Below are 254255 nucleotides of genomic sequence, written 5' to 3'. Positions count from 1 at the left end.
TGCGTTCTGTGTTTACACAACTCCTAGAACAATGGAGTGCTGGTGCACTGGTAACACAAATAATAAACAAACAGTAACCAGGATCATTCAAAGGAGCCAGTTCCAAGCAAGACACATGGCAAACACCCTCTGGTCTGAGAACAAGATTTGTTTTTCAGTATGCTCATTTTAGAATCCTCAAGATGCACCAGAGTTTTGTGCACATAATGACCTTGTGATTACTGGCTTCAGGTAACAATTCTCTCATTCAATCAAGCCACTCACAGTATTTTAGACTGCCAATTGGAGGACAATATTGCAAGGAGTCTGTAGCTGAAACAATGAATCTCGTGCTTGAGATTCTCTTGCTTTTTGTCACCATAATCTACTCCTTCATGGAGGTTTCTGTGAAGCTTTTTATTCCGGTGAAAAGAAAATTTGTCAGCAGAGAAATTGTTCCAATTACTGGAGCTGTGCATGGAATCGGGAGACTCAGCCTATGTATTTGCCAAGCATCAAAGCAGATTATTGTGTTCATGTCCCACAGAACCAATAAGGCAACCTGCATATCTACCTTTACTACCCTTCTGCCCGCAGGCTGGAATCTTCTAAAGGAATCAGAATTAGAGCTGGATGATATTTTTAGGATGAACAGTTTAAATGGAAAAAAAAAATGCAGTCTCAATAGACCCAAAACGATGTGTGAAGTTGCCAAATAGCACTACTTGGAACAGAGTCTTCCCATATTGCCTAGCTTAGTTCATGCAGTCTGCATGAAAAACTGGAGAGTCATAACCAACCTCTTCCTCTTCTTTCAGCTTCTCTCAAAAGGTGTAAATAACTAGTTCTTTGCAGGATGAAGTGTGGAAGCAGAAATGCACCTTCTTATGCTGCATATTTCATTAATGTACCTAACCCCAACCAAGTCTGATCCTCTTATTTCCTCTGTTTCCTCCTCTCTTTTATTATCAAAGCTAGTAAAAGTTGCATTTACATAGTCATAAAATGGAGCCTGCATTAGCTTGTGGCTAGAGCAACATACAGTGAAATGAATGGGAGTCCATGACAGGGCCAGCTGGAGAGAAAATTTTTGATAGGAAGCCCATGTCAATTGCAAAAAAACCTTTGGGGTTTCAGGTTTATTTTTCAAAAGGTTTTGTGCAATCACAACACCCTTCCCACAAAACAAACAAACAAACAAACAAACCTTTCTAGTTACATTCCTTGCCCATGGCTTAAACATCGCCATTTATAAACACAAAACAGCATAAGCAACACAGCAGAGCTTTCTCTCCAGGCTTCTAGAGACCAATAAATGGTGGAGACTTAGAAGGGCAGTAGCTAAGCTTGACAAGAGTCAGGGTGACCTGAATCACCATGGAGGGAACTTATGAATGTGAGAGAATTTGGGGCGTTACCAGAGAGGTTGTTGGGTGTTAGACTGACCGCCTGGAGGTAAGAGATTGTTCAGGGTGGGTTAGGAAACAAGGGAGAGTTGTTTAGGCTGGGTAAGATTGCTGGGCTATCACATCCCTGCTCCCCATTAGCCTCTTTCAGCTCAGCTACTTATGTGCTTATGCCCACACAATTCAACTCCATCCCAGTCCTGTCCCACCATACAACCCTTGTCCCCTCTGTTAGTTTCTGTTCTCATTCCATTCCCCACATTGGGCCCTCACTGCCCCAGCCACCCTTGTAGAACAAAACCAGGGTGTGGTTACAGAGATCAAAGGTCATTCCCGCCCTAGAAGCTGGGGCGCTCAGGCCAGCAGACAGATCAGGGAATGGCAGAATGCTGCAGACAGCAGGGCTCTGGCTACGGCATTATACCATGCGTAATTAAAAGTAGTGCAGTTGTTCAGGACAAGCACTCAGTGCCTGGACAGGAAAAACACAGCCATCTGCTCCGTTGTTGCATCCTCCTAGCTGCCTGCAAACTGGCTTGGGGAACAGAGAGCAATCTGAGCGGGGTAGAGCAGCTACCTTCAAGTTTGGCACCAGAGCAGCGCTGATGGTTGGGAAGACTTTCTGCAGAGGAAACCCTGCTCAATGACTGCTGGATACCGGAGACACCGGCAAGGCCTCAGGAGTGCATATGGGTTGCGGTAGGCTGCAGATATGAGTGTCATGCCCATTGCATGACACTTGCATGGCTAGAAGCTCCATAGTGGTTCGAAATTCAAAGGTTTGCATCTAAAGCATTCCTTGCTTTGTTGTGAACACTTTTTGTAGGAAACAGATGATGTCTGATTAGTTTAAGGTTTTGTTACAAGGTTGAAACCTCAGATAGGGTTCACCTAAAGATTTGCTAAGGGACAATTTATAGTTCAAGTGAGCCTGGACTAGCATCATTTTGCATTAAAAAACCACAGAAACCATCAGTGCCCCTTTCTCCTGGGTACCAAGCATTGTCCCAGCATATCCAAGGGTTGGCTCAATTAAGTTTACACTGCTGTAAGCAAGAAGAGAATCATGTCCCTCATCCTTTTCGTACATTGAACAGCTAAATATTGAACTATATGGTGCCATCAACATACTTTTCTGTTTAGAGTACAAGCAATTTTGTAACCTATAAGAGACCAATAGGAAAGCAGGATTTCATTTTCCATAATAGGTGTGTAATGCTCCCTTGCTCTCCAGTGGGGAGGTAGGCCACTCTCCCTCATTGTATTGGGTGGTCGTCCTTGGGCTCAGGTCGCACTGGCCGGGATGAGCTGGAGGCAGTCTATGGTTCTGGGCCTGTCTAACAGAGGCAAACAAACCATAGTCTGGGCTCTTGTCCCCACCTTTGGGCAGGGCAGCGCCCTGCGTAGTCTCTAGCTCACAGCCCCTCAACTGGGACTGACAGCAATTAATAGTCTGGGGCCCTAGCCCTTGGGGCAGGGCCGAGCTGATAGCAGCCTATGGCCTTAGCCTCCAGGCCAAGGCAGCCAGCAAACATGCAGTCTCGTGGGTCAGATACGGATGAGCCCCCACACAGTCTAGGGGCTCGAGAAGGGTTGAGCAAGGGTTAGAACGCCTAATTCCAGCGTGGTCTGGACTTACTGCTCAACAATGGCCTTGTGGTCTCTTGCACGACTTCTCCTGGGTTCGTCAATATGCTATGCTGGACGAGTGTGGTCTGTCCTACCTGCGCCGTGAAGATTTTAGGGAATGCCTTCAACAGACTCTAGGCTTGCCTCAGTTGTGCCTCACTCTGGGGGTCCCCCAGCTGTGGTCCTTCCGAGTCGGTTGGGTCTGGGAGCTCGGGTCCGAGGCCTGGCTCCGGGTGGTATGGGGCAGTTAACAGTCCCTCACGCTCCCACCAGGCCTTTAACAAATTGACAAGGTAGACCGGTTGTTTTTTCTTCTGGTCAGGTCGGGGCCTTAGCCCTCGGGGCAGGGCCAAGCTGAGAGCAGGCTGTAGCCAAAGCCTCTGGGCCAAGGCAGCCAGCAAACACACAGAGTCTTTAGCTCTAGCCCTTGGGGCGGGTGTGACTTTCCCCTCTGGTGTTACCTGGATCGGTGATCTGCTCGGCCTCTCCAGTCCTTGACTCTGGGAGCCAGCCTTACCCTGCACTGCTGTGAGAACCCCCACTCCTGGGCTGTTGACACACAGCTAGGGTGACCAGATATTGCGATTTTATAGGGACCGTCCCGATTTTTGGGTCTTTTTCTTATATAGGCTCCTATTACCCCCCACACCCTGTCCTGATTTTTCACATTTGCTGTCTGGTCACCCTATGCACAGCCTCTGGCATATAAGCTGCTCCCAGCTACTTGCAAGTGAAGGACACTAGCCAATATCTCTCGTCCCAGAAACAGCCCTAAGAACCTCTGTCTTGCAGTGTACAGTTATGCCCACTGGACGCTGCAAGCTTATATAAGTTCGTCAATTTAACAAAGAAATTGATATGTATCAGGCTTGATATCCCAAGGGGAGCCTCTCACACACTGCAAACCAAATGCACTGCTTCAGGTAGAATAAACAAACAGATTTATTAGCTTTAAAGACAGATTTTAAGTGATTATAAGTCAAATCATAACAAGTCAGATTTGGTCAAATGAAATAAAAGCAAAACGCATTCTAAGCTGATCTTAACACTTTCAATGTCCTTAAAAACTTAGATGCTTCTCACCACAGGCTGGCTGGTTACTTTTCAGTCAGGCTCTCCCCTTTGATCAGAGTTTCAGTTGCTTGGTGGTGGTGGTGTCTGTAGATGTAGGTGGAATAGAGAGAGCATGGCAAAATGTCTCTCCCTTTTATCATGTCCTTTCTTTCCTCTTACCTTTGCCCCAACCCTCCGCCCTCCTGTATAGTCAGGTGAGCATTACCTCATCGCAGTCCCAAACTGCCCAAAGGAAGGGTGGTGACTCCCACAAGGGTCTAACGGATTCTTTTGTTGCTGCCTGAGCCAGTGTCCATTGTTCCTGTGAGGCTGGGCTGCGTTTGTCCCATCCATACCCTGATGAGGTATGAACTGCCTCTCTGCTCTTGGAGAGTTCTTGCATGGGCTTGCTTTAAGCCATGAGGATACATTTGCAGCCTCATAACTGTACACATGAAATTATAACCTTTAACCTTACTATAACATTACTGTAACAATAACATCACTATAACAACCATGCCCAGTGCATTATGAGCCTTCCGAAGACACCCAACATGACAAAATTTGCATTGGATACCACACAATCATTTTATAAAGATGAACATGGAGGTGTAGGGTGTTCCCCTGAGGTACAGAGCATCATAGCGGGGCAGAGCAGGGAGCAGGCTTTAGCCTCAGCTTGTAGGCTAAGGCGGCCAGCAAACATGCACAGTCTATAGCTCTAGCCCTTGGGGTGGGGCAGAGCAGGGAACAGACTCTAGTCTTGGCTTGCAGGCTAAGGCGGCCAGCAAACATGCACAGTCAATAGCTCTAGCCCTTTGGCTCTGGGGGGTACGAGGCAATTAACAGCCCCTCATGCTCCCACCATGCCTTTAACAAGTTGACAAGCTAGACCGGTCATTTTTTCTTCTGGTTGGGTTGGGACACTTCATAGGTGACAAGCCTGACCTGGCGAATAATTTCATAAGGCCTCTGCCAGCGTGCGAGGAGCTACAATTCCTCGGAGGGTAGTAGAAGCAACACCCTTTTGCTGGGATCAAAGGTCCTTCCGCGGATACCCTTGTTATATGTTCACTCTTGGGCTTTCTAAGTACTCTGCAGGTTCGCTCTCTCCAGGTTTCCCACCATGGTTAACTGCTCTTGAAGCTGCAGGACATATTGGAGGAGGCACTGTGATGGCGATGGTGCCCATTCCCAATTTTCCCGCATAAGGTCTAGCAGCCCCCTCGGCTACTGACCATGTAACAACTCAAATGGGGAGAATCTGGTTGATGACAGAGGGACCTTCCTGGATGGCCAGTAACATGGGTGGGATAAGTTGGTCCTCCTGGCGAAGATTTTTTGGAGGGAACTTTTGCAACATTTCCTTCAGTGTCCAGTTAAAATGCTCCACAAGCCCGTCCACCAGGGGGGTGATACACAGAGGTCTTCAGTTTTTTTATTCCCAAGAGGCTACAGATTTGGCAAAGGAGCTTCGCTGTAAAGTTAGTCCCTTGATCTGTCAGAACCTCCCAGGGAAGGCCCACCTGGGCAAAGATTTTCAAGAGTTCCGTAGCGATTGTTCAGGCTGTGATGTTTCGGAGGGGGGAACGCTTCTGGAAATCATGTGGCATAATCTAGGATCACCAGGATGTACTGAAATCCCATGACACTCTTTGGGAGGGGCCCCACGAGGTCCACAGCGATCCTCTCAAATGGAGTGCCAACTGCTGGCAATGGAATGAGGGGCGCCCTTGGTACTCCCTTCGGGGCTGCTCATTGGGACTAAGGACAGGAGTCACAAAAGTTTTTCACCTCCCTGTGCACTCCGGGCCAGAAGAATTGGGCCAGAACTTGTGCTAGGGTTTTCTCATGGCCTAGGTGTCCAGCTGCTGGGTTGTCGGGGCAAGCCACAATACTGCACATCAGGGGCACAAGCTAGGCTCGGGCTTCGTGTGTCCGAGGCTCACAGATGATCCAGTAAAGGCGGTCACCGGTGAATTCTGATGATGATGATGATGGGCGATCACTCGTTATCAAGTATGATCATCTTCCATGGGAGTTATGGATCCTCAGGTGGCTAATAAGGCCAATCCTTGAACCACAAGTTCTATTACAATGAGGGCAGATGTTTTTAGGCTCAGCAGGAGGCTGTTGACCATGACTGGAAGCCAGTCTTTCCTTCCTCCTGCGCCTCTTGTGCTCTTTGGCTTGTCGAGAGCAAGTTCAAAATGCAGGGGACCATCACATAGGACTTCACTCCATTTTAAGCGATCCTGGGCAAGTGTCTCCCAAGTGTTATGGTCAATATTACACTTTTTTAGGTTGTCTTTCAGCAAGTCCCTTTAACCCTTCCATTGTCCACCCATGTTATGGTGCCCTTCTTTCAGCTGAGAGAACAGGACCTGTTCTGGGAGGCGATGGTCTGGCATCTGGACAATGTAACCAGTCCGGCGGAATTGCTGACGGATGATCATTGTCTCGATACTGGTGGTCTTTGCCTCTTCCAGAACACTAATATTGGTACACCTGTCTTCCCATTTGATCTTCAGAATCTTACGAAGGCAGCACTGATGGTGCCTCTCAAGGACTTTCAAGTGGTGTCTATATGTTGTCCAAGTTTTGGACCCACACAACAGTGTTGGGAGAATAACTGCTTGATAAACAAGAAGCTTGGTGTCTGTTCGGATGTCGTGATCTTCAAAAACACTGTGCTGCAAACAAGCAAAAGCTACACTGGCACAGCTCAGGCAATGTTGAATTTCTGCATCAATATCTGCCGTGGATGGAAGATGACTTCCAAGGTAGAGGAAATGATCGACATTCTCCAGTGCCACTCCATTGATTTTGATAGATGGGCATGTAATACCTCATTTGGAGAGGGCTGATAGAGCACTTTAGTCTTTTTGATATTAAGAGTGAAACCAAGACATGTGTAAGCATTGGCAAACACATTCAAGATAGTTTGAAGATCTTTCTCAGAGTGGGCAAAGATTGAGTTGTCATCAGCATACTGAAATTCCACAATAAATGTTGTGGAGATCTTACTCTTGGCTTTAAGTCTGCTAAGTCTGAACAGCTTTCCATTTATTCTGTAAATGATTTCAAGGCCAACTGTAAACTTCCTAGCAATTAGGTAAAGAATGACGGCAATAAAAACCGCAAACATGGTTGAAGCGATGATATAGCTCTGTTTGACTCCTGTTTGTACTTTGAAAGGTTCATTCTGGGAGGCAGTGCTGCTCAGAACAGCCGCTTTCATGTTATCATGAAGCAATTTTAGGACATTGATGTATTTATCAGGACATCCAATCTTAGAAAGTATAGTCCAGAGGGCACAGCAATTCACTGAATCAAAGCATTTAATTAGTACAATAAAAGCCTTGTATAGTGGTCGGTTGTTGCTCCCGAAACTTTTGTTACAGCTGCCATGCAGTAAAGTTCATATCCACAGTTCCACAACAGGCTCAGAAATCATTCTGTGACGCCAGTAAAATTTCTTCTGACGGGGCAAAAGGCAGGTTGCAACGATCCGCGCCAGAACTTTGCCTGCAATGGCTAGGAGGGAGATACCGTGATAATTTCCACAATCCATTTTATCCCCTTTCTTGAAGAGGGCGACAATCAGGGCATCCCTCATTTCACTGGGTATCTCCTCCTTTATCCAGAATGTAAGGCTAAGCTGCCAAATTAGCTCCGGTCCACCGTCTTTAAAGGTTTCAGCAGGGATCCCATCTAGACCTGCTGCCTTGTTGTTCTTCATCTGCTTGGTGGCAGTGTACCTCATACAAATTGGGACAGTCTCCGAGCTCATCCCTAAATGGTCGTTGAGGGATTTGCTCAAAGACTTCATCTGCACCATAGAATTACAGTTAAGGAGATCTTCAAAATGTTCTTTCCATATCAAAAAGAGAATTGATGGCTTTGTTGTCCTTCAGAAGTGTGGTTCTGTCTTTAGAGCGAAGAGGATTCATACCATGGCAAATTGGCTGATAAACAGCCTTGGTGGCACTAAAGAAACCACATGTATTGTGGATCTCCACGAGATGTTGGAGTTCTTGTGCTTTCTCAGTCCACCATTTGTTCTCAAGTTCTCTGGTTTTATGTTGGCCTTCCGCCCTCGCCTTAGCATGAGCTTCTCTCTTTATATTATAATTTATGTCATTCAGCCAAGCACAAAATGCCATCCTCTTGTCATGGATGAGTTGCTCAATTTCAGCATCATTCTCATCAAACCAGTCCTGATGTTTTATGTTTTGGTAGCCTATGGTTTCCTCACAGGCATTGATGATTACTGCTTTCAACTGGCTCCAATGTTCCTCAATTTCTTCTGGAAACTCTGATGGGAGCTTTTCATCTAAGACTCCTTGGAACTGGTCATGCTTAATTGGATCCTTCAAAACTTGAACTTTCAACTTGCGCCTGACCTGCTTCTTTTGCAGCCTCCATTTGGGAGCGATCTTAATTTTCATCGTGGATCGAATAAGGCGATGATCAGTCCAACTGTCATCAGCACTTGTCATTGCTCTTGTGAGAAGTCTCACTATGATCTCAGGCATGAACTATGACGTAGTCGAGGAGATGCCAGTGCTTTGACTGTGGGCGTTTCCAAGATGTTTTGAACTTTTCCTTTTGTCGGAAAAGAGTGTTCGTAATAATAAGTTCATGTTCAGCACACTTGGTCAGGAGCAGAATTCCATTTGAATTGCTTTTGCCAACTCCGTCTTTCCCGATTGTTCCTTTCCACAGGTCCAAGTCTTGTCCAACACATGCATTGAAATCCCCCAGAAGGATGATCTTGTCTTCTGTAGGGGTCTCCGATAAAATGGTTTCCAACTGAGAATAAAAATCTTGCTTTACTTTCTCATCGGCATTCAGTGTTCGTGCATAGGCGCTCACAATAGTTGCCTGTTGATTTTTGGTGAGCCTCAATCAGAGTGTCATAAACCGCTCATTAATGCCAATAGTACCTCAGAGAGGCACCTTATGAGCTTGTTCTTTAGAGCAAAGCCCACTCCATGCAATCGGGGTTCATCTATAGATTTTCCCTTCCAGAAATAGGTGTATCCTCCTTTCTCCTCCCTCACCTGTCCTTCATCAGCTCTTCTAGTTTTGGACAAAGCAGAAATATCGATATTAAACCGACTCAATTCACGAGCAATAATGGCTGTACGTCACTCTGGTCGGTCGCTGTTTGAGTTGTCCATCAGAGTACGTACGTTCCAAGTTCCAAAGCTGAAAAGTTTCTTACAATTTCAACCGCTGTGGTGGTGATCTTGCTGGACGCAGCTATTCAGCCAGGAAGAACAGAGGCAAGACTATTTTTAGGGTACCTTTTCTAACCCCATCCCCATGTGGGGTGAGCAGAGTAAATCCTATTAAGGACCACTCAGTCGTGGGTGCATCTGCCGAGATGCCCGACCTGCCTCAATCCTCGAGCAAGATGACTGTATCACACACTCGCTGCCTGTGTGTCGGTCTGTGACTAGGAACTTACGGATTTCACTGTCCTGTTCCTGTCGCCACTCGCCAATCACCACCGGACTTTTGACTTGTGCAAACGTTATTTTCCCAAAAACTGGAAGATGCCTCTATGGGACTTCTTTTAAAGTGGGGAGACTGGTGCACAACAGTCACCACACTATCCTTGACAGATAGAGGACCAATGGCACGGACATCATGACGATTGGAGATCCTCTATCTGCTGCAGCCTTCATCCACCTTCACAGCTGTTGTAACATTACACAACAGTTTCACCTCCATTGTGCAGTTATCCTCTGTCTGCTCTGCCATTAGGGACTACTTGGATCACACATTTGAATTCTAAATGCGGGTTCACTATTGCCCGGTGGGGTTCCATGATGGTCCCATTAATGCAAGCCAGCTGTTTGTAGGCCCGACTAAGTGAGGGATTCTTCCATTGGTCGCGGATGAAGTCAGCCTCCAAATTTGGGGTTTCTTCCTGAGTGGGTTGCCGGGGGTCAATCTCTTCCCCTGTGGGGTCAGGGTCGCTAGCCCTTCGGCCTTCAGAGATTCCATCGGCTTCCTCGACAGGTTCCCCCTTGAGGACTACTTCAGGTGGTGGGGCCCCTGCAGTTGTCACGCACAGAACCTCCACAAACCCCTTCCAATCACGGCCCACGATGATGGGGTATGCCAGCCTTAGTGCCAGGCCAGTCATCATGGTCCACATCTCCCCTCTCACAGTCAAGGCAACCTGGGCCTTGGGGTAGGGCTTCACATCCCCGTGGATGCACTGTAGTGGAATGACAGCCAGCAGCAGGTCGGGAGACGGGGCAAGATTCTGGTGGACGAGAGTCTCCCCGCACTCCGAATCAATGAGAGTGGAGAGCTGGACTCTGTTCACATCAAGGGGGATTGTCAGTTTACCCGAGGGCTGATTACAGGCCCGAGCCTCCCCGGAACAGACCTGGCCAAAACTGCAGTCTGTCAAGGGACACTCACACTGAAGGTGCCCGAATTGGCCACAAGGTGTAACAAGGGCTGATTTCGGGATGTGGGGGATGGTCTGTAGAGTTGGGCAGGGGTACTAGCATACCTGCCACCCGGGGCTTCCCCCACGCTGGCTACATCCTTAGGTAGTCCCCGCACTGTAGAGGGCGGCCATCGGGGCCTGCCGACCTCCCGTCCATCAGGGTGTTTTGGGCCGGTTCGGGGTTTGCTCCCTTGGCTCCAGGACTTCTCTTCCTGGGGTTGGACCATTATTGGGGTCATGGGCCGAGCCCCTGCCTCTGCCACCAAAAATGAGGGTGGGGCCACACCCTGCATAGTCTTTTACTCCCAGGCCCTCGGCTGGGGCTGACAGCTATTAACAGTCTGGGGCCCTAGCCAAAGCAACCAGCAAACACACAGAGTCTATAGCTCTAGCCCTTTGGGTGGGGCAGAGCAGGGATCAGGCTTTAGTCTTGGCTTGCAGACTAAGGCGGCCAGCAAACTTGCACAGTCAGTAGCTCTAGCCCTGGGGGTGGGGCAGAGCAGGGAACAGGCTTTAGTCTCAGCTTGCAGGCTAAGCAAACATGCACAGTCAATAGCTCTTGCCCTTTGGCTCCAGGGTGTATGAGGCAATGAACAGCCCCTCACGCTCCCGCCATGCCTTTAACAAGGTGCCCAAATCGGCCGCAGGTGAAACAAGGGCCAATTTCGATGCGTCGGGGAGGGTCTGTAGAGCTGCGTAGGGGTACTGGCACACCTGTAACCTGGGACTTCCCCACGACTCCTACATCCCCAGGTAGTCCCCATGCTCTAGGGGGCGGTCATTGGCGCTGCCAACCTCCCATCCACCAGGGTGTTTTGGGCCAGGTCGTGGTTCTTTCCTTTGGCTCTGGGTCTTCTCTTCCTGGGGTTGGACCATTATCGAGGTCACGGGCTGAGCCCCAGGCCCTACGATAGCCCCTGCCCCCAAAAAGTCCTCCAAAGGGCCACAGCTGTGCTCAGGATCACTGGCCGGTGGTGAAAGAACCAAGTTCTTCCTCACGCTGGAAGGATATGTATGAACTGCTCGAACACAACTTGTTTGGCAACTTCGGCCCCCATACGCCATTTGAGCTGTAACCAGCGCCAGCATGCATCCTTCAGCTGCTGGGCTACCGCCCTCAGTTGAGCCCCAGGAGGGCAGCTCTTCTCCTGGAGTCACTGCCCGAATGTCTCTGGTGTGATCTCAAGTGCATTGAGGATTGTGGCCTTCAACTGCCCATAGTCCTGGGCTTCCCTTACCGGGAGCCCCCCCATCAAGTACAGAGCCAATAGGGTGGCCCATTGCTCCAGGGGCCACTTAGCTGTGGAGGCGACCCTCTCAAATGTGATAAGGAGGGCTTCGGGCTCATCCTCGGGGCCCATTTTTCCCAAGCATACTGGCACCATGGGGTCAGCCAGGGCCGCTGCACCCCTGGGGTTGGAGCCCCTTGGGGTCAGCAGAAGTGCCACAAGCCGCTGCAAGCACTGTTGTTGCTGCTCACAGCTTTGGGCCCCCAGTTCTCAAATCAGTTACTGTTTCTGGTTCCTGAGCTGTTTCAGCAGTGGCTGCTGCTGTTGGCTCTCAGCGAGCCACTTAATCAATTTCTCGACCTCCATCCTTCCTAAACTGGAGAAGGGTGACGGGGGTCCGTCTAACGCTGTCGTTGGCTCGTCCCCTTATCTCAGGGGAGGGGACGATATCCATGTTCTCCACCAACTGTAGTGCTCCCTCGCTCCCCAGTGGGGAGGGAGGCCACTCTGCCTCATTATATTGGGTGGTAGTCCTCGGCCTTGGGTTGCTAACTGCAGAGCCCTCCCTTCCTGCCCCCTCCTGGTACTTACGGCAAGGGGGGTGGAGCAGGTTTGGCTCTGCCCACCAGGGGGCATGTAGAGCTCTCTTGCTCTCCAGTCCGGTGGGAGGGCACTCTGCCTGACTACCAGGTGTCATTGTAAATCTTCATAGAATATCAGGATTGGAAGGGACCTCAGGAGATCATCTCGTCCAACCCCCCTGCTCAAAGCAAGACCAATCCCCAATTTTTGCCCCAGATCCCTAAATGGCCCCCTCAAGGATTGAACTCACAACCCTGGGTTTAGCAGGCCAATGCTCAAACCACTGAGCTATCCCTCCCTCGAGTATTGTAAAATGCTGAGTATGTTTATGACTATTTCAAGTGCATCCAAGTTTTAAAATTGGAGTGTGTCAAAACTTCACAGAGTATTATTAATCAGTTGTATTAAAGTAATGCATAGGGACCACAACACAAACTGTGGTCCTATTGCACTAGGCTTTCTACATGGAGTAGGACAACCCTTTCCCAAAGAACTAACAATTTAAATTGATGAGACCAAGTATGTAACATTAAACGAGGTAGGCAGCAGACTAGAAGACAGGAACTCTTGGCTTCCCCAGTGACTTTCAGGAAATCACGGGTTAACCTCTTTGCGTCTCAGACTCCACCATCTGTAAAATGGGGATACAGCAGAAGCCTCCGATGAAGGCATTTCACTATATAATAGGGCAGGACCAACCTAACACGAGATCCCATTATTCTCACACCAGAAGTGGTGGCAGGGCATCAGAGCCAGCCTTTCGGATGGCCCTTGGAAACTATTTTTGCTGCCTTCACAGACGAAAGAGACTTCTGTCAACCATGATTGCGGAGCTGGCCTGTGAATTTGTAAGATGATTGTTTGAATACACCACAAATGTAACTGATTCGTAAATACAGTGCTTTGAGATGTTTAGGCCAACTCCAGTCTCCTCCAGCCAAAGTAGAGTCCAGCAGCTTTTTTCTTTGACCCTAGTCATTCACCTATACCAGTTTACTACTGTAATAGGTGAGGACATGTGACTGAGTTGAGATGAGGACATTTGGGACTTTCAGTTCCCTTTACTACAGAGCAAATCCTCTCTCTACGACGCTGCCCAGGGACCTGGACATTGGGGAAAGGGAAAGAGCAGGGGTTTTGTGGGTTGCAGTGCTGCCTAAAACCAGGACTGGTGTACCTAAAGCCAGGGTGTAGGTGCCTAAGTCCCTCTGGATCTGGCCCTAAGAGGCTTCCTTACGTGAATGCTTGGGGCCAGTTCTCCACATTCTGACCTGTTTGCATTCTGTACCCACTTAGCACCGGGATAGATGACTGTACTAGTTGCAAAGTAGTGGAAAAATTAGGTTCTAAGCCAGGGGTGGCCAACCTGAGCCTGAGAAGGAGCCAGAATTTACCAACATACATTGCCAAAGAGCCTCAGTAATACGTCAGCAGCCCCCCATCCACTCCCCAGCCCCCACCAATCAGCACCTATTCCCCCCTCACCCCGCAATCAGCTGTTTCATGTGTGCAGGAGGCTATGGGGGGGAGGAACAAGGGCATGGCAGGCTCAGAGGAAAGGGTTTGGGGGAACGGGCTTGGGGGAAGGGGTGGAGTAGGGGCAGGGCTTGGGGCACAGCAGGGGGTTGAGCAGTGAGCACCCCCCAGCACATTGGAAAGTTAGCATCTGTAGCTCCAGCCCCAGAATCAGTGCCTAGGTAAGGAGCTGCATATTAACGTCTGAAGAGCCGCACGTGGCTCTGGAGCCACAGGTTGGCCACCCCTGTTTTAAGCTATTTGAAAAGAGCAAGAAGGAGCAGCTGCACCCTCACAAAGCAGAAAACATGCATCTCCTGGAGTTCTAGGCCACCTTCTTTATATCTATTGACCAACCAAGCTCGTCTAAAACTCCTCAGGTAATAAGAGCAGATGAGATGAGACATATTTAAGTTTGTATTGACATAAGAGGGCACTGCTGCTTCTTTTTCACGTGAGACTGGGTCTTAGATTAACATTTTTAAGCCCTCCAAATTCTTTGGCTTTATTTGACTGTACTTTATTTTTTCCTGTTTGTGTTTTCCCCCCTCCCATGCCTTAACTCTTAAGCCAGTGTTGTTGTTTTTTTTTTTTAATTTAAGATGAATTCAGTGTAGAAATGTTTCTAGCTTTTGTCATACACAGCCAATGTCTTTCGCTACTCTGCAAGTGCAACCTCTGGAGGCATCAGCACCGATGTCTTCGAACCTAAACATTGTTTTAAGTTCATAGGTTGGATTCACAGCAATGAACAAGAGACTCCATCCACCAGCCACACCCACCTGGTCCAGTCAGTCATCCCACATCTCCCCTAAATTGGCGTGACTTTGTGTCCAGAGTAGAGAGACTGGGATTTATCATTAAATTCCAATCCAAAGTTAATTGAATTAGCACTTTCATGAGCCCAGTGCATCTCAAGGTGCTTTAAAATCAATACACAAAATACAAAGTGCAAGAAGGGCTCAGTAGCATGAGATTTACATGGAACGTTTTTATCCAGTTTATGTTACATTTAAGACTATTAACTCAGAATCAATAAATCTGGTGGGCAAAGATTTCCAGATTCAGGAAGCCCAAAAAGCAAAGGAATATGATTTTTAAGGTGTTTATCCTAATTTTTGAAACATCCAGTAAACGGATATTGGATGATCTCAAGTAACAACTAAATGTTTCCTTGATAACAACTCAGATGAATTCACCAAAGTCCTTGTGTGTACCTCCCACAAGTCTTCAAAGCAGTTTTACTGTATACATTTAAAAAAAAAAAATCAATGAAGTATTTCACTGAAAACCTGTCCTAGAAATGCATGTGGCTATAAAAGTTAATAAATAATTACTCCCTCATGACAACAGCACCATGGAGAGTTTGTGGCTTCCAGTTCTAATTCCACCAGCAACATTTGACACAAGTTGGAATGGAGAATGTGGCTTACTTCCCAGGAATGCAATGAGGTTTGGGCTTCTAAGTCACTTAGATGCTTTTGAAATATTTACCCTCAGTATTGTAATGTAAATAATTAGCTTATGTGTGGTCATGCCTTGGCTTCAAAGAGGTTTATCTACAGAAGAGGTACCATCCCTTGCGCAAGATATCTACTACAGTAAACATACAGGTTTCAGAGTAACAGCCGTGTTAGTCTGTATTTGCAAAGAGAAAAGGAGTACTTGTAGCACCTTAGAGACTAACCAATTTATTTGAGCATAAGCGTTCATGAGCTACAGCTCACTGAGCTGTAACTCACGAAAGCTTATGCTCAAATAAATTGGTTAGTCTCGGTGCCACAAGTACTCCTTTTCTTTTTAGTAAACATACAGTAGAACCTCGGAGTTACAAACACCTTGGGAATGGCGGTTGTCTGTAACACTGAAATGTTCAGACCTCTGAACAAAACATTCTGGTTGTTCTTTCAAAAGTCTATAACTAAAGATTGACTTAATACAGCCTTGAAACTTTACTATGCAGAAGAAAAAAATACTGCTTTCCCTTTATTTTTTTAGTAGTTTACATTTAACATAGTGCTGTACTGTATTTGCATGAGTATGGGAAGGAGAATAGAGAGAAAATAAACAGGTTAACCCTCAAGCTGCATCAGCAACTACATTGTTTCATGCCTCTAGCCTCCATCTTCCCAACGCCCTTTTCCCCAGATGGTGTTTGTCTTCTTCCTCCAAGCATCTCAACATTATATTGTAATCACCTCAGGGCAGGAACACTGCTATCTTTAATTTGTCACACACGTAGGTGGAGCAACAGAAATAGCTGTTGATAATGGCATAGGTGCAGCTAAAGGAGCATTATTTTTATGAGCTTTGACGTAGGCCTATCCTCCTCAGTGCTATTTTCACAAGCTAACACAGGTTTATCTACATGAGCTGCAAATCACACCCCTGCCTGTAGTGTTGACATACCTACCCCTCCCAGGTAGACAATGTCCAAAGACAGAGGAACAACAATTCTTCCACCCTACCTGGACTTAGTTCCCTGCAGACTCATTACCCTACTCTCAGGCTCTGCAGAGTTCTGTCTCCCTATCCTACTGAGCCCTGCAGCTGTCTCCTTGAATGCCTAGCTTTGCCTGAGCTGCTGACTAACAGGGCTTCTTTCTTCCCTATCTGCTTTAGGAGTCCCTTTTTTGCACCAGCTATCCAGATACTTCAGGGACAGTCCCACACTACAAACTCCTTCCTACAGGCCTCACCACAGTTCCTTTTCCAGCAGGTAAATCTAAACCCACCCCAACCTTTCTTCTTCTTCTTCTACATCTCCTTCCCCCTATTACCCTGCAATCCTTCCCTTATAGGAAGCCTGGCCTGGCTCTCCCCAGCTGGCTCTAATCCTTCATTGCCTCTCCACTCCAGGTGCCACAGAATGTGCTAACTGAGCTCTCTGGCTCCCCCTCCCGCTGTCACTGCCACTGTGGTGTTTATACACCCATCCCAGGTCCCCACTTGACTGAGGCTTCTAGGCACTACCCCAAACAGTAATCAATGTGCTCAGGCAGCAGCAGACCCCACGGTTCTACAAATTTGTTCTGCAAAATCAGGATCTCTTGAAAAATGGAGACCCCACGTCAGAGAAGTCCCAGAAACAGTGTCTAGATGCAATCAGTATCAGTGGCAATTTGTATTGCTAACAGCCTAGCTAATGTGGTTGATGGGTTTCATTCCACCTTGCATAACTTGTGTGTAACAAGACACTGGAGGCGTGGCAACATCCCAGCACTGCAGGCTCCCTGCCTGTGACTTTCTGCTGCGTTAGCAGGATTGTTCATGTTGTAATAGATAGAAGGGAATGGGGCTGGACTGTGGGAAATTAGTGATAAGCCTCAAAATGCATTAAAAACAAACCAAAAGTAATGAAGACATTATTTTTAGGCAAGTAAAACAATCAGGGAGGCAGAGCCTGTAGGAGGTAGGAAGAGGAGGGGTCAATACATACATGCTCAGAAGATTTTGTTTGGAGAACTTAGTGTGAACATGACAGAAAAGGAAACCTGAATCCAGTTCCGGCCTCCCATACACAAATGCAGTAAGACTCTCTGGAGAGTTTGGTGCAGAGCTACTTCTAGCTACTGCTCTAACCAAGGGGCATAGCCATCTCCCATCACTCGACTCCAACAAGTGATTTTGGTAAGTATTTGTTTTAGTTTGTATTCAAGAATGGGCTGGGGAAAAGTCACTTCTCAGCAACAAAGAGACAGATAAGAGCATAGAAGTGGTGCTGGGTGGGGCAAGGAGAACTAGGCCTGTTTAAATTCCTACTGAATAGTCTTATGGAATATCCTGGACTGATTATATGATACAGTAAATAAGCAAAAAGAAAAGGAGGACTTGTGGCACCTTAGCGACTAACCAATTTATTTGAGCATAAGCTTTCATGAGCTACAGCTCACTTCATCGGAGTGAGCTGTAGCTCACGAAAGCTAATGCTCAAATAAATTATAGCTCAGTGGTTTGAGCATTGCCTGCTAAACCCAGGGTTGTGAGTTCAATCCTTGAGGGGGCCATTTAGGGATCTGGGGCAAAAATTGGGGATTGGTCCTGCTTTGAGCAGGGGGTTGGACTAGATGACCTCTTAAGGTCCCTTCCAACCCTGATATTCTATGATTCTATGATTCAAATTGGTTAGTCTCTAAGGTGCCACAAGTCCTCCTTTTCTTTTTGTGAATACAGACTAACACGGCTGCTACTCTGAAACCAGTAAATAAGCAGCCCTCTCTTTCTCACTGATCCCTTGCCCCACTGCTGCTGCTACTCGATGTGACACCTAAGGAGTGTATAGAACAAATGGGTAGTGGCAGGGGATGGACTAGGTGATCTAATAGTCTTTTCTCATTGCAGTATCTCTGAATGTAATGTATGTGGTGATAGGGGAAAGAGGGAGTTTCTGGTGGGGGGAGCATGAAGCAGATGGGGAATAGCTGTTCCAAACAATTCCCAGAAGGGAACAGGGCAGCACAGGGGTGAACTCCAGAGAGAGCCCTGCAAAGAAATAAGATAAATAGTATATGCAGGTACACTCACAAGCATAGAATTTAGTCTCAATCTGAAAATATAGCAATGGCAGCTAGCAGAAATCCCTGGCTCCAGAGGATGATTCTGCATTCTGGAATGATACAAGCAGCTGTCTGGTCCTTGATCACTCAGCAGGCCTGATATCTAGGAAACAGCACAGGACAGAGAGGCACTGGGCGAATGAGGTGTGGTTCCTCGCATCACAGAAGAAGTGGCTACAATCTCCTGCTCCACCTCTTCCTTAGAAAAAAGACTCACCCTCCTGCTGAGCAGGTACAAAAGGAAAGGAATTTAAATCATCAAAAACACAAATCTGAGCCAATTGAGTTGCTGAAAACTATGTACCTCAAAGTTACAGTTTGTCAGGCTGGTTTATAGGGCACTGTACTAAGAGTCAGGAGGCCTGGGTTCTATTCCCAGTTTGTTCTGTTGGTTTGGGTGGATCACCCCATCTCTCAATGCCTCATCTTTCCAATCTGTAAAATGAACCACCCTTATAAAATACACTGAGACCAAAAATGCAAAGTATATAGGAGCTAAGTATTCCTTAGGCATTCTTATGTTGATCTCATATCCAGGATCAGGGACCCATTGTGCTAGGCACTATGTGGCCATGCAGGAAGACAGCCCTAGACTGAAGAGCTTACAATTTAATAAAAGACAAGACCAAAGCAGGGAATGGGGGTGGGAGAACTCGGGTAACTGGGATAGGAACATGTGGTTGTGTAGAATAGTTATGTGCACCTCTGGATGGCCTTGGGTCTTTTTTAATTATAAGGTAAATGTAAGTAAATACATTGATACTGTAGCAGCAATCTGCCCAATATGCCCCGAAGTATGAGGCACCACACTAACAATGGCAATGGGGAGCAAAGTCTGGGAGGAGCTAGAAAGAATGATGAGCAGCAGCAGTTGTTCTAGGACAGATTCCCACCTGCCCCTTGATCCTGCTGGAAACGTACAGTGTGCGTAAATATTTCTACACACTTTACCCATCATAATTTCCATGACAGACAGTTGCCTCAAAACAAAACAAATTAATAGCCATGTTAACTAGAAATGCTTCTGATGCCTAGAGAGGGGAGTGGGCTTCAGAGTCCGAGCTCCAGCCCTATCTGCAACTTCAAAGGGCTGTCTAGACAGCTATTTATTTAGAGTGCTAGCACGAGCCCCACTGGACCAAGTCTGTCAACCTAGGTTCTCGCTCACTCTGGAATGCCAATGTCTGCTGTGTAGACATACTCTTGGAGGTTGATTGTCCCTCGCCTTTGAACAGGTGATGGTGAGGGAATCAGATGAGAGTGGGTCACACCAAGAAGTTTTTCTGCATCCTGTACAAGAGCCAGGGACAATTGCAGTCCGTGCCTTTGGTGGACTACAGTGACTGATTCCTTCATGTCCTGCCGCAGCATCCTTACTAGCCTACAGAACTTGCCAGCAGTGAAGATGGGAGCAGGCTGAATAGTGCTAACACATAGTACAGGCTGATCATTCCCATCACTTGCACCGGGGAGTGGGTGAAGGGCTGTACTTCCCAAGGAGCAGTCTCTCCTAGAGCTTTCCCTGCAGTCATGTGACTCCATACCGCAACATTGTAACATATACATTCTGGTCCCTAGAGAGCTCCTGTGCCAAAATCAAAGTTAAACAAGATGCTTCAGTTGGACCTTAAAAGTTACTGTCTTCCTAAACATCTAGAGACCTTTTTTTTTTCCTTTTAAATTTAAATACCAGGCAGCTATTCACAACCAAAACCATTCTCAACCTTGCCCTTTCTTTGCAGATAAGTTATGAAGCTGTTGGTTCTTGGTGCAACAGGTCAATCTGGTCAGTTTCTGGTCTCACAAGCGTTACAGCAAGGCCATGAAGTGACAGCACTTGTGCGGAATGTCACCAAACTGACTATTCAACATAAAAATCTGAAGGTATTTCATTTTTTAAATACTAAGCAGATAATAGTTTTCTATATGAGATCGTTTGCTGAAGTGACTAGTGATCTTGGGTACCTCAACTTGACACTTTAGAGGGGCCTGATTTTCAGAGGGTGGGCGCTCAGCACTTTCTAAAAATTGTGGTCATTTTAATGTGTCTCAAGTCAGGCAACCAATAATACAAGCAATGAGGACCACTATTTTTTTTTTTTTTTAATCTTGGCCTAAATATATTCTATATTTATCTACTGGTACTTATACTGCCTATGGATCTGATCCAAAGCCTGCTGAATTCAATTGAAGTCTCTCCATTGGACTCTGTAGGCTTTGGATCAGCTTTCTAGATAGCTATTGTAACTCAGGTTGAGCAAATGATTCTACAAAAACATGTCAGCCTGCCCAATGACATCTAAATTATTTGTGTGGCATGTGATCTCCGAAAACCAGATACAGCACCTGCAGGTTCCTGCCCTATTAGAAATTCCCACCTTACTTTCTGAACCAATATCTCTACAATCCCAGGAGATTTTATGTTATACCACGTTTCCTGCTCTTTTCTTCTTTAATTTTAACGATGAGCGCTCCAGCAGCAGTTTGGGTCTGGGAATTGAAAGGGTGGAATTGCCAAAGGCTCTGTTCCTGCAGAGTGCTGATTTCAGTGGGATTTGAGAGCAGTCAGCAGTTCTCAAGAGATGCTTGCAGGAATGGGATCTAACTGCCTCCGAGAACAGCTTCACCGGACACCTTGACTGGACTTCTTGTGACCTTGGAGAAGAGAGCATTGACTTTGGACCAGGCAAACAAAGAAGTGAACACACCCTTGAAGACTGGGTCCTCTCTAGAGCCTGATCCTCTAGGTCAGTATCATTAGTCTGTCGAGCTGGAAGGCACTGAACTCCAGTGCCGTCCAGTGTATTAGGCAGTGGGCCAGGAGTTAGGGTCTCTCAATTCTATTCTCAGCTCTGCCACTGAGGTTCTGAGTAAACCTGGGCAAGTCCCTTCATCATGCTGTGCCTCAGGAGAAGGAAATGTTGATGGATATGGTGGGGAGAGAAGTATTGACAAGATTATGATATTATTACATCTTTTTAGGTGGTGGAAGCAAACATCTTTTCAGCAGAACTGTTGTCGGGACATTTTCAAGGTCAAGATGCTGTCATTTCCTGCTTGGGCTTCCCCTACAAGATCTTCTCAGCAATTTCAGGATACACAGATTCAATGGAAGCTATAGTGGCTGCCATGCGGCTAGCCACAGTGAACCGTGTAATAACCATGACATCATGGTACACTTCCCGTGAGTACAGTAACCAGTGGATTGTTCAAGTGCATCTTTCTAGGCATTGCCTCCAGAGAGAATAAGTAAGCAGGGGGGGTTACTATTGTCTACCGGGTAAAGGGGATTTTAGTGTCTGAGATTCCTGAGAACCTTGAACTGAAAATTAAGAGTCTCAGTACTGAAGGAAAGAAGAGGCCCTGGAGGTTTTTCATCTTCCTCTGTAGCATGGGGCACGGGTCACTTGCTGGAGGATTCTCTGCTACTTGAAGTCTTTAAATCACGATTTGAGGACTTCAATAGCTCAGACATAGGTGAGAGGTTTTTCGCAGGAGTGGGTGGGTGAAATTCTGTGGCCTGCGTTGTGCAGGAGGTCAGACTAGATGATCATAATGGTCCCTTCTGACCTTAGTATCTATGAACAAGCAGTTCTGTTGTTGTTGACCAGGGATAAAATTTTCAGAAGCCGTAATTGACCTAACCTTCTACATTGTCTTACAAGTCAATAGGACTGAGGCTCTTAAGTCACTTTATTATTTGTATTACTGTACTGCTTAGGAGCCCTAGTCACAGACCAGGAGTACATTGTGTTAAGTATTGTACACGCACAGAACAAAAAGACAGTCCCTTTCTCAAGGGGCTTACAATCTAAGTAAGGTGCCTTTGAAAATTTTTCCCCATATCCCTTCTTGTTGGATTTCTAAGCAGAACCCACTAAAATTCCCCAAAGTCCTGCATACCGCCTGGGGGATAGCTCCTTTAGAGGCTGTCTTGGCTTCATTTTTCCCAAAAACCTCATATCCTATCCAGAATATTACAAGGATCATGATAAATTACATTGTATTTCATGTGACTGGACGATATATCCTGTCTGGTGCATTTACAAATAGAGCTGAAAATTTGGTGAACCACTTTCACAGTATTCCAGACCAGCCTCATTTGATAGAAGATGCTGATACAGTAGGTGTTATAGTGGCTAGGCCCAAGGTGTTTATCAGGCTTATCTAGAATTCCTTCTTTTATTGGCTAGTTAAATAGCTAAACACTGGAAAACACCCTTCTTTTGACTTTCATTAAAAAAGTGTTTTTTAAATCTGTAGGACAACAGACTAAGGTCTGCTGGAAATTCTCTCTAAGCTTCCTGGTTCCCTCCTGCAGTCTCTTTCTCTACAGACTTCCCTCACCTTATTAATGCGTACCTCTGCCCTTACTATAGTGAATCAAACTCCCAAAGATGGTAAAGGGGCCCTCTCTCAACTTTCCTATGCTTCACAAGGAACTCCTCTGGGTTTACCTTCCCTGTCTGGATCCGTTCTGTCCCAATACCTAGACTGATGCCATATCTCTTGAGGATGCATGAGGGCTGTGATAGCCAGTATAGCCAAACTCATGTTCAAGAATTCTGTGAGAAGAGTGAAAAGAATGTCTCTTTCCTTACAGCTGAGTCTGGACAGAATGCTCCACTCATGGTGCGTTTTCTCCTCCTGCCACTCATCAGAAGTGTGCTTACCAACATGAAACAAATGGAAGACTACTTAGAGAAGGAGTGCAGTGACCTCAGCTGGACTGTAGTGAGGCCACCAGGACTTCAAAATGTTCCAGCCACAGGTAAAGGAACTATGGTAGCAGCATCAACTATGGGAAAGCTTTGATGACTGTATAACCAGTGAGTAATATTGATGGCCTTATGGGTGATGAAGATATCCACTCATTGCCTACTGTCCTTATTTTGAATAGATGTTAAGTACCTCCTGCAGCAGGTGCTGATTGGCCTTAATTTTGACTATGTTTTTATTTGTATTATGGTAGCACTTCAGAGCCCCAGTCATGGCCAAGACCCTATTGTGCAAGGTGCTGTTCAAACGCAGAACAAAAAGACACTCCCTGCCCCAAAGAGCTTTCCTTTGGAGTTGAGGCCACTCAGTATTTTGCAAGTTCTGTTAGTTAGGCTTGAGGAGCATTGGTAGAGCTATCTGGAAAAGAGTGCAGAGCGACATCTAGCTAGTACCATTAATTACTTTTGGGTGGCCCGAAATATTTTAAACTGAAAGAGGGAAAGAAGGTATTAAATGGATTTGAGAATAAATGTTTCCAGTGTAGGGGTATCAATTATATGTTACCTACATCATTTAGCCAATGTTTCCAGGGACTGCTATATCAAAGCTTTACTAACCAAGGACCTGATCCAGTGCCCATTGAAGTCAGTGGAAAAACTTCAAGGGGCACTGGACCAGGGTCAAGGATAATAAGTGGAAAAACACTGAATTGAAGGAACAGTATCAAAGAATAGACAGGCCCCAAATTTATTTTACCTGTTACTTACTTCATGCCATGCATGCAGGAAAATCAAGCCCTGTTGTGTTCAGTTTTCCATTCTAGTGTGAAGGTAGAGCTCTTGTTAATTTCATTTTGCCATGACTGCGGCAGATAAAGCACTAGACTAGAGCTGTGTGAAACCCAGGGTGTTCAGCAGAGTTCAGACAAATCTCTTTTAGACTTCATTTCATGTAAGATAGTAGTAGTACCCTCTCTGTGTTTGTCTGAATTTGTGAACCCAACATTCCAAAGCAAAGCTCACCTCTAATTAACAATTTGGGGCTGATTTGACTCAGGCTTTGGCTACTCTTGCAAGTTAGAGCACATTAAATCAGCCCCGGGTGCCCTAATTCTTGAGGTGTCCACACTGGCAAGGCACTTAGAGCGCCTGGACTTTGCAGCTGGAGTGCTCCTGGTAATCCACCACCATGAAAAGCATAGAGCTTGCTGTGCCCCATCTGAAAACACCAGGGTTTCAGTGTGGATGACGTGTTGCATTACTGCATTGTGATTGGCCTCCGGAAACATTCCATAATCCCTTGACGTCAAGTGGCCACTCTGATCATTGTTTTGAATTCAGCTGCAGGCATGCAGATATCCCCTTTCAAAGCTCCCTTTCCTGCCAGCCAACTGAGGAGGGGGGTGTGTGTGTGTGTGTGTGTGTGCGTGCGTGCGTGTGCTGACATCCGGGTTTCCCCCTGCCGCTGTCTGAACTTACAAGACAGCATGTGACACACTCTCTGCCCTCCCCCAACACATTGTCTCTCCCCCCACATACACCCTCCACCCCCCCCTTTGAAAAGCATGCTGCAGCCACGTGCACACTGGGATAGCTACCAATACACTGCTCTCTGTGGCGTTGCAAGAGCTGCTAATGTGGCCATGCCACTGCTTGCAGCTGACGGTGTGAACACACGGCAGTGCTTTCCCTGCTGCGGTCTCCAAGGGCTGGTTTAAGTCCCAGCGCTCTACCTCTGCAAGTGTAGCCATGCCCTCATATGATCACTTTTCCCAGGGCTTTTCCCTATGCCCAGGTTTGTCCATACTCAAACCAGGGACCCAGAAAGATTGACAAACCTCAGTGAATGTTTTAGTCATTCTCACCTGAGTTTGTAAGTAACAGTTTTGCCTTGATTCATTTTTTGGTAAGAATGTGTTTGCACTGCTGTGTAAATCACACTTGTAATTGTACTCACACATAAAAATCACACTCAGCCAGTCAGCATCATACAAGTGATAATGTTGTGTGTATAGTCACACTAGTGTCCATATATGTCACAATCACACTGAGGTATCTGAACACACAGTCTATCACTTACATGTCTAACTGCTCTGGTGTGTACTGTAGGCTTACGATTGTTTGTGAATTTTTGCACACAACTGGGCTTTAAAAAAAAAAAAAAAAAACGGTCCTAAACGTCTTTCAATATAGCAGTAAAGCTCCTCAGGGCCCTACATTCTTCAGATCCTGTGAAGGATACAGACCCCAGATTAGCAAACCTTTGTGTTTTTAATTGAAAACCCTATTTATCATATTAATAAAACACCTGTAAACCCCAATCTTCAACACTTTTACACATTTTACACCCATGAGTAATCCTATTGCAGTCACTAGGATTAATCCCATGAGTAAAGTTCCACATGTACTTAAGTGTTTGCAGGATCAAGGACTTAGATCCCAATCCTGTGAGTTACTGAGCTACTCCTAGGAGATGCTGAGCACGCTGGAGAGTGCTCAGCACCTTGTGGGAGTAGTTACCACCTTACAGGATCAGGCCTCCAGTTATTAACAGAACACATGTGGTTAATTTTATAAGACTAGCAGCAGCAGTTAATGCTTAGAGAAAAACAAGATATTCGAAGACTGATAGCATATCAACAAGCAAAGCTGTTTTGCTAGGGATAATCCCAGTGGTTTATTTGATCATGGAGCAGTTTAATCTTTGTAAAGTGTACCCTCCAGAAATTCATGGAATTAACTGTTTTCCTGTGATCATTGTAAATGAGTTAGAAAAATAATGTCAGCCTTATTGGTGAGGCTTCATAGTAGCTTAATAAACTAACAAAAAGACCTTTGTTGCAAATGAGGGGCGGGAGGAAATAGATCTCACTGCGTTCTTGCAGTATAGTAAAATCCACAGCAAACTGTTATTAAGAATGAGTTATTTTAATTAAGTCCTCCCCACTGATCCCCAGAGCTGGAGCTTGTCAACAGCTTGTTGATAAAAGTCACTAATAAATTGGTTAGTCTCTAAGGTGCCACTAGTACTCCTTTTCTTTTTGCGAATACAGACTAACACGGCTGCTACTCAGAAACCTATACACGGTAGTTCTATACAGGCCTTTTTGAGCACAACGGGAAACAAGAGGGGGATAGAGCAAGGTATCTCACCATGTGGACTTTATTGCTGGGGTGCACCCTCATTTTAAGTAAAGATTGTTATCAAAACAATGGAGTTTACTCTACCTAAACGTAAAATCTAATTTCACTTGAACCTGTCACAGAGCTGGGATCTTGGGCTAATCAGCACTAAAGGCAAAAGCTCTTGACCCTCTAGCTCAGGTGTGGGCAAACTACAGCCTGGGAGCTGCATCTGGCCCTTTAGACATTTTAATCTGGGCCTTGAGCTCCTGCTGGGGAGCGGAGTCTGGGGCTTGCCCCACTCCATGCGTGCTGTGGCTCCGTGCAGCTCCTGGAAACAGGAGCATGTCCCCACTCCTATGTGTAGGGGCAGCCAGGTGGCTCCACACACTGCCCCAGCCCCAAGCGCTGCCCCTGCAGCTCCCATTGGCTGAGAACCATGGCCAATGGGAGCTGCAGGGGCGGTGCCTGCAGACAGAGCAGCGTGCTGTGCCGCCTGGCCGCCACTCCGCTTAGGAGCTGGAGGAGGGACATGCTGCTGCTTCCGGGAGCTTCTACTTGGATCTGAGCTCATTTCTCCCAGGACCTCAGCCTCAACTTAAATTCCCCATTTAAAAATGAACATGTTTATGTTTATCCATCAAGCCAAATGCTATCAGGAAACAAGTTTTTTATGCTATTACATTTCCCTTGAGGAGAAGCTCTTTGTCCTGTCATAGCTATGACTCTCTCGGTCTGGGAGAGATGGAAAAACCAGATGGTAACTTTTTACACCATATCAGTTTATAAACCTGCTACAATTGATGCATCCAGAGAATGTCAACTGGCTTCAGTGTTGTGACTCTGGATTTACATTGGCATAGCTGTGAGCAGAATTTGGCTTCCATTTTTACAATAAAAACGAGACTGAAAAATAAATGAGTTGGAGTCTTAACCAAAACTCCCTTGCAGGATAGACACTTGTCAAAAACACTGTTTACCTGCTGTACGCTGTTTCTTAGCCAAAACCAGCTAATGCAGTCTCTCCGCAATGTTGAACAACGTTTTATAACTGGGAAATGTTGCCACTTCAACCTTCCTCGCTCCACCATAAAACAGTAACAGGACCCATTTTAAACATTTGTCTAACTTCCAAAGAGATTTTAATAGGCTTTTCTGGAGGGAGGTCAGGTAATGATGTGCTGCAGGTAAATGTGTGGAATAGTCTTTGATCCAAGGGTAAGGTGAGGCAGATCCTGCTTCAGGGTGGCTAATTACTTTATAAATAATATAGACTAGTTGTTATAGAATAGACCTCCAGACAAATAAATAAGATAGTGATATAGAGACTACTACTAATGTGGCAAATACTAAGGTAATGTTATTTAGAAGTTGTTGTTTTTCAGACTTTATTTTAAGAAATTTAAATGAGTACAAGTGCAGTAAGGAAGTAAACTGAAAATGAGCAAAATTCCCACTTAATGTACTACAAGGATAAAAAATGCTGTGTAGAAGCAAAAAATAGCTTGATAGTAACACACTAGACCAGGTGATTACTTACCACACTTGCTGCGTTCATTATTGCTATGTAATAGATCTCTTCAGCTGGTGGAAGTTGGTAGTGCTCCTGTGACTTCAATCAGTGTTCACTAGCTGAGGATCTGTCCTCTTAGGTGGCTACCTGAAGGTTAAGCAGGAGTTGTAATAGGAAGAAAAGGAGAGCAAGAAGATAGAAAGGAAGACATAAATCGAGTGATGGAAGTCTTTGGGTGGAGGGAGGGAGGTGATGTCGCTAGACTTAGCCTATCACACATCTTGCAGAAGTCCTTGAAGTTATTTAGTTACCTAAAGCAGGGGATCTCAACCTTTTTCTTTCTGAGACCCCCTCAACAGGCTATAAAAACTCCACTGTCCATCTGGGCCACAACCAACTATTTTTCTGCATATAAAAGGCAGGGCCAGCATAAAGGGGTGGCAGGCAGGAAATTGCCTGGGGTCCCACGCCACTGGGGGCCTTGTGAAGCTAAGTTGCTCAAGCTTCGGCTTCAGCCCTGGATGGCAGGGATTGGAACCCCAGGCTTCAGCCCCATGTGGTGGGGCTTCGGCCTTCTGCCCTGGGCCACAGCATCTCTAATGTTGGCCCTGCTTGGTGGGCCTCCTGAAACCTGCTTGGGAGCCCCGAGCCTCTGGTTGAGAACCACTGACCTAAAGCAACTGGCAATACTTAAGAGTGGCCACTGTATTTCCTGATTTGTCAATGATACAGACTAGTACCTTTCTATAGCTGTTGCTTAAAATTAACTTGATATTTCATACTTACATTGGGGTTGGGCAGGTGAGAATCAATTGAAATGTAATGTTTTGACTCTGCAAGTCTGTTTTTTCCACCTACAGTTCATATCCATTTATATTTTTCTCCTACAGACAAAGAAATCCTGACTCATGAAGGCTATTTCGTTCCTGATCCAAATGGTTACCCGGTAACCAACTCAGTGGCAAGAGGGGATGTAGCTCGCTTCATGCTGTCTCTCCTCAACAGTAACGAATGGATAAAAAAAGGAGTGGCAATGTGTACCAACTAGAGGTTGTATTTTTCTTTGGCAGGATAACATAAGTACCAACCCCAGAGCAGCGGCAAAGAACGATCAAGCACTTATGACACAAGATAGACTTTTTGAAAAGAAAATTTTATTAAGGCAAAATTTCAATAAAATATTAAAATACGATATCATACATTACGTATTCAGGATCAAGTTAATATCCAAAGAACCTGGCTAAAGAAGTTACAGTTTGTTTGAATCTTCGCTTGTCTTGTCACAAAAGAATAATTTTCACTCAGTCCTCAGAGGTGATAAGCACCAGTAATTGCCTCGGAAGTCAGTGAGAGCTTTGGGTGTTCCACATCTCCATTAAATTCAGCCCTAAATGTTCTCTATAGTTATCAAATGCCTCAGCTTTACTTTACCATATAACTACTCACAAAAGACATTTACTGCTTCAGATACTCCATTACCACAAATGTTAGACCTGATTCTCTTCTCACTGTGGCTTGACAGCAGTGTAACTGCACTGGAATTGCTCGTGTTTTACACTAGTGTAAGTGAGAGGAGAATCCAGCCCATAGTCACTTTTTGTACTTAGACTGTTAGCCTCCTAACTATGTTGTTTATTCTACTCTTCAGCTAAAAGACAGTGTCCTAGAATTTAGGAAATCTAAATATACGAACTGTATGCTACAAACTTCCTGTAGATTTAGGAGTTGAAGGTCATGTCAGTGATTCACATTAGCACACAACCATTTGTCAGGTCTGGTTAGATTGCTGCTTGGCGGTCTCCCTCAGCTCTTTTAAGGGAAGCCATTCTAGGATATATATAATCAAGGCAGCATTGTATCTTCAAATATGGGGCAACAGATTTGATAAGTTCATACTGAAGCTTACAGGGTTTTTAAACCAGTTAATTGTATTTAATGACACTCTGTGCCTTGCTGTATTGTTTTTTTAAAGTCTTTTTATATTATTACTTAAAATGTTGCAAATTTTACTAGTTGTCATCCTCCTATCTTTGATATTGTTAGAACCAGCACTGTCTTCAATGTCAAAATACCAGTGACTGGACTATGGATAAGAATTGCTATTCACAACTGAGTATACCCTGCCACCAGGGCAGATGTGCTTGATAACAATATGCCCAAACAACCGAGCATGGACGTGCTGCTGCCTCCTCAGCGCAGGTTCCGTAAACCTTTCTGTCCAGATTCCCAACCACCTTCTTTCTGAGTGCAAGCTCCCTTTTCCACCCTTCTCTCTGCAAGTTTCCCCCAATACCACCACCCAAACCTCCAGCCTTCATCCTCCTTCCACACCCAGTGCAAGTTGATAATTATCCTCATTACCTCTAATCACACTGGCCGTTATTGCTGGGAACCTTTGTCAACGGTAGACTCATCCTCAACTCTCTGGTCTATACTGCTGGCAGCTGTTCACTTCCTCTTTAAAGACCTGATCTTCTGGGTGCTTTCGAGTTGATGGTTCTCAGTTTTTCTTTTCCCAGGAGCTGCACAGTATCTCAAAGGATCAAATCCTTAACAGGGCATCAGAGAATTTATACCTTTTTATAGGTTTCAGAGTAACAGCCGTGTTAGTCTGTCTTCACAAAAAGAAAAGGAGTACTTGTGGCACCTTAGAGACTAACCAATTTATTTGAGCATGAGCTTTTGTGAGCTACAGCTCACTTCATCGGATGCATACTGTGGAAACTGCAGAAGACATTATATACACAGAGACCATAAAACAATACCTCCTCCCACCCCACTCTCCTGCTGGTAATAGCTTATCTAAAGTGATCATCAAGTTGGGCCATGAGCTGTAGCTCACGAAAGCTCATGCTCAAATACATTGGTTAGTCTCTAAGGTGCCACAAGTACTCCTTACCTTTTTATAGTCACTTTGGGTAACTGCACCTTCTGTGACAGTGTAAGGACAGCCATGAATGCTGTGAAAACCAAAAGAACATGAAGTCTATCTTACAAAAAAACATATGAGGTCATTCAAAGGAAAGTGTTTGGTTTACTTCAGTTTTTATCCAGATGTCTGGTTTTGAATTATTTCTGGTGCCTACTTTCCGTGCAGTATTGTGAATATCAGTGTTTTTTCTTATTCCTATTTCAGTTAGCTATACATGGTCTCAAAGCACCCCAGCCAGCCTGGGCACAATTAAAAACAGCTTTGCAACATTCATCACTGATACAAATAGGTTTTTAAAGATGCACATTACAAAGATAAATGATGATAAATCCTATTTTAAAGTATAATAAGCTAATTATTTCTCTTACCAATAAAATACATCTCATTTATTTTGATGTCTCATTTATTTTGAAATAGTTCACCTTCACAGGACAGAAATGTGGAAAAAGAAATAATCCATAGCTGTCTGGAAAAATTTAGGAATCATAGCTTTAATCTTGTGTTCCAGGCTCACCCTGGGAATTGGATCAAGGCCATACATACATAACATGCAGTATTACCGATGCTCTAATAACTAGAATTAAGAACACAAAGGGATTACTTTATTATCTGAGATAGTAGACTGCCAACTGCTTCCTGCCTGCTCCTTCTAGAACAGGGCAAGCAGCTGGCACTAACCACCGTCTCATTAGGGCATTGTGCGGAAAGGGTACTTAAATCGGAATCTATTAAACCACCACCATCTAATTGCAACCTCTAGTACAGAACCAAGCTGTTGCAATTCAATGATGATGATTCATGTGGGGTTCTGCTCCATTATCCTGCACGGGATCAATGTCAGCTTAACAAGCCTATAATTACCCAGGTTATCCCATTTATCCTTTTTAAAAATTGGCACAACATTAGCTTTCTTCCAGTTTTCTGGAACTTCCCCTGAGCTCCAAGACTTATTGAATACCAAACTTAACAGTCTGGGTCTTAAGTCTGCAGCATGTAACTGGAATAGAACATACAAATATTGAGCCAGGGTTTTTTTGGCTTGTTGGTAAATATGGGATTTTATTATTGTTTACTATTTTGCAATAAGTAATTATTATGATTCCAAAAGCAGGAACTTGTATCAGGGTAGTTACCAAAGTAGATTTCTCTTTAGAAATGTCAGAGAACTTTTGCTCTGTTTGAGCCAGTCTGTAACTTCCTTCCCCTTCACATGCCATCTCAGCTAACAATTCAGATTTGCAAGTCAAGTCTGAATCAAGAGTTATCAAATCCTTGCCATGGCACTCCAGAGGCATAGAGTCTGACTACAGCTCAGAGGTCTGGACACACTCTAAATCCAGACAGACAAACAAACCCTGAAGAAGGAGGAACCTATGAGCAACAGCCTCTTCAAAATTCTAAAACCAAACCTGTGAATACTAGTATGATCACAGTGGACAGAAGTCAGTGACATTTGGGATGGGATAGGACAGACCTAAAAAAATATTTTGCAAGCCCACCCTAACTGCTAAGGCTGTCTCCGCTTCCAACTAGAGTGAGGAAGAAAAAACTCTTTAAAACTTTGGGAGAAAGGAAACATACTACAATATGTGCCAGCCTACCACTATAAGAAATGGCCAGTAAAGCCAGGACTTCTGTATTACTACTGTGAAATTGTCCTTTACACAGATACTTAACATGTATATCTGGACACTGCTGTCATGCCAATGAAGTTACTGAAATTGAACAAAAAGAAAAGGAGTACTTGTGGCACCTTAGAAAGCTTATGCTCAAATAAATTGGTTAGTCTCTAAGGTGCCACAAGTACTCCTTTTCTTTTTGCAAATACAGACTAACACGGCTGTTACTCTGAAATTGAACAATATTTTTGCACAAGAATCAGGAGACTGGTCTGTTCCTAGTGGAAAGACAATCTTTGAACTAATATAGACTAATTACAACAACCTTCCTCACGTGGTGCTTGATAAAAAAAACTGGAACTGGAGTAAAGGATTAGTCTCTTTCATGTAGAACTGTCAGTCCTTACCAACTCCTGTTTTTCTCCTCTGTCTGGCAAGACAAAGCAAACTACAACCAGAGCAGCTGATGTCAGCAATGTTATGTGAGAGCCCCCAGTTTCCAGCAGCAGCAGCAGCAGCATACAACACACATGCTTTTGTATAGTCATCTTAAAACTGGGAGAGCAAAAATAATCTGTTTGCCTATTGTTTAATGGCAACAGAGTAAAGTGCACATTTCTGCTTTTCCTGTAAAGCATAAATTCTCAAACTTTTTAATTCAGCACATTATTTCATACAAGGAAAAACCTGAGGGTCAACCACTTCCCCTCCTGACATTTCATTCTTCTACTGCTTGGTTCTCAAAGTATTTTATTATCTGGACCATCCCCCAGACCACAATAAGAACCACTGCAATAAAGTAGCATGATCATTTTCTGTCCTTTACGATTTCCAAATAACCTCTAAAAGAGAAAAAAAGAGGCAAAAACAGTCCTTCTACTGTGCTATCCTGTAACATAAAATATAAAGTCTGAATTAAATGAAGAAAAGCAAGGAAATCCAAAGGTAAGGCTAATGCTTTGTTACAAACTAATTTTTTTTTTTTTTTAACATTTAACTTTCAAAAACCTGGTGCCATATTTTTATAGGATCATAGCAACCAGGGAGGGAAAAGACTTTTGCTGTATAATCAAGTCTATTCACCTGCAATAGTTAGATACAGTATGAAGACTGAGAAGGTTATCCGATATTAAATGTATCATGGACATAATCGTCATTAAGGATTAGTGCCTTTAATGTAGATAAAATGTGGTTTCAAAAGAACCAGGCTGAGTGTTTTAAAAACCTGGTCTATAAAAATGTACCCAGGTATGACTTAGGGTATGCACAGTACACTATTTTCCATTAAGTTTGAATGATGTACTGAGGTATGGAATTCATATATATTGATGTGCAAGTGTGCATATACTTGGAGTGAGGCACATCATAGCTGTGTTAATTTCAATAATTACGTATTCAAACAGAGATGTCATGTAGTTATTTGAGTGAGCTATAAATCAAATTTCCTGTATTGGGGCTGCTTATGTGGCCTTCCTCTCCTCTGCTTTAGTAATATCATCTTTCTGACTCTCACTGGCTTCCTGTTTTTTCCCCTACATAAAATCAGAGCTCGGGGTTTTCACCATTAAGACCCTACATAATTTTTGCCCCATCTACATTTCTAGTTTCCTTTCCTCTCTCTCTTACCCCCTATGTTCATGTCAATCCTTTTTTCTTACTGTTCCCTAAATCTTTCCCTGCCTCATGCCTTTTTTGTGCTGCCCCATTTGTTTCTTGTCCAGCAAGCACTTTCTTTTTCCTCCTTCGAATCCTGTTTTAAAATCCATTTCTTCCCTCAATTCTTCTTGTATTGGCCTCACCAGCAATGACTCCATTCATACCTGCAACTGATCTGTTGTCCTATGTCTATTTTGTCTATGACAGTTATAAGCTGTTTTGGGGAGAGACCATGTCTTCTGTTTCTTGACAGAAGACATGACTTACATATATGTACAGTTTACATAAATATAAATAAAACAACAACAGTAGGAAAGATTCCTGTGGACTTTAATGGAAGTTGAATCAGGCCTTAGCAGCAATGAAGCCAAAATTTATACCCTCCTTCATCCCTTTCACATGCAAATATTTTGCACTGCATGTGGCTGCAGTTGTAAAGCTGCCTTGATGCAAAGGACAATATTTTGTCACACATTTTATTTTTAATTTAGAGTAATATTTTCTCAAGTTTTTCTGGGATTCATCGATCTAGATTCCTTGAAGATGGCTAAAAAATGAGGCAGGTGAACAGACTTTCGACAGATTGTTCCAGACACAGACATCTTGGAGCAATGAATAATACCCTATTCCCATCCCCAACTTTGTTCCCAGAGCAAAGACAGAACAGCCATTCACAACTGCTGTGAGGGACAAAGGAGAGGCAGTTTCTTAAGTACCCCATGCCTGGATTATTAACATTACATGCATTATGAAATAATTTTAACAATATTAATAATGAGGTTTGCAATGTAGATGATAGCATCAAATGAATATCTAATTATCAACTACACCTATAAGAAAGAGGTGTTTCAATCACACTTTGAACAGAGGATATGCACACTGGATATAGTTCACATTGCCTTTATTGTTAACTTATCCAACAATCAAACATATCAGCTTAAGCTTTCATCCCCATATTAGCTGTCCCTAAGGTTTCTCCCTGCAGGGCTGCTTCTGTCCCATCCTCTCATTCCCTCTGCACCAAAGACAAATACTCAAACCCCTATTGTACTCCTAAAGTGGAACTATTTGAACATGCCTGATCCATCTTCATAGTAACCCATCAAAACTATTTGAATGACCCCACAGAACAGTTCACAGTCCCCATAGTGCAGGGGTGAGCAAACGTTTTGGCCCCAGGGCCACACCGGGGTGCGAAACTGTATGGAGGGCCAGGTAGGGAAGGCTGTGCCCCCTAAACAGCCTGGCCCTCTCCCTATCCACCCCCTCCCACTTCCCACCCCCCTCAAAACCTCCCACCCATCCAACCCCCCCCCTGCTCCTTGTCTCCTGACCGCCCCCTCCCAGGACCCCCGCCCCCATCTAACCCCCCCACCCCCTGTCCCCTGACTGCCCGACCCCTATCCACACCCCCACCCCCTGACAGGCCCCCCAGGACCCCGCCCCCTATCCAATTCCCCCTATTCCCCATCCCCTGCCCCCCCCAACCTCTGCCCTATCCAACTGCCCCCTGCTCCTTGTCCCCTGACTACCCCCTGCCCCCATATCCAACCCCCTGGCCCAGGCCCCCTTACCATGCCGCTCAGAGCAGCATGTCCGGAGCCACGCCGCCCAGCCGGAGCCAAACATGCTGCCCCACCACCCAGAGTGTGGCCCGCGTGCTGTCATCGCTGTGGGGGAGGTGGAACAGTGGGGGAGGGGCCAGGGGCTAGCCTCCCTGGCCAGGAGCTCAGAGGCCAGGCAGGACGGTCCCCCAGGCCAGATGTGGCCCTTGGGCCATAGTTTGCTCACCTCTGCCATAGTGGGTCCTAAACATCCACCATCCTACTACAATATCATAATAGGAAATCTGAGAAGTCCATTACCAGACATCATAAAGACTAAAGAACATCCAGGAGGAAGTTGTCACATGCACCCTGGAAAGACACCACAAAGTTTTCTTCGAAAGCATTGTTGTTTCAGAGGCTTAAACTAAATAGCCATAACAGAAAACTTATGCTCAAATAAATTGGTTAGTCTCTAAGGTGCCACAAGTACTCCTTTTCTTTTTGAGAAATTCAGTAGAATATGTTACAGTCTTCATCTGGTCTTTATGATTGCCACTGACCTTTGTTGGTTCCTACTGCACTTCCAGTAGGTGTTCAGATACCTGAGTGATGAGAAAGGTGGAAATGTCTAGAGAGAAAGAGAGAAATAAACACAGGAATCAGTAACCCTGTAGTGGGGTATACTGGCCCTTTAAGCCCAGAAGGGGCAAGGTGACCCTGTGCCAGAAATAGGGGCACAAATGAAAGCCGAGGACATGGCCAAAGCCAGAGCAAGAAGAAAGGAAGTAGCCCCAGGGAATTAGTGGTTGGTGGGTAAAACTCAACCTACTGTCTTTTTAAGGGTTCATGACCAGGAACCCTGTGGTGTAGGATAGGGCAAGGCTTCCCTCTTTCTCAATCAACCAGAACAAGCCCTCAGAAGGAGGGCAATATACACACTGCCCCTTCCTTCTCCTTCAGGATGGGGAGATGCTAGGAGGAGGAGGAGGAAATCTATTTGTGTGCTGACCTCTCCAAGGGAAAGGGGCTGAGTGTGAAATAGGGACCAGCTGGAAAGAAACTGGTTGAGGCCTGTCGCTGGTCGGAATGGCAACCCAGACCCAGGAGAAAGGCTACGAACTCCCGGAAGAGGGAGAGAGGTTGTTTGTCTTCTAGTCTGTCTCTAGGAGGAGTGCTGTGAATTCCTGAGCCAAGGAAGGAAACAGCTTTTATCCTGCTCCTGGGAGAGTCCTGCGGCCCGCTGACGCAAAGGGGGAAAGGCTGTGCAGGTGAGGGCATGCAGAAGAACAGTGCTTCGCAGAGCTGGCCCGTGAGGACCTTTGAAGAGATGGAAAACCCCTGCCCCCCCCGTCACCGGACCCCCGTCAGCGGTCAGGAGGAGCCCTACCCCGACGTTTCCCAGGGGCCCCGCAAAAAGCAATTTTCCCCCGCCCCCGCCATGACGGCGGGTTGGCGCATGTGCAGGAGTCCCTGCCGCGTGCGTTTTGCGGCCCCCCTCAACCATCCTGGCGCCTGGGAGGAATTGCACATGCGTAGCAGCCACCCCGCTCACAGTCCTGTATGCGCCAGAGAGCTTCCCGCACCCCGCCGCACGTCCCGGAGCTGGCATGCGCGCGCACAATCTTGCCCTTCCCCGCCCCTCCTTCTAGGGTGGTGGGGCGCGTGAGTGCGTGGCTGCCGGCTCTGGGCTGAGAGAGCGGCGGCGGGTAGCGCAGCGCAGCGCGCGAGAGGTAACGGCCGGGCGCAAAGGCCCCATGTGGGTGCGCCCCTGGGCTCGCGAGCGGCGGCATACGGGGGCGGGGCTTTTTTTTGAGGGGGGGGTCGTCTGCTGAGGGGACAAGGGGGGCGGGGCAGGTTAGGGAGGAACCTGCGGAGAGCTCCGGGGGGCGGGGAGGCCGGCTGGGAGAGGCGGGTGGCTGGGGAGCGAGGCGGAGGGCAGGAGATGGGTGGCTGAGGTGATGCATCTTTGTAAAATTATTATTTCCTTATGCGGCTGTAGGTTATGCATTTGCGTACCGTGACCTAGCACCTTTGTGACATGGCAGACCCCCGCATTTTGGCAGCAAGGGGGTACACATGCATAATTTTCATGCATAACAACATTGGGCACTTTACAAGACGTCACATTTTTCACTTATCACTCAATTTGAATGTGCAAAGCATTTAACTAGTCAACTCATTTTTCATAAACATGAAACTTCCTCTTCCTCGAAAGCATCTAGCGATAATGCAAATACTCCAGTAATGTAACATGTTATGAATGCTCTAATTAGAGCTGTACTGCTGGCCTCAAATTGCTGCTACCTCTTGGTTACAGGGCTAAATACTGTATTACCCCTGCTAGCACCCAACCAAGATCCAGGGTACAATTTTTCTAAGTACGGTAAAGGCACACACAGTCTGCCTTGAAGAGTTTACAATCCAATTAGGGTCTCAAGTATTAAACAAAAAATGGTCTCCTTTCCTCTCTCACTTGTGGGAATAAACAATAAGTTGTAGAAGCATTTTACTTGGTGGGTATATTGTATATATGGGGGTGAGTATGTGTGTAATTTAGCGAGGAAAAGCTAAATCAGAAATAATACAAACTTTTCTTTCTACATGCTGAAGTTAGTAGTCATTTTTATATGTTTGAGTATTGAATTCCACAGTCCCGGTCTGGTTCCTGTGAACACTGTCTACTGCGGTCCTGGTCAACGGTTTTTAATACAGTATAGCAGTTGTGACAGGTCATGGTTATGAAGAGAGACACAGTCTCATGTAGCTAGGGCCAATTGCATGATGGTCTTGGAATACGAAGACAAAGTTCTAATTGGATTCTGGATTTAACGTGGAGACAGTGCAGAGCATGCAGCATAGAGGTGACGTACCTATAGTGATTTGTATTAGTCAGCATTCTGTATTGGCAAAAGCTTTCTTGGAGGGATGTTGCATTCTTAGATCTGAATTGTTGTAACTGAGCATTAGTCATGATTGCATGGATCATCATGTCTAAATCTAACAGGATGGTGTGCAGTTTTCTAGCTCACTGAAGATTTAGAACAGGTCTAATCACTCAGAAGTATAACAGAATCCCTACATTCCAAAACTAATGTATCCAGCCAGTCATTCAAATCACTACAAAATACCCCATCACATCAAAAATCTCAGCTCCCCCCAAAAGCCCAACTAATTAGATGGTTATTTGTAATAATTCTTCACAGCAAGAAATAGGTCTGGAGTTGAATGGAACACTTCATTCTATGTTATCTCACTACCTCCCTTATTGACTTTATGTAGGTGTTTGAATATGGTAGAGAACATGATTGTTCATCTTCTTCCAGAATCCAAAAAGGTTCAAACATGAGTCTGTGGATTCAGTCTGAGAGGAAGAACTGAAGTTGTTTTAGATTATTTCCATTCACCACTGCAACCTCTTTGAGAGGCAAGATAATTTGATGATTGTTGGTATCAAATGCAGAGAGGTCCAAGAGGATGAGAATGGATGGCCTTATCTTGACAGTGGACTGGAAGAGGTTGTTGGATAGAGCAAAGAGTGCTCCTTCTGCACCATGCCTTGACAGAGAGATCCAGGAGGCATTGGTGAATCAGTTTTTGTTTTCTCAATTAGCTGGTGTGTGAAGGGAAGTTTAATACTGGATGCTCACCATTGTCAAGTGACAGTTTCTTTAATAATGGTCCAGCTATTGTGAATGTGTTTGTGTGTGCCATAGGTAGGGCCCTACCAAATTCACAGCCGTGAAAAATATATCATGGACTGTGAAATCTGGTCTTTTGTGTGCTTTTACTCTATACTATACAGATTTCATGCGGGAGACCAGAGTTTCTCAAATTGGGAGTCCTGCCCCAAAAGGGAGTTGCAGGGTGGGGTCACAAAGTTACTGTAGGGGGGTTGTGGTATTGCCACCCTTACTTCTGTGTTGCCTTCAGAGCTGGACAGCCGGAGAGTGGGGGCTGTTGGCCAGGCGTCCAGCTCTGAAGGCAGCGCCCCGCCAGCAGCAGTGCAGAAGTAAGGGTGGCTGGCCAACAGGCTCCACTCTCCGGCTGCCCATCTCTCAAGGCACTGCAGAAGTAAGGGTGGCAATACCACAACCCCCCCTACAATAACCTTACGAACCCCTCCCCCCCCCGCCTCCTGTTAGGGGGCTTATTCCTTCACCCACTCACTTCCCTGGTCCTTCTCGCATGAACAGAGAGCAACACTACCCGAAGTCCAAAGGTGCAAACAATTCGATGTTTATTGGGGTGAACTTCCAGCAAGCATGATTCCAGTTTCCTTCCTTAGTATCCTCCTTCCCAGCTCTGACACCACAAAGCCTTACACCTGTGTCCCTGTTCCCATTCCTGCCCTTAGCCAAACATGATTCCAATTTCCTTACCCCCATTCCCTGTTCCCATTTCCCCCACCTGCATGCCCAACCTCCTACTTCCTGATTGACTGCAGACTATATAGTAAAACTTGAGTTCTGCTTAGCTATACCTTAACCAATCATTTTCCTGAAATTTAACTAACCAATCCTAACATATTGTAACATGATTATGTAACCAATTATATCCCACCACCTTAATTAGTTTACACCCAGCAAAATTAATTATACAGCAGACAGAAACAATCACAGAACCAGGCAGAGGTTATACAGACAAACAATAGCAAAGTGGGAACTATAATGACAGAACAATACAGAAGTGAGGATTTCACATCCCAGCTATTGATAAGTGAGTTTTTGCCAGACAGGATGCTATCAAACTAAGTTTCCTTTTATATTTTCCAGGCACTTCCCTTTCTCTGGAGGTGACAGGCACTATCAGGACAGGATTGTATTCCTAACAGCCCAATAGCACCTTATTTCAATGTGACTAGTTTGGAATGGGAGGATGTGACTGTTCACTTCCCAGCTTATGGCTGCCTGTGTTGCTTAGCCAAATACCCCTACAATAACCTTACGAACCCAACCCCACCCCCCCGCCTCCCAACTCCTTATTAGATCAGGATCCCTGCAATTACAACACAGTATGCATCCGATGAAGTGAGCTACAGCTCACGAAAGCTTATGCTCAAATAAATTGGTTAGTCTCTAAGGTGCCACAAGTACTCCTTTTCTTTTTGCGAATACAGACTAACACGGCTGTTACTCTGAAACCTGTAATTAAAACACTGAAGTTTCAGATTTAAATAGCTGAAATCATGAAATTTAAGATTTTAAAAATCCTATGACCATGAAATTGACCAAAATGGACCGTGAATCTGGTAGGGCCCTAGCTATAGGGTGGGAGGCAGGATTCCCTGAAAGAAGACATTGTCAGCTCTCCTCCCCCTTTTGTAGGGACCTTAGATTATCTGAACCTTTACCAGACAGGAAAGCAGATGCTGGCGGCAGCCCCAATTGCTGTTTGTCCTTGGATTGCTATTTTGTGAATGGCTTGGATTTTTGGAAGGTGGGATTTTCTGAATCTGTGCTCAGTTTGACTTTCCTGGTGTCCATGAGACTGTCCTCAATATTTGTGATCTTTGAAGTACATTATTTATTTCAATCTATAGATATGAAAGACATGTCCACAGCTGTAGGGGCTCCGATTATGTATAATAAAAATCCAAACAGAATTATCTACCCAGAAGCTTAGGTGAATACTGGTGCACTGTGGATTCTTACCGACTTCTTAGCTAATGAAATACTCTATCACAACCATACCCTCAGTTCTTCTCCAAAGCCTTAGCAAATAGAGGATAGAAGTAATTCCTCACAGCAAGAAAGATTCTGAGGTTGGGTGGAAGTTGTCTGTGTTTATGAAGAGGTTTTATGGCTGAAAGAGTTTTGCAGGTATGTCTTTGTAGCTCCTAGGCCAGGCTAAAGAAGCAGGTTCCTTTTTGTGCCTTCACAGTTGTGGCATAGGATTGTAAAAATTCCTTGTGGAAAAACAAGTCTGTCTGATCATGCTTTTCACCACAGATGTCCAGTTTTTCTTTCTTCCGTTCTTGCTTTTTCTGCCAGCAGTTGTCCAAGAACCAAGATATTTGTGTGGGCAGTGGCCTGAGAGAAGGTGTTTGTCTGCAGCAGTCATCTGGGTTTCATTGTATAAAGAGATTAAATGTCCTTGGGTTGTACCAAATATATGGAGACCTTTTTCTTTTACATTGTCTCATTAACCATAAGGCACAAAACAGTATTTCACGAATTGTTATAAACACAGCTTCCTTTGTATTGATTGAATCCTAGCTTGTTTTCATGTTGAGGAGTCTTAATCTGTATTGTGCAAGAAAGTAAAGTGCTTCTCTTCTGTATATTTATTGTTAAAAGATTTAGTTGATTAATTCAGTGAGACGCTGAATTATTTTTTTGTTTAACTGTATGGGTTTCTTTGTATAAATCCAGCCACAAAATCTAAGGCTTCTGGGGCTGGTAGAATGACACTTCTTTTCTCAGGATTAATTCACTTATTTCAAGCCCAGTATCAAGCAAAAAATAATTAAAATATACATTTCATGTTTTCTTTACATATAAATACTCTGTCACTTGCTCTGTCCCCCTTCACACTCCCAATTAGCATGGTAATCCTAAGCAGTTTTGCGTGGGGCTTGTGTAAATCGGTTAACTGTTAATCTGATTTAGTAAAGAAGAGTTTTGAGGTTTACATTAACTTATTTTTGTATAAGGTATACTTCTGCTTCCTGACCTAGCTGTAATCAGAGGATGAATAGTGAACAGCTGCTTCTGCAGCCGATGCCAAGGCTGCTTCTTGGTTGCAGTCTGGACTAGAGAGCTGCATTCCCCTCCTCTTCCTTAATTTTCTCAGGGCATATCTACAGTACAAACTAAAATCGACCTGTGTTATGTTGACTTAGAGTCACCACAATAATTACTGCAGTAGTTCATGTCCATGCTGACCTCCTTCTGTCATTGTTGCGTGTCCTCACCAGGAGTGCTTCCACCAACTTAAGAGGGGCAGTATAAAAAGGTTGAGAGCCCATGCTCTCAGCTCTGCGCAATTCCCCTCCGGGAGCCCAGGCAGCTGCCCCCCCGGCAGGGAACCTCGGTGCAGCCTTGGCAGGGAGCTGGGAGCCCAGGCAGCAGCCCAGCTGGGGACCAGGAGCCCCAGTGACAGCTGGGCTCCAGCTGGAGCCTCTGCACCCTCCCCAGAGCAACAGCAGGAGCTGTGAGCAGTTTTCTTGTCAATTTCATGGCTCCATGCTGGAATCTTGACATTAGCAAGAACAACAGCCCATGTACTCCATTTCTTTCAGCCCATGTTTGTAACCCACAGGGTCTACAAGGATACTACTTCACCCTAACTACACAGATATAAGCCCTACGCCTCTTGTGGAAGTTGAGTTATGTCAGTGTAGTAGGGCACTTACATCCAGGGGGTGGGGGGAGAGAAGCAAGGCTGTAGTGTGTACACTGACATAATTAGGTCTTATGCCTTAAGTTGACCTAACTTTGTAGCATAGACCCAATACCAGTCTCTGTCCATCCTTTGGTTCAGCATACAATCCAAGCCATGTCTCCTTTTATTTTAAGTTTTCTTGCTAGATCAAGGGACAATAGTTGAATTGTTTATAATTAGTTAGCGCTGTTAATATTTACACTACGAAACTGTCCCGAGTGTGTGTTCCTACCTTTCCTGAGCATAATTTTTTGTCAGGCTGATTAATTTAAAGCTTATTAAGTGTTCCTGTTTAATTAAATGTGAAGTGGTTTGACTAGAATGGCTAGTTCAGTACCTGCTGAATACTGACTTTGAGGTATCTTTATTCTCTGAATTGGTGCAATTCTAAATGTAGGATAGTTGTTCTAAGACTGTACAGAGGTGAGTTTGGAGGAGGGGCATGGTGGTGCACCTGAGGAGATCTGGCCATTATCCTGAATGTATTTATAAGCCTGATGTCACAAGGAAATAAGACAAAATTTCTTCTCGATAAGTATATTGGTGGGGATGGGGTAACTTTCTTTACTTGTCTTTGTCAGTTTGTTTTTTATTTGATTTTTCCACCCAGTCTAATGTTATGAATATATTGAGATAGGGTTAGAAAACTTTTAATGACAGATCTGAAAGTTCATTGCTATTTCTGTACTGTTAAAGTGGCTCTCTCTTCTGTGAGGATTTTGAATGTCTCATGAGCAGACAGGTCCTCAATAGTTGTGCTGTAGCGAGGTGGTGCACATACTGGAATACTTGGTGTGTATTATGTTGACTTGACCACTTTTAAAGATGATTGAGTTGGTTTTGACTTTATCTGTAAAATACTTTGCATCTCCTCTTATGTGTCATTTTGCATGTAGTGTATAATGCACAGCACATTCCATCTGCCAACCTAAACACTTGAGCTGACCCGCTTAGCAAATGAAATGTGGAAACCAATATATTAATAAACTTGAATAACTTTAAAAAAAATCTAATCTGTGCCTGAGACACTATACACCAGAGACGAATCTTGTCTGCGAAGACTATATACAATTTATTATAATTAATTTGTAGCCATAATTCTACTTCTAACTTCAAAATTAAGAAGCATAGAATCATTTTGCAGTTTAGAAAATTATACTGATTAAAATAGGCAAGCCCATTATGTCTTCAATGCCAAATATTTTGTGACAAGAATTTTGTTAAAATTCAATTCCATTCCATTCAGTATCCAATATCTATAAAATGAACACTTAGAGTTTGCAGTCAAACCCTTAAAGTCAGAAAATACTAGGTTAAGGTTTCATTTGGAACCTTAATTCTGTCCCTCTGTGCCTTATGCATTACAATCTAACTACATATTTCTAACACACCAAATCATAATTCTTTTTTCCCCTGGCACATGTAGCACTTTAGATTTCTTTTCCTCTTGTTTAGTTTTGCTAATTTCATTGTTTTAGTGGTCCAGCATCTCTCTATTGGCACTTTTTTTTTTTAAGTATAACAGTTGCACTTTAAGTTTCTTCTCCTTTAGAAACTTCCAAAACTTTGTCTGCTTGTGGGAGATTCCCTCAGACATTTAGAATAGAAAATACAATTGAAGCCAGTGTTGTTTCTCAGAACAGAAGAAACTTGATAGTCTCTAATTAGCAAAAGACACATACACGTGTACAGTACCTAGATCTCTTTTAATGGTAACTTAATAAAGAAGTGTGTGTGTGTTGTGGTTTTAGCTTGTAATTTACCCCAGTAGATAATTTTTTTCTTTTTAAAGAAATTCTACATAGCAGGTACAAAACCAGGGCTTCTGTAATTAGAAGGTAGTTGACTTTGTTACATTTGACTGAATTATTTCACTCAGGGAAAAGGAGAAGCTGTAGGGAAACAAATCACTCTATAGTTAACTCATGCTATTAGATCAGTTTCTGATATCCACAGTTAAGCCTTGACAGAATCCCTTGACCTATCCTCCATTAAGTTATCTAGTTCTTTTTTTGAACCCTGTTATAGTCTCGGCCTTCACAACATCCTCTGGCAAAGAGTTCCACAGGTTGACTGTGCAATGTGAAGAAATACTTCCTTTTGTTTATTTTAAACCTGCTACCTGTTAATTTCATTTGGTGACCCCTAGTTCTTGTGTTATGAAAAGGAGTAAATAACATTTACTTTTTCAACAGCAGTCTTGTGTTCATTGATACTCTGTGTCCAAACTGAAATGCTTCTGAACTGACAGTAAGCATTTTTTTTCAAGAACTAAATACATTCAGAAACAGAACTAGCAAGACCATTTTCAAGAGTACCAACTGATAACCCCCTATATTACAACTTCTACTGCACCACAAAGAGGAGAAATTATAGGACACATCACTTACTTGCAAAAGCCTCAGCCACTTCAGAAGTGCCAGAACTGTCAGGTGCTCCCTACCAAGATTCCAAATTTTTCAGCTTTCCTGTGACAACTAAAACGCAGTAAGACTGTAAGGGGCGCACTTACCTCTCGCGAGCGCTCCCCTTGGCTGAGTGCATGTGCCTGTACTCACTCACTCTCCCTGTGGTGTGTCTTTGGTGACTGAGCCCTCTGGCTGAGTCACATGCAGTCCATCTATGTGATGAAAGCAAAGCAAAACCCCTTTTAGGGTATAGGTCCAACAGGGGTCTCTCTCCGTAACATCTCCCACAAGTTGTCCTTGCTCTGGGATAGAGTTCCCAGGGTTCCCTCCCTGGTGACAAAGTCTTTGCCCTCTTAGGGCCTTTCTGGCCAGAGCTCTCCAGCTAGGTTGCTGTAGTTTAGTGCCCCACTCTGAGGTGCCTCAATGTCCAGGCCACTTCCCCCAGAGGCTGATGGGAGTGGGGGTTGGGGGGACCCCGGCCCGCTCAGTACTCTGGGTCCCAGTGCAGGGACCCCGTAGATAATAGCTTTCTGCTGTGTCCCTTTATCTAAGTCGCACTGCTGCTCTAATTCCCTGGGCTACTTCCCCATGGTCCAGGGCTGTCTTCACACTTACCTCAGAGCCTTGTCCTGATGGAGTCCCCACAACCAGCTCAGGGCTCCTCCTCACTCTCCCCAGTTTCTGGCAGTACTACCTCGTCTGAGGTCCTGCAGCTCCCTCAGCCAGCCACACACCATCCATGCTCCTCCAGCTCTAGCAAGGAACTGGAACTTAAGCCCTGCAGCTCTTCTTATACTGACCTGCTGAGCCCTGATTGGCTGTGTCCCACACAGCCACTCTAGGCAGCTTGGAGTACCCTCTTCACTGCCCTTTTGTGGGGCAGGGTGTGGCAGGGCCACAAGGCCTCCAGCAGGGGGCTTCAGAGTTTCTGATATTCCCCGTCACAAAGACTATCTGTGCTATGTAGGCAATCATAATTTGGGGTGTATCATAACATGCTGATTTTTTTTTTAATGCAAATTCTATCAGTATATATTTAATACTATTCAGTTTATTTAATTCAGTAAAATCTTCCATTTTCCATAAGAACCTCAACTTCAGTTTACCTGAAACAGCTGCAGAATTTTACTTGCTGCAGAATTCGGTGCTGTAATGTGGGCTTTATTGGTGCATGGGTTTCAGCCTTGCTTGTGGACAAGACAGAGCTAATCCTTGTAGTTCCAAAAATGGACGTTATTGTTTCAGATGGAGACTGAAAAGAGAGGAAGTTCCTAGTGGAATAATGCTGCATGTAGGGTGGATAGTTGTCCCTTAGGCTGTCATGGACAAAATTTGTTTCAGCTTTTGAAAAGATTTTGGAAAACCTTGGAGCATGAGTCCAGCCTGGATTTTTGAGTTGGAGCCAGGCAGATGACAAAAAAGGCTGATTTAGCCAAGTTCTTCCCTCTTTAGGCTTAGCTACTTCTGTTTAAGTTGTCATGCACGATGTAGCTGGAATACCAAAAAGAAGCTTGGTGAACATTGTAGTTCCAAACATTAACTGACCATGCCAACTGCCTCTAATTGTTCAAAAGATTTAATATATTAAAAAAAACTTAGCAAAATTGTACCATTTTAACAAACATTACTTATTGGTTCTCCATCTATTAGGTTAACCATAGGGGAATCACATAGTATCTGTGATGTCACAGTTAACTTAGAGCAAGTCAGACATTCTGAAATGTGAGTAGGTAGTTTTGTAAATAGTCATCTTAGGTTGTAAGACTAGCTGTTTATGTAAATAGTATGTACCAATACTAGCTTAGATAAAATAAGGGTTATAAATGGTGCTTCAGGCAGGGTGGAATGATTTAAAACAAGAAGATGTAAATCACAGATTTGCATCAATAGGAAAGACTTGACTAAGTCACTGACTTAACTTTTTTTGTTTTCCTCCCCAAAACAGTTCTCATTAGTAGCAGGGCCAAAACCTACTTTGTTCAAGCAATGAGATGACTTAATTTAACATAGTACATCTATTTTTATGTCACGATAAAGTGTTTTGTAGACACAGTTTATCAATATATCTAAACTTTATTGCTATAGAATTAATTTGAGTATTGCTAGAAGAATCCTGTTAGAATCTATTTGTATTACATCAAAATAACACTAACATTACATACATGTCTGGGTGAACTAAATACTATTTCCCGTAACAACTCTCTAACCTTCTTGGTATCATCTTAAACCATGAACACTCATCCTACTACTTGTGTCTACAGATCTGCCTGTCACCACTTCTGCAATATTGTCTATGTATGCCTAGGTGCTATTGCCTCAGTTTAATCTATGCTGAATTCTCATCCATGTTTTGGTCCTTTTGGTTATTGCAGTGTATCCTTTCAGATAACCTCCCTAAGTCCAAACGCTCAAAATTCCAGCATATGTAGAATGCTGCTGCCTGAAGCCTTCCATGGTTCAAAACATAACCACGTATTGCCCTATCATGAAGCAACTTTACTACCTCACCAGTCAACTTACAATCCATTTCAAATTCATTCTACACTTTTTTAATGCTTTCATGTTGTTCCATTGGCTGACGCCAGCTGACCTCCTGAACGTTATCTATTTTCCACCTAGTGGAAGTATAGTACTGCCTACTTGTAGTCTTGCCAATGTTGGTGGAAGAGTCTTCTCCTCTGTTCTAAACAAGGATATATCAGACTGTAGCTCATGCCAATCTCCTTTCACATTTCAGTTGAAAATAACCTTTATTCTTGTCTGTCTCAAAAGAATACCAGCTAGATTAAATCTAGTCAATTGTTAAAAAGCTTCAGTTATTTTAGATACCCAAGTTGCCCTGCCATATATGGCTTTACAGATTTATCCCTCTCATAGCTTCCCTGTTGCTGTGCCAGACCAACACAAACATGGGAAACTACCTATGCAGTGGAAATTGGGAAGGTGCCTAGAGCACTGGGTGGGTACCTATAGGTGTAATTTATTTTATTCTGATTTATTTAGTTTTTTAAACTGACTAGACACAGTTGTTTCAAATGCACAAAGTAGAATATTTTACTTACTGGTATATATTTAAAATTACTGTAATTGGAGAGAAAAAAGTAGGTAAAAATTTCAGTCAGATTGACAAGTTTACTGTCCTATTAATTTTTCTGTCTCTATAGATCTGTGGCTCAGATTGCTTCCACTAGTGGCAAGATTATGATTCCATGTTCCAGCTATTTTGTCCTCATATTTAGAAATTAAGATATTAACATATTGAGAGTTTTCTTGTTATTCCTGGTATAAAGCATGTTGTGCCCTTTCCTATTTATTGGATATTTGTACTGTATACACTAGAAATTAGGGATGTTTGCCAACTTGTTTCCCATATTCCATCAAGTTTTAAATTGCTCCAAGAATTAAGAGAGTAAACGTAGCTATCAGAGAGGAGCATTGTAATAGCAAGATTCAGCATAGAAGTGAAAAGTGCTTTCAGTACCACTGAAATACACACTGGATAGCCTTATTACTGATGGCTACAGAAACAATTTTATATTTGTCTTCCTGTATGGTTACTCCCTTTTTAACTGTTACTTAAAAATACTACTTCCTTATTTCTTTTAATTTTGAGGATCTTTGATTCCCAGTGATTAGTAGCCTAACATTAACAATTCAACTGTCACATTGTTTAATAAATTCTGTGTACTCCCACAAATTTTATAAAAAGAAAACTCAAAGGAAGGCATCAATACTGTTATACACAGGAGCGTGCAGTTCCTATACAATATTTGGATGCTTAAGCAACTCTGCAGTAAAAAAGGGCAAACCACTGCAAAATGCTCTAAGGAAGTTCCCATTCCATTAAGTCATTTCTTCACAAATATTACACTCTGTACATCTAAATTCTTGATCTTTCAGAATGCTATAAGTAGAAGAGAAAAATTACTGATATCCTAAATATCCTGTGTGCATGTTGTTACTGTGCTGCATACTGTGCATTACCTGACATGCATCAAAAAACTGGATTAAATTCCACCCCCCTCCACCCCCCCAGCAAGCCCAGACAAGCCCCAACTTCAAAGGGAACAGCATTTATGTATAAACCTGGATCATCTTGCTAGAGCCTATTAATGTGTTTTCTAAGTTAGCTCTGAGGTACAGTGGCAGCTGGTAATGAGGGACTTCACTCCAACGATAATATCCCTTCTCCTTTTTTTAAACAAAGCTGTGACAGATACCTTTCTTCTCCCCTTTCTCTGCAGCCCTGTAAGCCCGTGGGGGGAAAAAGTATATTAACTTGAGCTAAAATCTTAAGGGGCTTATTTACACACAAGTGCTGCAGCAGTGCCGCTGTAGGGCTTCAATGAAGACGCTACCCCATTGGGAGTGGTTCTCCCATTGGCACAGATAATCAACTTCCCTGAGAGGTGGCTGATGGGAAAATTCTCCTGTCAACCTAGTGCAGTCTACACTGGGGGTTTAGGTCGATTTAACATGGTGGATTTTTCACGCCCCTGAGCAATGTAGTTATACCAACCTAATTTCCTACTGTAGACCAGGCTTTAATGTTTCATAGCAGACATGACAAGAACTTTGTTTTTTGGACAGAATTTTCAAAACATTTAAATGACTTGGGAGCCCAGCCCCACGTCCCTTCCGTAAATGGAACTTAGGAACCTAAGTCAAGTAGACGCTTCCGAAAATTTTAGCCCTCATCATTTCCCTTAACTGAGTTTTCATTCACAAATTGAAGTTGGCGCCTAATATTACTGTTATATATTTTTTTAAAAAGTCAATTATTATCCTCATGTACATACTTGAGAATGACACAGAAGTTCAAAACACACTCCTTCCCCCTACTCTAAACAAACATTTTTTCATGATCCTGGATGAGATGTATTGACATCACATCTAAAATTTCTTTAGTTGTAGAGAACTACATAAACAATATTGGGCACCCTCTCTACTTAGAAGGTTTCAGTGTAGGTCTGAATGAAAAGGCAGTCATTCTTGATGAAGCAGGAACAAAGTTTTGTACAGCATTTTCATTTTAATGCCTCAAAGATCAAGAAAAATAATTTGGTACGCTGAGGTTGCTAGATAAGAGCATTAAAAATTGCTTCTTTCCTTTTATTTTCCACTTCACAGCTTCTAGGTACAAACAAATTTCTAAAATACTTTCAAATTACAATTCTTTTTATTTATGAAAAATTGTTAAATACAGAATGTCTTTGATATTTTCAAAAAGAAAAGGAGTACTTGTGGCACCTTAGAGACTAACCAATTTATTTGAGCATGAGCTTTCGTGAGCTACAGCTCACTTCATCAGATGCATACCGTGGAAACTGCAGCAGACTTTATATATACACAGAGAATATGAAACAATACCTCTTCCCACCCCACTGTCCTGCTGGTAATAGCTTATCTAAAGTAATCTTCAGGTTAGGCCATTTCCAGCACAAATCCAGGTTTTCTCACCCTCCACCCCCCCACACAAATTCACTCTCCTGCTGGTGATAGCCCGTCCAAAGTGACAACTCTTTACACAATGTGCATGATAATGAAGTTAGGCCATTTCCTGCACAAATCCAGGTTCTCTCACTCCCTCACCCCCCTCCAAAAACCCACCCCCATACACACACAAACTCACTCTCCTGCTGGTAATAGCTCATCCAATTGGAGAGTGGTCAGTTTGGATGAGCTATTACCAGCAGGAGAGTGAGTTTGTGTGTGTATGGGGGTGGGTTTTTGGAGGGGGGTGAGGGAGTGAGAGAACCTGGATTTGTGCAGGAAATGGCCTAACTTCATTATCATGCACATTGTGTAAAGAGTTGTCACTTTGGACGGGCTATCACCAGCAGGAGAGTGAATTTGTGTGGGGGGGTGGAGGGTGAGAAAACCTGGATTTGTGCTGGAAATGGCCTAACCTGAAGATTACTTTAGATAAGCTATTACCAGCAGGACAGTGGGGTGGGAGGAGGTATTGTTTCATATTCTCTGTGTATATATAAAGTCTGCTGCAGTTTCCACGGTATGCATCTGATGAAGTGAGCTGTAGCTCACGAAAGCTCATGCTCAAATAAATTGGTTAGTCTCTAAGGTGCCACAAGTCCTCCTTTTCTTTTTGCGAATACAGACTAACACGGCTGTTACTCTGAAACCTTTGATATTTTCATTACACTTAATTTTGACTAAACATACAAAACACATTTTCAGATTGAAATATCTTACTAGGTTTAAATAAAGTCAAATCAATTTTCCCTAGAGAAGAAATCCTACATTTTTTAAAGATACTATCTGCACAGGATTCTGACTTGTGGGTGTGGTGCTTCCTGTGTGATGGTATCTTGAAAGGAACAGAATTACTGGTAAGAACTCTGAAAGTGCACATTGGATATTAGACATGATGTACATTTGGAGAAGACTGTCAAAAGAAAATGTCTAATCTGTTTTTGTTTTATCATTGCAAATAGGAAGATGGCGATTCTACTTGACTTTGGACGTTTGGCCTGAGTTCTGATGGAGCTGGATTTTTCTTGTTTTTCTTATGGGAAATGTTTGAATATTCATGCTGTGAAAGAAGAAAACATCCAATGGCTTCAGAATCTATGACCCCAGAATCAGCAAAACACTATCAAATAAAAGGGAAAAGGCAGCAGCAGCAACAACAGCAGCAGGATAGATCTCTGAACAGTGATGGCGAAGAAATCTTCGTATTTGAAGCAAATGAAGCTTGGAAGGATTTTCATAGCTCTCTTCTTCACTTCTATGAAGCTGGGGAACTCTGTGATGTTACATTGAAGGTGACGGATAAAACGATTCACTCTCTTTTCCCATTACCCACATCTGTTATGTTAATAGTTTGTGAAGCATGCTCTAAAATGTGCTGCAGTTTTAATCATCTCTTGCAAATTATTACAATCCCCTGATTTTGGGGTATTGTTAAAGGCTGCTTGTGATTCTGTGAACACTACTGGCAGCTCAGGAAGTTCAGGCTGAGATGCTGAAAATTAAAAAAAATCTTTTTCCAAGAATCCTAATATTCCTAATTCTCTGCTAAAGAACAAAACAAATGACTGGGGGGAGAAGTGGGAATTTACTATGCGGGTGTTAAGCAACATTATTTATTCACTAGCTGTTGTTGCATTGTATCCCTTATTCTTCATCTGTACATTATCTATAGTGTAAGTTTTGTGATAAGGACCCCTTTTTATATAGCACCAAAACAGCATTAAGTGCTTTAGATAAATATTAAGCATGGAAGATTAAAAGAGATGGTGGGGTAGTTCCACTCCCCAGATAAGAGGCAATGCCCTAGTGAGAAGCTCATCCCCTATGCCACCCTCAGGTGCTCAGTTTTCTATCAGAATGGTGTCCCTGGATCCTATTTGGGGACTCCATGTTTTCCATAAGCCTCTGCCTAATGGATATCTGATAGATTTTGAAACTCTGTCCTCCTATCCACTTAACTGATGGAAAAGAGAAGGTATAATTCATCCCCATCCAGAGCCTACTATGAAGAGATGCAGAGGAAAGACATTTCTGCTACTCTGTTCTACTCCCACACTCCATTTTGGGGGGAAAAGGGATCTGAGGCAGTCCTCTTCTTAATTAATATATTCATTGTCTATTGCCACTACTGGTAGGAAAGCTAAGCACAGCAGCAGAACAAAGAGACACAATTCTTGACAGTACTTGTGTTGAGCTCTCCAAAGAGTTTACAATCTAAGACATTCTCCTATCCTGAGGATGTTGCCATATGAACAAGTCATTGTTGGAAGGCAGGATATTGGCAGATACATACCAACCCTAACTCTCTCCCCATTTTTTATTCTGCTATCTGAACAGCTCCTTCTGGAATAATCTCATTGTTTGTTTCCAGTTACCCATCCTCATGTCTCTCCCTCCTTTCCCCCTTTCTCCTTCTCTCTTCCCCACCCCCCTTAATCTGCATACTGTAAATGTTATTTTAAATGTCTTATGCTTACCTCATTATATGTTTGTTATCCAATTTTTTTGATAGCTTACACATCTACAAAAATGTGATTTGAATTATATTTTATTGCAGTGGATTGAGCCAATTAAAAAAAATCCAAACAATTAGCCTGTATCATTTAAGTAGGAGTTTCTTTTTTATCACAAGCTAGCTCACTTTAACTGAGCTGCAGTGAAGTCATAATCATGTTGAATATCGGTCTGTTATGAAAATGATTTTGATATCACAAATTGAGCCATCTAGCTTCACTGCAGATTCAAGAAGGACTAAGGCTGTGAGGAAGTCCTGTTGAAATGCAAATAATTAGCCAACTTTGCTAGAACAGGTATTTAAAACAATCATACTACAAGTAATTGAAATCTGAAATACTGAATTTGGAAGCTTTTTTTGCCCCAAGATAAACTCCTTAAAAATATCATTTCTGTCAGAAAATTTTGTAGCTATTAAGGTTACAATTTTGTAGCTATTAAGGTCACTAACTGACCAAGGATTAAAGAAAAAACTCTTAAATTTGTTTATTTTATGCATTTGGTAGCACTTCCTGTATAATCTGTTTCCCTCTGAATGGTGAAGGGGCCTGGCTTTTTCAGGCTCTGTAAGATGGTGTTACAATTAAGACCTGCAGCTGCAGTTACCCACCACTAGGCAGATGTGTGCACAGAGATGGAGGGGAAAGAAAAGCTGGGCCGTTATATTTAATGTTGTTTTCAGGCCTGCCCAAAAGACGAGCTGGAGGGAAGAAAAAAGCCTTTTTTCCTCCAAATTTAAGTTGCCAATGGCCCTTTAATGACATATACTCTGAGAGAATTATCTCACTTTAACCTTACAGTTCCACATATGTTTCTTCCATAATGAGATATTTCAAGAACAGAGGTAGACTTTTTCCTTTAAGGAAAATGTCCTTCGATTTCTCTTTAGCAGAAGGCCTGGGACAACATTGGGCAGAGGACCACTTACGATGTTTTTGAAGTTTGTGTTGTGCTGTGACTCACTGGTGCATGGTTCTTGCACTGATCATAAATGTATAACCCAGGAGTGACAGACTAAGTCAAAGAAATAAGGGAACAGAGGCTTTTATGTTTAGTACTATAGATTCTAACAAAATAAACAATTTCAATTGATGTGGCCATTCAGTAGAATCTGTAAATATGTAAATCCTGAATCCTCTGTTCAAGTCAGTGCATAATACTGAGAGAAATCAAATGTCAAATCTGCTAAAACAGTAACAATGCGTTATTTCAACTAATGAAATACTATACCAGCTGATCAAATATCACACTGGGCCATAGTTCAGAGGAGCAATTTCTTGACATCATAAACGGTCACTTCTGGAAACAGCTAGACACTCATTACAGCGATGGGAGGGATTCCCCCATTGTTGTAGTTAATCCATCACCCCAGTAGGTAATAGCTAGGTTGATGGACTTAGCACCATTGACTTAGCACTGTCTAAAGTGGGGGTTAGTTTGACATAGCTGTGTATCTCCGGGTATGTCTACACTGTAGTTAGACACCCGTGGCTGGCCTGTGCTAGCTGACTTGCGTTCCCAGGGCTCAGGGTGTGGGGCTGTTTAAGTGCAGTGTAGATGTCCAGGCTCTAGGACCCTGCAAAGTGGGAGGATCCCAGAGTTTAGGCTGCAGCCGGAGCTAGAACATCTACACCACAGTTAAACAGCCCTGTGGGCACTGGCCAGCCATGAGTGTCTAATTGCAGTGGAGACATACTCTTAAGGGGTTGATTTTTCACACCCCTGAGGACATAGCTATGCCGATGTAAGTTCCTGATGTAGACCAGCCCTAATACAAAATCCCAGAAGGTATCCTTATCCATGGTTTGAAATCAGTTCAGCACCAAGTAGCCCAACTGTCCAGGGTAAAAAAATACCTATGCTGTCACTCCTCTGTTGTCTAAAAGAGTAAAACAGTTGGATGCTGTGTTTACTGCATTTATTTAACATAGTGTCAATCAACTTTCTATTTAATATGTTTAAAAAAATGTAACTCACTGTCTGTCTTCGTTATATGTATTTACCGTTAGAGGATTTTTTTAATCACTTGTCAAGGTTTTTTCAGAGAAGGTCACAAAAATGATACGGATATGGAACAGCTTCCACATGAGGAGAGATTAAAAAGACTGCAGTTCTTCAGTTTAGAAGAGAGATGACTAAGGGAGGATATAATAGACGTCTATAAAACCATGAATGGTATGGAGAAAGTAAATAGGGAAATATTATTTGCCCCTTCAAATAATGCAAAACTAGAGATTACTTGATGAAATTAATAAGCATCAAGTTTAAAATAAACATAAGGAAGGACTGCTTCACACAACGTACAGTCTACCTGTTGAACTTTTTGCCAGGGGATATTGTGAAGGCCAAAAGTATAACTGGGTTAAAAAAAGAATTAAATAAATTCATGGAGGTTAGGTCCATCAATGGCTATTGGCCAAGATGGTCAGAGAAGCAACCGATAGCTCCAGGTGTCCCTAAACTTCCAGCTGCCAGAAGCTGAGACTGCATGTCAGGGTCACTACGTAGATTGCCCTGATCAGTTCATCATGCCTCTGAAGCATCTGGCACTAGTCAATGTCAGAGGACAGGATACTGGGTTAGATGGACCATTGATCTGACCCAGTATGGCCATCCGTATGTTCACTTCTGGCTTAACTCTGCCTTTTTTTTTTTTTTTTTTTTTTGCCCTTTTTTTTTTTTCCCCTGTATAATAGATTTCCTTTTTCCTTCCCCTCAAATACTGTCTTTTCTTCTCTAACCAAAATCTCTCTAAATATCATTTCTAACAACACTTCATTCTCTCCTGACCATCCTCACACCTTCACACACTTGCACATCCATGCACATGTAGAGCTTGGAAACTTATTGAACACCTAATAGAGGACTAAACCTACGAGTCAAAAGCTGCTAAGAAAAAGTGGGGAGAGAGAGACACTCAGGAGCTTGGGGGCAACAGGGTTAAGAGAAGGGTTCTGAAAATCTAAAGGTAATAGGTTTCTGTAGAAATTGCTCTAAAAACATAGAGAATGGAATTCTTTCTCTAGGCTTTTTGAACCATCCTATAGAATTTTATGGAATGGATATAAATCTGTATTCTATAGGATTTTTCTAAAAAGTAAAAACATAATTAAAATTTGAGAATTTCTGTAAGGATGCTGTACAAAGAACTTGCTTGCAGACTTCATTTTTCATACCAGCCTCTAGTTATTGGCTGTGATAAATTTGAAGCCCCTCTCCCAACACTCCACCTACTAACTGGAGGGAAAAAAAACATTCACTGTTTTCCCTCTAACACCAGAATTCACACCTGTTTTCAGGCGTGGGATGCCAGCTGCTCTTCACCCAGCTTAGTAGGAATTGTGATCATGGGGTAGATGTCATCAGTACTGGGGAAGGGAAGGAAGAGGACTAAAAAACTTCCGTAAACAACTAATTGATGGGATTTGTCCACTGCTGGTTTTGATGGTTTGCCAGAGCCTTCTGATGACCATAGGATGTGCTAGACTTCATAAAGTTTCATTGTTCTAGATGTACATTCACTGCTTTGTTACTTCTAAAGTGGCTCTTGTTATAGGATCAAAATAGTACATATTGGATGTGTGTATTTGTGTCTGCATCAGAGGTTGTACTTGCTGACTAGACAGGAGTAAATGCTGAGATAGCCAGATTAGCTGGTAGTGAAACTCAGTTCCCTTAAAATTTATCTGTGTTGAGGATATCCACTAAGACTGTATAGATTGATAATGCTGTAAAACTCTGTAGTTAAGGGCTTTTCCTATCCCTTCCTATAAAATCTGGTGCTTAGGATGTACTATTAAAAAAATAGTTAAGATGGAATGGATAAAGATAAAGCAGTAGACAGTAGAATCTCAGACTTACGAACACCTCGGGAATGGATGTAGTTCATAACTCTGAAATGTTCATAACTCTGAAGAAAACTTTATGGTTCTTTCAAAAGTTTACAGCTGAACATTGACTTAATACAGGTTTCAGAGTAACAGCCGTGTTAGTCTGTAGTCGCAAAAAGAAAAGGAGTACTTGTGGCACCTTAGAAACAGCACTATGCAGAAAAAATATGCTGCTTTCTCTCTATTTTTTTTTTAGTAGTTTACGTTTATCACAGTACTGTACTGTATTTACTTTTTGGGGGGGGGTCTCTGCTGCTTCCTAATTACATACTTTTGGTTCCAGATGAGGTGTGTAGTTGACTGGTTCTTTTTTAACCCTGGTGTTCATAGTTCTGAGGTTCTACTGTATATCCCTGTTCTGTTCATCTGCTAAGCCTTTTCAAACATTGAGGCAAAACTTTCCTCATGACACCTCCGGGCAGCTCCATATTTGAGTTTATAGGTGATGCTGGAAACAGCCCGTTTCCTCAGCACATGTAGAAATTTTTTTTTGTGGTGCGGGTGGGGAGGGGTTGTAGCCAGTAGTATTTACAGCTACTCCTAGCTTGACATGAATCTTTAACTGTGGCTGTCCTAATTTTCTTCAGCCCTGTTTGTAGATTAATTAAAAAATAATACAAATATGCTCCCACGATTGTAATACAGAGAACTTGTCTCAAGATGAACACAGACCTCACTGATCAGTCACGGCATTATCCAAAACCTCGTTAATAGGTACAGGTTTAAAGCAAACAAAAGACAGTATTTCTTCACACAACGCACAGTCAGCCTGTGGAACTCTTTGCCATAGGATGTTGTGAAGGCCAAGACTATAACAGGGTTCAAAAAAGAACTAGATAAATTCACGGAGGATAGGTCCATCAATGGTTATTAACCAGGATGGGCAGGAATGGTGTCCCTAACCTCTGTTTGCCAGATGCAAAGAATGGGCAATGGGATGGATCACTTGATGATCACCAGTTCTGTTTGTTCCCTCTGCAGCACCTGGCATTGACCACTGATAGGATACTAGCCTAGATGGACCTTTGATCTGACTCAGTATGGCCACTCTTATGTAATCTCGTCCACCTTATATTTCTTGCTAGTAAACCTTTTTGGTTACATTAGATCTGGGTGGGCAAACTTTTTGGTCCTAGGGCCACACTGGGTACAGAAATTGTATGGAGGGCCAGGTAGGGAAGGCTGGGGGAGGCTATGCCTCCCCAAACAGCAAGGCGTGGCCTGGCCCCGCCCCCATTCCAGCCCCACAGAACCCCCCCAGAGATTTTTTGTAAGTTTCTATATTAGTTCAAAAGTGCTTTATACCAGAGGCATTTTGCCATTTTAAATGGCCACTGTATTTGTGAAAGTCATTTGTAGAAACTTCTGTAACTTTGCTTTCAATTAAAGCAAAATATATGAAATCTACAATAATTTACAACAAAGTGGGCATTAGTTGGCTGATACCCAAGAGAAAATATACAAAAACTATGTATAGGGCGTGCCTTTTTAGAAATGTGGAATCAGCATGTTGTGTTTTTTAAAAACATGCAAATACTCCTGTTTTTTAAAAACATGCAAATACTTTTTAAAAACATGCAAATAATGTTTGAATGCATTCTATAAATCCAAATAGAGCGTATTTTATGGATATTGATGTAATAACAGCTTCATATTTACCTGGCATATTTTCAGTGAATTTATATAATAATTTAATGTTGTCATTGATCTGACATGAGGTAGCATAAATCACAAGCTGTATTTCCTACAGGATGCTTCAAGTGTATTGGTAGTCTTTTAAAATATTGAATATGCAGCGTTCTGTGACAAAAGAACATATCCTTGCCAGTAATAAAGTATAAGCTTTAGACTTGGCCTGTTTTTGTGCCAGGATGTGGTACTGAACACAAATGTTGGGTCTAGAATTAATAATTTAATACAGTTCTGAGAAGGAAATCAGCTAAACAATGATCAGTGCTGAACTGAAGAGTAATACTTTAAAGACTGAATGATTTTGTGGAAATTAGTTTTAAATTGGCTTTTCTGATTACTAAATATAGTGTAAAAATAAGGAAATCAATGTGTTTAAGAAAGGAGGGATGTCAGTTGAGAGGCTGAACCATGAACACTGACTAGAAGATGGTTATTTTTGGTAAATCACATCTGACATCTGTGAAAGGCTGGTGTAGCTCTCAAATGTAGTATTAGTGGTACTCCACATACAGGGGCATAGATTGTTCATTTCCCTTATAGCACATTTTAGCCAATTTAAAAACCCATCTGTAGAATGAAATGTACATTATGGCTTGAGTTATAAGAGGGGAAACAGTACAGCACACTCTTTTTTTCACCCCAGTTCATTGATTTGAAAGGATGAAGAACCTTCATTCAAGAAAACGAACAGAACACCAATTTACAGTGCTGCAGTGTAACAGTTAAATACCATATCTTAAGTTTTCTTTAATTTGCACATGTCATGTCTCAATAAACCAAATGCTTGTGTTGAAACGAAGGTTTTGGTTTTCCAAACATGGAGAAACTTCTTTTAAAAATGAGCCATTCTAGTGGTGGCTTAACAGGAAGATACTATGCCTATAACATGGAAAAACAAATATTTAAGGAATTTGAGCTATACTATTTTGAGACTGTGGTAGCTTTATAAACTACTTTACCTTTTCTTTCTTCATCTGTGGTGTAACTGGGACTCCTTGAATGGAATTGTAGCTCTGCACGTCAGAATTGCTCAAATACTTACTTTGCTTGTTTCATATATTTAACTCTTTTATATAGAACTGTTTGTGCTTGCCAGTGCCTGAGGACACTGAGCACAGTATCACCTCCCTCCTCCCTACAGAAAAAACAGAGCAGATTTTTCTCCTCCTATCTTGGTAAAAACTTTTTAGTTATTGACTTGGCTGTACAATAGAACAGTAGAGTTTGTTATGCTGTCAGTGTAATTTTTATACATTGTGGCTCCCCTAGGGTTTGTGTTGATGATGGACCACTTCCTGTTCAAAAGTAAATCCTCCTTTCAAAACATGTGGAACATTACTCAGCCCCAAACTGCAGAAACAGAATATAGAATAAAATTTCTATTGTCATCTAATATAGGAGTTCGCAACCTTTTTCTTTCTGAGCCCTCCACCCCCCACATGCTATAAAAACTCCACAGCCCACCAGTGCTCCACGAGCTATTTTTCTGCAAATAAAAGCCAGGGCCAGCATTAGAAGGCAGCAAGCAGGGCAGTTGCCTGAGGACCCATGCCACAAGGGGCCCCACAAAGCTAGGTTTGTCAGTCTTCAGCTGCAGCCACAGATGGCAGAGCTCAGGGCCCCGGGCTTCAGCCCTGCACAGCATGGCTTTGGCTTTCTGCCCTGCGCCCCAGCAAGTCTAATATTGGCCCTGCTTGTGGCCCCCAGACCCTTGGTGGAGAACTGCTGATCTAATATTCCATTTACTTGAGCTTAATTGCAAATTCAGCTGTCAGCAAAAAAGGTCAGCCTTATGCAGCAGATTCAAACATGGCTGTGGATGGAGGTTTGTCAGGAAGAAGGCTCCTGCTGTGTCTGAGGTTGGCATGAAGAGGCAGCAGAGGCCTGGAGGGGACAGGCCCTTCCATTCCTGGGGATGGATCTTCCACTGATGTAAACTGTCATATTTCCATTGAAGTTAGAGGAGTTATGACAATTTGCACCAGTGAAGGATCTGCCCCCTGATATTTTTGGGAGGAGGAAGTAATCTATGCTCCGCTTTCCTATACCCCCATCACACACCTGCTTCTGGAGAAGAGTTGATACCTGCCTCTTTCCTCAATCTTGTAGTATCCCATGGGAGAGGGACAAGAAAGTTACTACCATTGCCAGCCTACAGTCTGTATATCTAGTTTTCCTTAGTGTGGCTGCCACTGACCCATACTAGCAAAGACTGTTTATTTCATATGCACTTTAAATTTGTGTGTAAGCTAAGATAAACCAGTGATCTCCTCTTTAATCCCCAGGCTTCTATTTGAATTGTGTTTCTTAAGGAAATTCCAGTTCTGCTTTATCTTTTTAAAAGATCCTGTGTGGAGGGAGGTTTATATAAGAGGAATAAAAAATGTTACTGGGGACTTGAACTAGGGATTGGCCGTTGCCTTGTCCTGCTCTTGTGAGTTAAAAGGTCAGATGTCTAAACTGAAATCTGTCCTTTTGGTTTTTTATGCAGCTGGTTAAATGACAAAAATAAGCAACTAGAGGAATTCAGTTTTTTACCAAGTATGCACCACAACATTACATGACAGTCCAGGATTCCAATCTCAGCTATAATTTGTATAATTTCTTTTTTTTAAAGCCAAAACCCCCCCCCAAGTTTCCATTTAAACAGTCTTTTTTCTTTCCCTGACAGGTTGGTTCAAAGCTAATCTCCTGCCACAAGTTGGTTCTGGCTTGTGTTATCCCTTACTTCAGAGCTATGTTTCTTTCTGAAATGGCTGAGGCAAAACAGACATTGATTGAGATCAGGGACTTCGATGGAGATGCAATAGAAGATTTGGTGAAGTTTGTCTATTCCTCCCGACTTACATTGACTGTCGATAATGTCCAGCCTCTCTTATATGCAGCCTGCATTCTTCAGGTGGAGCTAGTAGCAAAAGCTTGCTGTGAATATATGAAACTACACTTTCATCCCTCAAACTGCCTGGCAGTGAGGGCCTTTGCAGAAAGTCACAACCGTATTGACTTGATGGACATGGCTGACCGATATGCTTGTGAACACTTTACTGAAGTGGTGGAATGTGAGGACTTTGTGAGTATGTCACCTCAGCACCTCCATAAACTCTTGTCTTCCAGTGATCTGAACATAGAGAATGAGAAGCAGGTTTATAGTGCTGCTATCAAGTGGCTTCTTGCTAATCCACAGCATCATACTTCATGGTTGGATGAAATACTTGCTCAGGTAGGGAAACGGTTGGGGTGTATGCATAGATTGGAGCATATTTTCCTGTACCATGCAGAGATGAAGCCATCTTTTTTGTTTACAGTAGAAAATCTATATAGTAGAAAAAAGAGCAAGAAAAACAAAGACAAACAAAAGATGCAAAGTATTTCTTTCCCTGTCAAAACTCATAATTGATTTAGTTTTGTGTTGAATAATCTTCAATTTAATATTCAGCCTTTACTAAGCAAGACATTTTCCCCTGGTACAACAGTCTGTCACAGATTTATGTTGTCTTCTGCTTAGAATAGAACCAATTCTGATCTATGCTTGGATATCAGAAAAGAAAACCACATTCTTGATCAGTTTCTGAAAGGAAAATTTTTACGGTAGTGTTTGAACTTCATGCTAATTAGAAACAACAGAAAACAGTATCTGTTCTGGAAGCGAAACCTTTAAAAATGTATAGATTGCCAAATGCATTAAGTATGTTCTCTATTTGACTATAATAAATTCGGGGGTGGGGAGTGGGAGAGGGGATGATTTCTTTGGTGGTAAGTATTTGTCCTGACACAAAGCTGAGACTTTCAGAAGTTATATTAAAACATTGTATGCTTCCTGCATTTGGAGACAAGGCTTGAAAAAACCTACCTACACATAGTCAGAAAACAGAAATCCGTTTGCCAAATTAAATGTCACCAGGGTGCCCAAATTCAAATCTGTCAACCTTCCACCGCAGTGCATTTATACTACCCCTCATCTCCACAGTCCAGCCTCTTCTGCTAGTTAGGCTAATAGTCTTGGATGTCCCCTGCTAATCTGGAACCAAAGATTTGGTCCATGTTTTGGCTAGTCTGTGTACTGCTATATTTCTAGTCCTTTCTGCTGCCTTGTCTGCTCTGTACTGCCTCTGGCGTCTCTGCCATTTAGCTCTCAACATCCTTTAACCTATACAGTGAGGCGAGATGTACACTAGAAAAGGCTTGCTAGTATTGCTAGCAAATTCTCCTAGTATAGACAAATTTATACCAGTAAAAAAGTGCCATATCTTATAGTGGTTCCCCAAATGAAGTAAGCTATGCTAGCAAAAGCACTCTTACGGTGGTATAAATGTCAACATTTAGGGCTTTTGATGGCTTAGAAGTGTTGTAAAAACACCATATCCTCCTTTTACATTGGTATATCAGCAAAGGTATAGACATGGCCTCATTCACCTGGAGAAAGAAGGAAAGTATGCAGCAGTACTTGAGGCACTACCTGATGTAACAACTATTATATTGACAGGTTTCAGAGTAGCAGCCGTGTTAGTCTGTATTCGCAAAAAGAAAAGGAGGACTTGTGGCACCTTAGAGACTAACCAATTTATTTGAGCATGAGCTTTCGTGAGCTACAGCTCACTTCATCGGATGCATACCGTGGAAACTGCAGCAGACATTATATACACACAGAGATCATGAAACAATACCTCCTCCCACCCCACTGTCCTGCTGGTAATAGCTTATCTAAAGTGATCATCAAGTTGGGCCATTTCCAGCAGGAGAGTGAGTTTGTGTGTGTGGTTTTTGGAGGGGGGTGAGGGGGTGAGAGAACCTGGATTTGTGCAGGAAATGGCCCAACTTGATTATCATGCACATTGTGAAGAGAGTTGTCACTTTGGATGGGCTATTACCAGCAGGAGAGTGAGTTTGCGGGGGGGTGGAGGGTGAGAAAACCTGGATTTGTGCTGGAAACGGCCCAACTTGATGATCACTTTAGATAAGCTATTACCAGCAGGACAGTGGGGTGGGAGGAGGTATTGTTTCATGGTCTCTGTGTATATAATGTCTGCTGCAGTTTCCACGGTATGCATCCGATGAAGTGAGCTGTAGCTCACGAAAGCTCATGCTCAAATAAATTGGTTAGTCTCTAAGGTGCCACAAGTACTCCTTTTAACTATTATATTGCAAGCAGTTAAGATGCCACTTAGCCCATTCACGCTGGAGCGAGCATGTGGATTTTTTTTTAAGCGCTGCCTAGAAGCAAACTACTTTTTTATATAAAGAATTTAATCAAGTGAGGGTACGTCTACACTTGGAGCAGCACAGAGTGGAGACGTTGCATGCCCAGCTAGCATGTGTATAAATAATAAACTGTGAGGCACAGCTTATGTGAATAGCATAGAGTGCCCTTCACACCTGAACCCTGGGGTATAAACCCTACAGGGCTCTCTACATGCCCAAGCAGAATCTCTCATATGTACACTGCTATTTTTAGCAGTGTAGTATCCTGCTGCCTCTCCCCTGCTAGGGCCTTTCTGTGCTGCTGGAGTCTTTGGGTATGTCTACATTGCAAAAAATAAAACCCTGCAGCAGCAAGTCTGAGCCTAGGTCAACTGACTCAGGCTCAGGAAGTGGGGCTAAAAATAGCACTGTAGACAGTTGAGCTCAGGCTGGAGCCTGGGATCTGAGATCCTCCTCCCTCAATGGATTTCAGAGTCCAGGCTCCATCCTGAACCGAAATGTTTATACTCCTATTTTTAGCCCTGTAGCACAAGCCCAATGAGCCCAAGTCAACTGACACAAGCTCTGAGACTTGCTGTTGCAGGTCTTTTTGCAGTGTAGACATATCCTTTCAGTGCAGCGGGGAAAGGCTCCAGCAGCTTCACCTGCTTTGCGTAACTACAGACCACGAGTGTGGACACAGCCTGCTTTTCACTGCTGCAGGTAGCTACATGTACACTGAAGCTGTAAACAAGGTCTGAAAGAAGTGTTCCTTTGTTCTCCCCAGAAAGAATAAAGTTATATATTAATGGACTTGTATTACTCCTTTCACTGAAGGGTGTGTTTTTAACTTAAAAGTTACACAATTATACTCCTGACTGGTGTATTAGTCATTGATGTTGAGCCCTGATCCAGAGTAGCTGAACTGTGTATATTTCCATCAGGTACGCCTGCCTTTGTTGCCCATTTGTTTCCTTATGGGCGTTGTGGCAAAAGAAGAGATCATCAAGCAGAATCTAAAATGTAGAGATTTACTGGATGAAGCAAGAAACTACCACCTTCACCTGAGCAGCAGGGCAGTGCCAGACTTCGAGTATTCCATCCGCACAACACCAAGGAATGAGACTGCTGGTAATTAAATGGGGATCTGATGTTCCCGTTCTGAGGAAGAGTGTAGGGGAATCTGCGTAGGGATAGGTAGTGCAGAGTAAATTGTTTATGATCTAATTAATGTTTCAAGAAGAAGTGACTAGGTGCAGTGCATAGCTTTTAGCACCAATTTAATTAAATTAGCTTAAAATACTAGTTTAACTAGATCAAATGTAAATATTCTAGGCAAGGCTTGCAGAAAGCATATTAATGTGCTAGGAACTGTACAGGAAACCAAAGATACTCAAGCCCTACAAAGTTTACTTCCTGGGGAGAAAAACATACTGCTCCTTTTGAACAGTTAATTGACCACAAAGCAATAAGTTGCCTTTTACAAAGTGCTCTGAGTTATGCAGATTAGACTGCAAATTCTGATCTAGAAATCCAATTAGATGTAATAGAAGAAATATGGCTATCTCCCCAGTCAAATAACTAAAGTGACTAAAATCCCATTATGTTTTTGGAGTCTGATTAGCAGTCTCTGCAATAATGTTGACAGTCATTTTGCATGTTAAAATGCATGATTCTTGCCAGCTGAAAGGTCAGGTAATTGCCACAAATGAAGAAGTGTAGCTGTATTTAATTGGGTATGGGTCCTGCTTTTGAGCAAGGGGTTGGACTAGATGACCTCCTGAGGTCCCTTCCAACCCTGATATTCTATGATTGAATGTGACCCAAGAGGGAGGAGAAAAAAGTGCTTGTCTTCAGTTAATTTTGTATTCTAATCCATTCTCAGTAAAAATATTGCCCATGTTTTGTTGGCTAATCATGCAGAGGCCAGTATTTACTCTTTATATCTTCTCCTTCAGGTGTACTATTTTGTGTTGGTGGTCGCGGTGGATCAGGTGACCCATTTCGCAGCATTGAATGCTACTCTATAAACAAAAACAACTGGTTCTTTGGTCCTGAAATGAACAGCAGGAGAAGACATGTGGGTGTAATCTCTGTGGGAGGTTAGTAACAACATAACCTTGTACGAACATTTTTTTTTCTTCTGCAGTAACTTAATTGTTCATACTAACAATAAGAAAAGCCTGTCCCATATCATAGCTAAATTACTTGACGTGTTTGTTTACTAAAGAGCTATTTTTCAGGTCTGAAAACATTCCTGTGTTGTTAAAACACCAATCTGAGAACACATTTGTTCTAGTGAGACTACTGCTCACTGTCCACAGCCTGTGGCTCATTACTTACAGTCATGTATAGTTTCATTTTTCTTTTTTCCTCAGAGAGGAATAGTGTGAGCACATAACTGTAAGCCAGTTTTTCTGAGTTCTGAAACGGACTTCCTTTCATTTGGGCAAATCATGTAGCCCATAATTTTCCCAGACTGCCATTAATTTTGGTAACTCAACTTTTGAGTGCTCAACTTGATACTTAGAGCCAAGAAGCCACAACGGTTGAGTTGCTCTTCCCCAATATGTTACGTTCCTGCAACAGAACCAGTGGAAAACAGCTTTTCAGATGGCATACATTCCTTTGTGCCTCCAAATATTAAACTACTTTGTTTAAAAGAATTTGGTATTTTGTTTAGAGGCTGAAAAATTCAGCCAGCCTGTGGCATGTTGTTTTTAATATGAAAAGGGAAGATCTCAGATTAAGATGTTAATATGTCCTATAAAAACAGCTGTTAATGCAAATCTCTGTTTTAAAGACTGTGTATATTCTTATACTACAGATTCTTAACCTTCAAATCTTATTCTTGCAACTGAAAAGCGTGCTGCTACTTTGGAAATAGCTTGTGCCTGTATATTTCCCACTGTTTGTGGTGATCTTGTGTGTCAGGCAACACTTGGGTTTCCAACCACCCATTAAATCAAAATGCTTCTCTGTTCTTCAGGTAAAGTCTATGCAGTAGGTGGGCATGATGGAAATGAACATTTAGGCAGCATGGAAATGTTTGATCCTGTCGCTAATAAGTGGATGATGAAAGCATCAATGAACACCAAGAGGTAAATCTCCCTTAAACAAAAAAGGAGCAAGTAATTCTTTTAGAAAATAATCCAGAAGTTATTGCAGTCTAGTTTTTGATCCACCCCTTTCTGCATACCATTTTTAAAAAAAAATTCTTAGGGTTTCAACAGACCATTCTTCGGTTTTTGGTCATTCTGGGTTTACGAATGCAAGCTGGTTGCTCTTGCAGTCAGCTGCTGCCTATTTTCTTTTGCTTGGGCGGGGGTTTGAAATTGACAAAAATCTTGTTTTGAAATTATTGCCAATCTTAATCCTTCTCCAGCTACAGAAAAAGATACACTTTGCTCACTACTTGCAGGTACATTCTGTATTGTTTATGTCCTGTATAACAGTATACCAAGATTTCAGTGCAGGGTTGTGTTGTGGAGTATTCATAATGCTATTCCTGCCCCCAAAATCATTAATTTAAATGACACTTATTTGTATATTCCTACTGGACTAGTGTAACACTTTAAAGAGCAGACAGGCAAAAATAAAGTCTGCCTCAGTGTGTAATGAAATGAATCTCATATGCACATTAGAGCATTACTGGTGATGTAAAATGTATAATGTTCCTTTACATCAGCCTCCAGCTACTGTATTGTTTGTAAACTTAATAAAAAGCAGATTGGATTTTCCTAATTACTTAGTAGTTGTAACATTGGATCAAAGGAAATATTATCAGACATAGTACCCAAAAAGCAGTTTGGAAATAAACTGCATATAAAGATAAAATATTTAGTAATTTTTTTTTTTCAGATAACTTCTCCCTGCTAGTTGTGACTAGCTTCCTTTCACTTCCTCAGCATACTTTTGGTTTTCTGGGTTAACTGTGGATAAAAATAACTAAATGTTCTGGTGTAGGAATCTAATGACTAAGAGTGCATATTGCTTTTTGAGAGAGACATGCAGAAGCCACAAGCTTAATTAGATATAAAACTGCTATTTTACACTTATTTTGGTGAGAATTTTTTAAACTGCTTTAACTGAGGTTTCTGTTTTTCTTCTTACTGAATCTCTATTAAAAACCGCCACCCTTACTTTTACTTTAAACCTCCATAACTTGAAGTCTAAGGAAAATATTTTTCTAAAAAAAAATTTAAGTCTTCTATCAGAAGCTTACACTTAATGGGTAGAGTGAAGTACTGGGGCATGTCTGAGTCCTGAAACATTCGGCTACTGTGACTTAAACAGGAAAGCACAAAGCCACTTTGAAAGAACCAAGAATCTGGGTCATCAACTTGCTTCTCTGATACTGTTAGGGCTCAGATGAGCCCTTCAAGCTTTTGTGGCACTTCCTGTGAAGCACCGTAGTAAGAGGAGTGGTTATTGTACTGTGTCGTAGCCTCTGTGGTGTAACCTGAAGAAGCAGTTGCAAGGTTGCAGGACCTTCTTTTGTGGGGGAAAAATAATCTTTTTCTTCCGTCTTGAGGTACTGTCAGTTCCCTGCAGTCAGAGGGCAGGGAATGGGGGCAGTCACGAAGGAGAGGAGGGGTTGGATGGGGTAGCAGGGGGCAGTCAGGGGTGGGAGTCCCGGAGGGGCCGTCAGGGAACAGGGGGGATTGGAGGGGGCAGGAGTCCCGGGGGGGGGGGAGGAAGGGCACAGCAGTGTGGGAGGTCGGATAGGGGGCAGGGGCTGGGCCACACCTGGCTGTTTGGGGAGGCACAGCCTCCCCTAACTGTCCCTCCCTATAATTTCCAAAACCTGATGCGGCCCTCAGGCCAAAAAGTTTGCCTGCCCCTGTTTTAAATAGATCATTTAGCTTTCATAGGTAACTGTTCTACATGCAACAATGTAGCTTTCAGACTAGTCATGATTCAAAAGCCAAGAAGGAAACTTTAACTAAAGAACTAAACTTCTGGATTTGATCTACTGCATAAGAAAGAAACTGAAAAAGAGTGAGGAATAGTGCTGAAACACTCTACAGCTACACCATAGCAACAGCTAACACATGATTCATGCAGTTACATGCTAACTAACTGCTAGCACGAACTCTTCTGTTCCTAGAATCCTATTGCTTTTTTTTAAACATTTGTTTTACATTGCAGTGGATTAAATCCTAAATAGTACCTTGTTCCAACATTGGTTTTTGGATTGTGTGATTAGATTGTAGCTGAAAGGGTAGCTGCCTGCCATAAATTAAGACCAGCTAGCTTTTCAAGTTAAGACAACACTAACTTACTTGTAGCGGGACTCTGGATGAGGGCAGGGCTTTGTTCTAGGGGATCCTGAGGCAGGTTTGGCGCCTTAGGGTAGGTACACCCTCTGAAAATGAAGTAGTCTACTTTATGAAGCTGCTACTGCACCAACAGTCAACTTGCTACAGTTATTGATCAAAGAAATTTTTAAGTTCCTTCATTTCCCTTTTGGTTTGCATTACACTTTATTTCCTGTTTCAGAGTAGCAGCCATGTTAGTCTGTATTCGCAAAACGAAAAGGAGTACCTGTGGCACCTTAGAGACTAACCAATTTATTTGAGCATAAGCTTTCGTGAGCTACAGCTCACTTCATCCACAGTATGCATCCGATGAAGTGAGCTGTAGCTCACGAAAGCTTATGCTCAAATAAATGTTAGCCTCTAAGGCAACACAAGTGCTCCTTTTCTTTTTACTTTATTTCCTGTATTTTGAAACAGTTGCCAGTCAGAGAAAATTGCACTTGGTCTAACTGGCTTTGCCTAGTACCTTCAAGGATATACTCAAGTGTTGATGATATGATTTTATTAGGAGAGGAATTGCTCTAGCCTCCCTTGGTGGACCCATTTATGCCATAGGAGGGTTAGATGACAACACTTGCTTCAGTGATGTGGAGAGATATGACATTGAATCTGATCGATGGAGTGGAGTAGCGTCAATGAATACGCCCAGAGGAGGAGTTGGCTCAGTGGCCCTTGTGGTAAGTTAATGCTTCCTTCTGAGTCAGTATTGAAACAATGCCTTGGTTTGGTATGAGGAGGCACTGGTCTAATGAAGGGGAGTCTTTCAAAGAAGACTTAAAACTGAGGCACTGACCACTTATAACCTTAGAAATATTGTGCAGTTTCTGAAAAAGTTCAGGGTGTTAACATCAGTGTTCCAGCCAAATTCCAGTGTATGGATTTACATTGTCATAACATTCAAAGTACTGTAGTGATCCTGTGATCAATAGGTTGGCACTTCCAAAACAACTCTTCAATTATGGCCAAAACGTGACATATTATGTAAAAGAGAGAAGGTTATGGATATCATTTTAAACGTCAGATTTATCATAGCTGCTGTGTTAAACATACTGTGCCTGATGCACCACTGACTTCCACCTTTGTTGCGTAATGGATGGAATAGTCTACCAAATAGGATTTCTTCATTCACTCAGCTGCAGGTAGCATTTTGCACCAACATAAATGACTACGCAAGGTGCAAAGCATTGAAAAAAGCAGGTCCACTACAATTTTGTAACAGTTCCAGGCACTTCATACGTATATAAACACAAATAATTTCACTCACCGGTGAAATTTAGCCTGCAATATGGCATCTTTATTAACATTACATAACAGCTGAAGACAGGAAATAAATACTATTTCCAATTAAGACAGCAGATGGATTTAGGTAGGCAAAATGTAACATTAAATGAATGATACAATGTAACACTTGGTAGTAGTGCTAAAATGTAACTTTCTTTTTTCTACTGTTTTCAAAGTCCATGTATTATTTCAGATATTCCCTTTTTTTTTTTTAAAAAAAACAGTGCTAGCACAAATCAGTCACTGTGTTTGCCCATGGAAAAACAAATGTCTTCCAGGGGGTTGTTTACAGAAAAATTGTGGAGAGGTAAATTGTGAAATAAATTTACTTGGCTGTATTTAACTTCTTGGTCATGATTGTAGTACAAGCATTCTGCACGGTACAAATATGTGATCCTTGGGATTGACAGCCATTCCAGGATCAGTGCATATTCCTAAACAATCACTGCTCATTTAAAAAAAAAAAATCTCTGAAAAGGAACTGGGTGATGCAGTGTGATGTTGAATTTTACTACAAAAGTACTATTGACTTTTCATATGAAAGGCTAGTTCTATGCATGAAATGTCTCTGCTCGATCTTCTTTCAGAACTATGTGTATGCTGTTGGTGGCAATGATGGTGTAGCTTCTCTCTCCAGCGTAGAGAGATATAACCCCCATCTGGATAAGTGGATAGAAGTGAAAGAGATGGGTCAACGAAGAGCTGGCAATGGGGTTAGTGAACTCCATGGTTGCTTATACGTTGTAGGTAAGTAGGAGTGTTTCTTCCTAATTGATAAAGAGACACTTTGTCCTATAAAAGTGTGGATTGTGACTGAGAATGAAGCTGTTTCAACATAAAAAATGCTGTTATAATGTATAGAAAATTAAAAATCTAAGTACTTTATAAACTTTTAAGCGCCTTCCAGGAGAATTAAAAAAAAAAAAAATACTCATGCATCTCGGTAAACCAAAAAAATGACCTGCTCTGTCCTGATTCTGGCTCTCTCTTATCCCTTGCCTTAAGATCAGGTCAGCACAGGCTGGAATGCTATTGCTATAAAGGAGAAGATTCTTTTGGCTGCTGGCAAGATACCCGCTTTAAGGGCTGGCAGCTTTGGGGTGAAAGTCTGAATCTGTCATTCAGAGCATACTGCAATGCTTATTCCTCCCCATCCCCCACCAGTATTTATAAATAGGCAGGGGAGGGGGAAAGTGTCAGGATGGAGAACTGCGATATGAATAAGTTCCATGGGGGTTAAATTTATTCTACTACACTTAAGGTATTTGTGATTTATTTAGTTGGATCTGGGGCAGCTGGAGTCTGAGACTAGGTGGCCTTTGAACATTAAACAAATCTAAAAATTAACCCCTACTTAATTTTTTCAGTTCAGACACAGTGTTTGCTCTGAGCCCCTTGACAATTCATTAAAGCTAGTCAATGCTTCCCAGTGGTAGAGATGAGTGGTGCAATTAGCTGTGCATTTCACAATATACCATGGACAGTTACAGAACATGTGCTCACTTGGTTTTTTTGAAATTTAAAAGTGAAGCTTTCATGTAAAACACCAGTGTGATCTTAATTAATACCAGATTCATTGCACAGTGATTTTTACCCCTACTGTTTAGAAAATATAGAAGTACATCATAGTATAATTTCCCCTTTAAAAATAGACCCTGAGACATGTACATGTATCTCACACCTTTTCATTTGTTCACTGTGTGCCTGAGTTCAATAGTTTCTTTAGATTTATAGACTTTTAAAAACTTTTGTTTACTGCTTCACATTGAGTTCTGTTTTCGAAACTAAACTATACCTTATTTGTTTGTTTAATTGTGCATACATACCATAGAATTGCAATATGAATCACAAGATCACCAACTAAATGAAATTTTACATAATCTTAACTGGCCCGAGTTTTAATCTAACTTTGTCAGTGAGATTTTAAAAAATGACCTTGCTAACAGATTCTTAATATCGCCTTCTCTTTAAAACACAGAATCCCTTTCCCCCAACCCCCACTTCTTTTTTTGAAAGCCATACCTTTGTAGTGTTTACTATTTAGAAGCGAGGTAGGAAGTGGTAGAAAAGGGTATGTGGTGTAGTTTTAGAGTTGAAGTGGCACTTACAGAAGCAATACAACTGTGGAAGAAACACAGCAGAGTAGTTCAGCACTGATGTTCAGAGCTGCATATGGGGTACAACTTCATGAGTGCTTTTAGTTAGTTGACAGTATGCTTGGATCTAAAGCAGATTGCAGCACTTACTGACATTTATTTTCTGGCATGTTATGAAATGTTGACTAGCTTGAGTAGTCTGCAAAAGAGAGACAGCCAGAACATTCCTTAAGTAGAAAGGACACGCATGACTACAAGCCTGTATGCATGTAAATCTACAGTTGAAGAAACCAAAATGTCCAGAAGGTTCAGTAAGTCTTTATGGTATGGATTAACCAAAATAACATGGTGAAAGTTGTAGTGCATAGAGATGAGTCTCTGGCCTTAATGAATCCTTTAAGAGAATCTCTGGGTAATTACAGCAGGTCCTGTTGGGAGTCCCTTATAGTTTAGTTTCATTGCATATTGATATTTAACTCCTGATGATTTCCATTTGGTTATTAAGTACTTACATGCACTCTTTTCTTCCTTTGTCTCTAGAAAAGCCAATGTACTTGTTCACTGCTTGCTCATTTTCATTGTACATATTGGTATCCTTTATAGAATAGGAAATATTCTCATCAAGAGTAAGTTTAGCCCCATTTTATTCTGAGAATTACTATATGCATGTGCTGAGGAAACAAGCACAAGGACTCTCAACAATCTTTGGGGAGAAGAGTTAAAAACAAACAGCAAGAGGTGGTCTTATGATCACCTTGCCACAGTGGCCAAAGTTTTCAAATGTAAGGGCCTAAAATTAAAGCACCACAAGCAGTCTGTCTATTCAGAGGTGGTGAGCACCTTCCACTTCCTTTAACTTTTACACCTCTGAAAACTTAAGGCACACACTGCTACCTAAATATTGATTTTAGGTACTTAACTTCAGGCACCCATGTTTGAAAAATGTGGCCATTGTACAGCCAACCAGTTGAATATTATGCAGTCTGAATACTGGACTCCAGCATTACTAAAATCTCCCTCCTAACAAACAGTAATGTAATGTCTTTCTTTGTAGGTGGCTTTGATGACAACTCTCCATTGAGCTCTGTTGAAAGGTTTGATCCTCGCAGTAACAAATGGGAGTATGTAGCAGAACTTACAACCCCCAGGGGTGGAGTTGGCATAGCAACACTAATGGGTAAAATTTTTGCAGTTGGTGGTCATAATGGCAATGCATACCTGAACACAGTGGAAGCCTTTGATCCAGAGATGAACAGGTAATTCTGAGTTAGATGAAGACAGGTGATGATGGCTTCATGTATACAGTGTAGAATCACTGTGGCCCTTAAACTAGGAAAGTTATTTGAATAATTTTTCTCCTTTATCTCAGTATGCTTCTCCAGATAGTGGGTAGCAAGAAATAACGCAGGTTTTTAATATCTTGTAAAATAAGCTATCATGACTGAGCACGTGATTGTCCTCAACAGGTAACTGAGCAATTTTACTCAGTGACAGCTGAGGGATATTTAATGCAAATCCTAGACTTGTCGAATTACCTGAAAGTGTATTTTTAAAAGTGCTGTCTTGTATGGACTAAGTGCATACATCCCACAACAAATACTCAATCTAGTTGCATTAATGGATATAAAGAATTCAGTTTTCTCTAGGAACATAGTTCAGATCTAGATTGAGGTTCTAATTATAATGTATTTAGTGATTTCACATTAGTCTCTACTAGAAAGGAGACTGATCTCAAATACCACAAATTGGCACTTTAGGCCCAGCCTTCAGTCTCTCCCATGGTGTTAGCAGTTGTGGCTTAAGCCATATGTCATTGAAAAGGTAACTCTTGTGCAGCCTTTCATTAGTCTCTGATTTGACCTATGACCTTAGTGATCATGTTAGACAAAACTATTACTTCAAAAAAGTTTGACATGGTTTTATGAAAATTTGTGGCCATGGATGGCTCCGATCTTCATGGAGGCTGCTGTCTTCCATATAAAGAATCCCATCTGTTTATCACCTTGAATAAGTAGAAAGGGCACTAAACTGCTCTTGTTTTTTGGGGGTAAAATTAATATGTATTTAAGAATAAATACTTAATTTTTCTTGATATGCAGATGAATACACTTATTAATGTGCTCCCTCTATACCTTTGGCTTTTTCTCACTTACAAGTTCATACCTCCCATCTCCTCACTGAGGCATAGGAAGCTTCTCTCGTCAGAGTATGATAAATAAGATTAGTGTAAGGCAAAATTGGATTAATCCAATGAATTTATTAGCCTAGTTTCATTACTTTTCCATGCCTGAGAGACGTTATTTTCAATAAGGAGCTAGCTGGTAAGGAAATTACACCTAACTCTCTCTGGCCTCAAAATGTAGTTGGGTGCAGAAAAGAGGAAAATAATTTATAAGTACAACATTTCAAGAGTAAGGTGGATGCAGTTCTTCAAAGTTATGAGTAAATGTAGATTTGTTTTAAATTAAGTGGTAAAACATTCAAACTAATGCTTTCCCCTTAAATTAATACAATGGAGGCCTCATTTCTCCTAGAGAGAATGTACCAACTTTAATTAAGATATTGGGGGTAGAGAACTTTTCAAGGGAAAAAAACTAACACCTCCCCTTGTCTTTCTTGCTTCACCATTTTCTCTAGGTGGGAGCTTGTTGGATCTGTTTCTCACTGCAGAGCTGGAGCAGGTGTAGCTGTGTGCTCTTGTCTTAGTAGTCAGATCCGTGATGTTGGTCAGGGATCCAACAATGTGGTTGATTGTATGTGAACTCAGATTCAAGCCCCGAGCAACTCTCCAGAATTTCAGAAGATCCTGATAAGACTCCAGGATGGAGGCACATGACGACAACAGCGTTGCTCTGGGGTTTTTAATTATTATCCTACATGGTAGATAAATACTGAATGACTCTTATGTGTGGTAACTATGAAAAGCTGAGTCCTAATTTTCAAGTTTTCTGACGTTTATCTGATTCAGAAAAGTCTGGGTAAACATAAAATAAGGACCCTGCTTTTTATTTGAAAGCAGATAGCCCTTTATAACTTTCTGAAGGTACAAAATATTTGAGGGGCATTAATCTGGAGCATTTATAATTACATAAAATATACATAGGCTGTGGTTAAAGAGTTGCACTTTGAATTGTTGAGCCTTAAAACTACTTCCCTCCCGCCCACTCTCCCAAAAAACAAGAAAACTTTGATTCTAGGATACACACTGGAGTGTGTTTTTAATATGTACATTCTGATAAATACAAGAGCCTTTAAAAAAAAAAAGGCCTAGTTCTGTAGCACTTTAGACAGGAATAAAGCATCTTAACCCTTTGGAGGTTATTTTTCCTATTGTATACCTGAGGTTCAAGATATAGAGGTTCATTACCTGACTGTCAAGGGGCTGAGAAGCAGGCACTGAGCATCTCTAAAAATCAAATTAGTTGCTCTTGTTACAAAGCTGAGAATAAAATCCAGAGTTCTGGCCTGTTTATGTGGGATTTAGCCACTGGAACATGTCTCCTCTCTCATGCCTCCAGTTAACCCTATATTAAGAACCACCTTAAGAGTGAAAGCATGCGTGAGGCTTCCTGTATAACTGTCTTATTTTAATAGAAGTGATTTGTCTAGATAGGCACCGTTTACTGGTCCTTTCTTACAAATTACTGTATTCCTGAAAACAGGAATGCACAATGGGGAAGAAATCCCTTTTTCTATATGTTATTTTCAGCTGCTTACATGTTCAGTTTTAGTAATCCAGTGATACGGTGTGAGGTTAGCATCACTTTCAGGAAGAGTTCAGATGTGATGGTTTCAGACACAAACAGGCTTACTTATCTTGCGGATATTCTAGTCTGAGCCCCAGAATGAAACAAAACTTCAAATGAAGAATTGCATCTGTTGGAGACTAAAGTCTCTTTAAACAAAAGGAAGTTAGTAGCAACACAAGTGATACATCAAAGGATTAACAGTCTTTTCTAGTTGCAGTTTGTCTGTCAGATGCAGTGATAAATTCTAATTCAAAAATAGACCTAAACTGTGCTGTCATTAGACTGTTTCCCCACTGAAATACCAGGAACCTATATTTAAGCCATTAATCAGCTGTATTTAGTGTATAATTGTATATAAATATTTATTTAAAATTTGTTTAACTTTAAATGTGTTTGAGAACCTCTTTCAGGCTTTTCAAGATTACCACCTCAACCATTATTTATAACATGGTTCCTGCTGGTAAAACTGAGATGTTCATAGGAATTTTTTACATCTTGTGGAGGTGCTTGCCTTTGTCTCAGTAGCATGAAGTGGTACCCTCCTATTCAAACTGTCATCATTTTGTTGACTGATTTGCAGTTAAGGTTTAAGCAACTGCCTTTTGGGTAAGTCTGACCTTTTGATTTAACTTGACAGGACAGAATTGTTAAAACTTGAATTGCCTCAGTCTTAATGTTTAACAATTTTAAAGAGTGTTCTTCCGTTGGGAGTTAATCTAGCTTCATTTTGGTGTGTAGCTTTATGTATTGGAATTATATTTTTGATTATCCAGTGCTGACCATATAGTGGCCACCTCAGACATTAATCACTTATTTCCTCTTGGTTGATACTCTACATCAAATTAAAATACTGATGAGGGAGGTATATGGATACTCATAGAATTTCTTAGGGCACCATAACCTCAGTTGACTTGGCAGAAAACCAAACCAATGGTGAAGGGAAGAAATGGCAACACTGCATTGTACAAAGACTTTTAATATATGTGTGGAGAGCCTAAAATTCAAGAGCAGCTTGAGCAAAAGATTTTCACAGTCCTGAATTTTCTTGACAAGTTCAACAGTTAACTTAGGATAACTGTACAGTGTTAGGTATTGAAACACTTGTAGAGACTATGACAACAGGGTGGGGTTGGAGCAAAGTATGAGAATGAAAATCCTATATTTCTTAAAGAAATATTTATGTGGGTTATTTTGTATATTCCATGCCATACTAGGGAAGCTGTAGCTTTATCAGCAGTCCCAAAGTACTGCTTTAGTATTGCACTAACATGTTTTAAAACTGTTTTGTATTTCAAATTGATTGTAGTCTGGATATTTAGTGGACAAAATGCAGAATGGACTGGTGTAATTATACTGAAATATATGGAGGTTGCAATAAAATATATTTGTACTTCAAGCTATTACTCTATTTAATTCCTAGCATAACTGGAACTCCCCCTAGGGATAGATATTAACAGCTACACATATTTATCGAGTTGTTTAGAGCCCTTTTTCCTCCTTCTCAAGCCTGCATCTTTGGGGCCACACCCTTTCTGGCTAAGGCGAGCTAAATGGAGTGCAGCCTGCACCACCCCTAAACAGTTAGGTATCTGTACAACATGAAGTAGTGTTCTCTGCACCCCAGGTGACATCACAGCATGGGAGGCCTGGAGAGGAAGGGTGGCTTTACAGGTCACAGGTGTCAGTGACAGCCCTGTGGGCCTGTCCACATTACAGCAGCCTTGTGTATGGACTGCAGCACTTCCACTGTGGCGTACAAACCCTAGCATGCAGGATAAGTGGAACCTCAGAAGGTAGCTTTATAGCTGTCATCTGCTGTGCTTGCCTTGCCCTACGCCACAGCCCATACAGGGCTTTTAGAAACCCTGTACATCAATCCAGCCCTCTTACTTGATGTCAGGAGCTGGAGTACCCTGAAATGCTGTCCAGAGCTTCCTGCAGCACAATACAGCCACTTTGCTACCAGATCAACCAGCATTGGTGCTTTTCAATTTACATCCAACTCCACTTAGTTTCTGGCTTTTAATAAGCATTAAAACAGGCAGCTACTGGTACTGTTAGCAGCCCTTACTTATTTGCAGCTTCACTATTCTCAAAGTATGCAGATGTCTTTCCATTTTAAATGCATATTTGATTCTGCTTGCTGAAAGGAAGCAGGGAAATAAAGGCGGCTTTTAGTGGAAATAGAAATGATATGGGAACACATTTCTTACCGATTATTGCCCTGATTGGGGAAGATTGAATTAAAGTCAAATGTAGCTAAATTTAAAACAGTTAAGTGACAACTAAATCTGGTGGTTTGATAAGAGAACCCTTTATTCCTTATTCTAGCTCATCCATACTTGATTAAGGAAGACAGTTGGAGCATTTCTATTTAATCTACCAGAGGTGAGGATAGCAGAAAACTCTAAACTAAACAGAGCGGAATTAGTCTGGAGCAAGGGATGCTCTCTCCCTGCCCCCAAGCTTTTAAAACAAAACTATTTTTATATAGTGATCATCTGCAGGTTAAAATAATTCTGGATGTTTCATATGAAGTGTCTCTTCCTTTTTAATTCTCACCAAGTCTCCTTTCACAATGCTGAGTGAACCACCACAGCTCTGTCAGAGAAGCATTTTCTTTAAAGAAAACTGTTGCTGTGTATATCCACATTGTGGGCTTAAATTTCAAGGTGAGGCAGACTTGGTAAGGTAGGTGTCTTAGGCCTGGGATATTACACATGTGAGTGGTGGGGGGCTGGTGACATTTTCATTCTAGCAGAAGTGACACCAGCCCAAAAAAAATGCATTTTTGGTAGTACAGCCTCTTTTTGGGGGGGGACGGGCCGACAACTGATGGAAATTATCCTAGGAAAAAGTATGTCTACAGTAGAAAGATATGCCAGTATAGGTATAGTGGCAAACTTTTTCTAGTGTAGGCCTGGCCTTAAAAATACAGCAGTTGAAAATGTGATCGTGAAGTAATTGCCCTTTTTATAATTTTGGGGAGAACAAATATTTACTTGGGGCAATGAATGTGTGAGCTTAATGGAACAACTCACGTGCATGAAGGTATTCATGCATGTTTGCAGTAGCAGAGGGAGTGATGTAACTCAGATCTGGGAAATACTGTTCCACCTTTTTTGCTCTCACATGAGTAAGTTCAGAATCATGCTGCAAAACTGGCTTCTCAGACATCTAAACAAGGCAGAAGACAGTGCTGGTGGTTGCTTTACTGTGGTTTTTAAATCAGAAAGAAGATTGAGTAGCCTCTAGTGGCAGCAGTTGCCTATGACTATTAACTTACATTATTTGGGGCCTCAGCTCTTTGCAAAAACAAATGCATGGAGAGAAAATTGCTGGACTAACAAGAAAACAAAGTCAGTTTTAATTTAAGCAGAGAGTTACTATAAAAAGCTAAGAAGAGAAGCACTTACTGTTGTAGAACCAAATTGCCCCCTCTTTCATAATGTGCTGTTTCCAGGCCCCAGACTTATCCATTCCCAAGAAATACTTATATCTCCTGAATGCAAAAACGAGTCAGTTTTCAGATATCAGCCTGTTATAAGTGCCATGACACATGGAAACTACCAAGAGCAAAAAGCTAAACTGCAATTACTTTGCTGAAAAATCCTTTTCAAATCATCCACGTAGGATCAAAAGCTAGCTGAATATTTACCTTAGATAATTGACTATAATGCATATGCTTTTTAATGGATACAGACAAATATGAGTGCTCAGCATAACAGGAGCCTTGCTGAATGTTTTAACAAGGTGTACCAGGTAAGGGGGAAGAGAACATTTTAGTTGCATAAGTCATGGAGGGATCATAATAGACAAGTCAGAAACAAAGTCAGAGTTTTGCTCCTGTGTAGAGCAAAACATGTGGAAGTTGGAATCATAGGGCCAGATTCTCAACTGAAGTCAGTGGAGCTACACCAGTTCGTGCCATCTGAGGATCTAGCCCCACGGTCTATAGGAATACTTATATCTTCCATGTTTACCTTTTCATAACTCAAATTATTGTATCTGTTTAAATATTACCTCGTGCTGCTTCCAGGAAACCCAGTGAATCAAATAAGATAGGGAACTCCTTTTAACTGCCCTCAGGAGAAAGAGCTCACCTTAACCAGTGCACACCATCTACAAGAAGTAGTGAAGCCAGAGCCATGAGTGGCGGAGAAATGACTTAACTGAGTGGTCCTGCATGAAGTCGAGCCAGCATCTAACACTTCCTGCTCAGAGGACAGCACGACTTATCTGTGCTGAATGCAGAATTTATGCACAGGTTTTGGTCCTTTCGAGAGTCCAAAAGAGCTGTAGTCACAAATGGAAACACATGCTGCATGGCCCTGCGTAGGCTTGGGGATAGATCCTGTAAATGGAACTGCACAGGTGGGACCCTACAGCCATGTGGAGCCCCACTGCTCTCAATGGGGCCCACTACAAGTCCAGTAGTGCACACACATGCAATAAATTACGGGAGTGGGCCTGGAGTCAGAAATTCCCATTTTATAGTAAAACCACACTTCAGTGTAGTGTGGTTTTATTTATGAACACTTAGAAACACACTTTACAGTTGGCCAGCTAAATGGTATTCCACCAAGTTCTCCGTATGAATGCCCTGGTTGTGTTTAAACCCCCTTTAAGCTATTTCAGCTCAAATATTAACGTCGGTCTTAACTGCGGTGCAATGCCAGAACAGCCACTTTTGCAGGAACTGTTGCTCCTTGGAACATCAGTGCAAACTTCCCCAAATAGTTCAGTCGGAGTGATTTCATTTAGTTCTTCCCTGGCTGGAAGTTGATATAACGCAATAGTCCCACACAAGCTTGAATAACCTTAAGAAAATTGTCACAAAAATACCCACAACCACCTTGTAAAAGTCATTTCATATTGTAACTGGGTTGCTTACCTTACCGGTTGCTGCCTCAGTTTTCCTCAGAGTAGCAGGCAGTCTCCTCCTGGGGGATAAGTGAGTGGGGTTTAGCCATCTGGGCAAACCTCAGAATTCTTCCACTGTCGGTGACTAACAAAACAGCCCTTCTCCCGGTTAATAATGCAAGGTTGCTCCCCATGGGCTGAATGGTCTTCGCCCATCCCAAACCCAGCTTTTTATTTACCCTGTTGACTCAGGTGTAACTCCATAGTGTGATCAGCTCTTCCCCAGGATTCAGAAGTTATAAATCTGACTTCCCCAGACCCAGTAAATAGTCCTTTGCCCTCATCAAGCTTAATGGATCCTTACCTTGATGCTACAGGGTTGAAAGAATTGCTTCTTCCCTTGCTAGAAGCCCCCAAATAAAGACTTGCCTTACCAGTGAGCCTCCAGCCCACACCAGTCTTATATTGCTTCAGGCCTGTTCCTTCTTGACTCACCACTCCCACAAGCTCCCTTTAAGTCCTGTCTCCTCACAGGCTTTTTTTCCACAGCCTTCCGTCAGGGCTCCCTGGACAAGAGCTCTTCTCTTGGATTCAGCACCTCCTGCAGCTCTCTCACTTGAGAGCTATAGAGAGCTCCTTATATAGTCTGGTAGTCACATGATGCTTCTCGATCACCTGATCTCTCCCAGGCTACATCTTCTGGGCTCCCTATAGACAACATTTCTCAGCAATCCATTGCTTTTAAGGGCTGAGACCTCTTAGCCCCCATTCTTAAAGGCGCACACATTTTCAGATTTCCCTCAATCCTCTTGGTCCTGTGAACGTACAAAACTAGTCAAGTTTAACCAGGTGAAGTTTTCCTTTTTGAATAAAACTTTTGAAGCAACTTCTGTTAGGGGTCCTACAACCCTTTCTGAATATATGGAAGATTAAATTTCTGCTCCAAGATAGATTTGAAAATTAAATTCTTCACCTCTGCCAGTTCAGAGCACCTTAGTGACAACTATTCAGTTAGATTCTTGAGCATTTCAGTTTTTCTGTGAATTATTTAAGTCCCTATCCTTGAGAACGGGGCTCTGATAGACCTACAGCAATCTGTTTCCATTTTCTCCATTTGATCCTTTCATACTGGATTACAATGAACCAATTTTTGATGCAAGACTCACTGTAGAAAGTGAAAGAATCTGAGGTTCAAGGATTTGATTAGCTCTTAATCAAAAGAAATCCCTATGACAACGTACACTTTTGTGTGTTTATGAAACACTGTTTGGACTAGCCAGCCTACTCACATACGAGGTACAAGAAGCAACAGCTCATAAGGTATTCAGTGATATGGGATAGATGCATAGCTTTCAAAGCAGAGAGAGAAGTGAGCTGTAGCTCACAAAAGCTTATGCTCAAATAAATCGGTTAGTCTCTAAGGTGCCACAAGTCCTCCTTTTCTTTTTGCGAATACAGACTAACACGGCTGCTACTCTGAAACTAGTAACTATAGTTCCCCTTCAAGATTTGCCTGACTAAAACCTCACTCTTGGGAAGCTGCTACCCCCAACATGTGAGCTCAGGATCTTCTATTCGGTGGGACTGTGGTAAGTAAGCAGTGATTGCAGACCTATCCTCAGTGGGCAACTGCTCCCCTTCAGTCCCTTATTACTGAGTCCACAGTTTATCTCATAGGACTCAGGCCTTGTTGTCAAAATGATCTGCTTTATGTCTTGTGCCTCACATAGTTGTGAGTAACATGGCACCGACAACTGCATGTGTACCTTGCGGAGAGGCACAATCCTGACCAATGCTGCCTCTCTTTCAGCCTCAAGACCTAATGGACTGGAATTCTTACTTATGGAAGCAGTTCCTCTTGTCCTGTAGATTGATGCCAGTCTGGACCATCCTGCAGTGATGATAAGGGGGTCTTTGATACTGAAGTCTCATTTGCTTAATGTACATGCCGTACACCTCGTGAAGTGGGAGTTCCTCAGTTTCACAAGCTGGACAGCCGGGGTGGTACAGAGATCACCTCTGTACTTCATTGGGCTAAGAAGGCTGATGCCTGGACTCAGTGTTTAGCACTCTGTGCAGAGACTCCATCTGCCTGAGAAATGCAGGCCCCTGCTATGAGATCAGATATTTCTGAAAATGAGACAAATGCACTACAGAGCTGTAAAGCCATTTAATAGCTAGGAATGTATTTTATACGAACCCTTCCAGATTTACACTGAAGTGAAACCCTACAGAGAAAATGATAGGTAAAAAAATAATTTGAAACCCCCATAGTCTGTTTTCAATTAGCAGAGGACACTTTCCGTGGAAATGGATAGAGCAAACTGAAGACTTCAACAGTGACTTGTCTGCAGTAGAAACTCTTAGGGGTAGAAACTAAGTAATGCCAATGCTGTTTTAAAATAGTTCCCACAGATTTAAATTTCTAAAGATGGAATTAAAGATTTCAACTGTAAAGAAAAAAAATGTTATATACACTTCTATAGATCCACAAAATATGACTACCACTAACCCACTTTGCTATTATTTGGAAAGATATTTCAGGGCCCACTGTCATGCTGAGACACATAACAACCAGTAGAGGGGGCTGATAAGCCACAACTACCATAGAACTTCAGCATTACAACCAACAGAGTTACAGACTGACCGGTCAACCACGCACCTCATTTGGGGTGGGGGGGAGGGAGGGAAGAAAAGCAAATATAGCTTTTTGCTGTTAATGAATTGCTAGCACAGAGAGGGGCTTTTAAAAAAGCCCCAACAAACCACAAGTATCATTCTTGTTTAGAATAATTGGGGCTAAATTCTGACACCCTTACTTGAAGCCCTGACTTTTGCACAGCAGCTACTCCACACACAGTCCTATTAGATTTCAGAGTCAACTTGTGGACTCTTTGCAGAGTAAGGTACTGCATAAAGGGTCACAGAATCTGGCCATTGGCAAATTTTACAAACAGAGTTGAACTAAGTCTTGCTCAAGAACCGCTCATATAACTAAAATTCAGTTGATTGTTGAAACTCAGAAGCCTTGGTATGCAAAGTTTTTGTGACTACACAGCTAAAATTCCATGATATTGTTACTATTTCCTGATTGGATGACCTAACTTTTATAAATTATTATAAATTACTTCTGCTTCTACAAATTTTGTTTCTGGATTAAAGGAATCTCTGCTGTGAGCTTGAAATGTGCTATTTGGGAACAATTATATGAGTAGACAAATATTTGCAACAACGAACAACAAAGAGGAACAGGCCAAATCAAAACTCTGGTTTTAATCTGAGAAACTGTTTAAACAGGATTTTTTTTAATTACAGGTAAAACAAGTTTTGAAAAGTCTCAGCAAACCACCAACATTTCCATAAAATTGGTTTTTTCATAATACTGGGCTTTAACTAGTCATCCAGTTGGTGATTCTAAGTAGCAAGTTCAGTATCTGGCAAAGAAAGTATAGGCGTCAGCAATACAAACTTTCCCTGATCTGCTCTGTGATCTAGAAACATCACATTGGTAGGAAAGGGAGAGCAGTTTGGTTTTTCCTTGCCAGTCCGTTCTTTGCCCTCTGAGCTGCTAACAAGGAAGCCCATTGTGCTAGAGGTTGGAGTGAGGTGATCACTGTTCCATTAGTGAGTGAGATTAATTTCAAATAGGCCAGTCAGTCAGTCATCAGATAATAATTCAGTCAATTAACCTGTTCGGCTTGGATTAGAACCAACAACTTGTAACTCCCTGTTGAATGCAGCTTAGTTTTAAAAGTGATTTCAGTCTACATTATTTTTTGCGGATGCTTTCTTCTGACACTTGGCATAAAATTTTGCAAACCTAGATGCTCCATTTTAATTCTCTTCTGGCTGCTTTTGCCACATCTGTATTTGTTTTGTGTGTTCTCTTGGCTGGAACTGGAAAAAGATATAGCAACGCTAGCCAGGAGATTTAACTTTTATTTGTAGTGTTTTCTTGGCTCTCTCAACAAGTTCAGTGCTGCTGTCACTTCTTGACATTTTAAAGAGACTCTTATTGGCTTCCTGGGTCAGTTTCATCTTCAATCTGTCCTAATAGAAAAAAGTATGCAGACAGCCACAGAATTTCCACCACAAGGGAAGGACTTGGCCTGCCAAAAGGGAGAGCAGAAGCTATCATGCTTCATCATTTTAAAGTAACAAAAATAAAGTGGCTCTTTTTCCCCCTTCAACCTGTGTCCAGCAATTCGGTTTCATCTGAACTGGCTTAGACAAGTTCTAAAGATTTTCCACTGGAACTGTAACTTGATCTTTTAATTGTTGTGCAGAGCCTACATGAAGGGTTGCTGAAGCCAGTGTTCACATATTGCTAGAGGTCCCCTGGAGATAATAAAGCATGTGTGCTATGGACCAGGGAAGCAAGCAAGCAAGCATGCATACTTGTGGCTGGATGTCCCGCTTTCTGAGGTGCCCCCTACTAATCTGACTATGTACCAGAAGAATTTCTCCAATGGGTATTAAATTAATGGTCCCCAAAATTAATGCTCTAAGCAGGAAACTATGCAGTTATAACTGTGCCTGGGTGTAGCAGAGAGACTTGCTTACGATTACATAGCCAGCAAGAAAATGTTTCCATGTCTTCATTTGCTTGATGGATGATAGGTCACTCGGGCCAAGAACCATAAGTAAATTGTCTCCCCTCCCACACACATTTTGCAAGAGTGAAAAAAATGGAACCGTGCACATCAGTGCACCTAAGCCAGCATGGGCCACTGGGATGTGCTGGTAAAGCCAGGCACTGTCCTGACACAACCTATGTCAGCGTGGTGACTGAACAGCAGCCAGCTGAATCAAACAGAGCAGATTACAGCCACCCAAGTCACTGCACTTAGGAGTTGACCAGAACGTCACTCCAGAAAGCTGGCTTTCCCCTTTGTCCCCTCCCACCATCACGTTCCGGAAGTGCTTGGCAAATCTGGGGCAGTGCAGGGCTGAATTTCCAGAAAGGAGAGGGAAAAGGAGGTATTGCCGCCCAAATAAACTTCCTTTCTTGTAGCTGTGATGGGGCACCATGGCAGCTACCACTGTTCTTCTGTAATGTCTGCTTCCATGTGTGCTTTCAGACTAAGACCTTCAGGGTAGGCTCCACTAACATATGCCAAAGCTCCCTCCATCACAGCCTGTAAGAAGCTAACCTCTTGAGTAAGGAGTTCACGCGTAAAGGCCACGCCCCATTCCGGGCACACACTTGCCATGTTTGGTAATGTCTGTATCAGTGCTTTTAAGCCTCTAAACCCTTTGAGATGGGAACCCATTCTAAGTCTGGCACTGATGTTCCATTGTACAGCTTTGTGTACACATACAGTGCTACGTAAAGTAACTAAAGAGACAGGTCTCTCAACTTTAGAGCCCCCTTGTCTCCAAAGTACCCACAGGATGGCTGACCTTCAGGGAATGCTGCCATGCCTAGGTTTTCATGCAGGCATTTTTGAGCAGGGGGCAGCCCAAGGAGTATTGATGTTTAGTTTTTGGTTGTTGCTAATTTAATTGAGACTGTTTTGTTAAAATAACTGCCAAACGTGCTTGAGTAAATGTAAACAGGTGCCTATTTTGCATCTTTTGCTATAAAAATAAATAGACAACAAACATAGCATTGGACCTATGAAGTCAGAGAGAGAGAGAGAGAGAGGCAGACAGACACAAAAACACACCTTGTGGGTAAGGATCCTTTGAGGCCCTGACTCAGCAAAACATTTAAGCTCCTGGGCCTAGATCCTCAAAGAAATGTAGATGCCTACCTCCCACATCCTTAACTTCGACTGAAAACAAGAGGGACCTAAGCATGTGCCTTAGCACTTTGCTGAAGGGAGGCCTAAGGGTCTAACCAAACTGAAATATCAAGGGGGAGGGTTAAAAGTAAACTGTAAATTAAGAAACAGCAATTTGATACCTGGTCTTGTTATTGGGCGAGATCAGATCACCCCAGTAAAACTCATCTCTCTGATTATTTTCATGAGTCCAATGCATGCAGCCAAAACGGGGTCACACCGCACAATCCCACCAACAGGATACAATAATGCTTTGCTCTTAGTGCATGAAGTCTCCAGCCACAGAGCTCAGCCTCACAGTATCCCTATGAGGTAGGGACGTATCACCCCTGGGAACCTGGAGCACAAGAGGGTGAAAGTGACTTGTTCATGAAAGCCAATTCTTTTTTCCCTAAACACATTTTATCTTTACATGTTCCACCCTGACATCTCTCATCAAAATAATTTCAACACAAATAAATCAAAATTTGCTTTAATATGCATATATATAGATATATATAGATATATAGACACGCAGCAATTCATCCTTGATACAGAGAACAACAAACAGAAGATCCGTGGCACACTTCTTTGGAGAAATCTTTCACATACTTTTTCTCTTAACAGATCAACTAAGTTTTTTTTCCACAGATCTGGTTTTAGTCTCTTTAAAGGATTGTACAAGGCAGCTAAATCTTATTCACAGAAGCCCCAGAATGCAGTTTCATTGCTGGAAGTAGTTAAAATACATCAATTCCCCCTTCTGGTTTTCTTTACACATCCTCCCATAAGAGGCTTCATCTCGCAAGGTGCCGAAAACCCTCAACTCCCAGTGAAGCCGACAGGAGTTGAAGGAGCTCAGCACCTTTCAGAATTGGGCTCCAAGACCATAGCTGTACCCCATTACACGTGAAGAACTGCTGATGAGAAGAGATGGTTAAGGACGATTCAACATGGTTATTTTTAAGACCAGTGTTCCCCATTCATAAACAAGACAATTTACTTTTAAAAACTAAACACGTGCGCTCACACTCGCACAAAACCAGACTGGGGTGATACCAACACTTGATTTACCCACTAAAACAATGGGGGAGAGGGAGGAGCCCCCTTGCTTGAGCACATCCAAAACACAATCACACAGCAACAATCTGGAAAGAAAAAGACTGTGTACTTGTCAACTGACCCGATGTACAGTAGTTTTTTATCAATATGCCATGATTCATTCTCCGCCTGGACCGTTGGCAACATTAATACTGCCTGTGCTATCGTCCTGTAACAAAAATCACTTAAATAAAGAAAACCACTATTCTTAAGACCTTCACCCCACTGCCTTCATTCTGAAAATTACATTTCATTGCTATAGCTTGGCTGCTGAGCATCAAGCTTTCTGAAAGAAAACTAGACTGTTCTCTATGTAATTCAAAATAGCTAGAAAAACTATTGAAAAGCTCAGTTCAGGGAGTTTACTGTGATTTCTGTGGCAAGCAAAAGGTTTACAAACTTGATCATCATCTTAGAAATACTTTTTGATTATGATAGACCGTGCATGGAATCTAAACATTGACAAGAACCAGACATTGCTCCGGTGGACAGACATGCACCTTCAATTTACAAACCAATAAATTTATAAAGAGACATCAGGCGGGTTGCCTTTTCATTTTTGTTTGCTTATTTAACAAGGTCAAACAACATTGCTGCTCTGTTCTGAGATGAAATACTGGCCCCAAAGAAAAAGTCAACCTTTGCTTTACTAAGTGGGAGAGGGAAAATAACCTGGTACTTTAACAAGACAGATCCATGCAAAACAGGTGGCATTGTGGTACAGTTAGTATTCACACAGTTCGTAGCTTCAGAAAAGCAGATAAAAACAAATTCAGAAATGCTGTTGCTGGCCCAGGACTCCTGTTGATTTGTGGTGGTGACGGTGGTTACTAAAAGTGCAATGGATACAAAGCAAAGGTTGCCAAAAAGATAATGTAGTGTTTAGAGAAAGGTATGGGGCTCAGAGATTGCATTCAAACTTATTGCAGCTGTTTGGCTTCACAGCCAAAAAGTATTATTGGCCTCCAAAAAGGGAATGGGACAAGCAGAGTCAAAGAAGAGAAAAATACAAGTCTTTAAGATGAAGCAAATGCAAAATAGATTATACACCATTTCATAATTAGGTTTGGTCAATAAAAGGTCAATAAATACATCAAAGAACAAACATTTCTTTAAAATACCTTCATAATACATTACCAGGGAAACCCACCCTCATGAAAAGTCAGGCCAATTTGATTGGACCCACACTCTCTCTGCAAATAGACTTCTCTGCACTGTACATATTTATAGGCTTTGTCCAGTCTACACGTTTCATCTTTTGTTTTCAGTTTAGTACGATAATACTAAAGTGCAGGGGAGTTCTGGCACTACCATTTTATCCTCCGCTCTGTTTAGTGTAAGACTTCAAACTGGCGAGGGAAATAGAAATGGAGAACCTGGGAATAAGAAATCTCACCACAAGTTAATGAAATAGCATAGCATCCAATTCTCAGTTGGTGTAAATAGGTTCATTGATTTAATGGAGCTGTGCCTATGTACACCTGCGGAGGATCTGGTCCATTCAGTGGAAGGTTGTTTCTCAGAGACTGGTACCTAGTGCTGCCTTTCATGTTCCCATTTCTGGAGTATAAAAGGCTACAGGGAATCATAGTGATGAGCAAAAATTTGTTGTGCAAAGAATCAAAATTTCCCCACATTCATATTCAATATTTTTTGGGGGAAAATCCTTGTAACAAAAATGTACAAGTGACTTCTCTTGCTTTTTACTTAAAGTCTCAAAATGGCTGTTTCCTACCTCATTTACTATAGTGATTTCAAAGTTGATCTGTACCCTTCTTAATCTTATACATTTCCTTTCCTTCACCCCTCCGTCCGCACCTTTTTTGCTTTTCTCCAGTGGAGTTTGATCAATACTTTGGAAAACAATTCACTTTATGAAACAGGGAGTTGGAGTGGGGCCTTTTTTTGGAGGTCATTTGGATAACCAGGTTCTAAACCATCCATTTCATTTGGTTTAAGTGTCTCCAGGAAGGACAGATAAGAACATAGCTATTGCTGAAACAGCATCCTAGCCCCTCACCTAAATCAAACCAAACCTACACCATACATCCTAGGAGTGCCAAAACCAAAAGCAATTTTTCACAGGGTCTTTTCTTCGACTACAGAAGTCTAAATCAATCTTTGGGCCCAATTTTAATGCCATACTGCCTGAAACATTAGCTTCAATGAATTCACTCCCAATTACTAACATGAATGAGTGTAGAATCAGGCTCATTGTGCCTGTGTTGTGATGAAAGCAGCATAAGCTGAAATTTTAGCTTTATGGTCCTTTTTTGTCTTCCTACTTCAATATAAGTCTTGCCTTTGGGATTTTAAATGTGCAGTGAAAAAATGCATTTGCTTAAAAAAATCCTTTATATTTCTATATACAGTATTTGTAACAGCAACAGATCTCATGAATATTAAACGGGGTTCAGCAGCCACTACATATTACAAACTACATAAAAAAAGGGTTCACCATTAGGAACTATTCTCTTAGGTGCAATGCATATTGCAAAAATGACCTGAATTATATCACAATATTGCATACAGATATGCAAAAATCATCCTTCCAAGGAAAAATTACATTCTCAACACAAAACAGAGAGGAAAACAAAACCCAACACAAACAAGCATACTGCCACTCAAAAGAAACAAACTCTCTTTCTCACTGATTCTGGAGATAAAAGAAATTGAAAATGGAGGAAGCACTCAGAGTGAGTGATGAGAATCACAACTTTGGGCATTAGGAGACCAAATCTGAGGTGGTCAGAACTCTCCTCCCCACAGTGTTTTATAAATATATTACTACATTACAGTGTGGGTGAGGATTACAGTGTCCTTTACTCACTGAGTGAGCACTGCTTTCTCCCATATCACGCCTTGAAACCTGTTCATGGCATGTGCATAGCACACCACAACCACAAATCTGGTCTTCCATTATTGCTCTCTTAACTAGTTTGTTAGACTATTTTGAAAAAGGCCCATAGCTTTGCCTCTGACAAACCATTCACAAACCAGCCAATATTGGACATTAAAGACCAGACTGCTCAGAGATCTCATGAAATATCCTGCATCTATTGCATTAGGACGCAGGGCTGATGTCTGCATGTTGTAATGCTCCCGTCTCACAGAACCTTTGGATTTCAACCACCTGTTCTTTATCCAACAGGAAAGGGCAATAAGTGTTAGATACAGGAGAACTTCAAACAGCATCTTCAAGTACAGCAAATTACGCTTAAATAAAAATAATTTAGAGACAAAACACTGCCATGCAGAGTGAGAAGGCAGCTAGCGACTACCTCTACGACAGGCTGAGAACTTGCGGACTCTCACAGCAACTCAATGAACAGGTTACTTCATTTAATATTTATTTTATTTCCCCACTTGAATGAATCAATCAGTCTGGAAATTCCATCACACACAGGGCAGAAAAGGTTATTTACAAGATGGAGACACACCCCAAAATAAATTTAAATGTACAGATTTATACCTGGAACCAAGGACGGGGGAAGGGATGGGGACAAGAACAAAAACAGACAGACAAACAAAGGACTTTGCCTTTTTAAACAATATTGCAGTCAAACTCTGACTCTGTTACAGAAGAGCTCCATGTCTCCAGTGTGAATGGGGCTTTCGATCTATTAAATAATGGCATCTTAGATATAGAATATTTGACAATTTAAATACATTAATTACTTCTCAATAAATATTGCATGGGAAGGCTACTGCCTTGCGACTGCCGCCCCCTTCACTCCTCACAGGACTCAATCTTATCTTCACTTTTTCTTTTTGCAATGGCAAATACTATTTCATTTTTTTCTTGCTCCTCCCTAAGAGCCTGGCCCAGGGCCAACTGAAGTCAATGGCCATCTTTCCCGCTACTTAAATGGGCCTCAAACCTGGCTCTAGGCTGAAGACAGGTAGCAATTCTTCCTAATTAATAATATCTATAGAGTCCCTTCAAAGGGGAAAAATAGAATATAGCTTCCCGATTTGTAGTTTGCTATAGTTGCTCCCTCCTGTCTACTCTCCATTTATGGAGCCTGTATTGACTATGGGCCTGATCTTACTCCCTCTGAAATAAATGGGAGGTTTGCTGCCAGGTTCACTGGGAGCAGGACTGGGCCCTACATATCAAATTTTACAAGAGGGTTTGGATCCTACATTATTTCTGATCATAAACTATCCTGTAAGGCAGCAGCTGTCAGCAGTGCCTCTGCATTAAGTGGATCTTCTCTTGACAAGGCCTTTGCCCTTCTACTCTCTTTAGCTCACTTTCTTGTAGGAATAGCACGGTCCAACTATTAAAAGTGTTCACAGTGGGCTTAGGCAGGTCCCATGGAATCTGGGGTCCATGCTCAGAGGGCTTCCAGGTGGAGCAGTAAGTCAGAAGCAAAAGAACAAGCCTCAGCACAATGCACAACCGAAGTCCTGCTTCCAGTTGGGCTGGGCTATCTTGTTTAGGAGGGAGAGTCTGTGTTGGGATGGAAGTGGCTGGATGGAAGGAAGAGGCTGTCTGAAGGGTGGAGAGGGGGCTGCAGGAGGGATGTCACACTGAATCTCGGTCTTCATTTATCCTTAAATCTATCCCTAAGCATCTCCTCTGGCTCCTGCAGAGTCCCATACTGATTCCTAAGTCAGGGTGGTAATAACCCTTCCTTTCCCCTCCTCCTCACCTGTGACATTAAGGCAAGCTGCACTGAAAGACAAAAAGAAGAGGAGGATTTCAATCCATCAGTCTGGAACTCCAGCTTGTTCGTTATACTTGTATCAGAACGCAGGCTCCGAAGCGTGCAGAAGGGCCTGACTTTTCTATGCCCTTCCCAGGCTTCCTGAGAACAAAATTTATGTTCATGAACACCTTGGACTGTGTGTTTTTATTTGGATCAGTTATTCCTTCCAAAAGGAATGTGCATGTGTATGTATTTTATTATATATAGACTGGGAGAGAAATACGGAACTTGCTCCCAATTAGGTTAGAAGGGCTTATCCCTGAAATGAACTACGGCTTTAACCAAGTGGTAAGACACGAGGAGGTTTCTGAAGGTTCCGTGCAGCCACAGGAGACGAGAGAACGGAATGTTCTTGTGCTTATTTCTCTCTTAATACAAGAGGTGGGGACTCGTTTTCTCATAAGGCTCTCCAAAGAGTCAGGCTTCCCTTCCGCTAGCTACACGGGAGCTTTCTTGGGCCTCACGTTGCAAGGGACTGTCCCAGTCTTATATGGGTCAGGAACATGGCTTTAAAAAGGAACAGCTTTTTGAAATTCAGACCTCTTGCTTATAATTTATTGAACCCTAAAACCCTCAACAGGCACCTCGGAAAAGGAGTATTGCTTCATTACAGCACATGTATAGATCTGTTTCTATACGGATACATGGTATGTGCAAATGCTTCCTTTTACAATGGGGAAAAGAGGCTAATTCATTGCAAAGGTTCTCCTTTCTGTAAAATCAATATGCACAATTCATTTGGGCATCAACATTCCCAGCAGTCTAGCGTAAGTCGAGTGCTGGTAGAGAGGACCGGAGAGCTAAGGCACACTGTTAGATATGAGGATGGCAGAAAGCTTTACACAATAGGAATTCTTTGCCATCTGACTGGATATAAAAATATTGTGAATGTAGTCTTCAGTGTTACTGTCATCTGCATAACTGTATCTTTAAAAACACAACTTATGGTAAAGAAGAGCTGCTTGCAAATCTAACAAGAATATCTGAATATTCTCATTTGTGTTCCTCTGAAGACAGATTTTGAGCTGCTGGGCAAAACCTATAGCTTTGCCATGAAATGGGAGTATCTCCCATATGAGGGTTACAAGACTTCAGTGCCAAGCCTGCTCTCAGATACTCATACATTGTGTGTGAATATCCAAGGACAAAATCTGACCCTTCTTTTCCAGGTATAGTGAAAGCAGATACCTCCTTATGCAGAAGCAATTCCTCCTGATTTAAAGATCTGCAACTCAGCATAATATTCACACAATCACAATGAACCATTCTGACTGTCCCTTACCTTCCCTCCCCTTCATACTGAATCAGCAACAATCTGAGAGGATGCACAGTGACAACTCCCTGCCTTCCTTTCAGAGGAAAACAGCACAATCCTTACGTGCTCCTTACCTTCCCCACCCAACTGTGTTTGACGTACGGGGCCCAAACTAAGAAATACCACAACTGAAAGAGTTTGAGAGTTAATGGTTTGCATTGTGTGTGTGTGTGTGTGTGTGTGTGTGTGTGTGTGTGTGTGTGTAGAACGGAGAAAAAAATATCAAAGCAATGGTGATCTACTAAGTGAACTTGCAATGCTAAGCAGTGGTTGCAATCAGTTCCAAGAGTATCAGAAGAACAGTTGCTATATAAATGCAGTAGGGGATGGTTAGGAAGTGGGCAAGGCAGATTGCTTTGCTGTTTCTAGCTTAACATAATGCTGTTTGGTTCCATTCAGGTCTTGTCCTCCCCCTGACATCCCAACTCCAAGGAATAAGAATATACATCATGGATTGCAGCTGTGGTATGCAAAAACACTTCTCTGAACTTTCCGATGGACATGTGACTGCTGTGGTTTTTGAGATGTTGCATAATAACTTTTGGAGGTGGACTTCCTTCTTGTCGGCACTTCTTCACATGTTATTTTTGCTGGTTATTCATTTATAGAAATGTTTATAGACCACCAACACACTGAACCTTTCAGACAGTACATTGCACTTTGTCCTTTTAAAGACAGGCATCATCAACCATGAGGCCTCCCTTCATCTCTTCAAGGTGGCCAAGTGCCACCCTAGAAACATAGTTTAAAAGTTCTCCAGTGTAGTCAGATCCCTTCCATCTTGCTTTATTTTCCCTTCCAGGCGCTTTGTATCCAATGATTCAGCCAGACAGACTGCTTCTGAGGCTTCCAAAGTGCAAAAGAGTTCAAGGTATTAACCACCTTGAGCACCAGTTAAGGCGTATTTGTTTCCAGCCTCAGCCACTGTAAACCCTGCCTAGTGTAGTGTACCAGTTCAGTCATACTACTGTTCAGTGCCAGAGTGCACACCGCTGTACTGAGTTCGGCAAAGAATTCTAGAAAGATAGGAGGGAAAAAGAAAAGTGATTAGTCAGTTTTTACACAGGAGACACATCTGAAGGGAAAAGAAATGCAACAAGAGAAATAACAGGAAATATTTTATAATAAGAAAGTAACATGATTAAACATAAAAAGAACAGGAGTACATGTGGCACCTTAGAGACTAACAAATTTATTAGAGCATGAGCTTTCGTGGGCTACAGCCCACTTGACTGGATGCATAGAATGGAACATATAGGAAGACAATACACATACAGAGAAGGTGGAAGTTGCTTGTGCAACTTAAATCTGCTCCCTTGTACGTATGCATTATGATACTGTCTTTCAGTTACATAATCACGTTATATTTTGCATAGGACTCCTGCCTTATTCAGTAAATGGGAAGTTATTCAGTATTTCCTTGTACCCTCTGTGTGCAATGTGAGGCCTCAGGCCTCATTTACCAGATATCATCCAAACTCTGCACTGAATAAAAAATTAATTTCTTCATAGCATTTCTATGGTGTTTTCGGTTTACTATCGGATTGCTTTATAAATATTATCAATGTATGTTTCCACACCCTCTGAAGTGAGGTGGTATTATCCCCATTTTACACATGGAGAACTGAGGCATACAGACTAAGGCCAAAATTGCAAAAAGTGTCCTCTAATTTTGGGTCCAACTTGATATGCCTCGGGCTCAGGTTTTCCGAGCACTTAGCATTTTTATACACCTTAAGTTCAAAGCACCGCTCTCATTGATTTAAACTGCAACCATGAGTGCTCGGCACTTCTGAAAATCTGGCCCCAGGTCTCTCACGCTGGACATCCAGAAAATGAGGAACACACAATGAGTGACCTATGAAAAGTTTGGTTTAAGTGATTCGACCAGCATCACCTAGGAACTCTGTGTCAGAGGCAAGGATAGAATCCAATTCTCCAGGGCAGCATTCAAATGCCCTAACCATTAAACCATCCTTTGTCCTTGTGCCTCATCTCCTGCCTTCTTCACCATACAGATAAAAAGCTTCATTCACTACAGAACCCTGATTCGTTTCCTGCGTACTGTCCATTCTGTGCACTAAATGAGGCCAGGGTCCTGTGAGATAATAGTATGGTATTACATAATTAAAGGCTATTGCAATGTATATGCACAAGGGACCTAAATTATGGTTGCAATTTAAAATAAAAAATTTTTTTAATGAAAAAAATTCCAGCATGTGGAACCATGTTGACCCCCAATAAACATCATCAACAGGGTTCAGACCTTTACATGCATAGCACGGACCTCTATTTGAGTTAACAGAATAACTGGTAGCAATAGCAGGCTGTTATCCCTTATGTGGGCCAATCACTAAATGGGGGTGAGACACACTTTGCCAGTGGGTTTCACACCTATTTGCTGATACACAGCAATGTAGAGACTCACAACTTCTGAGCTCAATTCTAGGTTCTGCAGGGGAGTGTATCTAGCGGTTATGAACCCTTACGCCCCTGTGCCCCTAGCTTGTCTCTGTCCCCCTCTGCTCCTACTCACTCTCTGGCTCCTGAAATGCCCTCACATCCTATTCTCTCCTTTTCCTGTGCCCATACCCCTGTTCCTCACCTCTCTGGATTCAAATCAGGCTCCCTCCTCCATCTCCACACTGCCCAGGCACCAGCAAAGGAGACATTAATAACACAGGGGAGGACCGTTCCCGTGGCCCCTGGCAGTCAGAAGGAACAACTGCAGTGTAAGTCCAGCTCAGCCCTTTCAGTTGAGGGGATGGCACACGCGCAGTCGGGTCAGCAGGTAGGAGCTGTGCAGGTTTGAGCATGCTGAGTGCACATGGAATCTTCGGAGAATTTAGCTGCCAAACTCCGACGAGTCTCTGCTGAGCATGTGCAAATGGATTTTCCCCCCCCCAAAAGGCTTGTAAGTCAGCAAAATACAGGTGAATTTTCATAGTGACACACACCCCTGAGATCAGAACAAATTCCAAGCCTTTGCTCTATTGTTTACATGGCAGATCTTAATGGCTCAGTTCTGACACACTCCTATGGCATCATTATATCCTGAACAGACAACATGAGTATTTATTGTCTTCCTTTACAGACATCAATTCCCTGGGAAATATTTACTCCACAGAACTATTTGTAATCTTTATTCCCCTTATGTTAAGAGACCACCATGAAATGAGTCCATGGCTCTTCTCTCATAATTATCTACCTTGAGTTATACACAGTGCCTACCTCGTGTCCTGGCTTATCACCAATAGAAATACACTGATTTTTACAGCGGAGGTCTTGTGAAGTTGCAGTCCATTAGACAGAAAAATTCTAATGCCGCGAAGCTTTTTCTAACACCATGTGCTGCCTGATTGAGCATTTTAACTTATATGTTAAAGTCCTCCCAGTATTCTAACAAGACATATGGAACTTTTTACTTTTATTCCTTCTTCAAGTTTGCCTTTTGAACACATCCCTTTGCCTTCAGCAGCTTGAATTTCTGTGAAAAAATTACCTCACAAGCCCCATGTTAATGGCTGACCATAATCTGAGCTTTTCTTCCTCTTTCACTATCTGTGCTGAGAGATGGCAAGGTCACAAACTTAATCATGATAATGTCTGAGTAAAGAGTGTGACAGAGATTGGGGAATCCTCTTTGCAACTGCTTGGCATGCAAACAGGAGTGATGTCAGGAGGGGCCAATGCTCAAGGCCCCTTCAAACAGGTTCTTCTATGAGGAGAGGTCAGAGCCACTGTTTTTAGTGTAAAAAATAATGAAAACAGGAGCTAAGACAAAAAATAAATGAATAAAGCAGAAGTGGCTCTTCATGGACCACAAATCCATAAGCTGAAAAAGTGCATGAATCTGAAAAAGTTTTGCTCGTCACCTTTAAATGGTGAGTTTGACTTTTACCACTTAAAATAAAGTGAAAAAGAAATTTAAAGTGAATCAATCTTTCTAAGACAACCTTTTAATTAGAACAAACATCATACAGCAGAAGCAAACAGATTATACCAATAACCTGCTCACGTACCATAAACACCTTGGTTTGTTTTAATCCTGATTTTGTTTGGATTAAAAAGTGCCTCTTGAAGGCAGAGTTTGCTGAGGTGTTAGGAATTTTTAAAAAGGGTCTGCAAACAAGCACAATATTAGAAGGAGAAGCCTAGGGAAATAAACCTTACCCTTATTCTTCCTGGCCAGAGCATCGGCCTGCTCCCAAATATCATAGGCATAGAGGATATAGGAAGTGATGTTGACATAGGAAAAGGTTATGCTTGGGATATTATGTAAGGTGTTGATTGAAGAACCAAGGCCTCCACTGACACAGGTGCTCGCATTTGATCCTGGCTGGGAACTCACAGAGCTGGCGGGAGAGGGCATCGGGGAAAGAGGAGAAGGCGTGCCTGTGCTTCTGAGGAAGAAGACGACATCATGAAGCCTTAAGGTAACAGGTTAATGACTTGCCACAAAACACCCAGACTTCTCTTTTTCTGAGCCCCCCACCATCAGACAGAGTTCTGGTATCATATACGCATGCTCAGCAAGAGCACTGTGAAGTACCAGGCTGAGGACTAAGGTGTGGCAAGGCACCACCAAAGGCAGGCAAGATAAATAGCACCAACTGCATTACTGTACTTAAAAAGTGAGGCCAAGGTTTTCAAAAGTGACTTGGGATTTTGGGTGCTCAATTTAAGACACTTTCAAGGCACCTGATTTTCAGAACGTGCTGAGCATCCACTCCGAGTCCCAAGTCGGGCACTCAATCTGTACTCACTTCTGAAAATCTTGGCCTAGTTATTTAAGTGTTTTGGCTAATGAATCCAATTCCATGAAGCCATGGTCTCCGCATTAAAGAGTTTAGGCTTTTTTATGGCTATTCAAAATTTGTGTCTCAATCCAAATCACTTTGCAGATCTGCATTTGTGTTTACAGAAGCTTGAGACAGAACAGATTTATTTGGTCAGCTAGTCCATCCTCCAGAGACTGTACAAGGTATACTCTCCACTGCTTCGCCTAGTCCCGTTTTAAATTATCCAAATGATGGAGCTTCCATCACTTTCCTTGGGAGACTTTCAGTTTAATTAACCTCACTGTGCTAGGCCATGGTAGGAGTGATGGTGCTTTCAGAACCAATATTCCAACACATAAGCATTCTTTCAAAATATTTTCAGAGAGGTATGCATGGAATTGCATGCCTAGCTTGCACTCAAGACACTCAACTTCCACAACGGACTATGCCCAAATGCCTGATTCGTTTACAAGCTGCCAACAGGATGCACACTTGGCCATGTGCGGGCACATATCCCTTATTTACACATGCAATTGCTTTAATGGCATGCCAGCCTGTTGAAAATCAGATCGAGCATCAATTTGTAGAACACAGCTTTTATGTTTCTTTTGCTGCCACATCCAAAGTAACTCTGATGCAGACACACAAAGGTAGCAAAAAGCATCAATAATCAGCAAGAAATTTAAAAAAAAGTTTCTGTCAGGGGAATCAACTCACAAGGAAGTGTCAAAACACCAGCTAAAAGCTAATCTAAAATTCTACATGTACTACTGGGAGCAGTACAGCATCTGTATGCGGGGACAGGAGAGATGACAGGAGAAGTGGATACATTTACAAGTCCTAAGAGGAGGAAAATCCAACATCTGTCCTATACATTTATTAACCCAGGACAAGGATTAGAACAATGGGACCTCTACAAACAACAGTTTCTAATACATTATCTGTTTCCCTAATTCTTTGATAGGACAATAATGTGTATGACACAGAGTGGGTTTATATTGTCTGTAAAATAAAACAAACAAACAAACAAACCTCTCTCTGTAAGTTGAGGTGAGGGAAAGAAATAAGAAGCAGATAAATATTTTAAGAATGTTATGCCAGCCCATAAAACAGGAAGCGATTCAATGCACTCAACCCCCTTGCAAAAAAGTCTGCAATTCAAATGTGTAGGCAAACTGCTTCTGTTAACACATTACGAGAAAGATTTTAATATGTATTTTAAATAATACCTTGCAACACATGGAGAAGGTGCTTGCGTGACTCTGGAAGAATTCTGTAGCAAAAAGGAAAGTCTAGTTAGATTTGGGTTTCACACTGACCTATATTGAACACTTGCAGCTTCTTCCATCTTTCTAATTTGAAACCTATTCAATAATGCAATCAAACCCTACCTTGAAGTGTTCGTTGAGGGTTCGGGAATACTTTACTGCAGTGTCTTTTTTGTAACGAAACATTGCCATGTGCAGAATGGACTGGCAGCGCATGCTGTGAACAAAAACCAGGAATCAGTGTCAGAACATTCAACGCCACACCAGCAGCAATTCTTCTCGCCGAGCCTGAGGACATATACATCCATTTTACTGCAAATTAAAGAAAGTTTGTGCTTCCTTCCCCATATGTCCCAGATATGATCTTCTCTCAGTGGCTGTCAGAGAAAAATAGGAACAGTCAGGGAAGTAGATGCGCAACTCCTAACAGGTGTTATGGGCCTAATATACCCTGTGTCCAGAGCGGACTTCGGTATGTTCAACCACGGCTTCAATTACACAGCTCAGAAACCTCGTCAGTCAAATCACATTCCACCCTCATCTTAAGCCTCTACAGACTCTTAAATTATCAGCATACCAAGTGAGATTTAGAACCTTAACCTGACACACATGGTTCCCTACTGATATGCCAGTTCATTTTAAAAGGAGATATTTTTAAGAATTCATTCTATTAAAATTTTTCTGCATAAACCTAACAATATCAGTTTAGCCCAACCCTCCACCCTTCAGAAAGAAAGGTCTTTCAATCTACCAGGTTTGAGAAGAAAATATAAAATGTCGTCACTGGAGGGGTGAGGGAGATAGCCACATACCACAAAACAGCAAAGATTTTTTCATGTGCAGATGCCGAGGTATCGGAAAAGGATTTTAATGTCATTATAAATCTGTAAGAAAACAAACACAAAAAAATTAATGACGTTCATCAACAGGGCTGGATTTCTCAATGACATAAATACAGCACACCATTTATGGAAAGCTAGCACGGTCCACTGGCTCAGATAGTGGATCAGGAGACCTGAGTTCTATTTCCAGCTTTGCCTATAACTCACTGTGCGATCCTGAACAAGCCACTTTACTATCTCTCTGTAACTTAGTTTCCCTACATGTAAAACAGGAATGCTAATACTTATTCACTCATGTAAAGCACTAATTAAGGGACTGACACTGTAGTTGCACCATAGTTAGAAATCCCCTTAATTTTAGCAAGTGTTCTACACATGGAATAGCTTCAGGATTGGGCTATAGCACAGTTGTCCACCTTACTGAGCTTGGTTCCAAGTGGGCATCCTGAGGCTGATATACAGGAAAGCCAAAATGGGAACGGTAAATGCACAAGGGCAGTTTGGGGAGCAGGACAGAAGGATATAGTTTGTAGAAATTTTTCCATCTGAACATTTTAAACAAAAAAATGGCTTTTTAATCAAAATATTTTAATGGGAACTTTTCATATGGTCAAAAATTTCCATATTTTTAAGGAAAAAACACAAAGCTTTTCAGCAATATATTTTGGGTTTGGGTTTTTTTGTTTTTTTGGGGTGGGGGGTCAAAAACCACAAATATTTAAACAAGAAAATTCAAAAAAAAAATTGAATAAAAAAGTTCCCATGAAAAATTGGTCTTTTTCAACCAGCTATAGTGAAGGAAGTTAGATCATGTCTGGGAAACATTCACCAAACACTGACTGCGTACGGATTACATGATAGCCAATAGATTTCTGTCTGATTCATGCTTCCTTCAATTTGGGAGGTAATTTACATCCTTCATAAGCGGAGTTTACTGTAACTGCAAAATCCCCTCTTGCAAAACAACAGCAAACTAAAAAGGGAACTTGGCTAAAAGAGCCTCCTATAAATGGGCAGGAAAGCGTAGGCCCAAGAACCGATCCCTGCAGGACCCCACTAGAAACATACCCATTTGATGAGGAATCCCCACTGACAATTATATTTTGAGACATATCAGTTATCCAGCCTTTTAAATCCATTTAATGTGAGTCACGTTAATTTTATCTCTCTAGTTTCTTAATCAAAATGTCATGTAGCACCTAGTCAACTTACATTACATCAACACTATTATCTTTATCAACCAAACCTGTAATCTCATCAAAAAAAGATATCAAGTTAGTTTGACAATCTATTTCCGTAAATCTATGTTGATTAGCATTAATTATATTCCCTCCTTTAATTCTTTATTAATTGAGTCCAGTATCAACTGCTCCACTATCTTGCCCAGGATCAGAGAGATCAAAACTGAAATATGAGTGAAATTCAGAGGTATACTTAGATGGTAAGCTCTCTGGACAGTCTTTTAATTCAGTGTTCATGCAGTGCCTAGCATAACGGGGTCCTCGATCGTGACAGGGGCCCCTGCTACTAATGTAATACAAATAATAAATGGGAAAACCTTTTTTTAAAATCCATGCTGTGTCACTGAAATGGCATTACACTTACTTAAGGAGATCTATGGTGTCTGTGAATATGGTGTATGCTGATTTTGGTGTTAGTGCATCAGATTCCATAGCAATTCCATACTCGATGAAGGAAAGGGCAGCCTCCAAGTACTGAAATGCCTTTGCAACCTTGTCTGTCTGTTGGAAAGAAGGTGCTCATGGTTAGCCAACAAGAAAAATTATGGTTCTTCATTCATTCTTTGCCATATCTGGTGACTTCTCTTTGCTTAGGTATGCACAGTTGGGCGGGAGGGGGGAGGGAGAGAGAGAGAGGGGAGTCTGGCCTCAGAACATTACCCAAAGAGTTCCAACTCTGACCCCAGAAAAAGTGTCTGTGACATCTAAGAGGTGAGCTGCACCTGTGTTCTCTCCTACAAGTCTCCCCCGTGGGCTCTCTTTCCAACGACAGCCTCAATCTGCATTCTTCAGAGTGGAACTGTGCAGTTCACACCACTTAAGACTGGATCACCAGCTACAACAGCCCCCAGTCACACCATCCTGCCAGGGTTACAGGAAAAGCAGTGTCTTATACTCCCTTATATCACCTCTGGTGACTGATGGCACCACTACCTTCACCTCTCCCCGAGGTTTCACCCTAACACTCTTGGACTGGATCTCTGGGTGGCAGCCCCCCAATTTCCAACTCTCTTAATATGACAGGCCCAACTGCAATTGGTACCCGCAAGACACTCTTCTCTATATGCCCGTGACCAGCATCTGTTTAAAGTGACTCAAAACAGCTCCTTCCAAACAGGCGAATTGTCCATGTGCCCAAAGGTACAACAGCATGTAGGGAGAATGGGTTAAACCCACAAAAGGGCCCACATGTCTGGGACTTGCCTGTAACTCACCACCCCTCTCAAAGCTCAGGTGAGCCAGCTGTCTCAGGCACATCCTGCAGAGCCTCTGCCTTAGTTCCACAGCCATGGTGCACGTATTGCCTATGTCAGTCTCTCCCCCTAAGAAGCTGTGGCCTGCTCCCCTACTCTTCCTCTCAAGCCCAGAGCCTTTAAAACCCCTGGCCTAGTCTACACTGCCAAGTTGTCGACAAAACTTTTGTCTTTCACGGGTACTTAAACCACCCCCCCAAGACAAAAGTTTTGCTGCTTGCGGGGCTGGAAGTATTTTGTCAACAAAAGTGCCGACAAAGAGCGTTTACACACGCTGACATTTAGCTGCCTGGTGTAGACAAGCCCTTAGTGTTCTTTTGACATTAGTCTCTGGCCTTGGAAAAATGGGTATGTCACCCTAGACAGGGAGGTATTTTCCAGTGTTTGGTTCACCCATTGTTGTTTTAAGGACTCTTGGTATTCTCCTTTGAGGTACCTTATCTCTGTCATTGTTTTGTTTCCTGCTTGTTGTCTCCCACCCTGCAGCCTCCTTTGATTTAACTTTGTGCAGTCAGCCAGAACAATATCCAGCAGCTAAACTGAAACACATATAATAGTCATACAAAATAATACAGCTATCACACTTCTTCTCCAGTGTCTTTTTAGCAAGACCACCCTGGGAAAAGAGAAGAACAATTCTAAATGAGGGAGAGCCCAGAAAATGTAACACCACTACACCACTAGAATTTGATATGCCTATTTAAAGAGAACATGTGTCAAACATATATTCATATTTTAAGCAATAAATAGGTACTTTGCTTGCTATCAACACTATTATATAATCTTTTGGAACATCATAACCTCATTTTATTCTCAAATTATGTATTTGGAAAAATACCCTACAAAATAGGTTTTTCATATGGTTTGAAATTTGTCCTGCTATTGGAAGAAAATGCTGCCTTTATCTTTACTTGCAAGCACTTACGTCATGGCATTTTACAGAAAAGTAGTTCCGTGGATTTTCTTAATCTGCAAAAACGTCTAATCAGAACCAAATGTTGAAATCCAAATACCCAATTTCACATGAATTAATGTACCTGTATTTGCACATGCCGTTGTCATACCTGTCCTCTGTTGTGAAGGCACTTTTTGCAGCTATGTACACTTGTGATCAGCTTGGTCTGAGATAACTAACATCCCTGAAATGTATTTTATCCTAAATTACTGACATGCACTCTCAACTTTAACTTCATTTTAACAGATTTTTTTCCCCAAGGAATTGCCTTGGTTTCTTTTTCAATTAAAAATATCATACATGCACTGTAAGCAAGAAACCCAAAGAAAACGCTATTTTATTAAGTATTTTCTGTGCTGTTATGGGCATAATCACTGGAGAAATAGGACTTATTTTTGCTACTCTGGAGCAGCACAAAGCAACTAGAGCATACTGGACGATTAAAATAGGTTTACAGCTGCTTTGCATCACGACCCCAGTTTCCTCCTATCTCCTGTCATCCTGTCACAGTTCCTATTCTAATGGGTCTCTTGGGGGCATCTCACTCAGGTCTCAGACATCACACCATCATCACTCTGAAGGCAGAATCATGAGATTCTCCCACTCTCAGACTGGGTCCTAGGTGCAGTTCCCTATGATCTACCTCAGCAGATCTAACTTCTGCCTAGACCCTGTGATTCTGCTCCCTTCAGAAGCAATGGTAGTGGTAACCAGGGACTAGGCAGCCTTCTCAATGCAAAGTATTATTTATTAGAACAAAAGTATTTCAGAAGGAAAAAAACACCTTATATAACAATAAACCAGTCTGTACACATACCGACTTTTCCCTAAGTCTTACCATCCCCTGGAACTGGGAAGGCCTGACTCCTTCAGAGAAACCCCTCTGCAGAATCTCTGTGTGTCAGCCTGTCTCCCTCAACAGCTTCTGACAATTGACCTCCTTTCTCCCGAGAAGGGCATTTCAACTGCTTAGACTTTTGATCTCCAGGCTCCCAGCTTTGGCAAAACAAGGCTTGCAACTTGTTGAAGACAGGGTACAGGATCCCTAAAGCTAACAGCATGCCCCATTCTCTCAAAGGTGTGCCTGGGTGTTCTTAACTGAGAAGCCATTGTGTTGTCTTCCAGCATAGATCCCACTGGATTTGAGCATTATAGGCACGTAATAAACATTTCACTACCCCAATATAAGTTATACAGTCTCTCTCAGTAACTAGGTTACGTATCAGTATTCTTAAATTTATTACATAGACCCGTGTCTGTCAGACCTCCAACTCCCTTCTCCTTCTTGCTTCGCTAGTGTTACCAACTCTTGCTGTTCCATTGTGAGATTCAAGATATTTGGAATGGTCTTGATACCCCAAGCTGTTGGAATCAAGAGATTTTGAGAATCTCAGCTTTTAGTTTTTAAAAGCAAATTTCTAGCCCTCATGATTACAGAGAAAAGCTTGAAAATGTGTAGCGAGCACACCCTAAATGCTCAGAAACTAGGAGGAAATAAAGAGAAACCAAAAATATGACATTTTACAAAATACGTTTAAGTCCATCATTGTTTCTAAGTGCTAGCCTCATGACTTTAGAGCACTTGATGTTGGCAATAACGTACCTTACACCAGAAGCAGTGCTTTCAACACACACACACAAAATGTGTGTCTGCGTCAAATATTTATTTCACCCTCTGTTACAGTGTGCAAGTATTTTCATGCATTTTACTGTACATCTTCAGCAGTGCATGGCACTTGCTAGAATATTCAGCAACTTTCCAGAATATGAAGGGAAACATGACATATAATATATAATTTTACTTGTTAAGAGACCATAGACCATACAACAGCAAATTTTAAGAGGACAGAGTAAAACTGAAAAGGGCAAGAGGATGTGTTATACTATGTCAGACCGCATGCGTAACCAACCAATACATGGATACTTAACCCAATATGTACTGTTTAGTATGTGTGTTTTCTTCTTAATCCACTACGTTTTACCAGTTCATTTCTTATTCCCCCATCCTCCCTCCACCCCACTATTTAATTTTTAGGCGCAAAAGTTTTGTGGCTCGAATAAAATAATAAAAAGGCATAATTAATATACACACAAATCGAAATTGGTTCTGCGAAATTAAGGGACTAAGTGTCTGATCTTGCACCATTGAATTAATTGGAATTTTTTCCATTATTGTCAACAGGAGAAAAAAAAAACAGGCCTTAAAAGCATTAGCTAGAGCCAGGGCAAAAACCATCTAGAGGATTTGGATTGTCAGTTTCCGTTTAATTTAAATGGTGCAAAATACTCTAGGGATCTTAAAAAATAATGCTGAGATTTTTTAAAGTAGGAAGAAATTAGAATGAGGATAGAACCTAGGTAATTTTCACTTGTGGTCCATGTAATGTTTTTTTATATAAAGGATTTCCAGAGATGAAAGAAACTAGCTAGATCCCTCCAGTCCATCTATTTTAGCAAAAGCGTCTAAAAGTTACAAAACAAATAAATCCCTGAATTTTGATTTTACAGATACATTACAGAGGACAAATGCTCCTGTTACTTGATTATACCATCACAATGAACAAAACGTATGTTTAGTATGCATGTTATTAAACAAACCACACCTCTGAGAAATCCAGATAATCACAGTTAGAGTTCATTTCAATCTTGTTTACGAGAAGTATAATTATATTTTCAAACAGTAGACTGTCTTAAAACTGATTGTTCAATCTGCTCTCTGACAGTTTTGGGAAGCAAACAGACCTGCTAACCTTGTACAGTGTGTATGGGGTGAACATGGTCATATCAACTTTGAGTACCGCAAAACAGAATTCATTTTCTACATCTGGTCAAAGGACCTAAATCTGGACATAGCTCTGCCTTTAGTGGATACAAGCCATGTTCACTAAAAAAAAATGTGACAAGATCTTCATTTAACTGGGAATAATACAAACAAATCTGGTCCATACTCCCGTGTGTACTAGATCTGAACGTGACAGCTGGATTTAACACAGGATTAATCGATTTTGAACCCGCTGACCCTGCAAGATAGGATTTCCTGGCATGTGTCCCAAGAGCAGTAGGTTGTACCTTGACCAATAGATACAGAAGGCTAGGTGGGAAGGAAAGAACAAACACTGATATAAGCTCCTTTTATTTTGTGATCCGGGACATGTGCAAAAAGCCAACCTTCATAAGTAAGCAGGTTTATTTAGAAAACCTTTTAACACTTCCAGCACACAAGGCCCAGACTTACCATTGTGTCAGCTTTGTGCTTCAGTCTTTTGGCCTCCTCTATGTGATACTCCATCGGATGTTGTCTGAATTAGGAGTGAGGGAGAGGAGAGAGAGAGACAAAACAAAAAGATAGAGTAAGTATCGATTTTAATGTCACATCACAAGGACGCTGTAACTGCTGTATGGGCCGCTACGCTGATTACTTAAAAAATTACAATCAGCACCAACTGAATACTGTCAGGCTGTTTGGCAATGCTCAGAAGTCAAGTACCTGCTTATTAAAGAGCTTACAGTCTAAATCTAATAGACAGGATGGCCCGTATTCCATCAAAAGAAAGCTACATTAGAAGAATGTTCAGGTTCCGCTCCTGGGTACTCTAAAGTCAGAAAATTCTATTTTATGTTGCAAGGGCAAGTTTAACTCTGCCTTCCTGCGCATATGCATTAATTTAATTGCATTATCCTGTCTTGCTTCTCAAATATAATACAGCATACATATTCTTCTACAGTCTTTGGTTTACATGTGCAGCACTTCGTAGTACCATTCACTATTCTAGGTATGCCAGACAAACAGGGTCCATTAAACTCCTTTGGATGCAAGATACACAGTGAATGAGGCCGGGGCTCTTACAGAACCCTGCCTTATTCAGTGCACATTTTATAAAGCATGCTTCTGGCCACATACACCTACATGCATTAGACTAATGTATTTGCTGTACAAAGTGTGTACAGCTCACTGTGTACTCATAAAACTAACAGAGAAATAAGAAGGGCTCTGCACAGACTACTCTCAGCCTGAACTAAAAAGCACACGAATCGCACTGCTCAAGGGTAAAGTGCAATTTTCAAAGTCTCATAATTCAGCCAAATAAAAACAATGTTCACTGATGCACACAAAGGCACTTCTCAAGAAGGGTGATTTCCTTGCCAAATGATGTGTGATTTCTACACTGGCTGCCCTCCACACTAGAGCCGTAAGAAAATGGGAGCAAAAAAATATTTTTTTAAATAAAAAACAGGGCAAGTCTCTGCTGGGTTACCACACATGAAAGAAGTACGTTTTAAGGAGAGATCTGAATGAAAAGAGAGAGATCATGTGGATACAAGGAAAGTAAGTCCTAAACAGAAGGGGAAATATAAGAAGTGACTGAGAGATGTGACTGGGAGAAGGGTACAACTCCAGGAGGCAGTGAGAACGGAGATCTAAGCAGGGGTATCACTATGCAGAGAGTCTTGAAATGGACAGGAAGAAGTTTATGTCTGGCACAAAGTTAAGGTACTCAAAGGACAATGAAGATGACACGATCAGTGTGAAGGAAAGGAGGATATAAAGAAAAACCTTACTTTTCAAACTTGATTTGAGGTCTCCTTGGCTTGGAGGTACCATTTGGCAAAGAAGGCACCGGGAAAGGGTTTTTGCCATCTCCTGAAGGTCCCTGGGAAGTCATCATGCAGAGAAGAACTGGTCAAGGAATTTGTAATCAAAAGCAGTTTTAAAAGCTTTGGGTTTCCAAATTAAAAAAGAAAATGATTATTTAGTCTCAGAATATATTCTCTTTTCTCTCTCTCTCTCTCTCTCTTTTTTGTAGAGGAGGAGGAAACTTGCCTTCTTATATTACTGCTTGTAATCTTCAACACAACGTGAATTTTTCCTGAGAGGAAGAAATTAAGAAACAGGTTTCTCTTGCTACTGAAACTAGAGCTGTATTTAGCGGGACAATGACATAGTGAGCTAAGAGAGCACTAAGACTGATAACAACCCTGTTTTCTCAGTGAAGTCTGGTACAAATAAAATCTACCCCATGTTATCCATTCAGACCCATTGCTAGTTTAACCTTGGGGTATGAGGCAACAGTAGCTGATTTTAAGTTACTTGCTGAAATTCCAGAAAAGCAGAGTTACAAAACAGACATTTGAAGCTGGCTAGAGCAACTGCCCACACACCCTCTAAAAACAAACAAATGAACAAAGCTCAGATTACATTTATCCATCCACATAAAAATGGCAACGTAACTGGGTTTTTTATAACCTGAAAACATCCAGTTCTAGCCACAAGGCTCACCAGCTCTACTGTAGAACAATTTTAGAAATAATACATAGTAGCACAAACCCAGGTCCTATTCAATAACAGGGGCCTGCTTTTTAAAGGGAGCTCAAGTAAAAAAAAAAAATTTTTTTTTTTAAACCGATTGATTTTGCATATGCAACTATTGTGCCTGCAAACGTGCCTGGTCAAAAACAAGGCCCTGACTGAAAATGTGGTCCTATCACCCAAGCACCATCTTTTACATTTGTTACTCCTCCTTATTATTTGCTTACTAGTAGGGTGAAGGCCGATGGGAAACTTTATGGAAAGCATCAAGTTAACTGCCTTTAACCGCACAGGTCACCGAGGGCCTGTTACAAAGTCCAGTGAAGCCAACAGAAAGACTCCGATTGACTTCACTGGGCTTTGGCTCAGGTCCCTGCTGCACAGCAGAAGTTGCTGGATAACTTAAGTCTCGACCAGCAGATGTCCTGCCTCAAAGCCATTTTTTTCTGGAACAGCAAAATCTTAGAAGGTAACATAAATAACTTAAAAACTTAGGCCAAAGTAGTGCATTTTGTAAATGAGCAAGTAAAATTAGCAAACGTACTGAAAAAGCAAAGACGCTACAGCACAATCTCTGCTTTATTTTGTTATCTGGGGTTTTAACATACAAATCATTGCAAACAACAAACAAGTAGGCTACTTTGTAATAAACAATGATGTCTTAAGAAGAAAAGGAGGACTTGTGGCACCTTAGAGACTAACCGATTTATTTGAGCATAAGCTTTCGTGAGTAATCAGAAACCTCACACCCTAGTCTCTGCTTTTCTACCAGGGGAGAGCATGCTGATTTTTGGTCAGCAAGATTTTGCTAGACAGACTCACAGGAACCAAGAAAAAACAAAACAAAACAAAACACTGTCTAAAAACCCATAGCGTCACTCATTCACATGCCTTGTCCTTTAAAAACATGAAGGAAAAGAGAATAATGTTGCGGAAGGAAATTGTAGAACACTCACTGCTAGAATGAAAAGCTCTGCCATTAACAACTTACACCTAGTTTGTTGCTTTTAGAATGTTCAGAATGCTTCCCCTCTGCTCTCCTGTGCTTGGAGGATGAAGAATCCTTGTGGTTGCTCTTGCTCTTGGCAGTGCGGTTATTTGTGGCAGGCAGCTGGCTGCAGGTGCTGCTCTCACCCTTGTGTCTCTTTTGTGCCATCTTGGCCGGCTTCTGGGCAGGCTGCGCAGTAGACATTGGTGGCAGAGGTGGTGGTAGCAGGAGCTCTTTCTTCAGTGTCTCGCATGGAAATTTGGATACTCTGGAGATGGAAAATGAACTTACCATTTAGGGCGTTCATGGTATATAATACAGTGCTTTAAAAAAATAGTGAATTACATGGTGTAATGATTCTGTTTATTCAGCTGATGACTCTGGAAATGTGAGATGACGAATTAAAAAAGAATCCATTAAAAGCAAGAGGAAACTTTAGGGACTTTCTGGAGATTTAGAAAACTTGTCCTCAACTGTCAACAACATGCAGGAAAATCATATTTGAAGCAGCAATAAAGACAAAATTTCAGGTTTGTTATCAGAGGAAAATGTTACAGCTAAATGACTTGGGATTTAAGAAGAGCAAACATAAGAACGTACAAATGGCCATACTGAGTCAGACCAAAGGTCCACCTAGCCCAGCATCCTGTCTTCCGACAGCGGCCAATGCCAGGTGCCCCAGAGGGAATGAACAGAACAGGTAATCATCAAGTGATTCATCCTATCGCCCATTCCCAGCTTCTGGCAAAGAGAGGCTAGCGTCACCATCTCTGCTCATCCTGGCTAATAACCATTGATGGACCTATCCTCCATGAATTTATCTTGTTCTTCAGAATTCTATCCTGTTATAGTCTTGGCCTTCACAACACCCTGCAACATAGCCACCTTCCCATTTCTTCCTTCTTCGTGGATTTATGAGAGACTAGAATCTCTGAGAAAGGACATTGGGAATGGTGCAAGCTACCACAGCACATTGTTTTTTCAAAGTGGCTTACCACAGCACTGGCCTTCTTCCTTATTTTGCAGAATGCATTCTCTGTCCCTAACATCAGATAGAGTTCCTCATTACCTCAGATCATATCCTTTCATTAAATTAAGCGGAAGTGAAGACTAGCCAGTTAAATTAGCTTGCACAGAACTGCTGAAATAGAGACCACTGTTCAAGGGACAGGGACTTACCAGTTTTGCTCTGTAGTTAGAGAATGAGGTTACTACTAGTGCTAGTTTGGAACTTTTGGACAAAACATTTTTCCATTGCAAAATGCTACTTTATCAAAGCAAATATTCCTCCAATGGTATCTGAGGTTCAGGATGGAATTTGAGAGAGAGAGAGGGGGGTTGACTCTGTACCCTGATGGTCAGAGCACTCACCTAGAATGTGACACCCTGGTTGAAGTTCCTGCCCTGAATCAGGCATTAGGTCTGATTATAGGCCATTCTGAGGTGTTGTGTTTTTGTTTTTCATGAGGTTTCATTTTCATCCCAATGTGAATGGACACAAATATCAGAGACTTTTTGGAAAACAGAATTCTTATCTTTGGGCCAGCCCTAGTGACAATCAGTTTGTAGCGTCTCTCATCATCGCAGGCCAGATTTAAAACCAGTGAACTTTGGAAGCTGTGTACCTCATCTGTAAACCTCACTTAACTGGCCACTACCTTTGCAGCTTCTTTGGGTTGCCAAAATGGTATAAGGCATCTGGAGTGGAACAGGGAATCTGGCCCCATGATCTTTAATGACTGGAGTCCAAAAGAAAACACCAAAATAAATGAAAAACCAACCCATTCGACTATCTCCTTCAGGAGACGAGACAAGTTGTGGCCTTGTACCATGCCCTAAAGCAGAAGTCCTCAAACTGTGGGTTGAGACCCCAAAGTGAGTCATGATCCCGTTTTAATGGGGTCACCAGGGCTGGTGTTAGACTTACTGGGGCCCAGGGCCGAAGCCTGAGCCCCATCGCCCAGGGCCCAATCCCAGGGTGGCAGGGCTCAGGTTGCAGGCCCCCAACCTGGGGCTGAAGCCCTTGGGCTTCAGTTTTGGGCCCCCCACCCTGGCTGGGATAGCAGGGCTCAGGTGGGCTCAAGTTTTTGATCCCCCCTCCTGGGGTTGTGTAGTAATTTTTGTTGTCAGCAGAGGGTCGTGGTGCAATAAAGCTTGAGAATCTCTGCCCTAAAGAAACTCCAGCTCTTGTTGGGCCCAAGGCAGAAGCACATTCCAGAACCGAAGGCCTTCCACTAATAATGCCCTGCTGCGAACACCCAGACATTTAAACGTAGGGACTGTCAGCGCAAAGACCTCACCCAATATCAATTGCCTTAGTGTTTTCCCTGCAGAGAAGCTGTCTGCTCAGATAGCTAGACCCAAGCCATGAAGACATTTATAGACTGAAGTCAATTACTTTTGGTTCAATTCAAAGTAATAGGACACCAGTTCAGCTGGTGCAGATCTGGTTTTATAGGCCCCCTCCAGCTGATGCAGCCAAGCAGATGGGTAGCTGCAAGCTGTATTAGTTGTAGCCTACAAGTCATCTACACTCATGCAAAGTGCATTGCAACCATTGCATTGAGGCGTTACAAAGGCATGGATAACTTTGGCAAATCTAAGAGAAACGTTGCAGCTATACTGCCAGATGCTGAGGAAAGACGACATTTTTGGATACTAATGCCAGCTGGAACTCTCAAGGTACAAGACACACCCCAGAATTGTGAATGTTTTGGATAAAAGATGGACCAACTGCCCTAATAATGGAAGTAGGAACAAATTCCAAACCAAAAAGCACATCTGTTCTCTGGATAAGGTTTTTGCTAGTCTACTCTCATCCAAGTCCCGATCTTGGCAATGCACTGAGAAAAGGAGGGACACTGCACTATCTGGGTGTGATTAAAGCCAGAAAGTTGCATGTCATCTGCGTACAGAAGACAGCACAGGCCACATCTTCCCATTCTCTCCTCCGCAGCCTCACATATGCAAAGGGTGACAGAACAGAGCCCTTCAGAACCCACAAGCCACTTAGAACACATGTTCAGTCATCCAACACCAACTGTGACCTCTCGGACGGGAAAGAGTAGGACTACTCAAAATAGACACGGTCTACCCAGCTAGGTTCTGTAGGCAAGTTGCCAAAACCACATGGTTAGCCGTATCAAAGATGGCTGACAGACCTAATTGTATCAGCAGTAACACCCGATTTTTGTCCATCATTAGGTGATCACCACTAACAAGATAACTGTGGCCTCCATATCAGAACCAAGCCAAAAACCAGAGACATCAAGGAAATCCGAGGCTGCTAGATGACCAAGTTCTTTATCACAACCTTCACAATATTCTTCTAAGCAAGAAAAGTTAGACAAGGTAGCACAATTAGGTGAGCCACTTACGCCCTGATCCAAAAAAGCACTGAAGCACAAACTTAACTTTAAACATGTTCATAGTTCCATAGAAATCATGTGCTTAAAGTTAAGCGTGTGCTTAAGTGCTTTGCTTGACTGGAGTCTTAGAGTGCAGAGACAGTTCATAGCATGCCAGAAGCCTCTCCTCTAAGGACAGAGCTATTGGTCAATCAGGGGACTGGCAATCACAGCTTCTGGGTTCTCTGTCCTGCTGTACCTGCTAACTCTCATGTGTGATCTTGAGTAAGTTACTTCATTGCTTTCTGCCTCAGTAAAATGGGTTCCGTGCCATCCTACTTCACAGAGGGTTTATGTGCCTTAATTGTTTGTAAAGCACAGCAATCCTGATTTTAAAAAACTGCTCTGAGTAGGAGTATAAAGTCTGCATGCACAGCTTCCAAAAAATAAAAATGATTGCTGAGGCGGAAAGGTGATGGGAAGGAACCAGGAGAGCAAGGAAAAGAAACAAAATAGCCCGATATATTCCAAAGGGCTCAAATCCAGATTTTAAAGGTATGTGCATATGTTGTTGGCAGCAAGTTGTAAAGATAAATTTGCACCGTATTGTATTTCAGATAGCATATACAGCACATTAAGCAATACCATCCTCGCAGGGAGACAAGGGGAAGCCACTCCTCACCAAAACCTTTTTTTTAAAAAGAGCTCAAGTTCACGCTTTTTTCTGGCATCTTTATACTCACTTCATTTTACTGGCGTCTCTGTAACTTGAAGACAACGATTTGGTTTCTTTCTCCAACTTGATTTTCTTCTTATCAGTCTCTTTCTCCGCTTCTCCCTGTTGAAAGCAAATCACCACCACTTAGACTCTACATACACATGTAAAAGTGCAGGCCAACATAGCTAAATTTGATTTCCTAATGTTAAAAGAAAAATACTAAAAATCCCAACATGCAAATCCAGATCACAGCTGATTAATCTAAACTTCAGCTTCCTTGAAAAGAATTCCCAATGACCATGAGATTGATTCTGGTGGATGGAGTGGAAATACTTCCTCTCCCCCGCCCGTGCCGCAAAAGAAAAAGGTAAAATATTTTCTGACTCATGCTTGTGACAGCAAGTATTTCTAAATCGGCTCTTGGTGTTTTGTTGCTAATGAATATGAATCATACAGAGCAATATAAAGCATATAAAAATTCCTTCCAGCTATGTCATCAATGGTAAGGGATTGTATTTTGTGATATGCCTCACTTGCCAAAAAGGAAAATAAAGCACACGGAAGAGTTAAACCACAGAGATTGTCCCAAGGTCATTTCAACAGGAATAAGATACAGGGAGAAACTGGGGGAAAAAAATGTTTGGAACAATTATCCATATGCTCTAAAAAAAATACCAGCTTCTCAGGCAAAGAGATACACAGACAGAGCTGGTTAAATAAGATTTTAAAAATGTATTACAAGATCTGTGGTAATCATGTGTGTATATTTGTTGAATTATCAAGGGTGAAAAACTTAAAAACTATTTTAATATGGAAATACTGCAAAATTTGAATGAGTTAATCAATCTGCCCTGCCCACATAGCAGTTGGTACTAACCAAACGCATGTGAAGATTCTCTCTAAAAAGATGAGGGCATCACCTCATAAAGGGCTCAGTGCTGTGAGGTACCAATTGCCCTCAACTCTCATTGACTTCAAAAGGTATGCAATACCTCACAGGATTGGACATTTTATGAGTTGATGGCCCGTTTTTTTTTTGTTTGTTTGTTTTTAAAGAGCATCTCTTTAGATCACCAAGCTCCCAGTCTGTCAAACTCCTTAACTGAGAAACTGGGGTAGCGCACAGAGCCACCTGGCCGCACCTTGGAGCCGGAGTGGGGACATGTTTCTGGGCGCTGCTTGCAGTAAGCGCCACCTGGAGCCCTCACCCCTGAGCCTGCCCCACACCCCAATCCCCTGCCACAGCCCTGATCCCCCTCCCGCCCTCCGAACCCCTCATTCCCAGCCCCACCCCAGAGCCCTCACCTGCCTGTGCCCCAACAGCCTGCCCCATCTCTGATTCCCCTCCTGCCCTCTGAACCCATTGGTCCCAGCCCGGAGCACCTTCCTGCACCCAAAACCCCTCATCCCAGAGCTCTCACCCCCGCCACTCTGAACTCCTCATTTCTGGCCTCACCACAGAGCCCACACCCCCAGCCGGAGCCCTCACCCCCTCCCACACCACTACCCCCAATTTCATGAGCATTCATGGCCCGCCATACAATTTCCATACCCTGATGTGGCCCTCAGGCCAAAATGTTTGCCCACCTCTTCTGTAGAGGCTTGTGCAATTCCCCCAGCAAGCCAGTGAAAGTTAATTTTTCAACCTGGCCCCAATAAATCCAGCAAAAAATTTCAAAAGGCCAATTTTTTTTTCTTTACATAAATTAATTAGTCTCCTCTCCCTGAAGGTGTTCTTGAGAGTCAAGTCACTCATCTCTCTGCTCTCCTGGGGACAGAGCAGAAGAGACAGACTTACCTTTCAAAACTGGAGTTCTCTCTCACTTCCCCACAGAACAGATTTCTGGGTTCTCAAGTTTTTCCACCATTCCTTAGCAAAATAGGGGAAAGTGCCCTGTGTTCGATGGCCCCTTCCTCTCAAAAAAGAGTAGCTAATTCTCTTCCCAACGGCATAAAAATACTGCTATTCTCCCTCCAGTTGAGAGCAAATAATCTGGTGTTTCCTGAATAGTTAGGAAGAGCTGGGAATAGGCCCTGATGTAGCCATGATGAGTATACTCACCATGTGAACTCATTGTGCACATTGTAATGTACTGACTGTGTATATATGACATTATCCTCTAGGAGCGGGCACTCAGAGGAGTTAAAGGACCTACTGCTACTTCAGCTGAAGGAGCCGTCCTTGAGCTCAAGTGACAGAAGCATTTCCTTTTGTATTGAAGGACTAGGTTTTCAGTCCCAGCTCTGCAGATTAACTGTGTATTTTATATATCAATTGTTTCTTTTATCTGCAGCACACAGATTCTTTCCAGTATTTCAGAGCAGGTTATGGAGCAGAAGTACCCATACTAAGGGTTAACTTTCTCTGTGCTTTTTAGGCCCCTACAGCTGCTACTATAGTTGTCAGAGAACACTTCAATTCACTTAACAAAGAAAATAGGTCTCCTTTTGAACAGACCAGCCCAGAAGAAGTTGGGCCCGAGGCTGGGTCTACACTCAGATTTTGTACTGGTATAATCATTTCAGTTAGAGGTATGATTTCTTTCCCCCAAATAATTATACAACTACAAATCCTAATATGGATGCAGTTATACCAGTATAAAGATTTGGTATGGGTGTAGCTATTCCTTTCCTATACAGAAATAAGCCACAGCAGTATTAGCATCTTTATACCAGTATAACTGCATCCTTGGGTGGGGCTTTGCCAGGGGGAGGGTATTGTAGAGTAGAACCTCAGAGGTACAAACTGACCGATCAACCTTATTTGGAACCAGAAGTACGCAATCAGGCAGCAGGAGACCAAATAAAGCAAGTACAGTACAGTACAGTGTTAAATGGAAACTACTAAAAAAATAAAGGGAAAGATTTGACAAGATTTAAAAAAAAAGATTTGACAAGGTAAGGAAACTCTCTGTGCTTGTTTCATTTAAATTAAGATGGTTAAAATCAGACTTTTTCTTCTGCATAGTAAAATTTCAAATCTGTATTAAGTCAAAGTTCAGTTGTAAACTTTTAAAAGAACCACCATAACATTTTGTTCAGCTTTATGAACATTTCAGAGTTACTAACAACCTCCATTCCTGAAGTCTCTGTAACTCTGAGGTTCTACTATACTGCTTTATACAACTTGTGTGTGCAAACAAGGCCTAAGATACCCATCTCTGCTGAAGTGGAAGAGTTCTCACTGAGGGCAACCCTACAAGCAGGAGACAGAGGTACTCTCCTGCAACTGATATTGAATGGGTTATACAGATGAATGCACAGCAAGGGAAGCATTTCAAATACCATGCTCCTTGTAGCAAAAAAGGCACCGTAGCCTCCTCCACTTACAAGTGTTGCTTTGGCTAAATTCAATTAATTGAAAGAGGGAGAAATCCAGAGAAACATTAGCAAAACTAGAGATTACATATTCCTAGAGCTGGTTGAAATTTTTTAACTAGAAAGATTTTATTTTCTGAAAAATGGCCTTTTTTGACAACACAAGATTTTGCTAAAAGCTTTCTGAATATTTTGTGACTTTTTAAAAAACAAGAACATTCCTGAACAGTTATTGATATTAATAATTTGCTGAACTGGTTTTTAATAAATAAAAATATTTAATAACTGGTTTGATAATAAAATTTTAATTTAAATTTGATTATTTGAGGGAGGGGATGAAAAACATGAAATGTTATTAAAATTTCTCCCTCACCTCCACATTCCTTGCCAATTGAATAACACTGCTACCATTGCAAGAATGCTCCTCTCCCTCTCACCTTTCTCTTTTTGAGAGACTTGTTAGGAGTTTCTGTGCTTTTCTTTTCCAAATCCTGCTTCCTCGCACTTGGGAGCTCTTTACCATCAAGTTTCTTCTGGCGACTCCCTTTCCCAGGTGGCTGTGGAATTCTTGAAAGGAGACACAGCTCAATTTTAACCACAAGAGCATGAGGGACTGGGAAATCCCTCAGGGGCGATAACAACGTCTTATCCCTGATAGGCAAGAGAAGTTTGTCTCTATGGAAGTCCTCTCTGACCACAATGGCAGGCTTTTTGCCACTAGTCCTGGTGGGGGTGGCGGGCTTCTGGATTTGAGCTACAGGGCTGAGAGGGAAATGTTCTGGGGCACCACCAACCACAATGTCTTTCACAGGCTTAGGGTCCAAAAATGCTTTTGTAATGGCTTGGTGTGAGCTCTTGTGCTTTTTCTTTTCCAAGGGCTCTTGCACTGTTGGTTTCAATTCTTTTTTATCTCTGGATTTTGGCCTCCCTTTCGTTTTTACTTTGGGCTTGTCTCTGGAAGACTGGTCTTTAATCCCATATGGACCAGGCTCACTTTCCACTTTAAGGCTTCCCCTGTGAGCCTCTTGCAGTGGGGCCTTGCTGGGCTTCTTGGTACCAACTGTGAGCCTCTGAGAGGGCTCCTCGGTGCGCGTGGGAGACTTCTGGCAGGTCCGTTTGCTAGGAAGATGTACCCCCTGGGGCGCCCTGGTTATTTTGCTTGAGTTTTTGGGGTGCAACTCATTTGATTCAGAATGTTCATGAGAGCTGCTGCTGCTGCTTTTCCCTTGACCCTTGCTCTCCTGATGACCAGGCCTATGGACAACTTCACTGGGATTCTCATTTGGTGCTGCTGGTTGGTTCACCTTGGTTAGCCAGTTGTCCAGCTGCCATTTATTTGACGTTGGTGGGTCAGGCTATAAAGAAAAAAAGTTTTATGGGAGTTATCTCTATGGATTATTCTGATGCCTGACATATTAGATGCTATCAAAACCCATTAAATTTTACCCCTACTAGTAAAGATATAGGAAATATAAGAACTTAAGAGAGAGGACACACTGAGAAGCTTTTGAACAACATCAAAACAAAAAGTCCTCTCTTTTTGCATAGGGATAATCTGACTATTCATATCAGACTCCTGATCTCAGACAAGCTTCACCTTTGTATCAGTAAGAGACCTTTCATTCTCCATAGAAGTTTGGCCTTGGGTTGCCCTGTGCCAGAAGCAAACATTGTTGGCTGATTACCCAGTGCTGCTGACCCAATGTGAGTTAGGATAGTGACTGTGAAATGTAACTCGCTTGTATCTTTAAAGCACTCTTCAGCTACAATGAAAGTTATTTCCCACCCCTCTTAGGCACCTAGAGCTATTTTGTATCTATGGACTGGAATTGAGGTTAGAGTGAAAGATAGTGGGGGGAAAAACTTTGATGTGGGAATGTATGTCAGAAACTGCAAATGAAGGGAATTATCGCTACAGGCCCACTCTAAACTCTTCTGCTGCCAAATGACCTTCAGGTGCATTCCAGCAGCTGGGAATCCACAGAGCACAGAGATGGCCCCAGCCATGTTCCTTTTTTTCCAGCCATGCCCTTACACCAGAGAATAGCAGTCCTGGAGGATTCCCCTAGACTAGGCAGTCCTCACTAGCCAGATTCCCTGGGTTTAAGTCTGATTTGTACTGGGGAATACGTCTTCACTGCAAACACACACAAAAAGGTGAGTTTTCAACTCAAGTTAGCTAACTTGCAGATTTATTATGAGTTAGTAGATAGTATTAACCCCCCAGGCTCTGCTGTAGTGTTTGACTCAAACTGCTAACTACAACTGCCTTGTCCTCACTAACATTTTAGCTTGCGTAAAGATTTTTTTTTTTTTTTTTTTTGAAGTGAAGACTTCACTTGAGACTTGGATCCGTAAGTGTAAGAGTGTACCCAGATTGCTGGGTTCTGTTTGATTCTTTATACGCTTCCCTGCTACTGCCAGCTGTTATTTAAGGTTTGTGCTTTCCTACATGTTTTCATTGCCTAACACCACCTTACTCAAGGTGGTAAGAGACCATAAAGTAAGAAAGCAACGACTCTCAACAGGTCTTTAAGCAATCGCTTTTGTCTGTGATGAAGTTTTCTATATGTATTCAGTAAGTGAAATGTACTAACAGCCTTGCTCTCAGTTTACTTCAGGAGCTGCTGAAAGGATGAACTATAGCAAGAAAAGGACATAACATTCAATGGAAATTATCTGGTTAGTTCTTCTCCTTTCCCATCACCTAGTAATCTCAAGACAAGACAGCTAGGTTTATATATAGGAACAAAAGCATAACACTTATTTCCTTCAAATAGCACCTGAATTTTATCTGAACTTTACTCAAATGAAATCTGCAATCACACAAATTGGTGTATGTTGGGAATGGGGTGGAGAAGTATTTGTTTTTCAAAATTCCCGTGTCTTCTGTGCCAATAAACCTCAGTTTTGCCCAAATAATCTCCCTATATGTGTGCTCCTACACTTGTAATAGGAGAAAAAATTAGATTACAGGGTGCAAGAGGGCTGGGAAGAACAGAAGAAAATGTAAATTGCTATACCCTGACTGATGCATAAAGTGCTGCTGAATCTGCATGTATGATCAGAAATGTAGCCATGGGATACCATTTTACACCATTCTGTTAATTTGGAAACATTTTGTAGGTTCCCTCTTTCCCCCACTACACCACTGACGGAGAGATACAGTGTTTCAATGACATGTTGCACATAGCACAGCAATGCGCCTAACGCTTAACAGGGACTTGGAAAATATATTTTCATTTTGGAAGCAATCTGAAAAATGCCTCTGGTCTTGATTATGAAACTATGAAGCATTATCTTGAGTTCTGTTAGCTAACTTTCCCAACTAGGTCAATAAGGCCTCCAAAGCACCAGTAGGGCAGAAAAGCAAGCCAAGCTCAACAGCAGTGAGTCCAGGCACATTCCAGTGGAGACTTCCCACAGGTCTGATCATTTCAAACGAAATCTAAGAGAGAGGTTTCACCTCATCAAATGCAGCTGCCATTCGATTTCAGAAGGAAATGCACTGTTCTAAGAAAGAACAACCTTGCTTTAAATAGCAAAAAACTGGTTTCACAATAAAACAGCTCTCAAATAAAGGATCCATAATAATTACATACACAAAGATGAGCCTGAAACACTGAAGTCAAACACTGACCCAAACTACTGGAAAGTTTGGATGCTGGAGGTTTGGGTCTGGCCCATTTCTAGGGGGAATACTGCAGGCCATACTTGAAATGGGGAAGAGAGCACCAATCATGCAAGGATTTTGAAACATTCTTTCCGAAGCCCAATTATCCTGTGACCAAGGCCTATTTGACTTTCAAAGCTTGTTAAACAGCAAGTGAGAAAGTTCACGGAAGTGGCGTGGGGATTAAAAGAACCTGCATATAAAAGAGGATGACATTTTATCCCAAGGCTGCTTCCCTGTAACTATTTTGGCATTAGGTGAGTGAGGAGTCAGAAGCGGTAAGCTTGGTTAAGCCTCGCTACCTCCCTTGCATTCACCACACAGTACCTCAGACGTAGAAGTTCTCGGTGGCTCGTTCGCTTCGCTGTCGCTCGAACTGCTCTCACTCTCTGAATCTGAAGAGCTGTCTGAGTCACTGGTGCTCCCTGACTCCGCACTGCTGGAATGTGCTGATGCCGCACTCTCGGGCTGCGATTGTGAGGCACTGCAAGGCCATCAGGAGATAAAATTAGAAAGCAGCATGGGTGAAAGTTTTATATTTTCATTGACATGGCAACATTTGGAATTAAAACAACTTACATTTTGGCACTGGTGAGAAGGCAAAGAATTCATTACCATACCATAAAAGAAAGGTAATGACTCAAAATAAACCCTCCCCTGAGCCAGATGAACTTGTGAGCAAAGTTTCACCTGGTACTATAACAGGTTGGGAAGCTCTATTTATATGGCAAAAATAAAAACGGTCACTGAGATTTTTCAAGTCTAGGTTTTCGAAAGACCAATACTCAATGGGACTGACAGATGTCAGTTAAATAGCTAAAGTAGTATGAGAGAAAATTAGTTTTCCTGAAAAGGTTTTACACACACACACACACACACACACACACACACACACACACACACACTCACTCTTCACTGTATTTGCCTCCTTTGGTTTCCATTTCATCAGAAGCATTATTTAGTTAAACTGCCATGCTAAAGTGGCATATTACCCCCAGAACACCCATCCCTTCAGAGCTCACTTCTGAAGTCTGCCTAAAACAGAAATGTACTAAGTTCAGTGGGAGTTGGGACTTACAAGCACAATGCATGTTTTGGAAAGGGGTTAAAAATAAAAATCACAGTATTAACCTAAGAAAACTCCCATGTCAACACCGATACATTTGCATGAGTTGCAGTCAGTTTTCTTGCTGATCCAGAGACTCATACTGACAGAAAGCTACATTTTAAGTGCTCTCCCAGAAGCAAATTGATTATCACTGCCCAAAATCATCATGCCCTTCTGCAAGGCTGACTTTGTAGACCATTATTCTTTGCTTGAAGAATATAGTTAACAGGCCAAAAATGTGGTCTATATTTAAGCTGTCTCCATTTGGAAGGGTTCTGAGCTTTTTACTTTTTTTAAAATAAATCATATGCCCATTCATTCCACCTTGAACACTGCTGCTGACTAGCTGCTTAAAAGATTGTATCAGCAATGCTCAGCTGTCATATCAGGAGGAGCTGAAGCAACTTGAAGTCTAGTTTACCCCTTTGCTGTACTTTGCATATGCAATTGTTTCTGGCTTCTTAGTGACTTAAAATCAGACATACACATTACTTGCCAATGTGGTATTGCCTATAATACCAGCTCAAGTAGGAACCTAAACACATTGGCCTATGGGGGCAGGAAGAGTTAGAGGTGTAAACCCTTGACCTATTTATCCAGCCTCAAGACAAAAGGAAATTTTGCTTTCAGTTTAAAAAAAAAAATTAAGGCCAATTTTCAGACCTATATCAATGTTAGACACACAAGTCCAAATTGAGGCATCTAAATAAGCAGACTGATTTTCAGTGGTGCTGAGCACCTCTCATCTCTCGCTGAGTCTATGACAGCTGCAGGTGCAAATTTTTGAAAAAAAGTCAAATCAATTAATTAGGTGCTTTAACATTAGGCACTCGGGCCCAAGTTCTCAATCCTTACAGCTGCAAAGATGACCTTACAGGCATAGCCTCCTCTCCTCCTTCCCCCCTCATCACCTCCTCCCCAAACGCTGTATTAGCCTAAAACAGCAGTTTGCGAAGAGATTAGAAATGCCTCTATTCATCCCAGCTGAATGTTAATTCTGAAGCTCTTAATGATGAGTGTTGAGTTTCAAAAGCACAAATGGTAAAAAAAGAAAAAAATCAAACGAGAGTTAGGCAGATGACTCGTTTGTGCTTTTGGAAATCTCCCTAAAACCCCTCAAATAATATAAATGCATTACTGCATGTGTATTTATCATATGCAGTTACTGCAACTATGCACACAAACTGAGCAAAATGCACATGCAAGTGGCAAAGTAAGACAAATAGACAAATAGTGGAGGTCCTGAAAATGCCATCTTTGCCCCATTGAAAACAGTAAAAACTCTAATAACTAAAAGGTCTGTTATTTCATAAGGACCATGTTTCTACTCTTGACCTCAGTGCAAACCTCCTATTATTATCCACAGGAGATCCATTGGGGACTGAGGGTACCATTTGGCTCTAACAACTTTATAGCTTTGGTCCACTGACCAAAATGAAAAATTTAATTCAGCTCTTTCCATAGCTTGAGCTTGATTCACTTGTGTTATACATTGCATACATGCATATAGATACATATATCTATCTCAAAGAGCACACGAGGACAACACTCTACATTCTCATAACTTTCCGTATCAGATGAGTTTCTCCTCTGATTTGCATAATCACTTTAATTAGCTGTCTTTTGACCAATTACTTTTACACCACACTAGAACAAAAACAGCAACCAGATTAATTTACATTTATTAAAGGTTTCGAATATTTCTTGACTTCAGTGAAAGCTATCAGAAGAGCGTGAGCAAACAGAAATGAACCTCGAAACATCAGCTAAACCTGGCTAAGCACCGCAACCAATGAATTAAACTTCCAGAATACGCTAGTCAGTCAGTCAGTCACTTTTCCCTTTGCCTTCTAACTCGCTCGCTCATTCATCTGTACAAAGTGCTACGGGCCAGGTCCTCAGCTGGGGCATGTCAGCAAAGCTGCTTGGTTTAATTCCATGGAGCTGCTCCACTTCACACCAACTGAGGATCTTCAAAAATCAAAATAACCTCCATCCTCCCCCATTCACTGCTGTGTACAAAGTATCAGGCACATTCTTCTTCCTGTTGCTCTAGTTAGTAGTTCTGGAACAAACAGTACCTTGGAGGAGCAGATGAGGGAGGTGGCTTTTCAGAGACCTAAGTATTTGAACAAAGAAAGAGGGGAGGGGGGGAAGGTTAGGTTAAAGAGCTTAAAACAATAGTACAGATCACACCGATTTAAAGGGATTTCTGTGCGTGTAGTATAATATAAAATGTCATACTGACCCGATCATCATCACTGTCTTCACTATCGCTGAGCTGGAGGTCATCTCGTAGCATTCTGAAAGACCAAAAAAAAAAAAAAGAAGAAGAAGAAAGAGGGACATATAGATGGATATGCTTTAAAAAGGCAGACTCTAAGAACAAAACCTGATCCTTCCGAAGTCGCGTGTCTCGTTCTGATCCCATACTTCAAAAAAAATTGGGATTTTGTTCCAAGATTTAAAACATTCTAGTATTAAATGCCATTATTACCTAAATAGACTATAATACATTACCTAGCTCTTCCACCTTACACATCTCAAAGTATTTACAAGGGAGGTCAGTAGCATTGTACCCATATCACAGATGAGGAAATTGAGGCACAGAGGAGAAGTGACTTGTCCAAGGTCAGCCAACAAGCCATTGGCAGAGCTAGGCAAGTGCTCTATCCACTAGGCCATGATGCTTCCTGACAGAATAGGAAAGTTTTTTGCAGGCACTAGAAGCAATGTATGGGCATTCACATTGTTTTTCTTGGATTACGATTACTTCCATTATCACATAAGTTCTCTTTTTGCAACTGAAGCCTCTAACTCAAGAATGCCTAAACCAATGCCAAGTTCAAGCTGAACCCCCCCCCACTGCAATCTTCTTCCTCCTTTACGTAACAGGATGTCATGCTCCTGCACATCACACTAGGAAACATAATATTTAGTGCAATAAAGAGAAATACTGACAAATTCTGCTCTGATGTCACTGGGAGCAGAGAATGTGCAACAGAATTTGGTCATAACTTATTCACAAATATGTAGATGACTATCAGAGTAGGACTCTTCCAGTTGTCTCAAAGCATTAGGAAGAAAACAGTGCCTTGAAAAGGGGCAGCAAAAAATAGCTTGAGTCCCACTGCGTTTTTTTTTCTTCTTTCTGATGTATGAAGGCAGCCTGAAAGTCTACTGACCAAAAAAATCCTCCTAACTCAAAAAACTAGAAATGCAAGTCTTAGATACCCAGAGAACTAGTGACATGATATTTCAAAAGAGAAGAGACTTAAAGCTAAGGGACTGAGAGGGAAAGGAATTTTTATTCAGACAGTTTAAAAAGCATCCTTTGTTTTAAATCCCTGTTCAAACTAATGCTGAATGATCATTTGGGAAAAATGATTGCTCTGTTAACACATCAACACCCCCAGCTCTTTAAGGTGTGAGAACTCAGAGTAAATTTCTCTGGGACCCCCAGGAAGTCCTCCAGCAAAACCAGGGAAATATAGACTTGACATTCCTGATATTTTTCAACCAAGTTTTGAAAAATCCTGTCAGGCCTTCATTTTAGTTTGTACAGAGCCTAGCACAATGTGATCCTGGTCCATGACAATGTCTCTCCTAGGTGCTACATTGATACAAATTATAAATTAGAATAAAAGGGGGCAAACAAGTCCAACTTCTAAAAAAAATCTTTGTAGGTCACCTTTAAAGACTTTAAGCAGTTCAATATTAAGATGCTGTGAACACACTACAGTAAAAGCTTAAATAAACTGAGCAATTTCTTCTTTTCAGACACCATCCCCCTCATTTAGACAAATAAGCAAGATGTAATCTTACATTTACAAAGTGCCCTTCATACCAAAGCATTCAGGCAAGCACAGATACATACACACTTTCACAAATCATTTCTAAACCACTGAAATATGACCAACTGGGCTGTGGAACTTGGCTGCTGAAGTGGTGAATCCCAAATCCAAATGAAACTGCAGGAGAAATTGCCTTGTCAGCCAGATAAGATCTATTTTAAGAGTGAAGCAGCAACTGGCAGTCATGGTGGAACAGTAAACCATGATTCCTCTCAGAGCGCATGAGGTTTTTCAAGCACCAAACTAAATTACCATAATTCTAACAGTAATGAGAAAAGCTACATCTTTCTCTTAAATGTATGAGCATGTTGCTGCCATTAACAGTAATGGGGAATTATGCATAGGGAATGAACAGGGAATAGACTCAAGTGATAGTTTTGAAGGTTTTGTTTATTTGTGTTGCTTGTTCTGCTTTTACAGTTTCCTTTAAAAAGGGTGCTAACAAATCACCCTTCTCCACTCTTTCGGCATAAAACACAAGCCCCTTCAGTTACACCACGGGAAAGTACAGTTAGTTTTCAGGAGTCAGGAAATAGGATTAAAGAAAACCCCTCCAAAACCATTTTTGCACTTCTGGAAGCTAAGCCACCTTTCTAGGACATCTCCCAGCCAAGTCAAGCAAGCTATCTGAGTACCTGAAAAGCTACTGTATTAAAGATTAAACTTCCTGCAATCCCCACAAAAAATACAGGACATACAGTAATGCAGGAGTTCCTGTGTCCCTGAGCATAGCTGTTGTCATTGAAATCAGCCACTTTTTAAGTCTTTGCTAATGAAAATAAATCGTAATGAAATCTGGCTGTTCAGCATTCATGTTGTACAACAAATACTACTCTGTGAAGGAGGAGATCTGCCAAGCGATGTCAGTACAGCTGCAACCCCACAGGGATAAATACAGGGAGTTCAGAGAACCTGGTTATTAATTATTTCTTTTATTTCCTGATTCTATAAAATATATAGTTTGTAGAACCCTCCAAAGAAGAAAGAATAAGCAAAATCTATTCCATAACTCTACAGAAGGACAACTTTAGACACTTCCAACTAAATGCTAAAATTTTGGAAACTGAATAGTCATGTCAGATGCCCAACATGTAGAACCTTAGAAACCTTATTTTCAGAAAGTCCTGAGAACCCACGCTCTAAAAATCCAGCCCCTTTAAGGTGCCCGAAACTAAGAGACCTCAAATTACTAGCCTCTTTCAAAAAATCCCATTAAACTCTTAAATGGAGGAAGCCAACTGAATTACATACTGCAAGTCAAAAATTTCTTTACCTAAATTATTTCTACCACCTTTCATTATTAAAAGAATTTTAAAGAGCCAACTTGTTACTATTTATGTTGTTTGTTTACTTCTTGCATTTTACTGAGTCTGGACAGTTTCACTTTATATACATTCAGCTTTACATTAAGAGTCTCAAGCGTTGGGTTATAAACATCACAGCGAAATGTTTCCATTGCTTTTTTCTCCCCTCTGAAAGTTCTGAACTCCTGAAAACAAAGTGATACAAAGGACTGGCCATGCGAGCCTTAACCATACCGCTGCAATGTTTGAATGACAGTGAGCCAAACAGAGGTTCTTTGTATCTCTGGATTGGGTAAGTACCCCATATGCTGTTGGTAGTAAAGTGTAATAAATCTTTACTAATTTCATTTTTAATGACAAATTCTTTTGTTTGAACATGTTCTTGCAGCTGTTAAAGCAGAGTTAAAAAAAAATCTGCTTTAAAATGCATGTGTTCCTGTGGGATTCTCACATGAGTCAGAGCTTACTGGAAGTTAAACTACTTCGGTCCACTGCTTTTTGCATATGCACTAAATTAACAAATATTTTTTCCCTCTTCTCACAAATTCATCCATCCTCCCTGCAAAGCCTGTGCTCCAAACCAAGGTTCTGATCCTACTAACTTTACTCACTGAGTAATCCTTACTCAAGCAAACAGTCTCGTTGCAGCTAACTTGCATGAGTAAGAGTTTGCATGATCGACCCCTAAGCAAAGCTACAAGTCTGTTTTCCAGACAAAGACTAAGCTATTCAAGTATCTGAACAGTCTTTTCCCATTAACCTACATATTCTTGCTTTCTTGTTGGAGTCTAAAGCTGGAGTGTCCTTTTCTGAAATCAACGTATTGCTAAAAGGTGCTAGAATGACCATCTTGCAAAGCGAAGTCCTCTAATTAATTACAATACAGAAACAGCAGAGGGTCAGCAGTAATGCAAGGATCTACATACACTATCCTGTCTTAAGTGACTTTTAGCTTATGGGTGTTTAAATCTCCATGACTATTCAATCCTTCATCTTTCTGAAGAGACGGGCAACCAGAATGGCTGTTTTTTTCTGGAGGGCAATGCAGCCAACTGTTCTTTAGGAATTAGACAGACCTTTGGGGAATTAGTCATTAGAAGGTGATAACTACCACCTTGAGTAAACTCTGAGCCAGCCAGCCAGCGAATGTTTCATACTCCATTACCAATTTCAAACCACAAGTTTCAGGCTGCCCAGATGTTTAAAAAAAACCAAAACCCTACTAGGAACTTCTTTAAAGTCTGGGCTACAGATGCATTTCCTTCCAAGGCAACAAGACGATGTAAGAGAGAGCACTAAGACTGTTAGGAAGTCCTCTTTAAATTGCATTATTTTAAGAAGTGCCTTCCACTTAAGCTATTAGTAAATGAAACTGGTTGGTTGGCTCAACAAATAATTCTTCAAATGAGTCATGCTTTCAAATAGATAAACAGATAGCCAGTTTCCTACATAACATTTCAACAAGTTGTTAAATAGCCTACTTAAAGAAAATAAACCCAGACTAATATTTTTAAGACTTTAATTAGCTCAGGAGTTGCCATATTTTTAAGTGTTGTCGCATTCTATTCTGTAGTGTGTAGAAACTGCAGCACATGTACACACTCATTCTCTCAGAAAACCTATTAAAAAAAAAGCTTTCTTAGGGAAGCAGTTCTAAAACTAATGTAGCATGCCAGAAAGGAACAGCTCCACTGAATGTACAAGCTGGTCTCTCTGCAGGCCTGGTTAGAGACACATTAGCAAGAATGAACTTGGCGTCTCCCCTTCTAAAAAGAAAGGCTACTTCCATTCGAATTAAGCCAGGTGCTAACTTAAGGGCCTTATTCAAGAATGAAAGCCATCTGGGAAATCCTTGTATGTTCTATATAGCTGAATGCTTAATTTGGGCACACAGACGCATAGGGATTTCAACCTCTAATTAACCAGCACAAATGCTGTTTGTTTTCAGTCAACTACACTTCCTAACGTGAGCTACTCTAAGTGGCTGCATTTTCAGACAGTCACATGTATTTCGAAGAGCAAAGGAAGAATGTGCCATTGTATAAATGAAAACAAAAATCAGAGATGCATCAGTTCAAGAAGGCGGCGTAATTAAGTCTCTGGACAAATCATGGCTTCCACCATTAGATATGCAAATCTAAGTCACTTCTCCTTCACACTCACTGGCTATGCATTTTGGTCGATTACACTTACAGACATCATGGATACATCAACATCTGAGCAAAAACTAATTCTCATGTCCTGATAAAGCAGTCACCATTAAAAGACATTTAAAATTAGATATTGCTGGGTGGCATCTGAGAGAATCAGCTTCCCTTTATATCTAAAATAAAATAATTCTGGGGGTAATGGCTTGTATTGGACCCAATTCTTCCTTGTGTTACACTTTGAGTAGTCATTCACACTTGTGCAAAGTGCATGAAGAACACTACTCGCTCAGAATTTACCTTTCACTGATACTGGTGGGAGCATTTTATACTCACTGTGCCCTCTGCACAGCTGTCAACATGCAAGACAGTGGAGAATGAGGCCCATTGACTTTTTGATGCTTTCTATTGTACATCAAGCAGCTATAATTTACTTTCTTCTGGTAGGCCTTGTCTATGCTAGGGAGTTTTATCAAGAAAGGCTCACCAGTGCTACCTCTGATTCAGCTGCATTGGTGAGAGCCCTGCCTTTCTTTAACTCACACACAGTGCTAGAAACACTGGAAGCCATCACAGCTTAGGCTCTGCCATGTCTCCCACTGATTCAATATAGCTGGGATTTTTGTTTTTTTTAAATGGAATTCCCTAGTGTCCTTAATGATGGGAGAGAAGCTACAGAACTACTAGGCAGAACCTCAGAGTTGCTGTGTTCTGGAAAACTGACCCTCTTCTAACAAGAATGGTCAGGAAAGCGTCCCGCTGAACTGGTGTTGAAAATAGTTTAACGACTAGCGTAGAGGAGATTAAGCACCACTACTGCAAGCCTGGGTAAAACTTCTATCCCTGCCTACACTAGGCAAATTCTGCAAAACTCTCCTACAGATATAGCAGCAATGTTGGGAGCCCCACGGTAGACAGGGTGTTGGCTACTGCCAGTATTTTATGCACCGTATCAATTAGCTGTTCCAAACAGAATTAGAAAACAGAGTATCTACACTAAGGCTCCCGATGTTACTGTTACCAGTGGAAGTGAACTTTGAAGTATCTAGCTCAAACCACCATCACAGTGAAGCCCGAACAACACTCCCTGGGAATCTGAGTAGCACTTGAGTAGCTAGACTGTGTTGCCACAGCTTCACTGCTATAGTTATTCGAGCTAGATAGATCAAAGCTAGCTCTGGTATATCTACCTGTGCTGCAGTCACACCTGTGATTCCAGCAGAGAGATACCCCGAGAGCTGCTGACACTGGTACTTTTATCTAAAGGAGAGGAAAGGGAAGAAGTCATTGAAGGTGTGTGTGTGGAGGGGAGGCGCGGGAATCGTTGGTGGGAAAGCAAAGGCAAAAGAGAGGGAAGAGAAGCTTGGTGGCCCAATCTATGGGATTCCAGCCAGAAACCCTTAATATGGCATGAAAGGACAACTAATGGGCCCAGATGGCAGTTGGGTATGTTTAGTAGATCTTACAGCACTCAGATACAAAATCCCTTCAGGCTCAGTTCAATTGAGCAGGAAAGCCAGAGCACAGGCCAGTTCTGCTTTTCCCCCATCCCTGTTCTGAACAATGTTAAAAATGCCTAATTTCATTGCTAGTGGTTAAAACAGAGTCCGGGTGGGGGAACCTCTCTCCAGTTTGTAACACTCAGGGCTAGTCTACACTGGCAACGTTAAAGCACCAGCACTTTAACATGGCTTGGGTGGTCGCAGCAGAGCGCTGGGAGAGAGCTCCCCCAGCGCTCTAAAAAACCCACCTCCATGAGGGGGCATAGTGTTTTTTCACACCCCTGAGCAAGAAAGTTGCAGAGCTGTAAATTGCCAGTGCAGACAAGCCCTCAGAGAACAACATTCCTATTAGTAACATTATGTGGCTTTAAATACTGCAACAATTGCTAAACATAAAACGATTCAGCAATTACCCTGCTATGTGAATTGCCCTTGGGTAACTTAGCACTCTTTACTTGAAACTTAGTCTTATACAAGGCTCAGAATCTATCAATGCTGCCATCTGGTCTGGTTAACCTTACAGGACTAAATTTCATCACACAACAATACTTTGAAACAGTTAACCTAATTCCCTGGTTACTGTTTTCACCTGCTACTAATGCTACAAAGTCACTGTGTTACAATTATTAACCTTCTCTACACACATGAAAGAGAAAAATGAATCACTTACTAGCTGGCATTCCCTAACACCCACCAGCCCCCTAAACCTTTTCAAAATATAAACACTTAAATTCAGATTTTCAAAATGCTCAGCCATGGCCTAACATTGGAGTTTACTTCAATGGAAGCAGAGTTAGGCCAACACAGACCTTCTGAAAAATCTTACACTAAATCAACCTTGTCCCAATATTCCTGTATTAAAATTAGCAGAGAAAGTATCATTGCAATTCCTGATACCACTAGGAGGATTTCAATGTTACATACAAAGGCCTTGACTCCTAATCCATACAGGTGGAACCCTCTACCTTGAGGAACCACATTGATGTTCTTGGGGCCACACTGCACATCTGACTGGGACCATAGGGAGTAGAATGAAAGGATCGGTGTTTAATACAATCATATCTAGGCAAGGATTCCTAAACTTTTGAAAAATCTTATTCTCCAGTCTATAAACTAGTTCTTTATCAGTGGCACAATTTAATGCGTATGAAATCCAAACACCCACTTGGCTAAAAGCTCTGGAAGAATTAAGCAGTTCTAAAAACCAAAGCTAAACGGATATGTAAATTTAGGAGAGCAATATTTTAATGGAAGAAAAATGTACTCATAAAAGTTCTCCTATAAAACAGGAAAGGATTTTGTGGAGAAAATTCTTATTTCACACACAGAAATGAGGTCACAAAGTCACCTCTACCTTTCCTTTCAGCAAAAACCATTCATCAATAGTTTATGTGCGGTCATAGTAGTTTTCAATGTCAATAAGACTATAACAGTTAAACCAAGTTATACCCAGTAAAAATGTTTTGTGGACTAGAAAATCTCTCTCATTCAGAACAAATTATAAATTTACTGATCTTAGAAAACACAACTAACAAAGAGAACAGAGGCAAAGCAAATAAGTAGCCAAGCAAAGCAAATAAGTAGCCAATAAGAAACCCTCATACTATGCAGCTGGCTAACAGACTGTTTGCTACAAACACTGAATTTTTAATGTTTGGCTTAAGCACAAGCTTACACCCTAATTTTCAGAAGCAGAAATAAAGACTCTCTCGTTATTTGAAGGATTAAAAGAATGATTCACCTTTAAAACAAACAGGAAACCAGCAATAAAGTCATTCATGAAACTTTTCTTTTGGATAACTGGAAAGAATAATCCAAGAGACCAATATTATCTTTATAATCATAGAAATATCATTATTGGTCTTTTAATAATTTTAATCTATAGTTTCCCAAAATCCAACAGCACACTAAGTGCTATAAAAATCTGAATTTGAGACTGAGGAGTAAGTGCTTGACTAGTAAATCAGAACTGCAAGTACTTCTGTCTAAGAGAAAGAATGGTACTGGGTACTTTACTAATCTTCATAGACTTTAAACTATATACATGAAAGGAAACAGAAGCACATTTGCATTTAAGACAAGAACTTCATGTGCTATTTGTAGTTCAAACAGTGTGAAGTATGGCTAGATATTAAGCAGTGATAGAGACAGAGCAAAAAACTTCAAAGCATATCATCAGTAATATTGAAAAAACCCAATTCATTAAGGGCCTGATCTAATGCGCACTGAAGTCTAATGTAGTCTTTCCATTGACTTCAACGTGTGTTGGATCAGACCCTACATTTATTGAAAGAGGATTGCTAAAACTTCCATCTCCACAAAAATCGAGTAAACCAGGGTTTAAAACAGGTAACGCCCACCATAATTCCATAACTGCAGCTCACTGAACATATCACCAAGAAATGAATCTGGTTACTTACGATGTTCCTTGCTGTGAATTAGGCAATGCTTTTGAAGGTGCATCATACTGCTCTGTAAAACCAAAGAAACACAGTGGGTGTTGTACACCTCATTTGTGCCATATTTTATTGCTCTGACTTTTTATTTGTGTTTTTAAATAACTTGATCTTTGGGTCAGGAATTTTCACAGACATATGATGCTGATCCAGCATATCACCCTGGCTATTGACCACTCAAGACACACAAAATAAAGATCAAGGCCCCAGTTCAACAAAGCCCTCCAGCATATGCTTAAATTTGAGTATGTGCTTAAGTTCATCCCTTCTAAATCACTTAAATCCTTTTGAAAATCTCTCCCCTATGTAACACACTCACTCTCCACCCCCTCCCCCACGCCCTGCACCCTGTATGGATGCTCCCTTTATAATATCAAGTCTGATTTGGATTTTTTTTTCTTTTTACTTACTCTGATTCTGTATTACAGATCCAACAAGCTGGGATTCCTAGAAAGAAAGAAAGAATGAATAAAAGCTAAAAATTAAAATGTTTATAAAAAGTTGAGAGAGACACAAGGTGGGTGAGGTAATATATTTTATAGGAACAGCTTCTGTTGGTGAGAGAGACAAGCTTTCAAGCTTACACACAGCTCTTCTTCAGTTCTTTCAAAGAACTAGACCTAATATAGTATTAATTATAATAGCTGTCTGTTTGCAGTTATCTGCATTTTGTTTCTGGAGGCATAGGCCCGATTTCGTAGAGGTGTTGAGCACTCATTCACCGCTCTCAAGAACTTAAAATAGACTTGTGGATATTCAGCACTTCTGAAAAACCAGGCCCAACAGTTTCAACTGAGTTACCTGTTATATGAAAATCTGTTTTGTTGAAGTCTGACCTTCTGTCTTTGCAATGATGCAGAACCCTAAGATGTACTGAGATCGTTTATCATGGACATCGTGAGACGTACTAGTAATGTCAACAGTACATATATTATTAGTATGCTGTATTAATTTTTGAATCATGAAATAAAGTGAAAAGAAGATTTGGTAAACATTTAGGAGGATACTTTTAAAGTGATCATAAAGAGTAGTAATTGTTTATGCTATAAACACAGATGAGACCTTGCAAATCTTTGTGAAAGTATGACTTATTTTTGAAGACCAAGATCCTGACAAATATACATTAGGGTTTTTCTTTTCCTGATTATTCATCCAAAGTTTTTCTATTGCTCAAGATGTGTTGTATAATGGACAACGAGACTTCAGTGTAAAATAAAAAAGGTAGGAGAGGATTACAGCTGGACACATACAAGAAGTTTGTAGCCCAAATAAACCTAATTACTCAGAAGCAAAAGGTAACCTAATTTTGATCCAAAAAGATGGGTTTAAAATAAGGTAGAGCGACTTTATATTTAAAATCCATCCTGCTTTCATTTCATATCTGCGTTTTCTAAATAAAAACAAAATCTAACAGCCAATTGCTGTACTGAAAGAGATGACCTCAGGTGAAAATGTATCCTAGTTGAAAGCTTATTCTTAGGTCATGTCTGCACAACGAGCACTACAGCAACATAGCTACAGCATTGTAACCCCAGACTGTAGACGCAAAGAAACCCAACAAAAGGAGCTTTTCCATCACTGTAGAAACTCCACCTCCCCAAATGAAGGTACCTAGGTCAACAGAAGCATTCTTCTATTGACCTAGTTACATCTACACTGGGGTAGATGGATTTTTCACACTCCCGAGCATCACCGTTATGTCAACCTAAGTTTTAAACATAGACCAGACCTTACACATTAAAAAGTACGTGGGGAGGAGGGGAGATTGTTCGTTTTTTACCTTTATTGGAAAAGGAAATTTTGAAGGCTCAGCTGTGCTAGGCGTATGGATAGCTGTCAAGGGAGGTGGCCATGAGTGGGTCATTTCCTAGAAAAGAATTAAAAGAAAAAGGATAGATATTAAATGTTTTGGTTTTTTTAAACTACTGATACCCAGGAGAAGTTCTACACCGTTCCTATTAATACACTGAAAAGTCCCTGATGGGCCTGCTTATAGCTAGAAAATTATTTAGAGAACATTTCCTGTGAAATTTACATTCTGGTCATTCTCAATACAAAGCTATGGCCCCTAACTTGCAAACACTTACACATGGGAGCAGTCCCACTGAAGTCTGTAGAGTTAAGCATATGTCTAAGTGTTTGCAGGATTGGGGCCTAATACATTCCAGCTATTAGAAGTAATAAAGGCAGATGCAAATAAAAACTTAATGCAAGCTCTTTGGCTTTCAAAGTGCAGGACTTGCCTATTATGGAAGTCATCACAGTCACTGATGGAGACACAATGGATAAATAACTGATGCCATTTTAGAAGGCTTTTCATAATACCAGGGGGGTCAACCAGCGAACTCTGGCTGCAACTAATCTTCTCTTACTATCTGCTTTTAAGCAACCCACTCAGATTTGGAGCTGAAACTGCCTCCATTGGCACCATTAAAAACTGAGCATTCACTGCTCCGGGTACCTGTGGTATGACTTAATCCTTCAGAAGCCGGTTATCCTGAGATGAATACATTTTAATGCCAGAATGGAGAACTATGATCACCTTGTCTGATCTCCTGCATAACATGGGCCATAGAATTTCACCCAATAATTACTGTAATGGGCCCAACAACTTGTGGGTGAACTAGCACCTCCCTTTTAGACAGGGGTAGTCAATAGGTGGACCGTGGGCAAAATCTAGACCACCAGACACTTTTTAATGAACCGCCAAATCTGTTTATTTACTTATCATCATCATCGCAGTGTGAAAACACACATCACAGTGTGTTTCTCTAGAGTCTGGACCTTGACTATACCTTGACCAAGAAATCTGGACCTTGAAAAAAAAAAAAAATTAAACTGACTACCCCTGCTTTTAGGAATAAAGGCAGTCTCAATTTAAAGACTGAGCGACGGAGCTATTCAAAACGCTTTAAAAACTGGCCAGTTTCAAGGATTTTCCTGTCACCACTGGGGACCAGTATAACTGACAGGCAAGAGCTGAACCCAGGAGGATTGGGTCCAAACTCAAGGAGGGAAACAATCCTGATGCAATTCTAGCTCTTCAGAAATCCCTCTTCCCTTCTCACCTGCATTCCAGATATTCCCCTCCTCCCACCATTGCTAGGTGCCATATTCTGGTGCTTGTTCCTAGCCTGAGAAGCAGCAGGGTACAGAAGCAACTGGAATTGGTAGGGCGTAAGGTAGAGAATGAATAATGCCTCTTGTGGCACTCAGGCCTTGTCTAACCTAGGATTTTAAAAGTGTGTTGTTAGAAAACATTAGCTACTGTTCTAACTTATGTGTCTGAAAAAGTCTAGTGTAGACAAGGCTCTGCCTTTAACACATGCTCAGCTCGCTGAGTTGCAGCCTCATCTAGACAAGGCCTCAGGGAACATTGGGGTTCAAGAAATTAGAAGACCCTGGTTACATGCAGGAAAAATGGCACTTACTTAGCTCCTGTCCCTTAGCTCTTAGAACCCTCTCCACCAGTGCTACTCAAAGTGGTGGTCCGCAGATCGGAGGCATCGACTGCCGGTCTGCGCGCACATTGGAAAAAAAATGCCAGTCCCCCACACCAGATAGCTTGAGAAGCACTGCTCTAGACAGTACTCATTCCAAGGTCTAAACATAAATCCATAGGACTGGTCATTTCCTCCTTCTCATCCCAGTAGTATTTCTTATCTCATGTTCCAACAGACACTTTTGCGTTTAATGAACAAGAATTTCCCTTATTCCCCAGTCCATATTCTCCTCTTTACTCAGCCTTAAGCTCATCGTTCTGAATTGGTGTCATCACAATTGTTCCTCACGGAAAAAGAGTATAAAGCCAGGCACTGACTTCATTGGAGGCAGAAATGACCGAATGAAATTAGCATGGCAGAAAGATCACTGCAAACGGAAACATCTGCAGTTTGACAAAGAGTTTACACAAATTAACAGGTAAATTATTTGTGCATAAGTGTTCCTCTTTGTACTACAGTCTGACGCAATCTTCTCTACCAGGAGCAACATGAGGAAAGCTCTGAAACATCTCTAGCTTCCCAACCAAATCACATTTCAAAGAAGGATTTTAATGTGCAGAAGAGATTTACATTTAAAAAGTCCACATTGTTATATTTGACTCTACAAACATCCATTAAGGTGGTCAAGTGAGATTTCTACGCATGAGCTGCGGGCGGAGTATTTTATAGACCTTATCATCTTTATGAGCCTCTTATCACAGCTACTCTAAGTAAATGTGTGATCATATCATCATTACCTTTGTCCTCTTTCTCTCTTCACTCCTATTGTTTCATAGAATCACCAGAGTGGAAGGGACCTGTCAAAAGCTCATCTAGTCCAGTCCCCTGCACCCATGGCAGGACTAAATATTATCTAGACCATTCCTGACAGGTGTTTGTCTAGCCTGCTCTTAAAAATCTCCAATGATGGAGACTCCACAACCTCCCAAGGCAATTTATTCCACCCTGACAGTTTATTCCACCCAATTTATTAACCACCCTGACAGTTAGGAAGTTTTTCCTAATGTCCAACCTAAACCGCCCTTGCTGCAATTTTAGCGCATTGCTTCTTATCCTATCCTCAGAGGTTTGTTGCATTCACTTGCTGCAACTTGTTTCAAAATTAGATTACAAGCTCTTTGGGGCATGGACCACGTCTCCATATATTTGTGCAATGCCTAACACTTTGGGTTCCTAATCATGATTGGTTCCTTTGGGCACTACAGTATTAATACTAATCAGAATCTGTTATCACACAGGAAAGCAGTGTATTTCCTAAAATGTGAGGGGAAAGGGAAGCACTTACGCAATGGTAACAAATATTGCACCTGGTAGTAAGTTTTTGTAGGATCATGTCTCAAAATGAAACAGTGCCCTGATTACATATTCTGGTTATGACTGACAGGTCAGAATATTGACTCTTTGAAGCAACATTGAGGGAAACGAGTGGTAGAAATATGCATCCCTGATGAGACACAGAGCATTGGACCAGGGTTTAAAATCCTGGAAGTGCCTTTTCAAAATTAACTTGACTAGCTTCTGAAACAAATACATTTTCACACAATAGGCAGGAAGATGCTACCACTTAAGCCACCTACTGTTTGTATTTTCTACCACTTCTTATGAAATAGACCATCATCTTATGTGATAACCCTACTAGAAGTTCGTTGAACCAAATGCAGGAATGCCAGGCTTCTGGACTAGCTTTGCAAGAGCAGACCCTTAACTACCATGAATGTCAACTGGCTGAATGGCAGCGTTCTGCATTGATCTGCAGAGGTGAGATCTCCAGTCTCTAAGGCCTTGTGTACACTGTCACTTTACAGTACTGAAACTTTCTCGCTCAGGAGTGTGAAAAAACAACAACCCTTGAGCACTGCAAGTTTCGGCGTTGTAATGTGGCAGCGTAGACAGTACACCAGCACTGGTTGCTCCTTCCCGTGTGCTCTCTCCCAACGCTGGGGCCGTGACTACACAGGCCGGAGCAGCGCTTTAACATTGCTAGTGAAGACATACCCTTCGTTTCATTCTCTCAGCCAGCAGGAACTGAAAGCACTGATGAGTTCAACATCTCTGGGAAAAGCAGGCTTTGCATTCAAAAACAGCAACCATCTAATTAAGATGCAGATTGGGTTGGTTCCATAGTATTTATTCTATGTTGCTTGTAAGCCATCTTCTGTATTTTATCAGAGGCATTACTTTTAGATTCTGTAGGATGCACAGCGAAACAATCCTGGTAGTTGCATTGTGGTCTGACACAAAAGAAGCACAATACAATTTCTCCCAATTTTGCCTTTTAATAGGAAAGTGAAAAGAGACTCACTACACAAGTATCTGTCTTTAAGCAACTGAAGAGTTGCAGTGGTGCGCTCACCTTCAAAATTTCTTCAACGCAATGGACTTCATTGGGGAAGGTTTGCTAAAATGTGAGAGAGAGAGAGAGAGAGAGAGAGAGACTTCCATTAATTCACATGAACACTTCATCTGAAATCAAAGATGAACAAAGGCATTTACTGATCAGATACTATAAATTTTGTGGAAGCTAGTAAATAAAACGTTGATTAAACTAAAGATGTGCCCCCAAAATAGAGGTTATTAATACTAGGAGTGCTCTTACAAAGCTGGGGCTTTCAGGTCCTTGCTGAAGGGAACGAGGATTGGGGTGGGGTGAAGAAAGGTGAGGCTTCTATCCATAAACAGAAGCATCTGTTGGATCCTATCATGTGCTCATTCAACCTCAGCTGTGTTTCCGGCTCACGTTCATTTCTTCACTTCTGAGCGTTAGCTTTGCATTAACCTTTTTTTTGTGATAAACTACATACAGAGAAGAAAACCAAGCTCATTTTTTGGAGACACTTGACTTACTTGACCAACAAGGTGTCCCTCTCCCCCCAGCTTCATGACCTGCTTCGTTACCTTTACCAAATCAAGTGCACCCAGACCTGCCAGGTAGTGTCAGAAAATTGCTAGAAGAAACACCAGACTGAGAAGTAGAGACAGAGCTGGGTTAATGCACAGACAACACAGGTCAATGCCGAAAGCCCCAGCTCCTTGAGTCATGTGATTACATCAGACTCTGAGCTTTCATGTAAAGACAGTTTCTAGCTCCTACAGTTGTGATGAAAAGCGTGACAATATTACCCAAGTGTAACTGATGTAGTGACGTCTGCCACAGTCTGCAGACAGCCTGAAACAGCCGCTCTGGGGGGAGAGGGAGATGGGGGATGGGCAGCCCCATGCATCTCAAGGTGTGTTAACTCCAAGTTCCACTGCTCTGGGGCGGGGGTCCTCTCAAAACCACTCCAGTAGAGGACGCTGTGTGTGGCAGGAGGAGAGTGCAGTGGACCTGGCCCACCCAAGGAGCCAGGTCCCAGAAGCTGAGGTAAGTAGCATGGGTCCCCCTGCCTCTCTGGAGGTGTGGGGGATTCCTGCTACTTCTGTGGGAAGGAAGGCCCCATGCTGTTGTCTCTGCACACCTCAAGGAGTGGTGAGTGCCTCCTGCCACAACAACGAAGTGGGGAAGAGGGTTATAGCAGAAGGGCAGAGCCTCAGGCTCTGTGCCTAAAACCATGGACTGCCCACAGGTGTGAATGGAGATCTGGGGCAGAGTCACTAACATTTGCCAATGATATAGCACAGAGCAGACGTTATAGCTTGTGCAGAGAAATTAGTTTGTTTTAAATATCCCGTTGGATATACACAGAGCACAACGAGTAACAAAACCACCTAGTAGTATCCACAACACTCAGGCCAGATCTACACTATAAACTTACATCAGTAGAACTACCTTATTCAGGGGTCTGAAAAATCCACCCCCCGAGCAACGCAGTTATACTGATCTAACTCCCAGCGTAGACAGTGCTACGTTGATGGGCGAGCTTTTCCCGGCGAGATAGCTACCACTTCTCACGGAGGTGGATTAACTGCGCTGACGGGAGAAGCTGTCCCGTCCGCGTAGTAACTTCTTCACTGAAGCACTACAGAGGCACCACTGCACTGGGGCAGCATTTTAAGCGTAGACCTGCCCTAAATGTGGATGCAGCCAGGGAGGCAAGAGGAAGACAATACCTCAGACCTCTCAAGCACACAGATATAGAAGGTACCAACTCAGCCAGCTGATTCACAGTGGCATATGGTTATGGTCTACTGCACAAAGGGATGCTCAGCGGCAAAAAATTAATAGGAGGCCCTCTCATTCCAGCACCAAGAACAGCAAAGACTGTGAAAAATGTCAACTGACAGGACAGAACACTGCTTCAAAGTATCCACCTGACGTCTGGCCAGGGAGAACAAGCCTTCCTGATTTGTGTGTGTTTTTCTCATTGACTATTTTCTATCCTAGTAGCAAAAGGCATCTTTTATACATACCGCCTCATACCTGACTAGCATCAGCCTTAGCCCAAAAATAAATAAATAAATGAAATCAGGAAATATTATTTAATAAGCTCCATTTGTCAAGCAGCTGCAATCACCAACTTGTGGTTAAAACCAACTTTTTATCCTTCATTGAGAGCATGGGGATCAAACCAAAACATCTCACTGTCAATGTAATTATGGAAGGGAGGAGGCTAGGGAGAAGGATTCTCTAGCATTAACTAAATGAGGTCAGAAAGCTGCAGCTCTTGACCAGACCTCCACAGTTACCTGCAATAAAAACAGCAAAGCTGGCAAACAAGGGTCCTCAGTGCTGTCACTAGTAGGTCACTCTAACCTGCCACAGGTGTTTTCCATGTGTCTCACTGTTCACATGTGGAAGAGGCAAGAGCAGACACATTCCTTTCCCTAGCATGCTAAACAAATGAGTATATTTCCTCCTCATCCCTGTAAAAGCTAGCAATAAGTCTACACTCATGTACTGGAAATTTTACCTTTTCTCCGCAAAACGAATGTCATGGGTTTGATTCTGATCTTTCTTACACCAAAAGTCACTCCTCTGGGTTAAATGAGTTACCCAGATGAGACATCACTGAGATCTGAGTGTGTGTGTGTGTGTTCGTGTTCATTCGTTCAAGAGACAAAAAAAAAGCAAAACTCTTGCATTACTGTGGTGGAGATATAAACATATCACAGTTCACATTGCACAAAGGAGCTCTTCCCTTCTTTTTAATGTCAGCAATTGTAACCTGTAGTCCAACAGTCTAACTAAGGTTTGGTCTACTCTAGCAACCTAGGTCGGTATAACTACGTGGCACGGGGGGTGTAGAAAATGCACACCCTTGAGCGATGCAGTGACACCGACATAACTCCCTGTGCAGACACTGCTATGTCGACAGGACAGCTTCTCCTGAAAACATACCTACCACCTCTCAGGGAGGTGGAGTACCTATGTGGACGGGAGAACCCCTCCTGCCAGTACAGGCAGCATCTTTGCCTCCGCTGCAGCATTTTAAGTGAGGACAAGCCCTTAGGTCCCAGTGTCGCAACTGGCCAATGCCCCACGAGCTCTAAAAACATGCATGTCCTCACACTGAAATGCAACAGTCTCACCTGAGAAAAAGACTCTTCTGAAAACATTCTGGTACAGCAGGGGGGGGTCTCATGTTTCATTGCGCCGTGACCCCCTTCTGACAACAAAAATTACTACACAACCCCAAGAGGGGGGACTGAAGCCTGAGCCTGCCCGAGCCCCGGGTGGGGTGGGGAGGCAAAGCCAAAGCCCGGGCCCCACTGCCCCAGGCGGGGGATGGCCCACAGCCGAAAACCAACGGCTTCAGCCCCAGGCAGGGGCCTGTAATCTGAGCTCTGCTGCTCAGGGCTTCAGCCCTCTGGCTTTGGCTTCGGCCCCAGGTGGTGGAGCTCGGGCTCCAACCCTGGACACGAGCAAGTCTAAGCCAGCCCTGGCGACTGCATTAAAATGGAATCGCGACCCACAGTTTGAGAACTGCTGCTGTACAGCATGCAGCACCTGAGAGGACCAGTTACAGAAGGGATTAAAAAGGTTCTCGAAATAGTGGATAGACAAGGAATTAGGTCCACAGCCTGGCTCAAGTATCAAAGTCCCTTGGCCTTTATAATATAGTAACTGAAAATCAAGTTCACTTTTCTGATACAGGATCTCACTGTATTTAGGGGTTAATTGGTGGCAAAAGCGGAACACTGTTAACTGAGGCAGGAGGAAACCAACCAGGGTCAGTTCTCTTCTCTCCCTGTCTGTGAGTTCACGCCCCTTGACTCACTCAGTGCAGACCTGCTGAAGTGGAGTTTCTGAGCTTGGTTCAGTTTTCTATACCGCAACTCCTTACTGTGAAATCATCAGGAGGATTCAGTGTGATTCTGTACACTCATGACTGCTGGCTGACTGTACAGCACGGTGCTCACAGGCTAGCAAGAGACAGGAGATACCTTCTCCCGGTACAGTAAAGAACACGCAGCTGAAACACTCATAGCCCTGAAAAAAACACTTCAGCACTGGGCAGTGACAGCACAGCACTGTTTTCTCTACTATACTTTATTGCAAGGGGATCTTACTTGTGTCTTCTAAGATATGTCACATTTGACTATAGCCATGACCATAAGAGCACAAGCAATTCTGGGGATATCGATCTGCTTTTACTCTTACTCTAACAGATAAATTCAAATGTAAAATATCTACAGTAATGAGGAACTAGATGCCACTACAGGAGAATCTCCCTTCCCTATCACCAACCCCCCCCCTCCGTAAAGAGAAAAGTCAAACCTGTGTTCCTAAGAAATTTTTAGGTTAATATTTGTACTCTGATATGTTGCCCTGTGATAGAAAAAACTGAAGGACACATCACCACCAATAAATGTGCAGGTGGCAAAGAGAACTGTTGCCAATGAATGGACTGGCACCATCTGAATCAGATACACATCAAAATGTTTATTTTACAGGGTTCAGTCACAAACTGTCCCAAGTAAAAATGGATATTTATTTCCAGTGCCAAAAAAAATTTATGACAGAGCCACTTGAAGTTACAATTTGGTTTTGAGAACCAGATTCTCCCCTGGTGCTGTGGGTCAGCACCAGGATTTCTGCATTATTTTCATGCTGATCCTCTATGGGGTGTAAGGGGTCAGCTAGCTAAACGACCATGTGGGAGCGTCTTAATACCTCCTACACAGTGCAGAACCGATCTCTCCGAATCAGCCTCAGCAGGGTCTGAACAGAAGATGAATTTGTGGGCCCACGAAGGGGCAGCGGATCTGCACTTATTAGGACCCAGGGACCCCAGTGTCCTGTACAACCAGCACAGAGGGGCTACAAATGCTATTTCAGCCCAGAAGCAATGGAATTGCAATGTCAAGGGGCTGTCAGGCCATGGGTTGGGGGCTGGGGGTGGGGAGGGAGAAGAGAGGTGCACATGTGTGAGAGTTTCATTTTTTCTGGGTGTTCTCCTGCGCCCATCACTGTGGTATCTGAACAGCCATGAGTTCCCCTCCCTAATCTTTTCACACCCCAGCCATATAGAACTTGAATTTCTGGGCTTTATGTAGGTGGAGAGAATATTACTCAGAATGAAGAATGTAAATCTCTGCTGTGTTTCAACATGTTTCCTAACATTAAACCACCTTTATTACCCAGAAGCAAGCATGTTCCTTGCCAGTTCTATAGAGAGGAGAGGAGTTGGGGGAAAAAATAATTGTTGTCCAAAGAAGAGAGTTAAAAAATCCCAAACCCTGAAGTACAACAAAGAAAAAAAAATCATAAAGCAGCTCTATTGAACAATTGTGGGTTCAGAACATTAAATAGGATATGTTGTTTTCTATCCCTTTGCGCAGTTTTACAGCCTTTAGAGAGAACACTGTAAACATTTACTCTAAGGAAAACTAGATTTAACACCATGCATATTTTCTGGCTGACACTGCCATTTGTACACACTCCAGCTAGGATTTCTTCATGACACGTTCATACTAAATTTCAATTAGGGAATGATGCAGACTCCACAGAGAACCATATTACAACCCCCACCCCTACCCATCTTAGTTACATGCACAAAACCATAGACATGGTGCCTACTGGCAGAGTATATTTAAAAGCATCCAGAAAGCATATGTGTGATGCTGGCAGACCAAGTCATCAGCTCATGATGAGAAGGAGTTCCCCAGAGTTATTCTGGGTAGCCCTGAGAGACATTAGGGAAACTGGCAGATTACTACATCTCTGCTACCATTTGCAACTACAGACTGTGACTCACCTGTACATATATTTTATCTGCTTTAACATCTCAATAACTCTCCTTTCCTTTTCTTAGCTAATAAACCTTTATTTAGTTTACCATAGAATTGGCTACCAGTGTTGTCTTTAGTGTAAGACCTAGAGTACCAATTGATCTGGGTAAGTGACTGATGTCTGGGGACTGGAAGCAACCTGAATGTGATGTGATCTTTGGTGTAAGGGACCATTTAATCACTAAGTCCAGTTTGTCTGGGTGACAAGATAGAATGTAGCATCTAAGGCAGCAGTTCTCAAACTTTTGTGCTGGTGACCCCTTTCACTTAGCAAGCCTCTGCGTGCAACTCCCCTTAGAAATTAAAAACTCTTTTTTATATATTTAACATTATAAATGCTGGAGGCAAAGCGGGGTTTGGGGTGGAGGCTGCCCCCCCCCATGAAATAACCTTGCAACTCTCTGAGCGGTCCTGACCCTCAGTTTGAGAACCACTGATCTAAGGGGACTGTATGTGACTGCATGGTAAGACTGGTATAGTGATCCAGGAGTTCACATCTGGTACCTGCTGGGTGAAATCTAATGATAGAACACACCACCAGTTTGAGGTATCTTCCCTGTTTTCTGATCGTCTGCTCTGAGGTAACGGTTCTCAGTTGTGAGCCACTCCAGACAACGTGACAATATTCATTTTCCATGAAACAAGGAGGGAAAAAAAGATACTACAGACTCGCATCGTAAGATTTAAAAATGTGCATCTATGAAAGTGGTATCTGCAGTTACAGTCATTAGAATACTATTACAAGGACTAATAGTTCTCATGCTTCATGGGGGCATAAGTTAACCTTTAGGAGTAGGGACAAGAAAAAAATAATTATTGCACCACTATCTAGGTGCAGTATGGGCATTTTGCTTTTCTCTAAAGCACAAGGTGCTGGCTAATGGCAGAACCTGAATGATGGACTATATGGACTAATAAAATGCTCCTGTACAGCAGTCCCTTTATTCAGTACTCTATTTGATGGTGGTTGTGGGTGCTTTTAGGGAAGTGTTTCTCTCTTCACAGGCAGAGAGAAATAACAAATACTGGAAAGGATTTGGCTTTGTGTGTTAAAAGCCAAACAAAATAATGCTACTGATGGGCTTAATCCAATGTACTTCAGCACACGAGTAATCGAAATCAATAGTAGCACTCACACACTTAAAAATGTTGAAATGCTTTGCTGGATCAGAAACAATGCTCAGTGGTTTGCACGATCAAGCCCAATATACCTTCAAGCATTTCCCCGTATGTAGAGTTAAAAAACCATCACAGACAAACAGGGAAGCAGAAGACAGATGTTTAACAGTCTTCCTCTAAAACAGACTTCACCAATCCAGGGCAGGAATACGTGTTGGTGGAGAGAGGGAGTTCCTAATTTAAGAAAGTATGTTAAAATAAATTCTGCACAGTCCTACTTGACAGAGGACAGTGATTATGTGGCAAAGGCCGCAGATTCAACTTGGTAACCAAGTCCATGTGCCTTAAATGACCATAAAGGTTGCTGGTGTCTCACACCTTGCACAACTCTGCTGGGCATTTTGAAGAGGGTCGGGAGGAGGCCAGAATGAGAAGGATCAAGGTACTGGTAGTCAGCTATGGCACAGTGCTATCTGGTGCACAAATGACGTGCTGTATCTGATCAAAAGTTCATCTGGCAACCAGTAACGGTTCAATAACCAGCACAGGGAGTAATGAAGAGGAAGATACAACTTCAGTTCATCTGGCCTGAGGAGACCCTTTTGTATTGACCTACCACAGCTGGAAGGTCATGGCAATAGGAATAGTGCTGCTGCTTTGGAGGCTGGTGGGGGAGAGAGAAAGACTTAACAGCATGACAACCCAAAGTCTGTCATACTATTCAATAAATGGAAGAGATGTCTGAGGTCCCATTCTCTCACATTCACTCAGAATTCCAAGAGCTTTTTAAACTGTTACTTTTTAAACTGTAACAAAATGCAACCAAAATTTTCCAAGCTTCGGAACCTAAAGTTGGGCACCTCAATCCATATTTCGGGTCAAAAAAAAAAAAAAAAAGAAAAAGAAAAAGAAAAAAGAAAAAAAAAAAGTGGCCTGGTTTTGAGGGATTGGGGAATTCTTAATCCAAACCCCTCTTGTGTACATTTAAATGTTACATTTCTTATGTAACAGAAAGCACCACAATATTCTACAATTATGGTCCAAAACAGTAGGATTACACTATTGTGAACTGTACTGGACCATTGCTGTGGAATACTGTTGTATTTTAATTCTTCCCATTAAAGCAGGTGTAGGCATAAAACAGGAAAAAAGAAAAATACATACTTTGCCAGGAGATACGAAATATATTTTAGAAAGATTAAATTTATATTGTGAGAAGTCTCCAGATCCAGGAAAGAAAGTATTACAATACTCAATCTGGAATTAAACTAATAAAATGAAATATATTCAGAAGGTGCAATGGCTAATACATAACTGGTGCCAAATTAGGAGGTATTCATTGTAAGCTTAATTTCTAATACTAATAATTTTTTTCATAGCTAGAAGATCTCTTACTATTAAATCATTAGCAGACACAACTGGAAAATGTCTACACTTTTGTGAGATATGACACAAACTGTGACATACACCTTGTCCTCCATCTCCTGCACACCCTAAAACAAGACAGTTGCTACATTTAAAAAAAAAGCCATATGCTTCACATATATGAAGAGGTTCCTTTTCTCCCCCTCTCCACGCACCCATACATCTTTTAACTGGATTCCTTGCAAGGTGTGCAACATACACAGTAGTTTAGAGCATTTGCTGTCAACAAAATTGTTCTCAAGACAAAACTGGCCGTACATGACTTCACCAATCACAGGGTGTCGTTGATTAAGCAAATGAGCACTTTTAAAGTTGGCAGCAAGAACGGCATACCGATTGTGCAGAGATCTGTAAAGCAGATTCAGATGCGGATACTAACTGGAATGGAAGTGAACTGCCTTTCACGAAAGCATTAAGGTGTTACGGACCTTTCTGTTCATTCTTGCAGCACTACTTTCCACATCGCTGCTTATCTGCACGCCTACTACTGTCACATTCTGTTTAGAATTTCCTTTGCGATATCCTGTACAGAACAGACAGCCAGTTTCTCGATATTGATCGTACAGGGTAGAGCTGAATATTGGCTTGAGTAGTTGCAGAATTGTAGATTTTTTTTTATAAGAATTTGATATTTGAGCAAATATTCTGACATTTTTCAATCAAAAGGACATTTGGATGTGTATGTGTATATCTTCTAAAAAGAAAATATATCAATGTAAGAACTAAGAATACTATAAGTAAGAACTATACCATGTTTAACTTCAGATGGACTTTTAACGTGAAGAGAGCATCCTGAAAAGTTCAAGGAATGCAAGCAGGCACTAGAGATTGAGCCTTCAACCCATGCATTCTAGCCCACTGGCTGCACTGCTAATTTTGTTTGGTTACTGGTTATGACCTTGGTCACTAAAGAACTATTAAGGCGCAAGGTAATCTATACGCACTAGAAGGTAGTGTTATTTTAAAAAAGTCAGATTAATCTCAGCTGTTTTCTATTGAATAAATTGGTGCTTTTTTAAAACACAAAACAAACAAACAAAAAGGTTAAGTGCCCTGGCTTTTGCCACTTGAGTGTTATGAAGCCCAATTGTAAATACAACAACAACAAAACTGTGTTTACAGGCAGGACTTATTTGAAAACCACAAAACAAAGGAAAATTAAGCTCAAGGCTGCTGCACTGTCCTCAATTCACCTGTATGTGTCTAGTTACTACAGCAAAGAGCTGGGGAAGACCTTGCATATTATAGGAGTTTTATTATCTGCATACAGCAAGGCAAGCTGAGGACAGCACAGCATCCTATCCTCAACTACAGTCTATTACCTGTATTCTGGGGGATTTAAACTCTTTCCTCTTAACATTACTAGAATGTATTTTTTCTGCATTTTGTTAAAATAAACTAGTCCACAATTGAATCCAGAAATATACTGGGGTAAAACAAGATACATTCTAGGAACCCTGTTACTCTTGTTACTGGATGTGGTAATGTTCTGCAATGTATAGTAGAAGATTGTTAAAACATCTAACAGGAGTTGGCCTGGTTAGGCCCAAATTTTATATTCTGATTGATAGAGAGAGAGGCACTCTTATGGTGATGGGCACCAGTAATAAGAACCTGAACAGATGCTTTCTAAAAGGTTAAGATGTTTTTTTCTTTTTTATGAAATAGATCATGGATGTCTTTGGCCCACACAGGGCTAAAATATGGCTCATGGCCACCCTCTCTTTTCAGGGGTAAGACTAAGTTACTTTAGGTTTTTACTGCTGCTAAACTCAAACAGTGAGTAATTTCTATGCTTCCATTATGGATGATGTATGTAAAAGCGAACAGGAAGGTCACGTGAATTTATTTCTGGCAACAATAATTTATGTACATTTATAACCAAAGTACACACTGTCCTATCGGCAGGCTGTCAACATGGATGGCCTTTGTTGGCATATTTGAAAGAGGCTTAAATGTTGCTGCAGATAAAGAATGTTAATTTAACAGATCTATTTTTTCATCCAAATCAAATCTCTTTCATAGTGGAGCTTTTGGGGCACTGGAAATTTATTATTTTATCAAGAGTTCATGGAAAAAAGGTCTTCCAGGTCTGGTCTCCAAGAATTTGTTTTATGCACAAAACATTTTCCTTTAACAATTCATGAAGCAGCATCCGTCTAATGCTAGGTGATTTTCTTCCTATGCAAAGTTCTGTTATTAATCTCAACAGTGCAGATTTGCTACCAATACAAAACAAGACCAATAGATAGAGAATAACTAATAACAATGTGATCATGTCAGATGTCCCCAGATTCACATGCGTTTTGTCTAGCATGTTCTTACCCAATATTACACATGACCGTTTACTGAACCCTAAGCAGCCTTGCCTGTCAACCCAAGGAGAGTCACATAAATGCAATCCCATTTGCAACAGTTCACCAGTGACCTTTTGAATGAATCAAAAGAAGTAAGGGACTTTCCTGCAGTCGGGAAAGGGAGTAAAAAAGAGTGAGGAGGAGGAGCACTGAAGTTTGGAGAATCGGACAGGAGCTCTACGGGGAACAGAAGGCTCGACCACTACTGTCAGCTTATCTTCTGCATGCTTCAGTCCCTACTGAGGATATGAACTTGCATGAAAGCCCAGAGGAACCTGGGGAAAGCTCTAGAGACCAGAGACCAGAAACCAACAGCACTGTGTATACAGGGACACTCAGTAATGTTAAGGAGAGTCAACTAAAGGAGTGAAGTCAATGTGCATAAATGAAAGCATGTTTAAACCCTGGTGTGGATGCTTTTATTCAGGAGTATAGTGGCCTTAGATCACAGTAGCTCCTCTGAAGAGGTTAAGTTATAGCAAACTAAAACTTTACTACTGAATGAGATTATCCAAACAGGGATTTAATGCACTTTCATTTATGCACATTGACGTTACACCTTTAGTTGATTTGCCTTATCTTTCCTGCATGTCCCCATACAGACAAACCCCAAAAGAGGAGCAGCGGTCATAAAAAGTACATCTTCCTGCAGAGTTAGTCCAGGCTCTTACCCGAGTGTTGCCTATTCCAGATACTACCTCCAAAACAACGATCAAAGATTGTGGTGCTTTAAATCCAGGCTAGCTGGCATGGTTGCGTGTATAGGTTTGTGCCCAGGTTCTCCTTTAACCAGATTGGTAACCCTCCCACTTTGTCCTCCAATACCTTTCCACAATTCCTCCTAGGCCATATTTTTGTCTCCTCTACCTACTCCCTTCTCCTGCAAAGGCACTGCTGCTGCTCCTGTATTTCCAGCTAGGCCATGGGTTTACTGCATTGTTTGAATGAAAAAGAAAAAAAAAAAAAAGACTGAAAGCAAAAGAAGGTGATGACTCAAACACGCTGTGCATGAGGTGCTGGTGAAAGTGATTGCCCACAACAGCCCCCTGGAGCATAAAACCACATTTCTGTTTCCTGCCACAGATTTCACCAGCACCTCCCCCTTCTAACAGGCACAAATAGATATTCTGTTTGATGTGTTATTTAAGGCACCACTAATCATTTTAGATAAACATAGTTTCAGCTGTCTGGGGAAGCCAGACAACTCTGGAAAGCTTACGCTCTAGGTTTCTCTACCCAGGAGCGCAGCAGCAGAAGCGAAGGCAGTCTCTGGTTTTAGGGACGGATCTTACTTCTCCTGAAGTCAATGGCAAAGCTTTCTGTGACCTCAGTGGTGCAGAATCATACTCTTACAGGGGCCGCAGATTAGGAGCACAAGCTTCGAAGCCAGCTGGCACCTCTTCACAGCGCTGCAGGGTTCCAGAATCCACAGCACACTGAAGAGTACAGTATAACCCTGGGGCACCTTACACAGTTTGATTAACCAAAGCTCAGATTGTGCAGCTTCAGTCCTCAGCTTGCATCCAAGCCATGCACCCACCCGTCCGAGACAGTGTCCTGCAGAGATTTTTAAATGGTCATTTGAAAAGGAATAGCATTTTTCAATGCTTACTCTTGTGTAAAGTATTCTTACACCATCTAACACAGGGCCATTTCCTGGGGATTTGGGAGCAAATTAGAGTTTAATCTTAATGGACATGCACTCTTAACTTGAAATCTAATCAATTGTTAAAAATGAGTTAAATACAGATATGACACGTACTCTTGATCATCCCCATAAACTTGAGGTTTTATCATCATATTTTCCTGTTTTTAAAATGCCTCTCCCACCTGTTCTTGTGTGAACGATCCCCACGAACCCCTGGAGAACTGACCACTACACAGGGGAAACAGTAACTTACTAAACACAAAGATCTGTCAAATGCACAAAATAAGCAAACGGGTGGAAAAAAAGATGACATTTCCCTCTGTAGTATCTTTCAGTTACAGAAATCTTGTGTTTCTTGTAACAATACCAGGTTAAACAATATTCAAAAATAAGTGATTTTTTAAATAATGAAATAGGATTTAACCCAAAGCCAACTTAAGTCAATGGGAGTCTTTCTATAGACTTTGGATCAGGACCCTAGGGAATCAGGCTCAGACCTTGGAAAGACTTGCTTAACTTTAAGGAGGTGAACATTCCCATTGACTTCACAAGGACCAGGCTTCAATGGGACTACTTAAAGTTAAACACATGTGTAAGGCTTTACTTTTTAATTCTCTCTTCAACTATGTGATTTTTGCATTAACCCCAAACACACACTGACTTGATTTAATTGATTTTAAGGTAAGACAGGACTGGTATGATCATTTAGTCTGACCGTTGAGGAAGCCATTTACTTAAGTTTCAAACTCTGCAGTAACTGACAGCATCCCTAATAAATGGCTTGGGAAAATCGTAAGATTTTGAAGGCCATTTTTTATTAAATATGTTGTTTTATTAGGGTTAACTCCCACTGAAACCAACAATCCACAGATCTTTATCTGACAACAGGACCCTTTAAACCAGATGATTGATTCATTATAGGAAATTCAGGAACCCATCATCAGTGAAGCTTAAATTTGTAAGAAAGGAGACTGAATTTTCTCAGGAAGTAGCCCAAGACTATGGAATTAACACCGGACTCACTGCTTTCAGAGCCAAGAATAAAACTCACTTTGACTTATAGCTTTTCCCCAACACACAAAAAGGAAGATAGAAGAAAGGGGAGGGGAGTGAGAAGAGGAGGCAGCACAAAAAAAGCAAAACCAAAACACAAAACCAATTAAAAAAAAATCAACTCACTACCTTTGTGGAAAGAGGAAACGAAACCATATGTAGGACTCAGGCTCTGACAAAGGCTTTGTGAGGTGCTCAGAGATCACAGTGGTGATTTCAGCGTAAACAACTGGAAAGACGCTTTCTGGGGGCAAAATAATTTCTCCACCACAGAGACTGACCTGATTTCCGAGCATGCTGGTGCAAGAGTAAGAATTAAAAAAAATCTGTTTGTCACCGTACATGGTATTAGTTTCACTTTTGCGTTTCTAGAGAGTGGGAAAATAAAAAGGTTTCACATTCTGGTTTACAGGCACTAAGCGCAATGCTGAGGCATCGAAGTAACAACACTGTAGAAAATGTTTAAACTTTTTTTCTCCCCATTAAAAAAGCTGACACCGAAATTTCAACAAAACATCAAAAACACATTATTTATAAAGTCATTTCTCTAAAAAATGAACACAAAAGAATAATTTTTGGCCCTAAACTATGAGCCTGACCAGCTCCATCAAAGTCCACATGAATTTTCTTTAAATATTTTATTTTTTTTTTAATTTAAAAAAAACATTGTAACTATTCTATGAAAGGTTTACCTATTACTTCCTCTGCTCTCAAATACTACAGTGCAGTGTTCATTTGATGTTATTCCACTGATTAGCAACCGTACAATGCTAAAAGTTATCTTGTTCCTATTCAGTCTTATAGATGAGCTAATTGTAAACTCAGCAGTCCATCCTCACAAGAGAAGACAGAGCAATTCCCTGCTGCCACAGCAGTCATCGTGGGCTTGAAAGCAAATCAAACTATTTCCATGGAGTTCTACTCTTGCTTTCTTAAGCTGACATGAGATGACCCCGACAATTGAAGCATTTTACATCTAAATGTTCAGTAAACAATGGTTGCACTGTAGTGTTTATGCATGAATGCCCAGAGGAAATCAAACATTCGTTAAAGATTTTACACGCTTTTCTAGCCCTGAGATGGATTATTTTGCTCAATCTAAAAATAAACTGATTCTTTTAAAAAACAAAAGCTGATTAATATTCAAGTGAATCCTATGTCTCTAATTGGTCTTCACCCAATTATAACTGAAATCCAAATAAAATAGATTAATATGAAAATTAAGTGTATGACAACCTGTACTAAATACCGTACATCTGAGAATTCCAGTCAAGAATTCTTATTTCACAAATTAAGTTGCGGGTGGTGGTTTTGTTGGTTTGTTTTATTGTTTATTTTGTTTTAATAAGAAGTCTTGGTACTAAAATATCCCTTCGCTCTATGGATGCACATCCCCAACTTTCTATCCTAAGGAAGAAGTTTCCTTCTCTTAGAGTCAAGCCGAAAGAGTCTTGTAATGATTAAAAAAAAACAGATTATAACCACTTTTTAGATGTCACATTCTATGATCAAAACACTGTACAATCACATTAGCTACTTAATCCCCAATGCTTCCTGCCCTTCCCTTATAAATATGTCAGTGTTGCTCCTGACACAGACCACAGATTTCAAGCCATGATTTCACAGAGCAGAAAAACCTTATTCACCTGTGTACCACTTCATCTCTCCTATGTTTAAGACACTTCTTTGCAGTGACTCAAGTTAACTTTCCTCCCCTCCTCCCAAAAATCGCTGCTCCCAAAAACTTTTCAACTCCATGCAGAACAGCCCCCACGACCTAAAAGGACTATGAGAAGGAACCTCTGGATTCTTACATTCAGAAACCTTCACATTCCTCAGTGAAAATGGGACAGAAGTTGGGAAGAATAAAAAAGGGTTAAAAAAATTCCTCAGATTGAGGTAACAGGAATCTTCACTACCCCTTTATGACAGACCAACTTTTCATTTGACGTAGGCGTTGTCAGACCCAACGCTGTTTCCAAGAAAGCAGCAAACTCAGGCCTTGGCTACACTTGTGAGTTACAGCGACATAAAGGAGCCCCGGGCGCACTAGCTCACTATTCGTCCACACTTGCAAGGCACATAGAGTGCTCTGACTCCGCGGCTACAGTGTTGCTGGTATTCCATCTCGGCGAGTGGAATAACGTTTGCTGCAGCCCCACTGGAGCGCCGCGGCGCCAGTGTGGACGAGGTGTTGCATTACTGCCCTCTGATCAGCCTCCGGAAACATCCCATAATCTCCTCAAGTCAAGTGGCCACTCTGGTCATTGTTTTGAACTCACTGTAGGACTGCAGATATGCCCTTTGAAAACTCCGTTTCTGACAGCCAGCTGCTTATCTGCTCCGAGACAAAGCAACCATTACTGTGGAATGCTGTGTGCGCACGTGTGTGCAAGAGAGAAAGAGAGAGAGAAAGGCTGGGGGGCAGGGAAGTCTGCTGCTGTCTGAACTTACAAGACAGAATGCTGACACGCTTTCAGCCCCCCAAAACTCACTCTCTCCCCCCACATACACACAACACACTCCCTGTCACACTCCACCCCACATTTGAAAAGCATGTTGCTGCCACTTGCGTGCTGGGTTAGCTACCACAATGCATTGCTCTCTATGGCCGTTGCAAGAGCTGCTAATGTGGCCACGCCAGTGCGCTTGTAGCGGTCAGTGTGGACAGACTGCAGCCCTTTCCCTACTGCTCTCTATGATGGCGGGTTTAACTCAAAGTGCTCTACATTTGCAAGTGTAGCCATGCCCTAAGACCACTAGTTTCAGTACTGAAACTTCTGCTTTCCTTCTAGACTCTCTCATATCGGTCGTTCCACTGCGAGAATGCTTCAAAGCACATCAAGGCCTCATCTAAAATAGAAAAAGTATGCCAGTGTTGTTATACAGGTGTAGCTATACCAGCCAACCTTCTCGCTATAGACGCAGCTTACACTGGGCAAAAGTGTGCTTTTGTTGATATAATTTATGCCAGTTCCCTGAATAAAAGCCTCATTATAAGAAAAAAATTCACATCCGTAGCTGACATTACTATGTCAAAAATTTTAAGTGGAGACCCTGCCATAAGGGCTGTTGCACCTTAATGAATTTCGAAGGAATGATTCTGTGGCTTGATACGTTATATACATCACTTGGTCCTCCCAAATAGGATTTAACATATGGGTCTTTAACATGAATGGCTCTTTCAAAATGCACCCATATTTTACTTTAATTGGACAAATCAAGTATAACATTAAATTACCTAAAAAAAAACTTTATTAGTGTAAAAATAGTATAATTGTAAATATAAATCCACAGGTCAGAAAATTCAAATTACGGAGTAAACATTTTCAACAATTTAAGAACTTCTATTTTCAAAAGTGACTTAGGCCCAGATTTTTAAAGATATTTAAGCATTGCTCTGCTCAGGGTTGCAAAACTTAAGAGTGACCTAGATGGCTAAATCAGATTTTCAGAAGTGACTCAGGCACTTGGGAGCCTAACTCTCATTGAAAGTTAATGGTAATTAGGCTCTTCAGTGACAAAAGTCACTTCTGAAAATAGGGGCTTTAGCTGTCAGAGGGCTTGTCTTCACTGCAGCAGTAGCTCAAGGTACAACCTGAGTACTTCTTCACCCAACTCTTGTGGCACAAAATCTCTAGCTTAAGTGAACTGGTGCTTTAAACTTGAGCTAGCTGTATGAAATGCTTTTGAAAATGCTACTTAGGTACTTTTGAAACTTCATCATGCAGTAAGGGAAAGATGTAAAATAATAGCAGGCCAATAGGTTCCTATTTTTCTACAGTTCCCAGAAGATGAAATGATCCTGATTGGATGGCGAGGTGATTTGGTTCCTTCCTTGTAGGAACAATAACTTTGCTAAAATAATGCCACACGACTGCATGATGTATAAGGGCCCCACCAAATTCACGGCTGTGAAAAACGCGTCACAGACCGTGAAATCTGGTCTCCCCTGTGAAATCTGTATACTATAGGGTAAAGGTACACAAAAGACCAGATTTCACAGGGGAAAACCAGCGTTTCTCAAACTGCGGGTCCTGACCCAAAACAGATTGGGGAGGGTGGTGGGGGGTGGGTAGGGTTTGCAATGTTAATGTAGCGCTGCCTTCAGAGCTGGGTGGCCGGAGAGCAGTAGCTGCTGGTGGCCAGGCACCCAGCTCTGAAGGCAGCGCCCTGCCAGCAGCAGCACAGAAGTAAGGGTGGCAATACCATACCATGCCACCCTCACTCCTGCCCTGCTGCTACGGCCTTCAGAGCTGGGCGGCCAGAGAGTGGCGGCTGCTGGCCAAGGGTCCAGCTCTGAAGGCAACACCACAGAAGTAAGGGTGGCAATAACACCCCATGCCACCCTCACTCCTGCCCTGCTGCTGGCGGCGGTGCTGCCTTCAGAGCTGGGCTCCCGACCAGCAGCCGCTGCTCTCCGGCTAGCTAGCTGTAAAGGCAGCACCGCTGCCAGCAGCAGAGCAGAAGTGAGGGTGGCAATACTGTGACCCCACCACAATAACCTTGCAAACCCCCCCACCACCACCTTTTGGGTCAGGACCCCAAGTTACAACACAGGGAAATTTCAAATTTAAATATCTGAAATCATGAAATTTACAATTTAAAAAAATCTTACAACTGTGAAATTGACCAAAATGAACCGTGAATTTGGTAGGGCCCTATGAATAATTAAAACCCAGCAATGGGGCCAAAAGGTGTTTTTTATGGTACAGGACTCTTGTCTTGTTTAGTGTGTGGGCATCTGACAACCTCTACCTAATAAGAAACTTTTCCATGTGTTATCCACAACTGCTTTCTTCATGGTTTCTTTTACCTTTTTCTGAAGCAGCTGGTACTCTGTTGGAGACAGGATACTGGACTAGGTGAACCATATGTCTGACCCATGGCACTTCCTATGTTTTCTATGTTACTGTTTTTAAGGGACATTTCATGGTTTTCCTCATACATACTGCTCACATGACAAAGACACTCGAGTGAGAAATTGCCACACCCCAGATAAAAATATCCTATCTAATTTATTCTTTACATTTTAAGGGATCTAGAGAGAGATATGAAAACTTGAAGGCTTTTTATGAACCAGGTTCAGAAAAAGCTAGTCATAGGAATATAATAAACCATTAATCCATTCTTTGTCTGAAAGGACATCAAGTCTCTGTACTGGATTTATTTCAGAGATAATCCCAGAGCAGTCTGCTGCATGGTAGGCAATAAACGTTTCCCACTGTTGGGAAAGGAAAAAAAAAAAATGAAAGACTGCAAACTGGAGGTATATATACTCTGAGGAAATATAAAAGGAAGGCTGTGAAACACACAAGGGATCATTGCTCCTACGCCAAACACAGTGAACATAAATACAATTCACCTTCAGTTTCTTTGTTAATATTTTGTTTCCATAAATAAGAAATTTTTGCTAAAATTAACACCACCCTGTCATACAGAAAAATGGAGGGGAAACTAATCCTGCTTTGTAGTAAGGAAAGCCATGTAAGCAAGGAAACGAGGAAGACCTCTAGCATTGAGACAGCACAGACGATATCCTTCCAATACTTCCAGACAGAAGATACGTATTGCAAAACCCAGCCCCAACAGAGTAGGCCAGATACGTTATGGCAGATTCAGTAAACGTTCAATCGCAGAGTTTTTCTTTTCAAAAATACTCATTTATTTAAGTCAAAGGTGTTGCACCCTTCACTTTCATCTGAATAGAAGTCAACATTTATAATTTAAAGACTCTCCATAGCTCATAGCTTTAAGCATTTTTTCTTTGATATAAATATAATGAGCTGACAAGCTGAATATTCAAAATGAGCGGCCCACATATTTTTAAAGGGAGAAAGACTGGTTGGCTATGAATTTGACTCAACATGATATCCTCCTACTGTCACCTCACTCTCTAGCTTTACCTCTATTTGTAAAATCTATGTCGTCTGCATAAACCACTGTTAGCTAGAACACGGCCCATAAGGAGCACTGTAACAAACCAGTATTTTGTGCAATGGAGGAAAACAAATCTTAACATAAGAAGTGATTTTGACTGCAAGATTCCCAACTAGTACTAATGCAGGGTTCAGGTTTAGAAGTCAACCACTCTAAAGTCAGGAAATTCTAACGATTAACATTTCCCCCACAATCTTAAAGCCCCATTCCGCACATTCTGTACTTTATTATACAGATTGTAAAACAAGCAGCTAACACATCAAGGTTTGTATTTAACGAGGAATAGAGAGTATTTAATCTGTACAACATCTCAGGCATAGCATTACAAGGGAAGCCCTAACTTTGAATTTTCTGACTTTTCAGTGCTTTATTTGCAAACTTCAAAGCTGCATTAAAACAAGTGTTTGCATTTAGGTCCTTATTTCAGTGAATACTTAAGAACATGCATAAATGCTTTGTTGAACTGGGACCTTAATTTCCCTGAGGTTTTAAAAGCAATTTTATTTTTTAGTTATTTTGGAAAAGAATAAGTGCTGCTAAATCACCACAGTTCATCCTAAATGTAAGCAACTCGGGGGGAGGGGGAAGGGGGGAGGAAATGTAATGTGCGTCTTTGACAATTTTAAGTGAGCATACCTTTAGAAATAATGAATTGATTTATATTTTTTTTCCTTCTTTCTCAATAAAGGTTACTAAAAATAAACCAAAGTAGAAGTTTGTAGCTCTGCATTATGTAGTAAAAATTTCAGTGGGAAAATATGGAGAAAAAATGGTTTTCTACATCCGTAAACAGCAAAAAAACCAGCTGAGTCAGCTTTGCATGCACAAAATGTTACAAATATCTGAGTGGAGGGCAAGCAAAGATGATGTTGTACCAAACGAATTTGCTGTGCAATGTTCTCCGCATTACACATTTGATCAAAATGAGGTAGCAGAGACTTCTGAATTAAGTAGCACTTCCCCCTACAAACTTTTTCCCCCAGCTTAGTCCAGTACAATATTCCTCGAAATATATTGTGATACTAATTTCAATTTATAATAACACCCCCTCCATTTTCATTGTGTTGCAGGTTTTAGTATGACTCAATTACCAACACTGTAAAAACGAGGAGTCAAGGAGCCACCGGACTCCTCATTGTTTTTGTGGATACAGACTAACACGGCTACCCCGCTGATACTTGGCAACATTGTAAAAGTTGTCAGAGTTGGGAGCAGTTTGGGCAGCTACATGGGTGGTGACAGCTGGGTTCTTTGGAACACAGGAAAGCAAGTCTGCTTTGTTTTCTGACAACGAGGAGATAGTTAAGGTTTCCGGGATCTGAAAAATGCTGTGACTCTTCCCCTCCTGAGCAAGGGCAAAAGCAGTTTTAAACCCAGGCCAAGGAAGGAGATTTGGATTCCTTGTTTCATACCCTGACAGTTATTACTTTTTCCACTCCATACTCTCCCACTGTTTGCCATTCCATAGCAATGCTGGCATGTAACATGCTACTATGTTCATGAGTTAACACTCTATTGGGACCAACAGGTCAGTTTTCACTTTTCTCAGAGCAATCTTTTCCAGCTGTCTTCCTTTATCTACCCACCTTTCACATATTGAAGGTTTTCTTTGCAACCACAAGGGCTAGAGACATGGTAATATGAAATTAAAGCTCTTAGATTCTGGAGCACAATGGCAAATTCCAAGAGAAGTAACACCCTTCCTTCAGATTGGAAGAAAGGTCACATGGTTAAGATACTGGCCTGGGATCATTCCCAGATCTACTAAAGACTTTCTGTGGGTCCTTGGTCAAGTTATTTAATCTCTCTTTGCCTCAGTTCTCCATCTCCAACAACAGACATAATGCTTCCTGTCCCCCATTTTTGTCTGGTCTATTTAGACTGTAAGCTCTTTGCAGCAGTGACCCCCTCATACTGTGTATAGTGCCTAGCACAATGAAGGCCAGATCTCAGATAGGACTTACAGGCACTACCATTATGCAAGCAAATCAATAATTATGTGACACCTGACACAGCTACACAATTGCATTAGACACAGGGCCCAGGCTATGAGCAATGAACAATGGGAAGTGAACAGAAGCTATATCTTAAACTTCAGCTGTAGTGATCATCATTAGTGAGAACTACGACAATTACATTTATCCTCTAGTTAAGCAAAACACACATCTGAATAATTCGACTTTAAACCACCTAAACTGGAGATTATATTGGCATTGCTGAATAACACTCCATGCCAGGGTGGAGTATCATTACCTACCATCATTACAGCTGGCAAATCATGTAAAAATTAGCTCCTAAACTGAGAATTATTGATCTACCTTCTCTTATCAGCCAAAGCAAACATAAGATTTTTCCTCGATCTCTGAGGGGCGGGGAGGAGAGACACGACACCACCTCATTGTAAGAGAAAGAAAAAATATTGTTAAATGAAACACCTAGGTACTGTTGTGCCCAGTCTGTTTTCTTTGTGCTTAGCTGTATGCAAAGGAACACAGGTATGACTTCGTTCAAAGTCTCTAGCCTCTCTGAACTGCTTAAAGCACTAGAAAAATTCACCACTGCATTTTGTTTGGGGTGCAATATGTTCCCAGTACCAAAAATCATGTCATGATGTACTGCCAAGGTCACGCTTAGCAGCGCTTCCTACACCTGTACGCAAGCAAAAGAGCACCCAAGTCCCCAATGAAGGTTATAAAGATTTGTACTAGTTTCGCAGTAATACGAAGCACTGTTAATACAGCTAATGAAAGAAAAATATTGGTGCGCCAGAAATAAAGGGTAAAGGTTGTAAAAGGAAGAAAACCCTTCCAACATGGTAATTACAATACCCAGTTCCTAAAAAATGATTGTCATTCACAAATATCCAGTATTGTTATAGAAATGAGCAAGCCAGAAAGCAGTGGTTACAAAAGAGAACATCCGGAGCTGTTAGTACTTGAATTTCACCGGTGACTTAAATGTAACGCTGTGTAATTTAAAAGGTATGGAATAATTAAATAATAAAAAATGTTATTTAACTTGTCTAAGAGAAATAAGATGAATAACCAAATGGAAAAATAAATGAGTGAACAGAATGAAGTAATTCTAGGCAAGAATCTTTCCTATTGTGAATGCAAGTGTTCTGCACATTATTTCTCTGGGTATGTCCAAGTGACAAAACTATAGGGCAGCAGCAACCAGTGTAATGGGAAGCACAGAATTTGCTATAATACATTAGTTCACTGGACCTCCAACTCTGGAAATGGCCAACCTGTGAGACTCCAGAGGAGGACAAACCACCACGGTGCATCTGGCCAAACGTACAATGGGGTAACGTAGGAGGAAAAAATTCCTTTCCGACCCCTTGCAATGATCAGCTGATACATTGGAATAGGAGAATCTACCTATAATTTAGCATGTATCACTATAAATATTATTACCAACACAGTCTTAATTTAGAATCTGCTTGTGGCATTTGACTGTGGCCTTTTGCAGAGTCTTGAACCCCACAGGCAAACTACATGAATCAGCTCAATGGTATGGGTATTTTACAACAGCAGTACACACATCCTGTCTTTCCCTCTTCACCACCTTAACATTCAGACAACTTTCACCAAAACCCAGGGCAGCAACCATGTTTCCAGCGGCTTATGGCAGCAATGGTTTCCCTGTGCCTTGCCTTATACTATGGAGAATGGCATCAGAATCAGGATCACAGTCGATGTTTTAAACGAGAAAACCAAAAATTCCACAAAACAGTTACTACCTGCAGCACTATCTTTACATAGAATGTATTTATAGCATCTTTGATCCACAAAGTGTCACCAGAAATGTGGCTAACTGGCAGTCATTTACCACAAAAACAGAATATAAAGCCTGTTAAGCATTTATCTTTTAATACATGAGGGTTGTTTTGTTTTTTTGTTGTTTTTTTTTTAAAAAATCCACACCCCCACAACCAGAAGTTCCATGAGTGCAGATGATAGTTCAATAAAAGTTATCCAGGGAAAGTGCGATTTTGATGTACAAACAGAAAAAAATTTCAATATTCAAACATTTTGCAGTTTTCCTGACAATATGGAGCTGGATTTAGATACCAGACGTACCTTCTGCCACACAGTTACAAGCCTTGTCATACTCAACCTCTTAAGAAACATCTCCAATGGAATCCAAGACAATTAAAGAAAAGAAACAGGCACCACCTGCCAATTATCTATCAAGTGTGTGCAAGGGAGGGGTAAGGGGAGGGGCACAGCTATACCTATGCCATTAAAGCTTGTCTTGTTTACAAGCTCTTTTGTCCTTTGATAGCTCCAGAAGTTCACTTGAATCCCTTTTTCAATGAAAAAGCCTTTAAATCAAAGACTGTAAAAAGCCCCTAACAAACCACAAGTCCTTCACTTGTCTATTTATAGACAAACGAAAAATAAATTGCAGCCAAGGCCTCCCACACTGCAATCTGCCCTGGTTCCTCCTCCCCTCCCCCCCACCCCCAGCCCTCCACCGCCTAGTAAACACCTTAAGTTGCTCTAGAAGAGGCAGCTTAACACCAAATCATGTTTGTGTGCTGCACTTACCTCTGTGAACATGTCTTACTGCCTTCCTACATGACAGGAGAGATTTCCTGTTTTCATACATTCCCTTGTCAACCCTAATCAGTGTCAATAGGTTAGTGTCTTTTGTGCTGGCCGCTGCAGTGGTAACCCTGACAGGAAAGAACTTTTAATCTCTTCCCTTGCACTGAGCCATGAGAAGCCGAGAGCGCTCCCAGGCATAACTCCCTTGGCTCCTCTCCTAAAAACGCTCTCTCAAGTGCATGGTTGCTTAGCAATATTTGCCTTTCCCCTGTACATTTGAAATTGGCAACATCTGTCCCTTTGCACAAGTCAAAACTGCCAAAGGACCGTGTGGAGAGTTTTCAAACCTACGAACCAAGCTGGTTGAAGATGTATCATGTAAGACTTTATGGCTGCTCTGGTATTTTGTTATTATTTTATTTCCATCATGTATAAAACTTGTGGCTCTGTCTGGAGAAAAGGTACAGAGGAAAAAACCGTCATGTCCAGTGGGAATCACCTGCTAAATCACATAACAAGTAGCTTTTTGTGTTTACATATTTATACCTGCATGCTTTGGCTCCAGTCTTTTTTTTTTAATGATAATTCACTATTTCATATTATTTAGAAGGGTCTGATTTAAATTTGAGGGGTGAGGGGGTGGTTTTTTTGTTTTTTTTTATTAACCAGATGGAGCCAGACTAATGAAATGTAGTTAATAGGACGGAATGCTGGCAAGAGGATGCCATTCCATGTGAAGTATGTACAGGAAATACTTGAAAAGAAACAAAAAACAACAACTAAAAGGATCTTTTTTGCAAAGTGTTTTTTTTTTAAATCCACCACCAACCCCCTGTTCCGACACACTCACACGAATTAATGGTATGATCCTACAAATCCTGTGGTAAGCAGTCTCAGTGACATCCAGGGGACCACACATGATAGTAAGCATAGCACCTGATAATAAGGTCTTGGAAGAATTTGGCCCTAAGTTTCTTTTTAACAAAAATTAGACAAACAATTAGTCCATATTATAATACATGCTAAGATGTTGTTTTTAAAATGAGCCATGTGTTAGCTACAAGAGTACCAGAAGTTTAGTATCAGAGAGAGGAACTAAATCATATATACACAACATAGAACATAATAGTTGTAACTTTTTTCTTTTTAAAAAAATAGTTTCATTCCAGTTTTAGACAATATAATGCCACAATATAAAACCCTGTAATAAAAATTCAATCTCCGTTAATGGATGTTTATAATGGAAGTGCTGATGCATGGTTAGCAAATACTGTGTTGTAAAAATCTAACAGTTATTCTTTTATCAATGGAAAAATTACTTTTTGGGAGGGAATAGTAGTTTCTGTTACTTGGGAATGAACATGATGGACCTTCTCATAAGTCTGAGCTTGCTGTTCCCCTGCCAGTTGACAGTCACCCAATTGCATGGCCCACCTTGCAAAGTTGATATTTTCAACTGCCCCCTACTGGTTTGTTTTTTAAAAAAATCAGTTATGTATTTAAAAATAAATAAACCCTGATTTATAATTTCAACTGAGTATATTTACCCTTCTTTTTTCAGCTTTACTTTAGATTAACATGGTGTAAGATACCACAGGCTTTGGGACTCAGATGGAGAATGAATCCTACAGGAACTTTTCAGAAAACCAAAGTAGATTAATACAAGTAGCTTGATCAATTAAGTTAGTGTTGCACAAAGGCAGAAAGTTTTCTCCCTCCCTTGCTGCCCTGAAGGAGAAGCCTTAGCTTTCTTTCAAACTAGCAATATTTCAAAAACCTGATCCATATAAAAATTTGTAAATATTTTTGCCAGAAGGAAAAAAAAGTCTCATTTTGAAATACCAGCTTTTCGCATAACAAACATACAGCTTCTTTGCCAAAAGTAATCTGGCAGTGGTCTGTCCAATACTGAGCTACAGCTCACTTCATCGGATGCATCCGATGAAGTGAGCTGTAGCTCATGGAAGCTTATGCTCAAATAAGTTGGTTAGTCTCTAAAGTGCCACAAGTACTCCTTTTCTTCTCGCAAATACAGACTAACACGGCTGTTACTCTGAAACCTGTCCAATACTGAGTACCACATGGATGTTCGGGAGCGGGGCGGTAAATTTTGATAACTGGGTTACAAATTTGCAAAAAAGGACCCATGTCTTCCTTGCAGTTAGAAGGCCCAGAATGAGAGGCTTAGAGGTGAGGTGTAGACAAGCAGTTGGGGGCAACATTCACCTCCTCCTCTGAGAGATGTCTGTTTTTACTTTTGAAACTGGGATATGCTGTCATGTTGCTGGGGATTGTTTTGAGCTCATTAACATGCATATCGTCTGTCACCTTTTGCTGCTTTCAGTGTTTGCTTTGAAGTTGCCTTGTTGGAACTCTTGGCTGTCATCTGTTTCTGGCCTTGCTCAGGCTTGCCTGCTGGTTTCTGTATTACACTTTTTCTTCTTCATATTAGTCATATTCCGCATTAGCGGTAATTACATGAGCAATCTGAAATGCTTTTAGTTAGATATTGTAATGTTTCTGCTTCAAACCAGGCTGTATAAAAATAACTGATCAAAACAGTTCTTATATTTCATCTCACTGTTTTCTTATTTGTGAGTACACATCACCAAGGATATAACCGGACACCGTTAACTTAGGCTTGAATAAAGACTGGGAGTGGATGTGTCATTACACAAAGTAAAACTATTTCCCCATGTTTATATCTCTTCCCCCGCCCCCCCACTACTGTTCCTCACACATTCTTGTCAACTGCTGGAAATGGCCTACCTTGATTATCACTACAAAAGGTTTTTTTTCTCTCCTACTGGTAATAGCTCACCTTACCTGATCACTCTTGTTCCAGTGTGTATGGTAACACCCGTTGTTTCAAGTTCTCTGTATATATAAAATCTCCCCACTGTATTTTCCATTGCATGCATCCAATGAAGTGAGCTGTAGCTCACGAAAGCTTATGCTCAAATAAATTGGTTAGTCTCTAAGGTGCCATAAGTACTCCTTTTCTTTCTGCGGATACAGACTAACACGACTGCTACTCAAACTTTTCATGTACTGTTTTTCTACACTGAAAAGGTCTGTCTGAACTTCTTTGAAGTACGTACGTGGCCTTTTATTTCTGTTTGGTGAATATTCCTCACACCAGCCACCATCACTGGATACAGACATGAATAGTAACACAACCTGAAGACAATGTCCTACGTTCTCCACTGTTTGGAGAGACATCACCTACTACAGGCCTGGCCCAACAAAGAAAGTAACAGAACGCCACTAGCCGTCACCTACAGCCCCCAACTGAAACTTCTCCAGAGCATCATCAAGGATCTACAACCTATTCTGAAGGACAATCCCTCACTCTCACAGACCTTGGGAGACAGGCCAGTCCTCGCTTACAGACAGCCCCCCAACCTGAAGCAAATACTCACCAGCAACCACACACCACACAACAGAACCACTAACCCAGGAACCTATTCTTGCAACAAACCCTGGTGCCAACTCTGTCCGCACATCTATTCAAGGAACACCATCATTGGACCTAACCACATCAGCCACACCATCAGGGGCTCGTTCATCTACACATCTACCAATATGATATATGCCATCATGTGCCAGCAATGCCCCTCTGCCATGTACTTTGGCCAAACTGGACAGTCTCTACACAAAAGAATAAATGGACACAAATCAGACATCAAAAATTGTAACATTCAAAAACCAGTCAGAGAGCACTTCAAATCTCCCTGGACACTCAACAACAGACTTAAAAGTGGCAATTCTTCAACAAAAAAACTTCAAAAACAGTCTTCAATGAGAAACTGCAGAACTGGAATTAATTTGCAAACTGGACACCATCAAATTTGGCCTGAATGAAGATTGGGAGTGAATGGATCACTACAAATAGTATTTTTTCCTCTGCTGATACTCACAACTTCTTGTCAACTGTTGAAAATGGGCAACATCCACCTTGATTGCATTGGCCTCATTAGCACTACAAAAGTAATCAACTGTTGAGAATAGGCCACTTCCACCTTAATTGAATTGGCCTCGTTAGCACTGACCCCCCCACTTAGTAAGGCAACTCCCATCTTTTCATATATATATATATGCCTTATGCTTAGTAAGGCAACTCCCATCTTTTCATATATATATATATGCACACACACATATACATATACTGCTTACTGGATTTTTCACTCCATGCATCTGATGAAGTGGGTTTTAGGTCACGAAAGCTTATGCCCAAATAAATTTGTTCATCTCTAAGGTGCCACAAGGACTCCTCGATGTTTTTGCTGATACAGACTAACACAGTTACCACTCTGAAACCTGCTTGAAGAGAGTTTCCCACGTCCCATACAAATCGTTCATGGGATTTTTAGGTAGTCACCAACACTATTAGTAACTGCACTCAATTTTCTGCAACGAAAGCCACTGCAGTTTATGACAAAGAAAAAAATACATTATGCACATTTGTTTTTCAAAATTCTATAATGTAATTTAAACTGCAATACTGAATCAACGTGAAGGGTGAAAATTTCCATCAGACTTCCACTTCCAAAACATTTTGGAAATATGTTTTCGTATTTATTGTAAAGCCCCAAAACAACCCATCATCTTCAAGTTTTTGAAAAGCTCTTTATTTTGGCTTGAAACTGATCATGCTTCATCTTAGGTAAGAGGGAGATTTATAAAGAAAGTTTCAATTTAATTGACAAACCATTTTTTCAGTTATTACGCTTCAGAACAATTGCTGGGTTTTTTGTTGTTGTTGTCCTCCCCAATTTGGAAAAAAAAAGCAGTGTAAGCTTTCTCATCTACTCAATTAAAAATAAATGGCTTGTCGTGAAAGAAGGTCAGTCTGGTCCAGTGCACATATTTGGACAGGATCACTTTGACAAAGTTTAGTTCCCAAATTAAAATGTTATTCAAGGTCAAGTAGTTAATGCTGGAACCTCCTCCGGTCCCCCTGCTGGGATTATAACTTTCTTTAAGTAGCTTGGCCAACGGTCACGGAAGTTACCACTCCAGAGGCATGCCAAAGGAGGTTATCTACTGCAAGCCTTAGCAGCGTCACTAGAGTTTATAGCCACTGCTGGAATAGCCAGAGACCTCACAGAAATTAAAGCTTAAGAAGTTGTGTGATTACATGAGAATCTTAGGGTATGCTGGGGAAGCACTTTAATGTGGCTGTGTAGCCGCAGCTCCAGCACGGAGTGAGAGCTCTCCCAGTGCTGTAATAAAACCACCTCCACGACGGGAGTAGTTCCCAGCGCTGTAGCACTGTCTACACTGCATCGCTCCGGGGTGTGTTCTTTCACACCCCTGAGCAAAGAAAGTTTCAGCGCTGCAAGCGGCAGTATAGACAAGGCCTTAGCTTTCATTTTAAAATTAAAGTTTCTAGCCCTCAGAGTTGTGGAGAAAAATCCAGAAAACGTGACCTGTCAGAATGCAAATAAAAAAAATCCAATGTTTATTTATATTCCAAAATCGTATGATTTTTAGAGCACTCATATGTTTTGGGCAGCCAGCTCTGGATTTTGGAGTGTTTGGGGGCTGGCAGCACTAAAGTCCTGATATGGTAGTTAGCGTTTGGTAATAATCTCTTTGTCTCTAGTTACTTCTACAAGATAGCTCTCTGTGATATCCAAGCACCTTCCTGGTGTTTCTAGAGATGTATTATAAAACAAGTCTAATCTATTACCCTTCCTGTATCTGATTCTCAGTGTTTGTGACGTTGGAACATATAGTGTATGCCTTTTATATGGTTACAGGTCTTTAAATATTACAATTTATATTGCTGCATTTTGGGTGTTTGGGGGGATACATTTAACAAAGCAAAGCCCAAGAGAGATTATTCAGCTATGCAGCCTAAATTATCTTTTTTTTTTTTTTTAATTTCTTCAGTCAGTTCCAGTTATAGTCCCTTGTACCATGTTAAATAATTAATCTTCTCCTCCCTTCTTGGTTTTTTCAGCCCTCAAATACTTACAATCTTTTTCGTATTCCCTATCCATAAACTGGATTCAGGATAAACGTTTACTAGATGCACAGGTTGCATCTACACCAGCTACACAATTCCCTCTTGACCCCAACTGGTGTTGAACTCAACTGCCCTGCTAGCAAGGGTATGGTCACATGAATTGAACACCTATTGTGCAGTCGACCCCTCCACAGCAGGACAATCAAGTTCAACACAAGTTGAGGAGTTTCAGAGTAGCAGCCGTGTTAGTCTGTTGAGGAGCGTGAGGGACCTTATCCAACCCTCAGTGTTGAACAGTTAAAATCCTAGCATAGATACAGCGCCATAGCGTGGAAATAATACTTTCCTGCTCCACATTATTATGCCTCTCCTGTATGTGACCCAAAATTGCAGCAGCTCTTTTGTCACAATGCTGCATTGCAACATTTGGAGAGGTTACTGCCTCTTCATCAGTTAAGACTGCACCCAGCTTCCTCATGCAAGCTGGAAGTCAGTTCAAACTGGTTTTGGGTTACAGGTCCTTAAAAAAAAAAATATTACCCAGATTTGACTTATAGCTAATATTTCTGTCTTCCTCTCGTTCAAAAATTACTTACTACCCCTGCCAATTTTCCATATCATTAAGTCACCTTACTATTTTTGAAGAACACACATTACAATTATGCAAACTGAACAATTTTTTATTGTGCACAGTTGTGGGGCCACTCCTGCTCAGATCGATACCTGTGGGAGCTTTTTGCCATTGACTTCAGCGGAAGCAGGCCCGAGCACCAGTGAGCAGTTACTCTCTAGTGGCTGACTACAGCTTAGAATGAACAGAACGTTTCGCCTGTAGCTAAGTGATTACAGATATCTGCCACAGTGCAACAGGGAAGTGCTCTTTGTTTCTGGACCTGGAGGACAGGGTTCTAATTGTATCTCTGCAGACATGTTATATATTAAGGAGAGGAGACTGCCTCTTCATACTTTAGGTTCCAGCCTGGGTTCCATTAAAAAGGCTGATTCTGAAAACTCAAAAGAAAAAATTCTCATGCTTTCACATAATTTACGGCTTGGGTTTTGTAAGTGATGTGGTAGATAGAGACACTAACTGTTAGAGCAACTTTAACTCATTTTAAAAGAAAGATTTTTGGTTTTGGAATCCATTTTATTTACTATATACTGCCACAATAGGGGCTTGATTCTTCCACTCTCCCAAGATGAATAAAATCAATCATTTGAGGGAGGGGGCGGGGGAAATCTTTTTTTTTTTTAAATTGAAATTAAATACAGGGTGTTTTTTTTTGTTTTTTTTTTAAACCAAACATTTAAAATTAAATTTGAAATAAAGACAATTTACGTTAAGGCCTAAACTTACTATAATTTATTTAAACGTTTAAATTAAATAAAAAATGTTAAGCAATACATATTTGCGGCCAAATTTTAAAGGCAGTCAAACCACTGAACTGGTGGAAGTCATGGCTAAGCACCTGGGACCAGAATTTGATGAAGTGCTCAATTAACTTTTGATGGCAACTGCCTCTTCTGCCAGTGCACAGAGAATATTTTCTTCATTTCAATTTATTCAAATAGTTCAGTTCAATGCATAGTTCACTGAAAGTTAAGAAACCACTTGAGAACTGAAAAAGCAGGAAACCTTGCTTTCCTCTTCCACTCTAAGAATCAAAGCGAAGTGTGAATGGACAAGATCTACCAGTTCTAAAATCCTGAAGAACATGGTGACTAGAAACAAGCAGTTCAATTCACTAACCACAAATACTTCCCGTGTTTAATAAATCAGTTTTAAATCCAAAATATGTTTTGATAAACTTTCTTATGTATATACCACACTTCAGGTAGTTTTATTTAACTAATAAAAAAAATTTCACAATGCAGTTTTTGTGCATTTTTAATTGAATTTGAATTTCCATCCAAACAGAGCTGGACACAAATCACAAGAAAGAAACTAATCATCTTGTAAATAAGAAATGCATCTTTCACCATTTTCTTATAGTAAATACTAAGAATCTGAAAAAATGTAAATTAAGCGATATAATTGCTTAAATAAATTAGTACAGATATAGCATACCCACCCGGTTAGCAAAAAAGCAGCCAATTTACTGTAAAGGCTATATTTAATTGTAAATCAACATGTTTTGATGGCTACTACCGAATAAGAATTAAACTCTATGTAGGAAAATAAAAAGTAAAAATGAAAAACAAGATTTGAATCCAAGTTTCCTGCTTGCTGATTTAGAATCAATCCGCTCTGCACTGTCCTGCACCTTGTTCAGAGCATATTCTGATTTCTCAGTACATAACACCTACTTAGGGCTCTCTGATTACACGAGGTGCAAAGCAGTGGACATTCAGGGCAACAAATCTTTGCCTGTGCTAGTGCTTTCCGAGCACGCACTTCGCACTGGATACCTGAGTTTAGGATTCTCTCTTTAGACACTCCAACTCAAGACTTTCTTCTACATGTTTAGTCACTACCACTGAATATGTGATGATTGAGTTTTGAATAGGAACCCAGTGGAAAGTTTGCAGAGGTGAATATGACTAATGACTAATTTTCTGGTCTGAATAACGCCAACCTGAGTAATCCCAGCAGAAGCCATTTTGTTCACATTGTGCCTGCTGCTAGCACAGGGTTATCAGGAAAAGTAAACAACATATATATGTTTTGGAGCATGGCGCGAAAAGACAGCCCTGACAAGACTCCATTACAGCAGAGACACAGAGAGCCCCCCTTACATTCAGAAAACTCAGCCTGGAAAAAGCAAAAGTAAAACAAAACCCTGGAGAGCAAAAGTGATATATTTTGCCAATCACTTTCTCCTTTACAGTCGCTTAAGATTCATAGTCTTTCTCACAACCCGGCTTCACTGCTGCTTGGGTCTGCAATAATGTCAATCCCATTTAAGACATTGCCGTCTGTTACTTTGGAAATTACTGTGATGGTGGTTCATGTTAGGCACTGGCTTCCTTGCAGGAATAAAAAGTGAAGGTAAGATGGGCTATGAGGGATAGTGACCTTAGTCAACCAAAAATTATGATCTAAACAGAGAAAGTGAAATACTTGTAGGTGGCAAATACATTTCAGTTTCATTTATGATCTATTTTTAAGAGTTCTTATGGTACAGTACGTAAGTGCCTCTTTAAAAAGGAAAAGGTAAATTTGAAAGGGGAGAATTGGGGGCGAGGGGAAGGGTTGTGCAGTTTGTACTCACATACACTGTGGATTAACTCACTCTACAGAGAAGCTGCTTGTCTAATTCAAACTCAAAGGCTTAACTTGTCAGTGTTGCCATGAGCAGAAGCTGTCAACAATTAATTCGCAGCTGCAGGTGACATGCAGGCCTTGGAAATTCAATTAGCTGAGAGCCATTTGGTAGAGGCAACCTCTCTTAAATGATGGTGAGAGACCATGGGGGAAAACTGGATTTGGACTGTGACTGTCAAGCATAATTGGGGCTGAACAATTTTTAAAAACCATAAAAACGTGCCGCAAATGGGCAGCAGACAGGAGGGGGAATAAATGAAATTCCACCAGGTCACATCCAATCAGTACTTCAGCATTGTGTGAAACAGCAGAAGTGGAGAGACCCAGCAGCTCCTAGATTTTCATTTCATTTCCCGTTCTCTGCTTCACTAAAAACTAGGACATTTACGGTAGCTCTCCTGAAAAGGATAACTAACCTCTGTTTCCTGTCAAAAGCTTTTAACCTTACGCCACAGCATTTCAGGTAGAAGTTTTGTTTAAAAAGACCCTATGGCTGTACTACCTTGCTTTTAGCGACATGGCTGTGCAGTGTAGCTGCTGTTTGTCGGCGGGAGAGAGCTCTCCCGCCAACAAAAAACTTCCAGTCCCCACGAGCGCCAGCGGCTTCGTCGGCAGGAGAGCGCTCCTGCCAACAAAGCGCTATTCACACCGGTGCTTTACATCGGTTAAACTTTTGTCGTTCGGGGGGGGAGGAGGGGGAGAGGTGTTTTCAACACCTCTAAACGACAAAAGTTTTGCCGACAAAGTGCCAGCGTCGACATACCCTAACTCCAACAATTAAAGGGTATATCTAGAGAGCTTCTAAGGAATGCCATCCCACCGTTTGTTTCCACTGCTCGAGTCTCTAGGCCTAACTAGTGAAAGGATATGGTTCCTTTTATGGAGGCCAAAATCATTCTAAAATTAAGTTGTAATAAGTAGGCTGGAACAACAAGATGTCTTCATGATCTAAAAGTCATGCTTCTTTTACTAGGCTGAACAGAACCATTGTCCCAAATGCACACATCCACCAAAGCTTTTCAGAGGTTACAAATTGAAGACAGCTATGCTATTTGATGGTCTGAGTCATTCAGCATATTCAGAAGCGACGTGTTTGAGTATGTTATCAGACTATGAAATATGGCTAGAAACATAAATGGAGATGAGGTCTTGTTCTTATGGAGCCAATTTCTGGAATACATTCTAGTCCTCTTTCATTGTGCCTACATGTTGCTATCACCCCAGTGTTACTTCCGAGCTAGCATATACAATAGTGCTGCTCTCTGGCAGGCCCGCCGTCGGAATGTGTATTTGGACTAGCAGAGTCTCTTTTTCTCCTCAGGTATCCAGAGGAAGCCGAAAAGGAAGCAGAGTTTCATCTAACATATAATGTCATTGGGCCACCCCGTCTCAGACACGAGACATGTAAGAGGCTAGAAAGTAAAAGAAAGACTGGAGACAAAACTAAGAGAAAAGTAAACGAAGTAGAAAGGGACACGAAAAAAACCAACAACAATGAAGGTTGGGAGGAGAAGAGATGTGCCATTTGAGAGAAATATAGGGAAAATAAGCACCTCCAAAATTCATGGCTACGTAAAGTGCCAACATTTAAAAACTGCTAGCAACCCACTGCTCCCCTAAAACCATGATGTGAAGAAAATGAAATTATGATAATACTCTGCTTTACTTTTCACCCTGCAGCAAGAAATTTGGTTAGATGAAACATGAAACCCTGACCATTTTGCATTGCTTATTTTAAGACCAGATTTGCAGTATGGGAAATTCATTGCTTAAAAGAAAACAAGCAATCTTGGACCTGAGTGTCTTTTCACTACTGCTCATTAGTATCTATCAGTTTCCTCTAATTTTCCCCACAAGAAATGGGCTTAGATCACACCATATACTCAACAAAACACCCTGTAACATCCCTTTCCATCAAAGCCAGGCCCCAATCATCCTTTTCCCCTCTTGTTACAACATGGCAAAATGCCATTTGAAAAATAACACTTCAGTTCTCTTTTGTCAAACTGCCCTTCAGACAATACTGTGGGATAATTACACTGTGGAGCATGTGTTAGGACACTCTCAGAGCTGACAGCTACCTACAGCAAAGCTATCAAACATCCACCAGACACCCAAAACCACCCAGCTCATCTTTCATGGGCTCTGGGTCAGGGAGGAAATATGCAAATCTTCCCAGCAGAGGATCATTGTCATGAAAAATAGTTTTACAAAGATATTATAAAACATATTGAACAGGACACACACAGGAGTTTCTTCTCATTTAGAAACCCCTGTTGCCAATGACAACTTCAAATACAACTTCATCCACAGCACCTTCAAGAAACCCAAGACTTTTGTGGCTCATACATGACATATCAGCCACACTTTCATACAGTCAGCAAAAACAGATTCAGGGAACCAGGAATGAGACAACCTTTTCTGTGCAAGGCAAGAGTTAGAAAGACAAAGAGGAAAAAAAGAAAATCAAAATTCCCTCCTCCCTGTTTTTCAACTTCTGATTAAAAAAATTAAAATATAACATTGCCACTCCTTTGTTCTGAGCTTCCTTTCATGGGAAGCATACAAAATCCTCAGTTGTTTCCTCATAAACCCTGTGGCCTGGGGCAAAGTACTTAGTATTGCAGCAACCTTAACTTATGAATTATTCTGTTTTGCAGGCATTTAGCCCATTATCAACATTGCTGTATCTTATATGGTTGAAATGCATCATTCTGGAAAAGAGTTACTGGTTAAAAAGAGCAAGAAGGCCGCGTGAATGAAAACAGGCCAGTTTAAATATTGAGTCTAACTAAGAAAAGATGAGGAAGGGAGCATTTGCATCAGAAGAGAACCACAAAAAGGGTTAGAAAAAAAAAGAAGAGGCAAGCAGACAATCTGAAGAGCTTCTGGTTTACATTAATCCATCCCTGGTAATGTATGGCTGAGATTTTCAAAACTGGCTTAGAGAAACTGTGTATTCTAATCACTTAGATGGCTTTGGAAACTTCAGCTTACACTTTAGTTAATAACACACTGATAGTCAAATAGCTGGCTAGTCAGTTTTCTTTTCTGCAGTGGAGGACGTAAACAACTCTTTCCCCTCCCCTCCAGCACCCACCTGGGACTCAGGCCATCTCCAATGTAGTGACTCAAGAAATGTGGTCATCACCTCATCTCCTGGGAGCATGATTTTTCACCGGCCTTTACCACAGAAAGTAACTGCAGCAGTATCACACCCAAACCTGAGGTTTAAGGAGCTGAAAACCTCCTCCAAAACAGCGAATACCTCTTAAAAACAAGTCACTGAGGCTATGGTTATGTTACAGTTTAAGCTTTGTTGCTGAGGGATGTGAATTAGCCACCCCCCTTAGCGACATAACTTATGGCAATTTTAGCACCGGTGTGAACAGCGCCATGTCAGCGGGACAGCTTCTCACGGCGACATAGCCACTCCTGCTCAGGGGGTACTAGAGTAATTAGCAGACAGGAGAGCTCTCTCCTGTCAGCTTAGAGCATTGGTGCAGCTGTAAGTTCTCTCAAGTGGCCATAGCCTAAGGGGTGTATAAAAGCTATGTGCCATATTTTCCCCACCCAGCCACATGGTGCTCTCAAACCTCAGATCTCACACCACATCACAAAAAGCGTGTAACAATCAACCCTTCCAGCAGCCCCTTTCCCTCCAGCCTCTGCTTCCTTAAGTGTTCAGTTTAACAGGTTTCAGAGTAACAGCCGTGTTAGTCTGTATTCGCAAAAAGAAAAGGAGTACTTGTGGCACCTTAGAGACTAACAAATTTATTTGAGCACTGAATGCACCCGATGAAGTGAGCTGTAGCTCACAAAAGCTTATCTCAAATAAACTGGTTAGTCTCTAAGGTGCCACAAGTCCTCCTCCTCTTTTTGTTCAGTTTAAGGCATTCTATTGGCAGCTCCTGCTCAGAAAAACAGCAGCAATTTCACTCACCTCAATGGGCTCAGAAGGTATTTTCAATTTGGATAATTTGGCCTTGGCATTTGCTTTTAAATCTGCTATTTTCCCATAGGGTTGTCCAGGGTATTCCTCTGGAAGTGGCTTGAGCTCCGGTGACTCATTTGGCGCCTGATCTTGGCCATCCATTGGTCTGACGTATGCAGTAGGTTTCTGCTGCATTACACTGTTTTTTGGCGGCAAGGCTGGAGGAAATGTCTGAGAAGATGGTTGGGCCAGATTAATGGCTGAACTGTCCCGGATTTCGTTATCATGCAATCCTGCCACAAAGTCCTGAGGCGATTTAATTGGATGGTAAGTCTGCCCGTGACTTTTGTTGTGGCTCTGTGACCTGGAATGGATATGCTGACTGGAATGTAGAGGTGACAGGGGTGCCACTGGAGAAGACAAAGAGGACAGTAAGGGAGAAAGCTCTGAGAGGGTGTCTTGCAGTTCATCAGCACCATCTTCATCAACACGTCTATCATTTTTCTTTTGGCGACCACCGGGATGGCTTTCTTGACCACTGCGTCCGTGTTCTGGGCCTTGGCTCTGACCACTGGACAAGCTGTGGCTTTTGGTGTGCAAACTTGCAGCTGGTTCCATTCTTGCTTGTGTCTTTGGGTAGCGGATGGAGTTACTAGCAGAGGGGGGAGCCAAACCAGGGGGTCCCATGGCCTGGTGGCGGGTGCTGTGCTGGAATGAGGTTGGTAATGTACTGCTGGTCTTCTCAGGAAAGAACGGGCGATCAGGCTTTCCCTGATGGATGAGAGGAACAATGCTCTTGGGTATCCCTATGAGATTCTGATGGGACTTGGTGCTGATTAGCTCCTTCACCTCTTCGTAATTGCCCAGCATGTTCTGAATTCGACTGGACAATTCATCTTCTTTGTTAGTCTGAAACAGGAAAGTAGAGAGGTGAAAATACAAGAGTTAGAAAAAGATAACCAAGATCCAGTTTCAAGAAAGGCATATTAATAAGTGACTTACTTTCAGAAGAAACCGCTTTATCACAATTTTAGGGTACAGTTATACATGCTTTACTTTCCCTAGGTAGCACTTACTCATGTCTGCAGTCTCCCTGCCGTGAAAGAAGCTGCTTGAACGAGTGTTAATCAAACGTGAATAAAGGGTGCAACCAGGACTTTAGCAGTTCCCCACATCACCAACCAACTACCTTGTTTCCTGTTGTACTTAGTGATGAATGGGTAGTCCTAATGAGTCACAAGTACTCACTGGCTGGCTCATGGAGACCATGAGGTCTCAAACTGGCCCTCCCCACTACATCATCAGCAGAGCTTCCCAGCTTAGCACTTTAGTAATATGCAAAGCGAAACACCTGGAGGTTGCATGTGCCTATTTCAGGGGTTGCAATGCTTATTGACAAGGTTCTGCTGTACATGTAGACATGTTGCAGTGCACACGAAGGTCACATCTCCTTCCGCCTCCCTCTCTGCAACATGATACATTATCAATACCTTGTAAGGTTCTGCAAAGAGGGGGGTATTTTCCGGGTATGTCTCTCTCTCCTGAAGAGCTTCCTGATTCCGTCTCTCTCTCTCTCTGATCCGGAGCAAATTTCTATCCTCATTGTACAAGCTTTCGGAGAGAGAAGGAAAAAAGTTTCGTTAGCATTTTACTTCCATCTAGCACTGTCGAAACAAGGGTCTGCGCTGGACAAAAGCCATTTCCTCAGCTAACACCACACTTCCAACAAGCCAACTGAGTTTAAAATCAGAAAATCTATTGGACAATTGGACCGATCTATCAGTCAGATAAGGCAGTCAGCACATGGTGTGGAAAGAGCTCACACAGCAGATGTGTCAGTGTGTAGGCTATGCTGAAGAGTTTTATTCCTGACATCATACACCAAGGCGAGCAAATGGATTAATAACTTTATAAAAATGCTCAACTAGAGGAGATGTCAGCAAGGTTTCTGACAGCAGAGCTGTCATTCAAATTCAGAGGCAGCGGTCTACATGACAATTGCCATTTTGCCCCCTTCCATAGCAATAATTCTCCAGACCTGATTTGTTAAAATCCCAAACCTCCATTTATAAGCCCCTGGTTTTAAGGGATTATATTTCTTCTAGGCTGAACACTGCATATATCATCCTCTTGAAGAGGTGTAAATTTTAAATTAAATGCTTTATTTTCAATGAAATTTTTTTCCAAGCTGTTTATTTGGGAGGTCACGTAATCTGATGAAAGTATTCAAGCAAGAGGAGGGTTTAAGAATCAAGGGAACACTGACTAGAGCCACTCACAAACAGACAGAGAACAGGGAAGTCCCTTGACCTCTTTGTGCCTACTTCAATTCAGCTACAGAACCGTGACACATCCACAAAAGGAAGACTTTGTAGAAAACCAGATGCAGTAATTGAGCTGCCCTTGACAAATGTTACTGGAAAATAAAAGAATCCATTGCTCTAATATGTATGTACGTTTTGTGAGAGAAAGTCTGTGTGAGTTCCACCCTTCCTTTCTCACAGCCTACTGCACACGCACAGTGATTACATTCCTCTTGACATGATAGGCCACAATGGTGTCCCAATATTAAAATATCAATGATAACTCTCCCCCGAACCCCTCGCATTGAAAAGTTTTAGACATACCCAAAAGAAAGGCAGAGGCCTGTCTTGGCACAGGAGTCAGTTCACTCAGGATGGATTTCGGATGTTTTCTCAATTCTGTGCTAGTCCATGACACATTTTATCATACAAATGTGATGATAAAACACTGTTTGATTGTAAAGATCATATTTTGCTCTAACAGTTCACCCAGCAGTCTGTCCACTGCTGGCAGGGTATCTGAGACTGTTCAACTTTTGGTATATGATGCTATCCAATGGCAAACTTCCAGATAAATGAGTACAGCCAGTACGTACTTATGACATTATGGAAAATTAATGTGCCATATGCAATTTATGTTAGCCATATGCAAATTTTAAAAATAGTTTTCATCTTTATTATTCCTTATTTTTTTCCAAATGTAGCAAAGCATGAATTCCCAATGAGTAGCACTGTACACATATGCCAGATTTGAAAGGCGCACAGTCGATTACAGGAAAAAAAAAACCTCTTTATGAAACATGTTCATGTACTATTGTTACAGGTAAGATGTAGCTGAAATAGTAAGGTTTTTTCAGTTTGTTTACTTTGTGTACTTAACAGCACTGTGTGTGTCGTGAGGTTCACTTATTCCTGTGTACAGTCAGTTAGCCAGTCAGTTTCTCCAAGTGATTTTGTTGTTGTTTTGGAAGGGGAGGGAGAAAGGAAGAGAGTTCACACAGCAAATAAGGTGGAGGGGTTTTGTTGGGGTGTTTCCCCGCCCCCCATCTTTTGTTTTTTAAATAGAAACGTGTGATTGTAAAAGTCACAAATACTGACACAGGGAATCTGGGCCAGATTTAGTACCTGAAACTAGTTTTGCCTCCTTTTTTTAAAAAAAAATGTAATAGATTAAAGTTGACAATGAACCTTGAAGTTTTAAGGATGCTGCTATTTGAATGATCTGGAAAGGGTTTTTTTAAAAACATGGAACAGCATTTTCCCCACATTCTAGTAAGCAAAAATGGTTTAATAAATTTCCTTTGAAAACTTTGCAAGAGTCACTTCACGACTGAGAACAAACATGTAAAAGGTCAGGCCAAAAGGTTTGGGTTTTTTTCGGAAAAAGTTAATAGCACGAACATCAGATCTTAGAATGGACGGGCCCTCCCACTCTTCACTACAGAGTCTCTTTCACAACACTGTGCATCTGTATAATATGAGCAATGTCCTCTATTGGGGGCACCATATAATTCCTTGGCAGGAAAACAGAATCCAATATATCTTTTTGATCTCCGATTTAGGGTGACCAGTCGAAAAGGGATCCTGCCAGGCCAACCCTCAACATAGGAGGTAGGAGCGGGAGAAGGGACATGCCACTGCTTCCATCCCCCAGGCCCCAACCCCCCGCTCCAGCCCTGATCCCCCTCCTGCCCTCCGAATCCCGCAGTCCCAGCCCGGAGCACCCTCCTACACCCCAAACCCCTCATCCAAAGCCCTACCCCAGAGTCTACACCCCCAGCCAGAGCCCTCACACCCCCTGCATCCCAACCCCAGCCCAGAGCCCCCTACCGCATTCTGAACTCCTTATTTCTGGCTGCAACCCCAGCTGGAGCCCTCACCCCCTCCTGCACCCCAGCTCCCTGAGCCAGCCCAGTGAAAATGAGTGAGTGAGGGAGGGTGGGGAGAGCGAGCGACAGAGGGAGTGGGGATGGCATGAGCAGGGGCGGGGTCTTGGATAAGGGGCAGGGCATGGGTGGGGCCTCAGAGGAGGGGCAGGGCAAGGGTGCTCGGTTTTGAGCAAGTAGAAAGTTTGCAATCCTACTCTGGTTACACTATTCAAAAAACAGGAGCTTAAAGCTCCTAAACCCATACTCAGGCCCCATAATAAGTGGCCTTGTTTTAAAAAACACTGAGCATCCTGTATTTCCCGTTCAAGTCAGGATTAATGCTGGGCACTCAGTATTTTTAAAACCAGACCACCTACCCAGGTGTCTAAATATAGATTTAGGAGCCTAACTTTAGATGCCTATTTTTTTAAAAAAGAGTCTTTGCCTACAATCCTAAAGTAGAGAGGGTGCATGTATGTTTTTAGACTAAAGTTTAACCTCTCAATCCCACCTTTCTCCTCTGCTGACCACAATATTGTTAACTACCATGACACCATACTGCATGCTGGTAATAAACTCTGGAGGAGGCTAGACAGCCTGGGGGAGCTGAAAACATTTTCTGTCACCTAGCCAGCCAAGCTATAAAACATCATGTGTAAGACAACTTGAGAACATACTGTTCTTTTTTTCATTTTAAGTGAGGAAACAGGGAGAAATATTTTCCAGCTAGAAAAAGTTATCTACATTTTGAACTTCAATTTCAATTACACGCTCTCTCTTCAGAGAGATATGCTCTAGAAATTATTTTGTGGAAGTTCTGTGGCCTGTGATATACTGGAGGTCAGACTAGATTATCATAATGCCTTCTGGACTTGGAATCTATAAGCGTAAATTGCAGTCACATCCTGAAGTGTTATTTACTTTTGTCCCAACTTCCATCATTACAAAGAGATGTAGGTAAAACTAAGGGTGTGGAACCTCTCTCATCTCACGCCAATATCACGTTTCCAAAGTATTTCCCTCACAGTTCCCGTAAGTATAAACTCACTTTCCCAGTCACATTGTGCAAGAACTGATAGAAGACCCTTCATCATTCATTGGGCATTTGAGGAATGAGCATGAAATAGAAAATTCATCAGCTTCCTCACTAGAGAGCAGATTTAGCTTCTTTGACTTTAAGTGGGGAAAACACTTCAAAAAGACCAAGATTTCCCCTCCCACTTTGCTGTGATCTTTATGCACTGACACCCAGACTGCCATTGTAGATGTACTGAATTCTGAGCATTTAAAAAAAACTTAACACCATAATGATTGTTTTATTTTACAATTATGGCTGAACTAATTCTCATGAAGGCAATGACAGCACAGGCTAGAGCAGGGGTTCTCAAACTGGGAGTGAGGACCCCTCAGGGGGTCACAAGGTTATTACATGGGGGGGTCGCGAGCTGTCAACCTCCACCCCAAACCCCGCTTTCCAGCATTTATAACGTGTTAAATATATTAAAGTGTTTTTAATGAATAAGGGGGGTTGCATTCAGAGGCTTGCTGCGCGAAAGGGGTCACCAGTACAAAAGTCTGAGAACTCCTGGGCTAGAGCAAAGTGTACGCAGGTGTTGTGCAAGCTTCCCCTACAAAAGAAGTTTGCCAATGTTAATTAGAGATACTGCAACATTTTTCCAGCTCCAGACCTAGGGCTCTCCTGAGAGCGGCCACTGAGCTGGTACAACTTTATGTAGAAGGAATAGATCATGCCAAGCAAATACCGTTTAAAATATTAATCTAAACAACATGAGACAATCTGCCAAATCTTGATTTTTAAGGATAACAGATATTTACTTGCTTGCTTGTTTCCAAGAGAATAAAGTACAAAAATACAGAGGCAAAACCCAAAACCATTTAAAGAATGCTGTCAACATTATTAGATTTAGAATAAACCACCCATTCCTCACACAAACCCCTCCCTAACATTTTAAAAAAAACCTCAGTTACTCTTATTTTAAAGGGAGAATCATTTGAAAAATAAAAAGGTATTATGCACCATTATTCAGGATGAGAACAAGCCTTTACTCAAAATGGAGCACGTGTAAGATATGCATTTGAAACATTTTGGGATATTTAGTTAATAAAAATAATTGCAAGAAGTAAGATAGTTTTAAAGACACATATATTGCCCTCTATCAACACATATACAGACAGGAATAGGATGGATATGAAACGTTAGGGAAGGATGGTGTTTTGTAAGATTTCTGATGATGTTTTACGGGATCCTCCATTTCTCTCCCAACCAACTCCTTCAACTAGTATATGCCAGCAATTAACACAGTAACTGCTGGTAATCCATATTTTAATGCATGAAAATGTGTCTAACAAGAGATGAAGATTTAAGATGTGTATTCTTTATTGGACTAGCATATTGCAGGTGCTCTTCTGAAGGAGAAAGAACTCCTTTATTAAGTCTCTCTCTCTCTCTCTCTCTCTCTCTCTCGTTATCTGCAGTAATTTGTTCTTTACTTCAAATGATACTGAGGGTTTTCCCCCCAAAAATATGGTTTCTGACTCAAGGATCTATCAACCCTTGGTTAACGAGAAGCTGGCATGATAGATGTAGCAATTTTCTGCAATATCGCTGACAAACCTTACTGAATTAAATTGAAGTATCTTTGGAGTCTATTGTATTAAATGCAAATGTATTATTATGGGCCTGGACTCTACGTAACCTATTGTGGGAAGATGTGATCTAAACCCTGGAAGGTGTTATGAATTCCAAAGGACTGTATTGAACAATGTGCCGGATAAGAATGCACTTTTGGGACAAACAGTATCAAGTGGTTTGCCTGGGGAATGTCTAGGGGGAGGTGAAAGCAAATTCCCTACCTCTGGTTATGCAAAAACTGGCCTTCTGAAGCTACGCCCTGAGGAGAGAACCACTGGCTATTGATTACCTGTTCCTCGAGTCTCAAGATCAAAGGCCCAAGCTGTATAAAGGAAAGACTGAACTATGAACAGGTGGGATAGCTCTGAGCTAAGACGGTTATGAACTTGTGACCACAGAAAAACCCCTTTTTGTGGGGTATGAATGATTGACTCCTACCAGAGCCCTTGTTGGAATTGGGGGTGATCTCTGGTAAGCTTATCATCATGTGTGTAGATTCCTTTATTATTTTAATATGTTTTCTCTGTAATGCTTTCACCTTAAGAATAAATCCACTTCTTAGAAAGAGCTATGTGGTAACCTGAAACTGCCAAGAGAAAGCAAAGCGCAGATGCTGACCTATTTCAGTGGTCTGGGTTGCTGGCAATATCACAGTATGGCAGGGCACGATGCAGCCTGGAAAATCCCCAGTCAGGAGAGAGAGAGACACAAGTCTCTACCCAAGACAGGCGACAGCTGAGGAGCGGGAAGCCTAGAGTGGGTGCCCTTGAGGGACCACAGAGGGAAAACACAGGTGCAACTGCCCTGAATTGTGAGAGCTGGCATCTTGCCATCCCTCCAGGCGGCTTTGACAGTTATCTGTAAAGACCCAAATAACTCCTTGCTTGCTTAGTTTTTAAAAGTAAACTAAACTCTCTGTCTTTTCAGTCTCTTTGCATTAGTTATGTTCTCAACTGCATGGTGTAGATAAATGTCCTTTAAAATGTCTGCCTGTAATGTTTTGGATGGCTTCAGTTAACATCCTGGGTATTTTTTCCAAATGCAAAATGAGCCAGTTTTCCTTTAGGGAAAAAACGTGGTGAGACAACCTGATCACATTTTCATGGATTGCATCTTTGTGCAAACAGAGATGTCATGTACTGTCAGTGCAAACCTGGGTGGGCCTGGCTGGGGAGGACAACAGGCACATGTTATGGCTAGAGAGCCAGCAGGTTGTTCTGATTATTCTGCTATAAAAGAGACGTCTGAACACATGCTTACACACACACAAAACATCTTTAGCAATAAACTAAAGTTGAAGAGCATTAGTTATAATCTATGAACATTTAAAATTGTGATTTTATTGATATGAAAACCACTACCAGCCTGTAAATCTCTCCCTACTTGACTCAGCTGTGAAGGAAATAAAAATATATATTCTGCTTAAGATCACTGATCATTTTAAATTAAGAAATGAGGTCTAAGAAAAACGTGGAGCTTGTTTTTGTTGAATGATCATAGATCACACTTCTGTTGCTTCCCACAAACTGAACCAAAGAAAAGCAATAAAATGTTATGACGGTGCACGCAGCTCTTCTGATGTGTTATGTACATGTAATTTTATCAAATCACTTATGTTTCAGAGCACTAGACACTGGCTGATTCACTTCTTTGTTACTAGGAGCTTGACAAAAAGCCCAATGACGTCACTAGAAATATGTTTATCTGCTTCAGTGGGCTTTGGATCAGGCCCTAAGTGAGAATTCTTCAGACTTGCATTGTAGATAAGATCTTAGGTACACGTAGATCCAGGTGGGCAAACTACGGCTCGCAGGTCACATCCAGCCCGCCAGTCAATTTAATCCGGCCCTTGAGGTCCCACCAGGGAGCGGGGTTTGGGGCTTGCCCCACTCCCACACGCCAGCCGGAGAGCAGGGTCAGAGACCACTCCGCACGCACACGTGTGCCACAGCTCCCGGGAAGCAGCGGCATGTCCCCACTCTGGGTCCTCCTATGCAGCTCCCAGCCAATGCGGGGCTGCGCCTACGGACAGGGCAGGGCGCAGAGCCGCCTGGCCATTCCTCCACATAGGAGACCGAGGGGGGTCGGGGGGGTGGGGAGGAAAGAACATGCTGCTGCTTCCGGAGTTGCTTGAGATAAGCTCTGCCCGAAGCCTGCAACCCTGAGCCCCTCCCACGCCCCAACCCCATTCCCTATCCCACCTTCCGAACGCCTCGATCCCAGCCCAGAGCTCCCTCCTACACCCCAAACCCCTCATCCCCAGCACCACCCCAGAGCTGCACCTCCAGCCGGAAGGGCTCCTCTCCTTCCCCCCACAGCCCAACCCCCTGCCCCAGGCCAGAGCCCCCTCCCGCACCCTGAATTCCTCATTTCTGGCCCCACCCCAGAGCCTGCATTCCCAACCAGAGCCCTCACCCCTCCCACACCTCAATCCCAATTCCATGGGCATTCATGGCCTGCCATACAATTTCCATACCCAGATGTGGCCCTCAGACCAAAAAGTTTGCCCACCCTGATGTAGAGGAACCTCAAGCAGACCACAGGAGAATCCTGGCTTGTATACTGTACGGCAATTCAGAGGGTCTGTGTTCTGATACATGTGCATTAAACATGAGTCTTTCAAAAATGTCTCAAATGAAATTAAGAGCATTTTGTAAATAAACAAAGCCAAATAATGTACATTTCATCTCTACCACAGCCACCTTTTATTGGTAATATCATAAAATAAAGTAAAAATAAAAACATTAAAAAGCACACACCAAGACAAAAAAGTTTTCAAAAGGGATGTTGAAAATTCATAAGACTGACATTAAGATGGGGGGGGGAGTTAGAGTTATTTTCATTTCCCCTCTTAAAATATAATCTACAGTCACCAGTGAGTTGTCAATGTTTAGCATTTAAAAATTTCAGACCTAGAATGTGATATTGTACGATTAACAAATTACATACTTAGAGATTAATGGTTTAAAAAAAGAGCAGAAAGCAGAAACAATGAAAAGCTAACAAAATTCAGCATACAATTTATGATACTGTAAATTGCGTTCTACTAAATATGTAGTGTGACATCCAAGTGGATTTGGCATATATTTCTGTCATTCCCAGAAGGGAAAATAGAATTCCATATTCCAATAAAGTTGCTTTCCTCATACATTCAGGAGGTATTTAAATGAAGAAAAAAACTCCACTTTCTGCCTCCATTCACACTTGTGATAACCTCCTAATTAAAAACAGCATCAATTCCTTCCCATCTGCATACTGATACTGAGTGTAAAACAGCATCTTAAATTCTGCTTGTTATAAAAAATCCACCTGTAATGTGTCTAAAGACCTTTTCTGTCTCTGAACCTTCCCTGCCGCCCACCCAAGAATCAAAAGAAAAAAGAAAACAAAAAGTCAAACACAAAGATACAGTGAGGAAGAAAGGAAAAAAACCCAAACTAAGTTTTTGTGATGACACCAGTTCCAGCAGAACACAAACATGTCTGCTCTGGAATAGTCTGGCTGATGCAAGTATTCTCACATGTACTTGTCTACCAGGATCTGCTAAATGAGGTTTCAGAGTAGCAGCCGTGTTAGTCTGTATTTGCAAAAGAAAAGGAGGACTTGTGGCACTCTAGAGACTAGCAAACTTATTTGAGCATAAGCTTTCGTGAGCTACAGCTCAGCTCACGAAAGCTTATGCTCAAATAAATTTGTTAGTCTCTAAGGTGCCACAAGTCCTCCTTTTCTTTTTAAATGAGGTTAGTCATGCATTATTACTAAATGCCATTTAATGCTGTCATGGAAACTATTGGCCCAGACTGTTGACTAGGGACAGCTGACTACCCACTTTTTCCTGTGGACTCTGATTTGCTTTTTACTGAACCTGATCTACTCTCTTACTCACTTTTTAAACCAATCCACCAACCCTCATTCAGGGTTAACAGAGGCGTATTTTCCTCTCATTTAAGTGCACAAAGGGAAATACATTTTTAAAAGAGAAGAGGCTCGGTGAGTTGTATCCATTAGCTTCAAGTTTGGAATTTTCCAACTACATGGCCAATTAGAAGTAAGGTCTCCTCTATTCACAAACTAGAGGCAAAAACTAAGATTGATTATAATTAACACCCTAATCTATTTCTGTGCACATCTGTGGACATTATTTCAGACTAAGAACACCCTATTTCAAATTAAATTAAGTCTCTGTTGTACCAAATTCTGATAAAATCGAAAAAGAGAGCATACTCTAAATCCAAAATAAGAGCATTCACACTGATTTACACAGAAATAATTAAAGGTGTGAATTAAAACAACATAGTTATTTTGATTCCAGTTCATATGTAGAGAAATAGTTAGGTCAAAATTTTCAAGAATGATTATTGGAGCTCAATTTGAGACCTTTTTAAAAGGTGCTTGATTTTCATAAAGCACCAAGGACCTAGCCTTTGATAATCAAATCCTTCAAAAAAAGATATTTTGATTAGGGCACCTGAAAATTACTAATCAGTTTTGAAAATGTTGGCATTAAGACTGCATTGCAACCCCGGGTCTGCAAGACATGGGCTTGTAGACTCTGTTTTCTGAGCTTGCACTTGAGCGTCCACGCTGCGTTGTAAACCTAGGCTTACAATTGCTGCACCCCAGTCTAACAGCATGCATCCAATGAAGTAGGCTGTAGCCCACGAAAGCTTATGTTCAAATAAATTTGTTAGCCTCTAAGGTGCCACAAGGATGCCTCGTTCTTTTAGCCATGCTAATGTGTCCATACGGCACTGTGCAGACCTTCTGACTCAAGTCTGCAGCTTGAGCTGTGCCCATAGTGTAAAATGACAGCACTTGGACCGAAGTCACAGCTCAACTCAGGCCCTAAGACCTGGGTCCTGAGTGCTTACTGACCCGAGTCAAACTGACTTGCATGTGAACAGAGGGAGGGCTTGGGCTCCAACTTAAGTCAGAGCCTGGGCTTCATGTGCAGTGTGGATATACTCAGAGAGACCATAAATTCTACTACCGTGAGGCAACACTGGGAGCTGGTGACCCCACATACATTCCTAATTCTAGACAGAGGGACATACCTGACACAGACAGTCACACAACATCTAGAGCCTTATATCCATTGCAATACAGACTACATCTGATGAAGCGAGCTGTAGCTCACGAAAGCTTACACTCAAATAAATTTGTTAGTCTCTAAGGTGCCACAAGTACTCCTTTTCTTTTTGCGGATACAGACTAACATGGCTGCTACTCAAACTTCTTGGGCTATTCTCTCCTTCCTCCCTCCCCCCCAATACCCCGGGTGGGAGGGAGGATTAGGCCCCAGAAACTTTCAAAGAGATCAAGCCACTTTACAGGGAAGCCTACCCCTGAAGCATGCACCTACTTAAGATAGCCAGTCTTTTTCTGTGCTCTGGAGAAGGTGTGTCTAGCTTAGGCATTTCAAAAGCATCTACCACCTTGTTATCTAAGTAGAGCTGGCCGGAAACTAGAATTCCCCTTATACAGTAAAGTCCGAAATTTCAAAAGAATTCCAGAAGGAAAAGAAACTGAAATTTCAAGTTTTTCGTACACAAAGGGAATTCCAAAATTTTGTTTTGAAAAGACGAAAAGATATTTTATTTAAAAAAAACTTTTTTGAAATGTTTCCAAGGTTCCCTGACCCATCCAGCATCCCGGCATCTCAGACAATCATCACAGAAACCATCAGCATTGCCTCTGGATCAAAGTTAGTCCAAGGAAGGAAGAACCCCAAGGAGATGAAAGCCACACGTGATTTGGACATGGGGGAAGGAAGAAATAGGCCTCCTACCTTCCCCCTCTCCCCAGCGGCATGTAGCTTCCAGGGTCCAGTGTGTGTGTTTAAACATGGGATAGTCCTGGGTCCCTGGGTACAGACTGTATGGCTGATCTCAACAGTGAAGAGGATACATCTCCAACTAGTGGCTTGTCATGACTGAAGGGTTGGGAGAGGGAGATGGAAACTGTCATGAACTGCTAAACTCAGGTGCATTTTTCAGGGTGGAAGAGGAATGATGATGGAATTTACTTGTAGTATTAACGTGTGTGTTTGGAGCTGGATCCAGTTTACAGAATTTACCTGTTGCCTTTTTTAATAAATTTCTGTTGGTGAATGTATTGTACATAATGGGGGAGAGATGGGACCCAGCTTGTAGTGGGCATAGTGCTGGGGTAATCCTTAACTGTTTACAATCATGTCACACACAAATCTTTCAGGGCAGGGCAACGGCAGAGATGAGGGGAGCTTTGCAACTTTCGATTCCCCCACACCCTTCCTTCCAGTCTCCTAGAGCTAAGACATGACCCTGTAATTGATCACATGGACTGCTCAGGAGCAAAGCATAGCACTCTCCTCTTCCACCCAGTAGTTGAGTGCACTTCCAGCTCCTGCTACCATGAAGAACAAGGAAACCAGGACCAGGAACCTGAAAGTCTCTCATCGCATTGTCCTCTAGGCATTTCTGTTATGAGTCATCTGGGTACCAACAAGTGGCTAATTATTCGTTTGTACCATTGGTGATCTTCCAGAAAACACCATCTTGGCCACTATGGATGTAGAAGCCCTCTACACCAACATTCCACACAAAGATGGACTACAAGCTGTCAGGAACAGTATCCCCAATAATGTCACGGCAAACCTGGTGGGTGACCTGTGTGACTTTGTCCTCAACCACAACTATTTCACATCTGGGGACAATGTACACCTTTAACTCAGTGGCACTGCTATGGGTACCCGCATGGGCCCACAGTATGCCAACATTTTTATGGCTGACTTAGAACAACGCTTCCTTAGCTCTCGTCCCCTAATGCCCCTACTCTGCTTGTGCTACATTGATGACATCATCATCTGGACCCATGGAAAAGAAGCCCTTGAGGAATCCCACCATGATTTCAACAACTTCCATCCCACCATTAACCTCAGCCTAGACCAATCCACACAAGCGGTCCATTTCCTGGACACTACTGTGCTAAAAAGCAATGGTCACATAACCACCACCCTATACCGGAAACCTACTGAACGCTATACTTACCTACTTGCCTCCAACTTCCATCCAGGACACACCACACGATCCATCGTCTACAGCCAAGCTCTACGATACAACCGCATTTGCTCCAACCCCTCAGACAGAGACAAACGCCTACAAGGTCTCTAACAAGCATTCTTAAATCTACTATACCCACCTGCTGAAGTGAAAAAAGAGATTGACAGAGCCAGAAGACTACCCAGAAATCACCTATTACAGGACAGGCCCAACAAAAAAAATAACAGAACGTCACTATCTGTCACCTTCAGCCCCCAACTAAAACCTCTCCAGCACAACATCAAAGATCTACAACCTATCCTGAAAAATGATCCTTCACTCTCACAGATCTCGGGAGACAGACCAGTCCTCGCTTCCAGACAGCCCCCGAACCTGAAGCAAATACTCACCAGCAACCACATACCACACAACAAAAACACTAACCCAGGAACCTATCCTTGCAACAAAGCCCGTTGCCAACTGTGCCAACATATCTGTTCAGGGGACATCATCATAGGGCCTAATCACATCAGCCACACTATTAGAGGCTCGTTCACCTGCACATCTACCAATGTGATAGATGCCATCATGTGTCAGCAATGCCCCTCTGCCATGTACACTGACCAAACCAGACAGTCTCTATGCAAAAGAATAAATGGACACAAATCTGACATCAAGGAATCATAACCTTCAAAAACCGGTAGGAGAACACTTCAACCTCTCTGGCCACTCAGTAAAAGACTTAAGGGTGGCAATTGTGCAACAGAAAAGCTTCAAAAACAGACTCCAAAGAGAAACTGCTGAGCTTGAATTAATATGCAAACTAGATCCATTAACTTGGGTTTGAATAGAGACTGGGAGTGGCTGGGTCATTACACATATTGAATCTATTTCCCTATGTTAAGTATCCTCACACCTTCTTGTCAACTGTCTAAATGGGCCATCTTGATTATCACTACAAAAAAGTTTTTTTTTCTCCTGCTGATCATAGCTTATCTTAATTAATTATCCTCTTACAGTTTGTATGACAAATCCCACCTTCTCCGTATGTATGTATGTATATCTATCTTCTTACTATATGTTCCATTCAATGCATCCAATGAAGTGGGCTGTAGCTCACAAAAGCTTATGCTCTAATAAATTTGTTAGTCTCTAAGGTGCCACAAGTACTCCTGTTTTTTTTACGGATACAGACTAACACGGCTGCTATTCTGTAAACAGACAATACAGGAGCCAGAGCTCCCGAGGAGCTTGGCGCCTGAGAGTGCCAATTCCAGGACAGTCTGCAGGAGCCCAGGCTGCCAAGGAGCTGAGACTGAGCTCACCATGTCTCAGTTTCCGCATCTGTAAAATGGGGAAACTGATTTGAGAATGACCTCCTTTGTCAAGTACTTTGAGACCTACTGATGAAAAGGGCTAGGTATTAATAATTCATAATTATTTATTATTAAAGACATAAAACCATCACTTCACTCCAGCCTTGTGTACGCTAAGCTTTTCCACCCATAATTTCACAGTTGCCACTAATTCAGGCTTAAAAGTTTGCCACTTGAACTGTACCAGTATACTTAAGCAGCAAACCCCGCCTCCACTAAGGTAAAGGCACTTATTCCTCAGCATAGCTTATTTCAGTTCAGGAACCAAAATAAGCTGTAATCAGTGTAAGGCATCTTGATACTGGTATAACTGTGTCTACACGAGGGCTTTTACCTGCACTGCTTGGCTGGCAAAAAAACAAAAAAACAAAATACCATAGCACTTACAGACCTAGTTACGCAGGTAAAATGTAAGTGGAATCCTTACCTTTGTTTTCATGAGTGGAAGCACTAGTGCAGACAAGGGACCGGCTGCTCTTGGTCATTTAAGCATAGTGTTTTATATTACTACCCTGAAGAAGCTTTGATGATGGGGTGCTTTTAACACTGGCGGTTGCCTACAAGTCTTACTCAACTAGCCTTCCTTCTGTTTCCACCATTGGTGGAGCTGAACTATTGGTGGCAATGGTGGTAAATTTGGGGCAAAAAGCCTCATGTAGACACCCTAACTTATATCACCCATGTTTCCGTTTAAAACGGAGCTTAAGCATGTATCACTTGCGGAGTCATTCTCAGTTAATATTATAATCCTCAGAGCACCATTTCAAAGGTTCATACTTGACTATTTAACCCGTAACAGTAACAGCTGAGAGCATCCCAGATTTATAAAAACAACAGGGAGTGGAGAGAAGTTACATCCGCACCTCTCTCCTGTGCATTCTGAACAAGGAAAAAGGAGACAACCACAAAAAACAATCTTTCCCACTTTTAACTGCGTTCAGGATCTGCTGCCGGCTGCTAAAAGAAATTACTCCAGCAGCAGGGAAGGGGATGGAGAAAGGCTACAAGAAAACACACAAACACAAAACACATAAACGGGCAGTTTCCCTTCAGCACACGCAGCAACCCTTCCTCCAAAAAATTAGGAGGGAACGTTTCCTTTCAGTACAAATGCAGGAAATCACAAACTTATTGAAGCTTTTTTTCCTCATTAAAGATTACTTTTTTTTTTCCCATGAGAAGCTGATTACTAATGTTTCTCAAGATCACGACATGCTTATTTTTAATTGAAGTCACAGTATGTTACAAAAAGAGAGCACATAAGAAGTGCACAGGACACATTAATCAGACATGACCCCCAACTCCACTCCCATGGAAGTCTTGACGCACAAATTCCCATCCATGTCTACAGGAACAGGATCAGAGCCATCGTTTTTGTTTTTGTTTTTTGTTTAAAAAGCAGTTTTATTTATCATCCCACCATTAAAAAAATTAAGCTTGGTAAAATGTGCCACAGGAAGTTACCACTAAACACATACCATATACAGTGTGGGACTCAACAAAGCAAACTGCTTTGGTTATGCAGTGTGAAAGTGATGGCAAGCCAAGGATTTGAAAACAAGACACTTAACAGACACTCAGGTTTCAGAGTAACAGCCCTGTTAGTCTGTATTCGCAAAAAGAAAAGAAGTACTTGTGGCACCTTAGAGACTAACCAATTTATTTGAGCATAAGCTTTTGTGAGCTTCAGCTCATTTCATCGGATGCATACTGTGGAAAGTACAGAAGATCTTTTTATACATACAAACCATGAAAAAATGGGTGTTTACCACTGCAAAAGGTTTTCTCTCTCCCAACCCCACTCTCCTGCTGGTAATAGCTTATCTACAGTGATCACTCTCCTTACAATGTGTATGATAATCAAGGTGGGCCATTTCCAGCACAAATCCAGGGTTTAACAAGAACGTCGGGGGGGAGGGGGGAAGAGGGTAGGGAAAAAAAAGAGTAAATAGGTTACCTTGCATAATGACTTAGCCACTCCCAGTCTCTATTCAAGCCTAAGTTAATAGTATCCAATTTGCAAATGAATTCCAATTCAACAGTCTCTCGCTGGAGTCTGGTTTTGAAGTTTCTCTGTTGTAATATTGCAACTTTCATGTCTGTAATCGCGTGACCAGAGAGATTGAAGTGTTCTCCAACTGGTTTATGAATGTTATAATTCTTGACATCTGATTTGTGTCCATTTATTCTTTTACGTAGAGACTGTCCAGTTTGACCAATGTACATGGCAGAGGGGCATTGCTGGCACATGATGGCATATATCACATTGGTGGATGTGCAGGTGAAGGAGCCTCTGATAATGTGGCTGATGTTATTAGGCCCTGTGATGGTGTCCCCTGAATAGATATGTGGGCACAGTTGGGGACGGGCTTTGTTGCAAGGATAGGTTCCTGGGTTAGTGGTTCTGTTGTGTGGTATGTGGTTGCTGGTGAGTATTTGCTTCAGGTTGGGGGGCTGTCTGTAGGCAAGGACTGGCCTGTCTCCCAAGATTTGTGAGAGTGTTGGGTCATCCTTCAGGATAGGTTGTAGATCCTTAATAATGCGTTGGAGGGGTTTTAGTTGGGGGCTGAAGTGACGGCTAGTGGCGTTCTGTTATTTTCTTTGTTAGGCCTGTCCTGTAGTAGGTGACTTGTGGGAACTCTTCTGGCTCTATCAATCTGTTTCTTCACTTCCGCAGGTGGGTATTGTAGTTGTAAGAATGCTTGATAGAGATCTTGTAGGTGTTTGTCTCTGTCTGAGGGGTAGGAGCAAATGCGTCCCCTAACGCCCCTACTCTACTTGCGCTATATTGATGACATCTTCATCATCTGGACCCATGGAAAAGAAGCCCTTGAGGAATTCCACCATGATTTCAACAATTTCCATCCCATCATGAACCTTATCCTGGTCCAGTCCACACAAGAGATCCACTTCCTGGACACTACAGTGCTAATAAACGATGGTCACATAAACATAAACACCACCCTATACCAGAAACCTACTGACCGCTATTCCTACCTACATGCCTCCAGCTTTCACCCTGACCACACCACACGATCCATTGTCTACAGCCAAGCTCTGCGATACAACCGCATTTGCTCCAACCCCTCAGACAGAGACAAACACCTACAAGATCTCTATCAAGCATTCTTACAACTACAATACCCACCTGCGGAAGTGAAGAAACAGATTGATAGAGCCAGAAGAGTTCCTACAAGTCACCTACTACAGGACAGGCCTAACAAAGAAAATAACAGAACGCCACTAGCCGTCACTTCAGCCCCCAACTAAAACCCCTCCAACGCATTATTAAGGATCTACAACCTATCCTGAAGGATGACCCAACACTCTCACAAATCTTGGGAGACAGGCCAGTCCTTGCCTACAGACAGCCCCCCAACCTGAAGCAAATACTCACCAGCAACCACATACCACACAACAGAACCACTAACCCAGGAACCTATCCTTGCAACAAAGCCCGTCCCCAACTGTGCCCACATATCTATTCAGGGGACACCATCACAGGGCCTAATAACATCAGCCACATTATCAGAGGCTCCTTCACCTGCACATCCACCAATGTGATATATGCCATCATGTGCCAGCAATGCCCCTCTGCCATGTACATTGGTCAAACTGGACAGTCTCTACGTAAAAGAATAAATGGACACAAATCAGATGTCAAGAATTATAACATTCATAAACCAGTTGGAGAACACTTCAATCTCTCTGGTCACGCGATTACAGACATGAAAGTTGCAATATTACAACAGAGAAACTTCAAAACCAGACTCCAGCGAGAGACTGTTGAATTGGAATTCATTTGCAAATTGGATACTATTAACTTAGGCTTGAATAGAGACTGGGAGTGGCTAAGTCATTATGCAAGGTAACCTATTTCCCCTTGTTTTTTTCTACCCCCCCCCCGACGTTCTTGTTAAACCCTGGATTTGTGCTGGAAATGGCCCACCTTGATTATCATACACATTGTAAGGAGAGTGATCACTTTGGATGAGCTATTACCAGCAGAAGAGTGAGTTTGTGTGTGGGGGGGGTGGAGGGTGAGAAAACCTGGATTTGTGCTGGAAATGGCCCACCTTGATGATCACTTTAGATAAGCTATTACCAGCAGGAGAGTGGGGTGGCAGGAGATATTGTTTCATGGTCTCTGTGTATATAATGTCTTCTGCAGTTTCCACAGTATGCATCCGATGAAGTGAGCTGTAGCTCACGAAAGCTCATGCTCAAATAAATTGCTTAGTCTCTAAGGTGCCACAAGTACATCAACAGGTTTTCTCCACTCCTTCCCCCCCACACCCACCTACCCACCCAGCCCTCCCTTTTCTTTCTTTCTTTTTTAATTATTAAAGACACCATAACCAAATCTAGACCTGTTGGATATTTTTACTTTTATTTCACTCCTTCGGGCCTTGCCAACATAGAGATTGGTTTTATGGTCCCTTCTGACTTTAAAGTCTATGATTCTATGATTATTTCAATTGATATTTTGAACAGCTCCAAATCATTACTGATATTTCATTTCTGCAATGGGTATTTTGTACTGCTAGCAAATTATTTTTGTTAGGAGAATGTTTCCAATTTAAGGAACTGTGTTATCAATAATATTTTCCAAATTTTGATTTTTTGACTGCAAAAAAAAGGCTGATTTTTCTCCCATTTTTAAACAGCTCTACTATTTGTAGTACAGCAGCTCTTAGAAACCCCACCCCGATCAAGGCCCTGCTGTTGGGCAGTACCTCTGTGGTGCATGGAAGAATCCCTTTATAAACATTTATGGACTATAGCATCATATAACACAGTATCAAATACTGTTGCATAAGTCTCCTCACTAACAGAAAGCATGTGAAAAATTAACTGAGAAACATTTAGCCAATTTCAAATATACATTTCCTCAGGCTATGGTGTGATAAAATGACAGGTTTCAGAGTAACAGCCATGTTAGTCTGTATTCGCAAAAAGAAAAGGAGTACTTGTGGCACCTTAGAGACTAACCAATTTATTTGAGCATGAGCTTTCGTGAGCTACAGCTCACTTCATCAGATGCATACGAAGTGAGCTGTAGCTCACGAAAGCTCATGCTCAAATAAATTGGTTAGTCTCTAAGGTGCCACAGGTACTCCTTTTCTTTTTGGTGTGATAAAAGAACATCGGGGGTTGGTGCAGGCAGCAGAGAGTAGCCATTTTTATAAGTAAAAAATTAGTTTGATTTGAAATCAGTTCTAATGCCAAATTAAATATCTACCCACCTTACTACTTTTTAGACTACATTTTGGAGGGGGGAGGGGGTGGAAAGAGAGAAACGTATCACATTAACGTCCTGATGCTATCCCTGCACTTAAAATACGTTTATTACTGAATACTGGAGAGGTTTCAGTTTCCTTTTAGCACACGCTACTTTTTGTTTGTTATGGGCTTGATCCTGGGAGGGGCTGAGCGCCCTCAGCACCCACTGACTTCAAATCGCAGTTGAGGACACTCAGGTCCTTATATAATTTGACCAGCACCCCCAGCAGGATTGGACCATATACCCTAGTGACCAGGCAGACAAGCTTCTAAAAAGCTACCCCATCGTGCTTTATCAACAAGCAGAACATTGAACAAAAACCTCCATTCACAATTAAAGAAACCCCCATACACAACCCAGCCGCCCCACCCTCTAGCCAGTGCCCTTGGCAATGTGAAGCATAAGGAGGAGATGTGATTATGAAAATCTAGAAAGTCCGTTACTGTAGATGCATAAAATCTAAGCACCATATACAAGCAAATTGCCCCACATCCTGAGGACACTGACTGTAGTGTGGACTCATTTAAAAACATACATGCACAGATGCATTTTAAGAACATTTAGAACCTGGATTAGCCTGGATGTTTGTTAGTGGTAGGGCACAAGTGCCAAAATCCAAGAGCTTGCACTCAGAGCCATCTTTGAATAACAATTTTATACAAATATGGCTCAGAGCATTAAAAAGAAGCTTTAGCAATTTTTCATGTGTGTCTGTACTTGTCAGCTTAATTCTGTGCCTGCAATAACAGTACTTCCGCAATTATGTTACTGCTGTAAAGCTAAAAAAAACCCCAAACAAACCAAAAAAGAGACACCTTTTCATTTATGATGCTATAGAAAACAAGACCCCAAAGAAATCTAAGAGTTCATTGTCTCTTCAACAATAGAACAGAGTCTGGGAAGGTGTTAATTAATAATTATGCAAGGAATGGGAATGCTGCCGTTCTCTGTGCAAAAGGAAATGCTCTCAGGAGGGCTTCTAAGAAGGCGTGGATATGTGAAGTGTAATTAAAGGAAAACAGACTAAGTTTTACTTCCTTCTGCATGTGAACAAGGATGAATTTAGGGTTGGGTTTGATAGGGATGGGACTAGGACAGGAGCAAACATGAAAAAATGGCAAAATCATCAAGTGTATATATTCACACACACACACACCCATGTCTCTTGAGGACAAACAACCCTGGGGATGCAACAGAACCAGTGTCATTCAACTGCACAGCAGGGGATTCCTCATCCCATGCATGACTCGTAGCACAGCTTCATAGAGGCTCCATGCCCAAGTGCACGTAAGCACTTTGAGGTGGGAAGAGGAAAGAAAAGTGGATCTGCAACTCAGCAGTATACCATTTGTTCTGCATCTATAGAAGGGCTCAAGCAAAGGAGAGGCTATTCAAACTTGAGACTGCAGTATCCACAGAAAAGCTCCCCTACGGCTCCACAGCCAAGTACACAGAAGACAGAGAATTGGTGAAGGAGTATTCCTTCTTGGGCTCCCCACTGCCTCCTTGCAGACCTCTGTGCATAGAGCAGCTACCACGATTGGTTGGCTGGGGTATGAATTTCAGTTTCTGTGGTTTAAATGTTAATGAATTTTATATGAAAGAGGAACTTGAGCCTCTTGTCACTTTGCCAACTTTGACCCCAATAAAATTAACCAGTATCTACCCTAGTCTCTGAGGGGAAATGATGGGTGTCATGCTGCTGTGCTGAAAGAGGTGACAAAGAGCATTCGGAAGCAGCTCCGCTGAAGTAATTGAACTTTCCCAAGTATGACAATTTCTACCAAAGTGCAACTACTTATAGAATTGGAGGACTTGTGGCACCTTAGAGACTAACCAATTTATTTGAGCATAAGCTTTCGTGAGCGACAGCTCACTTCATTAGATGCATTCCATCATTAGGCAGTTGAGCTAATATTTTTCAACTCAAGTGCCTGAAGTTGCATTATACACACTCACTGAATCTAAAAACCTGGACTGAACCCAACTGGTATTTTAACCAAGATCATCTCTGGTGAGACATTGCAACCTTGATTCGTCTGTGAAGAACCTTTCCAGAGAAGCAGAATTCCCTGCTGAGTTACTTCTGCTCTAGCACTGAGGGGATACTGAATCAGCACTGACCACCCCAAGACTTGTCCATACAAAGACCTAAAAAGCTGATCCAGGAAAGGCAAAGACAGAGAGACATTTACCCTTCAAATACATTGACATCACTCTCTCCTAGATCAAAGGCTGTCAGATGTAAACAGGAGGCCTTGACATTATCAACAAACATTATGGGTGGAACCCCTTCCACCACTATGTAAACTTTGAAAATGCTTGTAAATTAGGCTCTTCAGGAAAGAGTCTCTAATCAAAGCAAAAGACAGACTAGAGATTTCACAATACATAAATGGCAAGTTTGCCAACCCTTTGCCTCTCACTTCACCCTACATCCCTCATCTGAGTGCCTAGTTCACACTTCTCCCACATACTCCTGATGTCTCCTTTCAAATGGTCCCTCTTCCACGGAAACCCCTTTCTGAAGTCATTCACCAGACCATCACCTACTCTTCCAAGTTTCTTCTCAAAACCTACTCCTGCGGTCAAGTTTGTAAGCTAGTCATGGATACGTTGAGCTTTTTTTTTAAACTCTGTAACCTTCAGGACATGCCATTCATCACCCAAGTGACTGCAGGATCATAGTTTCACTCTCCCTATATTTGTCTCTCTCCTCTTCTTGCATTAACTTAGGGCCCAATTCTGGAAAAACAGTTTAAAGCATCACTACACTCAAAAGATTTTTGAGAGTGAACAAGAGTCTGGTTAGGGGCAACACTCGAGTTATACTTTGTCCTAACTCTGCAGTGAAGACCAGCCTTAGTTAGGCATGTGTGCGCACCCACTAAATATAGCTTCACCCTTACATTTTTAACTGCTGTAAGCAAACTGGAACCACATTCCCTTTACAATAACTCACATTGCCCCTAATATTTTTCTGTCCTAGACACTATTTTTTTTTTTTTTTGCACTATTGTAGTACACCACATGAGAACTAAAGTGGGGCATTTCTTTTTAAGGAGGTGCTGAAAAAAAAGAGGGGTTGTTAGGAACTATGAAATTGTCCTTTAACTTGTCAGTAAAAAAAATTCAGGGTTGAAAGAATTTTGAAAACTATTGGATCATTCTTGATCTAATAAATACTTTTCACTATTTGTGTTAACTGAACTCATGTAAGGAACCCCATTTTACAGAAATGAGATAAAGGAATAAAAGGTATACAGCGCAGAAACTGCTCCAGTATTTCTTATTTTAATGAAGGTTTTACTAACAGTCAGCAATCCCTCTCACAGGACATCTAAATTTAAAAAAAAAAAAAACAGGTCACAGTTTCAGATGAGTTACCTAGTAATGATCATAATTAGCTGTCCCTGGTAAAACACGACTTGCTCTGTCTACATTGGGCACAAAGTCCTGTTTAAATCATGTCAATTAGAATTAAAAAGAGACAACCTCACCAGCACAAGATATTCACGTATATTTTTGCCAGGAGATCAAAAGTATATGAGCTCTGAAGATCCCCCAAAAAAACTGTTAGAATTTGAAGAATAGTTTGTTTATATAGCTACTCAACATGTTCCACTATATTCCCGTACAAGATCGGTATATGCATGCCCATGTACGCATTCACGGAGGTCCTAACACACAGGATTATTCTTAATGGAATGCAAAAATTATTCTTCTTTTCTACAAACCCACTTCCAAAGAGAAAGGACCTCCATTGTGAACTTCCAGAGGAATAGAATTAGGGTGACCAGACAGCAAGTATGAAAAATCAGGACACGGGGTGGGAGGTAATAGAAAGAGACCCAAAAATTGGAATTTATCCCTATAAAATTGGAACATCTGGTCATCCTAAATAGAATGTGGATGAAAAATACAGCTAGAAATTTTGTTAACCCATCAGCCCTTCCACTACAAATAGTCTGAAACAGTTTCCATTTGACATTTTGCCATGCAGGCAACCTGAAGAAAGCTGCAAGTCAGCAAGCAACAGGAAATAGGATCAGAAAAAAGAGAAGCATGCAGTGAGGGTGGCGATGGAGAATTAAGAACCTATCTATCAGTAAGCAAGCAAAACAGCCTTAGTGCCAATGACAACACTCACCATTTTATGATGAATCTCGTTATATTTGAGATTTTCCTCAAAGCCTCACCACCTCAAGCCATACAATTACAGGACAATCTCAAATTTCATTGGGAAAACATATTTTTAGGTCCCATGGTTACAGAGGAAAAATCTGAAAGCCTACACACTAGTGATCAAAAATAGGAAGGCAAATAAAAGGAACCGAAACCTTATTATTTTTTAAAATGATGATTGTTAAGCCAATCTCATGATTCTTGAATGCTTAAGGTTGGGAACCCTGACAAAGAAATTGTAAACAAATTAAAACAATCTTTTACGCTCTACTTTCATTCCTCTTTCCTCAACCAACAAGAAAAGGAGGAAAGAAGGCAGGGGCTTCAGTGGAAACATGCTCTTTACATTAGCATAAAAATCTTTCAGAGTTGTAGCCGTGTTAGTCTGTATCAGCAAAAACAACGAGGAGTACTTGTGGCACCTTAGAGACTGACAGATTTATTTGGGCATAAGCTTTCGTGGTCTAGAACCCACTTCATCAGATGCATGGATTTTGGGTTCTAGCCCACGAAAGCTTATGGCCAAATAAATTTGTCAGTCTCTAAGGTGCCACAAGTACTCCTTGTTGTTATAAAAATATTTATTAGTTTCATGGCTGAGTATCTAAAGAATCTGCCACCTCAAAAGTACAACTTATTCCCTCTGTGAAAAAGCAACTCCAGCATTCAAATCTAAATATTGCAACATGAAATACACTCAAGACAACTTTGAGAGGAAGTGACCCCTGGGGTCGGGTTCATTTCAAGCCCAATGAGAGCAAATGAGCATGAGTAAATGCACGAGTACATAACATTGTGGTATTATATCACCGGTGTTGACAGAGTACACAGGTTGCTGAAAAATAGCTAACACCAGCATACCGTTGCCTTACAGTACAACCTGATTTTGTGAACTGCTCACTGCGGCTAGGAAAACTGGTAATTGTCTTCTAGCAACAACCATGTTAAAGTGAGAATCATACTAACAGTGTCAATGCAAGTGTGGATAGACCCATATTGAAGAATGCCACCATATAAAGTACACTAGATGACTAGAACACTCCAGAGGCAATCTGATCTGAGGTTTCAGAGTAACAGCCGTGTTAGTCTGTATTCGCAAAAAGAAAAGGAGTACTTGTGGCACCTTAGAGACTAACCAATTTATTTTGAGGGGGGGTGAGAAAACCTGGATTTGTGCTGGAAATGGCCCACCTTGATTATCATACACATTGTAAAGAGAGTGGTCACTTTAGATAAGCTATTACCAGCAGGACAGTGGGGTGGGAGGAGGTATTGTTTCATGGTCTCTGTGTATATATAATGTCTTCTGCAGTTTCCACAGTATGCATCCGATGAAGTGAGCTGTAGCTCACGAAAGCTTATGCTCAAATAAATTGCTTAGTCTCTAAGGTGCCACAAGTACTCCTTTTCTTTTTTCTGATCTGAAGAACACTCAGTATTGCATTTGTTTCCCCCTGACATCACATAAACCACGCTATAGCAGAAAAACTGAACACCTACTATTAATCCAATTACATAACTGCATTCATTCCACCTCCCCAATTTGACACCTGATAAAAATTCCCTTCCTCCAAAGGAGGTATCACATTGCCAGTATTTGCAGGTAGGTGGGAAGAGCAAAGTGAGGAGGAAGGGGGGGAGAGGAGGATTCCTTCACTCCCCTTGTCTCCACAGCTTTACATTTACTGATATTGAATGAGAGCAGCTATGATATAAAGCTACACCTGCCCAAGCCAATCTCCGAGACAGTACATTTAAAACGAAAAAAGGACTAGAAGGGTTAGCAAACTGCCCCCCAAAAAATCACCGCCAGGTGTGGGGGGGGACATGTAAGAGTTGAGACAAGAGTGTCAAAGAACCACAAACACAGTTTCACCAACTGCAGTGGATACCATGTCCCAACCCCAGTGCGACACTCTAGTGTGCTTATATCAACTGGCTCAAGCACATCACTGTCTGCCACATCTCTACAGTCTACACTGAAAGTTCTTTGGGGCAAGGGACAGTCTCATGAACCCATTGTTCTAGGCAGAGAACACATGCGTACTGAACCCAGACTGGGGCCTTTGGCACAGCCTTGCTATAATTAACACCGGTTATTTTAATATTAATATTTCTAATTGTAGACAAATCCAGACACTGCAGCAGCAAGATTATGTTTAAAAAGAGGGTTAAAAAATTGCTCTCCCCTGTACTTTAAAGCATTTTTACAAGAAATGCTACCTGGTGTCCTTCACAAAGCCAAATTCTCTCACTTCCATCTCTTTCACAGTCGTGTAACCCCAGTGACAAACACCTGATTTGCACCACTGAGGATAAAAATAATGTCCATATTTTGCAACTGAGTAATAATCTGGGTTTTTCCATGAGGAGCAGAAACTTTTTATGTACATTTGTTGCAAATACACTCTTTTCCGCAACACAGTCTACTCAGTGCTCAGATAGCTGGAGCCAAAAGTAAAGGAATCAGGCTTTTGGAGATGCAACTCCAGAGAGCTACAACAAGAGATTGCATCTGTTGCATTACACCAAGATCTAATAGTTGTCTTGTTTCAGATGACATTTCCGGGCCCATGTTTCAAACAAGTTCGGTGTTTGAAAAGATTGAGTGGGTAATTGCATGTAACAATGGCTAATTACTGGAGACAGCTGAAAAAAGGAGGTCTGCAGAAAACATTTTCCATTTAAATTTTTCCAACCTGCCATACTGTTATATTCAATTGCTTACACAATTTCTTCACTTGCATTCATACACACATTAAATATGCATTTTGGGTACCTAATTTGTTTAAAAGCCTGGTCCTTGATCTTATCTGTTGTAGAAAATGAAAATGTGACTACTCTGATATATCTGCTCTTTCAGACCAAGCCTCCCTACATTATAGTATCTGTATAGCACAGAAATGCTGTATCTCATGAGGCTCTCTCTCAGTAAGTACAATTTTACAAACAAAAGGAAGGGAATGCAGCTGGATAATACAATAAAATAAGGAAAGTAAGTATACAAGTAGCTTTGGAGGCATCAGATACATTTCAGAAAGAAACAATGTTTAATTTATAAACTATTCATTGAAAAGCATTTCAGAGTGGTAAAGGAGGCATTTTATATAATCTATTAGTTTTAGTCTCCCAATTCTCTCAGTGTGCATAAAAGTTTACCACAGGTACAAGAAGTTATTGCTGCAGTCAATTTTCTACCTTAAAAATACAATAAAATTACTTAAGCCGACAATCATTATGTTTACTAATTCTGTAGAATAATCGCATCTCTGCATAGCATTAAAAACAGGAACTCTACTATTGTTCTCTACTGTACCAAAGAAGAATTCTAATATATAGAGATAATAAAACCAAAAGCTGAAAATATTTACTGAGCAGCTGTTTTCTGTCTCTATTAAAAATCTCTTCCTCCTCCCCCGCTAACACCTCTAACCACATAATTAACATCCCCTTAGACCTGTCTGAGTAAGTCATTGTTTTTCTGTAGGAGACTCTTTTCACTTGATCTGTTCTGAGCTCTGGTAAGCCTGTCAGCTGGATTGTCACACAGCCCACAGGTGTCATATCACATTCACACACATGTTGTCCTCCTTTTACTCCCTGCTTCTGATAATACCTCTACACCCCACACCCTTTCATATCAACACATGCACACAGTCTCTCCCTCTCACACACACAAACATGCACAAAACACAGACTTATTTTACTACAAATGTATATTTTACATTATGAACACATCCATGTTCCAGTATCAATCTTGTTCAGATTCTGTCTCCCAAACACTGGGAAGGAAACACACCACGTTCTTTGTAACATATAAGCCCATTTAAAATAACTGGTTATGTTAAACAAAAAACACTTGGCAACATTTGAAAGATTGATTTTCCAAACTAAGGTTGTGCATCACATATGAGACCCAACCCTTTAACCCTCACTCATGTGAATGTTTCAGAGTAACAGCCGTGTTAGTCTGTATTCGCAAAAAGAGAAGGAGTACTTGTGGCACCTTAGAGACTAACCAATTTATTTGAGCATGAGCTTTCGTGAGCTACAGCTCACTTCATCGGTGAATAATCCTCACCCACTCAATACGCCCCACTGTTCTCAAACAAAAAGAAAAGGAGGACTTGTGGCACCTTAGAGACTAACCAATTTATTTGAGCATACAAGCTTATGCTCAAATAAATTGGTTAGTCTCTAAGGTGCCACAAGTCCTCCTTTTCTTTTTGCAGATACAGACTAACACGGCTGCTACTCTGAAACCTGTTCTCAAACAGAAGTACTCATAGGAGTAACAATTACTCCTACTAGTCAAGATTACAGTAGTGCCCCCCCATCATGCACAATATTGTGCACAGATTATTTAATTTGTATGGGTGAATTTACTGCTCACAAAAGCGAACAGATTAACAATACTTGTTGGGCTGGGTATTTCGGAACATTCCTATACATCTTTGTCCATACACATCAGTTCAAACCTCATGCCTTTGCTAGACCAATGTGGGCCACGTGGATTGTTGAGACCTACGCCATCTGTAGCCACAAAAAGGCCCAAATTGAAAAAGAGCGGCAGCTTCAATTCTGAATTTTATTGCTTCTGTTCATTTAAATCTAATCACGAAAATCAAATTCATTGCTGTTTGTGGTCTAATTGGCTCTGATGCAAAAAGCAAAACAAAAAACCTTTGAATTCTGAGTGTTTAACACAACAGACAAAACCATTTTCTTTGATGTTAATACACTGTTTTAAGTCAAAGTATGTACACGACAATTTTACCACGACAGATGTACGGACACATAAAACCACTAATATGTTAATTAATGTAAAAATGCACTGTGTTTAAAAAAGATCACAGAGTTTAACCTATCAACCTATATGATTGAGTCCAGTATTGGCAACTTTATATTAATGTGTCAGTCTGTGATATTAGGCAAATGAACACAGGCCACTTTTCAAACATTGGTCCAATAACTAACTTCAAATTAAATAATTTTCAATGTAGACTAAAGGCCTAAAAGGCTTTTTAAAATTAGCTATGGACAAACCACATAGTGAACTAGTTGTCCTTTTCCCTGTGTTTTCCAGTTGTGTAACAGAGCATACCGCTTTAACAGGCTGGGCAAGTCCTTAATTTAGTCCTTGCTCTACAGATAAGTAGAAGCAGAAAAAGATTAAATATGTTTGCACAAGAAACCTGTTTATATGGTGAAAACCATATTTAGAAGGTCTTTTCTAGTTAAAGATTATTTGGACATAATGTACAGATCTTCACCAGATTGCAATGACTCCATGTATATTTCTCTCTCTTTTTGCAAGCATATAGAACCTTCTACTAATTTTCCTGTGCTTTGTAACATTTGAGGTTTAGTAAAAGGAGCACTAAAAATCACTTGGGGCACAGCTTTCTGTGCTGGAGTTCTATTCTAAAATTGTCTCATCAGTCTGATATCTGTATGAAGAAACATCTAACTGTCAGATAATCTCCACTCAAGAGCACTTTGCGAGTGTTCAGATTATTCTATAGCAATAATCCATGACACGGTCCATAGGTTCTGGTGCATGCCTCTGGTGTATTGTGAAGCACAAGGCCCACTAACGCATAACCAGAGTGGCTTATGATTATATTATTTAAGGATAGTTCATTTCTTTTACCATTTTTATTTTTAAATTTAAAGGGGGGTTATTCAATCTATCAAACATCAACCATTATGAAAGGCCATTACTTGAAAAAGAAAGAAATTAGTAGCAAAAAATGTTATAAAATACACGTCTCTACTATTTTCAATATATTTGATCAGTTTAGCTTTTACGTTGGAAAGCAAGTTAAAAGTGGTGCAAAGGAATTGCACCACCCTCTGCAAGGTGCTTGGCTCAGCACTAGAGCAACATGGCGATTGAAACTCTCCTCTGGACAGAACAGTGGCTACTGCTCTGAGGAGAACTTTAGAAATTGAGGCCTTCACTCCACAGTACTGTGCTCAGAGTGTGTGATGCCCCAAAGAAAAACAAAAGGGCCTGAGCACTAATGGGGCTTCACTTGGGGAAACTTACTTGTCTGTTCTCTAGCAACACAAGGAAGCAATGGAGAAAGTTAGAAAAAGAAGGGGGAGGGGGGGAAGGCTATTACTCCATTGCCATGTATGCCCAAGGGGACTAAGAAGGCAATTCCCTAAATGTTTACCTTGCCTTTCTAGGCAAAGTGCATGAGGCACAGATTTTTAATAACCCTGGGCTGTTCAAGAGGGGGTACCCAAAGGTGCATTGCGCTCACAAAAAGCCACAGATATTAATTGGGTCTCTGCCTGAACTCTAATTCTGGGCATCCTTGCTTATTCCCTCCTTTCTCAGATTTTGTAATCTAGGTAAGATTTCAATACGGCGAGACATTGCTCCAGCGACTGCTTCAATAAGAGCTATTGTGCCTTTCGAAAGTTTAAGGCAAGGTGAAAATCCCAGTGGGAATGCCTTTGAATAGACCCTCTCTGTTATTTTCTACATGCTGTATTTTGCACAACCTATCAGAAAGCAAAGGCACTATGTCCACAGGAAGCAGAAAGAGAAAGCACAAGGGACACTGCATTTTACCAGCTTGAAGCTCCTGGGGTGCAGAAATTACCATTCTTGCCAAGAATTGGTACAATAATTGACCATTTTAATATGTCTATATTCAGGTTGCCCCATGGTCAATACTTTACCAGCGTTGAAGAAGAGGAGTGCACTTACAAATATATTTCTACTAATAATTACTATCTATTATTTGTATCATGGTAGCATTTGGGAGCCCCAACTGAGATCAGAGTCCCATTGTGCTACATTCTCCATGAAGACATAGTGAGGGGCAGCCCCCACCTTGCAGAGATTACAGTATAAACAGACTTCTGGACTTTGTTTTTACAGCCTGATCTCATGTTAGGACCTGTAATAACTGCAGTTCTTAACGTGTAAAGTATTGGTGTAGTCTCTTTCTGTTCACTTAAGAGAACGCAATGTACACATGCTAGAGAGCCATTTAATAGCACTGTGATTAAGAGTTTATTATGTTTTGTGTTTCCGTTGGGTTTTACCTTTCCATTAAAGCACTTAGTGAAATGACTCAGACATTTGTGTTCTGTAGTTGATCCATGAATACAGCCTCACAACACCATTCACAAACAGCAAATTTTTACCAAGCAGCAGCCAATTGAAAACTGCTCACGAGGAAGGGGGGTGAACTAAATGAAGGTCTATTGGTGGGCTTAAAGTTCTGGAAGATGAAAGAGGGCATAAAAGAGGAGTTTACTAGAGTGACAGCTACCCAAATGAACCTAATGGAAGTCAACACCACACTCTATAGAGATCTTAGGTGGGAGGTTCCTATAGACCAAAGGAAGCCTTCATCCATCTGGAAGGAGGAGCATGTCTTTAGCAGATCAAAAAATGATAACGTTCCCCCCCTTCAAAAAACCCTCCCAAGACCCCTTTTCCATTTTGCCACTACTTGCAAAAAAAAAAAAAAAAAAAAAACAATCTTGCATTTTTGACCATCGGACTTAATTTCCTGTTTTCGCTTTCATAAAAGATTGGTTTTCAAACAAATCGGGGAAAAAATTGACAAGCTAATCATGGCTTAGTTTTTCTTTTCTACATGCCTCATTTGCTTCTCAGGCAACAGTCATCTGAAGACTTTGATTTCCCTCCTCCTTTTATAGCCTAGCTATAAAAAATTGGTTTTCTTTCCCAATCTCCTCTCCTCACTCTTTTCCATTTCTTGTCAAGGTACACCTCTAGTCTCTTATCCTCCTTTTCCATCCTTCCCCTGTGACATCTGGAATTCAATGGTGAAGCCTCTCTTAACCCCGTGTTTCAGATTTCCTAATCACCACAGTTACAAGTTGTCCAATATATTTAGATTTAAACACACAGAACTGAGAATCATAACTGATGTCCTAGCACAGTGGAAACAGTACATCAAGCAAAGAGGAAGACACTTTGCTTTGAACCTCAGCCAGAAGCCAGAGCAGTGAAGAGCTGAGAGGGCTGCAGCTCTGACAGCTGGAGATTGGAGAAGGATTGAATAAATCCAAGATAAATTTTAACTCTGCTAAATTATGTTTATCCCATCCACCAGTAGAGATGGTCAATGTCACACTGGCTTCCCCCCACTCCCGCCTCAAAGCTGGCAGGCCACTAGTACCAGCTAAACAGCCAACTCTGTTTATTGAATTATTTTTTTTTATTTTATTAGCTTCATTACTATTTACATCACTCTTTTAAAGTTTTAAACTTTCTAGGAGTTGGTATCTCTCCAAAACCATTTGCAACTGGCTGCAACACCCATTGAAAGAAAGGCTTCTGTCTAGTGTAGCTACAACTCCCATGGAAGGGCACATCTACCAGGCTTGCAACAAAGGCTGGAAAACTGTTACACAACAATAGCACTGGGGATAAGGTAAGAGGTGCACCAGGCTTATGCAATATTTCATCTATTAAACAGGGAGCAAGGAGGGTTTCTGCGGGCCACTCCCCATTTCACTTTCTGCTTGGAACCAGAGAGGTTCTGCTCCCTCAGAAAGATGCATCTGCCCTTGCCATAGCAATCATGAAGCCTCCAGTGGAGCCATCCCCAATGTTCTGACACAGCCCAGTCCGCAAAAAAAAAAAAAACCCACACACTTGTTTCAGTGCCCCTCCTGAATGGGGATGCTTTCCTGAATTGGGGCCTACAAGTTTAAAGCCAATGGAAACAAGATAACCAAAATAAAACCGAAAAGTGATCTGTGTTTCTCCATCCCCCCTCAAGCGCATTTCAATGCCATGCAGCATGCACAGTACAAACCTCTCACTATACGCTAAGTTTAAGGGACAGATCAATGGGAGTTGAGTGCATGCACCAAAGCCTAGAACTTGGCCTTTAATCAGATTTACATAGAAGAAAACACTGCAAACCATGAAATCCAGAGCAGAGGCTGAAACGACATCCTCCACTACCCCCGCTGTGCCCTGGCACCTTCTATCAGACTCTGGTCTGCAGTTCCAGCAGAGGGAAGTGTTACTAACCATTTCAGTTCTCTCCTCGGTTTTCTTAGTTTCAGTCAAGACTTTACCGTTTATCATGGGGATCTATTCATTAAGCTTTAACAAAAGCACAATAATGAAAGGGAAAAAAAGAAAAAATTTCAAGGACTTTCTAAGAAAATACATTACTTGTTTAAGGCCTTTTAAAAAACATCTTATTGACCCAATTCACTGGTACTGTTCTCTTGCAGCCATCATAATCTGTTTTACAAATACATGTTCAGGGATTTTTTTTAAACAAATCATTATTTGCTTGGCATAAACAGCAGTCCTTAGAGCTGTTACGCTCATGTTAATACAGTTTATTGTGCCAATATTCTCTATAAAATTCTCCTTTATTAATCTAAGGGGAGGTGGGAGGGAATTCTAGGTCCAGTTTTTAAGAAGCCATTTTAAAAAGGGATATCAACTTGAAATCTAGTCAATTAGGGGCTTCACTGCTAAAAATGCTGTGTTTTTTTTAATCTCAGGAACATAAGTCTAAGATGAAAAACAGAATAGGAACTATACCTGTCCATGAGTACCTCTGCCACTTTCCCATCTCAAACACTTTTGATCTACTGTGTAGCTGAGTGAAAGACTTAACAACCTGGAAACTGACCAATTTGGATAGACTTGAAAAAGACTAAATCCAAGTGGTGTCAAAAGCCCAAAGTCAAAGAACTGAAATAAAATAAAAAGGAGCAAAAAACAGACACCGGGGCATTTATAGTAACCTTAGGTGCCACTTGTAAAAATACCAGATAAAAAAAATCATTGTGATAAACGTAAGTTAGTGTCTATCTTTTTTGTTAGCTTTTTTTTTAAAATAAAGGATTTAAAATTTTTTAGCCCAGTGAAAAGTATTATTGCCTAGTTAAAATCCCCAGAAGATAGGTGTTGACAATGGAAATGGTGAAAGATACAAAGATCCTGATCCTACAAGATACACCACACAGGCAGACCCCTGCATCTCCGGCTCCACAGAGGTACAGAATCACAACCTAAGATGCCTGCATTGAGGCACTAGCAATAATGTATGCTGCATACACAGGACTGAACACAGGCTAAACATTCACCTGAATTATAAAGTCAATACAGTTCATGGTTTAATGCATTATAATTATAGGACAGAGTTTCAGTACTTGGCCTCCTGGCCAATTAAAATAGCCATTGTGATAAATTCTCTAGCAAGTAACTCAAAATAGTGAGCACAACATAAAAAAAATGCAAGTAAGAGGCGGTCAAAATGGACATGGAGAAGGTTTTTTCCCCAGTTATCAAATTCACTTCCCATTATCCAGTGCTTGAATAATTCTTTTTAAAAAAAGTCACAGAAAAGAGGTTCTGGTTGTGAAATGTACAGCAAGGAACGTGTAGCAGACCAGGCTCTGTGAAAAAAGAAAAGCAATACATTTCCTGCATATAAATTAAGCCCATCAGTGTAAAGACTATGAAAAGGGGATATAATTAGAGAAATATAACAACTACTGTGGGTTATTTTATTCAGTTTATTTAATTAGCTTGAGCATAAATCACTCTTTTCACTTCATTAAGATGAATCAAACTGATTCACGTGCTTAGGAAACATTAGATGTGGTCTAAGAGCCAACTTTCAGTTTAATTTCTGCTCATTAATTCACTCTTGTCTTTCTATTTTTTACTCATTGAGGTCTTGATTCCACAATGTCATAGGCAACTGCATGACTTTAAGCAGGTGAGTAATTCCATTGTGTTAAACTGAATAGATTCATTTATATGCTTAAATTAGGCACATGAATAGGTCTTCACTGAACTGAGGCCTGACTGAAGATCTGAGAGCCATTTTCAGAAACAACAGAAAAGCTGGAAATTGTTGAAGAGGTCATGGTTACTTTCCTCACCCTACCCCCTCACCCACACACTACTCCAAGCTGGCCTACAAATTAGGTCCCTGATCCAGCAGAGATGTGCATGGGACTATTTACAGGGGATAAACTTCAAGAGATGACTAAGTCTCTGCAGGATGAGAGCTCTTAAGTTTGACATTATTGCACACAGACTCTTGCAGCCTCACTATTATTCATAATCATACCACGAAGGATTCACTTTTTGTGGTCAGTTGAGCTTCCATAAACCCAATAACCTTCCTTTAGTTCTGATTGCTACTCGTTTAACTAACAGGCTATAAATGAACTAAACACCAAAACATTTTTCCTCTTAGAAAGGCCTAAGAACTGAAAATTTGTTTTGCACACACCCCTAGAGTTTAGAAGAGGTAATGTTTCAGAAATTACTTGCCATAGGCAACATTTCACCCCAACACTTGCTCTTAATTAACACTTTTATTAGTGTTACAGGAAGAAGCAATGTTAATAATATTCTTCCTTTCCTTCGTCTCTCTTGCTTGTTGAATGTGTCTTGACTAGGGCTGTCAATTAATTGCAGTTAACTCATGCACTTTTACCAATAGAATACCGATTGAAATTTATTAAATATTTTGGATGTTTTTTGACATTTTCAATATTGATTTCAATTACAACATAGAACACAAAGTGTGCAGTGCTCACTTTATATTTTTATTACAAATATTTGCACTGTAAAAATGATAAAAGAGTATTTTTCAATTGATCTCATACAAGTGCACTCTTTATCATGAAAGTGTAACTTACAAACGCAGATTTTTTTTGGTTACATAACTGCACTCAAAAACAAAACAGTGTAAAACTTTAGAGCCTACAAGTCCACTCAGTCCTACTTCTTATTCTGCCAATCGCTAAGACAAACAAGTTTGTTTACATTGATGGGAGATACTGCTGCCTGCTTCTTATTTACATTGTAACCTGAAAGTGAGAAAAGGCGTTCGCATGGCACTTTTGTAGCCGGCATTACAAGGTATTTATGTGCCAAATATGCTCAACATTCATATGCTCCTTCATGCTTTGGCCACCATTCCAGAGGACATGCTTCTATGCTGATGGTGCTCGTTAAAAAAAAATGCATCAATTAAATTTGTGACTGAATTCCTTGGAGGAGAATTGTATGTCTCCTGCTCCGTTTTACCAGCATTCTGCCATATATTTCATGTTATAGCAGTCTCGGATGATGATCCAGCACATGTTCGTTTTAGAACACTTTCACAGCAGATTTGACAAAACACAAAGAAGGTACCAATGTGAGATTTCTAAAGATAGCTACAGCACTCGACCCAAGGTTTAAGAATCTGAAGTGCCTTACAAAATCTGAGAGGGACGAGGTGTAGAGCATGCTTTCAGAAGTCTTAAAAGAGCAACACTCCCATGTGGAAACTACAAAACCTGAACCAAAATATCTTGCAACGCCAGTTACAACAGTGCCAGGAGAATGCCTGTTCTCACTTTCAGGTGACATTGTATACAAGAAGCAGGCAGCAGTATCTCCCGCAAATTGTAACCAACTTTCTTTGTCTGAGTGACTGGCTGACCAAGAAGTCGGACTGAGTGGACTTGTAGGCTCTAAAGTTTTACATTGTTTTATTGATTAGGGGTCTGGAACACATGACTTATGAGGAGAGGCTGAGGGAACTGGGATTGTTTAGTCTGCGGAAGAGAAGAATAAGGGGGATTTGATAGCTGCTTTCAACTACCTGAGAGGTGGTTCCAGAGAAGATGGTTCTAGACTATTCTCAGTGGTAGAAGAGGACAGGACAAGGAGTAATGGTCTCAAGTTGCAGTGGGGGAGGTTTAGGTTGGATATTAGGAAAAACTTTTTCACTAGGAGGGTGGTGAAACACTGGAATGCGATACCTAGGGAGGTAGAAGAATCTCCTTCCTTAGAAGTTTTTAAGGTCAGGCTTGACAAAGCCCTGGCTGGGACGATTTAATTGGGGATTGGTCCTGCTTTGAGCAGGGGGTTGGACTAGATGACCTCCTGAGGTCCCTTCCAACCCTGATATTCTATTATTTTATTTCTGAATGTAGTTTTCTTTGTACATAATTCTACATTTGTAAGTTCAACTTTCATGATAAAGAGATTGCACTACAGTACGTGTATGAGGTGAATTGAAAAACAATATTTTTTGTTTTTTACACTGCAAATATTTGTAATCAAAAATAAATATAAAGTGAGCACCGTACACTTTGCATTCTGTGTTGTAACTGAAATTTATATATTTGAAAATGTAGTAAACATCCAAAAATATTTAAACTAAATGGTATTCTATTGTTGTTTAATCGCGCAATTAATTGCGATTAATTTATTTAATCTCTTGACAGCCAGAGTCCTGACTATACTACACTTCTAATGTGTAAGGATTCTGCATTTTCATTGTAGGCAGGGAATTTTAACTAGCTGCTTCCTCAGGCACATGTTTGTCTCTAACACTTGAGCTCTTCAGTGGGATTAAGATACAAAATTCTCTGCCACTGGCTTCTTTCACTTTATTCTGCAAGTACAGTTGTTCCACAACTATTCCTATATATGGGGCATGCTTCACAAAACTGCATTTGATTAACTGGTGCTGTTCTCATTACAACTAAGTAGAAAACAAAAAAGTTACTAAACAGAAGCTTTTTAGATAAACCTCTTTACTTGCTCAAGATTACTGTTGAATAGTAAAATATGAAATTGCTATAGTTTTTTTGCATGAGTCAGTTTTGGGCAGTTTGTCTATTTTTAAAGCCTCACTGTGTGAGTCAACTGAATGTCATGAAACATTTAATGGAAAACAAACATGTCTCTGATCATCATATCTATTATTGATTAGTGTCTCTCTAACAAAACATTAGAATTTAAAAAAAGGTGACTTCCTCTCTAGGGTTTTAGATAGTTACATAAAAACTTTCTTACTGTTTCCAAATAGACATAAGAGCCTCAAGGGTCTAATCCCTTCCCTTTTAACTCTTTAGAGAAGTCAAAATTTTTAATCACTGCATGTTTCATGCATTTAAAAACTTTAAATATAATTTTATGTTTATGTAAATACTTCAGAATGATATAAAAGTTCTAATCAAGAAAAAAAACTGATTAAAAAACCCCAAAACACAACAAACAGAAACACAACTCAAATTCCCTTTCTTCATGGCCCTCCACTAAAAACCGCTGCGTTTTCACAACTTTGTAGTCCATATACAACTGAAATAAAAGTAGTTGAAAGCTAACAAAATACAGATTCTCTGAAGCCAACTGAAAAGCTAAACAGGCAGGCATTATGTGGTAATTTCAGCAGTCTAACTCGTATAGAATAGGATTGTTGAGTAGAACAGACACCTTCATGAAGCTCTGTCAACCAAAAAAGACAGAAAAAAGAAAAAAATAGTAGTTCTGGTACTCTACCTGCCCTTGAGCTCCATGCGAGTTTTTGTGATTTTACAATCTATATATTATTTTGTTTCTGCTTGTTGCTGTGTGAAAGTCCTCCAGAAACAAGGGAAAACACCGAAGGGAAGAGCAAAACAAAATATAAAAAGTCCTTTCAAATTCACACAAAACAAACATTTAAAAATAAGAGAAATAATATAACTTTTTTTTCAATCTTACCTTAAATTTACAGTAATCTTTGGGGTTACCTTTAACATTTGACAAAATGATTTTTTTACACTGATAGTGTTCCCTGTCTTCCTGCAAAACTGTAATCCTGGGTATCATCTAAAACTGGGAGTTCCAGTGAAAACTTGGGGGAAATATGAAGGAAAGAGGACAAGACGACAAAAACAAGGAAAACTTGATCTCATAAGAACGGCCATACTGGGTCAGATAGAAAAAAAAGGTCCATCTAGCCCAGTATCCTGTCTTCCAACAGTGGCCAATGCCAGTTGCTCCAGAGGGTATGAATGGGTTTGATTTTTTCCACACTCCTGATATAGCTATGCCAGCAAAACTTAGGTTACTCTTCTACAAGTGACTCTTTCAGACTGACTGCTATATTCAAAATTATTTCTAAACAGAAAACTAGTGTTATTCTGACATCAAAATCCTTTTAACCACTAAAACATGAGATGGTAGGGATTGATATCATACTTGTAAACGCAGTGCCCTGAGCATCTCAGTTAGGGGGGAGGAAACGGGTACTTTGTAATTAATATTATGCATGTATAATATGCACACACATCCCAGCTGCTAAGACAACTGCAACATGAAAGAGATATTCATACTGTGATAAATTAACACATCATCTGCTGCTTATTGCTCTCACTCCACACAATATTCCAAGCAAAAAAAATAATTACTAAAATTAAGAACTCTACTATATGACTTTTTTAAAATGAGGACTTCTGGTTACAAACTCAAAGAGTTCTTCCTGGTTGTGTGTGTTTTTTAATAAAAAGCAAAATGACGCCAGAATGCAGAAACAAGACTTTTTTATAGCTCTGAGAATTGACTCTTTTGTTGTCACTCAAGTTAAATATTAACGTATTGGTTGGAGAAAGGGAAAAATTAAAGCAGGAACATGATTTCCATATAACCTGATATTTAATGCTGCAGAAACAACAAAAACATAAACCTAATCTTGTGAATTGTTAAGTTCGTGTTTTAGTAAATGATTCTGTTTATTTAGTGCAACTAAGAAGGACCAAGCTCAAAACTATATTTAAACATCACCTAGATCTAAACCAGCCCAGAGCACAAACATACTTGCATGAATCATATGATAAAAGCCTGCCTATCTGAACTCTAAGAGCAATATCAGTTTGACCATGATTAGTTCAATGAATTCGTATTAGAAGGCACTACAAAGATGTACTGTAGCCAGAATGAAAACGCTGCCTCTTGACTGGTAAAGTGCCTCCCCAACCTCACATCCCTGCTGCAGTACTCCTCACTTCCTCCCTCCCCATCTTGCCTGCCAAGAGCTGTTAAATAGTCGAGTGCACCTGGACTGCAGTATAAGGCAGTGAAATAAAAAAATGTCAGCATCTGCACTGCATAACAAGATACCCGCTTCTTAAACGCTCTCTGTATCGAGAAATGCCCTGAAGGAAGAATAAAAAAAGAAAGCTGTGTGCAAAAACCATCAAAAGTGGAAGGGTGGAGGGAGGAGCCCAATCCTGAAGAGACTTACGCACATGCTTTAACCTTGTGCAGCCAAGTAGCCCCATTGAGTTCCATGACACTATTCACATGCTCAAAGTTAAGCATGGGTGTAAATCTTTCCGAGACTGGAGTCCAATACTGGGTGCATCGCCTTCAGTGAATCTACTTCTTCCTGTCAAAGCCCTTCCCGATCTAGCTGCATCCTATCCACTGTAGGCCTGGTCTACACTAGGGGGGGGGGTGGATTAACCTAAGATACGCAACTTTAGCTATGGGAATAGCATAGCTGAAGTCAACGTATCTTAGGTCGACTTACCTCACGTCCTCACAGCACGGGGTCAACTGCCGCCGCTCCCCTGTCGACTTTGCTTCTGCCTCTCGCCGTGGTGGAGTACAGGAGTCAACGGCAGAGCGATCAGGGATCGATTTATCGCATCTACACTAGACACAATAAATTGATCCCCAATAGCTCAATCACTACCTGCCGATCCAGCGGGTAGTGCTGACGTACCCTAGTAACTTATCTCACAGTTGACATCCACCATCATTCAGCCCAACTCTAGTCTTCACTGCTGAATTTCCCCTTTTCTTCCTCATGTTTAAATCATCATGGAAGGAAAACTGATTATACCTGCCCAAATTTAAAAGTATGGCATAAAAGGGGCCTTCTGCAGTAATTATATAAACATAACCTACAAAAAACTGTATATATACTCATTTTTAAAAAATGTTAACATCTAAACAGAATGGATTTTTCTGTGGAGAGATTTCCTATACAACATTTTGTTTAACTAATATCTGAAAGGGTATAAAGTGAGAAGCAGTATCAGCATCTATTATAGGCTTATCTCTGGAGCAACCTCAAGTGGAAAGTGCAAGTTCCAGAGCGTGTGTAAAGAGAATTGTGGAATGAAGGCAAGATAGATAGATGGCATGAGTGTGTGTGGCAAGGATAAAGCTAGCAGGGAATGAAATGCACACATTTGTGTCAAACAAGCAAGTTATGAAAGCATGTTTCAGACCTGGCCTTTAGAAGGCTGTAAAAATGCACAGGAACAAAACAAAAGCAGAAACCAGCTAAGCAGCATTCTCACCAGAATAGAAATAAACACCACATACAAATAAAACGTGGCCACCTTGTAAAGAAGTTTTTCAACTGAAATTATTAGAAATAATCATGTTTCATCTCCCTTAAGAGTGCAGTTGATTTGACTTGGTTTTAGGAGATAGAGTGCAGAGAGATTCCCAGGTCATTGTGTCTGTTTGCTCCCTGCATGGCTGACTCAATAGAAACAACATCCTGAGATACAACAGAAAAGACAGACCTGTGGGATACCCAACGTTCATGCCTGCCGATTCTTCTTTTTTATGACAGTGCCATAATATTCAGTACTTACGAAGACTGAGAAATTGTTTTTACCCGTTTTCAAACAGAGACTCGGTTTTGCAAATAATGATCTTGTTTGCAGTGGCGCTTCCCACCACCATGTAGGAATTATGCCGTTCACCCCTGATCCCCCCATGCAGGCACACACACACAACACTTAGGGAGACGAACTGTTTCACGCTTCATAACTTGGTATTTTGGGAATATGGCTGTGCAAGACAAAAAGAAGAATGAATACAGAGTCCTTAGCAATTTATAGTTTCAACAAGCTGTTACATATAGGGCTTGAAATGTTTACAAGACACCTATCGGCCTGAGAAAGGAGATCTAGTTTTTCAAAAGGTTTTGAAAGCCTCAACTTTCAGGCGGCCAACCTGAGCATCTTTTAAACAAAAAATAAAACTCAGAACCACACAGACCCAAGATGCCTCTAGCTGGAGATCCAAAAACTGAGGCACCTAAAATTTTAAGCCACTTTCGAATATTTGGACCTAAATCTACTAGCCAGAAGCCCATATAAGCTATGAGGAGCCCAGACATTTAGGTGAAGAGGCAGCATCCTAGTGACAGCCCCAGTACAAGTGCTGGTAAGGAGCAGCAGAATGGTGGGATTCTTACCAGAGTATTATCCGTAGACCATACTTGGGGTCAGTAGCGCAGCTGGGGGGAAGTGGAGCAGCGGCTGCTCCCCCACCGAGCAGAAGTGGTGCCTTTTTAATTCTTTGGTGCCTTTTAAATTTTTACTCCCCCGGTGGTACTCCGGGTCCTCGGCGGTGGGACAGGTGGCACTCTGGGTCTTCAGCAGCACTTCGGCGTCGGATCCTTCACTCCCTCCGGTCTTCGGCGGCATTGCCGTGGTGGTGGGGGGCCCTTCAGTGCCGAAGACCAGAGCAAGTGAAGGACCCGACGCTGAAGTGCTGCTGAAGACACGGCCTGCCGCCTGACCCGCCGCCGAAGACCCGGAGCACCACCGGGTGAGTACTAGCAGGTGGTGCCTTTTTGCCATCTCTGCGCCCCCTGTTTTTCCCACCTGGCTACGCCACTGCTTGGAGTCTTGCTGTATCGCTCACATCCGTCTCTGGCTACTAGGTGTCTGATGAATTTTTCAGCTTTACTAAGCAGAAGAAGAGTGAACCTGACCTGGTCCTAATTAATTTTGTTCCTGGTCACAGACTTCTGAACAACAGCCATGAAACTGACAAGAGACTTGTCAGTTTTACTCTGCCCACACTTAAAGGATGAGCAGCAAAGGCATTGAAGCATCTAGGCTAGAAACTAGAAAAATAAAAAAGTTGGTTGTACAGAAATCAATAGCTTAGTTTACTCTCATTCTTCAGGGAAAGTTACTGGCGGGCAACTCCCCTGCCCCGCTTAAATGTTAACGCCTAAACAGAATGGATTTTCCTGTAGAGAGATTTCTGATGCAACACTTAGTACTGTATACACACATTTACTCATTACAGTGATCGTCGTTAAAAAGTTCAGCATCCCCAAGAGTTAACACACTACGTTTACCTCTCAAGAAATAGACTAGGAAATAACTGGAGCACCTCTTGGCACATGCTGACTTTTAACTGATGAGCATTGTCCTAATGCTCACAACAACCGGTAGATTTCTGACTAAGAAACAGTGAGAAGTTCAGTGAGCTGCCCAAGGCCACATAACAAGCCAGCGCACAGCTAGGATTAGAATTTAGGAGTTCTCTGGTTTCCAGTCCCATTTCTCTGTTCAACATCCTCCAAAATATGAAATCACTTGATTGCTGCACATATGGCCATGTGATATATTTAATTTCTTCAACTTGTGCACATGGGCAATAATAGCTTAAATGAAAAACAGGTCACTTACTGAAGCACAAACTAAGAAAACCCACTCGTGATGTCAAGCCCTTCACTGCACCATCACCACTCACATCTCCCATGAAATCTTCTCACCAAGGTAAAAGAAAAGAAAATCCAGGGTAATAGATACTGGTAAATCCAGGTAAAGTAATACTGACTGTGGTTCACGGTCACCCCTCCACACCAAAGAAAAAGCAGTCCGTGGCCTTCATTAACTCCCTCTCCTATTTAGAAAATAATCTGTCTTCTGTCCTTAAACGCCATCTAACTCAGGAAAGCCTTCAGCGATTGTCTCCCTCAAAACTAGCCTGTTTGAGAGCTCTCTCTTACCCCAGTGCAGCACACCAGAACTTAAACACAGGAAAAGGAAAGAGGAGGGATATCAAAGGACCTTTTCCATGCAGGAGAGCACAAAATGTCTGCTTTGAGGACAGACATCACTGTTATCCAATATCACTCAAACAGAAATAATATCACAACCACAATGCCATCAAGTAAAATGACATGCCTAACTCCTGCTGCCAAAACACAAGGCACATCCCTTCTACTCCACAAAGCAAGTTCTAGCCATGATCCCCCTACACCCACCCAAGAGATGTCCATAATCACACACTACCACTTTTCTTCATGGTGTGTTGAGGTTACCTCCTTATAAGCTGTGTTGAAATGGCTTGATATAGCTTTATGGCAGGGAGCCTTGGAGCTCAGTACACGAGAAGAAAATTTGCACAACTCTGACATGGCAGACTTGGGAAGAGCCCAGTTCACTCATCTCATAGTACCCACCCTAAGACAATACCAGATACCCTAGAGTTCACCATTTGAGTACTAACACAGCCCTGTTCCTTCAGCACGCCACATTAACTCTGGAAACCCAATGCCTCTCTTATAGGGCACCAGATATCCGTCAACAACTCCAATCCTGTCCAATCACTTAATCCGATGAAGTAAGCTGTAGCTCACGAAAGCTCATGCTCAAATAAATTGTTTAGTCTCTAAGGTGCCACAAGTACTCCTTTTCTTTTTGCGAATACAGACTAACACGGCTGTTACTCTGAAACCTGTCCTTATTCAGTCAGTCTGGTGGGGACGGGAGTTAGGCACAGATTTATTTCCCATATTACCTCTTATTTATTTCCCATATAATCACCCAAGAAAATTACAGTGTGACCACTGGGACTTCAAGCATGTCCTTGAACTTGGAATTAAACCATGCTTTAAGGCCAGCTAGAGGCCTTAAGTTTTATGCTAGATCCTCTCTCAGCACGTTGGAATATTAAAGCAATGAACTGATAATGCAGACCTGTAAGGCATATTGGTCAGTGATCGCACAGAGGAAAAAAAACGTGGAAAGGAAGGCATCTGTATATTAGCAAAGTAATGCACTTTCTGAAGGAAAGAACCCCGCCTTGTACAGAGACAGACCGACATGTTTAGCTACCAAAATAGTTCAACTCCCACCTCCATTCCCACCTCCCAAAGCCTCAGTGTTTTCCCCACCATGAAGTTGACAATTTCATCAGTTCCTGGTCTCAAATTGGGGGGGAAAAAAAAAAAGAGTACAGCAGTCAGAAATGTTGCCAATACCAAACTTCAATTTAGATATGCCACCACGGGCAGCCGGGCCCGGGAGGAGCGGGGAAGGAAGGGAGCTGTGCTGGGACTATCCCACAGTAAAAGTTTCTCACTTAGGTATTTCTAATATGCCCATTGCTGCAGTCTATATGCTAGAAGGCAGGTAAAAGATACACTGAGTTGTGAGGTTTCCTCATAAAACCATTTTAGCATGTTAAGAAAAAGCAACACCCAAAACACCGACTTCCAAAATCTATGGTAAACAACACTCATTTTCTCCCAACCACAAAAAGTAAAATGGGTGCTCTGAGAGCTCCCTTTTTAAATAAACATACAAAAAAGCATTCCTACCCAAGGCTGGGAGGTCTGCCGGGGTTTCTTTCAACAGCATTCAAGTGACAGCAACTAGAGTTAATTATTCTTTTTCACACTCTCCCCTTCACAACCTCACAGCACATTCCCAGCCTTTGCCTACTCAGCAGATTCACATACAAAAACCTGCTACCATTTTAGTCTGATAATTTTTCAGATCGAGGAAAGAAACCAAGTGCAACCGTAATATAGATCCAGCTCAGCCACCTTTTACATACTCTCACCCTAACTATAAGCTACCACAAGTGCCTTTTTTTGCACTTGGTAAGATACAGTTAAAGAAAAAGCGAGTGCACAAAGAAGATAATGAAGGAAGTGATAAACTTGCTGCTTTGAAAAGGAGGTTTGATAAGGAGTTATTAACTCAACGTATTTCATGAAATTTTCCATTCACAAGTTTATCCTGAAAAGAGATACTACGTTTAACCTTAAAATGCAGGATTGTCATCCAGACACATTTTACCATAATCCGATTTTTAAACTGACTAGCAAGCTGTAACAGAGGAAAATGCAGCTCAGTAGGACAACTGGGGGACATTAAAAAACCCCTACAGTGGAAAAAGTTTATTTATTTCCTTACCTTGATTGGGCAGCCATAGTGAAGTTTATAATGGCAAATGTCTTCTGTCCATGAGCCCCTTCCCCCAACTTCCCTCCCTACCCCCCAGCCAAAAATTTATTTGCCATTTGCTGATACTTTTGCTCCGTTTCCTGGTTTCTGTAAATTTACCCACTCCAAAATGTCACTGAACTCCCTACTCCCAAAGACACAGGTTCCTGAGTTAAGTCTCTCTAGTTCAGTATTGGATTACACTAATTTTGATAGACATCCGGGCATTCAGGGCCTCTTTTGGCTTGATGCATTCCAAATCTACAGGGAGTTTAACCAGCTCCCGAATTTTCAGCTTCCCAGATTCAGCAATTCCGGTTTAAAAGTTTAACACTTCCTAAAACGCTCATCAGCATTACTGTAACACATCAGTGTAAAATGTTGTTCTTATTCAGAAAAGAAGACTTTTTTCCAGCTCTACTCCCAGATGCCTAAACAGCCCAGAGCAACCCCTTTTCAATAAAGTTTTCATGGTACAATCCACCTCCTTAAATGGACATGTTATTCTGTCAAGGCAAGAAAACTGAAGGATTGGATAAGAAGAGAACAAGCCCGGGTCACTAGCCTATCACGGATGAAACACCCATTTGTTTTCTTTGCCAGAGACTCCACCTGCATGCTCATAAATGGGTCGGTGCCAGATCCCCAACACGACTTACAAACACAACAGCAAGAACACAAGGTTCCCTGCTGCTTAGCACTCTAGACATAATGAGTGTGTTTCATGGGATGAGGAGGAAGAGGGCAGAGCAAAGGTATATTTACTAAAGAGGAGGAGGAGGGGAAGGTACTGTATAACATGAATTCCTCACTGCCACTTAAGTTTTTTGAAAGCTAGCAACAAGAGAAAGGCTTTATTCTGAGCATGATATTGTTCACACAGTCAACTTTTTAAAGCAAAAATATAACCAGTCCAGAGAGACATTGTTAATGTAAGTTATTTAAAAACTGGATACATAATATAAGTTGCAGGTGCCAATACATGGGATCCCAGAATTAGAGAAAAATCGTTTTCTCTTTTGTATTAAGACAAAAAATAGATTTTTCTTTTGGGCCTCAGTGTTGCATAGAGCACAATGCTGTATTGGAGACCTTGAGGCATGTACTTGTTCATAAAAAAGTAGCACCTGCCCTTTGCTCTGGGTGCTTCTTGACATGTTTTAAAACAATTATAAAAATAGTCTACTCCAGTAATTCCCTTCAACCAATAATTAACACACATAATCCAGCAGTCACAAATATATTTAAGATCCTTACAATCTCCTACAGCACAGCGTGCATACACAAACACTCCTCTCTAACATAACAAAACTATTGGTATTTGTGTATTTCCAATATTAAACAACAACAAAAACAAAGAGCGCTTTGAAAGACTGAGCTGCTACTGAGAAAGTTTTATTTATACAGCATCTTAGAAAAACAGGAAATTCACCATTTGTAACAAAAACTATATATAAAAATATTTAGAACAGGACATAATTGGAAATGGATGACTTAAAACATTATAGCAGAAATACCAGCAATAGCTGTTGTTAAAGGACACTTAGTAGTTTCCATTCTACCCCATTCTCGGTTGCATATAAAACTTTCAGGCAGAAATAATTTTCTACTCCTGGTTAAAAGTGAAATAATTTTTTTGGAAAGTCAGAGCCAAAAAAAAAAAATATTGCACATTGCAGAAGAGGTAGATGATATACATTATACATAAATAAGGGCCTAAATGTGAAAAAGTGAGCAGTGACTTCTGGGTGCCCAACTTGCAACACTTTAACAAGGTCTGTGCTGAACATTAAAAATTGACAGACAATGGTTTTGGCTGTATATCACTGTCACTAGTCAGTTGGGCCAAGTATTGCAACTTTTACACAAAATAAATAACTACAGCTAAAACAGCTTGTCACAGTTCAGGTCATCTGCACCTGCATCTTCCCCCTTATGGTCCACTAAGGGCACCTACTCAGGTTCCCAGCTCCTAAGCCATGATCTGTCTTGGGCTGAGACCTGCACCTCTCCCCCTGCTGACCGGGGGTTTTCCAGGCAGCACAGTTCCTTGCCTACACTGTAATATCCCCAGCAAGTCAGGATGCTAACAGTCCAATGTCTGCCCTTTGCTTTCTCTCTGAAGGCTCTGATCCAGGTAATGGCCCACAGTCATAACTTACCACACAGCTCTTTCTAAGCAAGCACATTTATTCTTAAGACAAATAAATTCCAGAGAAAATGTATAAAAAAGAATAAAAGAACCTACATACATGCTAAAAAGTTTGCCACAGAGGTCACCCCACCTCCAATTCTGGGTTCTGGTAAGTGTCAGTTCTTCCAAACCTTACCTAAGGATTGCACCCCCTCCTTGGACAGAAGGTCCTGACTGTTTCTTGGATCAGAAAGAAAGCTCTGAGTCAGTTTAAACTCAGGCTATTTAACCAAAAGTCCTTTCTTTGTCTCTCAGTCTCTGGAGAATCCAGTTTGAACAAGCATATGGCAGTCTACTCAGGTGGTGGTACTTTTCTGGAGATTGCAACCTGAACGTATTAGCCTAATCACTCCACAGGAGCCTTAGTTCTGGGGGAGCTGTGGTTACCCTCCCCCATGGAATTACGTACTATCACTGGCCCACAACGGTACAAAACCTTAATGCAGAAAGATCTCTCTCCGAGATACCGCAAGAAATTGCCACACAACCGAGAAGAAAGTTGACAACTGGTTACGAAATTAGCCTTCACTGAAGAGCTGCATTTAAGTTTTTCTGGGGAAGACTTAGTTTTGGTTTGACCAAAGTCTTGCCCTTTGTGCATAGGCCCAGTACACACATTTACAGAGGGGATTTGTGTGGGATTTTGTTTTTAAACTAAGCTTGTAAGAGGTATGGTTAAGAATGCTGTGTTGTATATTCAAGTATGGCTAACTTGCTTGACACTCCTGAGGGAATTCTGTACTAAAAAATAAAGATTCTGCAAGTTTTGTTAATAAATAAATGTAGGGGCTTCAGTATGGCAGAGGGGAGCACAGATCACTGGCTGCATGGAGAAGGGAGATCATCCTGCAGTCTCCCCAACCGCGGGACACAGACTTGGCAGCGAGGCTGCACCTGCCCCGCCCCACAGAAGCACCAGGTGTGGACAGGCAGGCTCAGCCCAGCAGGATCCAAATGTGGAAACACTGAGTGTGGGAGGATCCAGGTGCGGGGTGAGAGGGCTGTGTGGGGGGCAATCTGGGTGCAGGCAGCTCAGTGTGGGGTTCCAGATGCAGGGGCAATGGGAGTCTGAAAGCAGGGTCCAGATGAAGATGGTTGAGGCTCAGCAGGGAGGGTCCAGATGCAGTGGGTGGGGCTCGGTAGACAGGGGTCCGCATGCAGGGGGGGTGAGAGGGCTGGGTGCAGGTGGAGGGGGGAGGACTTGGTAGTCGTCCAGAGGCAGGGGGTGGGGTTTGGCAGGGTAGGGGTTCGGTGGGGCAGATGCACAAGGGTTGGGTTGACATTGGAGCAGCTCCCCATACAGTGATTCCTACCCCGACAGCTGAGGAATGATGGGGGCAGGAAGTGGGGTGGGCTGCAGAGCTGGGGAGGTGTCTGGGGGTAGGTCTAACCTGGCCCTGGCTGCTCCATGCAGGGGAAGTGCAGTCTTCCCCCTAGCAGCTGAGCCTGGAACAGGGTAGGAGCCACTGGCCAGAGCATGGGGCTGGGGAGAGCTGGGTGAAGGGGGGCTCCAGATGCAGGGAGTGAGGCTTGGCAGAAGGGTCTGGGTATGGATGCACAGGGGTTGGGTGGATCTGACTGAGCACTGGTGGGGGAGTCCCCAGCCCCGTCCCTCCTCCCTGCAGCGATTTACCTCTCTGTTTCTTCCCCAGCTTCAGAGCCATGAAGGCCAACAGCTTATGTGATGGTTAGGCACATGTTTCACCATACTTAGTCATTTACAGCACTTTATTTGCTCAAAGCATTGTAGACACATTAACTACTTAACCCCACACAATTCCCCAGTGAGGTAAGTAGTATTAGGCTACATCTACACTACAGACCTTACAGCAGTACAGCTGCACTGCTATAATGTCTCCTGTGTAACTGGTCTATGCTAGCGGGAGAGAAATCTCCCGTCAGCAGAACTAAACCACCCCCAATGAGTGGCGGAAGCTATTTTGGCAGGAGAGGAGTAGGGAAACTAAGGCTATGTCTACACTGGAGCATTTGTCGGTGAAACTTCTGTCGGTCGGGGGTGTGGGGGGGGGTTTCACACCCCGACTGACAAAAGCGCTAGTATAGACATAGCCTTAGTTTTCCTATTTCTAAAATGGGGTGTGGTAGAAAGGCAAGGTACATTGCCCAAGGCCACATAATAAGTCAGTTAAGCAGAGCCAGCGTCAGGTCTCCGGACCCCGGTGCAGAATCCTCCACATTGCCTTATTCAACTTCAAGACTTTCCAAATGCACCCAGCCTTGGCCGTCAATACAATTATTTCCATTAGGGCAACAAAAGAAACCCCACATCCACGTTCAAGTTTACCCATCGCTCCTCCCCCACCAATTCATCCGTCTCCCTTGAGAAAAGATGTGGAGGACAAAAAAATTTGGAATTTGAGAACAGAAATTGCTTAACCAGTGAAAGGAACTTTTGTTTTTAAATATAACCCAAAAATGCTGATAATCAAACACACCATTATCGTAATTTAGAACACAGTAATGCCAAAAGTATGGTAGGGTTTTTCCAAAGATATGCTCTGCCCTCAGGGCTTACAGTTACAGATAACACCTGAGATCTTCAACAGGAAAAGAAATTGGGGGTGGAAATCTATCATTTTCAGTTTACTTGCACATTTGAAAGTTGTGTGTGTACGTTCAGTTTCATCTCTTTGCATGCATCTTTTTTGCAGAGAAAAGAATTTTTTTTAAAAGGAAATGTGATAGGCTGGGGTAGGTGTAGATTTCAAGTTGGTGGTTTACGTTTAATGATTTAGGATCTTTTGTATTTATTTTTATAGCATTTCAGTTCACGTTTAGGATTGTCACAATATCATTAAATAAAAATGAACTGTTAGTATCAGTTAAAATTTACCAACCACCTGGATTTTTCGTCACTGCAGCCTGCAAATCTTTTGTTACAAAAATTTGAAAATTGTCTTGGGCTTTCTCTCCCATGCTAAAAAACCCAAATAATTTTCCAGTAGCCTAGTTGTAAGATATAGCCCTCAAATAATTATGAAATAGGACTTCTAATTGCAAGCAAAGGATTTCTGCTAATACCCATAGAAGCTATGCAAACCTTTGTTTTCTGGCTAATTAAAGGCTATAGGGAATCCTTTATTGCACTCTTTTGTAGTGGCTTCCATCCAAGGATTACTAAAAGCTTTACTCCTGAATTAAGTCCCACTACCTGCTTGGAAGTTAGTGAAGTATCCCCATTTTACAAATGGGTAAAACTGTGGCACAAAGTTGTTAAGCAAGTAGACTAACGTCTGTCACACAACTATTTTGTGGCAGTGTTGGGATTAGAACATGCCAGTTTACAACTCCAACTACTTTAAACACAAAACCATCCTTCTCCTCAAGGAAACAAACAGTGGCTCAACATGACTTCTAAGACAAGCAGGAACAACCCAGCCAGCTTTAATTAAAAGCCAGATCTCCTACTTAAACAAAGGACCAGAGACCATTTATTTTCCAGTACATACGTGGGGGTGTGTACCAAACATTTGGGGGGGGGGGAGGGGAGATTTTGAGAGAATACCACTAAATTATGTGATCAGCTTCCTTTCCTTCGGATCTATTTCAAATCTGCTCAAGAGAGGCTCAGGACTGGAAGAACATGGGTGATTCAGGTCTGATTGAACGAATACGGGCAAAGCCATATAGGTCATTCTTCACAATACCCGGCTACTCTGCCCCTAGTTGAAACCAGCTCTATTATTTCCCCTTGTTTAACGAGCACTCACATTGACTCAAATATATATTTTTTAAAATTCTAGGCAAACCTGTAGGCTGACAAGCAGCACCGTTCTCCATAGACATGTGGCATCATAAAGAATTAAGAAATAATTTTCTTCCAATCTTAAGTACTGTATGTGCCTTTTCTGCATATTGATATGCATACACTAACATTCTTTGATATCAAGGCATTTAAAGTTCTGTACAATGAAACATGCTATGTTGAGTTGTACTTATAGATTTGAAGGACAGCAACGCTGCATACTATATAAAATGCTTAAATATTTGAAAAGGAATTTATATTTTTGTAACTTGAATCAGGCATTGTATTTCATAGAATCATAGGGTTAGAAGGGACTGCAAGGGTCAGATAGTCTAACCCCCTGCCAAGATGGTCATCTAGTCTAACCCCCTCTAGCAATCGATGGCCAAAATGTTAATATAACAAACGGACATATTGTGATCAATTTTAAACACTGTTAAATCCTTTTTATTTATCAGTTAATTTCAAGAACACTCATCAGCAATTAAAAAAATACTACCAGATTTCTTTTATACTTCACTGAATTCTTCTCCTGGAAAGAAAATATAAATAAACGTCTGACATACTGATGTAATTAGGTAAAGAAAATTTGTTGTTTATGTTTTCATTCTCCAGGCCACATGAGCACTTCCATGTTGGAAGCAATTTGCATAATGGAAACAGAGCAGGGAAGAGACCAGTGGGAATCACCCTCTTTCCCGGCTATAAACATTCAATAACTTCCAACCAAGCAATGCACATTTCCTCTTAAAAATTATTTATTCTTTACCATCCCTGCACATAAAACCTTACGGTCTGAAAAGTCAAGTGCCATACAAAAGGTGAGGGGAGAAGAATACATATACCGTAGGTGGGGCTGGTGACCAGTCACTTCCCATTATAAGGCTCTCTTTTCAATTGCTTATAAAACTTGATCAAACTTTAGCTATGTCCCATGTTTGCCTCAGGCTTACTTTTTAAAAGTTTTTCAGCCCAAACAGTTCAGACATTCTTGGGAACAAACGTAGGAAAAAATAAGTTCTACCCATGTTAAAAATTCTGGTGACCTCTTTGTGAAGGTCTACTGCACCCATGCTCTGGAGCAAGACATTAAAATTTGGCAGGGGGGGTTGGCCTTTGTGTCACGGATATGTCTTTTGCCATCCCTATGAAAATCCACCCAAATTTGGCCAAGTTATATGCCTTGGAAAAATTGCCATCTGTTCAGTAGAGTCTTGCTGGATTTTTAGTAGCTAGGTTCTCTTTCATAGCTAAGTAGATTCTGTCTGCACTAGGCATGCTTTAGCCCATGACTGAGCTTTGGGCTGCTATGGGCTGTGCTAGGTTAAGGCACTGAAACCGAAAGCCGGGAGGCTCTCTCTCTTCTACTCTTGGCCCAGGCAGGAGGAAGCTTCCTGCTTCAAATGCAGAGGAGACAAGAACCAGACCTGGGAGACTGTGACTCAAGAATTTCTTGATGCCAACTGGCAAAACGGAGAGCGGGGAGGGGGCTACTGGAATCTCATGAGTTTGGTGTGTATATTCTAGTTCACCAAAGAATGGCATGTGGTCTCAAAAAGAAGCAGGTGTCACACTGGACATCAATATCATTGTGAAATGTACATACAGATATCGAGTAAGGAGTTACATACATATTCTGAATATATGTTCTTAAGAGTCTTTGTATCAAGGTGCTGATCACTAGCAAAGGTGAAAAGCAGGTTTTGTGTCAGACAGATGTTTATTCATCTGTTTACATGTAAATTGTCTCCTTCACAATGGGCTTATCACAAGTCTGAGCTGAATGCAAATGAAGGATCCTCAGAACTTCACATGCAACCTAACAGGAAGAGAAAAACAGCAGGGGAGAGAACCTTATCTGGAAGTGCACTTCAAAGGGTTGGGAGGCAGACAAGACACCCAGGCACTCTTCACGGAGGAAGTAAAAGCACAGCGGTTTTGCTTCATGAAAAAAGCATCTCAGCCAGGCTTGGCTAAAAACACTGGGGAGAACTTCGGTGAGATGAAACTTCTTTAGACGGGAGGTTAACCTGTTAGTTAAGTTTAGTATCTAGAAAGCATGTTATGATTTTGTTTTGTATGTAACCATTTGTTTCCAATATTCTTTCTCTCGAGGTCCCTTCCAGTCCTACGATTCTATGAAATCTCTATTATTATTTAATAATAAACTTATCCTTGTTTCACTATAGATATAGCTCAGTGCTGTGGCGTTAAGCTAAGTGCTGATCGTGAGCTGAATCTTACAAGCCGGTGTTTTCTGTTCCTTTGGGAACAGTGGGCCTGGTAATTCTGTGAGTGTCCAGTGGATAAGGGGCTGGACACTTCAGGGAAGGCTCTGAGGACTCGGGCGGGTTGATGTGTGCCTGAGAGTAAACCCTAGGGAGGCCTAGAGGGACTGCTTGTGCTGCCAGAGGCTGTTTTCAGGGAGTTGATCCACAGCAGGCACAGACGAGGGTGCCCCACACTAAGAGCAATTGATGAAGTTCCTCGCAACCCTGGGGAGCATCACAGGACAGGGGAGGGTGTATATTAAAACAAGGGCCCTGGAGAGGGGGAAACTAGGACTGGGGAGCCAGAAACAGACACCTGACAGCAGCGCGTATGCCAAAGACTAAGAACCAAAGAGGAGGAAGGAAGGGGGTAGGAGAAGACAAACCTGACAAGGAGACAAGGTGCAAGGGGAGAACCATGAGTATCTGGTTGAAGAGACTGGGACAAGGAGCTGTGGGATCAGAGGAAAGTAACTAGATGATGAGCCCAAGGAGGGAGACTGGAAGCCACTGGGGACAGAGAAGATAAGTGTGAGGAGGGGGACAGAGAAACAAACTGGGCAAGAAGCAGGGGAAAGGAGAACTGGGACTGGCAGGGCAAGGAGACTGGGACTGGGAGGAGAAGATTGAAAGGGATGCAGCAGAAGAGGTCAAGCTAAGGAGGGAGGAGGAATGGGTACAACAGCCTGAGCCCACCAGAGGACATTCCCCTCCAGAGTCTAGAATGGAACCAATGATTTCTGAGTTTGTCATTCCTCTACTGTTGGCAAGTATGCGAGAAACCCACTGACAAACAGTCTCTCTCATCCCCTTCTGGTGCTGGGCCACACAGAGGATGACAACCTACTACTGCTATCAGTTACTCCAACAGCACAAGTGACAGATGTCTGTGTGGTAGATCTTAAGATTCCAACTCTGATGAAGACCCATGTTGGTGTCAATATAAAGCCATATAATTTGATTTCTGTTTTTGCTTTCTCCTTATAAAAAGCTAGGAAATCATACATAAAAAATTATGTTAAAAGAACGCTATTCAGTACACAAGTCAAGCACTCAAAAGTTAGGAAATGCCCCAATGAAGGTTGGCTGTGCAACCTTAATTTAGCCTCTTTGTGTGTTTGCATTATGATACAGCCTTTAATTACATGATTATGCACTATTTTTCCACAGGATGTCTGCCTCATTCAGTGCACAAGATGGACCTGCTATAGGGATGAATCACAGCTGTTTAGGAAAGGAGGCTATTATCTGTAAGACACCTGCCTAATTTTTGCATAAGTTGGAAGGTGTGTGATGAACAAGGCAGGGAATGGCAGGAAAAAAAACTAGTGTCGTGTTGAACACTGCCCTTGAAAACTGGGTTCTATCCCTGCCTCTGCTACAGAAATCCTGTGAGATGCTGGGCAAGTCCCTTAAACTCAACTTTTTACAAGTGGTCCCTATTTGTGTTCTCCACTCTTTCTGGGTGCCTGATTTGACACACTAGGGTCTGATTTGCAAGAGTGCTGAACACTTACAGATGGAAAAGTAGTCAATAGGATCAGTGCTTTGAACATATAAACTGCTATACAATGCTAAGTACTCTGAAAAATCAGGTCCTAGTTGTCTCAAAATTGAGACATGGCATCCAAAATTAGTAGAAACTTTTGACCTTCATCTCTCTGCCTCTGCTCTTCATCTGTAAAATAAGGATAATAGCACCACTCCTTCACCTCACAGGCGTATTGTGAAAATGAGTTACTGTTTGTGAAGTACTCAGATAGTATAACAATGAGCCGCACAGAAGAGCCCATGAAACAATTATTAATTCTGTCTTCAGAGCAGGGTTTGAATCACACGCAGTAAATAAGGCATGGGGCCACACACTGAACAATGAGGAGAACACAAAATATTGAACAGTTGCTCATTAAGTGAGCACCATCCACCCTGTGCACTGAATGAGGCAGTGTTCTGTGGAAAAGATATATGATCACATAGTTAAGAGACTGTGTCAGAGTGGATACAAATCATTTTTTTAATTGAAATCAGATTTAAATATGTTTTTAAAATTTTATTTAAATGATTGTTTCTTTTTTAAAAATAAGCCTGTTTAAATTTAAATCTGAATTTAATACAAAATATTTTAAGCCCAAAATATAAAATTGTATTTAATATTTAATTATATAATTATAATTTAGTTGTAAACATGCATGTTTCTATATAAGAAGTTTATGTATGCAAAACATTTCAGGTTCTTTTATTTAATACAAATGATTTTTATATGCTGTTGTGTATTTAATTAAATTCCAGTTACCATCAGGAAGACCAAAGCACAATTGGAGTTGCAGCCAGCAAGGGATGTGAAGGGTAACAAGAAGGGTTTCTACAGGTATATGAGCAACAAGTATGTAAGCAACAAGGAGGAGGTCAGGAAAAGTGTGGGACTCTTACTGAACGGGGAGGCAACCTACTGACAGACTACGTGGAAAAAGCTGAAGTCCTCAATGCTTTTTTTGCCTGGGTCTTCACTGACTTATAAGGAGAGGCTGAGGGAACTGGTCTTATTTAGTCTGCAGAAGAGAAGAGTGAGGGGGAATTTGATAGCTGCTTTCAACTACCTGAAGGGGGGTTCCAAAGAGGATGGAGGTAGGCTGTTCTCAGTGGTGGAGGATGACAGAACAAGGAGCAATGGTCTCAAGTTGCAATGGGGGAGGTCTAGGTTGGATATTAGGAAAAACTATTTCACTAGGAGGGTGGTGAAGCACTGGAATGGGTTACCTAGAGAGGTCGTAGAATCTCCATCCTTAGAGGTTTTTAACAGCTTGACAAAGCCCTGGCTGGGATGATTTAGTTGGGGTTGGTCCTGCTTTGAGCAGGGGGTTGGACTAGATGGCCTCCTGAGGTCTCTTCCAACCCGTCTTCTATGGTCCTGAAGCAGCTTGACTCAAATCATGAGCAAAAAGTTAATTAGCTAGTAAAGAAGAAATACATCATTCACCATTTCCTAACATACTAAAAGTGTATAATTAATACAAATCTGAAATTATTATCCTATATAATTGCTTAAATAAATGTATATAGGTAGCAAAAAGATCTACCAAATTGCGTAAAGGTGCTATTTAGTTGTCCAACTGAGACAGACTCTTGGTAAGAGACTTCTACACCCTTCAGGGACTAATGCACAGCACCCGGCATTTGCAGTGACGCTCAAGCAGTGTCTTCAAAACAGGAAGGTTTATTGATACTCAGTTGGAATGTAGCACCAGAAGTCCTTCGGTTAGCATAGAGACAAAGGTTAAATGGTTCATTCTGGTCAAACCAGAGCAATTCACCAGCCAAGCTGGAGCGAACCTTTCATTTTCAGGGTCTGAGTTTCTCTCCCCTTTCTTCGTCAGTTCCCAGGTGACAGCTCCCGCTTCTTCCAGAGTCCACATTTATTCCCCCACTTTAAACCTCCCAGTCCCCTTCATTCTCGAGCTGGGGTCTCTCTTCAGCTTCCCTGCTGAGAGGTGGGGAAATCTTCCCCCTCTCTGGGTTGTTGGCAATGTTTCAATGTCCTTCCACCATCTTCTGAGATTTTCCACTGATACGGGTCCACCTTGGCCAGTCCTTTATTAATGACCCATTTCATCCCCACAGACAGCTAGGTGAGACAAACCTATGTCTTCTTAGCCTGCCGTAAGACCAAACAATCCTTTTCCTCCCTACCAGGTAGCCAAGCAAAGTATAGGGGAAACTGAGGCATACATATACATCACAAAAAATATTATGAAAAATTCCCACATTGTCACAGACACATGGAAGAGGCATAGAGGGTACTGAAGCACCCAGGCATGTGTGGGAGGCCCCAGAGACAGGAGACGCACCCCCTTCCCGAAGACCGAGTGCAAGGTAAAAGTATTGCCCACTTTGCATGGGGCAGGGGAGTGCTGGGGAACTAGATCAGAGCTGGGGTGAGGACTTGGAGCAGAATTGGGTGGAGCTGGGGAGCTGGAGCAGAGCTAGGAAAATGGTGGGGCTGGATTGGAGATGTGTGGGAGAATCGTGAAAGGGGGCCCTAACTTATTCTTGCACCAGGGCCCTTTACACCTTGTTACACCACTGGTCAGATTATTTAAATTTAAAAGCATCCACTCATTAAGGAAAGAAGAGAGAAAGAACTCCAACCCATGTCCCTAGTTAGATGAAGGAGTGTCATCCATTTTATTAAATACTCATGAGATAAAGTGCATAGGTAACCTTTTGATAACACATTCACACATTTGTTTATACACAGAAAAAAAAGGTCAAAAACATGCACTTACCAATTTTTCCAAACATTGCATTATACTTAAGGATTAATAATGTAATGGGTTAAAAAAAACCACACACACCACCATATACCCACACCCTCACTCTCACTTCTAAAGAGTCAGTGCTGTCTTAATTAAAAGGTCTTTTCCCAGCTCTGTTTACAAGAATTGCCACCGTTTACCACCACTGGCAATTCCTTTTCACTCTGAGGTGAAAAGGGTCAGACACATTATGTTTGTGTTTCCAAGTAGCTGAAGCAGACATGCAGTAGCCTTTTTTATTTGCCAAGGGGTTCTTGGCACCAGGTCAGCGAATGACCTTTTCAAAGGAATGAGTGAGCCTTCCATATGCATCCAATATTATGCCAAGCTGCACTCCTCAAAACAACCAATAATTTCTCAGCAAAATGGGGTCTCACCCTGTATTTCCCTCAGTGGCATCGCCAAGCAACCCATCACACTGCCTCCTGCTTTCACTCAGAGGCTGATTCTTTCTTAACTAAATTAATATTTTTCTGATGCTGAAGCACAAACCCCACACAATTAGAATCCAAAGTACTGTCTGTGGCTTGCTGCTCCTGTGTGCCCAGTCAGGGGACATGAAATTCAGGACTTAAGCAGTGATCCCGACATGCTGAAATGAAGGCCCATTTTATCATTTTACATCTTCTCTTTACAGTAGATTCAGCCCTTTAATCACAATACTGGGATCCTTCCAGAGTCCTCTCAGTGCTTCTCCTTTCAAACAACAAAGAGACAATTACACACTACTAAGTTGCTAGGTAAGGTCATATTCCCCACGCCACAGGTTTTACAGCTAGCAGGAGGCACACGCCCTTACGTTGCTATTGTAAGCGTGGGAAGGAGGGTAGGAAGCCACAGAACCTTACACTAGATAGCATCCCAGGTACAGAAAATAAGGGCTTGTCTACACTGGCACTTTACAGCCTGCCACTTTCTCGCTCAGGGTGTGGAAACCCCCCCCCGAGCACTGCAAGTTCCAGCACTGTAAAGTGCCAGTGGAGAGAGAGCCCCATTCCCCTCGTGGAGTGGGGTGTTTTTATGGCGCTGGGATGGCTCTCTCCCAGCGCTGTCTCGTGCCGTGACTACACAGCCGCGGCAAAGCGTTGCTGCGGCAGCACTGTAACGTTGCTAGTGAAGACATGCCCTCAGTCTGTAAATCCCACAGTCCTGCTTCCTCAAGGTAGAGCTGCAAAGCCAGCAACGCACTGAAACCCAAGAGTGCAAGGAGACATGAAAAGCCAGTTTAACTAGGTAAATAAGGCTGTGGATTAGAGCGACAAGGTGGGTGAGGTAATATCTTTCATTGGATCGACTTCTATTGGAGAGAGAAAAGTTTTTGAGCTTTCAAAGAGTTATTCAGAGCTGGGAAACAGGAGGGATGTAGGTCTGTAGTGTGCCCAGCCTCAAAATGTCACAATGAAAAATACCAGGTGAAACAGATTGTTTATCTTAAGTAGTTAACATATATTTTAAGCCACCTTTCAATGTGAAGCGACCCCTCCCGTCACGGGGGTGGGGTGGGGTGGAGTAAGAGGGGACAGCCGGGGGGGGGGGAGGGGGAGAGGGAGTTGTTAGTGCGTTATAGATTGCTGTAATAAACCATAAATGCCGTGTCTCTATTCAGTCCATTATTTTTAGCATCTAGCAAAATTATGAATTTAAGCTCCCAGGCTTGTCTTTTGAAAGTATTGTGTGGGTTTCCTTGAAGATGAGGAGGGATAGGGCAGATACAGAGTGATCATTTTGTGAAAAGTGTTCACCCATAGGTGATATGGTGTTTTTGTCTTTTATCATTTTCCTGTGGAAGTTCATTCATTCCTCCACAAACTCTGAAACACTAAAAACCTCCCTCAAAACACCATCCTTACCACCATGGATGTCACTTCCCTATAAGGCATGGGTGGCCAAAGCCCTGGCTTGTGAGCCACATGTGGCTCTTTTACAGTTAAAGTGTGTCTCATAGAGACCCCCATGCCCTGCCCCCCATTCTCTGCCTACCAGACTGGGTGGGGGAAAGCTCGGGGCTTCTCCCGGCAGCTGGGTGGTGGGGCTTCAGCCCTGTGTGGTGTGCATGCCAGGGCTTGGGGCTCCTGTGGGGCTGAAGCTCTGAGGATCCCCTTGCTGTGGGGCTGAAGTTCCAAGCGCCAGCAGGTGCTCCTGGCTCTCGAACTTCTGAAGATTATCATATGCGGCTCAGAGGGTCTGTAAGTTTGGCCACTCCTTCTGTACACCAACATCCCTCACGACAGCATAGCTGCCTGCCTCAAATATTTACAAGACAATGGACCACCCGCAGATATCCACCCCAAATACATTGCCAAACTCATCCATTTCATCCTCACATATAACAAATTTTACATTCAACAACAAAGACTTTGTCCAAACCATGGGAGCAGCCATGGGTAGTAGGACGGCTCCCAATAAGACAATCTCTTCATGGGCCACAGTGAAGAATTTCTGGACAAATGCACCACAAAACCAATGATATACCGGAGATACATCCGTGGTCTTTTCATCCTCTGCACAGATGACAAACTTTAACCACCACCACCCGTTGTCCATTAAACTCTCTCTCAAACACTCCCATACTAGTACCAACTGCCTGGACCCCATGATCAGCTACAAGAATGAAAGTCTACAGACAGCCATGTATAAGAGAAATTTACGGCCCACCACAGCAACCTTCATAGATCCAGTAACCACCCAAATACACCAAGAAATCTGTTATCTACAGCCAGGCACTCAGATACCACAGAATGTGTTCAGATGAGATACACCTTAACACACTCAAAACTGCCTTCAAAAAACAATGACACTCTACTTCTCTAGTGGATCGCATTATGAGAGAACCTGCTTCAATACAGAAATAAAACCCCCTCCGACCACACACCCTAAATTGTCACCTACCAGCCCAAACTGGAACCCAAAAAGAGTATCAAACAACCACAACCCATACTCAATGGGGACCCAGTCCTCAAAAAAAAAAAAAATCTTTCCTGATCCCCCTCTTCCTTCAAACAACCCCCACAATCTCTCCAAACTCATCATCAGAAGCAAGCTCTGCCAGAACAGATGCAAAACCTGCAAACACATCTCCATTTGAACAATGATCAACACGTCCCCACAACACACCTTTCAAGATCCCGGGGTCCTACACATCCCTGTTCCAACATGTGGCATATCTCAACCAGTGCACCAAATGCCCCGACAACAACTATGTGGGTGAAACCAGACAATCACTATGCTCTCCAGTGAACTCACTAAGGAAAATGATTAAAAGACAAACACCCTGTCACCTATGCATGTACACTTTTCACAATGCGATCACTCTATATCTCACTTAGCCAAGCTCATTCCCAAAGGAAACCTGCAGAATACTTTCAAAAGATGAGCCTGGGTGTTTAAGTTCATAACTTTGCTCAACACTAAGCATCATGGACTGAATAGAGACATAAGAACATAAGAGTGGCCAAACTGGGTCAGACCTAAGGTCCATCCAGCCCAGTGTCCTGTCTACCAACAGTGGCCAATGCCAGGCGCCCCAGAGGGAATGAACCTAACAGGTAATGATCAAGTGAGCTCTCTCCTGCCATCCATCTCCACCCTCTGACAAATAGAGGCTAGAGACATCATTTCTTACCCATCCTGGCTAATAGCCATTAATGGACTTAGCCTCCATGGATTTATCCAGTTCTCTTTTAAACCCTGTTATAGTCCTAGCCTTCACAACCTCCTCAGGCAAGGAGTTCCACAGGTTGACTGTGCGCTGAGTGAAGAAGAACTTCCTTTTATTTGTTTTAAACCTGCTACCCATTAATTTCATTTGGTGGCCCCTAGTTCCTATATTATGGGAACAAGTAAATAACTTTTCCTTATTCACTTTCTCCACACCACTCATGATTTTATATACCTCTATCATATCCTCCCTTAGTCTCCTTTTTTCCAAGCTGAAAAGTCCTCACCTCTTTAATCTCTCCTCATATGGGACCTGTTCCAAACCCCTATTGTTTTAGTTGCCCTTTTCTGAACCTTTTCTCATGCCAGTATTTCTTTTTTGAGATGAGGGGACCACACCTGTACGCAATATTCAAGATGTGGGCGCACCATGGATTTATATAAGGGCAATAACATATTCTCCATCTTATTCTGGAATGGTCCCTTGAAATGTGTGTTAAATACTTATGCTAAACAATCTGTTGCAACTTCTAATTAACTGTGACACACTGATTTCCCAAACCTGAAGAAGAGCTCTGTGAAGTTCTAAAGCTGGTCTCTCTTCCACCAACGGAAGTTGGTCCAATAAAAGATACTACCTCACCCACCTTGTCTCTCTGTCTCTCTCTAATATCCTGGAACCAACATGGCTACAACGAAGGCTGTGGATTGTGAGTGATAGCAATACTGCTGGCCAATGGTGGGAAGGAAGTTGGGTGAGGTGGAGAAGATATGTATGGCCCTGATTCAGCAAAGCACTTTGGAATGGGTTTAGCTTTAAGCACATACTTAAAAGTTCCACCACTTGGCTGAACTGGGGCCTATGACAACAACATCTCTGCCATAGCGCATGTCTGTCGGCTAATCCACGAGTAGCACTGTATAAACGTTAATCAGATGTCCTTGCCTGCCCTGCACAGGTGGAGGACAACTCTAGACCTGGTAGTGGAAAACAGGGACATTGAGAATCGTCCTGAAAGGGGAAAATATAAGTGAAGTACTATTTTGACTGTAGTAACAGAGTTTATGAATGCACACAGTTGTTTAAAAGTGTTCTGCAGATGTTAAAAATAAAAGATATTCCTGAGCAAGAGGGATGTGGAGGGGTATAGCCAATCACTGGTTCAATATTTCAATGAAAAGAAACAGCTTTTAAAAAAAAACCCATACCCGCCAATGAACCAGACTATCTTGCAGGCTGCACCCCACTGGCTCTTTGCAGCCATCATCAGGAATTCCTATCACATCGCTTGGTGTTACCTCACTGTCATTCATAGGGTCCTAATACTTTAAAGATGTTCCACAAGCAATATATGCACTTTCCTAAATGGTTACAATTAACTTAGAGAGGTTTAGATACCTTGTTGGCTTTGGCACCAGAGCTGTAAGAAACCACACTGTGAAGAGTGTTAAATGTCCTGATTTTTCCAATTGAATCAAGAGAACAACCATGTGCAGAACACAATGTATCCTGCAGACTCAACAGCTGTCAGATTCATTTTGCTGTGATATCTGACCCCATGATGAGGCAGAGATGTATGCAGGATAGTGATCGAATAAATCCCCATAATTTTTTTTATTTGTCCATGCTGTTATACATTGTATCCAGACATGGATATCTGAATACAAAGAGGACGTTTCTTGCATATCTATGCCATTTTAATGAAAAAAATTAATAAAGCTAGATTAATTTTAGATAAGAGGTTAGGGGAGGGCTTAGTAATTAGGGAGCTGGCCTGGATTCAATTTCCTGCTCCACCACCAGCTTCCTGTGACACTTTGGGCTGCGTGCCTGAGCTTGCCATCTGTAAAATGGGGATATCAGCACTTCTCTACCTCACAGAGGGGTTGGGAGGATAAATGTATGAAAGGTGATCAGATACTACCGTGATGGGGGCCATCTAAATACCTTAGACAAATGGATACATTTTGTTTGCTAAAGTGATCCTAAACACATCTTCCCCCTGCCTCCTGCTCCTCCAAGGGATAAGCTCAGCACCTGCAGGATTCAGTCCTCAGGTCAGAACAGCCCTTGAGCTCTCCCTCCATATGCATGAGTGACACAGGGTAGAAGCAATGCATTTTAATGGCACAATCAACCTCATGCAGGTAATTGTTTGAAAAAGGGTGCATCAAGTTTTCTCAGTTACCCTGGGGAAGGGATCAAACCAGTGTATGTGTTTTAAGATAGGGCCCCACCCCACTTACCAAACCTGCAGAACTTGTGGCCACTGTTCTTTGGTGCTGCTGGATAAGTCTTTCCCCTCACTGAGAATGGGTGTCAAATTCTTTATTTTACATTGCACTTATATGGCAGAAAGTTACAGTAATCTCTGGCTTTTACAAAGAACAGCAGATTGTTTTGTTTTGTTTTAAATCGGTTTCCCCCCTCACAACCAGTCTCAAAATGAATGAAGAGAGGTTAAATCTGAACCTATCTGAAAATTAGTTTAAAAAGTAAAAGAGAAGAGCGTGCCCAGTGTTACATTGGGTTAATTCCTACCCATTGGTGCTGCTTGGTGTGTCCGTGGACGCCATTACGACACTTCAGTGTAGATCAGCTCATCTGGAAGAGAAAAGGAGACATGAATACACAAGTTAAAAATATCCAGGTATTTTCCCTTTTGTAAGACACAGCACATGATATTCAGCCTGATCCTAGGTGCCACCTAAGCTTTGCTTAAGCAATAATAGGGACCAATGGGATCACTTTTCTCCCATACAGTTGCTCCCAGTAGATGGTCATATAGGGCAGGACAGGAGGCTGGGTGTGTAATCTCCAGAAAAAGGCTCTCTTTCTAGTACCATCCTGCCTGAAATCTCTTGTTAATTTGAAGCAGAAATTATCCAGGGAGGAAACAGACATTTACATTTGTGTGTGTATTTCTGCCTTTCAGCTTTGGCTGTCAGAGGTGTCTGATCCATCAGACAGCTCCTTTGATAGCCTGTTTTCTAAAGCCATGCTGTAACTGAGCAAAATGCAGGTACCCCTACAAAAATAATGCTCTCTGATCATCATCTATGAATGAAGACAAAAAGCAAAACCAAAACACATGCATGGCATTTTTCAGCAGCTCTCCCCCTCAAACCTGCAGGGCAGTCTGAGCTTTCATCCTGAATGACATGTATTAACAAGGCAAATACTCTACAGAATAGATGGTTTGCCTGAGGCAGCAAATCATTAGCAGTATTGCCAAGCCCAAAATGTTCAAAAATCATGAGTCAGGCTCACCAAAAATCATGATATTGGCTTTAAAACCATGATATTATGTAAAAATATTAGATTTGGGGTTCTTTTTATTTGACATCTGCTTTTGAAGCCTTTAGGGCGCACTCGGGTCACATTTTGGAGCTTTCTCCACAGCTACACAGGTAGAAATTTACTTTTTCTGTAAGAATGAAAGCTGAAATGGTCATATACCCACTTGTCTCCATGAGCTGCGGCTTTAAGGAAAACAATAATTATGAGACTCATGACAAAATCAGGAGAGTTGGCTACACTGCATTAGGACGATAGCTATGCAATAGTAAAATTTTGATACTTTGCTCAGTGATTTACACTACGCAGAGAAAGAAAAGTTCTCTGCCTCAAGAAGTTTACAATCTAAGAACCTGATAATGAACACAGAGCTTAGTCCTGTAAGTTGTCCCATTGGTCTGAACTCCACTAGTTTGAACTGTTGGCTTCAAAGGGACTTCTCACAGTGATAAGGTTTCAGAGTAGCAGCCGTGTTAGTCTGTATCCGCAAAAAGAAAAGGAGGACTTGTGGCACCTTAGAGATACTCCTTAGAGATCACCTGCAGAATTAGGTCCTAAATGTCTAGGAGCAACACAAAACATTCAGCAGTTGTTTGCGTTGTGTGGCACTGTGAGCAGATATTTGCCAAACAGAAATCCCTAGAACTAGCACCTAGTTTGCCATTATCCGATGTCACTACTCATGCTGGGCTCTTAAGCATTTCAAGGCCCAGAGACATCTACATTGGAGTCACATGAGCACTTGCTTGAAGCATACAATGCTGTATTTTCCAGCTGGGGGTGTGACCCATGGAAGCACCAGATTGGTCCAGGGAGATAGACATAGGAAAAGAGCATCTGGGTGGTGAGGGGAGGGAGAGAAGCTGCATGACCCTTGATACCCCCACACCTTTACTGCAAATATGTCCTATAAATGCGGCTAAAGCAAAGGGAAGCTCTTTGAAAGTTACCATGGTCTCCTCTCCCCCAGCTGTGGTACCTAACTGCACTGGATTACAGGCTCAAGCAGTAGCTTACCAGCCTGAACTTCTCTTTGTTCCCAGGACACACAAGTTCAACCTCAAAAGCATGCACACCACAGCCACATGGGGCAAAGGAACAAAATGATACCAATGGACTCTCCACTCAGAGTATCACGTAACCCTCTGGTGAATGGAAGAAACAAAAAAATATACAGCAAAATAGAATAAAATAAAAGGTACAGTAAAAAGGAAAGAAAGAAAGAGCAGTGAGGAGAACAGGGAAGATAGACAGAAAAGAGAACACAGATACCAAGTCCCATCACAGTTACAATGAGGGAGAGATGTGCATTGAAATGGGTGGCTGTAACAAAAGACTGCTATTCACAGCCAATTGGGTTTCAGGTACCAGGTATCACTCCACCCTCTTGCGCACTATAAAAATGAGGTCAATTTAAAAAAAAAATTAGTTGGATCTGCCATCTCCAAAGTCTTCCCTGTGCTCAAGTCCATGCAAATGCATGGAGCCTATTTTATTACAAAGCTTGTGGCAACCACCACAATAATCACCTTGATTCCTCCCTCAGATCTACTCCAGTTTCTCAGGGCAGGTCTATGCTTAAAATGCTGCACTGGGGCAGCTGCACCGCCGATGTCCTGCTTAAATGAAGATGTTCCCGCGCCGATGGGAGACCTCCCGTCGGGGTAGTTAATCCACCTCTGCAAGAAGCAGTAGCTATGTCGACAGGTGAAGCTCTCTCGCCAACATATGCTGCCTACACCAGGGCTTAGGTTGGTATAACTATGCCATTCACACCCCGTAAGCAACTTAGTTATACTGATGCAAGCGTGTAGCGTAGACCTGGCCCCAGTGGAATAGGTTCCACAAACGTTTAACAACAGTAATTGGTTTAGAAGAAGTTTCAGGTGGCTTTTTCACAAATGGCTTTCATTAAGAGCTGAGAAGTGCTCCACAACAAACTGATTTTGAATAAGACCAAAGTGAAATTAAGGATAGAAAATAGGGTCTGGATTAGTGTAAGTACAAAACCCACAACAACCCAGGGGTACCAGGAGAAGGGAGAGAAAAACACACGTTGGAAATAAATTCTGGCAGGAAAACAAGCACTGAAATGGTTAACACTCAGACCAGACCCTTTATCTGCAGCATCCCACCTTACTGAGAGCATAACACAGATTTATGGCCCGAGGACAGGCTGCAGGAACATTATGCAAAACAGTGGGAGCTCAGCTCAGCCAACTGAAATTAAAAGAAGTGGATGAGTTGGTAACTGGATAAAGAGGCTGACCTCTAGGTCATCAGTTTCATTCCAGGCCAGTCCACTACCATTAGAAAGTTTTTCAGTCTTCAGTGCACTATATCAAGCAAGTTTGGTGGGCTCAGATTAACCTATGACAGCATCTGTCAGATCACTGCCACCAAAACAAAACTTTCAGTTGAAAAGACTCAGGACTAGATATGCATGGAGACGACACTATAAAAACATTGTTACATATAGACAGTAGGATGCAAACAAGGGATTCCACTTTGAGCATAACAATGTAGGAGAGCAGCAGCCTCTCCTAAAGGTTTTGTTCCATTTATATTTGAGAATTTAAAGAGATCTAACATTTCCCACACTTCTCTGGGCTTTCCCATCTCTAGTCCCTGTGTAGCCTCAGAACCCCATCCTACCAAGTGCTCAACTCCTCCCACAAAGTGCTGAGCTCCATCGCCTCATGTTGCAGTCATTAGGTATGGAAGGAACAGAGCTCCACTCAGAAGGTGCAAAGCAACTGTACCATGGCTTTGCATCCTTGGCTATCCAGAGCTCAGTTATCCAAAGCTCCCCACATCAGAAACAGGACTATGATCCCAACATCTGTTACTTTTGCTGAACATTCAAGTATCAAATCTTTACTATATGAACATATTAACATCGCCCATGACACTTGGATAATAGAGGCTGGTAAAGTATATAATAGATTTTACTTGATTATAGCAGAGGAATTAATAGTGCTCAAATACTATGTAATAATGAAGAATGGATGGAACCCTTTGCGGTACATGCTCCCAGTCAGAGTTTAAGACATACCTGTGACATTCTATGATCAGTATTCTTGTTTTAAGAAAAGAAACCGAGATGACACAGTTGTAGAAAAGGCAGCTCAGCCTGACAGACAGTCAAGTTGGGTTTAAAATAAACTAATGTAGGTAAACAACCCAGGAAGGGTACTAAGTGGGTAAACTACTACTCAAATGGTCCTAACATTGGCTGCACATGATCAAAAAGGAGTCTGCCCCTCAGGAGAGGCTTGGGCCTCAAGAGGTACAGTACTATAGAGGAACACCAATTCATCACAGATTGACTGGGAAGCATGGGGAGAGAAGAATGCACTGCCACTACTTAGGTTATATCTGCTCTATGGATATAGGGCACATTAATCTCGGAGATAAAATTCTCATTCCATTGAAGCCAATGGGAGTTTTGCCACTGACTTGATCACACAACCAGGGGTGTTAATCCAGCACTGCAATCATTTAAGAGAGTTATTAACATATATCACATTTTAGTAAGCCACCACTAGCTGCAATTGTCACCTGTTTCTGCCTCTCTCGCCTCAGTTTGCATTTGAAAGATATTTGTTTCTAAATAGAAGCTTTCCCCTCCAATGTCAATTAATATACTAAAGAATTCTAGCTAAAATTCCTGGTTTTGTTCTCAAAGTGAGCACATAACATACAAGTAATTTTTTCTCTTACAGATCTTTAACAGTTTCCTCCTTCACCAGTTCTGAATGATGTCTGTGACTTCCCCCTCCTACTACATTTCAGAAACTCTAAGACGCCAGAGGTTTCCTCTAGAGCCAGAGTCAGGAAGTGAACTCTCTTTCAGATGGCTTACTGAAATGCTTTTTCTAAACATATTTTCAAAATAAAATCCAATCGTTTGTGAATAAATGTTCCTCAACTCTTCAAACTTTTTTTGAAGAACAAAAACAAACATAATTGGGAACCATCCAAATTATAAATATTTATGTATGTTTATTCTTTTTCTTACAAGCCACTAAGTCGCTACTCAATAATACTGTCACTAATAGCCATACAATACCTAGCACTCATGACATAGAGCTCCAACACTGATCTTTTATAAATCCCATGGAGAAAGGCACAACAGCATGGGTTACATGTTTTAATTGTTAGGGAGACTTTTACTGTGGAATGGGAGGGGAAAGATGATAAACCGCTATTTGGAAGAGACTTAAATTTTGACTGTTTGCTTTGTAACTCTACACTTAGCACCTACAGACTACAACTTTCAAACACCTAGAAAGGAGAGAGAGAGTTTGAAAGTGGTTAAAACGGTTTATAACTTTTATAATACAAGTTTCTAACACAGCTAGAAAGAGCTAAGTTCAAACTCTGATGTTGGGAGACAGGAAGGTAGTGTTGAACACAACTGCAAAGTGGCACACACTAAGCATTTTTGCCAACAAATTTCCCATCACTGATACCACCAGTTCTACTCCACCCCTGGGGAGTATAAACGTAGACAACACTCCAAGCAGCTGCTGCTATTTTAGCCATCATGTCATTTAACCCTGCAGAGTTGCTGGGGAATTTAGTCAGGACTGAAAATTTCTCCTGCAATGAGGCAAATTGGGAAATTCATTTTCCATATACATAGATACACCCTTTTAACATTTCTGTCTTGTATAACTTTATCTTACTGTAAGAAGTATGTCTTTTCCATACTATTTTGAACAGCAATGCAAACTTTTAACATAGTTTTTTAAGCAGTTGTATGTATGTGCACACACACAATTCTTATGAATGACCACTTCGGTTATTTCCTGGAGCTGTCAGGCACTCAGATACTACAGTAGTAGAAGACAAATACCTAAACAAGTTTTCAGAGGATATCATTAACCCATCAAACCTAATTTTTTAAGTGACTGTTATCAACATTTTAAAAGCGTCATACAAAGAAGTGGATGTATATAGAGAAACTACTGTCCATCTCAAAAAAGAAACTGTAAATAAATCTCTAGCGGCAGGATTCTATGGAAGGAAGTTCAGGTCATGGATCCTGGCACACTGGCAGGGAAGTCCTCAACCCTAGTTTACCAGGCTCCTGTGGCCGATATCATAATATGTCCTATATAAAGTATTTAAGGACAACAAGAAGCCCGAACACAATTGGGAGCTTTCCTACAAACCACAACTTTTTGAATGTGTAAGATGCATCTAAGCGGTTTAAAAAACACAGATGACCCAGGCACCTGAAACAGCTGCATTAGGGCAGTTTCGATGTGACATTGTTGAAACAGATGTTACGCTATCTCTCGTCCACTTCCACTTAAAAATACTTTTAGCAAATCAATGCACAATTCAGAGGCTTCAGTGTAACTTTGTGTTCCCAGCTGCTGTTAGACTGGTATAGAATTCATTGGTGGGGAAGAGGAAGGTGGGGCTCTCTCATTGTGGGAGGCACCATATAAACACACGGTAGTAAACAGTCCCTGCCCCCAAAGGGCATAGGAGAGCTACAGGTTGGGGAAAAGAAGTAGAGCACCCAAGCAGAATTATGATTTGTAAATGTTATGTTAGTGTCGCTTTTTTTTTATAAAGACATTTCATTTCTGTACTGGAGTTTTCAAAAACTTATGGGAGTTGTATGGTTTGAGGCAGATAAAGGCTGCACCCTATAATCCAGAAACTAACCATCTGGTAGAATTCAGAGTAGCAGCCATGTTAGTCTGTATTCGCAAAAAGAAAAGGAGTACTACTGGCACCTTAGAGACTAACCAATTTATTTGAGCATGAGCTTTCGTGAGCTACAGCTCACTTCATCGGATGCATTCAGTGGAAAATACAGTGACGAGATTTATATACACACAGAACATAAAAACAATGGGTGTTATCATACACACTGTAAGGAGAGTGATCACTTAAGATAAGCTATTACCAGCAGAAAAGCGGGGGGGGAGGGAGGGGAAGAAATGCTAGAACGTTTCAATGGGACATTGAAGTCTATGCTGAGGACACATGCTACCCAATGAGAGAATGACTGGAATGTATTTGTTGTTCACATAGAGGACTGTCCCCTAAGGGTCTACAGGGCTTGCTTCCTTTGATCTCCTTTATGGGAAAGAGGTGCAGGGACCCCTAGATTTAATACAAGGCCCTTGGAAGGGTAGTACAGAAGAGCCTGTAAGGTAGCATGCCACTTGTTTTAAAGAGAATTTAAAGGCTATGATGGACATAACGCATCAGAACCCTGGAAGGTTGGTACAACAGGCATGTTGGAGAAAGGTCTTTTGATGTAGGTGACTTGGTATTAGGTTTGAATCTAGTTAGGAAAAACAAAAGTTCAGGATTTGTGGGCGGGACCTTTTGAGGCAACAGAGTGAAGGAGGCAAACAGTTCATGTCAATAGACTGAAAACTTACCACAAAAGAGAGACGGGGGTGAATATGATTTATTGTGCGGATGAGGCAACATTTACTGCCCCTTTAATTGATTTGGTCCTGAAGAGTGGGGAAGAGACTCCACTGGAGAGCACTGAAATTTGGGAGGGTGAACCCAACCCAAAAGTAGGATACGTTGGCCCTCTTGAAATAACACAGGCAGGTATTTTCCAACCAGCCAGGTTTAACGAACAAAATAATGCATTCCATGAAACTACAAGGTCCTGCCCTGCTCCTAGCAGAGGACACTGTGCTAAAGATGAAATACAAAAGACAAATTCAGGAGAAAGTGGAGAGCATGCTAGGCATGGGAGCAATCACTAAATCAAAAAGCCCCTGGGCATCTCCTACCGTGATTGTACCTAAAAGGGATAAAACCCTGAGATTGTGTGTGGATTTTAGAAGGGTAAATGCTATCACCCAACCTAATCCTTACCCTACACCCCAGATAGAGGACCTTCTGGATCTACTGGGCAGTGCAAAATTTATAATACTCTGGATTTGACTCATGGATACTGGCAAATTCCCTTAGATGCTGATGTCCAGGAAAAGTCAGCTTTCATAATGGAATGTGGCCTGAGTTTAAGATTATGTCTTTTGGATTAATTAAACTTCTGAAAGGTAGCCCCCACATTGTCAATGAGGTGCTGCAGGGTTTACAGACCTTTGTCAAGGCCTATGTAGACAACTTGGCTGTTTTTAGTGACTCCTTGAAATCTAGATTATCTGAACCTTGTGGGAATTGTATTGCAGGGGCCTAGAGAAGCCAGCCTCACTGTCCAGGTGTGAAAATGCAAGATGGGGGCCACAGAGGTACCTTATCTAGGACACAGGGTGGGCAGTAAGTTTGTTCGTCCTGACCCTTTAAAAGTAGAAGCCATTTGGAACTGGCCTGTCCCACAAACCAAGGAGCAGGTCCAATCCTTTATCCATCTGGCCAATTAACACCAGAAGATTGTAAAGGAGTTCAGTGACATTGTGACCCCCATAACAGACCTTGCAAAAAAGGGGAAGCCACACCAGGTGAATACAGACTGAGGCCTGTGAGAAAGGCTTCAAGGACATAAAAGAGGCTTTGTCTAACGAGTCAGTTTTTAGTCAGCTCTGATTTCAGCAACTCCTTTGTGCTGTGCTCTGATGCTTCTAATACTGGGTTAGGCGCACTGCTAACTCAGACTGGGGTGGGGGACAAGCAGCACTCCATTGCCTTCTTAAGTAAAAAACTGACCTCTACTGAAAAGAGCTATGCTGACACAGAGAAGGAATGTTATGCCATTGTTTGGGCTATCACGCAACTTAAGCCTCATCTGTATAACAGAACATTTAAGTGCTATTGGACCACTCCCCACTAACATAGCTGTGCGGAGCCAGAGGGACCAATTCGAGACTATTACACTAGAGCCTAGCTCTATAGGAATAGGACATGGAAACAGTCCATATCAAGGTAAAAAAAAATAAATAAATGCAGTAGCAGATGCCTTGTCAGGAGCAGGGAGACCCTGATGCATATTCAGGAGCACCTTCTGACACCATTTTTGCATTGGGGGTGATGCCAGCATACCAGGTGCCAGCTCAGGACAAGGTCCCCATGCTTCAACTGAACACTGACAAATGCATAGCTGAAATCAGTCTGGCTCACCTGTGAGTTAGTATTGTTACATTAGTATAGGCATTCAAATTATATATTGACTTTATGGAATGCCTGTAGGTTGCTGCATGCATTAATCTCACTTATAACATCTGTACCCCATATCAGAAGGTAAAATTTGAGTGTTTGCACTGTAAGTGACCGGACAGGAGAGAGACATTAACTAGCGTCAAGTGCTGATCTCCAACAAAAGGTGTCACATCCTGGCCAACAAGGAAGGCCCATCAACACCAGACAGATGAGAGTAGAATACTAAAAAGAGGACTAAAGACTTTGTTGTTTACTCTTCCTGCCCCCAAGAAGAAGAGTCTTGCAAGGGAATTCCTCCCATCAGCTGAGCTTTTAGCTCCCAGCAGAAGAGGGTGGGGGAGAGAGAAGAGCAAGGAGGAACTGTATCTTTATGCTGCTTTGACTGTAAGGAACAAGGATTACTAGGCTTAAGCAAAAGATCCCCAGCATTTAGCCTGGGTTAGCCTTAAAGGATATATAGAGCTTGCTTGCTACAGAAGCTTCTATTACTTTTTGAAATTTCAGACTGGAACTCTTCTTCAGCTTAACCTATTGTTATTCAAGAGCAGAATTTGGTTCCTCTATTAGTAATGCTATTTAAATAAAATGAGGTCTTCCATTGCTTTGAAGAGCCACAGGATTAGAGCAGTTCACATACATATTCCTCTTTCTGGTTTGTTTTTAAATTATAAAAAATATAATTTTAAATGTGAGCCATTGCATTATGTTAAAGGTAGATGGACGCTTTAGGGGTTACCTACTGAGGCCATGTCTACACTAGCGAGCTTACAGCGACACAGCTGTACCAATGCAGCCGCGCCACTGTAAGATCACTCGTGTACCCGTGCCATACTGACATAATAAAATCACCGCAATGAGCAGTGATAGCTATGCCAGCAGGAGAAGCTCTCCTGCCGACACAGCACTGTGCACACGAACACTTACACCGGTCAAACACTATGTCACTCAGGGAGAGTTTTTTTCATACCCCGAGCGACATAAAGGGTAGTGTAGACATGGCTTTAAGACATTTCAATGGGCGAGTATCTCAGAGTGGAGCAGTTTGCAGGACTGGGGAAAGGACATGCCAGAGTAGAGCTGGAAGCTTGCCCCTTGGGTTGAAAGAGTGACCTCTGGTGGACCAACTTATTCTCAGGTTTCAGAATTGCTCACTGTTGACTTTTTGCAAAAAGAAAAGGAGTACTTGTGGCACCTTAGAGACTAACCAATTTATTTGCTCAAATATAATTGGTTAGTCTCTAAGGTGCCACAAGTCCTCCTTTTCTTTTTGCGAATACAGACTAACACGGCTGTTACTCTGAAACCTGTTGACTTTTTGTTTACCTATAGTTAATGTTTTCATTATAATGTTTCCCCATGTTTCCATTATAAACCAACAACAATATAAACGATCAGTTCAAAAAATAAAATAATAAACACCAGTAATTATCTCATCATTAAAATTATCAGAGTGCATATTTATAGCATATGATTGTCATATGAGCAAGCCCTTTGTAAGTCTTACCAACCATACTAAATACAGATGACTTTTGAGCAAAACAGTAGTCTACTCCATCCAGTATAAGGGGAATAAATTAGATACTTAGCCCAGTGCTGCATTTTATGTGGAAACACAAAAGAGAAAAAAAATCACAGTTTGAAGAAAGAAAAAAAAGAGAGACAATTGCTGGAAAATGACTCACCACCCAGAAGCCAAGAGCTGAAATTATACAGATTTTTATAACCCTGTAGAGTTGAATTGCAAAACCCAATACTTGGTGGCTGTTAAGCTGTCTTTAAGAACGAATACAACATTTTACACAAATGGGAGTGATAAATCCCGTGCAAAGCTAATTAAGACAATGAAGTTTTGCAGTTAACGTCAACAGACCCTTCTCACACCCCCATCAGGAGTTCAGTCCCTCCCCCAAACTCCGGACAATTTTTTTTTAAAGTCACAAGATCATTAAATACAGCGACTGGCAGCTGCTTGCTTTCACACTCACGCTCTTGCTGCATTTGTTTATAAAGCAAAGCAAAGCCCCCCCCCGCCATGGGAAAGTGTGAGCGCCGATCCCTGAAGGCTGGAAAACCCAACGCAGGAAACAAGGGAGAAAAGTTTCCCAACAACCTCCCCTGGTAACTGCCCGCTTCCTTCTCTCCCCCTGCACTGCTGCAAACGCCCCCTCTATCCCTTCAGGGCGGGGGGAGCAGGAGAGCTCTAGGGGGGCTCTCCCGCTCCAACATCCCTCCTACATCCATTCTCACCTCTGCCAAATCGATGCAAGCTCCCTCAGGGGAAGGGCTGGGGCAGGGGCTTCTCCTGAGCGCTCCCTTCCTTGCAGGGGGAGGGGAGAACGAAGATGCTGCTTCGCCCCTCTCCTCCCTGACCTGTTGCAGCAGCAGACAGCCCGATTAGGCTCCCCCCGCCCCTGCCTCCAGCTGCTGCAGCCTGCGCGCGCGTCGGGCAGCAGGAGGGAGGTGTCCGGGCGGTGGAACGCGTAGGGAGGCGCGCGCGCCACAAGGTGGGTAGGATGGGGGTGGGGGGGGGAAGCGCCCAAGCCCCGCCTCCTTCGCTCCGGACACGCCCCCTTGAGCCGAGCGCGCGCGCAGGAATCCTCCCCCCGAAAGGCCGAGCGCGCAGCGGCTGCAGCAACCTGAGCAGCTGCTCAGGCTGCCCAGCCCTGCAGTCCCTGCAGAGGGGCGGGGCCTGGCTCCCTTGCCTGGCTGGGTTGGGGGGGGGGGGGGGAGAGCTGCGTCCCCAGCCCCTGCTGCAGAGCAGTGACCCAGGGCAGGCCCTTGAGAGTGAGGCACACCTAAAGGGGGGTTCCCTGGGCACTAAATAGTCCACCCCATAGGGGCACTGGGG

General features: G+C 41.8%; 3 protein-coding genes across 10 annotated transcripts; 2 read left to right on the top strand and 1 right to left on the bottom strand.

Annotated features, from left to right (window-relative positions):
* The first annotated feature begins 17251 nt into the window (after nucleotides 1–17251).
* Nucleotides 17252–29676, top strand: LOC144263491 (flavin reductase (NADPH)-like). Its single transcript, XM_077814371.1, has 5 exons — nucleotides 17252–17498; nucleotides 20167–20308; nucleotides 21407–21608; nucleotides 23028–23195; nucleotides 28669–29676. Exons 2-5 carry the CDS (start codon nucleotides 20174–20176, stop codon nucleotides 28824–28826), a joined length of 663 nt encoding a protein of 220 aa, XP_077670497.1. The 5' UTR covers nucleotides 17252–17498; nucleotides 20167–20173; the 3' UTR covers nucleotides 28827–29676.
* A 7398-nt stretch (nucleotides 29677–37074) lies between these two features.
* KLHL8 (kelch like family member 8) lies at nucleotides 37075–78055 on the top strand. 3 transcript variants are annotated; one of them, XM_077815004.1, is made up of 10 exons: nucleotides 37075–37262; nucleotides 51783–52108; nucleotides 61584–62132; nucleotides 65035–65221; nucleotides 66049–66192; nucleotides 67080–67191; nucleotides 69920–70088; nucleotides 71280–71439; nucleotides 73843–74044; nucleotides 75426–78055. In XM_077815004.1, the coding sequence occupies exons 2-10, from the start codon at nucleotides 51860–51862 to the stop codon at nucleotides 75547–75549; spliced, it is 1896 nt and encodes a 631-aa protein (XP_077671130.1). In that variant the 5' UTR covers nucleotides 37075–37262; nucleotides 51783–51859; the 3' UTR covers nucleotides 75550–78055. The 3 variants fall into 3 exon arrangements, with proteins under 3 accessions (XP_077671130.1, XP_077671131.1, XP_077671128.1); XM_077815005.1 differs by having other exon boundaries at nucleotides 51779–52108; nucleotides 61584–61982; XM_077815002.1 differs by having other exon boundaries at nucleotides 51779–52108.
* Nucleotides 78056–87642: 9587 nt separating this feature from the next.
* Nucleotides 87643–253871, bottom strand: AFF1 (ALF transcription elongation factor 1). Of its 6 annotated transcripts, none has more exons than XM_077814998.1 (22): nucleotides 253655–253871; nucleotides 242543–242605; nucleotides 178793–178913; nucleotides 177312–178211; nucleotides 140216–140260; nucleotides 136140–136226; nucleotides 134770–134806; nucleotides 134324–134375; nucleotides 125345–125399; nucleotides 125178–125215; nucleotides 122316–122472; nucleotides 118753–119670; nucleotides 115023–115117; nucleotides 110936–111200; nucleotides 109197–109288; nucleotides 107872–107935; nucleotides 102793–102929; nucleotides 101158–101229; nucleotides 100469–100562; nucleotides 100307–100350; nucleotides 98470–98699; nucleotides 87643–95312 (listed from the first exon to the last, which is right to left on the bottom strand). In XM_077814998.1, exons 2-22 carry the CDS (start codon nucleotides 242575–242577, stop codon nucleotides 95191–95193), a joined length of 3660 nt encoding a protein of 1219 aa, XP_077671124.1. In that variant the 5' UTR covers nucleotides 242578–242605; nucleotides 253655–253871; the 3' UTR covers nucleotides 87643–95190. The 6 variants fall into 6 exon arrangements, with proteins under 6 accessions (XP_077671124.1, XP_077671125.1, XP_077671126.1 ...); XM_077814999.1 differs by lacking the exon at nucleotides 253655–253871 and adding an exon at nucleotides 247022–247037; XM_077815000.1 differs by lacking the exons at nucleotides 242543–242605; nucleotides 253655–253871 and adding an exon at nucleotides 223771–224222.
* Between the last annotated feature and the right edge of the window lie 384 nt (nucleotides 253872–254255).

The sequence above is a fragment of the Eretmochelys imbricata genome, chromosome 4 (genome assembly GCF_965152235.1).
Source record: "Eretmochelys imbricata isolate rEreImb1 chromosome 4, rEreImb1.hap1, whole genome shotgun sequence".
Lineage (NCBI taxonomy): Eukaryota > Metazoa > Chordata > Testudines > Cheloniidae > Eretmochelys > Eretmochelys imbricata.
The sequence above is the reverse complement of the archived record's forward strand: the minus strand, read 5'-3'. Positions and strand labels throughout refer to the sequence as shown.

What these genes read in the sequence shown, in the direction of transcription:
- AFF1 (XM_077814996.1), bottom strand. Translation starts at nt 191,198, where the DNA reads ATGGATCGTGTGGTGTGTCCTGGATGGAAGTTGGAGGCAAGTAG. An exon ending in TCTTTGCAGAACCTTACAAG is followed by an intron (nt 178,212 to 178,792) that starts GTATTGATAATG and finishes TTCCTGTTTCAG; the next exon opens with ACTAACAAAGAAGATGAATT. An exon ending in CTAAAAGCAACAAACTAGGT is followed by an intron (nt 109,289 to 110,935) that starts GTAAGTTGTTAA and finishes ATGACTTCCCAG; the next exon opens with GGACCTTCAGGAGATGGCAA.
- KLHL8 (XM_077815004.1), top strand. Translation starts at nt 51,860, where the DNA reads ATGTTTGAATATTCATGCTGTGAAAGAAGAAAACATCCAATGGCTTCA. An exon ending in TCTGTGATGTTACATTGAAG is followed by an intron (nt 52,109 to 61,583) that starts GTGACGGATAAA and finishes TTTCCCTGACAG; the next exon opens with GTTGGTTCAAAGCTAATCTC. An exon ending in TGGTTGCTTATACGTTGTAG is followed by an intron (nt 71,440 to 73,842) that starts GTAAGTAGGAGT and finishes CTTTCTTTGTAG; the next exon opens with GTGGCTTTGATGACAACTCT.
- LOC144263491 (XM_077814371.1), top strand. Translation starts at nt 20,174, where the DNA reads ATGAAGCTGTTGGTTCTTGGTGCAACAGGTCAATCTGGTCAGTTTCTG. An exon ending in TTCAACATAAAAATCTGAAG is followed by an intron (nt 20,309 to 21,406) that starts GTATTTCATTTT and finishes ACATCTTTTTAG; the next exon opens with GTGGTGGAAGCAAACATCTT. An exon ending in TCAAAATGTTCCAGCCACAG is followed by an intron (nt 23,196 to 28,668) that starts GTAAAGGAACTA and finishes TTTCTCCTACAG; the next exon opens with ACAAAGAAATCCTGACTCAT.